Here is a 273959-nt window from a genome sequence, read left to right as displayed (position 1 = left end):
AAAAGCTTGGCTCCCAAAGCCTGCTACATGAGTTATGAGGTTCTATTTAAAACAAGAGGGGGTGACCCTTCAACTCCCTTTGTGACCTTTGGACTACCCTCATGACTCTTAAAATTATTCACAAAATGGCACATTACATTACATAGTGAATTTTCATATTCCAATATTGACACATGGAATTTCACTTACAAAATAATTAAAATAATATTAAATTTTCCACTCGTACCCATATAAGACAAAATAGGGTAGAAATAGCTTAACAAGACACAACACTATGATTTTGGAGTTTGGGGGAAGTCAAACTCAACAACCTCCACTTGATTTTTCTCAGTCACATGTTGGTACCAAGCTTGGTATTGTGTGATGGTGTCCCCAAATGTCTTAATGATATCTTTCTGAAAGTGAACTCTGACCTCCCTGACATCTGGTACACCATCTTGGAACATGTATCCAACTCATTCTAAAGCATGAGCATCATTGTCTTGACATTGGCAAGACCACCAATGAAATTTTGCATGTTGTGTGTGTTCAACTCCAAGTCTTCCCTGGGGGCTTCTTGTCTTAGCTGCTCCAATTACTCACCGATCTCCTACCAAACTTAGTTCTTTGGTTTAGCATTGGCGAGGGAACTGATTGATGGGATCTAGTGTGTTCTCTCCAAGACATCAGAACTACTGTTCAACCACACATATGAGGCCTTTGTGTTGTTGATGAATGAGGTGAGCTGCTCATTGTTTTGAATCAACATTTGGACCTTTGTGTTACAGGGAAAAGTGTCTATTTAGAACTGCTCTATCCCACTAAGATGTGACAGCTGCCTTAGAAACAAACAGAGAAAAGCTACTTTTGTTTTTCCTTTATGAATTATAGATAGAGAAGAACAGAAAGACCAACCTCTGTCTTGCGCCAATCTCCTGATTTGATCCCTCTCTTCTTTGATAGTCCTCAGCTACCTACTCCCTTGCACGCCCAGCTTCACAAGGTACCTGTAAGATCACAGAAGCATAGCACTATACAAAGACATGGATCTATAATCATAAACAATCTAGGGTCAGATGTAAATTGACCATACAAATGTAACAAGCATCAATGACACAAAAGCATGGAGGAAAACTCAAATAGCTTTTATTGGTAAACAAGAAAAGAGCCAAGAGGAGTTACAACCGGTTGTTCTGACCCAGCATCAACCTCCCAGCAAAGAAGCCCCTCTTCACCTCAAACAAAGCTTAGATCACCCAACAATCTGATGTTTGTCTCAGAAAACCAACAACAATTCCTTACAATATGCAAAATTCCAGCCTCTGGATCTCTGGGATGAGGGATCCATATATAGATATCTGTAAGGGGGATGAGTCAGCTTGTGATTTGATTAGTGTCTTCTCTTTGATAGTTCTTGCTTCCACTTGGATACTGAGGGCCTCTTACTCATCCTTGGTCGAATTCAGTGAGGCAAGTGTCACAGGAGAAGATTCTGGAAGCTTCCATTGCCTCTCCACCTCGCGGAATGACACTGCCATTTGTCATTTCTCACCCATCACACCCCACAGAAGGGACTTTTGAAATGCAACACACCCTCACAGTGTATTTGGGTGAGATGCAACACACTTAGCTAGTGGAGATCCTTTTTGACCAATTCTGAGTAGTTTCTCATGGAGAACTTCTGGGAGAAGCTGTAATTTGTTGACCTTGTCCCTTTAGGGGTTAGAACAACACTTTTAGGGACTTAGGAGCCCTTGGTTTATGGACATTTCATGCTTGGGGTTGTAGGGCCCAAAAATGTCTATAACAGTTGCCCCCTAAAGTATGAGGCCATTAATCTTTTAGTGTCGGGTGAAATGCTTTATTATGAGGATCCGAAGTTCTTTCAATGCTGGGAGGAGACCTGTAATAAGATACAATACAATACATTATCTTCATACTATTTTCATGATCTAGCTGAGGCGGGCATTCCCATGCTCAACTTTATAAATTCATTTTCATGTACATAGGATAGACAATCGTCTGAGTGTAGACTGATGATTCTGATAGAGCCATCATCCTTTTGAGTGGATGATTATCTATGCAACAATGATGTACATTTAGTATCTTTATTTCCCTGAATATATAGCGCAGCCCGGATGGATGAAACTAGATCCGGGGTCTTCAATCTCGTTCGATATTCACTCAAAGTACAAGTCAATCCATGCGAGAAATGTTCTGAAGTCGAACATGGAAAGACATCGCTTGATTACCAGTCAATGATGTAAACTGTTAACAAGCGCGAGAGGAATCATCGATAATGATAACGACCCTCAAGGTACTGCAGTACAATTCACATGGTGTGAATAAAGGACTTGGCGTCGAACACCACACAAAATCTTTCGGTCAAAGGCCATTGATGTAAACCTGTCGCCGGAAGTGAGAAACTTGCCATTGAGGCATGCAAGCTTCAAAGTACTGAATGGGGTGTCCCTAGATCAACTTCTCAGATAATGAGCTGATGTTGACAAGAAGTGATCTGTCACAGGAGGGCCTTAATGAATCCCACATCAATGACATGGAATGGAGCAAATGATTTTAATGGAGGTGAAAACGATCTGGTGATATAAGGTTCAGGGTGGCGGTCATGAAAGGATGGAGTATAATGTATGGTAGTGACTGAGACACAGGTGGACTCTCTGAATGACTTCTCTTGAACATATCAGCGACACTGATGTGATGGATTGGTAGCATTAACCCCAAATGTGGATGGTATGGCGTGACCATGGTGATGTGACCGGTGAATGAAACAACCCAACCCGACTCGGACATGGAGTGGAAGTGTCATGTTCAAGAGCAACTTGCTACCAACGAAGTTTCTTTGAGTTTTCTTCCCAATTTTCCCCAGTCATTGCTGACCAGTACCTCTTTATTTTTGTCAAGCTTGAGGAGGATAACATATGCTTGTTCTATAATTTTCCCTTCGGGCAAACCCATCGCTATGTTTTAACGAGCCTAGCGACAGTGAAACTTGTTCTCGTCTATAGACAAGTTTGTCGCTATTAATCTTTTTAACGAGTTTAACGACAAAGATAACTCGATCCTTTTCAATTTTAGAGAGTCTAAAAAGGGACGTAAAGGTAACTCCAAAATTCCTTTTTCGTCATCTAATCCCTTAAGTCCGAAAAAGTATAAAATAATACAGAAGGGATGAATTTTCGATACTTTTAACGAGCCGAACAAAACAAGCGCTCGATCTTTTTGTGTAATAATCCCTCAGGTCCAAAAAGATTAAAATCTAGAGGAGGAATAGCACTTCCTATCCCTTTAACGAGCTGGAGAGGCCAACGGCTCAGCAATCTTTTCATGTTTTACGAGTCAGTTGAAAAGAGCTTAAAGGAGACTCGTCTTTTGAGGAACGAGTGATAAAACGGGTAGCAGCTGATTCCAGGTAAGGTTTGGAATTTTCCAATCACGGCAGTGTCACAAGGATGGATAGTGAAATCACTCTTCGCAGCTGTTTCTCAAAATGGGTAAACAATCAAATGGAGGTGAATGATCGGCCAATGAAAAAGTGGAGGTGACGGTGCAAACACAACCAAGGCTTTAACGGCTGAAGTACTACATTCACGATGGTTATTTACCGGGGAATAGTTCATTTTTTAATGAGCTTAAACGTGGGGGGAAACATTTGCTCATGTCTTATGTTTATTTTTAACGAGCTTGAACTATGTGCTAAAACTGCTCGATTCAATGGTACCTTTTTTTATTTTACAATAAATAGCTTTGTTCTTTCAAAGATTGTACTGTATTTTCAACTGCTTCATCAAACTAGTCAGAAATGAACAATATATGCTTGAAAACGAGTTAGAACACTAATATTTTACTTTGAACTACGTAAAAAGTAATGAAAAAGTGTTTTTACCTCTCATTTTACCATTTCATTTGAACTTTGATTTGTTGGAGCTTTGGAGGTGCTTTCCCCCTTTGATTTTCACCAACTGATTTCAGGAGATTCTGTGGACGATTCTCGGCGCCGTCTGGACCAGGTAGGAGCTAAACCTGAGCTCTTTCATTTCATGGTTTCCATTTTACATTCTGAGCTTGATTCCTAGTTTTTCTGAGCCCCTGGGGTTTGAAAAACTCGTTCTGCTTTCAGCGCACCCTCTGTGTATCGAAAGGTGTGTTGAATGTTGGCCTGTCTAAAGGCTATCTGACATTCAACGCACCCAGAACACTGCTGTAGGTGTGTTGGGCGCAGAAAAGGAATTTAATGCACAAGTTTTGATGGAAATTTTGCCTGCTTCTTACCAAAATTAGGATCTAACTCTTCTCTTGTTTGTTTTTCATAGATCTTTGGAGTAAGATGACCATTACATGGCGAAAACATGAGCATGAAGAAGAGGACATGCTTGCCCTACATGATCCAGTTACAGTAAACGCACTGCGGAACTGTGGCTTGCTGAAGTTCTTCCGCATTTCTAGCATGAGACAGCAGATCAACTTACTGCAGTATTTGCTCGATGCCTGGGATCCTACCAACCAGGTTTTCCATATCAGGGGAAAATCTATCCCCTTGACTGTAGTGGACATCTATTTCTTGACTGGATTGTCAAGGCGGGGTGCCCCCATCTCTTTATCAGGTTCGGCCCGAGGAGGCGACTCTGTGAGAGATTATGTTCGCTGGTACTGCAAAGAAGGATCTCAACCAAGTAAAGACAGCAAGATCATCATCCGTGATGTCACTAACAGGTCCCTCATGACTATTCTGTTTGCTTTTGGTAGGATGGCTGGTGGTGCGGCTCTTCATGTAGCCAACCGATCTTATATGCAGTATGCCTTGGAATGCCTCCAACCGAAGGTGTTCAACTGGTGTGACGTGGTACTTCTTATGATAAAAGAACAGTTGACCAAGATAAAGAACAGGAGGTTGAAGAACTTTGGGTATGGTTCTATTTTGGCCGCCTTTGCCTTGTAGAAGATACCACTGATGCAACCGCAGTATATTGCACTCAATTTACCTTCACCTACTGAACCACGTATGCAGAGATGGGTTGACCATATGTCTAGGCATGCTGGTCAATCTCAGATTTCATTTTCTGATACCTTCTTCAGGTGGTTTGATCGTCAGGAGATGGTTTATTCCGAGTATCCATATGCGGGTATGGACTTCCGGGGTGATCCAGATTTAGTACTGCCGGATGGCGAACAGTGGGGCGCCATTGGTAAAATCTTTGACCATATTCCTGTTTATCATTTTTCATTTATAATGTCCTTGTGCTTTATTCTATCAAGACTTTAATCAAACTCATGTGTACATGTAGATGTTGGTCCCATTCGTCCAGTAGTTCGCCTGAGAGTACCAGCTGCTGCCCCAGCAGGAGAGGCCATCGGAAGGGCTATCCTTCGTGACCTCGATGTGGCCGAGACTCTCACAGCATTACAGGAGCAGGTTGAGGGCCTCACTCTTGGTATTCCAGATGTGAGGACTGACGAGCTACCTTTGAGGTTACAGCGGCATACTACTAGTGTGCCAAGACAGTGGACTCATCTCTTACGCATGATCGCACAGGCTGTGACTTGCTATCACGAGCATCATTAGACTAGGATGCCCCCTAGAATTTTGAGTTTTTTGGTCATTTGATCGATTTTGTCTTGGTTACAGAACATTATGTGTAAACCATAAACAGTTATATATATTTTTTATTTTCGGAGTTTTATTTTGGTTAAGTTACACGATCCACATGCAAACATTGATGGTATGTTTTCTTTTATAAATGTTGCAAATGTCTATCTAACACATAATTTGCTAATGAGTCAGTTAATGTGTTTAAGTTTCTGGAAATGTGTTGATATTGAATAAAATCAAATTGTCTTTCCAAAATCTTAACCCTTAGGAACATGCGATAAATAGCTGGGTTTCGGATGGAATATATACCCGTGAGTTGTAGTATTACGAGTTGTGAGTCTAGCCTGACAATTAGTCGGTGTATACCATGTGTGATGGCATCAGAGAGAAGTTCTATCAACGCACTATATTCAGCGATGTTATTTGTTGATCGACCAATACACACCCCTCTGAAACTTACTAAGTCACCGCTTGGATCAAAAATATCCCAGGCTGTGGAAGATAGGTTCCGCAAACTACGACTCGCTCCGTCGGCATATCCAACACATGACTCCAATAGGTTTGACATCTGCAACAAATGTAAAAAGTGGATTACTTGACCAAAATAAACACTTTAGCGAAAAAAAAAACATAACAAAAGCATACAGGTTACCATTACGCATAGTAACGCTTGAGGTACAACCCATTACGAGGTTGCGCCAGTGGAATTCCGTCATAATCCATTAACTCGTAGGCTCCTTTTGCTAACACTCGTTTAACAATATAGGGGCCCATCCATAAAGACTTAAATTTACCTGCTCCCAATTTATCGGATTCTTGGTCGTAAAGCAAGACCAAGTCACCTTCTGAGAAGACACCGGGTTTGACATTTTTGTCGAACTGTGCCTTGACTCATTTCTTATGGGCTTCGTTAGCTAAAGCAGCATCACAACGGGTTTCATCCAATTGGATTAATTCCAAGAAACGAGCTTCTTCTTCTGAAGTTCCGGGGAGGAGATCAATTGCGAGTTTGAGAGACGAGATTTCGCACTGGATTGGTAAGACTGCTTCCAGGCCATATACCAGTTGGAAAGGTGTAAACTCGGTTGCATTCCTTACCGATGTTCGGTAAGCCCACAAATCTGAGTACAGGATTAGGTGTCATCTTCTTTTGTGAACTCCAATCATCCTTTGCAGCATGCGCTTTAGGACCTTTTTGATTGCTTCAATTTGTCCGTTGGCTTGCGGATAATATGGAGTAGAGCTGTCGTGAGACAACCCTAGTTTGGCAGCTAATTCGACCATCATGTGATCGCGAAAATGCGATCCATGATCTGTGACTATAGCCTGTGGTACGCCGAATCTGGCAACTACATGATTGAAAAAGAAGAGGGCAGTTGTTTCACCAGTATTATCTAATGTAGGCATCGCCTCGGCCCATTTGGTAAAATAGTCAACTACGACTATGATATACCCATGCCCCCTGGTCAAGGTGGGGCTACATGTGATGAAATCGATGCCCCATTTGGCGAATGGCCCAACAGCCACTATTGGCTGCAGAGGTGCTGGTGGTCTTCTGGTTTTGCTATCGAAAACTTGACAAGCATGGCAACTTCTGACTACGGTTATGCAATCTTTGAACATTGTTGGCCAGAAGTATCCTGCTCGTAAGATTTTTTGCACTGTAGCATATCCAGATTGATGCCCCCCACATGCGCTTGAATGACAATCATTCAGGACTTTTTCAGCCTCCTCATGGGTGAGGCACCTTCTCAGAACTGTATCGATACCACGACGATCATCTAGTCTTTTGCTTGGTATCGAATACGTTTTTGTTCAGAGTGGGAGGTGTTTGACCTGTATTTTTGGGTTTGGAGATAAATTATTATATCTCCATACCACTCATTGCTTGAAGATATCAGAAACAAACTTTCGTCCACGATTGTTTCTTCGGATGTTTCATCATTGGACGACGATGGGAGATCGCACAATAATTCTGCGAAAAGTAGAGCTTTCTTTGACTTGGATTTTACAAATTCCAGATCAAACTCTTGTAGGATTTCTATCCATTTTGAGTATTTTCCCCCCAGCAACTGTCGCGACAATATATAAGTCATGGGGTTGCAATCTGACAAAATGGTAGTTTTCCGAAAGAGGACATAGTGTCGAAATCCCTGTATCGCTTGAACATCTGCAAGCGCTAGCTTTTCAACGTAAGAATATTTTCTTTCTGTATCATTTAAGTTTTTACTTAAATAATAAATAGGATGTTCAATTCCATTGACTTCTTGAACTAAAACCATTGCGATGGTCATATCCGCTGCAGCCAGATATAGATTAAAATCTTTTTGATAATCAGGAGCGTACATTAATGATGCTTTCATTAGTGATTCTTTTAAAGCATCAAAGGAAGCTTGCGCAACCTGATCCCAGACAAAGGGCACTTCCTTTTTCAAAAGACGTGTATAACCTTTAGCAAGTTCGGCATAATTTGGAATGAATCTCCTCCGAAAGTTCGCTTTCCCTTGGAGTTTCTGAATCTAAAGCAAATTTGAAGGTGGAGGCAAATTTATGATTGCCTGGACCTTACATGGGTCGAGACGAATCCCGTCTTTTGAGACTACAAAGCCAAGTAAACGACCAGAACTGACGCAAAATACACATTTGTTTGGATTGAGTCATATCTTGTAGTGTCGGCAACGTAGAAATATCGCTCTTAAATGTTGTGGGTGATCAGTCTGCCTTCGCGAATGAGCCGGTAGGTCATCGAGGTATGGTTGAACGATGTTTTTGATGTCATGGAAGGCATAATTCATTGCCCTCTGAAACGTCGCCCCTGCGTTCTTCAAACCAAAGGGTAATTTTTGATATGCAAACGTGCCCCACAGACAAATAAATGCAGTCTTTGACTGGTCCTGTGGGCGGATATTTATTTGATTATATCCGGAGAATCTATCCATGAATGAAAATATTTCGCATCCGGCGCATTCATCAATTATCTGGTCAATGAAGGGTGTAGGGTAGTTGTCTTTGGACAAGCTTGATTTACATCCCTATAATTGACGCACACTCTAATTGTTCCTTGTTTTTTCATAACCGGGACAATATTTGATACCCAATCGGTTAGAGGAACAGGGTAGATGAAACCAGCATGGAGAAGTTTTTCAACTTCCGCCTTAATGGCAGCGGATTTTGTAATAGACATTTTTGTGCCCTACAACCCCAAGCATGAAATGTCCATAAACCAAGGGCTCCTAAGTCCCTAAAAGTGTTGTTCTAACCCCTAAAGGAACAAGGTCAACAGATTACAGCTTCTCCCAGAAGTTCTCCATGAAAAACTACTCAAAATTGGTCAAAACAGGATCATTGCAGCTGCTCCACTGGCTAGGTGCGTTGCATCTCACCCAAATACACTGTGAGGGTGCGTTGCATTGAAAAAATCCCTTATGTGGGGTGCGATGGGCGAGAAATGACAAATGGCAGTGTCATTCCACGAGGTGGAGAGGCAATGGAAGCTTCCGGAATCTTCTCCTGTGACACTTGCCTCACTGAATTCGACCAAGGATGAGTAAGAAGCCCTCAGTCTCCAAGTGGAAGCAAGAACTGTCAGAGAGAAGACACTAATCAAATCACAAGCTGACTCATCCCCCTTACAGATATCTATATATGGATCCCTCATCACAGAGATCCAGAGGCTGGAATTTTGCATATTGTAAGGAATTGTTGTTGGTTTCTAGAGATAAAACATTAGATTGTTGGGTGATCTAAGCTTTGTTTGAGGTGAAAAGGGGCTTCTTTGCTGGGAGTTTGATGCTGGGTCGGAACAACTAGTTGTAACTCCTCCTGCATCTTTTCTTGTTTATCAATAAAAGCTATTTGAGTTTTCCTCCATGCTTTTGTATCATTGATGCTTGTTACATTTGTATGGTCAATTTACATCTGATCCTAGATTTTTTATGAATATAGATCCATGTCTTTGTATAGTGCTATGCTTCTGTGATCTTACAGGTACTTTGTGAAGTTGGGCGTGCAAGGGAGTAGGTAGCTGGGGACTATCAAAGAAGAGAGGGATCGAATCAAGGGATTAGCGCAAGACAGAGGTTGGTCTTTCTATTCCTCTCTATCTATAATTCATAAAGGAAAAACATAAGTAGCTTTTCTCTGTTTGTTTCTAAGGCAACTGTCACACCTTAGTGGGATAGAGCAGTTCTAAATAGACACTTTTCCCTGTAACAAAATGGCGACTCCGCTGGGGAGTGTCTAATTAGTTTGTTTGTGTATCATTCTTTGTTGTTTGTTTCATAAACTTACAAGTAGCATTCGAACTGCATTTGCCATAACAAATGCAAAGTAGATAATTGCTGCTTCAATCCACCCACTAGATCTGTTTATGATTTAAACAACTGATTCACAGACTAGCTGATTGCCCTTGTGATAGCTCTTAGATCCTCCTTAGATCTACCCCTGATTGTTGCATTACTGATTGCTTTTTACTCGACCAAAAACCAAGAACTGAACTGCAAACTGTAACCCGGAACCCGAGCAGAGTCTTGTTTTTGGCCCAGCGCAGGTACTGTTCAGAGATTCTAAATTTCAGCGCACTTCCCGAAGGGACAACCTGTGCTGCATTTCAGATTCTCTGTGTTACAGGTGCGCTGATCACACTAGCTCTGTGCAGTTGTGGCTTCTATGGATCATCCTTTCCAGTTCTATTCTTGAATTTTGCTGCCTGTGATCAGTATATGTCTATTTGAAACCCCTTTTCCTTGCTGTTATTCTTCCTCCTTTGTACAAAAGAACTGTAGATGTTTTTGTGTGTTTGTTGAGTCATTTACATTTTTCCTTTACAAAAGTAGCATAATCGTACTGTCGTCCTTTGATTTGAATCTGTTGCAAGTGTCGATTTCAGTCCTAGAAAAGAGTTTGATTACTGTTGATGGTCAATTATCCTGTTACTATTGCTTTTGGTCTGAATTTGTAATTTTCTAGTGTCAAAAACAAGTATTCATTTCAAAATCGTAAGGTGTCGTAATCATCTCCATTTTTTATTCCGAAAAGAAGCTTGTTTATATTTGTCACTTGAAAAGAAATTCATATTTGTGCATCAACTTTCTTTTTAGCATCCATGTACTAAGAAAGTCGAAAACAAATACATGCATGTGCATTTGCATATAGACAGTCTGTTTGGCTCGATTTAGGAAAGTGCATTTACAGTGTGCTCTTTGCTCTTTGTGAAAAGATTCTGTCTTTATTTTCCCTAGTAGCTAGGATTTTCATTGCATAAAAGAGATAAAAAGTTTGTTTATCATCTTTACATTGCATTTTAGGAATTACATCTACATCTCGTGGTGAACCCGAAAGGCAAACTTCATAAGCAAGATCAACTTAAAATAAATTCAATGGATCTAACAACGCTTTGGAATTTAACGCACAACATTTAGAGGTCTAGGCTAGAGACGTATTCCGCTGTCGTAAAGCCTGGCAACTATTGTCCTCACTGATGGTTGGGTGATTCCTCCACTTTGAGATGATAAGTACCAGTACGGACTTGTTCTCCCACGTACCATCGAGTATATTTTGGGAGACCCCTATAGGCTTAAATCCTTTATCCATAGGAAGCCGTGTATGCCACCCTATCGATCGCAATGCACTGAACATAGCATTCGAGAAGATTGACTGTCGTACCGTAAAAAGTATTCTACAGTTTTGCGATTGGTTTGGTACTCCCTCTACCTAGACTTCCAGAGTAGTCCCTTTCGTTCCTTTTCAGAGTCCTTAACAAAAAAGGTCCATCTGAGCACTTGTCACTTCAGGCTCATTAAAAATTGAAGGCGACTAGAGTCATCTTTTGTTTTTTCTCGACTCTTAAAAACTGAAAAAACAATTGTCAAAGCGTCTAAAAATTTATTTTAAACGAAATATTCATTACCCCTTTCCTACGTTGATCTTGGGTTGAGAAAATGGAATCCACCAACCAAGGAATTCCCCTTGGAGGAAATCCTAGTCCCTTCTCCTCTTGGGGAGATTTTGGTGCACCCAATATGGCCACATTGTCGCTTCTAGGACTGAAAATTGGTTTGCCTGTATGGCTCTTCTCAATATCTGTCGTTCAGAACACCACAATTCCTGAACAATCGAATCAACAATTAGACGAGTCCAGAGTTACCCACCAACCTCCTACTTCCTCTAATTCTTCCTCTCCTCCTTCCTCTTCACTTGATGGGGCTGGTAAAGCCAAAAGTCAAGTACCTAAGGAGAAAAAGGAAAGGAAGAAGAAAGAGAAGAAGAAGAAGGAGCCAAAAGCGAATGGGGGCAAACGAGTGTCACCTAACGAAAATCCACACATTGCACCGACCAGGCCTAAATCGCCATTTCTCATTTGCAAACGAGACCACTATCATAGAGATTGTCCTTCCATCCCTCGGATCTTAAGGGACTGGTCTCCTCGTTTGCACAACCCGATGTCATCAACCTCTGATGATCATGTTGAAAACACACCGTCAACTAGTGAAAGTGAAGCCCCAGGACAAAAAGGAAAATATAGATTTCCTTGTAAACTGTGCGAAGGCGATCATGTCGTCCACCGTTGTCCCTTCTTAGACGAAGCTAAAAGAGTTTTGGATGATCGTCCGGTTTCACCGTTGCGACTTCCTCCTGGATATAAAAAACTCTTGCCGAGTCCGTCACTAGTTGAAAATTCGGCTGACCCGTCCAGGTGGTCGGTCGAAGCACCTATCATTGAGGATAAACCATCTAAATCCATGCCAGACGAAAGTCAAAAGGTCGAGGCGGCAGTTGACCTGGTCTTGCCTTCAGAGGTTCCATATTCAGATGATACAGTCACTGAAGAGAACAAGGATGACACTATCCAAATTCTTTTCATAAGCACAAACTCCAACGAAAATGGGCACAATTTACCCGTTCCTTTACCGCAGGAAGGAATTTCGTCCAAGTCGTACCCGACGGTCTATTCGGTCCCACCTCCAAGCAACCTAGTTGTCTCCTTCGACTCGAATCAACTAGGCAGACCCCGTTTACCAGCCAGTATACCATTCCGGATTATTGTTCAAATATATAGAATGGTTATGGCTGGTACCATCATAGATGAGGGGGATTCTGTGAGTATCCTTTCCTCAACTGCTTGGAAAGCGCTTGGCTTGCCATCGCTTTTGCCTGAGATGAGAAATCTAACAGGCTTTGATAAAGGAACCAGTCGACCGTTAGGGATCCTTCTCGATGTGCCCATAACATTGAGAGGGAAAACCGTTCACATGAACGTAACAGTAGTTCAAGGACCCCTAGATTACAATCTACTCCTTGGACGAGACTATATTTATTGCATGAGAGCCATTGTCTCATCACTCTTTAGAGTGATGTGTTTTCCGCACGAAGGAAGAGTGGTCAAGCTTGTGGACCAGCTTTCATTTCCTGGATCACGCATAGCAAATAGTCATATACCATCCCTAAATGGTCTTTTCACGCAAGAAATGTCTCAACCTCCAGTCCGTCCACCCGATGAGCGCGAGTGATTCGAGAGGACATGACTGAAACCCAGGGGGCATGTGTCCTGGTCTACTTCGGCAAGAAAACTTCGGGTATAGGGTAGGTTTCTGCGGGTGAATATGACTAGTATGTACCCCCATCCGTGATTGGAAGAGGGGGTTATTCTAGAACAAGATTCTCTTGTCAAAGTTATGTGAGGTGGCGAGCACTGCCGCTCACCTTCGTTTATCTCAGTAGACATCGCCGAAGAAGTGTTTTGTTTACACCGTAAATAGAACAATCTTTGTAACCTGTAAGAGGTAGGCCTCTCTTGGTAAAACAAATGTTTTAACAAAATAAAGAAGGGGTAACCTTGAAACTCTATTTTATACCTGGGGGCATGCAAACCTTTTGGAGTGCAAGCAAAGAGCGATCATTTATCTGTTTTTTTGGATTGGTCGTTTCCTAACTTGCATAAAGAAAGGATGTGGGGCAAAAATCTAAAAATTGCCATTTTATATGAGACATTCTTATCACAAGACTGGATTGATCGAGCAGTTTTAGCACATAGTTCAAGCTCGTTAAAAAATAAACATAAGACATGAGCAAATGTTTCCACCCGCATTTAAGCTCATTAAAAAATGAACTATTCCCCGGTAAATAACCATCGTGAATGTAGTACTTCAGCCGTTAAAGCCTTGGTCGTGTTTGCATCATCACCTCCACTTTTTCATTGGCCGATCATTCACCTCCATTTGATTGTTTACCCATTTTGAGGAACAGCTGCGAAGAGTGATTTCACTAGCCATCCTTGTGACACTGCCATGATTGGAAAATTCCAAACCTTACCTGGAATCAGCTGCTACCGTTTTATCACTCATTCCTCAAAAGACGAGTCTCCTTTAAGCTCTTTTCAACTGACTCGTAAAATATGAAAAGATTGCCGAGCAATTGGCCTCTCCAGCTCGTTAAAGGGACAGGAAGTGCTATCCCTCCTCTAGATTTTAATCTTTTTGGACCTGAGGGGTTATTACACAAAACGATCGAGCGCTTGTTTTGTTCGGCTCGTTAAAAGTATCGAAAATCAATCCCTTCTGTATTGTTTTATACTTTTTCGGACTTAAGGGATTAGATGACGAAAAAGGAATTTTGGAGTTACCTTTACGTTCCTTTTCAGACTCTCTAAAATTGAAAAGGACCGAGTTATCTTTGTCGTTAAACTCGTTAAAAAGATTAATAGCGACAAACTTGTCTTTAGACGAGAACGAGTTTCACTATCGCTAGGCTCGTTAAAACATAGCGATGGGTTTGCCCGAAGGGAAAATTATAGAACAAGCATATATTATCCTCCTCAAGCTTGACAAAAATAAAGAGGTACTGGTCAGCAATGACTGGGGAAAAATTGGGAAGAAAACTCAAAGAAAATTTGTTGGTAGCAAGTCGCTCTTGAACATGACACTTCCGCTCTGTGTCCGAGTCGGGTTGGGTTGTTTCATTCACCGGTCACATCACCATGGTCACGCCATACCATCCACATTTGGGGTTAATGCTACCAATCCATCACATCAGTGTCGCCGATATGTTCAAGAGAAGTCATCCAGAGAATTCACCTGTGTCTCACCCACTACCATACATTATACTCCATTCTTTCATGACCGCCACCCTGAACCTTATTTCACCAGATCGTTTTCACCTCCATCAAAATCATTTGCTCCGTTCCGTGTCATTGATGTGGGATTCATTAAGGCCCTCCTGTGACGGATCACTTCTTGTCAACATCAGCTCATTATCCAAGAAGTTGATCTAGGAAAACCCCATTTAGTACTTTGAAGCTTGCATGCCTCAATGGCAAGTTTCTCACTTCCGGTGACAGGTTTACATCAATGGCCTTCGACCGAAAGATTTTGCGTGGTGTTCAATGCCAAGTCCTTTATTCACACCACGTGAATTGTACTGCAGTACCTTGAGGGTCATTATCATTATCGGTGATTCCTCTCGCGCTTGTTAACAGTTTACATCATTGACTGATAATCAAGTGATGTCTTTCCATGTTCGACTTCATAACATTTCTCACATGGATCGACTTGTTCTTCGAGTGAAGATCGGACGAGATTGAAGACCCCAGATCTAGTTTCATCCATCCAGGCTGCGATATATATTCAGGGAGATAAATACATTAAATGTACATCCTTACAACACAGATAATCATCCTATCAAGAGGATGATGGCTCTATCAGAATCATCAGTCTACACTCAGACGGTTGTCTGTCCTATGTACATGAAAATGAATTTATAAAGCTGAGCATGGGAATGCCTGCCTCAGCTAGATCATGAAAATATTATGAAGATAATGTATTGTATTGTATCTTATTACAGGTCTCCTCCCAGCATTGAAAGAACTTCGGATCCTCATAATAAATCATTTCACCCGACACCAAAAGGTTAACGGCCTCATACTTTAGGGGGCAACTGTTATAAACATTCTTGTGCCCTACAAACCCAAGCATGAAATGTCCATAAACCAAGGGCTCCTAAGTCCCTAAAAGTGTTGTTCTAACCCCTAAAGGAACAAGGTCAACAGATTACAGCTTCTCCCAGAAGTTCTCCATGAAAAACTACTCAAAATTGGTCAAAACAAGATCATTGCAGCTGCTCCAATGGCTAGGTGTGTTGCATCTCACCCAAATACACTGTGAGGGTGCGTTGCATTGAAAAAATCCCTTCTGTGGGGTGCGATGGGCGAGAAATGAAAATGGCAGTGTCATTCCGCGAGGTGGAGAGGCAATGGAAGCTTCCAGAATCTTCTCCTGTGACACTTGCCTCACTGAATTCGACCAAGGATGAGTAAGAGGCCCTCAGTCTCCAAGTGGAAGCAAGAACTGTCAGAGAGAAGACACTAATAAAATCACAAGCTGACTCATCCCCCTTACATATATCTATATATGGATCCCTCATCCCAGAGATCTAGAGGCTGGAATTTTGCATATTGTAAGGAATTGTTGTTGGTTTCTAGAGATAAAACATCAAATTGTTGGGTGATCTAAGCTTTGTTTGAGGTGAAGAGGGGCTTCTTTGCTGGGAGGTTGATGCTGGGTCGGAACAACTAGTTGTAACTCCTCCTGGATCTTTTCTTGTTTATCAATAAAAGTTATTTGAGTTTTCCTCCATGCTTTTGTATCATTGATGCTTGTTACATTTGTCTGGTCAATTTACATCTAATCCTAGATTGTTTATGAATATAGATCCATGTCTTTGTATAGTGCTATGCTTCTGTGATCTTACAGGTACTTTATGAAGCTGGGCATGCAAGGGAGCAGGTAGCTGGGGACTATCAAAGAAGAGAGGGATCGAATCAAGGGATTAGCGCAAGACAGAGGTTGGTCTTTCTATTCCTCTCTATCTATAATTCATAAAGGAAAAACATAAGTAGCTTTTCTCTGTTTGTTTCTAAGGCACCTGTCACACCTTAGTGGGATAGAGCAGTTCTAAATAGACACTTTTCCCTGTAACAGGCTTTCTTGGGGTGCACCTGCCTTAGCCGTTGTCGTATTGGTTTGACATCTGGATACATCTTAATTTCGTGTTCAACGATAGTCGAGTTAATGCATGGCATTTCACTGTATGACCAAGCAAAGACATCTCTGATTTCGCAAAAAAGAGCGTTATATATTTCCAGTTTTGAAGGAGAACAACATTTGCCAACATAAATATTTTCTACAACATTTGTTTTGGTCGATATATTTATGGCGATAGTCTCTTCAATGTTGGACATGTTTCGCTCGGAATCCACCGTGTTTACAGTATTTGATTGGAAATCAAAGACTGAAGGATGATAAAGGTCATCTTGAGCATCTTCTCCACAATCCAGAAGAAGGGAACGATGGTGGGAATCATTCCATGGTGCCTCTTCAATTACCATTGATTGGACAATCCCTTCGTCGGTGACATGCACTCGCGACCAAGGATCTGAAGGGGTACCATATTCTCTAGACCTATCTATCCAAATGCTTGATGAGCATTGATTTGGGTTTGCCTCCCATGCTAGGAACATTGATTGCTAAAATATTTCTGTTGGGCTTGGGGGAAAAACCATTGCATGATCCATGTCGATATCGTTTCTGAGATCTTTTTAGAAGATATCATATTGCAGGTTCCTGTCGACGATACTTCTGCCAGGTTGATTGGAGGTGGAAGGGCGAAAGTTCCCATTAGTATAGGATCTTTTAGTAGGCCTACTCTAATATTTTGAAGCGAATGGGGGCTTCCATGGATCATGGGAATGCTTCCTGTAACTTGAGAACCATTGGGGAGGAAGTTTTGTTGATTGACGATTGTAATCCCTCCTTGAAAGGGAAATGCAATCTTCCTAAAATAGGTCGACACAACAGCCGCCATAGCATATATCCATGGTCTTCCTAGTAGGATGTTGTAATCAAGATTCCCATCGATGACTTCAAAATCTATTTCTACTGTTTTCCCTCCTAGTTCAACTTTCAAGTTACTTAGGATACCATATGGGATATATGTCCTTCCGTCGAATGCTTTTAATGTCGTCGAAGATCGCGACAAGGTTGGAGATCCTAGAGTTTTCCAGCAGCTCATCGACATAATGCATGTAGATGCTCCCTCATCAATAATTGTTCGATGAACAGTTTTGTTGAGGGCTTTCACTTGAACAAGGAAAGCTAGTTGAGCTGGTAATTGAGGATCATATCCTTTATGGTCGAAGGATACAAGATTGGAATCCTTTGGGTCTATCCCACCAATGGTTGATAATAAAGCCTGCCTTTGGGATGGGAAATTCTGTAGTACTTCAAGAGTCGACAGAGCGGATGGTGATTGGGCCAAATCTTCCACTATATTATAATGTTGTGCCGCTCTAGCGCGGGGATTAAATGTCGACTTGTGTACTACTCCCTTTGGCGGTTTTATCATCAATTCAGGAATGGTGGGTGGTACAACTTTTGTCGAAGTTGTTGTCGAACTACTGGGTTGATCTTTATCCTTGTTGTTCGATAGCTGTGGATTCCCATAATCTTTGTTCCTTGTCGATATCAAAGCATCATTTTGTTGTTTTGAAACCGACAACATTAGCACTTGAGATGGGGAAGCATTTCCACTTTCAACCAGATTTGTTCCTGGATTTGGAAACGGATCAGTTAACACTGTGGAGGTTTTCGAATTCTTGAAGAATTTCTTAAGCTCAGCCCTGTGTGGACAATTTTCGATCCAATGATCCTCATCGCATATAAAGCATGGATTTTTTGGTTTCCTATCTCTAGGAGGGTTTGAAGAAGATTTCTCAGGTGATGATTCCTCTTGTTTCTTCTTCTTCCCTTTGCCTTTCTTCTTGCTCCCTGGTTGTTTGGCTTCTTTTCCTTTATCTGTTGATACGACATTTACTTCCGAAGCAAGAAGTTCATCTTTTGCATTTTGACTTGAAATCTTACGGGCCTTTTTGGATGTAGCCTTCGTCGAATTCGTGTCTGTTGTGCCAATCACGCCATCGCCGGCATGAGAGTCATTGTTCGATTTAGGAGGAGGAGGAATTGAGAATTCCGGTCTAGGGGCGTCAGGTATTTTATCGTAGAGCGTGCCGAACTGAGTGTAAATCAAGTCCAGATATTGCGCACGAGCAATAACTTGCTCTTCCGTTACGACTCCCCCCTTTGCCACATCTTCCGTGATGGAAGGTAGTAATGACTTGATAAACCATTCAACTAGGAGCTGATCGGGGACATATGTTTTTACCATTCTACGACGACGTCGCCACTCATGTATATGATCAGATATGTGAGTGGCCTTTGTCTATTTGAAATTGGTAAGAAGTTCTGTTCCCGTTTCGTACCTTATTGGTAACTGAAAATGGGTTAAAAAGGTTGTGGCTAAGGTACTGAAGTTGTCGAACGAAGCTCTAGGCAATTCGATGTACCATTTTGCCACCGGACCCGTTAACGTCCTCTGAAAGAGGCGAAGTCTTATCGAATCATCATTCAAGGTATTTGATGAACACCATAGATGAAAGGTCATCACGTGATTCGATGGATCTTCACCCGGATTTCCATTAAATTTAGGAATATCTGATGGAATTTTATGTGGAATCGCTGGCCACCAAGGGGCGTAAGCGATTGGATTGTTTCTTAATCTATTTAAATCAGGTAACTCTAAAGTTTCCACAAAGGGTAACTACTGATTCAGGTTAGGTGAAGCATACCCAGGATAAGATGGGATTGCCTGAGCAGTTGGTCTTTGCATACCGGCATAATGCATTTGATGCTTGTAACTTTGGTAAGGTTGGTGGGCATGACCATTGTAAAATGGTTGATTCTGACCGTTTTGAATGTACGGTTGTCCACTGTTAGCAAAGATTTGTTGCTCAGAACCTTGGTATACTTGTTGGAATTGCGGTTGTTGGTATTGCACCAGCCATGGTTGTGAAGCCGTGCTGTTGCCCGATACTAACAGTTTGACCAAGATGAGGGGTAATTGTACCCGTTTGTACCTGTGTCATTCCACCAGTCGGCGATTGTGGTTGAGTCGCAGGGTCAAGGGGTTGTTGCATTACAACCTGAGAAACCTGAGGTTGGCATACAACAGGCAGCGCTTGAACTTGCGACACCGTCACAATAGCTGCCATAGTTGGTATATTTGACATAGGTAAGCATTGTTGCATTGAATATACAACTCTTGGTTGTTGAGGTAGTATTGGTACCCAACCGCTTGAGGTAATTCCAGTATAACCTGAATGTTGTTGTGAACTCCCGTATGGATATCCTCCCGGAGGGGATAATGAAAGGATATACTGCCCCCCATACGGTGGTAATCCAGAACTCAAGGGAATTGTTTGCCCGTGGGGGCCAGACTGCCCAAATTGACCTCCAAATGGATCAATTTGTTGAGACTCAACATAAGAGTTTCTGTATATTATTCCGGATGAACAAACAGCAACAGACCATACTGTCAAAATAGCCCGAGTGGGCCCCTTCTAGCGGTTGAGAGCTAGTTGGGACAGATGGTATACCGGCAAACATTGTCGGAGTGATAGCAGGGAGTTTTGTCGTCGCTGTGTCAGATGACACAGTCCTAGATGTTGAAGGTTGTTCAGACATTTGTAGTCTATCCAAAAGATTACCTAGCGATTCTACAGGAGCTTCCGCTGGTAGTAGACTAACTTCTGATGAAGAAGGATATAGAGTGATCCCGACTCCAAATTGCGATGGAGTACTTGTTGGAGGATCTTCTACAATTTCTTCTATGGCAATCAGACCAGGTGGAAGGGGAAGACCGTCAGGTCCGTAGAATATTTCTGGTGCTGAAGAAGGTATGGAATCGGCAGTGACAGATGTTTGAAGAGCAAGACTCTCCGAACCGGTTGTAGATGGAACTGGTTCGGTAACACAAGTGTTTACTCGCAGACTAGGATCAGTATCACTGTCCTTCTGTAGCTGCTGAACTTCTTCTGTAGAGGCAGGGATTCCAGAAATGTTTGGAGTAACCGAAATCTCTGATGTCATTGGACCACTTGTTCTAACTTTAACAGGATATTTGGAACCAGTTAAACGAGTTCGCTTTGTCCGTACTGGCTTCGATTCCGGAGACAAAGACGGTTGACTCGTAAGCCTCCGCGAACGACGGGGTTTCAATTGACTTTCTTCCACAATTGCGGATTACTCGATCAACTAAAATAAAGGGGAAGTATGTTTCCAAATTAAATGAATTTTAGACGCTTTGACACAACTTGTTTTTTCAGTTTTTAAGAGTCGAGAAAAAACAAAAGATGACCCTCGTCTCCTTCAATTTTTAATGAGCCTGAAGTGACAAGTGCTCAGATGGACCTTTTCTGTTAAGGAGTCTGAAAAGGAACGAAAGGGACTGCTCTGGAAATCTAGGTAGAGGGATTACCAAACCAATCGCAAAACTGCAGAATACTTTTTACGGTACGGCAGTCAATCTTCTTGAATGTTGTGTTCAGTGCATTGCGATCGATAGGGCGGCAGACACGGCTTCCTATGGATAAAGGATTAAGCCTATTGGGGTATCCCAAAATATACTCGACGGTACGTGGGAGCACAAGTCCGTATTGGCACTTATTGTCTCAAAGTGGAGGAATCAACCAACCATCAGTGAGAACAATAGTTACCAGGCTTTACGACGCCAGAATACGTCTCTAGCCTAGACTTCTAAATGTTCTGCATTAAGTTCCAAAGCGTTGTTAGATTCATTGAATTTATTTTAAGTTGATCTTGTTTATGAAGATTGCCTTTTGGGTTCACCACGAGATGTAGATGTAATTCCTAAAATGCAATCTAAGATGATAAACAAACTTTTTATCTTCTTTATGCAATGAAAATCCTAGCTACTAGGGAAAAGAAAGACAAGATCTTTTCACAAAGAGCAAAGAGCACACTGTAAATGCACTTTCCTAAATCAAGCCAATCAGACTGTCTATATGCAAATGCACATGCATGTATTTGTTTTCAACTTTCTTAATATATGAATGCTAAAAAGAAAGTTGATGCACAAATCTGAATTTCTTTTCAAGCAACAAATATCAACAAGCTTCTTTCGAAATCAAAAAATGGAGACGATTACAACACCTTACGATTTTGAAACGAATACTTGTTCTCGACACTAGAAAATTACAAATTCAAACCAAAAGCAATAGTAACAAGATAATCGACCATCAACATCAATCAAACTCTTTCCTACGATCAAAATCGACACTTGCGACAGATTCAAATCAAAGGACAACAGTACAATTACGCTACTTTTGCAAAGGAGAACTGTAAACGACTCAACAAACACACAAAAACATCTACAGTTCTTTTGTACAAAGGAGGCGGAATAACAGTAAGGAAAAGGGGTTTCAAACAGACATATACTGATCATGGGCAGCAAAATTCAGGAATAGAACTAGAAAGAATGAATCACAGAAGCCAGAGCTGCACAGAGCTAGTCTGATCAGCGCACCTGTAACACAGAGAATCTGAAATGCAGCGCAAGTTGTCCACTCGGGAAGTGCGCTGAAATTCAGAATCTTTGAACAGTACCTGTGCTGGGCCAGAAACGAACAGAGAAAAGCTACTTTTGTTTTTCCTTTATGAATTATAGATAGAGAGGAACAGAAAGACCAACCTCTGTCTTGCGCCAATCTCCTGATTTGATCCATCTTTTCTTTGATAGTCCTCAGCTACCTGCTCCCTTGCACGCCCAGCTTCACAAGGTACCTATAAGATCACAGAAGCATAGCACTATACAAAGACATGGATCTATAATCATAAACAATCTAGGGTCAGATGTAAATTGACCATACAAATGTAACAAGCATCAATGACACAAAAGCATGGAGGAAAACTCAAATAACTTTTATTAATAAACAAGAAAAGAGCCAAGAGGAGTTACAACCAGTTGTTCTGACCCAGCATCAACCTCCCGGCAAAGAAGCCCCTCTTCACCTCAAACAAAGCTTAGATCACCCAACAATCTGATGTTTGTCTCAGAAAACCAACAGCAATTCCTTACAATATGCAGCCTCTGGATCTCTGGGATGAGGGATCCATATATAGATATCTGTAAGGGGGATGAGTCAGCTTGTGATTTGATTAGTGTCTTCTCTCTGATAGTTCTTGCTTCCACTTGGAGACTGAGGGCCTCTTACTCATCCTTGGTCGAATTCAGTGAGGCAAGTTTCACAGGAAAAGATTCTGGAAGCTTCCATTGCCTCTCCACCTCGCAGAATGACACTGCCATTTGTCATTTCTCGCCCATCACACCCCACAGAAGGGACTTTTGAAATGCAACGCACCCTCACAATGTATTTGGGTGAGATGCAACACACTTAGCTAGTGGAGCAGTTGCAATGATCCTGTTTTGACCAATTCTGAGCAGTTTCTCATGGAGAACTTCTGGGAGAAGCTGTAATTTGTTGACCTTGTTCCTTTAGGGGTTAGAACAACACTTTTAGGGACTTAGGAGCCCTTGGTTTATGGACATTTCATGCTTGAGTTTGTAGGGCCCAAAAATGTCTAACACTTTGTCTTCTCCAGCTCTGCCTGTTACTTCATCTTCTTGACTAAGTCAAGTGGAGTCCTTTGTACCATATTTCCCACTCTTGTACATAGGTGATGGAAACATGTATGTTTTGAGATTTTTAACAAACACTTGGCTCTATTGTTGTAGGTTGTGCAAACGGACAACTGCTTTATGCACAGTAACAAATCTATCATAAAGCTTTCGCATGGTTTCTTTGAGTGTTGATACTTCAGCCAATATCATTGTTCTTATCTCCTGCAATGTGGAAACTACATTCTGCGTTGTTGTTAGGAGTTGTTCTGCCTCTTGCCTAGCAACTTGAAAGTTCTTTTTTAGTTGCTCATTTTGGTCATCAGATACTGAACATTTGAGCTTGTTCCTCCTGCATAGGCCAAGCTAGCTTCGGAAATGGTAGTTGGATGCTTCCTAGTGTCTGACACTATCACCCTTTCCTTGATGAATGCAGGTGATGCATGATCATCCAGAAAGTGCTTCCTCCGTGCACGTACAATCATCTTCTGGAACTCATCGAATGATAGATTGTACACATCCATGACTGGATCATCATCAAGGAGAACAACATCTCCTTGCTTTCTTGGGGCTAACACTATTATAGGAGGTGGTGGAGACTAAGGGATGACTTGTGGTGCTCTCGGCATTAGGTCAACATCTTCATGTTGTCGATCTTGTTCCAACTCCATGTCTGTCACTTCAATCAATTGCTAAATCTGTTGAACAAGCTCCCGATCCTACAACTGTTCACCTTCCTCCTCAACTGTTGGTTGTTTTGATTCTTCAACCTGTATCATCATTATTTCCTCCATCATTACACCTTTCCTTTTTTCTTATTCCCGCTTCTGCTTCTCCTCTCTTTCTCTCCTCCTCAACTCATGTTCTTCCTTCATATTCTTCTTCGTCTCTTGTAGCTTAATTTTTTCTTCCTGCAACCTCTCCTTTTCTCTCTTCCTTCACTCTTCTCTTTTCATCTATTTCTCCCTCTTTGCTTCCCCTACCAAAGGTGCCTTCGCGATAATATGATCTGCCTTCATTTTGCATCTTTGCTCTCCCTCTTGACTGCCAACAATCTTCCTCTTTCCCTTGTCCTACACTAGATTTTTGCCTTCTGTTGTTGTTGTTGTTTTTTCTGGAGTTGTTGTTGTCTATGGAGCAGCATTCAAAGTCCTTGTTATACTGACTGGTTCATTTAGTCTGGAGGAATTCTGGCAATACCTCCAAGGATCCTCCTTTGACCAATGAAATGCCTCGTTGATCCATAGAAAGTAAACTCTCGTATAGTGGTCCTTGCAAATACCATGCGGATCATACAGATTAAATACCTTGGTGCCGAACTTGAATTTCATTATGTCCTTAGCCTCGACATCTACATATTTCAAGTTTCTAATCTCGTATAATATGATACAAAAAGGAAGAGTGGGCCATGGTGATTTCTTCTTCCTATGCAGTGTTGTTGACAACCCTATAGCGAGGTGGTATGATACTTCTTGCATGATCAGTTTGTCAGTGGCATACCTTGGTAAGACATGCAGAGGCTTCTCTCCGCCAAACACTTTGATGAAGGTGCCACCTAGTGAGGCATACCAATCTACAATGTCTACTATCGCCTCCATTGCTTCTCGGGACATGTAAGGTGGATCTTACTCAAATATAAGCTTGTATAACAGGATGATAAAGTGGTCAGTTAGACTTTCTAGCACTCCTCAATAATTGCAGTTGGGAAGAAACTTACAATAAATGTTCACAACAGTCTCTTGTGGTGTCCATGTCTAGTTCATGGCAGGGAACTATCGTTGTGCACATATTGCATCAAGTAAGTATGCGAACATATAAAATGTTGCTCGCTCATCCCTGGGCATATTTTGAGCCTATGCTACATGGGAATTAAATTGTTGAGGCAACAGATCTAACCAGTTGAATGGTCTCCCATCACTCACTAACTGGTCTAGTAAGACTACCCACCCTTCTGCAAGAGAAGATGATCAAGAACTAGTAAGCCTTCCTGAGGGACTTTGTCTTGTAAACACGGCTGCGTGTCTACCAAAAATCCGATGGCTCTTTCACCCACAACTTGATAATGTCTATCATGTTCACATAGTTGTGGGTAGCATAGAGGAGTGAGTCCATGCGCTTCACTAGCCCGGGCAAGTGATACATCTGCTAAAAATCTTATTCCCTGAAGATGGCAAGCTTTTGCTTACTGGCACTGCTCAATGTTATAGTATGTTCATCTATATGTGAGACAATCTAGTTGATGATGTTCGCACACGAGAAGATGAGATACTTATATGAAACCTTGTATAGCCCTGACTGTTGGATGCTAAGATAGACTTGTCGGTCCTCCAAATATGCCTCAAAGTCTTTCACAAAAGTGTCTTTGATATGTTTCCATGTCAGTGTTGTTCCCTTCTCAATAAATAACTAAGTATCTGCATATAGTGGTAAATCAACTAATGTATGCTCAGTTGATTCCCCAGTATTTATCTTGGTGGTTTCCCTTGATGAATCTCTCTTATATGTCATGTTAAATATGAATGTTGGAGAGATGGTTAGCAATTGTTGTACCTGTGGGACAGAAAGGCGCTCATGGCAAGAAAATGTGAGTTAAAAGCAAAACAACTTCAAGGAAAGTTCAAGAAGCAAGTCTAGCACTAGATGTGAAGGATTGTGTAGTTTTTCTTGATAGGGGTGACTAGATTACTGTGGGAACTACACATTGCGCATTCCCAACAGCCAAGGTGTAAGCTTGATGACTAGAACTGCGCAATACGCAGTTCAGCTTGGGAGAGACAGCGCCTTGCGTAGTCTCAGTGGCCAAGTTGGGAGGTTGGCTCCTAGAACTACAAAGTGCATAGTTGGAGCTAGCTTAGGTTATGCTCTATGCAATTCCATAGGACAAGAACATGGCTTGAGCCTCTAGATTGCATAGTGCGAGCTATGCAAAGGGAGATCCGGGCAAGGGAAACCCAGATCTACCCAAGGGAAGTGTGGAAAACAAGATGATCTGAGAGATAGTGTAAAGTTGAGTGTAGATCTGACTAAGTGTAGATGTATGCATGTGAATCAAGTGCATCAATTGATTAAATGGAAGTAGAATGAATAATGTGAGTGGAGTCTCCAAAACAACGACCATTGGTGCAAAAACAAGAAAACTAATGCAAAACTTGGGAAAGGCAATCCATAATTTGAAACAACACTTATAGAAGTTAACAAAAGTTAAAGCGCCAACAACCATGCAGAGAAATAAGTGAAACAACACTCACACAAGCCAAACAACAAAAAGTGATAGAAAAAACGACAAAAGATGGCAAAAGAAAAACTCACCCGAAAAAGCGACGATGATCACACTAAAGGTTCCTTGATCTCCTTGGGAATGATAGAACTCCAAGATTGAATGTGAAAATGAGCTCTAGCAGCATCAATTAAATATATTTGGACAAATTATGGTTTATGACGCGCATGCCTAAAATCAAGGAAAAAGAGACACTTGGCGGAAGTTTCTAAAAATAGTGCAAGTGCCTCCTTCGAGATACTAAAATATATCCCTAGTTTTTAGGTATTTTTTTTATTTTTTCTTTTTCCAGGGAAACTTTCCATACACACTACTAGGAAAGACAATGTAATTATGGGAATTGGGAAACTTTTTGGCTCAATACACTGTGTAGTTTCTAAATTCAGAGAGGATTACACAATTTCTGGGCTGAATGCTAGGCTTCCCCCTCATGGCTGCACATTTCTTCAGCTCAAAGCTCACTGGAATTCAAGACTGTGAAATTCCCAACATCAAGGCTAGTTTCCCTCAAGAATTGTGTAGTTTCTAGGGGTAAGCATGGAACTTCTATGGGACCAAGTCAGGAGATCATCTTGTGAGTTAGAAAATAAACTGAGTAAGAAAATACAAGCCAAACTGAAAGGGTAAGTCTGAGTTGAAGCATGAATACTTGGATTAGTTCAAAATGAGTTGTTGTGGTTAAGAAGGAAGGCTCCAAAATCAAAGCATAGGAAAAGTTTTGGAGGGTGCTTGTAACCGCTACAACATTGCTGACACACTGATAGAACTTTAGCTCTCTGTATGGACCTTTCCTCGTGCAAAGTGAGTCTAACTCTTCCGGAAGTATTGCTCAGTTCTTCGATTATCATAGCTTCTTCACTTAGCTTAATATGTTGTGCTTACCATTCTATTTATCAGTAACACACATACCAAACCAATTCAAACTAAGTTGTTTCTATTGGGGATGAAGGGTATATAGATGTACAAGTAAAATAGGCTATCAGATTTTAGTTTCAGCTTTGGTTTCGCTCTACTGCCAGTAAGCATAGACAATAACCCGATGGAGTCACTTCAGGAACACAAGAATTTCTCCGCTACTAGCGAGCCTAAACATTACCCCGATATAGTTATTTACTTCACCTCTCTACATAGGAAGCCTTTCTCTTCTTTCTCCCTTTATTTCATTTTTTTCATTTATTCATTTTTTCAAGAACTGTGCATAGGCACTTATTTATTTCATGGGGCAGAAGAGGGATGCCAACTTATTGAGAGTAGAAGAGGTTATTCCTTCAAAGAAGGATATTTATATATACCTCTGACATACTTATTTAGGTTTTCCCCATCTCCTTACTTTACTTTACTTGGTTTACAATGGTTAACCGAAAATAGAAAACTGATTAGAGTAGGTAGTACTAATTAAAAGTGCAAGCATCGTGATTCGACCATGACTCTCTCCGAAAGGGACATATTTTCCATCAGGGTATCATCGACTAGGAGGAATGAAATATTCACATAAAGAGATGGAATAAACAGATATCCAAGTGTTGATAGCAGTACAAGTTCCTCTTGAAATTCACCTTGCTTGTCTAAAAAGCCAAACATGGTTTCATGCGAAAACTAACCTACAGCTACAAAAGAAAACAAACCAAGGAAAGAAGCAGGCTAAAGCAAAACAAAGTAAGGAAAATCAAGAAACAAACAAGAAAATCAAAACTATTATTCCTACTGCTAACCTAAGCAGAACATAGGCCAACTCACATAAAATGATACTTCCAATGCAGCCATCGGTGCATTGGTTGGGCCACATAGGCGAGAGTTGTTGGAAATAATGCTGAGATGGGGGGTGAATCAGTATTATCAAACTAATAATTTTTCATTTCCATAATTAGATTCATATACGCTACTTCAATTAAGGGAACTCGCATGTGATTAAGTGTGAACAAGGACTTCTGCTCCGGCAACAATGGCGGAACCCTAACCCTAGTTTCATTTCAGACTCGATCCTCACCATGGCATCGATCGGCCTGAGCTTTGGGTTCATGGACCTTTGACTGGCAGCATCGCGACAACAGTTCACGGGTTTTTTTAGCACCTCGGGTTACTCTGCGGTCCCCCACCGGTCCCATTAGCGCACAGGCTCTCCTATCAATCCGTCAGGCGGTCCCCTGGTCGGTTCTCTCTGGAGCATCTCTGTATTGACAGGCAGCATGGGTGATGAAGACCTCGTAGACTACGAGGCGGACCCCACGCCTCACCAAGACATCTGGGCGCATACGAAGCGGCCTACTATGAAACCCCGGAGTGTTGAGCTTGCTTCTGAGACAGCTGCCTCATCCCTTCAACCGCATCTGCCGCTCTCAGGGAAGAAGAAATCCTCGGATTTTCACCTGGCCGACTCTCCGGCCCTTGAATGCCCGCCCCTTTCTCCTGCTACGCTCCATTTACTGGGTTCCTGCTTACAGACCTCGCCTTCATTTGATTCTCCGCTCCTGAACCCTACTCGCCCTGCACTACCAAAGCCCCCACCGCCTCCGCCTCCATCGACCTCACATTCACCCTCCGTCTCATTTATGCCGCAGAACCCACAGGATTCATTGCGCCCCCCCCATTCTCTCCTCCCGGGCACTAGCGGTATTGGACCTCGCTCCCCTATCCGCTCGGGCTGTTTTAATACTCCACTGCTTCCGGTTCGATCTGCGGGATCCGCACAACACAGTTCATCAGATCCGTGCCGTAAGCTCCTAAAGGACCTCCCCTTTGGTAAGCGCTCAGAGAAATTGAAAAAAGGCAGGTGCCTTCGAGCTATAGATTCTGATTTCAACATCACCTTTGGCGAAGAAGCTCAGTTGCCGGATGTTATGGAAACTGCCCGTAAAGTCCTGGTCGGCAGGGTAAGGGGTCGTACCTACTCAGTGGAAAGACTCAAGCTATGGGCGGAGGAGATATGGGGCACTCTTCTCAAAGAACTTCCTGAAATCAGAGTCCTCGCGAGGGGCTGGTTCGCATTGCACTTCCACAGGCCTGAATACACCCAATGGATTCTCTCCCAATACTGGCATATTGAGATGGCACCAGTCCTGCTTAAGCGCTGGGATCCCCTCTTCGACCCGGAACGTGAACAATTGGGGGCTGGACCCATCTGGGTTCGTCTTCCTGGTCTGCCCATGCAATTTTGGACCCCGTATGTCTTCAAGAGAATTGGCGACACTCTAGGCACTTACCTGGAGCATGACAAATCCTATGAGAAATCTGGAATCATGACAATGGCACGCATTCTTGTTCACCTTGACACCAGGCCGGGACTGGAGGAGAAAATCACCCTGCATCACAGACATTTCTCGCGCAAGCAACTGCTGGACTACGAAGGTGTTCCTTTTCGATGTCGAAGATGTCATAAAATTGGTCATCTCTATAAGGACTGCCCACTGAATTCGGGGGTGACTTCAGAGGATACCAAAGGACCTAGACAGCAGCCTACAGTGGATCAAAACATAGGAGTTAATATTCCTATGGAAGGGGAGCAGACTCAACATGAGACTCCATCAAAGCTGACTACCGAAGGCGCCAAGAAGAATACCAGAAGAAAGGCTTCATCTACACCTGGGCCGCCTCGTACCCGTTCCAAGACCGCGGCGTCTGCTCCAGCTCATCCGGGTAATGTTACTGTTCCCACCAGTTCTCATAATATTTCTGATGCATTGCATTCTGTTATGCACTCTTCTTTGCGGTCCCCTCAATTTGATCAAGTACACCTTCCCTCCATCCCCTGCACCATTGCTCCCCCTCCACCCACCTTCTCCACCACACCCTCCCCTCACATTTTGGAGCTGGGCCTTCCCGAACCCTCTTCCTCTCCGGTCGGCTCCGGATCACACCCCTACCACCTCAGACCCCGGGCTCGTTCCAGATTGCTTGGTCTGGGATCATCCCCTGGACGATACCGCAAGCCAAAGAGGGGTAGACCATCTAAAATCAACTCGGCCATACTAAATGCTGTTGCTGATGTCGCCCAGGGGCGACAGTATACCATTGAACGGGCACTTAGAGCTATTGAGCCCCTGACCTGTGGTTCCCCATGATCTGGCTCTCCTACAATTGCAGGGGACTAGTCAACCCCAAAAAACATTTGGCTCTGAAAAGGTTCATACATGAATCAACATGTGATATTATATTCCTTCAGGAAACCTTATGCACTTCTGAGGTGGCAGTGCGAAGCCTACAGGCTCTTCTCCCTGGCTGGATTCTCCATGGATTGGATGCTAGCGGCCGATCTGGTGGTCTTGTCATTGGCATTAATCCAAGAAAAAGCAGGCCTCTCTCCATATGGGGGGGCAGAGGCTTCCTCGGCATGGACATATTCATGGGCGATTTGGGTTTACCTATCAGGATTATTAACATTTATGGCCCCAACCAGAATAGGCTATCATTCTGGCAAAACTTTCTGAATGGCAATCACATTACACAGAATACAGTGCTAGGGGGTGACTTCAATTTCTCCCTGGGGGTTGGAGAATCCTGGGGGCATCATGCTCAGATTGATCCTATCGCGGATCAAATGAATATGTTAATTGATGCACATAGACTTGTGGATATACCTATGAATAAGAAGCTCCCAACTTGGCACAATCAGCGTACTGGTGAGGCAGCTCTGGGGCGGCGTTTAGACAGATTTATGATGCATGAGGATCTGATTCAATTGTTTCCCCTATACATCAATAGAGCCGGATTACATCAATATGGTCTCGGATTTCTGGGCATCACAACCCCCCCTGAGAGAGCAGAGGAAAGCGGTGGACTTCTGTGATAGACTAAAGAAGCTCAAAGAACTGACTGAGACCTGGGTGAGGAGAAAGCGTCTCAGTGATGAACAGATGCTTACTGATACTGAAGCACAGATAGCTCTACTGACAGACGATAAAGGGACTGGCTACCTCACTGAGGCTTCGAAATCATTACTGAACCAGTTGCTTGGGCAAAAAACAAAGATTTTACAAGAAAAGGAGGAGCTGTGGAGGCTTAAAAGCAGAGCCATTTGGCTCAAAGCTGGAGACAGTAATACTAAATACTTCCATAATCTCGCAAATGGAAGAAAGGCATCAAACACTATTTGGAAATTGCCAAGTGAACCAGATGGTTGGGCTTCCACGCATCAGCAACTTGCCAAATTGGGGGTCTTACACTTCAAGCACCAATTCACTGCTCCGAATGTCATCAATCTACCTGACATCATCAATCTTGCAGGTCATTTTCCTCGGTTTGTGGGACAGGAGGACATTGAAGATCTCATTCAACCGGTTACCAATCAGGAGCTGGAAAGCACACTCAAATGGTTCAAAAAAGATAAAAGTCCGGGGCCGGACGGTTGGCCAGTAGAGTTCTATCTTGCTTTCTATGATCTGCTGGGCGAGGACTTATTGGAAGTCATTGAGGAGAGCCGGATCAATGGGCACATCCATCCCCCTATGAACCAGACTTTCATTGCCCTGATACCCAAAACAGATGACCCCACATCCTTCAATGATTTCCGTCCTATTTCATTATGTAATTGCCTCTACAAAATTATTGCTAAAATCATTGCAAACCGCATAAAACCTATTCTGTCCTCACATATCTCTGCTGAACAGTTTGCCTTCCTCCAAAATCGCCACATCCAAGAGGCTATTGGCACTGCCCAGGAAGCCTTACATTCCATAAAGCTGAAGAACCTCAAAGGCATATCACTAAAGATCGACCTTGCAAAGGCTTTTGACAAGGTAAACTGGCTCTATTTGAAGATGATACTCACACATTTGGGCTTCCCCCTCATGCTCATAAACTGGATAATGGGTTGCATATCTACTGTCTCCTTTGCTATCCTCATCAATGGCTCGGCCTCTGCTCGCTTCAACATCAACAGAGGAATCAGGCAAGGCTGCCCTCTTTCCCCACTACTCTTCCTTATTGTTATGGAAGGGCTTAGTAGGCTCATAGCAACAGCAAAAAGGAATGGAGACTTCAGTGGACTCAAAATCACTGAACAGTACTATCTTACTCATCTACTGTTTGTTGACGACATCTTAATCTTCTTGAATGGAAGTGTCCGGGACTCCATTGCACTAAATGATATTCTTCAACTCTTCTGTAAAGCTACGGGCATGGTGATCAATAGGGAGAAATCTACCAGGTCCACGGCGGGGTGCACATATCAGGAATCTCAGCTGGCGACCCAGCATTTCCCCTTCTTGGAAAATAATTTGCTGGATGGAATCAAATATCTTGGCTTCAGACTAAGACCGGATGGGTACAAAATTGAGCACTGGTCTTGGCTTATCAACAAAATTGAAAAAAGAATAAATTGTTGGCATCATCGTTTTCTGTCTAAAGCAGGTAGACTTCTGCTGATCAAATCTGTTCTCGAGGCTACCCCAGTTTACTGGATGTCCCTCACATGGATCCCAAAGGGCATTCTTCAAAAAATACAACAAATTTGCAACAGATTCCTGTGGAATGGAAACAAAAAGGGGAAGATTTTTGCCTGGACGAGATGGTCATTGGTCACTACACCAAAGAGATGGGGAGGATGGGGACTAAAATCTCTCTCGGAATTTGCACAAGCGTTGACAGCCAAGCAGGGCTGGTCACTACTCAAACAGAACAGTCTTTGGGCGGAAGTTGTACACCAAAAGTATATTTGGCCATCAAACATCATTGACTGGATCCGCAGACCCCATTGGAACCGACAAGGCATATCTGCGATCTGGAAAGCCACTCTAAATGCTATGCCTCTCATTAGAGACAATCTTTTATGGCGAATTGGTAATGGTTCTCAAGTCCGCATTGGCTTAGATCCTTGGCCTGGCTCTGGGAATGCGCACATACTGCCGGAAGGTTTGGTTCGTTATCTCAACAACAGGGGCATAAAATACCTTGCACAGATTGGAGATCAGCAACGTTCTTCCATCTTCTCACAGGCATGGATAACAGACCGACAGTGGCAATTGACAGAGGAATGGAACTCTAATTGGAAAGGATACATACAGGCACTAACAGAATCGCACATCAGACTACATGAGGAAGGGGATGAGTTAATTTGGGCGCCTGCCAAATCCGGTAATTATGCACCGAAGATCGGCTACTACAAATTGATCGAGGCAAAGAATCCCGACCAGCATAAACACTGGTGGTCAGCTCTCTGGCACCTACAAGCTCAACCAAGAACTCGACTTCTTATGTGGAACATTCTTGCAGATAAATTACCTACCGGCTCCATCCTCAGGAAACGAGCATTTGCTGGACCAACATGGTGTGTCCTTTGCAGAAAAGAGGAAGAAACATCTCTACACCTTTTTCTTACCTGCGAGGTCACAAAGGATCTATGGAACCAGGTCACACAGGCCCTCAATATAAACACAGCTTGGCAGGGGGAAGATATACCGTCGGCCTGGGAACAGTGGTGGACCGCTGTGGCTGCAGAAAAGTCCAGGAACTTACCGCTTTTGGTGTCCTGGTACATCTGGAATAGGCGTAATGCAATTATTTTTTAGGACTGCAGGGTAAATTGGCACCTTCTCCCACCATCCATATGCGCGGCATATACGGAGATCCCATTTGAAAATAAACAGAACACCCCCAAGAACATTATGCCAGAAATCATTAACAAGGATATGCCGTGGGCATATTTTGATGGGGCTGCTCCGAGGCAAGGCTGTGGGGGGGGCATTCTATTTCATCTATCAGAATCACACTATTTTCACCTGAGAATGGGACTTGGTCCGGGCACAAACAACCATGCTGAACTAATTACACTGAGACATCTCCTTTATTTTGCTTTGTCCAAAAACTGTCGGCAACTACAAATTTTTGGGGACTCAAAGATTGTGATTGATTGGGCTAATAACAAATCTATCTGTCATGCATATTCATTGAAACATATCTTGGAAGAAATTGTTTTTCTCAAAACACATTTTGACCAGATCACTGTTTCTCACATCTACAGGGAAAGAAATTCAACTGCTGACCGGCTCTCGAAAGAAGCGGCGGATCGACCTCTAGGAGATTGGCTGATCGAGGAATACAAGCCAGATGGGATGCACAGATTTTTCCATCGACCATATATTGATGGCCTCCCACAGGGGGGCAATGCCCCCATCTAAATTTTTGCTGCTATGATATTTATTGTATATAACAGACACAGTACAGATAGTCCTTTTTTGCTCCTGTATAGCGGATATACTCTTACAGAACTGTTTTATTTTTGTTTTTTGAGACATTGCATTTTCTCTGAGGGATACAGAACCATCGTATCTCTGTGGGTACTTTGATGTAATTTCTGAACAGTGGTGAAAACCACACTACAGCATATGCCAATGGCATCAACAGCATGTAATTTCTTTTAATAGAAATTATGAATTCTCTTTCTTCGGAAAAAAAGGGAACTCGCATGTACATGCAACTATGTTTAGAGCAACTAGCGTATATCCAACAAACTTATGACTCAGTTAATTCATCATATATTGATCTTTAATTAGTGCATTAGAACCATATAAACAGTAACCAGGTGTAGTAAAAATAGAACAGATCATCACACATAAAAATAGACATGAACACCAAGATATAAGGTGGAAACCCAATGTGGGTGAGAACCATCTGCTGCAATCGTCTTTGTCTTCTTTTAATAATAAGAGAATTCTGTTTACAGTTTTTGTACTGGTGCAGTCTTATACCAGTATGCAGGCTTCTACTTGCAGAAGGCTACAACCTTCTCTTGTTCTCCATCTTCTACTGGAAGGGAGCTACAACCCCCCAGCTCTTGTATTAGCTAATATGTTTACTAGTACATAGGTGCCAACCTACAGAAGGCTACAACCTTCTCTTTTCTTCCAGGGACCACGTTTCATAAATTTTTAAACTGGATCCATAATCATAAAATATATCTGCATCAACCAATCTCCTTTTGAACCAACCACAACCGAATCAATCAATCACTCCATCACTCTGATCATTCAAAATGATGTCACCAGAATACAGTAACTAGAACCTAAGCAATAACCAGGAACACTACAATAGCAAACAAAAGCAACTAAAGCATATTTTATAAGGTATACACTACTTCCATGTGTTGAACCTACGTGTATATGCACTTTCCTCAATGCAAACCAGCATACAGATCTGCAAATCAAATTTATGATGTATACGATGTTTTGATATGCAGAACCAGTGTGTATACACTTATTTTCTGAAGTGAAGATGATCAAACCACATAAAGATAATTCACTTCAAGCCTTAAGATCCAGATACATCATTAGATCACATCCTTCATCAAGCACTAAGGTTCTTCCTTGGTTCAGATCTAGCACGACACAATAAGCCAATAACCTGCATATTAGATCTCACACTATATCAGATATTCGATACTTGCCCACTTGGCCTAATGATCTTCTCCTCATTTTATAGTTTTAGGCATTTCTCAGTACCATGGACCAAAACCACTTAGGACCAATACCTTGTGCCAAATACCTGGGGTCAATACTCAAACCCAATACCTTGGACCAATACCATGGACCAAATACTTCGGACCAAACATTTAATTTTCCAAGGTATACGCACTTTTCGTTTTGTAAAAGTGCGTGTGTACGTAACGCAACTTTTATACAGTGAACCCGCGTGTATACGCGGCTTGGTCAATGGTGAACTTGTGTATACCTCTCTTTCTTCATTTTGTGTAGTCTGATCTGTAATTTTGTGCTGTTAACCTGCAGTACTATGATCTATCATCTGAGTGAGTTGCTTTCTAAATTGATTCCTTGAAAATTCCCTACACATCTGATATCTCTTCTATAGATTCATCTAGTTACCATATACAAGAGAGTTGTTCTACTACAAGTGGGTTGCCATCAAGTACAATACATACATCATAATGCCAACAATCTCCCCCTTTGGACTTGATGGCAACAACCAGAACAAGTCACTCTCCCCCTTTGACATCAAGGGCAAAGGGTCATGCTCCCCCTAGTGCATGCTGAATTATCTGATATTCTGAAGTGTTGATTGAGCTCCCATGATCGAGTCCATGCTCCCCCTGAGCATAAGAAAAGTCTGCAAAAAGAATAACATGACTTTATACATACATCACAAATGACCTTCCTATCACCAATGCATCCATCTCCCAACCAAGTGGGGATATACCAAATTTGACTCATCCACCCAACCAAGTGGAGATATATCAATTGTTTATACAAATCAAAAAGCAAGAAACATTACATCATTCATCCCATGCATAGAGGGTTACAGATTAGGTCTTTTCATGACTGTTACATTAAAAGATATACATGACATATATAACAGAGACCAAATGTCTTAAACAAGATAGTGATAGTCATCAACAACTATCATCAGCAGCATTTTTCAATAGCATCCACGCCAGCAACCTATATATGTCCATCAATGGTTCCCAAAATATCATCAACCATGTTCTCCCCCTGAACCTGTGCTGCATGTTCACTATCAGATCTGATCATTGCATATTTCAGTAAGAGATATCAAAGCATAATCATTAATTAGATATACATCAAGTGATCAACAACACTATCAGGACCAATATATATCAGCAGATTGAAATCATCATCAAATAGAGTAGACAATTGATAGAACCATAACAAACTCCTTTTCTCCTGAGTTTGGCCTACTGTTTTTCTTCAAACAAACATATACACGATTATGTCCATAGAAACTCATGTATGTACGCGACTACACTTCATGAAACTTGCATAAAACCACCTTTCTCTGAAAAATAGGATTAACAACAGGATGATGCAGAAACTACTCCCAACTTTTGTCTGAGATATTCAAATGTCTCTTTGGGTAGTGGTTAGGTGAATATATCAGCAACCTGTTCTTTGGAGGGAACATACTCCAATTTGACTTTTTTTTCAAGCATTTGTTCACGTAGGAAATGATATTTTATTGGTATGTGCTTGGTCTTGGAATGCGTGACTAGATCCTTTTAAATACTAATGGCACTTGTAATATCACATAGAATGGAGATGGGTGGAGTACATGTGATCTGAATATCTTGTAAGGTTTGCATCATCCTGTTAGTGTCAGTCTTTCCATCCTTCCTCCAGTGATCAAACATGCTCTTACAAAGTGATTTTAAGGTGTCAAGGTCAAATTTTGTCATTTTAGTGAGTCTTCAAGTAAAATTTGATCACTAGGCATTAGGTCTATGGTTTGCTTTCACTCCTTCCAAAGTCACCCAAGTGTCGGCCTATGTCACTATTCAGCTGAGTGTACCATCATTCAGAAGTTTGTCATTATCATGTCAAGTTCCATTGGGTCATTTTACAACTTGTTCATGCTTCAGTTGCGCCTAGGTAAGGTCATTTCCCTCTCCTAGGGTTTTGAAGGAAATTTCTCTTGGACGGTCAAATCATTGGCAAAAATTGCATCCTGATGTTCATACACCTTCCCCTATCCTTAAAGTACCTTATCAAACACTTCCCATCACTGAGATCCCCCAAATTCATCATTTTCGCACAAACCCTAGTTTCGTGCTACAACCTGGCAATTTTCTAGGTTGGACCTGTGTTTTGCCTTTTTTGACCCCTTACCCTCACTCAATTTTTGAGATTCCATTTTCCCCTACTTCCTAACATCCCTCCCTACTTCCCACAAGTTCCTCAAGAATTTAGAAGCTCGCTATCCCCTTCATTTCGCTTCATTTCGACAAATCTCGTATTCCACACATCAGGGTAGGTTTCACTCAAATGATGTTTCTGAGCAAGGAAAGATGAATTTAGAGAAACTGAGAGAGGTTTTTGTCCCAAACAAGCCAAGGAAGAAAACTCTCCTTCACTTTTTACACAGGTGTCATGGTTTTAGAGAAATGTCAAAAATACAATTGCCTCGAGAGAATTGATGCACCTTTGAAGTGACCTTGGGAAAATCAAGTTTTATCCTAGCTTGGTTGGTCAAATGACTTTTTTGATGAGCCAAAAGATAACTAGACACATAGATTCTTCCAATTAGCTATCATGAGCTCAATTTGGAGCTGAGGAAGGCATTCAAAAGTTGACTGCAACAACACTTTGCCTTGAGGCAGCCTCATTTGGCACATTTTGACCAGTCTTGGGAGATTTGATTTTTGACAGAGCAAATGAACTCCAAATTGAAAAATTCAGGTTGAGTTGGAAAGTAGACTCAAAGAACTTTCCAAAGAGCTATTCTTCACCCACTTTGGACACCAGGAAGGCCTCCAAAAGTCGCATGGAAAAGGGCGTAGCGCACAGAGGGAGTGCGGCGCACTGGGAGAAAATTTCCAGTGTAAATTTACACTGGTGTGGCGCACATAGAGAGCGCTACGCATAGGTATAAAAGGCCTAAAATTGTGCCAAATTGCATCAAGTTGCCTGTGAAGCCCATCAAATTGCAAGGTAGGCTCTATAACATCACTTGTTCATCAAATTTTATGAGTGATATGGTGGTTATATGCCTATGATTGAATGCAACAAATTTCATAAAGTCAACCACAAGAAGACACCAAAAAAACCATTGTTGCTAGGGTTGTATAATCGTGATGTTGATGCCAAGGCTCTATTTTCCCTTCCTTACCATTTTTCCTTATCCCCCATGACATTTTTCCTATTATCACTACACTAAAACACTAGCAAAACCTATTCCCTTTCCCCTCCCCCTATTGGTCAATACAAACCCCAAAAACCTACCTTATTAAAACCCCAAACCCTACCTTGTCAAAACTCCAAAAACCCTACCCTATCAAATACCCAAAACCCCCTACATATCCCTAAACAAACTTCCCTACTCCCATCACATTACTCCCCTCCTAATACTCCATTTGTTCCATTGTTCCCCTTGGTGGCAGATATCACAAAAACAACACCCAACTTCACCATCATCAAAAGGCAGCCTAAGTACAGTTCATAAACAGCAGTCCTCTTGCCCTCAAGGTATTTTATACAGCAGTCATGGCATCTGAGCATTCATCGGACTATGAGGTTATGAGCGCCATGAGACTGCTAGTGTGCCAGAATTCATCACCTATCAGAGAGGCAGTAGGCATTTGTTTGCAGCAGCAAAGCGAGTGTTATCTCCACCCGGGGTGGAAGGGGCCTCGCTCCCTACATCGACAACACAGGTACAGGACAAGGAAAAGAAACCCATGCATGATGAAGGGCCATCAGGTGAACAGGAGGCTGATTTCATCCTCATTCAAGATGATAATGCAGATGTGGAGAGCGCCCGACTTAGGATGACTATTCAGGAGCAGAACACGGAGATCCAAGACTTGTCACTCAATGTGGAGAGGGCCAAATGGATCATCAAGTATTTGGAGCAGAGAAACAAGTAGCTTGAGGACTAGCATGAGATCATGGAGCTGCAAAACATCCGTGAAGACCAGCAGGCTGCCCAAAGAAGCCTAAATGAGAAGACACCTATTCAGCAGGAGATAGAGGCTGATTGAGAGATTTGGCTCGAGAGGATCCACATCCACTTAGAGAAGTTGTTGGTGAAAGAAAACAAGGACATGGACATGCTGAGGAACATGAAAAACCATTATTGGGCACGGAACAAGGTTTGAAAGGCACGAATAAGGAATTTGAAGGCAAAACTAAAGAAGGCATCAAAAAGGAAAAAGAGGAAAAAAGAGCATGATCGACTCCGGATATTGGCTGAGGCAATCCTTGGCCCACCATAACACTTAATGAAGAAGCTCCAAACCAAATTTCAAGAAATTTGGAGCACATTTTGAAATTTTGAAATTTTTTGTGCAAAAAACAGGGTTTTTCTCCCTGCTAAAAATCTAGAGCTCCAAATGAGGAATGGTTTGCATTTTTGGATTTAGCATGGAAAATCATGACTACTGGTGCTTGGACAAGAAATTTGGGCAAGATATGAGTCTCCAAATGGTCAAAAACACCCAAAAAATGGCTTCTCTACCCCTTTTTTTACACACAGGAAGTAATCTTGGGAGAATGGAGATTTGGAGGGGAAAATGAGCACCAAATTCAAAAATTCCAGTGGGGTTAGAAAGTAGACAGGACAGGCTTTCCAACAAGCCCACTTGGGTACATTTTGAACACCTTCAAGTGCCCCAAAACAGTCCCCAAAGTAGTGCAACGCACAGAGAAAATTACGCGACGCACAGAGGAAAAATTGCCCAATTTGCTTCCGTTTTGCGAAATTTTGGTTCGCGACTTCTATAAGTGGGCCCACTCATCTACACTTTGGTTTTTTGGCACCAAAGGCAGAATTTAAAGTGTTTTTTCTCCAGATTGGCTTCTATCCAAGTGGCGAAGGAAGGCAAACGGTCACCCAAGCCAAATGTCATGTTTGTAGCACTGCACCTATAGCTGATGGTTGGCTCTCCATCTCCATTTTGCAATGATTCGAGTAACTCCCCAACCCTTGGGCATTCTATCTCTTCCTTACACATTCTATATATTGTATGCAAGTTATTTTCAAATGGTTGGTTGGTTTGTAACTTCTGGGAGACTGTGGGAAAGAAACTCTGTTTCTTCACTGTGTATTTTTGACAGAGAATTAATGAAAGGCAGCAGCTCTGTTTCATGAGATTCTTGTGGTTGTGAGTGTAGAAAATGTGTCTCTTATGTTTTCATATGTATTTCGTTATGTTTCATAATTCAATTCATGTTCATTTCCAGTGAAATTTTCTGAGTGAGATTAGGTAGAATTCAATTTTATTGCTCTGCCTGTGGGAAAATTTCATGTTCAGTGTTCTTCTTCTGTTGAAAAGGATTCATGTTCCTATTCCCTTTTCACACTCCTCAGCAATCTCTCCGTTCCGCATTATTCCAAACTAAATTGCTACATTTTCCACCTGCCTTGCCTCACGAAGTAATCTGTGCCTTTGTATTAAATTCTCTATTCTTTGCTGACCGTTGGTCCCATACCATCCCAGAAGCTCGGTCATTCATGAAAATGGTTTCTTGTATCCCTATTCACTTACTAGCCTAAGATCAATATTCCACTGTAAGTCATCTCAGACCATTTTTTGCTTGTCTATTTACTGAGCGTGACTCGGAGAGAGCCCTCTCCTGTTCTGGTAGGGCTAGCTACCAGACTGAGCGTGGTTTGTGGTTACCCTAATTTTTGTCTTCCTTCAGCCTAGGGCAGATTTAGGTGCTAGCATAGTGGCGACTCCACTAGGGAACAAAATGGTTTGCTTGAAGATTGTTTTGCCCCAGTGCATCTATTAAGGTCAGATCTTATGGTTGATGGTGAACAATGATCAGACATAAGAAGACGGCTGAAATCATTCATCTGGCAACTCCATTCACTGGAGAATCCAACAATCAGTGCTTCATGGTGACTCCACTGCAGAGAGGTCAGTAGCTTTGAGATTTTCAAGATGGATCGGGTTGCAAGAAGATATGCTCCCATGCGCCGAGATCACATTCCAGGCTTTCCAAATAAGATTCCGAAAGTAGATTGGTCAAGGATTTTGCCTATGTTTAAAGATGATGTTAATAAGGACGCTGTTTTACATCTAGTTCGATTTCACATGCATATTCGCAAGTTGAAGGTTGATTTTCCTGAAGATTGCTTAATGAAGATATTGATGGCCACTCTAGAAGGTGAAGCCCAATCTTGGTATGAAAGTTTGCCGCCTTCTTGTATTTACTGTTTAAAGGATTTTCATGCCCTGTTCATTGAAAGATATCAAGAATCTTATCCATCATTAAATCTAGTTCATGATTGTTGCAAACATGCTTCTACTGTTATTGAAAGCCTTGAAAAATACTATGAGGATGATAATTTTATGGATGATGAGATCATGGAAGCCTTGTACAAGAATCCATTTCAGCAACATGAAGAGAAACTAGAGGAGTCCCATCAAGATACTCAGGAAACATTGCAGCAGAATCAAGATCTTTGTACGGTGGAAAATGAAGGAATTTTGCATCTTGACAGTCAACATGAATTACATGAAATATATCAGCAGGTTGAAGAGTTCCATATGGCTGAAAGTGATGAAAGAAAAAGTGTCGGTTCAGATCTGTCCATAGAAGAAGATAGCATGCAAGGAAGTCCAGTTCTAATTCCAGAATGTGATAATGTCAAGTCACCCATTTCAGATTCAGATTCAGATTGTGATGACCAAGAAAACCTTGTACTAAGTCCCATGAAAGAGAACTCTACTGTTAAAATCATCTGGGATGAAGAAGGTAGGGTTATGGATCCAAATGTTCTCATGTCATCAGAACACAGTCTTCATGAAGAAATAATCCAGTCAGCTCAAATCTTTGCTCAAGTAAGTGAAAACATTCCTCTAGATGAATTTGTGGTAGATGATATAAAGGATTGTGTTGGGTTTCAAGAATCATCTGAAGTTTCTTTTCTCTTGAGTGATGAATGTAATGAGGAACATGATAATTTGGCTGTCATATCATATGAAGATGACCTACAGTATATTCAGACCACAGAAAATCAGATCATTCAGGATTCCCTTTTAGATTCTTCTTCATATGTCTCATGTTTTGAAATGTTCTTTGAAACGGAGAGCTGCTCATCTACTTGTTCCGAATTTCTAAGGACCAGGAACATACTCTTATTTGTGAAAAGAGATCAGCATCACAAGAAATAGACACCTTGTTTCTTCAGCAGGAGGAGAATCTTCATGTTTTTCAGGATCCAATGGCAGATTTTTTGCAGTCAGCAGTGAAGGTGATTATTGCAGTATTCAATGATGAAGGAGATCATGGTAAACTGTGTTTTTGGAGGCCCAGTTACCAATATCTGTTGTTGACCAGAAGATCTGATCTGGAGAATCAATCAAGGAGGCATCTACTTGATTGGTTACATTGGAAGACACATTACACATGATTGTACATATTGCATTTGTATGCAGGTGGCTGTCATCATGATTTGAAACCCTCGAATCTTGATGGATTGCTGCCATTGAATAAGTTTTGTCAGTTCTTGTTTTAGTTAAGTCAGTCATGAGTCAATTCCTTTTACATTGAGTCGGTTTTTTTCAGTCATTGTAAGTACAAATTTGAGTCAATCCAAGTCAAGTTTCAGTCAATAAATGAGTCAAGAGTTGCGTGTCGTTTGTCAAAATGATGACTCCATAGCCCAATGGACGAAGGCACTGTCTAGCTCTTCCAGAGATCTGCTGTTCTTGGCACCTCCAAGGAGATACCATCCCCCATTGGAGCCAATGTTAGTGTCAATCTTTCCAGCCTTCCTCGAGTGATCAAACATGCTCTTACAAAGTGATTTTAAGGTGTCAAGGTCAAATTTTGTCATTTCAGTGAGTCTTCAAGTAAAATTTGATCACTAGGCATTAGGTCTAGGGTTTGCTTTCACTCCTTCCAAAGTCGCCCAAATCTCGGTCTATGTCACTATTCAGCTGAGTGTACCATCATTCAAAAGGTTTTCATTATCATGTCAAGTTCCACTGGGTCATTTTACACCTTGTTCATGCTTCAGTTGCACCTAGGTAAGGTCATTTCCCTCTCCTAGGGTTTTGAATGCAATTTCTCTTGCATGGTTGAATCGTTAGCAAAACTTGTATCCTGATGTTAATACACCTTCCCCTATACTTAAAGTACCTTATCAAACACTTCCCATCACTGAGATCCCCCAAATTCATCATTTTCGCACAAACCCTAGTTTCTTGCTACAACCTGGCAATTTTCTAGGTTGGACCTGTGTTTTTCCTTTTTGGACCCCTTCCCCTAATTCAATTTATGAGATTCCACTTTCCCCTACTTCCTAACACCCCTCCCTACTTCCCAAAATTTCCTCAAGAATTTAGAAGCTCCCTATCCCCTTCATTTCGCTTCATTTCGATAAATCTCTTGTTCCACACATCGGGGTAGGTTTCACTCAAATGATGTTTCTGAGCAAGGAAAGATGAATTTGGAGAAACTGAGAGATTTTTTTGTCCAAAACAAGCCAATGAAGAAAAACCTCCTTCACTTTTTACACAGTTGTCACGGTTTTAGAGAAATGTCGAAAATACAATTGCCTCGGGAGAATTGATGCACCTCTGAAGTGACCTTGGGAAAATCAAGTTTTATCCTATCTTGGTTGGCCAAATGACTTTCCTGATGAGTCAAATGCTAACTAGACACAAATATCTTTCCAATGAGCTATCATGAGGTCAATTTGGAGTTGAGTAAGGCATTCAAAAGTTGATTGCAACAGCACTCTGCCTTGAGGCAGCCTCATTTGGCACATTTTGACCAGTCTTGGGAGATTTGATTTTTGATAGGGAAAATTAAATCCAAATTGAAAAATTCAGGTGGGGATGGAAATTAGACTCAAATACCTTTCCAACGAGCTATCCTGCACCCAATTTGGACACAGGTAAGGCCTCCAAAAATCGCATGGAAAAGGGTGTGGTGCACAGAGGGAGCGCGGCGCACTGGGAGAAAATTTCCAGTGTAAATTTACACTGGCGCGGCGCACATAGAGAGCGCGGCGCACAGGGCTAAAAGGCCTGAAATTGTGCCAAATTGCCTCAAGTTGCCTGTGAAGCCCATCAAATTGCAAGGTAGGCTCTATAACATCACTTGTTCATCAAATTTTATGAGTGATATGGTGGTTATATGCCTATGATTGAATGCAACAAATTTCATAAAGTCAACCACAAGAAGACACCAAAAAACCATTGTTGGTAGGGTTGTATAATCGTGATGTTGATGCCAAGGCTCTATTTTCCCTTCCTTACCATTTTTCCTTATCCCCCATGACATTTTTCCTATTATCACTACACTAAAACACTAGCAAAACCTATTCCCTTTCCCCTCCCCCTATTGGTCAATACAAACCCCAAAAACCTACCTTATTAAAACCCCAAACCCTACCTTGTAAAAACTCCAAAAACCCTACCCTATCAAATACCCAAAACCCTCTACATATCCCTAAAAAAACTTCCCTATTCCCATCACATTACTCCCCTCCTAATACTCCATTTGTTCCATTGTTCCCTTTGGTGGCAGATATCACAAAAACAACACCCAGCTTCACCATCATCAAAAGGCAGCCTACGTACAATTCATAAACAGCAGTCCTCTTGCCCTCAAGGTATTTTATACAGCAGTCATGGCATCTAAGCATTCATCAGACTATGAGGTTATGAGCGCCATGAGACTGCTAGTGTGCTAGAATTCATCACCTATCAGAGAGGCAGTAGGCATTTGTTTGCAGCAGCAAAGCGAGTGTTATCTCCACCCGGGGTGGAAGGGGCCTCGCTCCCTACATCGAAAACATAGGTACAGGACAAGGACAAGAAACCCATGCATGATGAAGGGCCATTAGGTGAACAGGAGGCCGATTTCATCCTCATTCAAGATGATAATGCAGATGTGGAGAGCGCCCGACTTAGGATGACTATTCAGGAGCAGAACACGGAAATCCAAGACTTGTCACTCAATGTGGAGCGGGCCAAATGGATCATCAAGTATTTGGAGTAGAGAAACAAGCATCTTGAGGACCAGCATGAGATCATGGAGCTGCAAAACATTCGTGAAGACCAGCAGGCTGCCCAAAGAAGCCTAAATGAGAAGACACCTATTCAGCAGGAGATAGAGGCTGATTGAGAGATTTGGCTCGAGAGGATCCACATCCACTTAAAGAAGCTATTGGCAAAAGCAAACAAGGATAGGGACATGCTCAAGAACATGAAAAACCACTATTGGGCATGGAACAAGGTTTGCAAGGCACGAATAAGGAATTTGAAGGCAAACCTAAAGAAGGCATCAAAAAGGAAAAAGAGGCAAAAAGAGCATGATCGACTCCGGATATTGGCCGAGGAAATACTTAGCCCACCATAACACTTCATGAAGAATCTCCAGACCAAATTTCAAGAAATTTGGAGCACATTTTGAAATTTTGAAATTTTTTGTGCAAAAAATAGGGTTTTTCTCCCTGTGCGTCGCACACGTGGCGCGGCACTAAAAATATAGAGCTCTAAATGAGGAAGGGGTTGCATTTTTGGATTCAGCATGGAAAATCACGAGTACTAGTGCTCAGACAAGAAATTTGGGCAAGATATGAGTCTCCAAAAGGTCAAAAACACCCAAAAAATGGCCTCTCTCCCCCTTTTTTTACACACAGGAAGCAGTCTTGGGAGAATGGAGATTTGGAGGGGAAAATGAGCATCAAATTCAAAAATTCCAGTGGGGTTAGAAAATAGATAGGACAGGCTTTCCAACAAGCCCACTTGGCCACATTTTGGACACCTGAAAGTGCCCCAAAATAGGCTCCAAAGTAGCACGGTGCACAGAGAAAATGGCGCGGCGCACAGAGGAAAATTTGCCCAATTTGCTTCCGTTTCGCGAAATTTTGGTTCGCGACTTCTCCAAGTGGGCCCACTCATCTACACTTTGGTTTTTTGGCACCAAAGGCGGCATTTAAGTGTTTTCTCTCCATATTGGCTTCTATCCAAGTGGCGAAGGAAGGAAAACGGTCACCCAAGCCAAATGTCATGTTTGTAGTGTTGCACCTTTAGCTGATGGTTGGCTCTCCATCTCCATTTTGCAATGATTCGAGTAACTCCCCAACCCTTGGGCATTCTATCTCTTCCTTACACATTCTATATATTGTATGCAAGTTATTTTCAAATGGTTGGTTGGTTTGTAACTTCACTGTGTATTTTTGACAAAGAATTAATGAAAGCCAGCGGCTCTGTTTCATGAGATTCTTGTGGTTGTGAGTGTAGCAAATGTGTCTCTTATGTTTTCATATGTATTTCGTTATGTTTCATAATTCAATTCATGTTCATTTCCAGTGAAATTTTCTGAGTGAGATTAGGTAGAATTCAATTTTATTGCTCTACCTGTAGGAAAATTTCATGTTCAGTGTTCTTCTTCTATTGAAAAGGATTCATGTTCCTATGCCCTTTTCACACTCCTCAACAATCTCTCCATTCCGCGTTATTCCAAACTAAATTGCTACACTTTCCGCCTACCTTGCCTCACGAAGTAATCTGTGCCTTTGTATTAAATTCTTTGTTCTTTGCTGACCATTGGTCCCATACCATACCACAAGATCAGTCATTCATGAAAATGGTTTCTTGTATCCCTATTCACTTACTAGCCTAAGATCAATATTCCACTGTAAGTCATCTCAGACCGTTTTTTGCTTTTCTATTTACTGAGCGTGACTCGGAGAGAGCCCTCTCCTGTTCTGGTAGGGCTAGCTACCAGACTGAGCATGGTTTGTGGTTACCCTAATTTCTGCCTTCCTTCAGCCTAGGGCAGATTTAGGTGCTAACACATCCAAATTAATTGTGTGTAGCAAGATGTAGTAGCCACGTATTCTGTTTCAGCTGTAGATAATGAAATTGAGCTTTGTTTCTTGCTGAACCAAGACACTAACCTGGAACCCATATAGAATGCACCACCACTAGTGTTTTTTTCTATCATCAACACTTTCTGCCCAATCTGCATCTGTATATGCAAGAAGTGTAAGATCTGTATCTCTAGGATACCATAAGCCAAAGTTTTGTGTTCCTTGAAGATATTTGAAAATTCTTTTGACTGCCTGAAGATGTGATTCCTTTGGATTTGCTTGGAATCTTCCAACTATTCCCACTGCATGCACGATGTCCAGTCGGGTACCTGTTAGATAAAGCAGACTGCCAATCATGGATCTGTAAGTTGGTTGATGTACCGCTGTTGATTCATCATTTGAGTTGAGACTACATGTTGTTACCATTGGAGTACATACTGGTTTAGAATCATCCATGCCGTACTTTTTCAGGATCTGTTTGAGATGTTTGGTTTGTGAGAGAAAAATACCATCTTTATTTTTCTGCACTTGTAGACTAAGAAAGTAGGTAAGCTCACCAAGCAAGGACAATTCAAATTCTTGCTACATTACTGAAGCAAAATTCTAACTCATGGATTCTTCATTGCTACCAAAAATGATATCATCAACATACACAACAATTATTAGCAATTTATCAGTGTCCATCTTTATATATAGATTGCTATCTGCTGACCCCTTTGAAAAACCTTGTTGATGGAGATATTTTTCAAGATGGTAATACCATGCCCTTGGAGCTTGTTTTAAACCATAGAGAGATTTTCTGAGTTTTCATACAAGTTTTGCATCATTTCCAAGAATGAATCATTTTGGCTATTCAATATAGACTTCTTCTTCTAAGTCTCCATTAAGAAAGGTAGATTTTACATCCATTTGGTATACTTTGAATTTCTGAAAACTAGAAAGAGCAAGAAACATTCTGATGGCTTCAAGTCTAGCAATAGGTGCAAAATTTTCTTCAAAATCTATACCTTCTTGTTGAGCATATCCTTTACAAACAAGTCTGGCCTTGTTTCTAATAACTCTTCCATTTTCGTTCAGCTTGTTTTTGAATATCCATTTAGTTCCTATGATATTCTTATCATGAGGTCTAGGAACTCATTCCCAAGTATTATTCTTTTCAATTTGCTCAAGTTCTTCATTCATGGCCTTGACCCAACATTCACCTCTGCATGCTTCATTTACATTTTGAGGTTCAGTGGAAGATAGTGATGCTAGATAGCTTGAAGCTTCAGCAATGGTTCTTCTAGTTTGCACACCTGCTCCTTTTTCTCCTAAAATTTGAGCTTCTAGATGATTTTTCTGAACATAACTGGACGCAGTCTTTTCTTCTATCGTTATCTCTTCTTCGGGTGTTTCATTGGTTTCTTCTTCTGAATTAGTGTGATTTGATATGGGAAAATGATCCTGATCTTCTTCATAATATTCGGTTTTTATCTATTTTGGATTTTTGAATGCTTCATCAACCACAACATCAATACTTTCAATAATTTTCCCAATTCTTTTATTGTAACATTTATATCCTTTACTTCGGGAAGAGTAGCGAAGTAGAATACCTTCATCTGCTCTAGGTTCAAACTTACCAAGTTTTTCATCAGTCCTTTTGATGTAACATTTTCTTCCAAAAACTTTGAAGTATTTTACAGTAGGAGTCTTACCATACCAAAGTTCATGTGGAGTTTGAGTGTTGTTTACCCGAACATTTGCTTGGTTGAGAATAGTGGCAGTGGTGAATGCAACTTCACCCCAGAAGGTTACAGGAGTTCCAGATTCATCTAGCATAGCACGAGCCATTTTTTTGAATAGTTCTATGCATCCTTTCTACCAATCCATTTTGTTGAGGAGTCCTTGCAATGGAGAACTTCCTTTTTATTCCATGTTGTTCACAGAAGTCAAAGAATTCGTCTGAGGTAAATTCCCCTCCTTGATCAGATCTGAGGCATTTGATTTTGCGATATGATTCATTTTCAACCAAATCTTTGAAGTCTTTGAACTTTTCAAATGCTTCATCTTTATGCTTTAGAAGACCTATCCAACACATTCTGGAAAAATCATCAATGAACAATATAAAGTATTCCTCTCCACGAGGTGACCTTTTTCTTGATGGACCACATAAATTAGTATGAACAAGTTCAAGAGGCTTACTAGCTGACCCTTCCTTTTCGATGAATTGAGATCTAGTTTGCTTACCGAATTGACATGATTTGCATACAGTATTTTCAGGAATGTTGATATTTGGAAGATCACGAACAGCCTGGAATCTGCATGATTTTCTTATTTGAGAAAAGCTTAGATGTCCCAATCTTCTGTGCCATAGCCAGTTTTCATCATTTTTGCTTAGATAGCATTGTCGTTGTCCTCCCTTGAGTATGTATAGGTTGTTTGGAGTTCTTGTCCCTTTGATCACGGTTTCTCCTATATCAAGCTCACGAGCAACACATCCATTTGATCGAAACACTACTTCATTTCCTTGATCACACATTTGACTCACACTCAACAGATTATGCTTTAAGCCATCAGCATACATAACATTCATAGCTTTAACTTTTTCTTTCGATAAAACAAAGCCTTTACCTTTTATGGCAGCAGGAGTGTCATTTCCAAATGAGACACTCTTTTCCTTTTCTAAGGCATTATATGAGTAGTTTTTCTTTGTCACCTGTCATGTGTTTTGAGCATCCATTGTCGATGTACCACTGGTTTTCTTGTCTTTCTGCATACAAGGCTATACCACATCTTTCTGTTTGTAGTTCTTTCTTTCTCCATATTTTGGGATTTAATGGAGTTTTCTCCTTTTGAGCTATTTGTCGAAATTTACTCCTGCATTCAGATTCTTCATGGCCAAATTTGTTACAGATTGAGCATTCTATTTCATTTTCAAGAAGAGAAAAGTTATTATAGGAACTTTTCTTGATCCATGTCACATTACTTTGATTTCGTGCTTCTCTAGTCATGATAGTTTTGTAAGCAACACATTGAGCAGCTTTGTGTCCAAAATTATGACATGAAAAACATTTACCATTAAATAAGTTCCTGTGATTATCGAATCTACTGACCTGTTGATTGTAGTTGAAGTTCCTCTTACTAACCTGTTGATTGTAGTTTCTATTGATATTCTTTGAAGCAGATTGAGTAAGATTTACCTGAGGTTGATTGTGGCTTCTATTCATCCTTGAAGTAAATTGAGCCTGATTTACCTGGTGATCTCCTTTATGCCTTTATTGATGATTGTCGAACTGTTCATTGCTCTTTGCTGCATCAAGATAGCTTTTAGTGGAGGTTGACAGCTTATGTGATTGAGATGTTTCTTTAGTATATCCAAGACCTATCTTTATCAGAGGAGAGCGTTGCACTTTGATAATTTCATTTAAGGTTTCCGATCCTTTAGCTAATATAAGATTGAGAGATTTTGTTTTCTCAAGATCCTTTCTTAGACCCACAATTTCACATTCTAGCTTTTCATTGTGTTTTTCTCTTTCAGCAAGTTGGTATGTCAAGGTATCTATAATCATATTCTTTTCTTCTAAACAAATTTTGAGTTTATAGATTTATTCATAAAGGTCATCTTCATCTAAAGCATCCAAAAAATCATCATCTTCATAAGCCATCAGAAGTCTATAGTCAATATTATTTTCATATTCATCACTATTTGATAAACCATTGCTATCTTCATGAGTATAGTAGCTCTTTTTACTTACACTTTTTTTCTATTCCATTTTGTAGTTTCCTTCCCTTTTTCATATTTATCTTTATGAGAACATTTGGCAGCATAATGATCGACTCTACCAGAGGCAAAACATTTGAAAGGTAGTTTACCTCTGAATCTACCAGAAGCCCGTTAAAGATTCTTGACAAAGTTCGCTTCCTCTTATTCTTCTTAAAGATGTCCTGATCCATTGAGTTCTTCTTTTCTTTTTGCTGAAGATTTAAATTTGGCCTCTCTCATATCTAATGGACCTCATTTTCTCATCTCAAAGGCAGTTAAGATTTTGTGAAGCTGTGTCATAGTAATAGTCTATAGACACTACTTTTCTTCTATGGCAGATACTTTTGATTCAAATTTAGCAGATAAGGATCTTAAAACTTTTTCAACTAAGGTAACCTCCTTTATCTGTTCACCAAGATTCTTCATGCAATTAACAATCTCATCTATACCTAAGAAGTAACTAGATACACTTTCATCATTATGCATCTTGAGAGTTTCATATTGAATTCTGAGAGTTTGCAGTTTAGCATATTTCTTCCATGCCGTACTTTTTAGGATCTATTTGAGATATTTAGTTTGTGAGAGAAAAATACCATCTTTATTTTTTGCACTTGTTGACCAAGAAAGTAGGTAAGCTCACCAAGCAAGGACATTTCAAATTCTTGTTGCATTACTGAAGCAAAATTCTGACTCATGGATTCTTCATTACTACCAAAAATGATATCATCAACATACAAAACAATTATTAGCAATTTATCAGTGTCCATCTTTGTATATAGATTGCTATCTATTGACCCCTTTGAAAAACCTTATTGATGGAGATATTTTTCAAGACGGTAATACCATGCCCTTGGAGCTTGTTTTAGACCATAGAGAGCTTTTCTGAGTTTGCATACAAGTTTTGCATCATTTCCAAGAATGAATCCTTCTGGCTGTTCAATATAGACTTCTTCTTCTAAGTCTCCATTAAGAAAGACAGTTATTACATCCATTTGGTATACTTTGAATTTCTGAAAACTAGAAAGAGCAAGAAACATTCTGATGGCTTCAAGTCTAGCAATAGGTGCAAAATTTTCTTCAAAATTTATACCTTCCTGTTGAGCATATCCTTTACAAAGAAGTCTGGCCTTGTTTCTAATAACTTTTCCATTTTCGTTCAGCTTGTTTTTGAATATCCATTTAGTTCCTATGATATTCTTATCATGAGGTCTAGGAACTAATTCCCAAGTATTATTCTTTTCAATTTGCTCAAGTTATTCATTCATGGCCTTGACCCAACATTCATCTCTGCATGCTTCATTTACATTTTGAGGTTCAGTGGAAGATAGTAATGCTAGATATCTTGAAGCTTCAGCAATGGTTCTTCTAGTTTGCACACCTCCTCCTTTTTCTCTTAAAATTTGAGCTCCTAGATGATTTTTCTGAACATACCTAGATGGAGTCTGTTCTTTTATCGTTATCTCTTCTTCGGGTGTTTCATTGGTTTCTTCTTCAGAATCAGTGTGATTTGATGTGGGAAAATGATCTTGATCTTCTTCATAATCTTCGGTTTTTATCTGTTTTTTATTTTTGCATGCTTCATCAACCACAACATCAATACTTTCAATAATTTTCCCAAGTCTTTTATTGTAACATTTATATCCTTTACTTCGGGAAGAGTAGCCAAATAGAATACCTTCATCTGCTCTAGGTTCAAACTTACCAAGTTTTTCATCAGTCCTTTTGATGTAACATTTGCTTCCAAAAACTTTGAAGTATTGTACAGTAGGAGTCTTACCATACCAAAGTTCATGCGGAGTTTGAGTGTTGTTTACCCGAACATTTGCTTGGTTGAGAATAGTGATAGCGGTGAATGCAGCTTCACCCCAGAAGGTTGCAAGAGTTCCAGATTCATCTAGTATAACACAAGCCATTTGTTGAACAATTATTTTCATCCTTTCTACCACTCCATTTTGTTGAGGAGTCCTTGCGGTGGAGAACTGCCTTTTTATTCCATGTTGTTCACAGAATTCAAAGAATTCGTCTGAGGTAAATTCCCCTCCTCAATCAGATCTGAGGCATTTGATTTTATGATCTAATTCATTTTCAACAAAGCTTTGAAGGCTTTGAACTTTTAAAATGCTTCATCTTTATTCTTTAGAAGACCTATCCAACACATTCTGGAAAAATCATCAATGAACAATATAAAGTATTCCTTTCCATGAGGTGACTTTTTTCTTGATGGACCACATAAATCAATATGAACAAGTTCAAGAGGCTTACTAGTTGACCCTTCCTTTCGATGAATTGAGATCTGGTTTGCTTACCGAATTGACATGATTTGCATATAGTATTTTCAGGAATGTTGATATTTGGAAGATCACAAACAGCTTGGAATCTGTATGCTTTTCTTATTTGAGAAAAGCTTAGATGTCCCAATCTTCTGTGCCATAGCCAGTTTTCATCATTTTTGCTTAGATAGCATTGTTTTTGTCCTCCCTTGAGTATGTATAGGTTGTTTGGAGTTCTTGCCCCTTTGATCACGGTTTCTCCTATATCAAGCTCACGAGCAACACATCCATTTGATCGAAACACTACTTCATTTCCTTGATCACACATTTGACTCACACTCAACAGATTATGCTTTAAGCCATCAACATACATAAAATTCGTAGCTTTAACTTTTTCTTTCAATAAAACAAAGCATTTACCTTTTATGGCAGCAAGATTGTCATTTCCAAATGAGACACTCTTTTCCTTTTCTAAGGCATTATATGAGTAGTTTTTCTCTGTCACCTGTCATGTGGTTTGAGCATCCATTGTCGATGTACCACTAGTTTTCTTGTCCTTCTACATACAAGGCTATACCACATCTTTCTATTTGCAGTTCTTTCTTTCTCCATATTTTTGGATTTAATGGAGTTTTCTCCTTTTGAGCTATTTTCCAAAATTTACTCCTGCATTCAAATTCTTCATGGCCAAAGTTGTTACAGATTGAGCATTCTATTTCATTTTCAAGAAGAAAAAAGTTATTATAGGAATTTTTCTTGATCCCTGTCACATTCCTTTGATTTCGTGCTTCTCTAGTCATGATAGTTTTGTAAGAAACACATTGAGCAGCTTTGTGTCCAAAATTATGACATGAGAAACATTGACCATTAAAGAAGTTCCTGCAATTATCGATTCTACTGACCAGTTGATTGTAGTTGAAGTTCCTCCTACTGACTGGTTACTATTGATATTCTTTGAAGCAGATTGAGTATGATTTACTTGAGGTTGATTGTGGCTTATGTTCATCCTTGAAGTAAATTGAGCCTCATTTACCTGGTGATCTCCTTTATGCCTTTGCTGATGATTGTCGAACTGTTCACTACTCTTTGCTGCATCAGGATAGATTTTAGTGGAGGTTGATGGCTTCTGTGATTAAGATGTTTCTTCAGTATATCCAAGACTTATCTTTATCAGAGGAGAGCACTGCACTTTGATAAATTCATTTAAGGTTTCTGATCCTTTAGTAAATCTAAGATTGAGAGATTTTGTTTTCTCAAGATCCTTTCTTAGACCCACAATTTCACATTCTAGCTTTTCATTGTGTTTTTCTCTTTCAGCAACTTGGTATGTCAAGGTATCTATAATAATATTATTTTCTTCTAAACATATTTTGAGTTTAGAGATTTATCCATAAATGTGATCTTCATCTAAAGCATCCAAAAAATCATCATCTTCATAAGCCATCAGAAGTCTATAGTCAATACTATTTTCATCTTCATCACTATTTCATAAACCATCGCTATCTTCATGAGTATAGTAGCTCTTTTTACTTATACTTTGTTTTCTATTCCATTTTGCAGTTGCCTTCCCTTTATCATATTTATCTTTATGAGGAAATTTGGCCGCATAATGACCGACTCTACCATAGGCAAAACATTTGAAAGGTAGTTTTCCTTTGAATCTACTAGAACCCCGTTGAAGATTCTTAACAAAGTTCAGTTCCTCTTCTTCTTTTGAAATATGTCCTGATTCATTGAGTTCTTCTTTTCTTTTTGCTGAAGCTTTAAATGTGGCTTCTCTCATATATGATGGACCTTCTTTTCTCATCTCAAAGGAAATTAAGATTCGGTGAAGCTGTGTCACAGTAATAGTATCTAGATCCTACTTTTCTTCTATGGCAGATACTTTTGATTCAAATTTAGCAGATAAGGATCTTAAAACTTTTTCAATTAAGGTAACTTCCTTTATCTCTTCACCCATATTCTTCATGCAATTAACAATCTCATCTATACATAAGAAGTAACTAGCTACACTTTCATCATTGTGCATCTTGAGAGTTTCATATTGAATTCTGAGAGTTTGCCGTTTAGCACGTTTTACCTGAGAGTCTCTGTTGGGAGATTTAGTTGTCTGCTAAATCCCTGTCATTTAATTTATCAATCCGGGGTATCGTAAACTTAGAAGCAAACCAAAATATATGGAACCTCAGATGAAACAGGTGTAGGAAGTTTGTTTAGAATGGAAATGCATATTACAAATCTAAACTATCAGATCTATTTTATGAAAGCATAAAAAATGTTTGATCAATGGAATTATTTTACTTTAGAAGATAGAGAAGAGTCTCTTGTTCAAGAGTCCTGATTGTCCTTCTACAATCTTCCTATAATAACATTACCAAACACCTAAGAAAGCAAGAAAGAAAGCATATAAATGAAAGCAAGTAAATATTGTTTTCAATTCAATTCTTAGCTTATGGAGAAGAGTCTCCTAACTTAAGAGGACTTGATTTCCCTTCTCACATAAAAACTATATACTGAAAGGGAATCAATATTCACATAAATGTAATCTAGGAAAGCTTATGAGAAAGTAAATCTTATTTCAATTTAATCTAGCTCATGGAGAAGAGACTCCTAACTTAGGAGTTCCTGGTTGTCCTTCTCACACCAAAACTAATTACTGAAAGGGATCAACCTTCACACAATAAAACATGGCCACAACATGAATTCATACTGAAATTATCTACAAGTATTTACAAGAAAGAAATAAGATGAACATCATAATTAAAATTAGTATATTCACAACATTACTTTACAACAAAGTGCACTTATCTCAGTATGGGGATCCTTCCATTCCTCAATGAGCACACATGAACAACTATCACACCTTAAGAATCAAACAACACTCATAACTCATGATTTGGAGAAAGTGGTATTATTCATGTTGAATGAACAAAAATCTAATGCTAATGAATAACTGATAATTGTTTTCTCTCCCTCCTCTTTCCTTTGAAGGATGCTCTTCTTATTTATACATGAATTAAGGATATCTACTCAATAAATGTAGATCCCTTAAATATCTACTAGACCCATACTTGTCTCAACTTATCCCTAAATACTAGATACAAATCCCATGACACATCAAAATCTCCATGATTTTTCTCCTTGGAATATGGCCCACCTCTTGAGTTGAAATTCGAATTTGATCTTGGGAGGCCACATAAGGGTGCCTTGGAAACTTCCAAATGATCTACACATGTCATCAAACTCAAGCCACTTTTAGGTATAAGCAAATACATGTTATTTCTCTAACTTTTAATCATAAATTCACTCTAAATACATGAAATTAATAACTTTGGAAAATGAAAATATAAACTCATATGGTAATGGAAATATAGGGTTATGTAATAATAATATGATGAAATGAGGTGACAAAATGAGGATAAAGGTAAAAATGGAGTGAAAATTGATGTTAATTTGGCGGCCCAACATACTCCCCAACTTAAGTTATTGCATGTCCTCATGCAATCTATTACATTGATCATGATTTGATCTTTTGAATTGTCTTGCTTTTACATAAACTTTGGCTGATATCAATTTTTTAACTTCACATAATTTTCTTTTTGACAACGTTGTTCTTTTTTTGCAAAGTCTTCTCTCTTAAAAACATTTGATTGCAACATATTATTTTGGTTGGTTCTTGTGTGACAACCAAAATTTGTTTAGTATTGGTTCTTGTGTAACAATACTTTCATTGTTTTTGTGTTGCATCAAAAGACTTTGAAAACATTTAATCAACCATTCTTTCTTTTATCATTATTTGCAAAACATGTAACATTTGAATCATAATGCAATAGTAGTTGTTTGGAAAAAGTATGTTAGTTAGGATGATATGTGTAGAAAGGACATATATGACATATGGAAGGTGATAATGGAGTATGGATGTGAATATGAACATGGTGAAACATTTTCCAAAAATTATAATTTTAGTATTAGAGGAATTGTATGATAAAAAGCTAGAAAAGAACATACCTTTACTTACCTGAGTGGACAAACTGTGTATATGTAGAAAAGTGTAGCTTCTGCTGTTGAATCATGGAATGAAGAATACAAGAATGTGATCTGTGTCTTGGTTGCATATATGATGGATGAAGTCGTGAATGTGGATCCTTTATTACTGGTACTGAACCTATTCCAAAGTATAAAATAATCTGCTCTTGAATCGTATAGTCTTCATCTCGTCCCATATCGTGGCACAATTCTTTCCATGCGAATAAATGTGTCGATGTCGAACATGGAAAGAAGTCATTGGATTACCGACCATTGATGAATGTCGTTAACCAATGCAAGGCAAACTCACCATTAATGTCAATGAGTGCCAAGGTACCCAAGTACATCTTGCGAAGTGCAAATGAATGAGCTGATGTCGAGCCACTTGCAAGATCCAACAAACAAGAGACATTAATGTATTCCCATTGTTCATTGGCGAGAACACTTGCCATTAGGGCATCCAAGCCTCAAGGTACTAATAATGACTCTAGTCTTTATCGCAGATAAGGTGTTGAGGTCGATGGGTCAAGACTTGTTGAAAGGTTGGCCTTAAGGAATCCCACATCAGTCAACGTGAGTTCGTACAAATTATTGGTAGGACTATAAATACAAGATGTTATGGTCAAACAGTTTTTATGGCAAGGAAAACAAGGCAATGTAGAGAGATGGTTGGTTTATTCATGAGGCAAAAAGATGAATTGAAAGGTAGGCAAAAATGTATGCGACTCAGAAAAGTAGACATGTATGAAGTCATGATGGATAAGGCAATGAATCAATGGACTTTAACATGGATGACTGATGAGGCTTTGAAGGAGAAGTGTGGTTAACATATCATGATGTAAAAAATTTCTCTGTGGCGACAAATGTCACGACATATGTAACTAACTCCTTCAAGCTTTCAATAATGAATGTGATTTCGAGAGATCACATCTGCATGGACTTGGATCATCGCGCACCTGTAAACGCTTAGTACATATCCTGCATGAAAACTGTAAGAGATTTTTGAAAGATATAAAATGCAAGAATGAGTATGAATGCTTAGCAACCAAAATAAAATGAAATGAATTTTTTACCTGTTGCCTTTGCGCGCTAGTTCCTAACTCCAACAAGACAAGTTAGCATAAAATGTTTTCAGCTGTTATGAAATGTCCATTTGCAATCTTTTGAAAAAAAAATTATTTTTTATTTTTTATTTTTTATTTTTTTTATTTTTTTATTTGTTTTTTTTATTTTTTTATTTGTTTTTTTTATTTTTTTAATTGTTTTGATATTTTTTAATTGCTTTGATTTTTTATTTGTTTTTTTTTTTTAATTGTTTTAATTTTTTTTTTTAATTGTTTTGTTAAAATTAAAATTTATTTTGGATTGTTATTAAAATAAATATAATATATATATATATATATATATATATATATATATGTATGTTTTGCATTGTTTTGATTTTTTTATTTTTTAATGTTTAAATTTTTATTTTTATTTTGGGGCGGGGATAGGTTTTTATGGTAGCTATACTCCATGGCTCATCTTATCTCATCTCAGTGGTTGCTTTTCATAATGCATGAATAAGAATTGAATTTGGCAGCATTAGATGCAACACGGTTCTACAAATAAGAATTGAATTTGGCAGTATAAACTGCTTAACCGTAGCCTGTGCAAGTAAAGCAAAAGATTCTTACCTAACACGTGCGTGCCATCATAGACAATGAGAATTCTTTAAATCTGTCTTAAACACGCCGAATAGTAATTGACACCTTGTTCTTAGAATCCAGGCTGTAAGCGAGGCGAAGACAAGCCAAATGAAGGATTGTGCCCGATTGATGCTATGATTTAAATTATCGAGAGCCTTTCGGAGCAAATGCATATCACCGATCTGAGAGGCTTGAAGAATTGCACAAAGATCATACGTTACAGGAGCACGAGCTTGGTTGAGATTATGCCTTCCTACGAGATCATTGGTCAAGGTAAATATTTTCCGCTTCCTGCAGTATCACCTCTATCAGTAACTCATCATCGCCATTTGTCAACTGATCCTGGCTGAGGAGGACTTCGAGGTGCTGCACAAGGAGCACGCCTTCCTCCATCGCAGGGATATAGCACTTGAACATGGATGTGGAGGAGGAAAGAAATTTGGGCAACATTGCAGGATGAAACCGCGCCAAGCGCACTCAGAAAATTGATCGAAAGGATGGATTGCATAAGGGCCAGTCAACTTTTTAGATGCCACCTCAAATTTGGCCAATATAGCCTCTTGTTCATGCACACCAGCACTCCACAGTTCGTTTGCCAAATCATCAACATTATCAACTTTTCCAACAAGGGATGTCAGACGGCCCTGCCCATCACGGCTTGTGCCAATCTTTTCATTGATAAAAGAAACAAAGGCATCTAAATCATGGCCACCATCAGAATCTTCACCAACCGAATTCCATTTTTTTGTGCTAACTTTTGAATGAAGTTAGATCTAATAGAATCCGATGAATTGCTATGAATTCTTTATTTAAATCTACAAAAGACGGTTTTTGTTTTTGGTCCTTCCAGCTCACTTAATGGGTTGATTTCGTTAATTTCACTTGGACTGTTCTGCTCACACCTCCACAAAAGCGGTGAAATTTTGGACAATTACATCCTCCAGATACCTCTTAGCCTTACCTACATGCGCTTCTTAACTACATGTGCAGTGTATCTTGTATTTTTAAAATGAACACGTAAATCAGACCCTCTTGCCTTCGCAGATTTGGTGGGATTGCTGGGCTTGTCAGTATGTCATTCCAATAAATCATATTTTTGAATGATTCGTAGACTGGGAAATCGAGATCATGCAGAGAGAGATCACAGGAAATCAGATAAAGATAGGATAGCAATTAATTGAAACAGAGAGGCCGATTTTTGGAGGATTTTTCTCTGACCAAGCTTAATGGATGCGTAAAAACTGAGGGCAGTTGAAACCGCCATAAAATAATTTACATCGATGATTGTTCTGGAGCTGGAGATTGCTCAGACTATTAAGGAATATGGTTTTGGTTAAAAGGATCATGGCGCCAAAATGGATATGATTCACTCGATATGAAGATTCCTTAGATAATGGCGTGATTAACAACCTTCAATCCAAATATGAGACATCATGCGATTTCAGTTCTAGCTTCCCGGATCTATAGGTTGTCAGTAATGGGTGCTTGAGCCAACCAGAGTTATGAATGACTTACCTAACGATTCTCCCTATAAATGCCGGGATAAACTTTGATGGTGACGGGTTTCTGGTTATTCGCTGGAATTAAATTGATAGCGGCTTGGATCATAGTGAAATCACGTTGACCTGTCGTCCTACATACTACAATCTCATTTCCTTCGCTCGCTGAAAGCTCAGGGACCCTCTAACCTTCGCTAACCTTCGCTCGCTGAGAGCTCAGGGATCCCCTCCGGGTTTTGAGTTGAAGTCTCTTCGAATCTCGTGAAATCATCCCCCCAATCACAGTAGGCCGGTTCCACAATGAACAGTTGCAGTGCTGCAGGTAAAAAAAAGGATGACCAGCAATCCTCTAAAATTCACCATGGATGATATTTGAATTATCAGCACTTTCGAAACACAGAAAACCTGAGGGAGTCCCATACGGTCGCTCCACGGAATTGTATGTTAATCAAATTGGTGAGTTTTAGCGATTGTTTGTTTTATTTTATATTTTTTTATTTTTATTTTTAAATTAGGTTTTGTTTTTATGTGATTTTTATTGTTTTGTTATTTTATGTTTTTTTTGTTTTTAAATATATGTATATGTTTTTTTTTTGGTGTTTGTTTGGTTTACGTTTGTTTTTAAATTTTTTTTAATGAGTTTTGTTTTATTCATTGTTTTATTGTTTTGTTTTATTTATGTGTTTTTTTAACTAAAAATAAAAAATAAATTAAATTCTATTTTTAACTTTTTTTATGTTGTAACAAAATAAATTGAATTGAATTTCATTCCTTAAAAAAATTTATTTATTTTTTTAACTTGAATTTTATTCTAATTTTTTTATTAAAATCATAACTTTTTTCTTTAAGAAAAAGAATTTTATTCTAATTCTTTTTTAAATCAAAATATTTTTGAAAAAGAATTTAAATTTTATTCTAACCCTAAAAAGACCTAGATTTTTTTATTGATCTACGATGATTTTTTTAAGCAAATGGAAACAAATATATTGCTACCCTGAAAACATTTATAAACATTCTACTTTCTGATCCTCGAGATTGTGTGAAAACGCAGGAGGAGAGCATACTTATTCGAAACATAAAATATGATCCTACCTACTCTATGCTAATTGAAAATTACAAACTATTACGTGTAATTAAATTTCCAGTGTAACCATTCACGCAATAGTAGTAAAAATATATTCATTTTCAATTTCGCTAATTTAAAATGAAAATATACAAGGATGATCGAATCTAGTTTTTGTGAATGTGATTTAATGAAATAAAAACAAAATCGATCTAACCTCGTACTTGTTTGAAACCATCGAAACCACTTGTCGATAAGGCTTTCATAGGCGTGATTTCCACTCTGATTCAGATCATGCTGCAACTTCTCTTCGTCCTCCTCATTCTCCTATTCAAATAATTGTTCATCATTAGATATACAGGATGATTCTTCAAATGTTAATTCATTGTTTTCTTCTAGAGGAGTAGTTAAGATTTTGGCTGCTGTCAAGATCTCTTCTTCGCAAGAAGAGGAGATCCTAACACTTGCTAGGATCTGAGCGAGTTGTTCCAAAATTATACTCATTGTTTTTGTTGTGTTTTATTGTTTTTTTTAGTGAATGGGGGTTTTTTTATTTGTGTTCTATTTCTATGTTTTCTATATGAGAATAAACTTAAATGAAAATTCCTAAACGCAATTAACCCTAAATGATCCTAAATAAAAAATTCTTCCTAAACAATCTTCCTAACTAGCTTACATCTAAGTTTGCTTCCCCGGCAACGGCGCCAAAATTTTGGGCGATTTAGTTGTCTGTTAAATCCCTGTCATTTAATTTATCAATCCAGGGTATCGTAAGCTTAGAAGCAAACCAAAATATATGGAACCTCAGATGAAACAGGTGTAGGAAGTTTGTTTAGAATGGAAATGCATATTACAAATCTAAACTATCAGATCTATTTTATGAAAGCATAAAAAATGTTTGATCAATGGAATTATTTTACTTTAGAAGATAGAGAAGAGTCTCTTGTTCAAGAGTCCTAATTGTCCTTCTACAATCTTCCTATAATAACATTACCAAACACCTAAGAAAGCAAGAAAGAAAGCATATAAATGAAAGCAAGTAAATATTGTTTTCAATTCAATTCTTAGCTTATGGAGAAGAGTCTCCTAACTTAGGAGGACTTGATTTCCCTTCTCACATAAAAACTATATACTGAAAGGGAATCAATATTCACATAAATGTAATCTAGGAAAGCTTATGAGAAAGTAAATCTTATTTCAATTTAATCTAGCTCATGGAGAAGAGACTCCTAACTTAGGAGTTCCTGGTTGTCCTTCTCACACCAAAACTAGTTACTGAAAGGAGATCAACCTTCACACAACAAAACATGGCCACAACATGAATTCATACTGAAATTATCTACAAGTATTTACAAGAAAGAAATAAGATGAACATCATAATTAAAATTAGTATATTCACAACATTACTTTACAACAAAGTGCACTTATCTCAGTACGGGGATCCTTCCATTCCTTAATTAGCACACATGAACAACTATCACACCTTAAGAATCAAACAACACTCATAACTCATGATTTGGAGAAAGTGGTATTATTCATGTTGAATGAACAAAAATCTAATGCTAATGAATAACTGATAATTGTTTTCTCTCCCTCCTCTTTCCTTTGAAGGATGCTCTTCTTATTTATACATGAATTAGGGTATCTACTCAATAAATGTAGATCCCTTAAATATCTACTAGACCCATACTTGTCTCAACTTATCCCTAAATACTAGATACAAATCCCATGACACATCAAAATCTCCATGATCTTTCTCCTTGGAATATGGTCCACCTCTTGAGTTGAAATTCGAATTTGATCTTGGGAGGCCACATAATGGTGCCTTGGAAACTTCCAAATGATCTACACATGTCATCAAACTCAAGCCACTTTTAGGTATAAGCAAATACATGTTATTTCTCTAACTTTTAATCATAAATTCACTCTAAATACATGAAATTAATAACTTTGGAAAATGAAAATATAAACTCATATGGTAATGGAAATATAGGGTTATGTAATGATAATATGATGAAATGAGGTGACAAAATGAGGATAAAGGTAAAAATGGAGTGAAAATTGATGTTAATTTGGTGGCCCAACAGTCTCCTTTGTAGATTAGAATGATTTTGTCCCATATTTCTTTGGCTGATTTGTGCTGCATAACTTTGACAAACTCTGATTATGACAGACTTCCCAATAATGTATTGACAGCCTTGGCATTGGTTTCATATTGCTTTTTACCTGCTGCATCTGTAGGAATTGTTGATGGAAATGTATATCCTCATTCCACGATTTCCCATACATCTGTTCCAAGAAATTGAAGATAGGTTGTGGTTCTTACCTTCCAATAAACAAAGTTTCTCTCATCAAATATTGGTGGTCTAATGGATCCCTCGCTTTCTTGATTACTCATGATGATGGATCTTCCTTCAAGTGATCAAGCTTCTTTTGAAGGACCTACTCTGTCACCAATTGTTGGAAATAATACTGAGAGAGGGGGTGAATCAGTATTATCAAACTAATAATTTTTCATTTCCATAATCAGATTCATATACACTACTTCAGTTAAGGGAACTCGCGTGTACATGCAACTGTGTTTAGGGCAACTAGCGTATATCCAACAAACTTATGATTCAGTTAATTCATCATATATTGATCCTTAATCATTGCATTAGAACCATATAAATAGTAACCAAGTGCAGTAAAAACAGAATAGATCATCACAAATAAAAGCACACATGAACACCAAGATATAAGGTGGAAACCCAATGTGGGTGAAAACCACCTGCTACAATCGTCTCTGTCTTCTTTTAATAATAAGATAATTTTGTTTACAATGTTTGTACTAGTGCAGTCTTATACCAGGATGCAGGCTTCTACCTGCAGAAGGCTACAACCTTCTCTCGTTCTCTAGATTCTACTGGAAGGGAGCTCCAACCCCCCTAGCTCTTGTACTAGCTGATATGTTTACTAGTACGTAGGTGTCGGCCTACAGAAGGCTACAACCTTCTCTTTTCTTCCAGGGATCACGTTTCATAAATTTTCAGAATGGATCCATAATCATCAAATATATCTGCAACAACCAATCTCCTTTTGAACAAAACACAACCGAATCAATCAATCACTCCATCACTCTGATCATTCAGAATGTTGTCACCAGAATATAATAACCAGAACCCAAGCAATAACCCAGAACACTGCAACAGTAAACAGAAGCAACTAAAACATATTTTATAAGGTATACGCTACTTCCATGTGTCGAAACTGCGTGTATACGCATTTTTCTTAATACAAACCAACATACAGATCTACAAATCAAATTTATGATGTATACGTTGTTTTGATATGCAAAACCAGCATGTATCCACTTCTTTTCTGAAGTGAACATGATCAAACCACATAAATATAATTCACTTCAAGCCTTAAGATCCTGATACATCATTAGATTGTATCCTTCATCAAGTGCTAAGATTCTTCCTCAATTCAGATCTAGCACAACACCATAAGCCAATAACCTGCATATTAGATCTCACACTATATCAGATATTCGATACTTGCCCATTTGGCCTAATGATCTTCTCCTCCTTTTATAGTTTTAGGCCTTTCTCAATATCATGGACCAAAACCACTTAGGACCAATACCTTGGACCAAATACCTGGGGTCAATACCTCGGACCCGATACCTTGGACCAATACCATGGATCAAAATACCATGGACCAAATACTTCAGACCAAACATTTAGTTTTCCAAGGTATACGCGCTTTTCCTTTTGTGAAAGTGCGTGTGTACGTATACGCAACTTGTATACAGTGAACCTGCATGTATACATGGCTTGGTCAATGGTGAACCTGCGTATACCTCTCTTTCTTCATTTTGTGTAGTCTGATTTGTAACTCTGTGCTGTTAACCTGCAGTACTATGATCTGTCATCTAAGTGAGTTGCTTTCTGAACTGATTCCTTGAAGCTACCCTGCACATCTGATATCTCTTCTGTAGAGTCATCTAGTTACCATATACAAGAGAGTTGTTCTACTACAAGTGGGTTTCCATCAAGTACAATACATACATCATAATGCCAACAAGAGCATGTATGTCAAGAAGGATATACAAGAAAACCAACAAATAAGAAAAATAAAACAATGCAAACCAGAATGTTTGAAGCTTGAATGAACCTATGGAAAAGTAACAAAGGAAAGTGCATGAGAGGCACTTTACAGATGTACCATGGTGTCCTAACACATTTTGATTCGAATACAAGCATGTATACACATTCGAACTTGAAATAAGAGAAAACATGAAGAAATAAGAAATTTTTCGTTTTGCAACAGTCCTTACTATATATGACTCCTCCAATGATTGAGCGATAGGATCATGTGTTACAGATGGAGGATAAGAAAATGGTAATATAGATTGATTTTCAATGTGAACAACAGAGTGATGAGGAGCCTAGAGAGATTCAACACATTTCTAATCAGAAGTGGAACTGACCTCAAGGCTACGAGAACCTGACATAACCATCAAATCAGGTTGAAGTGCCTCGACAACATGGGGAGGTTCCAATTCATCAGAAGATGGATCATCAAAGACCGGTGGCTTAAAAAGATCAACGATGGAAAAATCAGAATCATGATCGAATGAATGAATGAAAAGATCATGACAACCATGATCAGAAAGTTCAAGATCACGAACATGGGCATCCTCATGATCTGACAAATCATACAGAGGGGATAATGGAAAATGAGAAATTTCACCCTCTATGTTTCCAGAAAGGCAAGATGAGATATTAGGAAGATCAGGATAGATAGATTTGTCCTCTCTACGTTCAAATGAAAAACTAGCATTCCACGTGTTTTGTGAATGATTAGAAGTAGAACATCTGAAAATGAATTTTCATAGGATTCAACAGGAATGACAAAACCGTGGAAGATTTCAAGACAAAGCGAATGAGGTGCATATAGAAGGAGGTCATCCTTCACTGCAGATTCTTGTTTAGATTGCCACACATACTCATCAAAAATGATATCACAGGTTGGTTGTTCAACACCAATTCAATCCAGAACTTGATCTGACCAAAGGATGAAGGATGAGGAGATAACACTTCATCACAACCATCAGAGTTACAAGTCAAAATCTGCACAAAATTTTTGAGTAAGTGGGGTAGGAGGAGATGGTGGTAGATCAACAAGTGGATTCCCAAATTCTCCCACCTCGACCTACGGAGCTAGAGTTTTTTTATGAGAAGGGGATGGAGGGTCACTTGGAACAACAACCTTGTCCCTCTCTGATTTAGAAGCTCTAACAATGAGGTATGTTGGGAAATTTTTTAAAGATTCTAACTCATGTAGATTTTCATAAATGTGAACAAGATAGTGAAATATTTCAGTCAAAAATTCCCAGTCAACTTCATATTAAGGAAATTCAAAACAATAATGAACAAAATGATCATGAAAATCAGGAAGAGATTCGTCAAGTGCTTTTTGCAATTTTAAAATTTTGCTATTAAGGGTTTTACGATCATAAAGAATGAAAGCACAACATGATTCACCAAAAAACGGTTTGAAAGAGTGTATGAAGGTTGCAGGAAATGTGTGACACCATGGATTTGCATGCCCTTTGAACATGAGAGAAAACAACCCATAAGAAACATCCTCAGACTGGATGTCATGCCTGTCATAGAAACCAAGAAAATCAACATTGTGTCTGAGCAAGGTTATTACACCCTTGCCATTGAACTTAAATTTAGACAAGTCATTTAAAATGCTCGCCGACAGTTTCAAATTTGCAGAGTTAGAAAAACAGGTCAGGGTTATGATTTGGGAAGAAGTCATAAAAGAGTGTAGAAACTCAAAATAAACTTCAAGGGCTCAACTTGTCATCTGGCCCTCCTAGCGCCAGAAATGTTGACAGTGTTGCCTGCCAATATTCAGGGGATCTCCTCGATATAAAGTCCCAACTAGACCTCTCACCATTTGGAGTAGGATTCTCAGCAGTGGGTGGTAATGTAATGCCTTGACCGTGGAAATGCGTAGAGGGAAGTATGATAAATTTGGGTGAGAGAAAGCGTGTGATCCTATGGAGAGCCAAGTGCGATGCATGAAGGTTCCAACATATGAAGCGAAAAAAAAGTGTGCCCCTTGGAATCCTGTAATATTACGCAGCTTGAAAGGAACACACGAGCGAAATGACATCACAAGCTGAGATGTAGAATAGTCCACAAGTTAAAGTGATGAGTTAATCCAAAAACACGCATTCAACAAGACTCATACAAATGAAAACAGAATAGTTCATAAGCATATGCATAAGTTAAATAACATACATTGCCAATACAACAAGAATGGTCCTACTATATTAACAACATATGCATGAAAGTGTGTTGGCTCTAATTTTATTATTATAAGTGAAGGTTCCATCCATACATACACCATTGATGACCACTAGCCCCAATAGTGGAACATTATAGTCGAGAACACTTTCTCCTCCAAAGAAGTATAATCTCTCTACGTTATGGAGAAGCCAAGGCTCTTCACAATACTCCCAAGCTCTTTTTAAGCCTAATCCTAAACAAAATCTTGGCTCCCAAAATCCCGTTACATGAGTATGAGGTTCTATTTATAACAAGAGAGGGTGACTCTTCAAATCCCCTTTGTGACCTTTGGGCTACCCTTGTGACTCTTCAACTTCTTCAAAAAACGACACATCACATTACATGGTGACTTTTCATATTATAATATTGACACTTGGAATTTCACTTACAACATAATTACAGATAATATTACATTTTCCACTCGTACCCATATAAAAAAACAATGTAGAGACGGCCTAACAATACACAACACTATGATTCCGTAGTTTGGGGGAAGTCCATCTCAGCAAACTCCACACGTTGTTTCTCAGTTACATAATTGTGCCAAGCTTGGTACTATGTTATGGTGTCCCCAAACTACTTAATGGTGTCTTTCTGGAAGTAGACTCCAGCCTCCATGGCATCTGGGTACACCATCTTGGAACTTGTATCTAACTCACTCTGAAGCATGAGTAGCATTGTCTTGACCTTGATAGTACCACCGATGAACTTATGCATGTTTTGTATGTTCAGCTCCAAGTCTTCCCTGGAGTCTTCTTGTCTTAGGTGCTCTAAGTACTCATCAATCTCTTGTGGGACTTGGATCTTGTGTTTAGCATTGGTGAGGGACCTGATTGATGGGATCTTGTATGTTCTCACCAAGACATCCAAACTAATTTTCAACTGCACATATGAGGCATGTGTGCTCCTGATGAATGAAGCGAGATACTCCTTGTTCTAAATCAACATTATGACCTTCGCTTTCTCCAGATCTTCCTGTGGCTTCATCTTCTTCACTAATTCAAGTGGGGCCCCTTTGTACCGTATTTTCCACTCTTGTACATAGGCCATGGAAACATGTATGTTTTGATATTTTTAACAAACTCTTTGCTCCGCTATTGTAGGTTGTGCAAACTAACAACTGCTTTATGCACAGTGACAAATCTGTTATAAAGCTTTCACATGGTTTCTCTGATCCTTGATACTTCAGTCAGTGTCATTGTTCTCATCTCCCCCAATGTGGAAACTGCATTCTTCAATGTTTCTCGAGGTTGTCCCGCCTCCTTCCTGGCAGCCTGCAAGTTCTTTACCAGTTCTTCATTCTCGATTGTCAGATACTAAACATTTGAGCTTTTTGCTCCTTCATATGCCAAGATGGCTTCGGAAATGGTATTTGGATGCTTCTTGGTGTCTGACACTATCACCCTTTCCTTGATGAATTCAAGTGATTCATGATCATCCAGAAAGCACTTCATCCATGCCTGTACAATCCTCCTCTGAAATTCATCGAATGATAGATTGTACACATCCATGACTGGGTCACCATCAAGGAGAACAACATCTGCTTGCTCGGGATTGGCTCTATTACTGGAGGTTGGCTCTTGGCATCAGGTCAACATATTCATGCAGTGGCTCATGTGGCATATCCATGTCTATCACTTCAATCAATTTCTCAATCTATTGAGAAAGCTCCCGATCCTGCATCTGTGCATCTTTCTCCTCAGCTATTGGTTATTCTAGTTCTTCAACCTGTATTAGCGTTGTTTCCTTCGTCATTGTACCTTGCCTTTGTTCCTCTTCTTGCTTATGCTCCTCCTCTCTTTCTCTCCTACTCAACTATTGTTCTTCTTTCAACTTCTTCTTCGTCTCCTATAGCTTCAGTTTTGCTTCCTGCAACCTCTCCTTTTCTCTCTTCCTCCACTCTGTTGTCTTCATCTGTTGCTCCCTCTTTTCTTCTACTGCCAAAGTTGCCTTCTCGATAATAGGATTTGCCTTCATTTCTCATCTTTTCTCTCCCTCTTGACTATCAACAATCTTCCTCTTTCCCTTGTCCTGCACTAGATTGTTGCTTTCTATTGATGTTACCTTCTATGTAGCAGCCTTCAAATTCCTTGTTATACTTACCAGCTCATTGAGTTTGGAGCCATTGTAGTAGTACCTCGAAGGATCCTCCTCTGGCCAATGAAATACCCTGCTGGCCAATGAAATACCCTGCTAAGCAAATTCCATGGGGATCATACAGATTAAATTCCTTAGTGCCAAACATGAATTTCATTATTTCCTTAGCCTCGACATCTACATCTTTGAAGTTCTTAATCTCATATAATTTGACCTACAAAGGAAGAGTGGTCCATGGTGCTTTCTTCTTCCTGTGAAGTGTTTTTGACAACTTTGTAGCGAGGGGGTATGATACTTCTTGCATGATCGGTTTGTCAGTGGCATACCTTGGTAAGACATGCAGATGCTTCTCTCTGCCAAATGCTCTGATGAAGGTTCCACCTGGTGAGGCATACCAATTTGCAATGTCTATTATCACCTCCATTGCTTCTCGGGACATGCAAGGTGGATCTTGCTAAAAAATAAGCCTATATAGCAGGATGATAAAGTGGTCAGTTATCCTTTTCATCACTCCTCGATAATTGTAGTCGAGAAGAAACTTGCAATATATGTTCATGGTAGTCTCTCATGGTTTCCATGTCCAATTCATGCCAAGGAACTGCTGCTGCGCATAAATTGCATCCAGTAAGTATGCAGACATATAGAATTTTGCTCGCTCATACTTTGGTGGATTGCAAGCCTGTGCCACATGAGACTTCTTTCTAAGTTTGTGCAGTATGTTTTTCTTACAGCAGCCTTGTTGGTTGTAGGTGTCACCGAATACCGAGGATGGTGTTCCCCCAAGGGGGAGGGTTCTGTAACGGCCCTGGTGAAAATTCCATGTAATAAAGTTAATAAAGGAAAAATAATAACCACGGTTATGGGACACTTATTCCAATTTGAATTTTGGGATAAACATCCTAGTGTGGGTGTTCATTTGGCTTATTATGGATAAGGAAATTAACAAATCAAATGGAAAAATATTTGGAAAGGAAAAATGGAATTTTTGGTAATTTATTTATGAAAATAATGGAAACTAGGAGAAAAGGAAGGTGAAAGGTCACAGGTTGCATGTGAGGAGGAAAATGAAGGAAAATAATGGAAATTTGAAGAAAATAGAGGCCTCATTAATAAAAATGCTTCTGAAGATCAGTCGGTACCTTTTGTCAGTTCAAGTTTGTAGCTCTCTCTCTCTCTCTCTCTCTCTCTCTCTCTCTCTCTCTGTGTCACTCTTGGACACTTATATTTTTTTGGAGCACTTCAACATTAGATCAAGAAGATAAAATAAGGCAAGAGGAACAAAATATCAAGCAAGAAAGAGTAGGTTCAAACAGCTATAGTGGAATTATTTGCTAGTATTGATTTGCATGTGTGATTTCCTTGCTAGATTTAGCATGCATGGTTATGCATGTGTGTTCTTGGTTCTCTTGTTGTCATGGCCATGGTTTTTTCTAGGTGTGAAAATGTTTTTTAGCCTAGCCTTGCCATTTCCTGATAGCCATTGTGTGATGGGGTTATCATGTTTTGGTTGAGATGTATTGACGGGTGGACTTAAAACTAAGTGAGATGGATCTGTGAAAGAAAGAAAACATAGCCTAGTGATCCTTGAACTAGACTATGGATTGTGATGAAGCCTTGGCCTAGTAACCTCTAAACCAAACTATGGGTTTTTGTAAATCTAAATTTTTTGTTGCATTGATGAGCCTAGGAATCCTCAACCGATGAATGGTGGGATGGTAAATCCTAGAGGTGGGTGCCCTTGATCAGGCCTATGAATCCTTGGTCATTGAATGGCGGGATGTACGATAAAGCCTTGAGGGTGGAGTCTTAATTATGGCCTAGTGATGCCTGAATCAGGTTGTGAATTGCAATACAACCTAGAGACTATGGGACAATAAAATTCCTCATGATGTAGGTGGATAAATCTGGTGGCATCCATGCTTGTTTAGGGCCTAGTGGTCCGGCGAGAATTACAGTAAATACTAGTTCTAATGATGAGGGTGAGGTGGTTTAGCCTCGGGAAGCGCTGGTTGATTTTTTGGTTATAAGTCCCATATTCATGCTTAGAATATGGCACGGGGGTGATTGGTTGAAAGAAATATTTGGTTCAATCAATCTATGGTCGGGTGGTTCGTGGAAGTCCCAAACCTGGTTGGCTTTTGCATTCATTAATAAGATTTCCTTCTCCTTGGTATCTCATGTGTAAATGTATTGGTTTATATGTGGATTCTATGGCTATTTTATCCTTATTATTTATGTTGTTTATATGCTGGTTATGAGTATGTTTTATGACAGTGGTAATGTATGGCTATCATCATGTTTAAATTTGTAAATGAATGAACAATGAATATATGACCTATTAGATGATAATGAAGCTAATGTGATAAGGCACCAATGCTTGATAGTGATTCTCAAGTAAGTATGAGACCCCTATGCTCAGATCTGTTGTTATGACATGTAGATTTCATATTTTTGACATGTTTGATGAAATGTATGTCATGGCTAGCAGTGGTCCAATCAAGTTTTTTTTCAACTATTTTCATTTGTATCATTTTTCAATGTTACTTTTCATTTTTGCAAGTTTCATGAAGTTTTAGGTAGTGGCCTAAGTCTTGGCTCTGAAAAAGTGGCACAAAATTTGGGATCACAAGCTCAGAATTAGCTGAAAAAGACGCCAATCACTTGCATGCCCTTGTTATGACAGTGACTGGAGGGTCCCAGTCACATGCATGACCATGTCATGGGAGAAACTGAAGCTCTAGGTCAATAAGATGTTAAGTTGCCTCAAGGGTTGGTTATTTGGAAAGGTTGGTTGTCTCCTAAAGGTTTCGGAGCATGTGTAGAAGGTTAGGTTGGTTGTGTTATGTCAGTTCCACTTCCTTAATTGTACATGGTGATTTGAATCAGATCATAGTAGCCTCTCATCACATGTTTACCCTAGTGGACCGGTTAACTTGGGTAAATGTAGGATGAGGGTGTTATGAGTGGGTTGCTAAAAAGGTTGTAATTTGATCCATCCAAAGAGTAATGAAACATGAATAAGACATCTTTGAAATAGGCCACAGACATTTGAAGCCTAACAAAGAAGACCTTGTTTTGGTGATTTTTTGTGATTGATTGGGTAGATTCAAATAGAGGAGTATGTCGAGTATTTAAAGGAAGTTCTAGGAGGATTTATGTGAGTTTTTGGGTGATATATTCCTTTGAAATGAGGCCACACTCTTTGTTATTTATGGAAGGAGGGCCAAGACTTGTAACTTCAGATTTGAAGGCATTACAATGGGCTGGAAATAGTCATAGAAGCCAATGCATGAAAGGAACTTGTAGGTAGAGGAGGACCATAACTTGAGGAGGGTTTTTGGGAGTAGGAATACATGATTGAAGTAGACTGATAGAAGTCGTAACTAGGCCAAGAACCTACAATAGATGCACAAACCTAGAAAAGTATTGAAAGGTATGTAGCATGGTGTTTTCAAGTTGATTTTGTTGCTAGTGGATGAGGTCCAAGTTAGGACAGTTTGTTTGGGCTTCTGAAGGATTTTTTGGAGGGAAACATAAGGTGTCCTTGGAGCCTTATATTAGTTATTAGAAAGACATTTGGCCAAATTATACAAGGCTATTTTTTATCAAAAGGAGGATTCTCGCAGGCAAGAATGAATGATACTTTTTTGTAATTGCAAATTGAAAGAAGGATCTGTTTTGGGGACCGAGTTGCCTATTAGGTGTTCCAAAGCAAGGCCACATCTCTCTATAGAAACTACATAATAAAATATTCCTTTGGTGAGGTTTTTTATGTTCTATTTTGCAGGTACAATGAAGCCCTAGACAGGGTTGAATGGTGCAGGCTTAGATCTAAAATTGTCCAGAGAGCAAACTTGAAGAAGCACTTTGTACAATGAGTGCAAGAGTTGGTTCACCATTATGTGGGAAGATTTCTGAAAACCCTAAGGATAGTGAAGCATTGGATATTCACGATCAATTATGTTATGCTTGGAAAACCTTATGATAGTAATTCAAATTAATTTTGATTGTTTCCTTAAGGATTGTCATTTGAAGCAACAATAGGACATTTTAAGGGCTAAGGGAAGTCATCTAAGTAGCTAGAGGACTGATAATAAGGTTTATTTGAAGACCCCGAGAGTTTGCTATTTGGAATGAGGTAATAACAGCTAGAGGGCATAATTATTTGAGTCTATGGAGTTTTGTTGAATAATAGAGATTGATTGGAAAGGTCAGCCAAGTTGTGTTCAAGGTTGATGGGACAATATGTTGGCTAACCTTGTATTATGAAAATTAGTCAGTTAAAGGAACTGTGTGATGGACTATCTTCAAGGTAGGAAGCAATGCAAGAAGTAGTTTTGTTTAGGAAGTAGTGTTGGACACATTTCAAGATGTAGTTGGTGAAGGCTGTTGAGTGATAAAAGGTGTCTTTTTAACTCCTAATTATCTTCACATTAATTGTCAACCTAGGAATGATTTTTTATTTCAAGAGTGTACTCAGTCTGAGGCGGTCCCTTGCTCAAGAGTAATGTTTTGTAGTATAGTGCTTAAAATGCAAAAGTAAATGAATGCTGGAAATAAAATATAATCGGAACAACAAAAAACTGAAATGTTATAAACTAAATCATTCGCTCAAACAACCATCAGTCGATGACTCAGTAATGATAACTCTTTCTCCTGTAAACTGATACAAATGAAAATCAATCATAGGCAAGATCTCCAATCTGAGAACTTAGACAGCTATAATCAATGTTCTTTACAGTTTTTGATCTTTCAATCCACACTAAAGCAATTAACTGGAAATGATAAATCAATAATGCTGCTAACATAAATGGAATAAACCCGCTCACTGCAATAATACTTAAAAGCAAAACCAAATACTTGCAGGAAAGAAATGAACAACAAAGCTTATTTAGTAGGAACGAACAACAAAGCTATTTCAATAGAAATGAACCACAATATGTAGTGAACATCAAAGTCTGAATATGAACAGCACAGCTTTATATTTGAAATGAACAACATAACAATATAATTTGAAAATGATAATAATCTATGTTATGATGGAAAGGAACGACCACGCAATTCAATCACAACTTATGCAATAAAATAATTTCATAAAATATTAGAACAACACGTTATAAAAACATGAAATTGTAAAGCAATACAATTCAAAGAAATAAGAATTAAATCAAACCATCACACAATTAGAAATGTAAAAATATAATACAGAGCAATAGCTTAATCCACCAGAGGCTAGGCCCTTAGCCACCAGTGGATGCTGTTGGGCTTCTTCAAATAAGGCGAATGAACAACAACCCTTTTATTTATTCATCATCAAACTGTGAAATCATTACAACAGCAAAAACCTTGAGAATTACAATTGTAATGCAACAATCCCCCTTTCCTCCTATCCCATCCCATCCAGTCTCTAATAATCCCTGACTTAATCTCTCATAATCTATTCCATCATGAATAATCAATCATTAATTATGAATCCCCTTCTTTGATCTCTGTACTCATTTAAATAGAAAGAGAGCAGAGAGTAGTTACAACAGAGATGATTACAATATGATTCTCATTACAAAATTGGATTTTTCTCAATAAATTGATAAGAAAGATCATATCTGAAATATCCTTCCATCAATCAACCAATAGGAACAGGTCGAATTTGCATCTGGGATAATTTGGAAAACGGCCACACAACGAATCTGAGAAAAACGTCTTCAGAGAACCTTCAGTTTCTCTTAATACGGGCCAAATTTTGGAAAACTGTTTATTACAAAACTAATTTGGTCTATTCTGAACAAAACCCATGTTTCGGATTTTCCAGATTCTTCTTCATTTGCTCAAAAAGTTCAATGCAAAATCATCACTTCTTATTCTAGTGAATTTCTAAGTTGACACATTTAATGATGAGCTGGAGATCAAATCTTCAATCTGGAAAATATCTTGGAGGTTAAAAATGGTGAATAATGTTACAACCAGTTTATTAATACCCCATCATTGGTAAAATCAGGCATAATCATCAATTTATTAAAAATAAAAGAGAATAAATAATATTTATCCATAAGAGCATAAATAATTATAAAATAAAATTATATGATAAATTATGACAAATGACATGATAAAGAAGAGTAGAAATGGGTGGAATAGGCGTTTAAACGTGATAATAATAATGACATATTAACGGCCCAACACACCCCCAAACTGAATATATTGCATGTCCTCATGCAATAAAAAATTAAATATATTGCATGTCCTCATGCGACCCAAAGACAAAACCCTTGTGTTAACCAAGCAATAAAAATTTTGTTCATCCCAACTCATGAAATGGATGGAACAAAAGAATTCTTTCTCAATTAATGAATATTCAATTTTAGCAATATTGATGAAGGCGTAACAATTTTTACATTGACATTCAACTTATGTGTATATGAAGTTGCAGCAAAATATGATATAAGTAACAACAAACTTCATTAACCACTTTTTCAAAAACCACAAACCAGATTTTGCTGAAATGTTACAAGTAGATTTATAATATATTAATGCTTCTATGATCCAAAAATCAGATCGTTTCGATGCACGGATCATGAGATATAAACAAAATGGTTGTAGGTGATAGTGCATGATTTCCGGAATTTTATGAACTAATTTAACTAGAAATTATCTGGGTTTGTGTATTTTAATGATATGTCTGTGTTTTCCAGAAATCACAAGAATTGAGTTAATAGTTTTAAAAATATATGGAAATCCATTTTCTGCACTGTGTAAAAATGAAATTATATGCCCTAAATGAGAAAGAAAGTATAAAGCATCTATCATGTGTAGCAATTCCTTCCCCAAACTGAAGAATTAGCATGCCCTCATGCAATGCTAGAAAACAAATAGAGACGGTCGCTACCATCTGTTGAATTCTATGCTTGGTGTAAAACAACATGGAATAAGGAAGTGTCGAGAATGAATAAGAAGATCAATGGGTGATAAATACATGGTCATAAGAAGGAAATGAATGAAAGCAACACTCCCCCAAATTGAAAGATGATATGTCTCTAAAAATGGGAAGTGGTAAAGATGAGGAATGAAGGATGATAAATAATACTCAAAATGGATTTTCATGAAATTCTCCTAAATTCTTAATAAATTAGAAAATTATGTTATTTGACCTCAAGTTTTACCTCCAAAAAGAAAAATGTGGAATGACATATATGGATGGGAATTTGTTGAAGCTAATGTAGGCTGAGTTGATGTTGAAAGTGATGCAAAAGATGGAATCCAGACAAGCACATCATGTCTGAACAATTGTTCACGTTCGCGAGTTGCTCGAGCATTTTCTGTTAGTTGCCATAGTGTGGCCATGCTGCGAATAGAGTTTCCCCCCCTACTTGTTGTTCTCCTGTAAAAAAATCACTATTTTGCATACAATGTTTTTGAATCCACAGTGTTAGTTTTGAATAGCAATAGATAAGATGCATGGAAAAATTTCAATCAAAATTTTTTTGTATATATGCAATACTAATATTTTGTCAAATCAACAAGTTATGGCAGAGTGCAGTAATCAGATCACAAGCTATCCCATAATGCATACATTCCCCCCTCCAATTGAAAAAGGGATTCCATGACCATAAAGCCTATGAAAGGTGTTATGCTAACGACAAGGCAAGGGAATGAACAATACAACAGTAAATGAAGCAGAGTACACATATCAATGATAAGAAGACGAGAGTTATAGTTATAATGAGAGCAGAGTGTGTAAAGATAGTTATGAATAAGAGATAGGACGTTTTGGATTGATGATAAGTTATACAAAAAAAATGATAGCAATATGCCAAAAAGATGCTTTGCTGACGGTATTCTAGCTAAAAATGATGCAATTAATCGAAAAACAATTTCTCATACATAAAGGTTCAAAACAGGGAAAATTTTAAGGAAATAACTTCTTTGATAAAAAGAAAGAATAGGAAAAGGATATTATAGTAATAATTGATGATAAGATATAACTTCAATACCATAAGCAGAGCCTCTGCTGCCAGCAGGCGTCCATAGCCTCGGCAGGGTTGTTTTTTAACCCGTATGAGCCAAGATCCTCAATTTAGAAATGGAGAGTTCCAGTGTTGTTCTACAGAAGAGATCAGTGTGCTGACGTGATAACCAGATAACAACACTGCCATTAACTGGGATGTACCAAAAGTAATCAGGCTGGCTCGTGATGAGACCTCCTGTTCCAAGGATAATTTGGCTATCCAATGGATCATAACCCTGGTGTGGTGGCCATAATGGGAATGTCACTTTGTTACAACCTTATAAACATGGTAGGCTAGTTCGTAATGAGACCCCCTATCCTCCATCTACGAACAAAGTTTTGCTGTTATTACATATTTTTATGATAAAAAGAGGGAGACTCAATACTCCTTAAGAGCAGGGATGGTGGAAGAAGTTGAACATATTAATAGAAAAAAAATATACCCATAATCTCATTTATTACAGATAGAGAAGATTATAAGAAGGAAAGGTGGAACCAGCATGGTATTAAGATGATCAATCAGTATCTTGTACAACAAAAAACAATGCAGTAAAGTAGTATATAAATAATTGTGTCCCTTTTGAAAATAATCTATCATTAAGGAGTTGTCTTATTAAAAATCATAACGTGAATGATATTAACTAGCTTCAAAAGAATCCATAATTCTTGTCCTCACAAAAGTAGTGTACTTCATGTCATGAAAGGGAATCAGTAAAATGTGGTTGAGATGAACTAGGAATAATCCCACAAAAGGAAGAAAGGGTTGTTCTCGAAAATACTCCCAAAGTGTTGTTCCTTTGGAGGAACAACAAAAACACTCGAAAAAGTGTTGTTCCGGGTAGGGAACAGCAAAGGAAATGCATGCCAACAACAAAAATACACACGAAAAAGTGTTGTTCCTTGTAGGGAGCAAAAAAAGTGTTGTTCCTTAAAAGGAACAACAACAATAACAAAATGCATGCGAAAAAGTGTTGCTCCTTAAGAGGAACAAAAAATGTGAAAATGTTGTTCCTTTGAAAGGAACAACAAAAATGTGAAAGTGTTGTTCTTTTGAAAGGGACAACAAAAATGTGAAAATGTTGTTCCTTGCAAAGGAACAGCAAAAATGTGAAAATTTTATTCCTTTGGCAAGGAACAACAAAAATGCAGAAGTGTTGATCCTTCGAAAAGGAACAGCAAAAATGTAGAAGTACCGAAGGAACAGCAAAAATGCGAAAGTGCAGAAGTGTTGTTCCTTCGGAAAAGAACAACAAAAATGTAAAAGTGCAAAAGTGTTGTTTCTTCATAAATGAACAACAAAAATGCAGAAGTGCAGAAGTTCTGTTCCTTCAGAAAGGAACAGCAAAAATGCGAAAGTGCAGAAGTGTTGTTCATTCGGAAAGGAATAGAAAAAATGCAGAAGTGTTGTTCTTTCGGAAAAGAACAGCAAAAATGTAGAAGTGCAGAAGTGTTGTTCCTTCGGAAAGGAACAGCAAAAATGAGAAAGTGCAGAAGTGTTGTTCCTTCAGAAAGGAACAACAAAAATGTGAAAGTGCAGAAGTGTTGTTCCTTCGTAAAGGAACAGCGAAAATGTAGAAGTGCAAAAGTATTGTTCTTTCGAAAAAGAACAGAAAAAATGTAGAAGTGTTGTTCCTTCGGAAAGGAATAGCAAAAATGCGAAAGTGTTGTTCCTTCGGAAAAGAACAGCAAAAATGCACAATTATAAAATTCAGTCATACAAAAAACGAATTAGTTGTTCATTACATTGATGCTGAGAATGGGCCACAATTTGAAGGAAGCAACACCTGAAACAAAAAATATATGAGAAATCAGAAAAGAAACAACATTTTATTTAAAAACAGTATGTAAATAAATAAATTAAATTACAACAGCTATGATGTTATTAAAAAAAAGATCTCTTTGAAAAATGTTTTGGCGGCAGAGACATGACATGAATATTCAAATGGAAATCAATTATTCATTTCTTCTGTTATGAGTCCATTGGATAATGAGTTGGAATAAATTCTCTTGTTTCATTAAAAAAAAATTTAAGAACCGCTCGTCCATAAATTGACCTTCTTTATTCTCCTAGGACCTGCAAAAAAACGAGTGTCTACCTGCAATAAAACATTAAATCATGGAGAAAGAGAGGTGATCAGGATCCCCTAATCCAATAATTATGGAAAAAAAACAAGCAGTGATTCTATATAACAAATCTACTAAGAAAATAACAAAGTAAAATTTATTTGTCACTTGCGGGAGAGTAATGGCCAATCATGCTAACCTGCAGTGTTTTAATCACAACTTCTTTGTTTTTCATCCAAATTGAGTGATTCCAAAGCCAGATGAGAGCTAATTCAAAGGTATATCTTTAATAGAAACAAGTTTTAAAAATTCAATGATATGATATGTTAATTTTGGTTAGAACTACCTGCATAACAGAGTCATTTTCGATTACCCCACTTAGAACAATAGTGGATATCTTAAACATAGATTTTTCGTTTGATGTCAGATTCGAATGATTCAAATTGGAAATGAAATTAGATTCATTTATTTATCTCCAATATAAACAAGTTTTGAAGAAAAAAATAATTGATAGGTCAAATACTCTAAGAAACAGTCGGAAAGACAGAGTTTTAAGAATGCTTATTTACAATAGACAGTCAGTATTTTGGTCATAACTTCCTCGTATGATATCAAAAATGAGTCATTCCAATTGCCTTGTAAAATAGATTCATAGGGGAATATACCATAGAAAAATGTTTTAAAAATTCAGCCATTTAGGCCTCCAAAAACCGACTGTCCCAACTCTGTTCCTAAGCTGCCCACTAGACACCCTGTCAATGTTTTGGTTCTAACTTTTTCGTTTCAAATCCAAATTGAGTAATTAAAATTGGATTAGAAAGTATAAATAAAAGGCTAATTATGATAGAAATAGGTTTTAAAAATATTCCATTTTGGTCCCTCAAAACATGATTGTCCCGACTATGTTTTCTGAAATTTCATCAAGCCCACAAGCCAAAAAATATGATATTCAAGCATTTTTTCCAAATTGCTGATAAAAATGAAAATGAGTGTTTGTGAAACTATTATTTCCATTATTATTTATCTTCATACACAAATTAATTAAAAAAATTATCACCGATGTTGATTTCCACCACGTGTTACGACAAAAAACAACTAGTTTTACATAGAAACAAAATGTATTTATTTATGTCCTTATTTATTTATTTATTTTATTTATTTATTTTTTATTTTTTTACACTAACCTACTTTGATTTAAAAATGAATATGACTATGTATATGAGTACTTCCAGTGGAACCATTTTCAAAATAAGACTTCAAGTATGCACATACCCAAATTTGTAAAATGAATGTTAATGAATATTAGGGTATGAGAAGCCAACTTCCCTTGAAAAGATGGTGTCAAAAATTATTGAAGTATGGAGTGATGCTGCAAAAAAATGATGGAGTGAAACCAATTTTCAATATATCCTTTACTTTTTTATTTTCCATGATGATCATATCATGAAGTTCTTGAGCTTTTAAAATAGTTTGTTAATGCAAACTAAAAGAACCCTCATTTTCTTCCATAGCTTTTACGATTTTTGAATTTGAAACATTCTGAATCTCAATATAAGTTTTATCTAATGGAGCATGTGAGATAGAATGGGTGAGAAGGGTGGGTAAATTTTGTAGTTCAACACTTTAAGCGTGTTGTACTGGTTTATTGTGGTGAGGGTGTGGAATGAGTTGAGCAGGAAATTGTGTACAGAATGGAGCATTTTTATGATGTAGATGATTGGGTTGAGTGAATTATTTTGATATGCAAGCAGGATGTTGTGGAAGAATTGGTGAAGAATATGGTGAATGTGTTTGTGCTACAAGATAAGTGAGAGCAGTCATGCAATCATAAGGTGAACCATGCCAAACTTGTAGACAAGATTGGTGGTGATTATATTGAGATTGACATGGTTGTCCTAACACATTAGTATTCCATAATGGATTATGCAAGTAAGAGAATGGAGAAGAAGTATTTTGAACCATACATGTAAGCCATGATTTCCATGGTTTTAACCTTGTTGCAGCTTCCTCATCTCTTTGAAATGATACTTCCATCCTAGAAAAGGAAGAACAACTATCTATGGGATGCTCCTTTTGGTAATGAGGGTAAAACACTTCATCAAATTATTGATTTTTCTGAACCTGCAAAGCATCCAATTTTGAACTTAGAGAGCTAATAAAATCAATTTTTAAATTTTTAAATAAATCAATGATTTCAACTCTTATGTCTCTTGTTCTTGTAGTAGATTTGGAAAGGAAAGAACAAACGTCTCTAGAATTCTTACCAGCCTTGGAGATTCCTCTTGAGTACCTTATGCACAAGTCACAAACATCATCATATGATAACTGAAAAAACATCAACTTTTCCTATCAGATTTAAGAGTTCTAAAAATTCATCTTTGATTCCTTTAAGAATGAGTGTTTTTAAGATCTCTTTTTCCAAATGCTTATGTTTTGATTTTTGAAGTTTGTATTGAAATCGATCTACATAGTCCTCCAAGCTTTCATCTTCCCCTTATATCATACAGAAAATATCTTCATTGGATTCGCAGTAGTCTTGGTACTTCTTCAAGAATATTTTCTTCATGTCCTCCCATGTTTGGATGCAATTCCCACCTAGGCTCATGAACCATCGGAGAGCTGCTCCTTTTAGAGTAAGAGGAAACACTTTCAACCTTTGATCATTAGTACAATAATCATATCCTCTAAAAAGTATTTCAAACTCAAATAAAAATGTATCTAGATCTTCATTTGTCAAACCATGAAAATTTGGTAGAGAAGATGGGGGAATTATGTGCATTTGTGTCACTCCTCCTAGATCTGTGATAGGAAATTAAAAAATAGAAATTTCAGCCATTTCTTACCATAATATAAGATGTTCTTCATGTGTTTATTTGAGGCTCCTTCTTCAAATGTTCTTGTCAATTGGTTAGTGAAATGGGTGGTGCTTACATCACCACTTGAGTGAAATCATGAGTTTTGTTTTTTCAAATTTTTTATTTTTTTCCTAGTCATTCACATAGAAATTCAAACAATTATTTTTACCCTAAGTTCTTTAACAATTCTGCTAGAAAGCGGGCATGGGAGCAGGGATTTTACATGCTCCATACGCAGGTTTTTACCTTCTGTTTTTAATACCCAATTCTTTCCTAACAGGCACCCATCAGATGCACACTAGTCTTTAGAAATGGCTACACTCTCCCCGGCAACAGCGCCAAAATGTTGAGTGATAAAAAGTGTCTTTTTAACTCCTAATTATCTTTACATTAATTTTCAACCCAGGGATGATTTTTTATTTCAAGAGTGTACTCAGTCTGAGGTGGTCACTTGCTCAAGAGTAATGTTTTGCAGTATAGTGTTTAAAATGCAAAAGTAAATGAACACTGGAAACAAAATATAATCAGAACAACAAGAAACTGAAATGTTCTGAACTAAATCATTCGCTCAAACAACCATCAGTTAAGGACTTAGTGATGATAACTATTTCCCCTGTAAACTGATGCAAATGAAAATCAATCATAGGAAAGATCTCCAATCTGAGAACTTAGACAACTATAGTCAATGTTCTTTACAGTTGTTGATATTTCAATCCACACTAAAGCAATTAACTGGAAATGATAAATCAATAATGCTACTAACAGAAATGGAATAAACATGCTCACTGCAATAATACTTAAAAGAAAAACCAAATACTTGCAGGAAAGAAATGAACAGCAAAGCTTATTTAGTAGGAATGAACAACAAAGCTATTTCAATAGAAATGAACCACAATATTTAGTGAACATCAAAGTCTGAATATGAATAGCGCAGCTTTATATTTGAAATGAACAGCATAACAATATAAGTTGAAAATGATAATAATCTCTGTTATGATGGAAAGGAACGACCACACGATTCAATCACAGCTTATGCAATAAAACAATTTCATAAAATATTAGAACAGCACACTGTAAAAACATGAAATTGTAAAGCAATATGATTCAAAGAAATAAGAATTAAATCAAACCATCACACGACTGGAACTGTAAAGATATAATACAAAGCAGCATCTTAATCCACCAGAGGCTGGACCCTTAGCCACCAGCGGATGCTACTGGGCTACTTCAAATAAGGCGAATGAACAACAACCCTTTTATTTATTCATCATCAAACTGTGAAATCATTACAACAGAAAAAACCTTGAGAATTACAATGGTAATGCAACAATCCACCTTTCCTCCTATCCCATCCCATTCAATCTCTAATAATCCCTGACTTAATCTCTCATAATCTATTCCATCATGAATAATCAATCATTAATTCTGAATCCCCTTCTCTGATCTCTGTTTTAATTTAGATAAAGAGAGAGCAGAGAGCAGTTACAACAAAGATGATTACAATATGATTCTTATTACAAAATTGGATTGTTCTCAATAAATTGATAAGCAAGATCATATCTGAGATATCCTTCCATCAATCATTCAACAAGAATAGGTCGAATTTGCATATGGGATAATTTGGAAAATGACCACACAACGAATCTTAGAAAAACGTCTTCAGAGAACCTTTCATTTCTCTTAGTACGAGCCAAATTTGGTAAATTTGTTTATTGCAAAACTAATTTGGTCCGTTCTGAACAAAACCCATGTTTCAAATTTTCCAGATTATTCTCCTTTTGCTCAAAACGTTCAATGCAAAATCGTCACTTCTTATTCCAGCGAATTTCTGAGTTGGCACATTTAATGATGAGCTGGAGATCAAATCTTCAATCTGGAAAATATCTTGGAGGATAAAAATGGTGAGTAATGTTAAAACCAATTTATTAATACCCCATCATTGGTAAAATCCTACATAATCATCAATTTATTAAAAATAAAGGAGAATAAATAATATTTATCCATAAGAGCATAAATAATTATAAAATAGAATTATATGATAAATTATGATAAATAACATGATAAATAATAGTAGAAAAGGGTGGAATAGGCGTTTAAAAGTGATAATAATAATGACATATTAACGACCCAACAAAGACCTCAAGTACAAGATCATGAATTGTTAGGACGCAGTTTGGAGCCCTAGTTCAAGAAGTTGCAAGATGAGAAAACTCAGTAATAAGAGGGTTGATAGATGATGTAATGGAAGTGTGATTACTTCTGACACAAGCTGAGGCTTGTTGATTAACTCTCCCTATTTTGAGAGGGAGTAAGCATGGATTTCTCCTCTTAGGTTGAGGCAGAGTAAGGTTGGACACTGGTTCTCCCTGTGTCATGTACTAGGCTAGGAATAACCAGCGAAAGTCTAGTGCATACATCATGGATAGGGAGAATGATGGATTGAATAAGCATAGTTCTCCTTATGTCAAGTACTGTGGCAAATTAGAATTGTTATCCTAAGTTAAGTACATGGACATGGATAAGGAGAATGGTGGATTGGATAAGAATATTGGAAAGACATTCTTGAGTCGTGTATTGTGATGGATGAGGATGGATATCCTAAGTTAAGTAAATGGACTTGGATAAATAATGGTCTTGTGGACAGACATTTCCTTGAGGGAAATGATCTAGTGGAGGACATACTCTGGGTATCCTAGGTGGAGTATGTACCTCGGTGAGGCAGTGTTGTGTCTCATGGAATTCCTCCCAACATTAGGCTCTAATATTGTGGAGAGATAGAGTGTACCTATCAAGGCCTCAGTACTGTGATAGACCTATTGAGTGAATATGAATACCTCCCTAGTTAAGAGAGAATGTTGGAGAATGTAACTAGATTCAGTCTTCATAATGATTTTGTAATCTTGATATTTTATATTTTATATAAAAGAGAAAAAGAATTTATATTTATTCAAGCGTGGGTTTCATGCTCAAAGTCTTGGTAAAAGCATGTTCTTGATGCTTCTAGGGCTTGTTTAGTCAAAGAACATTTTTTGTCATGTATTATAGTCCTATTTGGACTTGTTGCAAGAAAATAAGATCATTATTTTTTAGTCTAAAAGTTAATTTTATCCTCCAAGACCAAGTCTTCTATAATTTGGCCTAAGAGAGTCCTATTCAACCTCTTGTGAAGCATATATATAGGAAGGGACTTTGACTCATTTAAAAATATTTCAAGAGTTCGATCTGAAGCAAGAAGAGAAGGTAATCCAGAACAAAATTTCGAGGAGGAAAGGAGAATTCAAGCGAAGGAAGAAGACCTAACAAATCTAATCTTTTTTTCCACACATGTGATATTAGGAATTTCGAAAATTGTAGGAGATCGAGAATTGCAGGAATGAGTCACATGTCTCATTTCTATTTTGATTCTATAAGAAGAGGATTGTTCAGGTGTTCCCCATTTGTGGGGTTTTACCTTGGAATAGAGCCTATATATTGTTTTATTTGTCTTTTTGATCTTCATGTTTTGGTAATTTCTTGATGGAGAAGTAAAAACTAAATAATATAAAGCTAACAAATATCACAAGTAATTATCAAGTAAAGCGAACCAACATTAATCTACAAATACCATGATTTTCCAACATAAGGAATACTTTCTAGAAAGGGGTACCATCCATGACCATTAGAACATGATGTCAGGGAAAGAAACTAGTTGCATTAAAAAACCACCCATACAATGCTATGATATTTTATCAATTCAGTTATTATGCATCCAACCTTTGTAAGATAGATATGGCTCTAATAACTCTAATAAAATTTAGCACTATAAATACCTTCATCGAATATATATATATATATATATATATATATATATATATATATATTGTGTGTGTGTGTGTGTGTATAACACTAAAGGAATAAAAATTTGGACTAGGCTCATACTCATGTGACATGAGGATGAATATGACTGCTACCACTATAAAGCCTAGGTGGGTGAACCTCGCCCCCTACAGGTGGCCACAAGTTAGACAACTAAGGGATTAGAACATAGGATCTTATACTCTTATTTGCTTTACATTTTCGTGGGCTCGCCACGTGAGCTCCATTATGGGGGGTGTTAGAAAATCATAAAGGCGGAAATATTTTCTTATGTTGATAATTACTTGTGATATTCTTATGTTCTTATTATATTTTCTTGTGTTCTTCTTTTATCTTTATTTCATCAAGCAATTATCAAAATAAAATATGGAAATCAGGGACACTAGATGTAGGCTGACAGTTAGGGCTAAAACCCCTATATAGGGGAAAACCTAGTCAAGAACTTTTCCTTTTGTAATTCAAATTGAGATGGACAAAGACTTTAGACCAATAGACCTTCCTCCTCCAAAAAATCAGCCTTCCAAGGTAATGTAGTAGTCACTTATTACTTAATATATTCAGCCTAGAAATAATCCATCACTTTGACCTTCTAGATGCAAAATTTCAACCTCCAGCAACAAAATTTTGGCCTCCTACTAATTGTAGAAATTTCAGCCCCTTGCAACAACAACACAACTTCACACGTGTGGGAAAAAGAGAGAGAATATTTACTTTTGTGCTTGAGATGGTCCTCCTTTTCCTTATCCTTCTTCTCCTTATTCCTTGAAATTCACACTTTTTGTTACCGCACATAAATGTGAGTGACAAATGAGGTCGATTTGTTGCCTTTATATGGTGATTCTGCTGCCCATATTTAGGCTGGATTTTCTAGTTTGAGGAAGACTTGGTGGAGGAGGCCTAGAAGACTTATTTTAAGAGAAAATAAATTTGTTTCTTGACAAACAATTCCAAAGAAGGGTTCTTTACATTATGACATTGACAAGGCCACTTGACACAAACCCTAGAAGCCTACAATGGAGGCTTTGACCTAAAACCAATTGACCCAAGCATGAAACCAATGCTTTATTGAGTCAATTTTAATAAAATAAAATTTCATTTTCTTTCTTTTGACAAATATATTATATTGTGACTTAGGTACATTTATGAAGATCGAACCTGGTTACATTCTTCAACACTCCCTCTTAACTAGGGCGGTATTCATAATTAAAATGATACAAAAGTACAAGGAAGATATCCAAAATGAACTATGAAGATCTTTGGCACACTAAGTGCCTCGGACTAGATACCTGACCAGGGTTATCTATCTGGGTTGGACTAAGATGGACTAAATCTTTCAGCTAGTCTAGGTACCATCAGGATTAGTAACTAACCATCAACCCACGGATCTAGGTGTGTATCCAAGGTCAGAGCTACAAGATCAAAGCCACCATCCCTCTTCGGGATCTATAAATGAAACACACATAGGTCGGATAGATGTCTGCCCAAGCCTCTGCCATTAGATGCTTCAAAGCTCCCTATCAAACTAGATATATCCATTTGTCCAAGCATGCTTCCAAAGTGTTCAATATTCTTATGGAGAGAGTTTACCTGTACAAACACAAACCCCAATAAACTTTTAAATATACAAGTAAGAAAAAACCTTCTAGGTACTCAATTATTCGGATGTTGCTAATATCAGCATTTGTCGAAAGCTTTCTTCTTCTTTCATTTCTTTAGCAACACCAATTCATTCTCCATTATCTTCTTCAAGGTATCTATCATGACTAACATAATATGCCCTCCATCTCAACTGAGGAGATGTATTGTTTCTTCTACCCAGACTCCCTCTTAACTTAGGGAGATTAACAACTTCCTTCTCTTATAACTTCGAAGAACCTTTCATGGTTTCTTTCCTTGATCATCATCATTCATATGCTTCCTTCATCATGCTTATATGAATATCTTTATTATCTTTGAAGATTATGTACCTGCAAAACTTTAATAGCAGGTACAACCAAAAACAAATAGAAGCATGAAGTTAGCTATATCAAAATCATGTCAGCATTAGACTTTGGGCATTAAACAACTAAACCTAGTTAGGTTTAGGATATACATCTTTATATATGTTAGACATAAATTCTTGCTAGGGTTTTGTCATAAACCCTAGCAACTCAATCAAGATATCAATGTTATTATACTTGGGGCTTCAATATGCTTTTTAGATATATATGATAGGATCTGCTATGATTCATTGCAAACCCTCTATTCCTTTTTTGAGACACAAATACTTAGATATCAACAATTCAAATAATAATTCTACTATGCATATTTGGTTTCAACAATTTTCAGATACTGCAAGGGTTTGTTGCAACTACTAGATTTTATCAAAATTAAACCATATCAGAAAAAAAAATAAAAATAAATAAATAAATAAATAAATAAAAAAATAAAAAATAAAAAATAAAAAAAATAAATAAATAAATAATAAATAAAAATAAATAAAATAATAAAATAAATAAAAATAAAATAAATAAAAATAAAATAAATAAAAAATAAAATAATAAATAAAAATAATAAATAAATAAATAAATAATAAATAAATAAATAAAATAAAATAAAATAAAAAATAAAATAAAATAAAAAATAAAAATGAATAAATAAAAATAAAAATAAATAAATAAAATAAATAAATATATCATCATATCATACAATATCAAATTATACAAATTTAAAACATGAGTATCAATAATTAGGTTAGCATACTCACATATACATATTTAGGATTTCATGAAATAGCATCTCATATTAATGCAAACATAAATACATCAAGGTTAGATATATAGTAATTACATTCAAACTAGGGTTTCAATCATACGAACAAATATACACTTACAGTTTCGATCCTAGGAACTCATTTTAGCTAATACAAGGGTCTTTACTATAAACCCTAATTTACCAAACCCTAAAGATTTATGGAATCAATACATAACATTAATAGCAAACCCTAAAGGGTTAGGGTTTCTATCATAACAATATCAAAATCCTAAACATTAAATGAATAGGTTTTATGTATTTTATCAATAACCCTAGGTGGATTAAGGTTTCATAACTAATATTGATGCACACTTAGGTTAGGGTTTTATATAAAAACTTTTAGGGTTCCATAAGAATTATAATGTAATGAGGGTAGATTTAATCTAATGATTAATCACCCAAATAAGAATCTGTTATGATTCAAAACCCTAGACATAGGATGTTAGTAATGAAAAACAAATTTTAAAAGAGAAATAATGTCTTTTTCATGAATAGAACCTTACAATAATGATTTAAGACATACCTTGAGATGTTTTATAACTAACCTGGTAGGACTTCAATTCTTAAGGGGTAGAATTTCTTTCATGCTTCAAGCTTTATCCTTTGAGGTCTCCTCCATAGCTTTTGTGTATTCTGCAAACTTTTCCTACCAAGGAAAATCATGAAGAGTAGGTTACTAGTATACAATACAAACAAATTTAGATGCCAGAGAGAAACCAAATACAAAAGAGGAGACAAGGAATAAAATACTTATCTTTTGGTAAAATGGTGAAGGCTCCCTCTTAATCCATTCTTTGAGGGATACCTACAACTTATCAAGATTCAAAAGAAAAAAGTTCTAGCCAGGCATGCTAGATCTTAATTCTAGAAATCAAAACATGTAGGAAAAAAATTCAAGAAGTAAAAGTCTAAGAGATGTATGAGAGAGAGAGGAATCAGTAATACAATATTTGCATGTTACATTTTTCTCTTCTTATTTCTTGGATTTTCTGGACAATGGATTTTGTAATGCCCAATATTGTGGAAATTGTAACACTCGACTTTGGATAGGTCCATTCTCTTCTTTGTTCCTTTGAATTTCTTGAAAGATCTCTTCTTCTTGTGATGGGAAGAATAAGCATTCAAGATGTTTTCTTCTTCATCCTCCTCCTTTTTGTTTACTATTGATATTCCCTCTTCTTCTTGTCTATATGCATTCCACATTTGTTCAAATGTTGGCATATCCTTCCAACTATTGAGTCCTAATGCAAATGCATTCCAAGCTTTAGGTAGTCCTAGAAGAGTAGTAACTACGAGCTCCTTTTTAGAGACAATTTCATCTATTGCTTGGATTTCATCTCCGATTCTAGATATTCTTATAAAGTATGATGAAATGGTGTCATAATTTGTTATATTAATAGTTCTTAGCTCATTCTTGAGGCTTGTTATCTGACCAATGTTCTCAATTGTAAATAACTTGGAGAGAGCCTCATACATTTCTTGTGCAGAATTTATGTTGGAAATGTATGGAATTAAGTTATCCTTAACTCCATCCACTATTAGATTCATAGTCACAGTTCAATTTCTCTAAATTTTTCCCTTTCTGCATCACTTGATTCTTTAGTAGGCTTCTTAACTCTTCCTTGAACAAGATCTAAAACTTTTTTTTTCTCGAGAATGAGGTATACTCTCTTTTCAAGGCCCTATAGTTGGAGGCCCCTTCTAATTTGTTCTCCCCCTTCATTGAGTTTTCCATGGTTCCTGTAGATAGTATACTTGCCTCTTTATATGATCCTTTTACCTTGATGACCCTTATTCAACTTCTTAAAACTCCTTATTATTCTTATAGTAGATCTTCAAGCTGCCTTTTCCTTCCTTCTTCGCCTTAGCTCCAATACCATGTTAGAAAATCAGAAAGGTAGAAATATTTTCTTATGTTGATAATTACTTTTGATATTCTTATGTTCCTTTTTTATCTTTGTTTCATTAAGAAATTATCAAAATAGAATATGAAGATTAGGGACACTAGATGTAGGCAGACATACAGGGATAAAACCCCTATATAAGGGAAAAATCAGTCAAGAACTCTTCCTTCAGTAATTAAAATTGAGATGGACCAAGACTGTAGCAGTTATGAGCTCCTATGGGACAGCCATACATGATCAAATCTTATAGGCAGGACAACAAGATGGTAGGTACATGGACTTATGCACAGGTTACAATAGGGTATAGGTGAGCAGGATGTGGACTATCATCTTACAACAGATGGTTTGATCATATTTAGGGATAAGATATATGTTCCAGAAAACAATGATCTCAAGAAGACTAGCTTGTGAGATTTTCATGCAAACCCGTATTCAGGTCACCCGGGACATTAGAAGACATTGACAACAGTGAAGAAGTTTTATCATTGGTCAAATCTGAAGAAGGATGTGGCAGAGTTTATGGCTGGACGTTTGGACTATCAGCAGGTGAAAGCATAATGTAAGCATCCAGGTGGACTATTACAATTGATTCTGATTCTAGAGTGGAAGTGGGAGTTCATTTCCATGAATCTCATCACAGGTTTGTTGAGGACATCTAGAAAGCATGATTCAATTATGGTTGTGTTGGATAGGTTGATAAAGGTAGCACGCTTTATTCCAGTAAAATATGCGTATTCAACTAGTGATGTGGCACAAGTATTCATGAGAGATGTAGTGAGGCTACATGGTCTTCCAAAAAATATTGTGACAAACAGGGATACTAAGTTAACTTCCAAGTTTTGGAAGGATTTGTTTGTAGGTTTGGGGATAGAGTTGGCCTTCAACACATCTTATCATCCACATACAGATGGAGAGACAAAGAGGGTCAATAGGATATTGGAGGACATGTTAAGGATATATGTGATGCATCAATAGAGGAGATGGGAGGAGTACCTTCCATTAGTTGAGTTTGATTACAACAATGGGTATCAAGAGTCACCTAGGATGAGTCCATTTGAGGCACTCTATGGGCAGAGTTGGAATACTCCCATCAATTGGAGTGATCCAATGAACAGGGTGTTGATAGGTCCATACATGTTTAAAGAGATGGAATAGGAAATGCATGTTATCAAGAAGAATCAAAAGGCAACATAGGACGGGAAGAAAAGTAATGCAGATCATAACGGGTTTCTTAGGGAGTTTTAGGTTGGGGAACAAATGTATTGGCACATCAAGCCCAAGAATAGATCCTTAAGGATTAGATCATGTGCCAAGATGGCACCTCGGTTTTGTGGACCTTTCAATATTCTTGAAAGGATTGGACCAGTAGCCTATCGACTTGCACTACCTCCAACAGTGAAATTTCATGATGTTTTCCATGTATCATTACTTAAGAAGTATGTTAAAGATGTTGATCATGTGATTGATTGGTCTATATTGCATGTGGATCCAGATGAGAATTCTTGTTGAAACCTCAGTGTATATTGCATAGAAAGATGTTCATGCTCCAAAACCAAGCAATCAAGCAGGTTAAAGTGCAATGGAAGCACTTTGGGCCCAATGAAGCTACATGGGAGATGGTGGATCAGTGGGTTATGTATCCTTGTTTATTCATTGGGTGAGCGAATTTTTTTGGCATATGATTTGGTGTAATGTTTTGGTATATGTACATATGTATATGGATTTAAATATCGCCATGAGTTGTGTTATAAAGCTTCAATAAGCGTTATGGGTGTCATGTCATTATGGTTGTCATGTTCATTTGCTTCTCAACAGGTTGATCATTGTAAATATTTCATCGAGCTATGTTATAAAGCTCCATGGGAATTATGTTTTGCTTCTCATCAATATTGTTGGTTGTAGGTGTCATTGACCACCAAGGACGATGTTCCTCCAAGGGGGACGGTTCTATAACAACCCAAGTTAAAATTCCATGTAATAAAGTTAATAAAAGAAAAATAATAACAATGGTCATGGGACATGTATTCTAAGTTGAATGTTGGGCAAACCATCCTAGTTTGGGTGTACATTTGGTTTATTATGGCTAAGGCAATGGAAAAGATTTTGGAAAGGAAAGAGGCAGTAATTCACATTTTATTTATGAAAATAATGGAAATTATGAGAAAAAGAAGGTGAAAGGTCACAAGTTGCATGTGAGGAGGAAAATGAAGGAAATAATGGAAAATTGAAGAAAATAGGGGCCTCATTAATAAAAAGGCTTATGAGGATTAGTTGGTACCTTTTGTCAGTTCAGTTTTGGAGCTCTCTCTATTCTCTCTCTCTCACTCTTGGACACTTAGAGCACTCTTAGATCACTATAGCATTGGATCAAGGAAATCAAGAGGAAGCAAGGATCAAGCAAGGAAGAGATGGATCAAGCAGCTACAATAGGATTACTTGTAGGTATAAAATTGCATGTGTGATTTCCTTGCTATATGTGGCATGCATGCTACATGCATGTGTGTTCTTGGTTCTCTTGTTGTCATTAGAATGGGTTTTTCCAGGTGTGACAGTGTTCTTCAATCTTGCCTTTCCATTTCCAGATAGCCATGGTGTGGTGGGTTCTCTTGTATTTGATTGAGCTAGATTTTCAAACGAATTCGAATCTGAGTGGGGGGGTATCAAGATTATTCACAAGACCTAGGAATCTTAGGATGGGATACACGGTAAAGCTTGGATGTGAACACTTCAATTGAGCCTAGGAATTGTTAATTTTAGGTATGTTCTATGGTTAGAGAAATTTAATTCAATTTTTCATTTTAGCCCAATGACAATATTCAGATTAGCAATCACATCAGCGTGATAGTAAAGTGAAAATAAAACATAAACATAAACAACATGAGATAAGACAAGACAAGAGGACACAAGATGTGGCACTAGCTAGAGAAAAAACCCAATTTGGGGAAACCCTTGATCAATTCTTCTTATATTCCTCAATAATTTAGCACAGAGAGAGATAGTACAAATATACAAATCAGATACTATATGACAATAGCAGTAAGTCCATCATTCTGATAATGATGATTGTTCTAGGATGCAGCACTAAAAAACTTCAATCACTCATGAAGAGTATTGTAGCATATCCCTTTTGGTTGATCATCAATGTTGTTGCAATATACTTCTGATTGCCTGCTCCTGCAATTCTAGATAGGGCACAAAAATAAGACCTGTAATCTTTCAAGTTGTCAAACAACTCAGCCCTTCAAGGGTAGAAGTCCACCTAGGAGAGACTCTCCTAATCCATGCTGCCACCTGTACTCAATGTACACATAAGTGTTGCTTCATTGATCATGTCAAGGCTACCCATCTGGAATCTTATATATGATGAAAGCACTGAAACATATCTACAGGTTATTGAACAAGCTCCAACACCCTAAACATACTCCACAATCCACTTATTTACTACAGATAGCCTTCATGTAGTCCTCCAATGATACGTTGTCTTATAGGGTCTAAACACAGCACTTAAAGAGGCCTCCAACTGTTGGCTATGGCCTGCGGCCTAGCCCAACAGTTGAATGTAACTTTTTTCCCTTCACACAGTGACCCAATCAACCTGTAAATAGCAGTATCAAGCACCTCCTTATTTTAGATTCTCCTTCCCTTTAAAACGAGCTTAGGAACAATACTAACATGCCCAAACAACCTTGTTGTTACCTAAAACAATGTGACAATATCACAGATCCTCCACGTTGTAATATAATTAACCTTACTGCGGTTTAGATTCATTTTCCTTGCTTTGTCTACGGCTCCTTTCATACTGTGACAAGGGATCCTTTAAATATGGCTTTCCTCCCTCATTTGCTACTAATTAGGGCCTCTCCAACTATGGCTAAGATCACCTCCTTTAGGATTGTGACTAGGGTAGCATTAGCCCTACTTTGACAATGGATGTGTCTCCTCCTTTAGGACTGCATTTAAGTCATCATTAAAGCTTCTAGAAACAGTAGATTAAGGTCTCTTCTAGACGTGTAGTTAGGGCTCTATTAAATCCTCTCCTTGATGCATTATAGAAGCCTCTTTTAGGACAGCGAAGGAGCCTCTCTTCACTGTTATAAGACTCATCCATGACTGCGGCTAGGGCATGCTTCATTGACTTCATTTTAGACTTCTCTTTGACATTGTTGAAGTTCCCTTTATATAGTGTATAGAAACCCTCTCCTTGCTACTAGAAGAGCCTCCTCTTAACTACATATAAAACCATCCTTGACTGCGTAGAGGTGTCTCCTCCTAAGACTGCATTGAGCCTTCTTTGACTGCATCTAAGGCTAGGGCTAGATCTTCTCTAGGGCAGTGTATTCTCCTATAGATCTCTCCTACCACCAAAACCAAAACAAGTGGAGAGAGATCACAAGAGATGTGTCAAAATGACTTGAAGACCTCTTCTATTTATAATAAAACGTTGAGGACAAGTTGTTGTTGGGAAAAGTATCCAATACGGAATGACCCTATCCCACTCTAAGGGTGATAGTACCTCAGCAACAATCAAAGCAAAGCTATTCGAGATTACTTCTTTATGAGATGTAAGAGAGAGGAGGAAGAGATCCACTAATCGATGTCTTCCGCTAATGATTGATCCAATCTTCTCTCTTTGTTGCTTGCTCCCAGCGCCTTGCTCTTTCACTAGCCCAGCTACACCAAGATCCTGTAAAATAACAAGAGAGGGAAACTACAAGAAGCATACATTCATAATTGATTCAAGGATTAGAATAAATCAAATACACAAGTATAACAACACATCATTGAGACACATGCATATAGAAGAACCTCAAATGCTTTATTAATGGAAGAAGTAAAGTTCAGGAAGTAATACAACCATAAAAGGCCCAATCCAGCATCACCTCCCAGCAGAAAGAAATCTCCTCTTCACCTCCTTCAAGCAAATCACCCAATAGTTCTATACTCAAACCAACAGCACTTCCTTACATTCACAAGATTCCAGCCTCCCTAGACCTCATGAGAGAGCTCTATATATAGGAGTTTTGGAGAAAGGATGAGTCAGCTTGTAGCTGGCATGAAGCTGACTAGTGTCCTCTCCCACTTCAGTTATTCTTCAGTTCTTGAGTCCACTTGGAGGTTCTTGCTTCCACTTGGAGATCTAGACCCTCTTACTCATCACCAGTCGAATTCCTTGATCAAAGTGTCATTTTGGAAGCTTCCTGGGCATTGACACCTTGAGGAATGACTGTGCCACATGTCCCAACTCGCCCAGCGCAGGTAGCCTTCCTTGCAGTTGACATTCAGCGTAGGTAGACAGTGGAGCAGTTGACATTCAGCGCAGATGCTCAGTGGAGCAGTTGACATGATCCAGAATTAGCTTGTTTTTTAGTGTTTTCAGGTGGAGAACTGATATTCAGTGCTGTGGTTTGCTGACCTTGTTCCTCTAAGGGTAGGAACAACATGTTTAGGGACTTTGGATCCCTTAGATTATTGACATTTCATGCTTCATGTTGTAAGGCACAAAAATGTCTATAACAGTTGCCCCCTAAAGTATGAGGTCGTTTATCAGGTGAAATGCTTTATCAGGAGGATCCGAAGTTCATTCAATCGCTGAGAGGTGACCTGTAATAAAATACAATACAATACATTATTTTTCATTCTGCTTTCATGATCTAGCTGAGGCGGGCATTCCCATGCTCAGCTTTATAAATTCATTTTGGTACATAGAACAGACGATCGTCTGATGGTAGACTGATAATTCTCTGCTGAAATTATCATCCTTTGAGTAGGATGATCATCTGTTGCAATGATGTACATGTCAAATGTCTTTATATTTCCTAAATATATATCGCAGCCCGGATGGATGAAACTAGATCCGGGGTCTTCAAACTCGTTCGATCTTCACTCTAAGTACAAGTCGATCCATGTGAGAATTGCGCTGAAGTCGAACATGGAAAGACATCGCTTGATTACCGGTCAATAATGTAAACCGTTAACAAGCGCGAGAGGAATCACCGATAATGATAATGACCCTCAAGGTACTGCAGTACAATTCACGTGGTGTGAATAAAGGACTTGGCATCGAACACCACGCAAAATCTTTCGGTCGAAGGTCATTGATGTATACCTGTCACCGGAAGTGAGAAACTTGCCATTGAGGCATGCAAGCTTCAAAGTACTGAGGGGGGTGTTCCTAGATCAACTTCTTGGATAATGAGCTGAAGTCGACAAGAAGCGATCCGTCAAAGGAGGGCCTTAATGAATCCCACATCAGTGACACGGAACGGAGCTAATGATTTTAGTGGAGGTGAACACAATCTGTGAAATATGATTTAGGGTGGTGATCATGGGTGGATGAAGGATAATGTATGGCAGTGGATGGGACACGGTTGACTCTTTTTGAACAACATCTCTTGAAAATATAACGACACTGATGCGATGGATCGGTAGCATTACCCCAAATGTGGATGGTTTGGCGAGACCATGGTGATGAGACCGGCGAATGAAACAACCCAACCCGATGTGATACGGAGGAAAAGTGTCATGTTCAAGAGCAACTTGCTACCATTAAAGCTTTGAGGTTCTCCCAATTTTTCCCCAGTCATTTCTGACCAGTACCTCTTTATTTTTGTCAAGCTTGAGGAGGATAACATATGCTTGTTCTATAACCTGCCCTTCGGGCAAGCCCATCGCTATGTTTTAACGAGCCTAGTGATAGGGAAACTCGTTCTCGTCTAAAGACAAGTTTGTCGCTATTTAATCATTTTAACGAGTCTAACGACAAGGAAAACTCGGTCCTTTTCATTTTTAGAGAGTCTGAAAAGGTACGGAAAGTTAACTCCAAAATTCCTTTTTCGTCATATAATCCCTTAAGTCCGAAAAAGTATAAAACAATACAGAAGGGATGAGTTTTCGATAATTTTAACGAGCCGAATAAAACAAGCGCTCGACCTTTTTGTGTAATAATCCCTCAGGTCCAAAAAGATTAAAATCTAGAGGAGGGATAGCTCTTCGGGTCATTTTAACGAGCTGGAAGGCCAAAACTCGGCAAACTTTTCATATTTTACGAGTCAGATGAAAAGAGCTTAAAGAAGACTCGTCTTTTGAGGAACGAGTGATAAACAGGGATAGCAGCAGATTCCAGGTACAGGTTGGAATTTTCTAATCACGGCAGTGTCACAAGGATGGCTAGGTGAAATCACTCTTCGCAGCTGTTCCTCAAAATGGGTAAACAATCATATGGAGGTGAACGATCGGCCAAATGGAATGGAGGTGGCAGGTGCAAAACACGACCAAGGCTTTTTATGGCTAATAAATTTACGATCACAATGGTTATTTACCGGGATAGGTTCATTTTTTATTTAACGAGCTTGAATGCGCCAAAACACTGCTCAATCTTATGTTTATTTTTTAACGAGCATGAACTATGTACTAAAATTGCTCGGATCTCGCTTTTCTATTTTTTAACGAGCATAAATTCCGCGGTAAAACTACTCGATTATACCAGTCATAAGATAAGAAATGTCCCCTGTAAGATCCCATTTTTTATAGAGCTCGCGCCTTACCAAAGCTATGCTCCCTCTCATCCTTTCTTTATGCAAGTTCGGAAACGGCTAATCCCAAAAACAGATAAATAACCGCTCTTAGCTTGCACTCCAAAAGGTTTGCATGCCCCCAGGTATAAAATACAATTTCAAGGCTGCCCCTCCTCTCCCCACCTCTACTTTTCTTTGGGTGTTCACAGCTACTTGTCGTCTTGCCAGTCTAATGTTAACGATACCTGTCTTCTCGTTATTTTTAACGGGTCTTACGCGATACTTGTCTTCTCGTCAGCCCAACTTTTGACAGATCTTTCGCAAGATCGCAAGAGAACAGCTACTTGCGACAAGAGAGCAGCTACTTGCGACAAGAGAAGAACACTACTCAAAGACAAAACATTGGTGATATTGAGGGAGGCTTGCCTCTTTCTGGTTACCCAAAGATTGTTTCGTTAATCTTTCAAACAAAACATTTCCTCGGCACTATCTACCGAAGTAGACAATGGTGAATGACCTTTGTCAAACAAGTAACCTTGACAAAAGAATCCTATTCTAGAACAACCCCTCTTCCATCCACGGACGGGGTATGGACTAGTCATATTCTCTCGCGGAAATTCTACCTTATACCCAGGGTTTCCTCTACCCGAAGCAGACCAGGATGCATGCCCCCTGGGTTCCAGTCCTATCTTTCCGAATCACTCGCACTCATCGGGAAGGAGGACTGGGGGTGGCGACATTTCTTGATTGAATAGACCATTGAGGGTTGGTATGTGACTATTTGCGATGCGTGATCCCGGAAATGAAAGTTGGTCTACGAGCTTGACCATTCTTCCTTCGTGTGGAAAACACATTACTCTAAAGAGTGAGGAGACTATAGCTCCCATGCAATATATATAGTCTCGTCCAAGGAGTAGGTTATAATCCAAGGGTCCTTGAACGACCATCACGTTCATTTGAACGGTCTTCCCTTTCAATGTAACAGGTACATTGGGGAGGATCCCTAATGGTCGACTGGTTCCTTTATCAAAACCCGAGAGATTTCTTATCTCAGGCAAAAGCGTCGGGGAACCCAGTGCTTTCAAAGCAATAGAGGAAAGGATACTCACATATGCCCCCTCATCAATGATAGTTCCAGCCATTACCATTCTGTAGATTTGGACTATGATTTTGAATGGTATACTGGCTGGCAACCGGGGTCTGCCTAGTTGGTTCCAATCAAAGGATACAACCAGGTTGCTTGGTGGTGGGACCGAATACACGGCCGGATATGACCCTGACGATGTTCCTTCCTGCGATAAAGGAATGGGTGCATTGCCCTGACGCTCATCAGAGTCTGTGTTGATGAAAAGAATCTGGATGGTGTCATCCTTATTCTCTTCAGTGAGGGTGTCATTTGAAGATGAATCTTCAGTGACGGTGTCATTTGAGGATGAAACCTCTGAAGGAAGAACCGGGTCAACTGCCGTTTCGACCTTTGGACTTTCGTCCGGTCTGGATTCAGTAGGTTCATTTTCAATGACTGACGCTTCAGCTGACCACTTGAGTGGGCCAGCTGTATTCTCAACCAACGAAGGACTTGGCACGAGTTTTTTGTATCCAGGAGGAAGTCTCAACGGTGAAACCGGACGATCTTCCAAAACTCTCTTCGCTTTGTCTAAGAAGGGACAACGGTGGATGGCGTGATCGCCTTCACACAGTCTGCAGGGGGATCTTGCTCCCCCTCTTTGTCTTGAACCTTCACTTTCGCTGGTTGACGGTAAGCATTCAACATGACTATCAGAGGTTGATGCTCCCGAATTGTGCAACCGAGGGGACCAGTCCCTTAGTATCCGGGGAATACAGGGACAATCTCTATGGAAGTGGTCTCCTCTACATATGACACATGGTGATTTAGGCCCAGTCTGTGCTGTGTGTGGATTTTTGTCAGATGTCTTTTGCTTGCTCCCAGTCGCCTTAGGCTCCTTCTTCTTCTTCTCTTTCTTCTTCTTCTCCTTCTTCTCCATGGGAGCTTGGCTTTTGCCGGCTCTACCTTGCGAAGATGAAGGATTGGAGGAAGAGTTATAGGAAGTAGAAGGCTGGTGGGCAGCTCTAGACTGATCTAACTGTTGACTCGACTGTTCAGGACCATGGTGTTCTGAACTACATTGGTTGAGAATAGCCAAATAGGCGAGCCAATTGTCAGTCCTGGAAGCGACAATGTGGCCATGTGGGGCGCACCAACTTCTCCCCAAGAGGAGAAAGGACTAGGATTTCCATCATGTGGAATTCCTTGGTTGGGGCGTTCCATGTTCTCAACCTACAGATCAACGCAGGAATAGGAGGTGATTATGTTCCGTTTAAAATAAATTTTATAACGACGCTTTAGACACAACTTGCTTTTTCACTTTTTAAGAGTCGAGAAAAAGCTAAAGATGACTCTAGTCTCCTTCGATGTTTTAACGAGCCCGAAGTGACAAATGCTCGGATGGACTTTTTCAGTTATAGAGTTTGAAAAAGGCCAAAAGAAACTACTCTGGAGTTCTAGGCAGAGGGTGTGCCAAACTTTTCGCAAAACCACAGAATACGTTTTACGGTACGAGTGGTCGATCTTCGTGAATGCTGTGTTCACTGCATTGCGATCAGTAGGGCGGCCGACACGGTTTCCTATGGATAAAGGCTTTGTTCCTATAGGGGTCTCCCAATATATACGCGACGGTACGTGGGAGCACAAGTCTGTATTGATACTTATCGCTTCACCGTGGAGGAATCACCCAACCACTCAACGCTAAGATATCACGTTTAACGACGCCGGAACACATCTCTAGCTTAGACCTCTATGTGTTTGCGTTATGTTTCAATGCGTTGTTATGTAAATTCAATTTATTTTAAGGTTGATCTTGTTTAGCAGTTTGTCTTTATGGATCACCACGAGATGTATAGTAACACTCCTAAATGCAGTCTAAGATGATAAGCAAGCTTTTCAATCTTTCAACTTTGAAAATCTTAACTACTGAGGGAAAAGAAAGACATCATCTTTTCACACAGATCATAGAGCACACACTAATGCACTTTTTCCTAAATCAACATGCAAGCTGTCAAAATGCTCATGCACAATGCAGGTATTTCTTTTCTCTTTCTTAATGTTGATGTATTACAAAAAAGAAAGCTGTTGTATAATTTCGAATTCAATTTCAAGTGAAAGCAAACAAGCTTGTCCAAAATCAAAAGACACCTTAAGATTTACTTGTTTCGACACTAGAAATATATAAATTCGAACCATATGACGAAAGCAAAAGCTCAATCAGCTATGAACAGCAAACAAACTAACTCTTAAGATCAAAACGACACTTATCACAGGTCTAGATCTAAGAGGCCACAGCCAGACTAGTTCACTTTTCGTTATGGGAAACTGCAAATGATATAAGAAATACACAAAGAACAAATATAGTTTCTTTATACAGCCGAGGCGGAATAGTGGCAAGGAAAGTTGGTTTCAGATAGGTACATTGACTGATAACAGGCTACAAAAACAAGGGTGAAAACAGGGCAATAAACAGCAGGTAACCCCAGTAGCACTAGGCAAAACTGGTTCAGCGCAGGTAGTACACTGGCAGTTTGACCTTCCGCGCAGGTAGCCCCTTCGGGAACTGCGCTGAAATGCAGACTACCTTCACAGTGCCTACACTTAAGAGATAAACTTTCGTTTTTCTCAGTTTCCGGGTCACAGATTGCTCAAAACTTCACAGTTTTTGGCCAAATCAGAAGCTATCAATCAAGTACACACTAAGGGATGAAAAGGAGGATGAAAAGCTATCACTAAGAGCTATTTAGAGTCCTTGTGGATCAGCTCTTCAAATCATAAACTTGCCCAGAAACTGAGCTAGAGTAGCTGCACTCTACTTTGCATTTGAAAGATTCAAATGCAGTTCGATTCGGTACTCCCTGTGTTTATGAAATGAATAGCAAAAAACACAAACAACCAACAAGATACGGTCCCCAGCGGAGTCGCCAATTTGTTGTTGGGAAAAGTATCCAATACGGAATGACCCTATCCCACTCTAAGGGTGATAGTACCTCAGCAACAATCAAAGCAAAGCTATTCGAGATTACTTCTTTATGAGATGTAAGAGAGAGGAGGAAGAGATCCACTAACCGATGTCTTCCGCTAATGATTGATCCAATCTTCTCTCTTTGCTGCTTGCTCCCAGCTCCTTGCTCTTTCACTGGCCCAGCTACACCAAGATCCTGCAAAATAACAAGAGAGGGAAACTACAAGAAGCATACATTCATAATTGATTCAAGGATTAGAATAAATCAAATACACAAGTATAACAACACATCATTGAGACACATGCATATAGAAGAACCTCAAATGCTTTATTAATGGAAGAAGTAAAGTTCAGGAAGTAATACAACCATAAAAAGCCCAATCCAGCATCACCTCCCAGCAGAAAGAAATCTCTTCTTCACCTCCTTCAAGCAAATCACCCAATAGTTCTATACTCAAACCAACAGTACTTCCTTACATTCACAAGATTCCAGCCTCCCTAGACCTCATGAGAGAGCTCTATATATAGGAGTTTTGGAGAAAGGATGAGTCAGCTTGTAGCTGGCATGAAGCTGACTAGTGTCCTCTCCCACTTCAGTTATTCTTCAGTTCTTGAGTCCACTTGGAGGTTCTTGCTTCCACTTGGAGATCTAGACCCTCTTACTCATCACCAGTCGAATTCCTTGATCCAAGTGTCATTTTGGAAGCTTCCTGGGTATTGACACCTTGAGGAATCACTGTGCCACATGTCCCAACTCGCCCAGCACAGGTAGTCTTCCTTGCAGTTGACATTCAGCGCAGGTAGACAGTGGAGCAGTTGACATTCAGCGCAGATGCTCAGTGGAGCAGTTGACATGATCCAGAATTAGCTTGTTTTTGAGTGTTTTCAGGTGGAGAACTGATATTCAGTGCTGTGGTTTGCTGACCTTGTTCCTCTAGGGGTAGGAACAACATGTTTAGGGACTTTGGATCCCTTAGATTATTGACATTTCATGCTTCATGCTGTAAGGCACAAAAATGTCTATAACACAAGTGAGGCTAATTTGGTTGCTGGCCAACCTTGACGAATTGTCACATGACATAAATAAATTCATATCTCCATGAATACATGTCAGAATCGAATGATATTTAGATCAATCCTAGACCTCTCGATGAGAGGAATCCAAATAAAATATCAAATTCCATAAATAAGTAGACCCACATGGAGTTTGCCCTAGTTGTCAATTTTAACACTCCCTCTCAACTAGGGAGAAATTCATTTGCTAATCCATCTGCCAGATTGTACTATCTTTGCCATAAACACAATGCCCTGCACTACTCTACTCTACTCTGCTGAACTATGAAGAAGAAGAAGTGGTCGAGAATGTATCATACCATTCTCTACTGACCCAAAGTTATCCCCATATAAAGAGAGTACATCATACCACTCTTACTGATCCGAAATCAATTCCAAATAAAGAGAATGTCTCATACCACTCTTAATGATCTGAAATCAGTTCCAAATAAAGAGAGTGTCTCATACCACTCTTACTGATATGAAATCAGTTCCAAATAAAGAGAGTTTCTCATACCACTCTTACTGATCCAAAATCAATTCCAAATAAAGAGAGTGTCTCATACCACTCTTATTGACCCAAAGTTAGTTACAATCGATCCCATATCAATATCATCCTATCATAGGGAGTACAATAGTACACGAGGCATCCATCGGTAGTATTGTGGTCCCTATCCTCATTTCCGTGCTCATTGGCTAGATGAGAGGTACTTCCCATGAGTCCCAGATTGCATGGGTAGGATGTCTTTGTAGGAAAAGGATGAACCACTCATCCTACCTACATGTCTGTTGTGGGGGAAAGTATCCAACTCGGAATGACCCTAACCCACTCTAAGGGTGACAGTTCCTTAGCAACAGCTGAAAGCAAAGCTATCTAAAGTTTCTTCTTTATGACATGCAAGAGATAGAAGGAAGAGATCCACTTACCGATGTCTTGCGCAAATGGTCGATCCAATCTCCTTCGTTTGCCGCTTGCTCCCAGATCCAAGTCTTTTCACGGGCCCAGCTACACGAGATCCTGCAAATAAGACAAGAGAAGGAAACTACAAGAGGCATGCATTCATAATCGATTCAAGGATTAGCATAAATCAAAGACGCAAGTAAGACAATACACCATTGAAACACATGCGAATAGAAGAACCTCAAATGCTTTATTAATATATGGAAGTAAGGTTCAGGCGGTGATACAACCATGAGAGGTCCAATCCAGCATCACCTTCCCGACAGAGAGAAATCTCTTCTTCACCTCCCTCAAGCAATCACCCAATACTCACAACTGTAAACCAACAGCAATTCTTTGCACCAAATTCCGGCCTCCAGATCCCATGGAATGAGATCCTTATATAGAGTTTTGGAGTGAAGATAAGTCAGCTTGATGTGTGACTTATTGTCCTCTTCAACTCCAGTTGTTCTTCAGTTCTTCACTTGGAGTTCCTGCCTTCCAATCGGAGTTTTAGAAGCTCTTAACTCATCATCAGGCGAATCTTATGATCAAGTGTCTTTCTGGAAGCTTCCTGGGAACTGGCACACTGAGAAAAAGATTCCTCCACATGTCAAAGTACGCCCAGCGCAAGTAGCCTTTGTTGCACTTGCAATGCAGCGCAGGTAGCCTTTGTTGCACTTGCTATGCAACGCAGGTAGCCTTTGGAGCAGCTGCTTTGATCCAAAATTGACCTGTTTTTGAGTGTTTTTCAGTGGAGAACTGATTTGCAGAGCTGTGGTTTGCTGACCTTGTTCCTCTAAGGGTAAGAACAACATGTTTAGGGACTTTGGATCCCTTAGATTATTGACATTTCATGCTCCATGTTGTAAGGCACAAAAATGTCTATAACAGTTGCCCCCTAAAGTATGAGGTCGTTTATCGGGTGAAATGCTTTATTAGGAGGATCCGAAGTTCATTCAATCGTCGGGAGGTGACCTGTAACAAAATACAATACAATACATTATCTTTTCATACTTTCTTTTCATGATCTAGCTGAGGCGGGCATTTCCCATGCTCAGCTTTATAAATACACTTGCTGTACATAAGCAGACGATCGTCTGATAATAGACTGATAATTCTCTGCTTTCAATTATCATCCTTTCAGTAGGATGATCATCTGCTGCACATGTCTATGTTTTTATCTCCTGAATATATATCGCAGCCCGGATGGATGAAACTAGATCCGGGGTCTTCAAACTTGTCCGATCTTCACTCTAGTACAAGTCGATCCATGTGAGAATTTCTTGAAGTCGAACATGGAAAGACATCGCTTGATTACCAGTCAATAATGTAAACTGTTAACAAGCGCGAGAGGAATCACCGATAATGATGATGACCCTCAAGGTACTGCAACACAATTCACGTGGTGTGAATATAGGATCTGACGTCGAACACCACGCAAAGTCTCCTGGTCGAAGGTCATTAATGTATACCTATCGCCGGGAGTGAGAAACTTGCCATTGAGGCATGCAAGCTTCAAAGTACTGAGGGGGTGTTCCTAGATCAATTTCTTGGATAATGAGCTGATGTCGACAAGAAGTGATCCGTCAAAGGAGGGCCTTAATGAATCCCACATCAGTGACACGGAACGGAGCTAGTGATGATGGTGAAAACGATCTGTGAAATATGATTCAGGGTGGCGGTCATGGAAGGATGAAAGATGATGTACGGTAGTGGATGGGACCCGGTTGACACTTTCTGAATGACATCTCTTGAACATATAACGACACTGATGTGATGGATCGGTAGCATTACCCCATGTATGGATGGTATGGCGAGACCATGGTGAAGGGACCGGTGAATGATAATAACCCAACCCGATATTTACGGAGGCAAAAGTGTCATGTTCAAGAGCGACTTGCTACCATTAAGCTTTGAGGTTCTTCCCAATTTTTCCCCAGTCATTTCTGACCAGTACCTCTTTATTTTTGTCAAGCTTGAGGAGGATAACATATGCTTGTTCTATAACCTGCCCTTCGGGCAAGCCCATCGCTATGTTTTAACGAGCCTAACGATAGGGAAACTCGTTCTCGTCTAAAGACAAGTTTGTCGCTATCTAATATTTTTAACGAGCCCAGCGACAAAGACAACTCGGTCCTTTTCATTTTTAGAGAGTCTGAAAAGGGTACATAAAGTGGACTCCAGGGGTCCTTTTTCGTCATTTAATCCCTTAAGTCCGAAAAAGTATAAAACAATACAAAAGGGATGAACGTTCGATATCTTTATCGAGCCGAACTAGACAAGCGCTCGATCTTTTTGTGCAATAATCCCTCAGGTCCAAAAAGATTAAAATCTAGAGGAGGGATAGCTCTTCCAGTCCTTTTAACGAGTTGGAAGGCCAAAACTCGGCAAACTTTTCATTTTTTACGAGTCAGTGAAAAGAGCTCAAAGAAGACTCGTCTTTTGAGGAACGAGTGATAAACAGGGATAGCAGCAGATTCCAGGTACAGGTTGGAATTTTCCAATCACGGCAGTATTACAAGGATGGCTAGGTGGGATCACTCTTCGCAGCTGTTCCTCAAAATGGGTAAACAATCAAGTGGGTGTGAATGATCGGCCAAATGACAAGTGGAGGTGACGGTACACAAACACGACCAAGGCTTTTATGGCTGATGAATTTACGGTCTCAAATGGTTATTTACCGGTTCATTTTTTCTGAATGAGCTTGAACTCTGGGGAAAGCCTGCTCACAAGCTTATGTTTATTTTTTAACGAGCATGAATTTCCGCATTAAAACTGCTCGGATCTTGCGTTTATTTTTTAACGAGCATGAACTTTGCCAAAACTGCTCGTTTTTACCAGTCATAAAGCAGGAAGGTCTCATGGGAGATCGCTATTTTTTAAAGAGCTTCATCTCCCTACGTATTGCTCCATATCCTCTCTTTGTGCAAGCCGGGTATCGACTTATCTACGGGTTAGCGGGGTTAGTCCTACCTAAAATTAAAAAGCCGCCCGCGCTTGCATTCCAAGAGGTTTGCATGCCCCCAGGTGTAAGTCTAATTTCAAGGCTGCCCCTACTTTTCCGTTAAAACCTTTGTTTTAAACAGGTGAGGCTTACCTCTTTCTGGTTACCCAAAGATCGTTCTGCTAATCCTTTCAAACAGAACTTTCTTCGGCGACGCCGACTAGGCGACGGTGAATGACGTTTCTCCGCCACACACTTAACTTTGACAAAAGAATCTTTTTCCAGAACAACCCCACTCCCAATTACCCCTTCTGAGATTCCAACTCTCTCTTTGTCTTCTTGTCCTTCTTCTCTATTGAAGATGGCTCAGAGGAAGATTCACAAAGATGAAGGAGGGGACGGGGTACGGACTAGTCATATTCTCCCGCGGAAATTCTACTTTACACCCAAGGTTTCTTCTGCCTCCAGAGCAGACTAGGATGCATGCCCCCTGGGTTCCGGCCTTACTTTCCCGAATCACTCGCACTCATCAGGAAGAAGAACCGGAGGTAGAGACCTTTCTTGATCAAATAGACCATTCAGGATAGGTATGTGACTACTTGCGATGCGTGATCCCGGAAGTGAAAGTTGGTCTACGAGCTTGACCATTCTTCCTTCGTATGGAAAACACATTATTCGAAAGAGTGAGGAGACTATTGCTTCCATGCAATATATGTAGTCTCGTCCAAGGAGTAGGTTATAATCCAAGGGTCCTTGGACGACCATCAAGTTCATCTTGACGGCCTTCTCTTTCAAGGTAATAGGCACATTAGGTAGAATCCCTAATGGTCGACTGGTTCCTTTGTCAAAACCCGAGAGATTTCTTGTCTCAGGCAAAAGCGTCGGGCAACCCAGTGCTTTCCAAGCAATAGAGGACAGGATACTCACAGATGCCCCTTCATCAATGATAGTTCCAGCCATCACCATTTTGTATATTTGGACTATAATTCTAAATGGTATACTGGCTGGTAACCGGGGTCTGCCTAGTTGGTTCCAATCAAAGGACACAACTAGGTTGCTTGGTGGTGGGACCGAATATACGACCGGATATGACCCTGACGATGCTCCTTCCTGCGATAAAGGAGTGGGCACATTGCCCTGATGTTCATCAGAATCGGTGTTGATGAAGAGAATCTGGACGGTGTCATCCTTACTCTCTTCGGTGAGGGTGTCAACTGAAGATGAATCCAAGGTGACTATGGTATTTGAAGATGAAACTTCTGAAGGGAGAACCAGGTCAACTGCCGTTTCGACCTTTGGACTTTCGTCCGGTCCGGATTCAGTAGGTTCACTTTCAGCGACTGACACTTCAGCTGGCCCTGTGAGCGGGGCAACTGTATTTTCGACCAACGAAGGACTTGGCGCGAGTTTTTGGTATCCAGGAGGAAGTAGCAACGGTGCAATCGGTTGATCTTCCAAAACTCTCTTTGCTTCGTCTAAAAAGGGACAACGGCGAAGAGTGTGATTGCCTTCACACAGTTCGCAGGGGAATCTCTTTCCCCTTCGTCGTCTAGAACCTTCACTTTCGCTGGTCGACGGTAAGCATTCAACCTGGTTGTCAGAGGTTGACGCTTCCGAACTGTGCAAACGAGGGGACCAGTCCCTTAGTATCCGGGGAATACTGGGACAATCATGGTGAAGGTGGTCTCCTCTACATATGACACATGGCGATTTGGGCCCGGTCCGTGCTGTGTGTGGGTTTTCGTTAGATACCTTTTGCTTGCCCCCAGGCGCCTTTGGCTCCTTCTGCTTCTTTTCTTTCTTCTTCTTCTCCTTCTTCTTTTCCATGGGAGCTCCGCTTTTGGCGGCTTGACCTTTCGAAGAAGAAGGATCGGAGGAAGGTTTATAAGAAGTGGAAGGCTGGAGGGTAGCTCTTGACTGGTCTAACTGCTGACTCGACTGTTCAGGAACCGTGGTGGTCTGAACTACAGCGGTTGAGAATAGCCAAACTGGCAGGCCAATTGTCAGTCCTGGAAGCGACAATGTGGCCATGTGGGGCGCACCAACTTCTCCCCAAGAGGAGAAAGGGCTAGGGGTCCCATCATGTGGAATCCCTTGGTTGGTGCGTTCCATGTTCTCAACCTAAAGATCAACGTAGGAATAAGGGGTGATTATGTTCCGCTTAGAATGAATTTTATATGACGACGCTTTTAGACACAACTTGCTTTTTCACTTTTTAAGAGTCGAGAAAAAGCTAAAGATGACTCTAGTCTCCTTCGATGTATTAACGAGCCCGAAGTGACAAATGCTCGGATGGACTTTTTCAGTTATAGAGTTTGAAAAAGGCCAAAAGAAACTACTCTGGAGTTCTAGGCAAGGGTGTGCCAAACTTTTCGCGAAACCACAGAATACGTTTTACGGTACGAGTGGTCGATTTTCGTGAATGCTGTGTTCACTGCATCGCGATCAGTAGGGCGGCCGACACGGCTTCCTATGGATAAAGGCTTTGTTCCTATAGGGGTCCCCCAATATACGTGACGGTACGCGGGGGCACAAATCCGTATTAGTGCTATCGTCCCTCAGGAGGAATCACCCACCTTCGTAGAGATCGACAGTCACTATGTTTAACGACGCCGGTTCACGTCTCTACCTAGACCTCTACTGTGTTTCGTTATGTTTCAAAGCGTTGTTAGATAAATTCAGTTCTTTTTAGGTTGATCTTGCTTAGCAGTTTGCCTTTATGGATCACCACGTGATGTATGATACAACTCCTAAATGCAATGTAAGAATGATAAGCAAGCTTTTTCAATTCTTTCAACTTATGAAAACCTTAACTACTGAAGGAAAAGAAAGACATCATCTTTTCAAACAGATCATAGAGCACACACTGATGCACTTTTCCTAAATCGACATGCAAACTGTCAAAATGCACATGCACAATGCAAGTATTTCTTTTCTTCTTCCTTAATGTTGATGTATTACAAAAAGAAAGCTGTTGTATAATTTCGAATTCAATTTCAAGCGAAAGCAACAAGTGTTTGTCCAATAATCAAAAGAACACATTAAGATTCACTCGTTTCAACACAAGAAATACTGAAATTCGAACCATATAACGAAAGCAAATGCTCAAGCAGCTATGAACAGCAATAAACTAGCTCTTAGAATCACAACGACACTTTCTCATAGGTCTAGATCCAAGAGGTCATAGAAAGACTAGTTCACTTTCGCTATGGGAAACTGTGAATGACAGCAAGAAATACAATAAGAACAATCACGGTTTCTTCATACAACTGAGGCGGAATGAAGGCAAAGAGAAGTGGTTTCAGCTGGGTATACAGGTTGACAACAGGCTGCAAAACAATACTGAAAACTGGGCAACAGACAGTGGGGAACCCCAGTTGCACAAGGCAAAACTGGATCAGCGCAGGTGCTGCACTGTCAATCTGAGATGCAGCGCAGGTAGCCCCTTCGGGACCTGCGTTGCAGTGCAGGTAGCCTTTGTTGCAGCTGCACTGATGAGACAACTCTCGTCTCTCTCAGATTCCGGGTCACAGTTTGCTCAAAAATCAATGGTTTTTGGCCAAATCAGAGGCTATCAGTCAAGTATACACTAGAGGGTGATTAAAGGAAGATGAACACTATCACAAAGAGCTACAAAGAGTCCTTGTGGATCAGCTCTTCAGATCATAAACATGCCCAGCACTGGGCTAGAGTAGCTGCCCTCTACTTTGCATTCGAAGGACTCGAATGCAGTTCGATTCGGTACTCCCTTTGTTTAAGAAATGAATAGCAAGAAACACAAGCTACCAACAAGACACGATCCCCAGCGGAGTCACCAGTCTGTTGTGGGGGAAAGTATCCAACTCGGAATGACCCTAACCCACTCTAAGGGTGACAGTTCCTTAGCAACAGCTGAAAGCAAAGCTATCTAAAGTTTCTTCTTTATGACATGCAAGAGATAGAAGGAAGAGATCCACTTACCGATGTCTTGCGCAAATGGTCGATCCAATCTCCTTCGTTTGCCGCTTGCTCCCAGATCCAAGTCTTTTCACGGGCCCAGCTACACGAGATCCTGCAAATAAGACAAGAGAAGGAAACTACAAGAGGCATGCATTCATAATCGATTCAAGGATTAGCATAAATCAAAGACGCAAGTAAGACAATACACCATTGAAACACATGCGAATAGAAGAACCTCAAATGCTTTATTAATATATGGAAGTAAGGTTCAGGCGGTGATACAACCATGAGAGGTCCAATCCAGCATCACCTTCCCGACGGAGAGAAATCTCTTCTTCACCTCCCTCAAGCAATCACCCAATACTCACAACTGTAAACCAACAACAATTCTTTGCACCAAATTCCGGCCTCCAGATCCCATGGAATGAGATCCTTATATAGAGTTTTGGAGTGAAGATAAGTCAGCTTGATGTGTGACTTGTTGTCCTCTTCAACTCCAGTTGTTCTTCAGTTCTTCACTTGGAGTTCCTGCCTTCCACTCGGAGTTTTAGAAGCTCTTAACTCATCATCAGGCGAATCTTATGATCAAGTGTCTTTCTGGAAGCTTCCTGGGAACTGGCACATTGAGAAAAAGATTCCTCCACATGTCAAAGTACGCCCAGCGCAAGTAGCCTTTGTTGCACTTGCAATGCAGCACAGGTAGCCTTTGTTGCACTTGCTATGCAACGCAGGTAGCCTTTGGAGCAGCTGCTTTGATCCAAAATTGACCTGTTTTTTAGTGTTTTTCAGTGGAGAACTGATTTGCAGAGCTGTGGTTTGCTGACCTTCTTCCTCTAAGGGTAATAACAACATGTTTAGGGACTTTGGATCCCTTAGATTATTGACATTTCATGCTCCATGTTGTAAGGCACAAAAATGTCTATAACAATGTCGCCATGGGGTATCCCAAGGGAAAGCTAAACCACTCACCCTATACACAAAAAAATCATTAGGGGAAGCTTGAACCACTCACCTTATGACTGTGCCTCAGTAGGAGAAAGATGAATTACTCATCATGCCTACATAGCAAACCACTAGGGGAAGGTTGAACCACTCACCCTATGGTTGCTCATTGCTCCAAGAAGTACCCCAAGCCCCTTGGAGCTCCTAGAGCTCAATATCCATATCATACAGGACCCTTAGGAGAGGGTCTCTCCACGACTCCTAGTCATTCTCGAAAAGTCAAGAATTTGACCTTTCCCATGGGCTTCATCTGAATATCAACGACCTGCACATCAGTCCGAGAGTGATGGAGCCTTCTTTCTCCACGTTGTACCATATCCCAAATAAAGTGGTACTTGATGTCTATATGTTTGGAGTGATCATACAACACACGGTTCCTCAACAACTGAATCCCACTCTGGTTGTCACAAAAGATCACGGTGGTATCCAGAACATGTCCAAACAACTCACTGAGGACCTTCCACAACTAGACAACGTCATAGGAGGCCATATTATCAGCTATGTATTCGGCCTTAGCGGTGCTCAAATCAACCAAAATCTACTTCCTACTTATCCAAGATATCAAATCAGAACCCAAAGCGAACCAACACCCATAAGTGTTCTTATGATCCTCCATATGGCTTGCCCAATCAACATCAGAATAATAATGTAGCCTCACAACTCTGAAAGTGTATCTCAATCCATGAGAGATTGTGCCCCGAAGGTACCTCAAAAGATTCTTGGCACCAATCTAATGAGGCTCAACTATATATGGGATCAACACACTAATTGAAAAACATGTATCCGAATGGGAGTTTTCCAAGAAATTCAATGCTATAATGAGTTGACAAAACTCATAAGCATTTCCAGGTCTAGCAACACTACCGCATAACTTCTTAAAGTTAAGATCCATTGGGGTAGTCAACGGCTTGCAGTCCACCATTCCAAATTTGGAATCCAACTCCCTCTTACGATTGTAAATGAGAGGGTATGTACCTGTTACAAAGAGATCTTCCTCATAAGGTGCCACAGTGAGAGGTCTATCATCCACAACCTTAAAGAAAAGGTTTGCATCAGATTCACTCCTAGTGAATCTCAGCTTCATCAGATAGTTGTCAATCCTCTCAAACCAAGCATGGGATGCTTGCTTCAAATCATAGAGAGATTTCTTCAACCTACATACATGAGATTCCTGATCATGAATCTCAAACCCCTCGACTTGTTCCACATTTGAGGTCTTGCTATTACATGGGGGGAATGGTCCCCTTGTAAGTTTTCCTTCGGTACATCTTGGAAATGTACCATGCTCTTCTTTGAATTCAGGCATCCCTGAGACCATCTGCCTCACATCAGATAGGACCTTACAATGAATATGGGTATACCTCCAGTGCCATTGAAGAGATGTGTCACACAACATGGTCCCCACTAGACTTCCTGCAATTTGATACAAAGTGCTAACTCTAAAACCAAGAGTAAAAGCATCTTTAAAATTCCTTTTCCAAACACGTACCTTTCAATTGATGAATGCCACCTTGTAACTTTTTGCTTCCATTGCCGAAATGGATACTAAGTTCTTCTTGAGATCAGGTACATAAATAACTTCTTGTAAATGAATCGTGTTACCCTCATTCAATTGAAGAGTAACATTCCCTACACCCTTTATGAGATAGGTGGCATTGTCTCCAAGAATAATCTCCAAGTTTGTTCCAAAGAAGTGCCTTGAGGCACCAATATCAATAAGCCAATTTCCCAAAGAGTTCGGAGGAGAGGTAGTGAAAAGGGTTGATATAAGATAATATTCCTCTTTATTATTAGAAACAACATTTGATTCTTCATACTTGGAATTCCTTGCTTTCTTGGAGGGTCGACAATTTCCTTGATGTCCTGCATTCCTTTTTCCTTTGCCATTGTAATTGTCATTCCTTAGATCATTCAAGTTGCCCCTATAATGACTGTGATCATAATCATGTAATGTGTCCCTTCTATTTGGAAATTCCCTCGCATAGTGGCAAAACTTATTGCAAGCAAGGTATCTTCCATACCCTTAGATCTAGAATTTCCATTGAAGCAACCTTTAGGTAGGCCAACAAATGCTTGTCAATGGAATCTCTGATAATATTCTTCACTTCGACTTCACCCTTGGTGTACTTGTTTTTTATAGCAACTAGTGCATTTGATGGAGGCTCAGGGGTTTTACCCTTCACATAATTCAACACTTCTTTCTCTCGGGAAGTGGGATGAGGAACCCATTGAGCGTCTTGTCCTTTCCAACTATCTTTGGTGATTTCTCTTTTACTCTTGCTTGGGCTTTGTCATCACCTCAACTCTGAAACCATGTTAATTTTAGGTATGTTCTATGCTTGGAGCCATTTACTTCAATTTTTCATTTTAGCCCAATGACAATATTCAGATTAGCAATCACATCATCATGATAGTAAAGTGTAGATAGAACATAAACATAAACAATAGAAGACAAGCTAATACAAGAGGACACAAGATGTGGCACCCGCCAGGAAAAACCCCAATGTGGGGAACCCTTGATCAATTCTTCTTATATTCTTCAATAGTTCAGTAGAGAGAGAGATAGTACAAATATACAAATCAAATATTGTATGACAATAGAAGTAAGTCCATCATTTTGATAATGATGATTGTTCTAGGATGAAACACTGATAGGCTTCAATCACTCATGAAGAGTACTATAGCATATCCCTTTTGGTTGATCATTAATGTTGCTACAATATACTTCTGATTGCTTGCTCTTGCAATTCTAGATAGGGCACAAAAATAAGACCTGTAATATTTCAAGCTGTCAGACAACTCAGCGCTTCAAGGGTAGCAGTCCACCTAGGAGAGACTCTCCTAATCTGTGCTACCACCTGTACTTAATGTACACTGTAGTGCTGCTTCACTAATCATGTCAAGGCTGCCCATGTGGCATCTTATATATTCTGAAAGTACTTAAACATATCTACAGGTTATGGCACAAGCTCCAGCACCCTAAACATACTTCACAATCCACTTATTTACTGCGGATAGCCTTCATTTATTCCTCCAATGATACGCTGCCTTATAGGGCCTGAACTCAACACTTAAAGAGGCCTCCAACTAATGGCTATGGCCTGCAGCCTAGTCCAGTAGTTGACTGTAACTTTTGTCCCTTCACACAGTGACCCTATCAGCCTGGAAACAGCAGTATCAAGCACCTCCTTGTTATGGATTCTCCTTCCCTTTAAATCAAGCTTAGGAACAATACTAACATGCCCAAATAGCCTTGTTGTCACCTACAACAATGTGACAATATCACAAATCCTCCACGTTGTAATATAATTACCCTTGTTGAGGTTTAGATTCACTTTCCTTATTTTGTCTAAGGGTCCTTTCATACTGTGATAAGGGTTCCTTTAACTACATATTTCCTCCTTCATTTGCTGCTAATTAGGGCCTCTCCAACTGCGGCCAAGATGACCTCCTTTAGGATTGTGACTAGGGAAGAATTAGCCCTACTTTGACAGTGGTTGTGTCTCCTCTTTTAGGTCATCATTAGGGCTTCCTAAAACAGTGGATTAAGGTCTCTTCTATACCCGTCGTTAGGGCTCTGTTAAAGCCTCTCCTTGTTGTGTTATATAAGCCTCTTTTAGGACAACAGAGGAACCCCTCTTCATTGTCATAAAACTCCTCCATGACTGCGGCTAGGGCATGCTTTATTGACTATGTTTTAGGCTTCTCTCTGAAAACATCTAGGGCTTCCTTTGACAGTGTTGAAGTTCCCTTTAGATAACGTATAGAAACCCTCTCCTTCCTGTTAGAAGATCCTCCTCTTGACTGCATATAAACCCCTCCTTGATAGCGTAGAGGTGTCTCCTCCTAGGACTGTGTAGAGACTTCTTTCACTATGTCTAAGGCTAGGGCTAGATCTTCTCTAGGGCAGCGTATTCTCCTATAGACCTCTCCTACCACCAAAACCCAAGCAAGTGGAGAGATATCACAAGAGAAGTGTGTCCAAAATTACTTGCAGACCTCTTCTATTTATAATAAAATGTTGAGGAAAAGTGGGGGTAATTTGGTTGTTGGCCGACCTTAATGAATTGTCACATAACACAAATAAATCCATATCTCCATGAATACAAGTCAGAATCGGATGATCTTTAGATAAATCCTACACCTCTCGATGAGAGGAATCCAAGAAAAATATCAGCTGCCATAAATGAGTAAACCCACATGGAGTTTTTCCCTGGTTTCCAATTTTAATAGGAATCCCTTGACCAGTGAATGGAGGGATACACAGTGTTAGAATCGATCTTGTCAGCCCTCATCAGAGATCAAAACTCTTTTTGCATTTCATTTTTAGGTGTCTCACTCCATTCACTCAGCTGCATTCCGCTAGGGGCATGCCATAATCTAACGGAAGGGCCTTGTCAGTCATTACCCTCATGCTTTGTACCTTCTGGCTCAGGTCTATTCATCAAAGTTCATTAAATGACAGTCAATATTTGGTATTTTTATGGGCAAAAAATCATGTCAGTCATAGGTTTAGGGTTTCATAAGTCGTGTTTTCAGAGTACCCAAACATGCCAGCAGGCCAAAGGGAGGTTCAACAAGTTTCATCTCCAGATTTTCATCATCCATAATGCTCAAGGGTGATTCCTCTTCAAAACTCTGTTTTGAAAAGGAAATCGTCAAATTAATGTTTATGATAAATATGTAAAGTTCTCCAACATGAAGTACTTCAAAAGCTGGTTCTGATTTTCCTTTACCAAATTCCATGTCAACTACCCCTGCAAAAAATTGCCAAAAATTTCATCATTTTAGTCAAAAATCCAAAAAGGAAATGTGAAATACAGAGTTGCATTAAATTGTGGAAAAAGTGCCAAAACAAAACATTGCAAAAGTGGGTTTTGAAGAAACAAAAATCAAAACCATGACTCCATGTCTTTATATAGATTTTCTCATAAGGATCAAGGTCATTTTAAAAGCCAAGGTCGGAGAGACGCATTTCAAAGGAATTGGTTGAGCCAACACACATTTTGGGTGAGGTTGGAGGTGATTTGACAGGCGCGGCGCATACAGTAGGTGGCAGGGCGCAACGGGCCAGCGCGGCGCATTGGGCACGATCCTCCAGTGCAATTTGGAACGGGCGCGGCACACCTGTAGCGTGCGGCGAATACAGTCTAACACCCCAAAAATGCCCAAAAATCCTCCAAATCGCCATTGAATTGCTTGGACGTGCCAGGTAGGGTCGACATCTCATGATTCATCCATTTTTGTGTGTCATATGATGGTGGTTTATGGTTCCAAATGCTTGAAGCAAAATTCCCAAACCCTACCTCTAAAAATCCTTATGACGATCGTTGTTAAGGGTTGCAAATTCATCATTTTGTTACCAAGGTTCCCCTTCCATCCCATCTGTCCCTTGGCCCTTCATTCCTTTTTTTCCTTATACCATATCCCTTTAAACGTCATGGCCCCCTATTTCCTAAATTTACTAAACCCTTATCCCCAATTCCATTTCACCCATTGCCCAATGTAAAACCCCAAACCCTACCCTATGCAAAGTTCCAAAACCCTCCTACATTGCCCTAAATAAAATCTATCCTAAGACTCCTAATCCCTTCATATTTCCCCCCCCTAACAGTCCCTTGTTACATTGCTCCCTTGGTGACAGATTTCAAACATATCACAACAGCAGTCCAACACAGTCTTGCGACCAACATTCATTTCTCCAAGCAGTTTTCATAACATCAATTATGTCATCTGATCATTCATCCGACTATGAGGAGGAAACTCACAGTGACTCACCCACAGAAGAACGTGCACCCCGGAGGCCTCACAAAAGTGGCAGACATGTTAGAGAAGAACCGACTACCCTCACAGAATTGCAGGCCTGCCCTTTTGCTGTCTCTTGTTTTCGGTTTCAGTCATGCTATGAGTTTTGTGAAAAGGTTGCAAATCTTCAATTTCACCATGAGTTGGCTCGCCTATTTGTTCTACATTTGCATGGTGCTCGAGTTACTTTGGCCGGTGTTACTTTCACACTTACACTGGACTCCATCTCATTAGCTACCGGCATGCCTAATATTGGAGAGTCGTGGAACAAGAGACAAAAAGTTGACCAATGAGCCATATGTTAAACCGGCTTTCTTGAGGTAGCTTAAGAGGGTGTTTCCTTTCCGATATCTTAAAGATGAATATGCCCCTCTAATGAAGTTAATTATGAAATATTTCAGTTGTGAATGCCGTTTCTCCCGGTTATATACTTATCACATCAGGTTGCTCATGCATTTCACCCGGGTACGCATGATGAACATCCCATATTTCATATGCCGAAACATAGAGAGGATGACCGCCCTTGTGCAACACAAGACCCCTGAGCAGCAGTTCAACAGCATTTGTCATTTTTCTCTCATCAAGATTTTGGTGGTGCATCAGCTTGATTTACAGGGTATCACTTGGGATGATTTCATCTCTTGTGACTTCTTCCAAGCTTCACAGGGACCTTCAGAGACTAGATTTGAGACAGGGGAACCTTCTCATCAGTATGAGCACCATGAGACCGCCAGTGTGCTGGTATTCGTCACATATCAGAGGGGCGCTAGACATTTGTTTGCAGCAGCAAAGCGAGTGTTATCTCCACCCGGGGTGGAAGGGGCCTTGCTTCCGACATCAGCACTACAGGTACAGGACAGGGGTAAGGATCCAATGCATGATGAGGGGCCATCAGGTGAACGAGAGACCGACTTCGTTCTCCTTCATGATGACGATACAGATACAGATTTGCAAAGTGCACAGCTTAAAGAGATCATCCAGGAGTAGCAAACAGAGATCCAAGCCTTATCCCTTGACTTGGAGAGAGCCAAATGGAATATGAAATATCTGGAGCAGAGGAACAAACAACTTAAGGATCGGCAAGCTGAGATAAAGTTGCAATTGATCAAGGAAAACCGGCAACACATCATGGCAGCACAAGGTAGACCTATGGAGCAAAGAGATGAGGACCGGGAGTATGTTTTAGAGAAAGTGAATGTTCACTTGGAGCAACTGTTGGAGAAGGCTAATAGGGAAAAAGAAATTTTGAGGCACATGACTCACCATTACATGGCCCGAAACATGAGCTCCAAAGCGAGAATCAGGAGCCTAAAGGCGAAATTGAGGAAGGTGACAAAAAGACAAAAGAGGCAAAAAGAGCAAGATTGGCTTCGAATCTTGGTCGAGGCTTCTTTGGTCCAGCATGAAATGTGATAGAGAAGGTACAGCCAAAATTTCAAGAAATTTGGAGCACATTTTGAAATTTTGAAATTTTTTGCACAAAAAATAGGTTTTTTCTGCCTGTGCGCCGTGCCACCTGGCGCGCGCTTTCGCTAGGGAGCTCAAAATGACAAAAAGTTTATATTTTTGGATTTTCCATGGAAAATTACAACTGCTGGTGCATGGCCAAGAAGTTTGGGCAAGTTTTGAGTCCTCAGGAGGTCAAAAAACCCAAAAAAATGACCTCTCTACCCTTATTTTGACACACAGGAAGCAGTCTTGGGAGATTGCAGTTTTGGAGGGGAAAATGGCATCCAAATTCAGAAATTCCACTTGGGTTGGAAATTAGACAGGTAGGGATTTCCAACAAGCACACTTGGGCTCAATTTGGACTTCAGGAAGTGCCTCAAAACCCGCTCCAAAGTGGCGCGATGCATACATCTTTCGGCGCGGCGCACAGAGACCCAAAGGCCAAAATCACTTCCGCTCCGCGAGAATTCGATTTGCAATTTTCTCCAAGTGAGCCCGTTCATTAAAAATAAATTTTTCCCAGCATCAAAGGAAAAGTTTAAAAAATATTTTCATTAAAGGTTGGCTTCTATCCAAGTGGCAAAAGGAAGGCGAGCAGTCACCCAAAAAATCTACGCTACATTTTTGTTTTTTTTGTAACGCTGCACCTATCACTAATGGTTGGATTTTCATTTCTAGTTTGTAATGATTTAAAAAAACTCCCCAACTTTGGGTCAATACAATTTCTGATAGTGAAGCTTATTTATTGTATGAAAAACCATTTGTAAAGGGTTGGTTGGAATTTCTGGGAAACGGTGGGAGAGAAACTTAGTTACTCACTGTACATTTTGACATAGAATTAATGAAAGGTTGCAGCTCTGGTTCATGAGATTCCTGTGGCGTGAGTTTAGAAAATGTATTTTCTTTCTGTTTCATATGTATTTCGTTATGTTTCACAGTTCATTCATATTCATTTCCAGTGAAAGCTTCTAAGTAAGAAAAGGTAGAATTCAGTTTACTACTCTGCCTTGGGAAAGTTTTCACGTTCTATGTTTTCTTCTGTTGAAAAGGATTCATGTATTTATGCCCTTTTCACCCTCTTAAACAATCTCTCCACTTCATATTATTTCAAATCTAATTGCTAGACTTTCTGCCTGTCTTGCCTCACGAAATAATCTGCGTCTTTGAGTTAAATTCTCTGCTCATGTTGTTCCTTGGTCCCATACATCCCAGAAAACTCAGTCATTCATCAAAATACCTCTTTCATATTTATTTACCTAGCCTAAAATCAGTATCCATTTTAAGTCATTCTCAGACCCTATTCGTTTATTTTTCACTGAGCGTGACCCGGAGAGAGCCCTCTCCTGTCCTCGTAGGGCTAGCTACGAGGCTGAGCGTGGTTTGTGGTTACCCTGAATTTTGCCTTCCTTCAGCCTAAGGCAGATTTAGGCTCTAACACACAGTAAAGCTTAGTAGTGAATACCCTTGATTGGGCCTTGGAATCCCTTGACCGGTAATGGTGGGATACACGTTAAAGCCTAGAGGGTGGAGATCGTGTAGGCCTAAGAATCACTTGACTGGTAATGGTGGGATACACAGTAAATCCAAGAGGTTGAGACAAACAAATTCCTCATGGTTTATATGGAGAGATCTGGAGGCATCCACAATTGTTTAGGGCTTAGTGATATGGTGGGGATTATGGTAAAGCCTGGTTCTATTAGTGTGGTTTGAGGTGTTTTGGCCTCAAGAAGCCCTAGTTGGTTTTGTTGTAAGTCCCACATTCCTGCTTGAAATATGGCACAAGGTGATTAGCTGAAAGAAAGATTTGGCTCAGCCCAATCTATGGTCAGGTGGTTCAAGGAAGTCCAGACCTGGTTGGCTTATGCATTCACTAGTGAGAGCTCCATCTCCTTAGTATTTCATGTGTAAATGTATTAGTTCATATGTGATTCTTATGTTTGTTATATCCTTGTTATTTCTTTAGGTTATATGCTGGTTATGAGTATGCTTTATGACAGACTTGATGTATTGATCTCATCATGTTTTGATTAGTATTTGAAAGTACAATGAATACATGACCTAATAGATGATAATGAAGCTATTGTGGTATGGAAACAATGTTTATTTACGAATCTCAGATAAGTATGAGACCCTTATGCTCAGATATGTTGTTACGACCTGTAGACTGCATATTTGTGACATATTTGATGAAATGTCTGTCATGGATAGTAGGGTTTTTTTCAAGTCCTTACTCAAGTGTTTGCATCAATAACTTTGTTTCAATGTCATTATCATTCCTAAAAGTTTCATGAAGTTCTGGGCAACGGCCCGAGTCCTGGCCCTGAAAAAGTGGCACAAAATTGGGGTCGTTGGCTTAAAATTCTCTAGAAAAGTCCACATTCGCTAGCATGCATTGATGTGGGAGTGACTGGAAGGCTTTGGCTGCATGCATGCCTTGTCATGGGAGCGACTGAGGCTCTAGGATAGTAAAAAGATAAGTTGTCTCATGGGTTAAGCACCTGGAAGGGTTGGTTATCTCCTGAAGCACCTATAGCTGCTGGGGAAGGTCAGTTTGGTTTTGTTTTGTTAGTTCCACGTCCTTAATTGTACTTGGGGAATTGAATCACATCATAGTAGCCTCTCGTCAGATGTTTACCCCAGTGGACTATTAGCTTGGGTAAATGTGGGAGGAGGGTGTTACAATTTGACTCCCTCAACTCTTAACCAGGGTTATAATATGGACTCTTTTAGAGTATTCTTCATCATGGTCATGTGGATATCCCCTTTTCCATAAATAATTGAGATCGATGGGGCATCCTCTCAAATTATGGTGTCCAAGATAGGAAGTTCAACTTCTGAGTGGCAGAACTTTTGCATATAAACTGTGATTCTGGTGATTTTTGTTTGGTAGCTCAGGGAGAAATTCCCTCCTTAGGGAACCCTTCTCACCCTAAACAGGCCCCTCTAGCCCTTGGAAAAAGTAAATTTTCTTGTGGGAAAATTATTATTTTAATGTTGGGTCATGTCACATCAAAAGGTACAAGTCGGCCTAGAAGAGGAAATTCGTTCTCCACAACCTTGTATGGATACACCTAAGGTCACATCACTTGGAGGCATCACATCACATCACATCTTCTCTTGATTGGTCGTACAAGTCTGAAATTGTAGGTTTTGAGCTCACACATGTGAAGAGAGACACAAATTTGTTGACTGAGCTTGAATTCTGATTTGGGATTGGTTTGACCTACTTCGAACTTGGTTGACTTAGGTTACTTTGACCATTTTTTATCTATTCTTGGGAAGCCAAATTAAGGAGGCTATTGACCAAAATTGTAGGCATGCATTGACCACCTTTGACTATTGTTCTGAAGTTAGGGTTTCTACAGGTCAACTCTTTGACTTTGACCAAATTTGAAGGCTACTTTGAGGAATATTTTGACTGATGTTGACTGAGCAAAAGAGGTTGAATTATTTTCTGCCTTTACCAAATGTTTATGGGCACTTTGACCATTGATTTTTGACTGGTTATGGTAGTGTTGAAAGCAATTAACTTTAACTAAAAACTACAAAATTGAAGTTTGAACAAATTTGACTTGGTTGGTTAGGTTTTGACCCTTGAAAAATTGTTGATGTACTTGAACTATGTATCTCTATGTCGAACATTTCATGACAATCTAATAAAAGAAGAATTTGGAAATGGTTTTCCCTTGTGGAGTTTTTCCCTGGTCTTTGACCAAATCTCAATGTCTCTATTGTTCTTGGATATCTTTTATTATGCATATGGTTTTATGTTGTTAAGTTTCAATATTTTCTATGCTTAGAGCAATTTATTTCAATTTTCATGGTTAGCTCAATATCTTTTCCACATTAGCAATCACATCAGCATTAAAGTAAACTACAAATAGAACACAAGCATAAATCATAGAAGGCAAGCCAAGACAAGAGGACACAAGATGTGGCGCTAGCCAAGGACAAACCCCAATGCAAGGAAACCATTGATCAATTCTTCTTATATGTTCTTCAATAGTTTAATAGAGAGAGAGATAGTGCATTTACAACAAAATTCAACACTTTGATTTTCTAGATTCATCTCTACATGAGATCAGTTGAAGACATGTTGCTTCAACTGATTCTCCAAGGTGACTCCTTCACCTATCATTGTGTTGCATCTCGTCCACATGCAGCACCTCTCCATGCTGCACCATGCGGAACTCATCATCACAGTGCTAGACCTAATGACCATGTTATGCACTTCATACTGCTGCTCCTATCACTGTGCTGCTCCAATCACTGAGCTGCACCCAATTCTGCACTCATCACTGATCTACACTCAATGTTGCACTCATCACTGATCTGCTCTCCTCATGCTACACCATGTTGAGATTCCACTACGCATGCATGTTGCACACATCATGTTGCTGCACCATGTTGGGCCTTGAAATTGTCATTCACTTCCATTACATTTTCACTTATATTTCCATATTGCCACCTTCACTCCACCTCTATTTCATTACAATTACCTCCATTTCATTACATTTACCTAACCATTATCATTATTGGGTCACATTTATGTTTTTCCAAACTTTATTAATTATTAACATTTTTAAATGAATTTATGGTTAAAAATTAGAAAATAATGTATATATGTTTATACATAACAAGTTGGATGAGATTGTTGACATGTGTAGGTCAAAAGGAAGCTTCTAAAATACCTTTATGTGGCCTCCCAAAACCAAATTCGAATTTGAGTGGAGAAGATCATGGGATCATAAGGATATGTGTCTCATTTTCTATTTGTATTGAAATCCAAAGAAAACATGTGTCTTATCATTTTCTATCTTGATTGTAACTCTAGAGATATAGGGAGAGATTCATGGACTCTCATTAATGAGATAGCTTCTCATATTTTTGTATAAATAGGGGAAGTTTCTCCCATCAAGGGAGTTAAAAAAATAGGAAAAGAAGAGAAAGAATTATAGAATGTTTCGTAACAAGGTTTGAGATGGAATAGGATGTAAAGTAAAGATCTATTGATGTGATGAGATTAGGAGTGTAGATTTCCATCATGTAAAGTTGTGAGTTTATTAATAAAGAAGGTTCTTTTCTATTATTGAATTTTAGAATGTGAGTTTTGCGAGTTTGGATGCTATTGGACAATGGAAAGGCCCCCATCAACCATGTGCATCCCTTTGTAAATTTGTAAGATTAATTAGTTTGATTTACTTTGATTCATGCAAATAGTTTAGCTTTCCATTTCAAATGTTATTTTATTTTTCAAACGTAGATTTACCTCACTGTGTAATTTTATGTTTCCTAAGAGCATCTCAAGAAAGTAGTGTTTTATCTATTTTCTAAAATTTGATTGCTTTAAGCATTAGAACATATAGTGACTTAGTTTTGTTTCACATGTATTTACAATGCTTTCTTAGATTCAACTTTACATTCACTGTTTAACCCTATGTTTTCCAAAGAGCTTCTCAAGAAGGTAGCATTCAACTATTTTCCAATATTGGTTGCTTGAGGCATTAAGAATAAATAGTGATTTAGTTTCTTTCCTTATGCTTTTTTCATGCTTTTTAGATTAAGCTTTCATCTATTTTGTAATCTCATGATCAACAAGTCCAAAAAGGTAGTTCTTCCAATTTGGGTTGCCTAAGAGGCATTAGATCATATAGTAGCTACAAGTTTTCATTTTCATGCTTTTATTATGCTTTCTTATATCACATATAATGTATACTCAATTGCTTAAGTCATTTCAATAAGATGATTTCAACATCTTCCTATATTGAATGTTCACAATAGTATTTGAGCATGCAGTAGATAATAGTTGTTTTTATATTGCTTGCTTTCATTTCATAGAATAGGATTAGTTTTATTTTTTATCAAGAGTTTTCAAGGACATGATAGGAAGTGATTTCATTTTCATCTTATCAATGAATACAATTGTATCTAGAATAATTCTCTACTTTTCATAGACACAGGGCCAACCTAGATTAGACTAACCATTCAAATTTTTTATTTGATTTTATGCAAATTAAGTTAGTTGAAGTATATTTCCTTTTCTTCCTTCTTAGAAATTAGTTTTTATATTAAAAATCCATTAGATTTAGTTGATCGTTGACCTTTAACATCCATTAAAATCATTAGGCATAACAGACAAAACCCTAAAAACAATACAAAAACATACTCAACAATGTAAAAAACAAGGTTAACTAAGCACATATTGTGCACCACACTTCATGAATTTACTAACCCTGGTCGATAATTTATGTTAACAATTTAATACATTAAATTAACTGAACATTTTAAAGATAAAAAATGAATGCAACAACAAAATATGGTTGTAACACAAGAACCAACCATGTTGCAATTCAACTAAAAGACTTTGCAGAAGTATGAAGTTATCAAATGATATCATGCAAAGTTAAGCCAAAGCTCAAGGCTCAAAAAGAATTAGTGTAATATATTTCATGAGAACATGTTATAGCTTCAGTTGGGGGGTATGTTGGGCCTTGAAATTGTCATTCACTTCCATTACATTTTCACTTATATTTCCATATTGTCACCTTCACTCCACCTCTATTTCATTAGACTTACCTCCATTTCATTACATTTATATTTCCATATTGTCACCTTCACTCCACCTCTATTTCATTACACTTACCTCCATTTCATTACATTTACCTTATCATTATCATTATTAGGTCACATTTATGTTTTTCCAAATTTTATTAATTCTTAGCATTTTTAAATGAATTTATGGTTAAAAATTAGAAAATAATGTGCATATACGTATACCTAACAAGTGAGATGAGATTGTTGACATGCGTAGGTCAAAAGGAAGCTTCTAAAAGACCTTTATGTGGCCTCCCAAAACCAAATTCGAATTTGAGTGGAGAAGATCACGGGATCATAAGAATATGTGTCTCATTTCCTATTTGTATTGAAACTCTATAAAGAAATGTATCTTATCATTTCCTATTTTGATTGTAACTCTAGAGATATAGGGAGAGATTCATGGACTCTCATTAATGAGATAGCTTCTCATCTTTTTGTATAAATAGGGGAAGTTTTCTCCTATAAGGAGGGTAAAAAAAGAAGAAAAGAAAAGAAAGAATTATAGATTTTTTTGTAACAAGGCTTAAGATGGAATGGGATGTAAAGTGAAGAGCTATTGATGTAATGAGATTAGGAGTGTAGATTTCCATTGTGTAAAGTTGTGAGTTTATCAATAAAGAAGGTTCTTTTCTATTATTGAATTTTAGAATGTGAGTTTTGCGAGTTGGAATGCTATTGGACAATGGAAGGGCCCCCATCAACCATGTGCATCCCTTTGTAAATTTGTAAGATTAATTAGTTTGTTTTACTTTGATTCATACAATTAGTTTAGCTTTCCATTTCAAATGTTATTTTATTTTTCAAACGTAGATTTACCTCACTGTGTAATTTCTTGTTTCCTAAGAGCGTCTCAAGAAAGTAGTGTTTTATCTATTTTCTAAAATTGGATTGCTTGAAGCATTAGAGCATACAGTGACTTAGTTTTCTTTCACATGTCTTTACAATGTTTTCTTAGATTCAGCTTTACATTCACTGTTTAACCCTATGTTTTTCAAAGAGCTTCTCAAGAAGGTAGAATTCGGCTATTTTCCAATATTGGATGCTTGAGGCATTAATAATAAACAAATATTTAGTTCCTTTCCTTATGTTTTTGTCATGCTTTTTAGATTAAGCTTTCATCTATTGTGTAATCTCATGATCAGCAAATCCAAAAAGGTAGTTCTTCCAATTTGGGTTGCCTAAGAGGCATTAGATCACATAGTAGCTACATGTTTTCCTTTCCATGCTTTTATTATTCTTTATTATATCACATATAATGTATATTCGATTACGTAAGTCATTTCAAGAAGATGATTTCAACATATTCCTATATTAAATGTTCATAATAGTATTTGAGCATGCAGTAGATCATAGTTGTTTTTATATTGCTTGCTTTCATTTCATAGAATAGGATTAATTTTATTTTTGATCAAGAGTTTTCAAGGATAGGATAGGAAGTGATTTCATTTTCATCTTATCAATGAATACAATTGTATCTAGAATAATGCTCTGTTTTTCATAGACACAGTGCTGGCCTAGATTAAACTAACCATTCAAGTTTTTGATTTGATTTTATGCAAATTAAGTTAGTTGAAGTACATTTCGTTATATTCCTTCTTAGAAATTAGTTTTTATATTAAACATCCATTAGACTTATTTGATCCTTGAGAAAATATTTGAACAACAAATTATTGAAGTCAAAGAGCTTGAGGAGGAACGAAGTGATGAATATATATTTCTCAAAAGTCTTGTAGAACACTTTAAAAATACTTTTGATTCAAAAACAATAGAAAAAGTAGAGCCTTGTAAAGTTCTTACAGACTAATCCAGGAATTTTTTCTTATAGATGCATCAGACTTACATGTAACAGAGCACTTGTTATCACTTAGAACTAAAATTGATATATGAACTTTTCATCCTAGCCCGATGACAAAGGTCAGTGCTAGTTTAGTTTCGTTTTAATTTTTTTTTTCCCTTAGAATCTGAAGTTTTGAAGAGTTTTTGAGTCAAGTTGTTCTCAGCTCCCATTGGTCCCCCTCCATCTACCATTGTTTTATAGCCACCTGTTATCTTATGTCAGCCACCCTGTCTTTTTGTAATTTCGCAGCGAAATCATGATTAGGCAATTTCGCAGCGCATCATTCAAATTTAAAACTGACCGCGCTGCGAAATCATGGATTCGTACCTTTCGCAGCGAATCTTTCCCAAAATGTCAAGTCCGTTAGGTGAGTCATAGGCCGTGTCTTCTCATGTCAACTCATGTACCTCTCTTACCACATTTTACCACTCATTGCCACTATCACCACCACTAGATCTGTTGATACGCACGAATTATCATTCCCAAGAAAGACAACCGTGCATAAATCTTGATGATGGCCGTAAGTCTTGCATGAATGACAAATCTGCAAGGTTACATCTTGAAAGATCTTAAACGGAAAATTTTAAAATTCAAGCGAGGCTGATAATCAAGCGAGGCTGAATTCAAATAGAAGCTGAAACACAATTCCAACCGGAGCTGGTAGTTATTGCTTGCGAGGATTTGGAAGAATCAATGGAGAAAAAGGAGCACAGATCCGGCAAACCTCTAAGGACTGAGCCTGAAGGCCTGGATATAACGCTGAGAAATGAAGAGGTGAAGAAAGCATTTAAAAAGGCCGGGTGTTGGAAGTTTTGCAAAAAGTTACAAGGAGGACACGCACAGGTAACTAAGGAATTTTCACTTAACTTCACAGGATTGAATTCAAAGGTAGCCATGTTAAAATTGCAGGTTTCACCAGAAGTGATATCTACTGTAACAGAGATCCCACGAGGAAAAGAGGAATGGTTTAAAAATTTCAAATTTGACATGAATCCTTGCAAGGAGTTTTTGAAGGATGATTATGTAAATGAAGATTTAAGTAAGGCAGTGCCCAGGAATTATGTCAAAGAATATTATGCTCACTTACTCACCTGCATACAGAAATATCTGACTTGTGAAGGAAGGTATAACAGAGTTTATTCTTACCATTTTAAACTCCTTTTGCATTTCACCGGTAAGGTCTCCATAGACTTACCTTTTTATCTGTTCTGTAGTTTGAGTAAGATGTGTGATAAGGTACAGCTGAGGAAAGAGGATTGTGAAACCTCTTTGTTTCATCATGGTTTGATTAAGCTACTGGTTTTAGATGGGCTCCAAAAGATAAACAGAGATTGGAATTCATTCATTTTTATGGCTGGATTCAAAAGCCAGACTGGCCTCACTCCATCACCTGCTAGAGATTTTACAATAGCTGAGCTCCAAACAGAAGCAAGAGTTAAAAGAGTTCCAAAGTCACAAGTAAGAAAACAAGTGAAGCCACTTATCATCCAAGATCAACCTCAGCAATCAACTAAGGAAAAAGCTCATGGTAAAAAGATTGTACCTGAAACAAGCACATCTGAAGTAGTCTCAAGGGTAAGAACAAGAAGTCAGATAAATAAGGAAAAAGGTAAAGCTATAGCAGTTGAAGAAAGTCCAGTGTCCAAGGCAAGTTTAAATGATTTATTACAGGCTATTGAATTCGAGCAGTCTCTACCAGTTCAAATCGAATTGATGCAGTGAGAACAAGAAAGCACCAAGAAATCCAAGGCCTCAAAAAGGCTTAGATTTGATGTGCCAGCTGAAGAGTTCGTTTTTAAACCTAGAAGACCTATGACAAGGAGATTCCATCAAGTACATGAAGCATTGCCAAGAACAAAGGAAACAGGGGAAGAGACACAAAAAGACACAGGAAAAACAGTCATTGCAGCTAAAGAAAATAATATAGCAGCCCTGAAGAGCCAGTTGGAATCAGCTAAATATGAGATTGCCAAATTGAAGAAAGCCGCTAGAAAACATGCAGCCATACATGCAAAGTATTATAAAACTATATGGGAAGGGAATGCTGCTGTAGAAGCTCAGCTGAATTCAGTGGTTGATGGCCATTCACAATTTCACACATGGACAGTACCAGCAATCAAAGAAGCCAAGTACATCAGAAGGATCAATATGCAACTGAGAGCTGGGAATAAGGCTATGAAGAAACAAATTGAAGATCTGAAGGCACAGCTACCTGCTAAATGAGTTTTCATTTCAAGTAAGATTTTGTTTTAAAGTTTTGACAAATTTGTTTGATTTTATCTTTCTGAGGAAATATAAATCCCTATTCGACATGTGGAAAGTCTAAAGGAGTTTTTGGCAATCAAGTACTCCGCTAATAAAGGTCTCGGGTTAAAAGCAAGCTGTTTTAAATAACTCAGCAGTTTCGTAGCGCACTACGAAACTGCTGAAGGTGATGATTTTAACGCAAATCAAGCAGTTTTGAATTATAAGCGGGAATTTTGAAAGGGAAACGTCTAAAAGGCATACAAAGCATCATCTGAAGCTATCAACAGTCAACCAGGTCAAGACAGGTGGACAAAAGATATATTCAAAATCCAACTTTAAATTTTTGTCGTAAAGTGAGCAATTTACCACAGTTCAGGATATGTTAAACAGTTTACAAGAAACCTTTGCCTGCACACATGTACATGGGAAAAAGCTTACAACGCATCAAGGACGTGGCAGACTTCTACATTTTGGGTGATTAAAAGATAAAGGACATGCTTCTTTGCATTCGAATATTTTGGGGAAAACTGAAGCCGAGAAGCAAGGATAGTCTCCTAATATTTCTGGGCAGTTAAGAAGATTCAGCATCCAAGGTCAACATGGAGCATTAAACACCCATCTCAGCCAAACTGAAAGAAAACCAGATGTCAAAGAACGAGGAGAAGCCATCATGCATGTAATATGGAGTTAGAGTCATAGTTGATTTAGATCTCTAAAAAACTCCAGTCAACACCCTGTTGTATTTATTAGTTAGTTAAAGGGTTAATAGGTGTCATTAGAAGTAGTTTTCGAATTCCCCTCATGCTGGAGGAGGAATCTCGATCAGTTAGAATAAGAACTCTATATATAGCTGAAACAGCAATGTAATCAGGGTTGGAAAATTTTATGATACAGCTTGTATTTGGCTTATGTAAAGACTCATTTTCAGTAATATAATTTTGACTTTACTTCTCAGGATTCATGAAGGATTTCTTATGTTCAGAATATGTGATCTTGTCCTTTCCATAATTTTTACAGTGGTATAGATGTATAATCACTCAGAATTCACTAAATGTGCTCTGATTTCCTGTATGCATTTATAAACTGTGGTCCCATATGAGTTATGTTCTGAATGTCTAAATGTTGAGTGCCCTGACTTCTATGTAAGGTTGAGTTCACTGTTATATTGAGGTGTGGTTGACTCCATAAGCCCAATGGATAGTTGTTTAATGTATTTCCAGCATTCATATTTTTCACAGTTGTTCTATAAGAGTTAGCCATCTTATCTTTAATCAAAATCATTAATCCTTTAAGAGAGAGCCCTCTCAGGTTGAGGAGGCTAAGCCTCAGCCTAAAGTAGGTCTGAAATAGTTACTTAGAGTCAACCTGACCAGCAGCCTATCAGGATCTGATTTTGAGATAACAACACTTAAAAACCATAGAAACATATGCATATAAAACGAAGATAAATAAAAATAAAAAATAAAAAAAACACGCATAAGATCAAGACACAGAGATTTGATTACGGAGCTCATCCAATTTGGACTACATCTTCAGGCCCTACTCAATAGTGGGGATGCCTTCATTCATTAAATGGCATGAAAAGAGAAGAAGTACAAGCAGATTTTACATAAAAACCCTTATACCTCCAATCTAGAATATAGATGGCAAATGGAGAGCCCAGTTCTAGAAACAGACAACACCACTGACTTTTTGGTGAAAAATCGTGCAGAATCGCCTATCCGAACACCCAATTTGGAGAAATGAAGCTTTTGCATCCTCTCGGAACCTTCTGATCTCTGAGGTAAGGTTCCAGCCACCTGCCAGGAGCAGGCATCGATGCTCTGCAATGGTATTTTGAGAAATCCCACAGTTGCTCTCTGCTGCTCTCTCATGTTCCGATGCAGACAGACCATTATATATTTTGGTGGCTACTTCTCAATCCTGGGTGATTCTCAACAAATGACAAGTATAACAGGCGGGATTGTTTCAGGCAGATATTCTCGGGCCGCAGGTAACAAACCTGTCAAACATAGAAAAACCGCCATCAAATAGTTCACGGACTGTTTTCGCATTAAACCTCAAATAGAATAATACTTGGTGTATTCACTCCTGAACCCGACGGACAAACCCGTGCCTTTACATTAGTGATGAGCGAAAGGTGATAAAGGCAAACCCAACCGCATTTATCAACTACAATATAATATATATATCGGATTTGATAGAACTTCACAAATCGCAAATCGGCAGAACCTGCACATCTTACGGTCTATGAACACGACATGTGTGATATGCGACTGCAATATCGCAATCACAATCTTGACTGTCGGGGGTCAATTCTGTACTACCTCCCCTTTGCGATGTGCGATTACAATCATCGCATTGCAACCCTAACTGTCGGGGGCCAATTCGTAAACACTTGATCCACCTTCGATCTGTGATATGCGATATCGCAATTTTAACTTGGATCCTACCGGGGGCCGATTCGTAAACACTTGCCTTTTCCGATTTCGATATGCAATTATCACATCGTAACTTTTCTTGCCTAGGGCTGATTTGAAACCACTGACCTTTTCCTTCTACGATAAGCAAAATGCAGGACAATGGTGGCCTACTATTTGGCGCCTCCCCATTCGCTTGTAGTTTTTCCACGTCATTTTCTCCTGCCACTTGTCCAAGTCAAACTTGAACTTTGACTTGCTATAACTTCTTCATATGAGCTCGGATTCGGGTGTTGTTTGCACCATTGGAATCAGGATGACGAGCACTTCAATCTGAAGCTAAGTTTATCAAGATTCGACCAATTTGAGTTTTGAGCATGTTTACCATGCCACTGGTACTTTTTAGAGATCCACCTGGATCAATCCTCTTGGATCCTCATGTATCCTCCTGGATTAATCCTGCCCACTAAGAGAAGCTTTTGGTCCTCCAAAAGCATTAAATAAACTGCAACTGCTTTGTACTTTGTCTGCACCACAAATGTCCTAACAAGTCATCCTTACTTCTCCTTCACCTTTGTCCTTCGGAGCCACAAGCTATGAGCCGATGCTTGCATCCCCTGCAAACTTGTAGTATAATATCTTGCAAAGTACATGTTTCGCTATATAACCAAAAATGAGTCAAGCATCCCGTACTTGCCATGAGTTTATAACACATACTCTGTGGTCAAGTTTACATAAAAATGGAAACAATATCCCAGCTATCAATACAAGGCCAAACATCATTGTTGCTTCAACAAGTGATGGAAAACACATCATCACTGCAACACATGATTTACAAAAATAAGGCCATGACATTATTGTTGCTTCAACAAGTGATGGAAACACATCATCACTTTCACAGTTTAAAATGCAACACAAAATAAGGCCAAACATCATTGTTGCTACAACAAGTGATGGAAAACACATCATCACTTTTACAGTTTAAAATGCAACACATGATTTGCAAAAATAAGGCCATGACATTCTACCACACCTAGAAGAACCATCTCTCACTTATCAAAGTGACTGGGTCGTCTCCTTGTGGCGCATTCATTGGTCGAACAACTGTTTCACCTGGTTCATGCATGGATGCTTTGTCCTTGCGACGTTGCTCTAGATGGAGCCTCCAACACGTGGCTCTTTGATGACCACCTCTATCGCAATGACTACAATAATTCTTCTTCCTCTAGATCTTCTTTACCTTCTTCTTTGCCTGTTGTTGAGAGGGTCTTTCACGCCTCACCCTTTTTCATGCTACTATTCTCCTCCAACACTCAGGAAATACATGGTTATGCAATCCGCAAAAACTGCAAGTTTTCCTTTCCTGTTAGTCTCTGGTATGATCATGGAAACGAGAGCTTGCCTCAGCTTTTTTTCTACAATGCATACTGCCATAGGTTGATGGTGATGTATTCCCATCATCCTCTTTCCTCGACGAGTTCAACAATGTCATGGAAGCTTCTGACACCTTTGAGCATTGTCCTTCAGTGTACCCCAAACTTGCAAATCGAGGTTTTTGCTCAACCTCCAATGGTTGAGTTATGCCTTGGCCATTAACACCAAGTCCTTCTCCTTTGTACCTCATCTTGGTAAGGAGTCTCATGCTTGTCCCTGTAATGGGTATCTCCACATTTCCAACAAAAATTATATTATGTGAAGATGAAACTGAAGATAAATCAACATATTTTACCTCCATGATCAATTTGGAAAGAATTGGTGAGGGCTTCTCATCATCTGTCGTTGATGGTTCACTGGTTGTTTTGGCACATTCCCCAACCTCCTTCCTAACATACCCAAGTCCTACCTGATGGGGTAATTCTTCTACTTTGATGGGGTTTATGATGCCCTGGCCATTAATGCTGAGGCCCTTCCCCTCATACCCCATTCTCCTTAACAATTTGGAGCCGATACCTATGGTATGTTATTCAAAAGCGATGAAATCATTATCAGGAAAAATACACAGAGTCGAATAATTTCTCTCTTTTGGAGATATTACTACATGGTAGTAATCCATTTGTATCTATTTTGCATTTCTCTTTACCTCATAGGAGTTACGCCGCAACTTTTCCAAAGCCTCGTCCTTAGCTTGCAGCTGGCATAGCAACCTTTGTTTCTCCTCTTTCTCTTCCCATAGTAGCCTCTTTAATTCGGCAATATCTTCTTGAAGCCTCTAGTTAATCTCCTCATTCGAGGGATGAGAAGACAAGGAATGAAGTGAATAAGATGCATAAGCTTCGGAAGATGTGGATGAAGCATCGCTTTCAGATCTTCCTTTCTCCTCCTCTCTTCTTTTCTCATATGTGCCATACATGATGTCCAACATTCAGGACATCCTCTGGAAGGCTTCGTGCATTTATTTATCATCCTTCATGGTTGCACATTCGGTTATTCATGCATGCAATTTCCTATCAGCGAAAGACGCTTCTCTTTTCAACGCACTTGAAAATCGGACATGTCTCCTCTTTGTAGCGCACATCCTTTGAAGCTTGTTTTTGGTTAACGTACTCATGCAACTCACATCAACTAAGACATGCATTGATACCACTTGATCCAGGATTGATCCAAGAGGATCGATCCAGGTGGATCTCTAAAAAGTACTAGTGGCATGGTAAAAAGGCTCAAAACTCAAAGTGGCAGAATATTGATAAACTTAGCTTCATATTGATGTGTTCATCATCATGATTCCAACAGTGTGAATGGCACTCAAATTCGAGCTCATATGAAGAAGTTAGAGCAAGTCAAAGTTTAATTTTGACTTGGACAGGGGGCAGAGAAAAATGACGTGGCAAAACTCCCAGCGAATGGGGAAGCACCAAATGGCAAGCCTCCATTGGTCCCGCGTTTCTCTTATCGCAAAAGGCATAAGTCAGCGGTTTCAAATCAGCCCAGGTAGGAAAAGTTGTGATGCGATAATTGTGCATCGCAAAGGGGAGGCAATACAGAATCAGCCCCCGACAGTGAGGGTTGCGATGCGATGATCGCAATAGCACATCGCAAAGGGGAGGGGGTATAGAATCGGCCCCCGTCAATCAGGATTGCAATTGCGATATAGCACACGCCACGCTCATAGACCTTAAGACTTGCAGGTTCCACTGATTTGTGATTTGCGAAGTTCTATCGGATCTGATATATCGTCGGGTCCGCCTTTATCGCCTTTCACTCATCGCTAATGTAAAGGCAAGAGCCTTTTCGTCGGGTTCAGGAGTGAATACACCAAGTATTCCACTGTTTTAGGTTTAATGCAAAAACACTCTGTGAACTATTCGATGGTGGTTTTTCTATGTTTCACAGGTTTGCTACATGTGACCCGAGAATCTCGACCTAAAACAAACCCGCCTGCTATACTTGTCATTTGTTGAGAATTGTCCGAGATTGAGGAGTAGCCACCAGTGTATATAATGGATTGTCTGCATTGGAATAGAAGAGAGCAGTTGTGAGATTTCTCAGAATACCATTGCACCACAGCGGCACTTGCTCCTGGCAGGTGGTTGGAACCTTACCTCAAAGATCAGAAAGGTTCCAAGAGGATGCAGAAGCTTCATGTCTTCGAATTGGGTGTTCAGATAGACGATTCTGCACGATTGGAGGTATAAGGGTGTTTATGTAAAATTTGCTTGTACTTCTTCTCTTTTCATGCCATTTAATGAATAAAGGCCTCCTCATTATTAAGCAAGGCCCGAAGATGTAGTCCACATTGGATGAACTCCGTAATCAAATATATGTGTCTTGATCTCATGTGTGATTATGTATTTTTATCTTCGTTTTATATGCGTATGTTTCTATGGTTTTTAAGTGCTATGTTACATGTAATTATGATGCATCTATAAGAAAAAAAAAACTCGGATCCTCCTGAATCAATCCTCATAGATCACAGACAAAGACAAGAAAGCTATTGAACTAGTGAATTCTACAGTTTTAGAATTTGAGGATGTTTTTGTACTTGAGCTTGTTGGAGAATTGCCCTGATGATCCTACTAAAGATTTTCCTGATGTGCTTGTTGAAGATTTTCCAGTTGAAAATCCACCAAAAGAAGAATTGTCAAATGAAGAGGAATTCACATCTTCAACCAATCCAAAACAAAGGAAAGCAAAGTAAAAATATTGAATAAAGAAATTTAAGAATTGGAAATTATAGACAACTATATTAAGAATGAAAATGAAAATTTGAAAGCCATTATAAAGAAGTTACAAGAAGAAACAGAACAACTCGGGAAGGAAAGAAGAATATTGGTAAGGAAAGCAAAGAAACACTATCAAAAATCGAAGATGCTAATATGAGAAACAGGTGGCTTAAGATTAAACTCATCCAAACAAAATAGAAGCAAGTTAATACCTCAAGATTAAGCGTTACACTTGATTCCACAAATAGAATTAAAAGGGATGAATAACAAAATGATAAAACCACAATTTTTACAAGGATGGGAGATTTTCAAGAAGAATTTGTTGCATAAGGGACGTGCAACACCTTCAAAGGGGGGAATGTTGAGATACAAAATTCATTACTTATGTTACCTATATTTCCCAAATTTTGTCTAGGTATCTCATATTTTTTCCATAATTTTTCCATCCAATCATCCCTTACTTGTATAATAAGGAAATAACATAGGATCATATGTTAGAGAGAATTCTAAGGTAAAATGCTAATTTTTATGCATATTTCATCTTTGAAAAATAATGATTTATGTTAAAAATTGTCTCTAATAGGTCACTACAAAAAACTTTTTTGACCATGATTATGTAGCACAACAGAGGTCAAGGTCGATGGTTTGAATAGTTGCGATCAGCCAATGAACAAAGCGCCACTCGGGAAAGGGATCTAGAACGATGGAGAAGCTCATATGCCTGTGAGATAAAGGAAATAAGCTAGTATCACACATGTCATACTTAGTCAAAGCAATGGACAACACTCTAATTTTATGTGCACAGTTGTGAATAAACTAAATCAACGCATGTGTTAAAAGGAAGATCACCTTTGGATTCCAATTCAAAATATTTTGGCTACATTAAACATATGAGATCTATATTAGTGATCTAAGATACTTTGTCCAAGAGTCTTGAATCCTTTGTTTTAATCAAAAAATTCTCTTTACACATGACCACATAAAATCTTGATTCGTATGAAGATAGTTAAGAACTATTTTATTTTAAATTAGTTGCATAAGCTCGATGAAAGACAATAGGTAGTATTAGATAGAACTCAAAGAATTCTAGAGATTTTGTAACATTTTCCTTTGAGATTAAGCAGCTACATTTTTATGCTATTACTCCATGTCTAGTGTGTTTGATCCACGCATTATTTTGGAGAATTTCTAGGCAATAAATACCTAGTAGCAAGGGCCCACTATTTAGGCATATTCGTTACCATTTCACTTTTAGAATCAATCTTTATTTCTATTTCATTTATGCAGATACAATTGTAGCTTGATCCATTTATTTACAATTATGTTCATTTATAAATTGTGTTTTGATTTCAAGGTCGGCGGAGGTAGCTGGTTGGTAAAGTCAGACTCGTAAAGACGGTCAAGTCTTGTGCTCAAACCTGAGCGAGGGCGTTGACTAGTCGCCGGTGTTACTCATTTCCTGAGCCAAGCCCGCTCACCTTTTGGGACTCGTAAAGACGGTCAGGCCTTGTGCTCAAACCTTAGCGAGGGCGTTGACTAATCGCGAGTGTTACTCGTTTCCTGGGCCAAGCCCACTCACCTTTTTCCCTGAGCGGGAGCAGCCTTCACGAGAGGAACCAGCTAGTGGGAGCCTGGAGCAGCCTCCTACTGGCAAGAGGAAGCCCAGAGGCAAAGAAACACAGCCATCCTCGAGATTGAGCAAAGCTCCAAAGCCATGGCCCTAGGAGGGGGTCACGAAAAGGAAACTACCTTGCCATCGAAGCTAGTCACATTCCAGGATCTAGTTGCAGTTTCCAATAAAAGACCAGCATCCGAAAATCAATAGAAGTTCGTGAAGAAAATGGCACCTATCCCTACAGTTGCTCTGCCTACTGAACAGCCTTGCAAAGCGGCACTAAACCTAGCAGAAAGAGGACTTATCGGCCATTTCACAAGCTTATGCCCCTCGCCAAAAGCAATTGAAGCCTGGGTTCAACGAAACTAACGTCCATTGGTCAAAGAAGGAATAAAAAGCCATTTCATCAGCAAAGGCTTCTTTGTATTTGTATTCGAAGCAGCAGAAGATAGAAACCTAATATTCAGAAATGGCCCGTACTTCATGGGGCCTCAAGGACTATATCTGAACTAATGGACTCCAAACTTTGACCCGACCCAGGATGTGCCCTCGACCGTTTCGGTTTGGGTGAGATTGCCCCACCTTCCTCTCCACTTTTGGAACCCTAAATCCTTAGAAACCATAGGCAACAAGCTAGGTAAATACATTGACCGAGCAGAAAGAAGAGACCAGTATTCCTATGCTCAAATTTGTGTAGAAGTAGACCTGGAGGAAGGTCTCCCTAAAGCCATTAAATTCACAGTGGCTGATTGGTCACACATACAAGTGCTAGATTACGAGCAACTACCATTTAAATGCAGACATTGCCATGGCTACGGGCACTTTGCCAAGTATTGTAAAAAGAAATCAAAGGAGGTAGTTGAGAAAGAGAAGGGAGATCAATGGACTCAGGTCCAAAAACCAAGACCATCTAAGCAGAGCAACAGGAACAAAGGGAAAGTTGCCTCCACTAGGAGGGTTGCTCCTCCAGAACCCCAAGCAGAAGGAAGTTCAGTCCCTCCAATAGCAGACATATCAACCAATCCCTTTGATATTCTCAGCACACCAGAAGAACCCCAAGATCCAACAGATAAAGAGAATGAACAGCAGGCAAACAACATGGAAGAAAACAAAAGGCAAGAGGAACCAGTCCAAACCCCAAAAGGTGTCTCTAGTTCCCCAACCTATGCAGATATGAAAAGAAAGAAGACCCCTAACACATCGGGATCCTCGGAAGATGAAACAACTGAGAGGCCCTTGAAAGGAATGGGAGGAAATCTCACAGAGAGGCCAGAGAAGAAGAAGCAGAGAGACAAAAAATGCAAGGCAGTCAGGCCACTATAGAGATGACAATCGACAGAAATACTAGAGCCACGCCTCCCAAGGGAGGAGCTGCCCCAACCCCTCCCAGTAAATAATGTGATTAGTCTCTTGGAATTGCGGAGGACTAGGGAACCCATCAAAAGCTGAAGCAGTCAAGAGCCTACTAAAGTCAAAATTTCCCGAGATCCTCATGCTCCAAGAGACCAAAATAGAAGGAGAAGCCCTTCTGGAGCTCAGCATAGCAAAATGGAAAACAAAAGCGGGAAAAATGATAAGTGCTAGAGGTACATGCGGCGAGTTAGCCACTCTCTGGGAGGCTGACAAATTCCAGCTTGAGAGCTCCTTTTAGACGCAGCACTGGATTTACACCGAACTCCGACACCTTCCAAGTAAGATAAACATTTCTCTCTTTAATCTCTATGTTCTAGTACTCTATGTAGAAAAGGAACAATGTTGGAAAACCCTGACTGATTTTTTGGAAGCTTACTCCCTCAATAATATAATTATTGCCAGAGACTACAATCTAATCCTAGACCCAAAGGAAAAAAGAGGAGGAACCAGCAGCAGGGACCGCTTCCTCCCCTTAGTGGACAACCTGATTCAACAATGGGACTTAATGGACTTCAAGCCAAAAAAAGGGCTATACACCTGGACAAACAACAGAATAGGGGAGGAGCATATCTCAGCCAGGCTAGACAGATTCCTTATTCAGAGTTCCTTCCTCTCCGAGAAGATGATCATTTCCACAAAAATTCTGCCAAAGTGGAACTCAGACCATAAGCCCATCCTCCTTTTGATGGAAGAAGAAGAAAACCTGGGACCAATCCCCTTCTGGTTCAGCCCACTATGGGCAAACAGGGAAGGGTTTTTGGACACAGTGAACAAGGCCTGGTCCACTCCTGTTCAAGGATCACCCAGCTATGTTTGGGAGCAAAAGATAAAAGCCACCAAAACAACCCTGAAGCAATGGATAAAAAATCCCACAATCTCCCCCACTACCCAAAGAAAATAGAGCACCAAGCAGCTGTTGGATCTTCAAATGGGCCTGGAGACACAAGACATAACTAGCGCAGATATTCATAGGGAGCAGGAACAGCAAATCAGCACCCTCCAGACATTTAGAGAAGAGGAAGAATACTTGAGGTTGAAGTCACGCAATCTCTGGCTTGAGTTTGGAGACAAGAATACAGCCTTCTTCCATAAGCAAATTCGTACCCGCCTCTCTAGAAACCACATTGTTGAAATCACCTCGCTAGATGGGACTATTCTTAAAGGCACATCTCTGATAAAAGAGGCGGCAACCTCTCATTTTCAGTTGTTGTTCAAAGAAGAAGGTGTGGAGGATAATGAGGAAGAGCATGACTTCCTCAAGCATGTTCCAAGGATGGTTAATGAGGAGGACAATGCAACTCTCCTGAATCCATTCACTGAAGAAGAAATCAGCAATGTCATATGGAAGATGGAACCAGACAAAGCCCCAGGACCAGATGGATTCTCAATACACTTTTATAGACTCTGTTGGGATATCATCAAGGCTGATTTGCACCGAATGATCAAAGGATTCCTTCGGAAAGCCAAAGTGGGAGGAAGCACAAATTTTACCTTCATAATCCTAACTCCCAAAGAAGCCAACCCAGAGACTTTCGACAGATTCAGACCAATCTCGCTTTGCAACGCATCATATAAAATTATCACCAAGTTGTTGGCCAATAGAATAAAACCTCTACTGGATAAACTCATATCTCCCAATCAAGGAGGGTTTTTCAAAGGAAGGCATATCTTGGACAATGTGATCCTAGTGCAGGAAATCATCCATTCCAGCCACCAGCGCAAAGAGCAAGGTATGCTCATCAAACTGGATATGGCGAATGCCTTCGATAGAGTAAGACATTCCTTCCTTCTCCATGTTCTTTCTGCTTTTGGTTTCAGTTTTGAATTTGTTAAATTGATTAAATCATGCATTGGAGAACCTTGGATAGCCCCTCTAGTAAACGGTAGACCTGCAAACTACTTCAAAGCTACAAGGGGAATCAGGCAAGGCTGCCCTCTGTCCCCCTTCCTGTATATTCTAATGGCAGACTCCCTAAGCCAAAAGCTCTTTGATGAGAAACTCAACAGGACTCTTCCTGGCATCGTGGTGATACCAGGAACAACCCCAATCAATCATGCCTTGTTCGTAAATGACTCTATCCTTTTAGGAGGAGACTCTATTAAAATAGCAAGAGCATTCAGCGGAGTAATCTAAAGCTTCTGCAGAGTCTCCGGAGCTATGGTCAATAATAGAAAAAGTGCATTGTACGGCTGGGTTGTAGACCAACGATCTATTCTCAGGATTTCCCAAGCCCTAGGCTTCATCAGATATGTATCTTGGGATAAATTCAAGTATCTTGGCCTACCTATAACCTTGGGCAATACTAAGGCCCCTCACTAGATGGAAATTATCAACGAAATCAAGGTAAAAATGATTGCTTGGGGAGGACAGTGACTTACCACAGCCAGGAAGCTTACTCTGGCCAAGTCAGTTCTCTTATCCCTTCCTATCTATTAGGCCTCCTTCCTCTTAGCTCCAAAAATGATCACCGATCAGTTAGCAAAGCTGACCCGAAATTTTCTATGGCAAGGAGGAAAGGGGAACCAAAAAAAATCCATATAGTAAGCTGGGACATAGTGAAAAGGTCAATACTTGAAGGTGGTCTTCAAGTTAGAGATCTTGTGTGGGCCAATCTGGCAATGAGAGGAAAGATCCTTTGGAAAATCTTCTCAAACCAAAGACACCCTGTAAGTCAAGTTCTAATTAAAAAATATATGCACAGACTCTCGATAAAGAATATGGATGAAGGAGCTTCTCACAAAGGAACCACGTTGTGGAAGTTGTGTAGCCAAGGCTGGAATTTCTTCAAAGAACAGCTTTACAGAATACCAGGAAATGGGAAAAGAATTAGACTGTGGGAGGACAAGATCATGGGTCTCCAACCCCTAAGCCTGGCACCAGATATAGCTGACTTGCATAACTGGCTCTCCCAAAAAGGTATTCACAAACTTGCTGACATTTGTACATGGGACTCAGAAGGGAACTGGAGTAACTGGGACCTTCATCGCCCTCCTGAATGGATGCTCCCCCAACTTCACCAATTATTAGATAAACTCACGGGACTAGCTCCTATGCACCTGCATTCGAGGGACAAGTGGGGCTGGGGGGAGATCGGAACTTACTTAGCACGGTTGGGTTTGCAACTCTCCAAGAACAACAACATCATATCCATACTACAAAGCTCTGGAACCATATATGGAACCCATTTGGACTCCCAAAAATCAACTTCTTCAGTTGGACTCTCATGCATAGAAGGACCCTCACAGGGGAAAACTTAGAGAAAAGAGGAATTGTAGGTCCTCACAGATGTCCTCTCTGTTGTAAGGACCAGGAAACGATCATCATTTGTTCATTGACTACCCCTTTTCTCAAGAGGTCTGGTTGCAAGCAATCATGGGGCTCAATGCCCAAATCCCTTAGTAGTCTTCAGTGGTTAGTCTTTTTGCAACTTGGAAAGATCAATATCCACACCCTTTGAACAACAACTCAACTTGGATTAAAATCTAGAATGAAATCCCAAAATATATCTGTTGGGGAATCTGGTTGGCTAGGAATGAAGCCATCTTCAACAATAGACTCCAATCCACCATCACAGTAACTGCCAAGGCCAAAGCCTTACTGCTGGAAACTATTGAAAATAGACCTCATAAGCCAGACAACTCCCTACTCCCTAAAGAGCTCAGCTGGCTAGGTGAGTCCTTGAGATGGGCAAGCATCAAGAAAAATATCCACTTTCCTAACCATAATCTAGAGTGGCATCTCTGGATCTTTGAGGAGGATTTTAAAAAATGGTGGAAAAAATAGAGAAAAGTCACGATTTTCTTCGATGGAGCCTCAAAAGGAAACCCTAGGATATCAGGGGCAGGAGGAATAATTTATTCAGCAGATGGACAGAAACAGGACAGCTTTTGTTGGGGTCTAGGACAAAGCACCAACAACCAGGCTGAGATCCTAAGTCTGCTCAAAGCATGTCAGCTGGCTCAAAGGAATATAGGGGAAAACCTTCAAATATTTGGGGACTCTGAAATCCTGATTAAAACCCTTAATAAGGGTGACCAACTCAATAGCTTTGCTCTAAACAAGACCCTAGAAAGAATAAGAAAGCTGACCCAAAACTTCACTTCATGCTCTTTCTATCATGTCCTGTGAGCCCAGAACAAGGAAGCTAATATAATGGCTAAGAAAGGATGTCTGCTAGCCCAAGGTATACTAGTGAACAATGAAGAAGAAGCTGAAAGGCACCCAATTCCTTAACAGGATAGGAGAGTCGTTCAAGGACAGATTCTCGCAGATTAAACGCTGGCATAGACAGACTTCCACTGACAAGGAAGAGTGGCTCACTTCCCGACACGTCTTCAGCTTTCGACATGGGCCAGCAGGGATGGGAATAATAACATGGCGCAGATGGATTCCACTCAAAAGAAGGTTTCGATGGTCGAGATGCGTAGGCTCAGGGTGGGGGATGATGCAACGACCATCACACGCTAGAATAGGCGAGGGGCTAAAGATGTGGGGAGTGGTAAGCAGTATTCTTCACACCACTTTCAGTTGATTAGCAGTATTTCATGAATCGGACGCGATGTTCCTTTCAGCATGACGCGTGGCAGGACAAAACAGCCCTCATCGCGTGCTCCAGCGGAGTTAATGGCCAGACAGCAATTGGATGCGATTTTCGTCGGATCCAGGTGGGGGAAGATCTGACGGACATCGCTCGCTTTCCTTGGCGGGGTCTTATCCATGTCGAGGGGCCAGGTATGGAGACGGCTCTGGTTAAAGCTAGGTCAGCAAGGGGTGCGATAACCGTCAGATCTGGGAGGGTTCGATTTGATGGTCATCGCGCTACGCATTTGGAGGGGAATTATTTAGCCAGGAGTGATAAGTGGGTTTCATCGCACCACTCTTGGCTGCTTGGCAGTTTTGTATGAATTGGACGTGATGCCACTTAAGGGCTGACATGTGGCATTACAAAACCACTCATATCGCATGCTCCTAAGGAGATAAAGGTCGGAAAGCGATGGACAAGATATGTGTCAGATCTGGGTATGGGTAGATCCGACGACCACAGTGTTGATCACGGCGGGGGCTACGATGTAGTGGGGTTGAGTACGGTGGAGACGACAGGCTTTAATTAAACTCATTAAATATATGTGGGCTTGTAATTTGACTGTGGAACATAGTTTAAGTGGGTTTTATATCAATCCAAGAAGCACCATAGTTTCAAAGGAAAGAGGATTAAGAAAGACAGAACTCTAAGCCAACTTCAACAAAGCAAGGATCTCTCAGCCAACCAACTGCCTTAAAATCAGCAGCTAACCTCAGATGCAAAATCCAATTTAGGAGGTCTCAAATGAGTCAGATTTCTCACATCTTTCTTTATTCGAGGTCGTTTGGCATGCCCAACCTCTTTTGATAAATAAAACTTAACCGTTTATGTTAAAAAAAAGTGTTTTGATTTCCATTACAATTTAATTGTTTTCTATGACATCCTAAGGAGAAAGCTAGTGTGGCTTAAATTGTTGAGCCTACCCTTAGAATTGTGGACGAGGAAGGCTCTGGAGAAGATTTTCCTAGAAAATAAGAGCTAGTTTGCAATGGACAAGCGTGTGGTGTGGCTTCTGGTTAAGATGGGATTTCTACAGAGGATTAACAATGGAACTAGACTTGACATGGAATGAGAATAGCCTCAAACAATGGTTGGACTATTGGAAGATTCCCTTCCGTTGCCTAGGTTGTCATAGCACAAGACATGTTATTAGATAGTGCCCTCAAATATTTGAGCATGCATCAAAGGATAAGTTATCGTTGGGAGACTCAGTGTAAGCGGATAGGAGACACCTCAGGAGGGGGGTGGTTTTCCCTTTTCCTCCCTTGTTTCTAATAATTTTCATGAAGTTTCTAGCTTGCCCTCCACTACACCACCATTTTCTACTGCACCCTCAGATTTGTCAGATACTCCACAATCTCTTTTCCCTTCCCTGCAAATGGAGCCTTTACCTATTTTTTTGACTACCTTTCCCCCTACCTCTACCATTTCCTCCCCTTGAACTACTGCAAATGTAACTATTAGGTGTAAAGACATGAAGGCTCGCATTGGGGTGACTCTGAAGCTTGGAATCGCTTATTTGGATCCACGTAAGAGTTCTTGTTCTGATAGTTTGCCTTTGGACATGACTTTTCCATCAGAGTTTGGGGCCCGTAAAGCAACGCCCTATCCTGAAAAGCCCCCATGATTCTCATGACACTAAATTTGAGAGGCCTATGGGGAGCCTCGAAAAAATCCTCTCTAACACCTCGTTCAAACATCACACTTATTTTTTCTTATTCTAAGAAACCATGATCACTACAATGAAGGATAGGCCCTTTTTTTTAGCATTTGTCTGAGTTGGCACCTCTGTGTCGTTGATTCGGATGGCCTTTGTGGAGGTTTGGTTGTCTTGTGGAATCCTTTGGAAGCAAATGTCCTTACATTTTCTTCAGTTGTTGACATTTTCCTGTCAGGATATTTTTAGGGACACAAGGAAAAGGTGCAAATTACAAATTGTTATGGTTCTTACAGAGATAGATTGATTTTTTGGCAAAGTCTGGAACGACTTGGCTACTTATAGGTGGATTCTTTAATTTTGGTGGGGGACTGAATTTTGCTCCTCAAGACATTTGAGGATGTCATAGTAGAGTGGATCCATTGACATACTTTTTTAAGAACTTTTTTTATCATCATCATCTAGTGGACATAGTCTCTTACACTTTTATGTTGACGTCGAGGAAAGGCCATAGTGGGGAGGATGGTATTGCGAAGTGATTGCAAAGCTTCCTACTAAAGGAGTATTTGTTGGACGTTTCGGGTTCTTGTTATTCCTGGGTTCATCAGTCAGGGATTTCATATCATCACCCAATATTTTTACAATTGCAAGAAAAATCAGTGTTGTACAGGTATCCATTTAAATTCAACCAATTTGGTTAGGTGATCTTGAGTTTCAGCATATTGTTCATGAGGTTTGGAGTGGAGACGATGGTTCACATTTAGAGTCTCACATGGATTGGGTCATTAATAAACACAAGATTTTGAAGACTGAAGTAAAACATTGGGAGACACTCAAGAAGAATAAACATTCGATACAATTACAAGTTATTGATAAGAAATCGAAATGTTAGGTCTCTATACTACTAGTGTAACCCCTTATTTTTATTAGTGCAACCCCCTTATTGTATTATTGTGCCCATATAGTCCCCATGTTGTTATTATTGTGCCCCATAGAAGCCCATTATTGTTATTGTTGTGCCCTTATATTATTATTGTTATGTTGGCTCTGAATATATTGACCCCTTAGACTCCTATATATAGAAATGAGGTCTTGTCATTTGTATCAACCAAGAATTGTTCATTTGTGTAATGTAAAGGAGGTTTTCCCTTCGAAGAGGTTGATTTTGAAGTCGTTGATCTATCTTTTCTTCTATTTTGTGAGTTAGTTGCATAACATTTGGTATCAGAGTTGTGGATTATAGGGTTTCGCTACTTCCAACAAGTTATCGTGGCATTTTCGCTATAACTTGTTTTCTACGAAGTTTCAAAAGCTGAAATTAAAACCCATTTGGGCCAAAATCTTGATGAACCTCGAGTCTAAATTTCATATCTTTTCTCGTTATATTTTCGGAGATATGATCCAAACAAGTTAGGTTTTTTGCAAGCTCCTGAATTATATCTCAAACAGGTGACATGGGGAAATCATCGTAACTCTCTCTAAGCATTAGATTGAAATTTTGTAAAAATTTACAAAAAGATGATGAACTGTAGTTTGATGTATATCGTTTCCAGGTCCAAAGGTCAAAACAGTGACACGTGGCACTTCGTACAAGTTCACTCTATTGAACTAGTCTATAATCTGGCCTTCGTAGGATATTTGGAATAACGCTTTCTTGGAGAATCGAATATTGATCAGACTTGCTAGGTTGTAAAGAGGACTTAGAGGGCTACCACAGGACCAAATTTCAGACCTTGGAGATTTGAAATTACAAAGATACAACAAATTCAATATCAAGCTCCTACAAAGCGAAAAAAGGTGTGTAGTCTTTTTAAATTTTTGTGTAAGTTTGGTTTGAAAAATTAGTTTTAAGTAATTCAAAGGTCATAGTGAAGCATAATTATCATTAATTGATGCTTCGAAAAAAGAAAATGGAAACATCTAGTAAGCAACCTAAAAGGTCTACCATAACTCATGAAGAAGAGGAAGATTTGAAGAAAGACATGGAATGTTTGAAAGGAGGTTTGGCAAAGTTGCTTCAAGAAATGCTTCCTAATGGCGAAAAGTTAGTAGAGGAAACTCATGATGAGAACAAAAGAAATGTTAATCATGATTCCATAGAATCTAATGTTGAATTGAAGACCCACCATGTTCCAAAGATCGATATGTGGAAGTTTGATGGCAAGGATCCTGTAACATGGATACTACAAATGGAGCAATATTTCAATCCCCATAATGTGCAAAACACACAAAAGGTACGCATTGCAACTTTATATTTAGAACTTAATCAGTTTGTATGGTATCGATGACTTTTCTCTCGTAAACAAATTGTCACTTGGTCAATTTTTATGGAGGAAATGATAACACATTATGAGGATACAAAAAGCAACACCTTCCTTTAGCCAATTGATTAATCTCAAACAAAAAGATTCAATGGTGGAGCACACTGAAAAATTCCAAAAATTGAATATAAGGGTAAAAGATATTCTAGAGGAACATAGAATTGATGTGTTCATAGGGACTTTACAGGATAACATCCAACATGAGATTCGCATTTGAGAACTTGATTCATTGGAGAAGGCATTCAGGTTGACAAGCCAAATTATGGCAACAAGGAAGCCTACCACTCACAACTATAAAGATGGAAGTGTTGCTTCCCCTAGCCTTCCACAACCTACAAAATTGACACCGCAACAATTGGAAGAAAAAATAGCAAAAGAGCTATGTTATAGTTGTGATAGCAAATACACTAAAAGTCATAAGTGTGCTGAGAAGAAATTATTTTACATAGATTGTGAAGAGGAGGAAGAAAATGAACAAGAAATGTCAAAAGAAGATTATATACACCAGGAACCAACCCTAAAGAAATAAGCAATGAGTCTGACCATATCTTGTAATGCATTGGTAGGAATTACCACTCCTCAAACTCTCAAGATAGAAGGACATATCAAGAAGAAAAAGGTAATAATGTTGATTGATTCGGGTAGTACCCATAATTTTATTCATTGTAAGATAGCCAAGGAATTGAATTGCTTCCTATATCCAGCACTAGAGTGTCAAGTGATGGTTGCAAATGGAGAAACCATAAATTGCTCTTGAAAGTGCCATAATATCAAGCTATGCATGGGAGAATATGTAATGAATAGTTCAATATTTTCCATTCCAATGGGTGGAATTGATGTTGTACTAGGAGTCCAATGGCTACAATCTTTGGGTACGATAGCTTTTAATTTTCAAGAACTTTCCTTAAAGTTTGTTTGGGAAGGAAAGCAAGTTGAATTAAGCGGTATCGTAGGGAAACCGAGAAAAATAATCAGTTCTAACAACATGACAAGGCTTTTAAAGAAAGAACAACAAGGCGTAATTGCACAATTATGTTCCCTAGAGGTTCCCACGTCAAAATCATCTATTTCTCCAGATCTCCAAAAACTTTTGGACAATCATTCCAAGGAATTTGAGACTCCCAAAGGCCTCCAACCTATTCGTGATCATGATCATGCGATTCATTTGATTCCAGGAAGTGTTCCCCCAAACATCAAGCCTTATAGATATCCATATGCCCAAAAGAGTGAAATTGAACGTATGGTTGCAGAAATTCTAGAGGCTAGTATAATTCAACCTAGTCAAAGTTCTCTCTACTCCAGTGGTATTGGTACACAAGAAGAATGGATCATGGCGCATGTGTTTGGATTATAGGGAGCTCAAGAAGCTTACTATTAAAGATAAATTTCTCATTCCTTTCATTGATGAATTATTGGATGAATTACATGGAGAAATTTACTTCACCAAGTTGAATCTTCGTTCAGGATATCATCAAATTAAAATGAAGACTGAAGACATTCCAAAAACAACATTTAGAACTCATGAAGGTCATTATGAATTTTTGTTCATTCCTTTTGGCCTTACCAATGCACCTTCTACATTTCAAGGTTTGATGAATTCCATTTTCAAAACCTTCCTTAGAAAATTTGTGTTAGTATTTTTTGATGATATATTGATCCACAACAAGTCTTGGAAGAGTCACGTTCAACACGTTGACAGGGTGCTCAAACTATTGGAGGAGAAAAAATTATATGCAAAAAGCTGCAAATGTTTCTTTGGAGTAAAAGAGGTGGAATATTTGGGTCATATTCTATCTCATGAAGGTGTTAAGGTAGACCCTAGCAAAATTAAAGCCATTAAGGAATGGAAATTCCCACATCCATAAAGCACATGTGAGGATTTCTCGAGTTGACAGGGTATTATCGCAAGTTTGTTAAGAATTATGGGAGAATAATAGCACCTCTAACAACATTACTAAAGAAAGATGCATTTTCTTGGACTCCATAAGCAACGAAGGCCTTTGAACATCTTAAAGAGGCAATGTGCCAAGCACCAGGCTTAGCTACGCCAGACTTCACAAAAACCTTTATTGTGGAATGTGATGCCTTAGGAAATGGAATTGAAGAAAAACCCATTGCTTTAAAAAGTCTTCCAATCACTAAAAAATTTCCAAGGAAAAATTTTTTGGAGCGCTGCGCTGAACCCTAGCCGCGCCATCTGAAGTGACTCCCCCTCATGCGATCTCCCCCATGGAGCCTGGAGGTGGCCCTGCGGCCCCTCCTCCCTTACCTCCGGAGCTCGAAGCTTTCAAAGCTCTAGTAGTTGCTGCAGGGAAACGCCATCCCTCAGGCCCGCAGCAAAAGTTTGTAAAAAAACTGGACAGTATCCCCACGGTGACCTTGCCAGTGGAGGAAACCTGTAGATCAGCGCTGAATCTCGCAGAAAGAGGCCTCATTGGCCAGTTTACCGGATTGTGGCCATCCCCGAGAGCAGTCGAAGAATGGGTCAAAAGAAATTGGCTACCACTGGTTAACGAAGGAATAAAGAGTCACTTCGTAGGCAAAGGGTTCTTCGTCTTCTTGTTTGAAAATACAGAGGACAGAAGCCTGATCTTCAGAAACGGGCCATACTTCATGGGCCCTCAAGGCCTCTACCTGAACAAATGGTCTCCAGATTTCGACCCAGCACAAGATGTGCCCAAGGCTGTTCCTGTCTGGGTGCGCCTCCCGCATCTTCCCCTTCATTGCTGGAGCCAAAACTCACTTCAATCCATCGGCAATGCACTAGGGAGATACATAGATCAGGCCCCAAGGAAGGATCAATTCTCCTGCGCTCGGATCTGCGTGGAGGTTGACCTGGAAATAGGATTACCGGAAGCAATACAGCTATCGGTGGCAGACTGGACACATATCCAAGAGCTCGACTATGAACAGCTGCCTTTCAAGTGCCGACACTGTCATGAGTACGGGCACTTCGCAAGATACTGCAAAAAGAGAAACGAGGAGACAACAGAGAAGGAAAAGGGAGAGCAATGGAAACAGGCAAAGAAACCTACAAACAGCAGACAGAGCAACAAAAATAAGGCCAAAGAGACAGAGAATAAAGCAGGTAATGGAAGTACAAGCAATCAAAACACCGGAAGCAGAGACACAAACAGCAATGAGGGGGACAAAAACCCCTTTGAAATTCTCACGCCGCCTTCAGATCCTCCAGAGGCAGAAAAAGAAGATCCACCTCAGCTGGAGAATAACGACACCATAGATCCAGGTAATAACTCAATCCCTACCCCAAGCAATATTTCCTCCCCTTCCTACGCAGATATTATCAAACAAAAGAAGAAAACCCCAGAGAACATGGGCTCATCAGATGATGAAACATTTGAAAGGCCAGCAAAAAAGGTTGGACGAAGAACAAACAGGGAAACTAGAGAAGAGGAGTCAGAAAGACAAAAAACCCTCGGCAGTCAAGCCACCATAGAAATGACATTTGGGAGAAATACCAGGCCTAGGGCCTCCAAAGGAGGAGGGCCTACCCCTATAAGTGGTAAATGATGCAGCTGATCTCTTGGAACTGCAGGGGTTTGGGGAATCCCACAAAAGCAGAAGCCATAAAAGATCTTTTGAAAATGGAACCCACAGACATCCTCATGCTCCAAGAAACAAAAGTAGAAGGGGAGATCCTTCTAAGCACCTATAATACCAAATGGAAATTTGACTCTGGAAAGGTTGTGAGTGCAAGAGGCACGGCAGGAGGAATAGGAACATTCTGGTCAAAAATCGCCTTCTCTCTAGAAAGATCATTCGAGACCCAGCATTGGATATTTACAGAACTACGACACATAGCAAGCAATCTTAGCATAGCCTTGTTTAATATGTATGTTCCTGTGCATTACGAAGAAAAGAGAGAGTGTTGGAAGACACTATCAGAGTTTCTAGACCACAACAATCCCAGGAACATAATAATAGGAGGTGACCTGAATATAATTCTTGACCCCAAAGAGAAGAGAGGAGGGACTTACTCAAAAGACCCTTTTCTTACCACAGTAGAGAACATAATATTACAGAGGGATTTAGTAGATTTCAAGCCGGTTAAAGGAAAATACACATGGACCAATAATAAAACAGGAGAAAATCATATTGCAGCAAGGTTGGATAGATTCCTTGTCAGCAGCTCTATAATGATGGGAAAAAGAATAGTCATTAATAAGATCCTTCCAAAGCTCAGCTCGGATCACAAACCTGTCCTCCTCTGCCTGAAAGATGAAGAGGATTTAGGACCCCTCCCCTTTCGCTTCAGTCCTCTCTGGGCGGAAAGAGAAGGATTCATGGAAACAGTCCAAGCAGCATGGAGTACAGAAGTCTCAGGCTCCCCAAGCTATGTCTGGGAGCAAAAAACAAAAAATACAAAAAAGGCTCTTAAAGAGTGGATAAAGAAACCTTTGAAAACTCCCATCAGTCAGAGGAAAGAGGTTGTCACACAGCTGGAAGAAATTCAATTTGATATGGAAGAGAAAGACATCCATTCCACGGACTTAGATCAAGAAAAAATTGCACAAAGGAAAACATATTGTTCTTTTAGAAATGAGGAAGAGTACTGGCGCCTAAAGTCTCGTAGTCTGTGGCTTAAAGCTGGGGACAGAAATACCACATATTTCCATAAACAGTTCAGGGCTCGACTCAGCCGAAACCACATAGCAGAAATCACCTTATCTAACGGACAGGTTTGCAAAGGATTCGCCCAAATTAAGGAAGCTGTTGTAAACCATTTCCAAACTCTACTTACAGCAGAAAAAGAGGGGAGTGAGGAAGATACACAAGAGTTCCTTGCTAACATTCCAAAGCTAATTAGTACGGAGGATAATGAAAACCTCATGAGCTCGGTAACGGAAGAAGAAGTATCCAACATTGTGTGGTCTATGGAGCCTGACAAAGCGCCAGGACCCGATGGTTTTACAATTCATTTCTATAGAATCTGTTGGGCATTAATCAAACCAGACCTCCTCAGAATGATACGTGGATTCATGAGAAAGGCAAGGATCGGGGGCGGAATTAACTCAACCTTTCTTGCCTTAATTCCTAAGGAGACAAATCCAAGATCTTTTGACAGGTACAGGCCGATATCTCTATGCAATGCGTCCTACAAGATAGTGTCCAAACTTCTGGCGAACAAAATCAAGCCTCTCTTGCAAAAGCTCATTTCTCCAGCTCAGGGGGGATTTGTGAAAGGAAGACACATTCTGGATAATGTTATTCAAGTCCAAGAAGCTTTGCACTCGAGCCACTCACGCAAAGAACAAGGTATGCTTATAAAATTGGACATGTGTAATGCTTTTGATAGAGTTAATCGCTCTTTTTTGTACAGGGTCCTTACAGCCTTTGGTTTCAATCAAGAGTTTATAAATCTAATCAAAGCATGTCTAGAAAAGATCTAGATAGCCCCAATGATAAACGGTAGACCAGCAGATTTCTTCTTAGCCACCAGGGGACTGAGGCAGGGCTTCCCTTTGTCACCATTTCTTTACATACTGATGGCAGACTCTCTGAGCAGAAAATTAACTTTGGAAAAACAAAATGGTAACCTCCCTGGAATCAGGATTGTGAAGGAAATCGATCCAATGAACCATGCGCTGTTTGCTGATGACTCACTGTTGCTGGGGGCGCATCACCACGAATTGCGAACTCCTTCAAAAACATTCTCAAAAAGTTTTGCAGCATCTCTGGAGCATTAATCAGCGAAAGGAAAAGTGTTGTCTATGGGTGGAACACAGATCAGCAGACTATCAACAGAATTGCCAGCGACCTGGGCTTCAATGGATACGCAGATTGGGACAAATTTAAATATCTGGGTCTCCCAATAACAATGGGATCCAACAGGAATCAACTGTGGGAGGAGGTGATTTCCAAATTTAAGAAAAAGATTGCAAGTTGGGGGGGTTATTGGCTCACCACAGGAGGCAAACTCACGCTCATTAGAGCTGTACTCTCGGCACTACCAACGTTCCAGGCCTCCTTAATGTTAGCTCCAAAGCAAATCTCAGACCAGATCTCCAGTCTTATGCGAAATTTCCTGTGGAATGGAGGGCGAGGAAATGACAATAGATTTCATTTAATAAATTGGGAAACAGTGAAAAGACCTATGGAGGAAGGAGGCCTCCAAATACGAGACACTCTCCTTGCAAACATAGTACTGGGATGCAAATTACTGTGGCAAATGCTTGAAGAGCCTAGTCACCCTGTCAGTTTGATATTAAAACGCAAATATTTCAAACAACAGCCAATCATAACCTTCATTCCGGAGAAAGCCCCTAAAGGAACGCAAGCCTGGAAGTTATGCAGCAAAGGTATCGAATTCTTCAAAGCTCACCTGTACAAAATTCCTGGGAACGGCAAAAACACTATGTTATGGAAAGACAGAGTCATGGGACACCCCCCCCCTCAAAGAAAACAGTGAAATCACAGTGTTAAGATTATGGCTACAGTCAAAAGGAATCTGTAAGATCGAAGACATAGCTGGCTGGGATAACAGAGGAGAGTGGCAACGCTGGAATTTCCCCAAGGCTCCAGCGCAACTCACCACTCAGCTTCACGTTCTTAAAAAGGCGATTACAGACTTCGCTCCAGTCCATAGAGACGAAGAAGACACCTGGGGATGGGGGAAGACGGGTGTGTACACAGCAAGGCAAGGATATCTACAAATGCAAAGCAAAAAGAACTTGCCTCATCCAAAAGAAATATGGAAGCAGGTATGGGACAGTTTTAGCATTCCTAAGATCAATTTTTTCTTTTGGACTCTGTTCCATAACAAAATCTTGACTAGAGAAAACCTGAGCAAGAGAAACATAGCAGGCCCCCATCGATGTGTTCTATGCAAAAATGCTCTGGAAACCATGGATCATTTGTTTATAAATTGTGAGTATGCCAAGAAGGTCTGGATTAATTTTCTGACTGGACTAAATGTGAGACCCCCAGCTCACTGTACGATTACAGAAATGTTCACCACTTGGAAAGCCAGTTACCCACACAGCATTGCTGGCAAAACTCTATGGTACAAGATATGGATTGCTGCTCCAAAATATGTATGCTGGAAGCTCTGGCTTGCCCGGAACGAAACTATCTTCAACCAAAATGAAATATCAGCAGAAAAAGTGGCAGAACAGGCAAAGAAACTCCTTCTTGAAACCCTGAATTATGCTTCAGTCAAAGAAGACAATTCCCTTCGAACAGAGGAAAAGGCCTGGTTGGACGGTTTCTCATTCATCATCAGACCTTCAGCAAGCACTCGGCCAACCCGCAAGGAAAGATGGCAGATCCGAGAACCCGAGGATAAATTTCAGCAGTGGTGGAAATCCCAGGGTGAGTGCACTATCTTCTTTGACGGCACTTCAAAAGGCAATCCAGGCAAATCAGGAGCAGGAGGGGTAATTTACTATCCGAATGGAGAAAAAGAAGATTTCAGTTGGGGCCTAGGAACGAAAACCAATAACCAGGCAGAAGCTCTTGGTCTCTTAAAAGCTTGTCAATTAGCCAGAAAAGAAAGCCAAAGAGAAATCATCATTTTTGGGGACTCAGAATTGCTGATAAAGGCATTAATAAGTAAGGAATGGTTGAAGGATCCCCTATTAAATAAACAGCTCTCAAGAGTGAACAGAATTTTGAAGGACTTCTCCTCGGTGCAAACATTTCATATCCTCAGAGATTTAAACAAGGAGGCGGACAGATTGGCAAATACAGGCTGCACTCAGCAAAGTGGAATGATCAGCATAAACGCAGGCGCTTTGAAAATGGCAATCATCCCTTAACTGGGAAAGGTGCCCATGTAAACCCATGAATTGTAATTTGGTTGATTAGGCTCTGCCCAACCTGGAATTATCAATAAAGCACAACCGTTTCAGTTAAAAAAAAAAAAAAGTCTTCCAATCAAAGGAAAAATATTTACACAAAGCTATTTATGAGAAGGAAATGTTGGCAATACTACATGCACTTAAGAAATGGTGACTTTACATAATGGGAAGACACTTCAAAGTAAAAACGGATCATTATAATCTTAAATACTTTTTAGAATAAAGATTATCTTCAGAAGAAGAGCAAAAATGGGTCACAAAGATGTTAGTTTATGACTTTGAAATCATCGACAAAAAAGGGAAGCAAAATGTTGTTGCATATTCACTCTCAAAAAAGGATGAGGATGTGGAAGCATTATTTTGTGCCATTTCTATTCTCCAACCAGATTGGATAAACAAAGTAATAGATGACTGAAAGAATGACGAAGAAGTGTGGACACTCATTTAAAAGTTGCAAAAGATCTCAGTTCAAACAATATTGCCAGAACTTGATAAGGAAGGAAAAATCATATTGGAACCTGAAGCAGTCACAAAAATAAGAAATTAATAGCTATGAAATCAATCAATTTCAGAGTATCTCATCAAGTGGAAGAACTTACCCACTGAAGATTCCACATGGGAGGATGAGAATTTTATACAGAAGCGTCCAAAACTACTCAAGCGTTGAGAACAATACTTTTTGAAGGAGGGGCATGTTAGGTCCCTATACTACTAGTGTAACCCCTTATTGTTATTAGTGCAACCCCCTTATTGTATTATTATGTCCATATAGTCCCCATGTTGTTATTATTGTTCCCCATAGAAATCCACTATTGTTATTGTTGTGCCCTTACATTATTATTGTTATGTCGGCTCTGATTATATTGTGACCCCTTAGACTCATATATATAGAAAGAAGGTCTTGTCTTTTGTATCATCTAAGAATTGTTCATTTGTGTAATGTAAAGGAGGTTGCCCCCTTGAAGAGGCTCATTTTGAAGTCGTTGATCTATCTTTTCTTATATTTTGTGAGCTGATTACATAACACGAAACTCTTGGAATACCCAAGTTCTCTAGATTTCTTCTCTATAGAACAAAAATGGTTGTTTACAGGACTAGTCAGGAGACAAAAGTATATTCTCAAACTACAAGAGGAAGAGTGGAGGTTGAAGGGTCATGCCATTTGGATTCAGGAGGAGATAGAAATACAAAAACAATTCATATATTTGTTTCCCATAAATGGAATACAATTACTCTCTAGATGTTAAATGATTAGGAGGGATGTTCAATATGGATGACTCCTCTCATAAGAAAACCTATTGTGCTTTCTGAGATTGAATGTGCTAAAGACTTTCACAAAAGAAAAGAGTTATTGTCCTGACGATTGGACGATGGAGCTTTTTTCAATTTTCATGAGATGAAGGATCTACTTCTTATTGTGGAGGAATCACGTATGCACAAGTGAATTTCGAGGGCTCTAAATTTAACCTTTACTGCTCTCATACTGAAATCCTTCAATCCACAAACCTATAAGGACTTTAAGCCTATTTCCTTATGCAACTTATTGTACAAGTTGATCTCTAAGTTCATTGCACTAAGACTTCAAGACAAATTATCAAATTCCATCTCATCGAAGCAATTTGGGTTTTTAAATAGGAGGAAAATCCATGATGTTGTTGTGGTTGCCCAAGAGAGCATCCACTCTATAAAAACAAAACACATTGATGTTGTAGTCTTTAAACTTGACATGTTGAAAGCCTACGATAGTGGGGACTGGGGTTTTTTGAGAATGTGTGCCTCACTTTAGACGTAGTGGATTGGATTATGGCATGTGTCATCTATTTGATTTGCAGTGCTTATCAATGGTATTCCATCCAAATTATTTAAAGCTTTCAGAGGTCTTTAGCAAAGTTTCTCTCTCTCTCACCCTTGCTTTTTCTTTTAGCCATTGAAAGCTTTAGTAGATACATTCACTCCGAAAAAGGAGCAATACTATCTCGAGTATCAGAATGGCACGAAACATTATGAATACACACTTACTTTTTGTTAATGATGTGCTCCTTTTTGGTAAAGGAAATTTGGTAGAATGGAAAAATATCCATCAGATGATCAAGAAGTTTGAGAAAGTTATAGGTCTATCAATGAGTAATAACAAGTCATTTTTATTTGATTTAGATGTCGACCCTGAAGTGGTGCAGCAAATCAAGGACATATTCTCAATGGATTCTTTCAATTACCCCTCTTCATTTTCTAGGGTATATGGCAATGCAAAAATAAGCTCACTTTTGAAGATAGAATTTTGAATATTGGAAAAACTTGCTTGAAGATAGTCAGAGACTTTTCGGAACACAATTTTCTCCCAACCCCTTGCAAAGATAGGAACATACAAGTATCGTTCCATGCCCTAAAGTTTCCTAAGGCATATTTTGATGGAGCTAGCAAAGATGGCATTAGTTGATGTGGTGAGGTGTTAATCAAAATGGGGCACTTCTACAAGCTTTAATGGAATGGAGGTAATGGCACAAATATGAAGGCTGAATTGGTGGTATTATGGGGTTACTTTTATTTGCAAAACATATGAAATTACCCTCCTTGTCCATATTTGGTGGACCATTAATTTTGTTTTGATATAAATTTCAAAGACTTTGGAAATGAAGAGGTGGACTGGAAAGAGAAAACTTGGAATATAAAGACACAACCTTTCATTTTAAATTCACTCGTGGAACACTAACAATCAACAAGTTATATGTATTTTAAAAATGTGCTTTTGGATGGAAAAATGGTTAGCTAAGGAGTTGTTGTGAGACTTTGTTTGTGCATTACCTGATCTTTAATTATGAATACCCCCATCTCTTTATCTTTGTTATGTACTTTGTCTCTATCTCCTCTTCTTCAATTATGCTTCCTCAATTGTGATATAAATTTCTCATGATTATACCTCAAAAGACTTGAGTGATCATTGCATACTTTTATGAGATTTTATTAGCATGTGCAATTTTTCATAAAATATCTTGTCATTTTTGGTTAACTACTTGGTGATGGTAATGGCATTCTTTAAATGATGTATCTCCTTTGTCTCTGTCTATCAAAGCACTGGTCAAAGGATTGGACATGTGTATTGAAAAAATTATACAATTGAATAAAATTGTGATAAGGAGAAATGATGCTCATGACAAAGGGGGGAAGGCCAAATCAATGTTGCCATAAATGCCAAAGGGAGAGGATGTTGGCAAAGTTGTTATTGATGGCAAAGGATGTTGAAGGTTCCTTGTGTTAGTATGAGTATGTTGATGTAATGTACTGTTGCTAGAGTGTTATGCCGGAGTTTGTATTATTGTCAATGCTCCTATGCATGTATTGTTGATCATTTAAAGCTATGAATGAGTTTCATCTTTGTCAGATGTATGGCCTTGCCACAAGTGTGAATGTTGTGATGTAAATACCTTGCAAATATTATAACATAAATGCTTGCAGATGTTGTAACATAAATGCTTGCAAATGTTTGATAAGCCAAAAGAGTGGATAATGTGTTTGAGTGGAATAACAATCAAAAATCAAAATGAAACATAATATACTCATCTTGTTATATTACCTTTAAGAAAAAGGTGTATGCATCATGTAATGTGCAAAAAGAAATCTACATTGAAGTTGATTTATGCAAATCATTAGCTAATGTTACTCTTATGTAATATTTGGAGGAAACCTTTAATTTTGTTTTGATATTCAAAATTTGATAAACTTTGAAAAAAAAGAGGTGGACCACAAAGAGACAACCTTTCATTTCAAATTCCTGCATGGAACATTAACAATCAAGAAGTTATGTATATTAAAAAGATGTGTGTTTGGATAGCATAATGGTTAGCTAGAGAGTTGTGAGACTTTGTTCGTGCATTGTCTAGCAAAGAGAAAATGAGGAAGAACATTGATGTGAAGTAGCATTGGGAAAGAAGAGGCAGAGACAAAGTACAAAATAGAAATAAAAAGATCAAGTTATTCAAAATTAAAGACCGTGTAAGCTTGCATATTAAAACTTTCATGTATCAAGGAATTGGTGTCTCCTTTCAAGTAGTAACCCATTTAAAAAAAACAAGTTGGAGGCTATAAGTGGAAGTGGGTGCTTCCAGCAAGTTGTAGCTTGCAGAAGACAAGTGAGGTTGAATCCTCTTGTAGGTAGGAGACTACAAAAATTGTTGTAAGTGGGAGTGGTTGCTTCCAGCAAGTTGTAGCTTGCAAAATAGAAAAGAGGTTGAAGCCTCCTATAAATTGGTGCCTACAAAAGCTTATGTAAAGAAGAAGTGGTCGCTTGCATTGATATCACAATAATAAAATCTGTGGTTTTCCCTTTATGGGTTTCCATATGTTATGGTTCATATGTTAAATGTGTTGTCCATATGATGTATCATTTCTCATTAAATAATCCAAAAAACTATTGAAAAAAGAAATGAAAATTGTAAATGGATGATCATTCCTATTGAAAAAAACAATTAAAATTGTATAATATATTTTTTAACATAAAGTAAATTAAAGAAAAAATACAATCATTAATCAAATATAAAAAATAATTTTAATTAGTTGACAATGAACAATAAAAATAAAAAATAGTATACATGACAATATTTTAAAAATAATAAAATAGATTAGATTTATCTTAAACCCAAATCTATCAAGTATTAAGAGAAACCAAACATTAATCCAGTCTTATTTAAAATAAATCTAAACTAATAACTTTTGACTATCAATAATCTTATATTTAAAAAAAAACTATAATAATAATAATAATAATTTCACAAATATTTTTATAATATAAAAAAGTAACATAACGTAAAGAATAGTTATAATAGTTATAAACCAATGAAATGGTTAAATCAAACAATGGCTTTAAGCATATTATAATATAACAAGCCTTTCTATTTTAAATGCCATACTGTCAATGCGTTAGATTGTGAAAAAGTTTAAAAAAATCGATAATATCCCAAAGTACTTTTGTTTTTGTAATGTGCCAGATATCATAATATAGCAGATATTTTACTGTCTATGCCAATTTAGATAGCTAAATGATACAATTAATTTAATTTAAGAACATTTTAATGTAAGGAAATAAAGATTAATTATGAACCATTCTTTATTATAAATTATATCTGTGCAATATGTTTATCTTACAAATTTAAAGTTTGCTATTTTAAGGAAAAGAAATATTCGGTAACATCAAGGAATGATAAATAAAGACATTAAAGACGGGCAAGGTTTGTATAGATCTTACTGTCCTATGTCTAAAAATAGTTAATAATAAAAACTTGTGCCCCAGATAACTGTGCTCAAGGATTGCTTCGTCAAGGCTAAATCTTCTATTTCATATTATAATGAACATTATAACTAAAACTGCATATCTTATAATGAGATCATCAACTATTTTTTCAAGTTTGGAAATTATGCAAGGCAATAGTCAATGGTTATTATTTCTCTAGCCTGGTAGATGTTAATGGATGAGATGACATAATACTGCTTTTACCTTTTAATCTTTATAAAAGAACACAGAACTAAGTTTCTGCTATATAGTTATATTAAATGACGTGATAAGAATCAAAGAAGCCATAACTAATAACTAATGATTATTTGGTTTCAAAGACTCGTCATCAGGAAAAACAGAATGAAACGTTAGGATTGTTTAAAATTTCAACTATGGAAATGTCCATTGCCCCTTGATTGATTGAGTGGTAAGTTGGGAGTAGTTTCACCAACCTGGAATCCTATGTTACTGTATTGTCAGCACACAATGGTAGCCAAAAGCTGTTATTATTCATATAAATCCGAAAGGAGTCACCCATGGAACTATATAAACTCGTATGTTCGATAATTAGTTCACAATTGTATATATATTTTTCTTACCTCTCAGGAAAATGTAACTTTTTCATCAACTAAATGAATCTATCGTCTTTCAACAATACAAATTCTCATGAGGCTCTCTCAAATTCTCAAATACAAATTAGCACTGATTTTCTGAAAGCTAATGCTGGCATCTTGGTCAACTTAGCTATGCTAGGTCTTAGATTAAGATGCCAGCATTTAACTTTTGGATAACTAAGTGGAGGGACCAAACAAAACCATTGGATAGTTCAGACAGAATTCAAAACTTAGAGATACTAAGGATCATAATTTGGTAGAAATAAACCATAATCATACACTAATGAATTGTGACAATTATTCCCATTACGTGTTCACATTTTATGGTGTTTAAATTGAACATTTAGTGCAATAAGAAAAAAGAAATAACTAGTGGTGTATAATTAATTGTTGGGTATTACCTCCTGATGAAGACCAAGTCCTGATCTTAGATTCTTACCTGCATCAGCTAGCTGTGTGTGGACTTATCCCAACCTAGTACACAAAAGACAAGTTCCACAATATCTCTTTCAAATGTCTGCCCTTTGTCAAACCCACATAGCACGAATATCCAAGGTATGTTGAGGAAAATTTCCCTTAAGCAAATATATGGGATAATTCCAATGTCGTTTTAAAAATTGTACAAGACCTGTAAGCAATTTATCGACGTCGTTGAATGCCTTTCAGTGGAAACTTCCATAAAACCTCGCCAAGCATTGCCTTCATTCATCAAAGGCAAGAAGCGTTCCTATTTTTGGTACTATCTGAAACATACATTTCTGCAATGATCAGGACACAATCCCACCTTCATCAGAAGTTTCATTTATACCCTCTTAAGATTGTAATTCTGTCAATGAAAATGCAATTTGACTGAGAAAGACTATCAGATAGACACTCAAATACACAAAACCAACCGTAAACTAAATATGCTCTTTTCTTAACATCAAATCAAATACATGGAAAGCAGAAGCATGGAAAAGGAGGTTTCCAAATACCATTTCTGTGTGTATTACTTCCTTCCTGATGCCAGCCATCGCCTCTTGACATAATTCATTTCCTTAGATTGAGACCGTTGATTGCTTTGACGTGTTAAATTTGTTTCTTTCTCCCATTCATACTTCTCCCAGCTTTGATCTCTTCCCCTTTGATATTTAGATGTATCTCTGCCATCCCTGTAGTGATCCCTATTCCAGTCTACTTCCCTATCATCAAGGCATATCCTCTCGGGAGCTCCAACCCACTGACTATTTAATCCTCTCCCTTGATTCTTTGTGGCACCTGACCTACCTCTTTCATGTTTCACCTCACCATATCCATGGTCCGATCTTGCATCTTCTTCATAGGTACTTTCTTTATCCCTTCTGCCAGTTGACCTGCCCCTTTCATAATTCACAACACCATATCCATGGTCCAATCTCACATCTTCTTCATAGATACTTTCTCTACCCCTTTTGTTGGCGGACCTGTCCCTTTCATGTTTCACGTCACCATATCCATGGTCTAATCTTGCATCTTCTCCATAGACACTTTCTCTAACCCTTTTGCTAGTTGACCTGCCCCTTTCATGTTTCACATCACCATATCCATGGTCTAATCTTGCATCTTCTTCGTAGACACTTTCTCTGTCTCTTTTGCCAGTTGACCTGCCCCTTTCATGTTTCACATCACCATATCCATGGTCCAATCTTGCATCTTCTTCGTAGATACCTTCTCTATGCCTTTTGTCAGTTGACCTGCCCCTTTCATGTTTCACATCAACATATCCATTGTCCAATTCTGCATCTTCTTCATAGTCAGTCATTTGCCTATTTTGATCTTCCCTGACCCATCTACCAATGCTTCCATCTATCCGCACTGTAGAGTGATTCCCTTCCATAACACCAGTGGGAAGCATTCCTATTCCGTTAGTTGCTAGCCCTTGGCTCAAAAAAGAAGGATTGACATGAGGAGTAACCCCATGAAGACCTGCTCCAACAGCAGGAAACGCTGCAATCATTCCAGGATATGGATTTCCATGACTGTATCCTCCATAGATACCAACCCCACTTGCAATATGGGATCCAAATAGTGGATTAAATCCTTGAGCCATCATTCCATGAGGAGCCATTGACCCTATAGGTGTACCTCCCATCAAACCTTGTAGGCCCTGTCCACATCGACCTCCAACACTAGCCATACCAACTCCTTTCCCCATATTTTTCCAGCCCATCTTTCTTCCTCTTCCTTGACAACCCCATCCCCTACCAACCATGTCTTGTGTATATCCACTCCTACCTGATTCCATATTGCCATAGTTCCCTCTACCTTCTCCACTTTGATAAAAGCCACCACCTCCATCATTCAACCTTCTCCTTGGCTGTTGTTGTGTTCGAGTTTCTGATGGTTTCTGATCCTGTGTCTGAGTTTTGTTTACCTGTGGTGAGCTGGATTGCCACAAATTTGCAGGAGGAGAAAAATTTATTACGCAGGGTCGCTCATTGAAGAGTCGGCCATGCATTCCTGCTTTACACTTATAAACAGCAGTGTGATCATAGAACTCAACCTGGCAAAATCCTTTCGATTTACCACTTGCCTTTTCCTCGAAGAATTTCATATCTTTCACTTTCCCATACTTTGACAATGCAGTTTCAAGCTCTGCATTTGTTGTCCACCGGTGCATATTTGCCACAAACAATGTTGTTCCTCCTACACCTGGATGCAAAAAAGAATTATCTTGCTGGCCTGTGCATTCAGTTGAAGCTTGGACCTATTCTGTTGGAAGTGGAGGCAGCAGGAGATATAGCTCGACCTACTCTGTTGGAAGTGGAGGTCGCAGGAGATATAGCTTGACCTACTCTGTTGGAAGTGGAAGTGGTAAGAGATGATGTACTGCCCTTTCCGGAAGAAGCACAAAATTGTTTCCTCCTGATTCTATTGATCCACCACCAACATTCAATCCACCTGATTTGCCTGAGGCCGCAGACTCTCTAAGGCTTGCAGTTAAATTTCTAGCATCACCTCGGAATACTTCAGGTACTTCCATATTTGATCCTACTGCTTCTGCACCTCGGGCAGCTGGTTGCATATATGATTCATCATTCTCATACAATGAACAATTTTTTGGAGCCTTATTAACATTAGATGTAAATGAAGTTGTTGACGAAGAAGGCCCAGGATGCCCAAATCTGAGTTCCTTTTTCATCCCTCCCATCTGTTGTTTTACCTCATCATCCTCCATCCGGTCCCTTTTAGGACGAGACCCCATAGAAAATTCAGTAATATTCCCACTGATCGCTCCTTGCTCAACTTTATTAATTTCATCATGTTTGATGTACCCCACACTACCAGCAAAAGCCTCACCAATTGTACCTTCCCCTGAGATTATTCCAGTAGCCTGCTCGACTCCATATTGAAACTTTTTCTGGGCCCTTCCATTCCCAACATTTTCTTGCTTGGTGCTTTGGTAGGCAGTCACAGGTGCCTGGATAAAACTCACATTTAAATCGTTGTAAAGATCATCACATTCATCATCATCACCCCAAGCTGCACCAACTGTCTGATCTGTCTGAAAAATGTTGTTCTGCTCAACTACTCCAAAATCTTCATCCCCAAAATCGAACTGCTCCTCCCCAGGTTCCATCATTCTCCAATATTGTAGCAAATAAACCTATAATTGCACAAGAAGAGATGTAACAATAAGTATATGCCCTAATGGCCTAACCCTGTACAAGCATACACACATAATGAATCCAATAATTCTTTGCAATTGTAGACAAAAACAGTGACTTCATATCTGCAGTCCTGCAAGAAATCAAAGACTACCGCTGTAAAATTGCGCACACATAGGCCCCGCTCCTCTGCAATAATTCACAAAACCTAATTCTCTGCCAACGGACATTTTCTTAACAAAAGCAGACTCTCGAACACACAATATTTGTAGAAAATGCATACAAAGAGCACTCCATAATTCTTCAATTTTTTTAACATTATGATTATTTTACAAAATTAAAAAGTATATTTTTTTGCACACAGTGACAGACAAGCAAACACATGGGCATCTCACCACCAGGACTTTAGAGTACATAGCATCTATTGGTTCAAAAACCCAAACATGTAAAACTGTTACTACTGTTTTTCCATATGACTGTATAGCAAAGAGGACTCTGGATCAAAGACGGAACTCTGGATTATATACTGGGTGACTATTTCACCAAAATCTCTGGGAACTTGCTCTCACAATCATCCCTTTCAAATTCGTGCCATATGGGAGAGACAAACCACAGGAACAATAAAACTCATGAACCTCGCCAGAGATCCCATGCCCTAATTGCAAATTTAAGCATTCTTAAGATAACCCTATTTTGCACAAAACGCTTTTAACCTCAATCACACAAAATTATGTATATGAAGCCCTAAACCTAGAGTCCAAGGGAATGAAATTATCATTTCGACAGTGATTTAACAACGGCGTGTGTGTGCCCTGATTATCAGGTTTCAGTAATGCTAACCTAATGGCTGTAAAATTGCACAGAATATATCCAATCAGAAATATTTGTTACGCAGAAAAATAAAAAGAGAGACAGAGATTGCTGGTTGAATACCTGGATGGAAACCAAGAAGAAACGTGTTCAGAAAAATGGAAAACTTTGTGCCCGCGTAGTCGACAATGGCAATTTGTGCACAACGGCTATAATAATAAGACCTTCGAATGTACGTTCTTGTTTTCGTGTCAATTCAACGCAAGAAGATTCAGATTCTTTACAGTTATGGAATTCAATTCCAAATCTTGGCCAGTTATGTAACTAATGATAATTAAAACTGGTTCGGTTGTATTGCGGCACAATTCCTCCCGTTTTATATGGGTTTTATCTTGGGTTTTATCTAAGCAAAGCGTGCCAACGGTTGAACCCGCTTTTATATATATATATATATATATTTCTTTTAAGTATTCTATATATTCTTTAAAATAAAGTTGATGTGTTTTATATTCTTTAAAAGTTGGACCCGCTAATAGTATATATGTATATATTCTATCATTTTTAAGTATATTATATATTCTTTAAAATATATACTTTAAAATAAAGGGGATAAGAGGTAAGATTGGAATTAGTTTTAAAATAAAGGGGATAAGAGGTCAGATTGCTTCCTTTCCGGTAATAAATTATTATAATAATTAATAATAATAAAATAAATCCCCACACTTACATATTTATTTATTTAATACGTGGTCATATTTGCATTCAATGCCTATTTTTATAGACCTGTTTATTGACTAGTGTTTTTTTGAGAATTTTTTTTTTTAATTCTAGACTATTACGATTGAACATAGCTTTGAAAGGTGTACTGAAACCATATTACATGAATGAATTATTTTCTTTTTATATTTAAATAGGTAGGGTTTACTATGACTTGTGGAGTTATATTTTAGCTCCAAACAATATATCATTATTGACATTGTTTGAATTTATGATTGCGCTAGGCTTTGTGGCTTTGGACATCAATGGGACACATACTTAGCACACATTAATATGGTGTTTCCTTTAGGTTTGAGCCTTCTCAACTTAGGTTTTTGCAATGTATTTTTCACATACAATGTGCATGTTATATTCAGATTATATGGCTTGGTTATGTTTGTATTGCGACATTTGGACTTTACTTCTTCCTCGCAGATTCTGTTATGTCAATTTAATTACATGCACCATGCTACATGGCGCCCTGTTGTTACTACATGGCATTTTGAGTGAGTTGTCATGTTTAACGTTTGGAATTCAATCATACATGTGGACGGTGGGGATCGAGTGGGTAGTAGTTAGGGTAACCCCCTCACCCATGTCCCATCATTGGCACTCATTCTCACTGAAGCTTCTCAATGAACCTTGCTCTGTGAGGGTTTGGTTTTGGTGCAACATTGTAGGGATTTTTCTTCTAAGAAAGGGATGGCCACTACTTTCTTGCCCCCTTCATGGCAGGATTCAAGCACTTGGCTAAAATTCCCTAGTTTACCTAGGTTGCTCGGTGTTTATTCCTCTAGTAAATTTCAGCGTAAATCTCGTTTAATTCTTTCAATGCTTTTATGGTTATGACAAGGGGTTTTACCCTCAAATCCTTTGTCTGTAGTCTAACTATTTCAGTGCTTCTTATTGCATCAGATAATCTAGTGGCTCTGCTCACCTCTAGGGTTATCAAGTTTGAGTATGAAACAGGGTCAAGTCCTCATAAATTTTCCTCAATACTTGCAAGCTTCATTAGCCTGTCGGCAAGGTAATTTCAATTCCCTATTTCTAGTTCTTTTTGAAAGAGAAATATGATTTGTGAATCAGTTAATACTTAGTGTTCTAGTTGCACAATTTGTTCATTTGTATTGGTATGTTCGTAACTGCAGATAAGTAGACAGTCACACCTAGCCCCTCCTACATAGGTATTAATATAATCCCATTTGATACAATCATTGTAATTACGTCGATATGTGTTATATTGTGGGGTTTTTGGTGGCAACACTATTCAGATTCATTGTCCTTAACATAATCTTGAACACATGTGCCACCTAATTTTCAGTATGCAATGTTCTTGGCAGCTCATTGCAGTTTATATTTTCCCTCCTTGTGGGGTTCATTTGCGTTCAATGGCTTTGTCAACATCGATCATCTTTCCCTCCTCGTGGTGTTCATCTGCGCTCAATGGCTTTGTCAACATTGATGTCATCGAGAAACATAGCTTCGAGCTCGGAGAATGTATTGACGAGAATACGCGAAGCCATTAGAAATGAAGACTCTATAGAAGCCATGGTTTATTCTCTTGAGAGCTTATGCAATGTGTGCCATAAACAATTTTAGAGCCTCCTCCACCATGTGACTAAGGGGAAGATGTAAAACCTCAAAGAATGGTACTCTTCATTTGAAAGAAGCAACCTTGTTCTTGTACTGTTTGATGGATCTATCAATATCTCTAATTACCATAGTGGTGGCTTAAACAGATTCTAGCATGGAAGCGGGAGAAGCAGAAGCAGAAAGATAATTTACAATGGAGTGAACTAGGGCTTTCAGTGAATATAAGGCTCAAGGTTTCTAAACAAACCCTGAGGGTCTATGGAAGCAAATTCAATGGCAATGGGGAGGTTTCTAGTGTTGGTGTTGGCATTAGCGCTTTTCTTTGGATATGGAATGGAAGGAAGTGTCTTTGATCATGGATACAAAAAATGAGATCATGTTCCACTTTATGCCAACAAAGTTGGACCCTTTCACAACCCCAAGTATAGTTTTGCTATATTTAGCGTTTTGTTGTATTGGAGGCTAATTTACATTCTGAAATCCAATTGCAAAATAAAGGGATCTGGTTGAGTATTGATGGAATATTTGGTCTTGTGTAGATCTTGGCTTCATGGTCATGCAGATCTTCCTGAATTTCTTGATAGCAATTTCGAGTTAGTGGGTTCAATGTCAGATTGAAGCATTTTTTTAATCTAATATCATACCTTGGTTTACGAGATAGTCTGGTTTAACTGGATAGGTGTTATTTGATGTGCAAACATCCATGATTTCAATTCCCACAAGTGATATAGCTTTCAACTACAACGACACAATATGAATGTATTTGGCTAGATAATGTAGGTGCAGGGGAGCACGAGTGTTAACCACCGTGAGAATATGGTTTGTATGGTTCCTTTTATCTGCATTTTATTAATTTTGTATTTTCTAAAGTCTGGTCTCCGTGGGCAAGATTTACATTGTCAACATGGCATATATGTACATATCCTTTTCTTTTTAATTCATTGAAGGTTACCAAATTGGTGTAAGCCTTACATTCCTAAATTCGAAGTTATATAGGATACCTTGTCGTCCCAACTACTGTCAAGCTACAATTTTTCTCTATATATTCAAAATATTTTAATGCAATGGACCTTACATTTGTAAATTCAAAGTTATAAGGGAATGCCCTATCATCCCAACCACTGACAAGCTACAGGTTGACTCTATATATTCAAGATATTTTAAATTTTAATACCATGAATAGAAAAATTGATTCTTAAATCTTTCCCTTTTCTTGGGTGAAAGTTCATATCAGCTTTCTATATGGCTTTACTTTATTTTCTTCTTTTTTCTTTAGTCCATTATGATTCATGGGATTCGTATTGTTCATCCATTAAATCTGATTAATTGTTAATGTGCATCTCCGCAGTGATGTCTTCCCAATGCCCATGTGTTTCTGGCTTGACCCGGTTGATTCCCTAGAAAATCAACCTTGGAATCAATGGAAGCACTTCTTCCTGGGCAGAGGTAAATGAGCCACTACACATCGACATTTTTTTACTTCTTCCAAGATCTACTCCATGGAAGGTTTTGCATAGAAGTTACCACTTATTAGAGTATCTTTTTCATTTTATTCAATTGGATCCTGAGATGGTTCTATTAGTTGAATCAAGTGGTGGCATTCCTTAGCATTGTGCCAGCAAGTGGGATTCAAAGGAACCTTCTTTCTTCTTTTATGAGATTCCATAGATGTGAAATTGTTGCAATACATGCAAGATGTGTCCATATGAAATACATGACCTACATCTAAAATCCACTTGTTCAAGTCTGATATTCCACAAACCACAAGTACACTGGTCAATGCAATCTTCTTCTTTTAAGAGGGTTTTCCATGCCTAAGACATCCACTGGTGAAGATTAGAGAGCCATAGTATATTTCAAAGAACATGCAAATCAAATCATTATCCTAGTAAATTCAACTTGATCATCAGCTTCTTGATTGAGTGAAATTTCAAGGATGGATGGTGTCTTCTACATGATAAAATTTCCCTTGGAGAAGGGGTGAGAAGCTTCATCAGCAAAAATCCATGGAACCACAATTTCCTTAAAGGATATCTAAGGAGGAAAAGACATGTCTATTGGTTGTGAGGAGGGTTGAGGAATCAATAATACACTATCAAAGGACCTACATCACAAAAGCAAAGCTTGGCTTTATGTATCAAACTTGCCCATAGACTAAACATCATGTTCCAAACAGTTGTGGATCAAATACAATAATGATATGATAGCTATGTGTGCTACCAGAATCAACGAGGGTCACTACAATTCAGTTTTATCTATTTAAATTTAAAGTATCTTTAGTTTTAGGCATTTCTCTATCAATTATAAAATGTTCATTTCTTCTATATCTATTTTGCAGTGAAACATATCAGTATTTGATTTGCCATTCTGTCCTCCAAGTTTGTACAAATTTTGCATATTTGAATTTCTTGAGTATGTATTTTGAAGAAGAAACGAGTATGTTTGTTGTGGCATATTATTAATAAGCAATGTTCTGTAAATATTGCAAATAAGGTGACTGAGAAGAGGGAAGATCTTTGAGAAGTGTTAAATGGTGACTGAATGTTTGGTGCTCGATATAAGCTTGATTTCTAGGAAGACAAAAATTTTGAACTTCTTTGCAGGAAAAAATTAACTAAGGAGGATTTGGCGAAGTTTAGAGAAGCAATGAAGAAGGATTATTATTTTCAAATGTATTATGATGACTTGCCTATCTAGGGTTTTATAGGAAAAACATATAAAGAAAATAATGCAGATCCAATTTTACTGTACAAATACCTCCACTTTGAAATCTTGTACAATAATGGTTGTGTCATAGAAACTATTGTTGATACAGATCCAAATTTAATTGTTGACAATATTGAGGACAAGGAGATTGAAGTTGATTTAACATACTCAGTTAAGTGGGTGGAGACTCAGAATCCAGGTATGAACACCACCAAGACTATTAATGATATTCATGTGCACAGTGGTAGTTGTTTGGTTGGAGATGATTTGAACTACAAATTAGCGAAGGCGAACAAGAGATTGAAAGTTCTTCACTAGTATTCATCAATGTAGAATATGTTATGTGAAAAACCCTCCTCCCACACTTACCCAAGCTTACTTGTCCACTGGGGTATATATGTGATGAAGAGTTACTATGATATGACTCAACCTCCTAGATCACCTTAAGGAAGTGGAATCGACAAAACCAAAACCTTACTGACTTCCCTTGGGTGCTACAGGATCCCCAAGGGCTAAAACACTCTTCTAGATTCCCAAACCCTAAGTTAAGCCTCTTTTTCTCTGATCTGGACTCCCATACATTAGCATACACTGCCTAAATTTGACTGCAACTCCATAGTCGCATGCATAAACCTGCAAGGGAGTGACTACAATCTTTTTCACCCAGCTCTATGCCTACGACCACAAGATCCAAGGCACCTTTTTAGGGCTAGTCTCCAGACCACTGCCTAGAACTTAATGAAGCTTTCTATAATAATGAATGACACAAGGCCACATCCTTCCATACAAAACTTAAATAAGAACTTGGCCTAGCTAGGCCTAACCATGATATAAATTATGTCAAACACATCATGAACATGCAATCTACAAGTCATAATTACATATTTGAACATAGGGATCTCATCCTTATTTGAGAATTGTCAAGAAGGTCTGATTCCCTCTCATAATAGCTACAATATCATCTATTTGGTCCTACATTCATTAAGAAATCATTTACTAATCAAAACATGATGAGATCCATAACTAAAGTTTGTCATAAAACCATACTTATAACTAGCATATCACCAAAATAATAAAAATGATAGAACAACTATCAAAGCCACATAATAGCAAGTACTTTTACTCATGAAATACAAGGGAAAATAACTCTTATTAACGTATGCAAAAGCTGACCAAGTCACGGACTTCCACGTACCACCCGACCATAGATTGGGCTGGACCAAATATTTCTCACCCAATCATTCCCATGCCATATTCTAAGCATGAATGTGGGATTCACAACAAAACCAACCAGGGCTTCTCAGACTTTACCGTGTATCCCGCCATTACCGGTTAAGGGATTCCTAGGCCCGAAACCCTCATCTGTACAACTAGGATTTACCGTGTATCCTTCCATTACTGGTCAAGGGATTCCTAGGCCCAAACAAAGAAACCTACATTACCAGGCTTTACCACAATCCTGCAAAAACCGGTCAAGCGATTACTATGCCTAAACAAGCATGCATGCCTATGGATTTCTTCACCAATACCTCAAGTAATTTTCTCGTCTCCACCCTCAGGATTTACCGTGTATCCCGCCATTATCGGTTAAGGGATTCCTAGGGCTTTTGGGATTTTCTGAGATCACCTCACCCAGTTCCAAAACCATCTAACAATCCAGCTCAACCAAATAAAATAACCCCATCACACCATGGCTATCTAGAAATGGAAAGGCAAGGCTAAAACCATTGTCACACCTAGAAAAACCCATGCCAATGACAATAAGAGAACCAAATACACATGCATATACCATGCATGCCAAAACTAGTAAGGAAATCATACATGCAACTCGATACCTACAAGTGATCCCACTGTAGTTACTTGATCCAACTCTTCCTTTCTTGATCTTTGCTTTGCTTTACTTCTTTGTCCTTCCTTTCTCCAATGCTAGAGTGCTCCAAGAATGCTCTAAGTGTGCAAGAGTATGAGAGGGAGAGAATAGAGAGAGCTCTAAAACTAAACTGAAAAAAGGTTGTGAATTGATCCTCAAAATCCTTTTTATTAATGAGGCCTCCATTTTCTTCAATTTCCTCCTCACATGTAACCTCTAACTGTTCATCTTCCTTTTCTTCTAATTTATTTTATATTCATAAATAAAATGCCATTTAATGCCTCATTCCTTTTCAAATCCTTTGCCAATTTCCCCCTAGCCATAATAAACCAAATGAACACCCACTAGGATGCTTTTCCCAACATTTAGCTTGGAGTAAGTGTCCCATGACCTTGGTCTTATTTTTCCTTTATTACATTAACTTTTACCTCAAGGTTTTTAGAGACCCCTCCCTTTTAGGGGAACACCATCCTCAATGTTCTATGACACCTACAACCAGCAAGGCTGCTGAAAAGAAAAACATACTGCCCATGGATCTTTATAACTTAGCTCGATTCAGTATTTACAATTATCATACCGCTAAAAAGAAAACCAACATGAAAAACATAAAACCATGACACCCATACCACTTATTGGAGCTTTATAACACAACTCTTTGTTGTATTTACAATGACGACCATACCTAAATATTTACATATATTAAAACTCATTTTCCTTCACCGACAAATAATGAAAGATACATAGCCCGCATCTAATTAGTCATCTCCCATGTAGCTTCATCGGGCCCAAAGTGATTCCATTGCACTTTAACTTTCTTGATTGCTTGATTCCTTAGCATGAGCATCTTTTGATGCAATATGCACTAAGTTTTTCGCTAGAATTCTCCTTCTAGATCCACCTTAGTACAAACCAATCAATAACATGGTCAACATAATTTACATATTTTTTAAGCAATGAAACATGGAAAACATCATGGGCTTTCACTGTCAAAGGTAGTGCAAGTCTGTAGGCCATTGGTCCAACCCTCTCAAGGATCTCGAAAGGCCCATAATACCGAGGTGCCAACTTCACACATGACCCAATCCTGAAGGAGCTCTTCTTGGGCTTGATGCGGAAGTACACATGTTCCCCAACCTGAAACTCAAATTCCTTTAGCTTGTTTGCATAACTTTTATGTCTATCATGTGTTGAATATAGATTCTACTTGATAACCTGCATTTCCTATTCCATCTCTGCCAACATGTCTAGTCCTATCAACTCCCTATTCACTAGATCACTCCAACTTATGGGAGTATAACAACTCCTCCCATAAAGTGCCTCAAACAGACTAATCCTCGATGATTCCTTATACCTATTGTTGTAAGAAAACTCTACCAGTGGAAGGTACTCTTCCCACTTTCGTTATTGATACATAACATACATTCTCAACATGTCATGGAAAATCCTATTAAGCCTCTATGTCTGTCCATCTGTCTATGGATGATAAGTTGTACTGAAGGCCAACTTTGTACCCAAACCTGCAAATAATTCCTTCCAAAACCTGGAAGTGAACTTAGCATCTCTGTTTGACACAATCTTCTTCAGAACACCATGCAACCTCATTATCTCCCTGATGAAGACCTATGCCACATCACTAAATGAACAAGTAGACTTCACAGGAATGAAGTGTGCTACCTTTGTCAACCTATCAACCACAACCATAATAGAATCATGTTGTCTAGATTTACTCAAAAAAATTGTAATGAAAGCCATGGAAATGACCTCCCATTTCCACACTGGGATCGGAATCAGTTGTAGTAGACCACCTGGATGCTTGCACTCTACTTTTACCTGTTGATAATCCAAACATCTAGTCATAAACTATGCCACTTCCTTCTTTAGATTCGACCAATATTATAACTTCTTCACTGTTGTCAATGTCTTTTGATATCCTAGATGACATGAATATCATGGCTTAACATGAAATTCCCCCAATATAAGCTTATTAAGTTCATCATTATTTGACACATAGATCATGTCCCTAAATCTGACTAAACCATCTGATGTGAGGCAATAGTCCACATCCTGATCACCTGTACCCTGCTGCCAAAACCTATGCCTAAGCTCCCTATACATGTCATCCTGTTGTCCTGCTTATATTGATGATCTTGTAAATCCGTCCCATATGAACTCATAGTTGCTATGTGATTTACCTGTACTCTTCTACTAATATCATCTTCAATCATGTTCTCTTTACCCTTGATGTACCTAATCCTGAAGTCAAACTCACTGATCATGGCCAACCATCTAGCTTACCTCATTCAAATTGAGTTGGTCAAATAAATATCTCAACCCACTATGATTGCTCATCAATACAAACCTCCTGCCAAGAGTAACAACCTTGGTAAAAAAATCCATGTAATAAAGTTAGTAAAGGAAAAATAATAACCAAGGTCATCAGACACCTATTCCAAGTTGAATGTTGGGAAAAAGCATAGTGGCGGGGATCACTTGTGATTAATTTATGGCTATGGAAATTGGCAAAGGATTTGGAAAGGCAAAGTGGCATTAATTGACATTTAATCTATGAAAAGAATGGAAAATAGGAGAAAATGAAGGTGAAAGGTCACAGGTTGCATGTGAGGAGGAAAATGAAGGAAAATAATGGAAAAATGAAGAAAATAGAGGCCTCATTGATAAAAAGGCTTATGAGGATTAGTTCATGGATTTTTGTCAATTTAAGCTTGGAGCTCTCTCTTCTATACTCTCTCATACTCTTGGACACTTAGAGTTTTCTTGGAGCACTCTTGGAAGAGTGTGGCATACTTGGGATTTGGAGCAAGGAGGCAAAGGAAAAGTAAGAAAGCACAAGAGGACATCAGGATCATTATTGACATTGACTTTTACTTGTAGGTACCGAGTTGCTTGTATGATTTCCTTGTTAGTTTTTGCATGCATATCACATGCATGTGGTTTCTTATTCATGATCTGCCATTGGCATGGAGGATTGCCTAGATTGACAATGGTTTTGCCTAGCCTTTCCATTTCCTGGATATCCATGGTGTTGTGGGTTTCTTTCCTTTTGTTTTCTAGTTGGTTCTCATGTTCCTTATGGTTGTGGGTTGAGTTACTATTTCTTGGAGCCTTGGCTGGACAAATGCTCTGGAATCCTTGTAACAACTTGGGTTGAGTTACTAGTCCTGAAACCTTTGGTTGGACAAATGCTCTGAAGCCCTTGGTGGGTTGAGTTACTAGTCTTAGAATCCCTGGTTCGACAAATGTTATGGATCCTTGAATAACTAGGGTGGAGACCGATCAGGTGATGGTTGGTGATGTCCGATCGTGAGGTGGAATTACTGGTTGAGGGTTGAGGTGGTTTGGCCTCTGGAACCCTTGGTTTAGTTTTCTTGGTTTATTCCATGAGATCCCACATTCATGCTTGGAATATGGCGTGGGGGTGATTGGCTGAAAGAGATATTTGGTTCATCCCAATCTATGGTCGAATGGTACGTGGAAGTCCCTGACTTGGTTAGATTTGCATATGTTAATAAGAGATCCTTTTCCTTTGGTATTTTCATGAGTAAATGTGTTTTTCATTATGTGGCTTTAAAAGTTGTTTCATCATTGAAGTATCTCTGGTTATTTGCTAGTTGTGTGCATGTTTTATGATAATCTTGATGTATGTATCTCATCATGTTTTGGTTAGTATATGAAATAATAATGAATGAATGACCTAATAGATGACAATGCAGCTATTGGGAGGAGATATCAATCCTCCTTGATGATTCTTAGATAAGTATGAGATCCCTATGTTCAGATCTGTTGTTATGACTTGTAGATTTCATGTTTATGATATGTTTGACGAAATTCCTGTCATGGCTAGTAGGGGTCAAATCAAGTCATTGTTAAAGTTTTTGCATTAGTAGCCTTATTTCTTTGTTATTTATCAATTCTGGAAGTTTCATGAAGTTATGGGTAGTGGCCTGAGTCCTGGCCCTGAAAAAGTGGCACAAAATTTGGGTTTGTTGGCACGAAACTTCTTGAAAAAGGCCACAGTCACATGCATTCCTTGTTGTGGGAGCGACTGGAGGGTCTCATTAGCATGCATGGCTTGTCATAGGAGCAACTAGGGGTCTAGATCAGAAAAAACATCAATTTGTCTCAAGGGTTGGGCACCTGGAAGTGTTGGTTGTCTCCTAGAGGTTTTGTAACTCCTGAGGAAGGTTAGATTGGTCTTGTCTTGTCTGTTCCACTTCCATAACTATACTTGGGGAGTTAAATCATATCAAAGTAACTCTTCATCACACGTTTACCCTGGTGGACCTGTTAGCTTGGGTAAATGTGGAAGGAGGGTGTTACAGGGTGGTATCAGAGCATGGCTCCATTTTCCTTAGGTGATGTTTGTTTTTCGTTCTCCTTGGATTAATGTGTTGTCATGCATACATGTCAGTTGCATATGTGTCCATTATGCTTGTGGTTTATGTGTTTGTTATGTATTTATTGTATTGGTCATTGTTTTTGTTGTGATGCCATGCAAAAGACGATGATGTTGTTGAATGTGTTGTCATGAATGTATGTCAATTGTGTATTGATTATTATGCAGGGGTGTCGTCCATATGTTTGTTATGCATAGTATCTAGTCGATGTTATAATTGTGGAATTATGAATGGTAACTGGATAACGATTAAGATGATGTCTATATATTGTGATGATTATGATTATACATGTATTTTGTTAATCTGGTTGATCTTGTAGATGATCCTCCTAAACTAAGGTATGTTGGTTTGTTTATAATTTGGTTTAGCTTACATGATATACCTTACAGGAAGAGAATATCAAAGATGACTATCAAGATGGTAGACTACAACTCACAAGATTATCCCTATAGATCATATGAGCAACATGGTGAGGGATATTCTCCTGACATAAAAGACACTTTGAGAATTTTGAAGGCAAAAATAAGGAGTTGCAAGGAAGATAATGACCGAATCATTCAATCACAAGAGAGACTTGCTATGGCACATGAGAAACAAGCAAAAGTCAATGCATCTATTCTTCAGAGCTTGTTATACTTGTAGAGATAAGGACCGCTTAGAATCAGACATGGGCAGGAGGATAGGACTAATGGAGCATATGGTAGCAATTTACATGGTGGGAAAATATTGGATAAAGATGAAACGGTTAGAGATGGTAGATTCTTGGATACACATGATAGACAAGGCAGTGGACATGGGATTTACTCTAGTTCTAGTTCAAACATGTATCATGGTCATCATCGTTATCATCCTTATAGGAGGAGTGATAGGGGATATTTTTCGGATGAGTTCAAGAAAGAAAATCCACCTACATTTGATGGGGAAATGAAGAAGTCACAAGATGAAGAAGTGTGGTTGCTTGGGATAAATAAGTTCTTAGATTACATGATTACTCAGAGAACATGAAGGTCAGAATAACTACATTCAGTCTTAAAGGTAAAGCAAACATCTAGTGGGAAGATGTAAAGAATGTCATAGGTATTCATGAAGAGGAGTTGACTTGGAGTGAGTTCGAGAGACTTTTCTGGAAGAATTATCTATGTGAGAGATACTATGATGATAGGGGAAAATAATTCTATGAGTTTAAGATGGGATCCATGACTAATGAGGAGTACACTAGTAGATTATTGGAGTTATTGAGGCATGTACCTTATATTAAGGAGGAGAAATTGGAAATTCAGAGATTCATCAGTGGTTTGTCGAAAGCATTCAAGGACATGATTGAGTTTGATGAGCCTAGATCATTGGAGGAAGCCATCAGGAAGCTAAAGCATTGTTATGAGAAATCAAAGCACATATTTGATACTAACCAGGTTTGGAAAGGTAATGAGAAGAATAAATGAAAATGGGATAATAAGCGAACACAACCTCAGGACATAGGTAACAAAGAGAATACAACAACGCCTAAGAAGTTCAATGCATTTGACAGAGGACTGGGATTTTGGTCTAACGAGTAGAAAAAGGGTGATGGTAGGAAGCCCTTCAAGTGTTAGACTTGTGGAGGAGAGCATCACATGAGAGATTGTCCACAAAATTAGGGTGGTAGACTGTAGATCTACAATGCGCAGGAGGCACAGATAATGGGGGATGTTGGACAAAGTGTTCCTCAGATTTATGCAGCGTTGGATAACAGACATACATATCACCAGTTATCTATTATCGAGATGGATGGTAAGCTTTGTGATCAAGTTGTTTCTATTTTGATTGACCCTGGATCTAATTATAGTTATGTTAATCCTGACCTGGTGGATAAATGTTGTTTGAATAAAGAAGTGCGTGCAGAGTATTGTTTAGTGCAATTGGCTATAGGTACTAAGAAGAGAGTTCATCACTCGGTAAGAGCTTGTGCATTTGAATTGAATGGTATGTCTACATCAGCACATTTGAATGTGCTTTTGTTGGGATCATACAATATGTTGTTGGGTATGGATTGGTTGTATATTCATAGGAAAAAGGTGGATTGTTATGAAAAATCAATTTAGTGCTTGGATGACAATGGAGAACATAGAATTTTGCAAGGTAAGAAAAATGAAACATCAATTAGAATGGTTACAACTATACAGGCGAAGCGTAGTCACAAGAAAGGATGTGTATTGTTTGCAGTGCTTGTTTCTAGTGATAAAGGTAAGGATGTTGAGGATGCAAAGGTATTGAGTAGGTACTTGGTTTTATAGAAGTTTTAGGATGTATTTCCCGCATAGATTTCAGAGTTACCACCTCACAAGGAATTAGAATTTTCTATTGAGTTGGTACTAGGGGCAACACCAACATCAAAGGCACCATACAGGATGAGCACACTAGAGTTAGTGGAGTTGAAGGGAATGCTTGACAAATGATACATCAGGTCAAGTCTACCACCTTGGGGTGCACTAGTGTTGTTTGTGAAGAAGAAGTATGGTACTCTTAGGTTATGCATTGACTACAAGAAATTGAACAAAGTGACCATTAAGAACATGTATCCATTGCCGAGGATTGATGATTTGTTTAACAAGTTGAAGGGAGTAGAAGTGTTCTCGAAGATTGATGTGAGATCATGATACAATCAGGTATGCATTAAGGAAGAAGACATCTACAAGATTGCTTTTGAGACTAGGTATGGGCATTATGAGTTTGTTGTAGTTCCATTTGGTTTGACTAAAGCTCCGACTACTTTTAAGTGCTTAATGAATAATGTGTTGCGTCCTTATCTGGAGAAGTTTGTTATTGTATTAATTGATGATATAATGGTATATTCTAAGAATGAGGAAGAGCATGCCGAACACTTAGCAACAGTGTTGAGACTGCTAAGAGAGAATCAATTGTATGCTAATCTCAGTAAATGTAGTTTCTTTCATTCAAAGGTACATTACTTGGGACATGTTTCCAAGGAAGGCATAACAGTGGATCCAGAAAATATAAAAGCAATTATGGAATGGGAAGCTCCTAGGAATGTGGATGAGGTAAGATCATTCATGGGGTTAACAGGTTATTATATGAGGTTAATCAGGAACTTCTCTTAGATTGCCTATCCCATTACATCATTGCAAAGGAAAGGTAAGAAATTTGAATGATAGAGGAATGTGCAACCAATTTTGAGCAGTTGAAGCAGTTGTTGACAAATGCTCCATTATTAAATATTGTAGATCCAGACAAAGAGTTTGTGGTATGTACAAATGCTTGCAAGAGAGGACTTGGTGGAGTCTTGATGCAAGAAGGACAGGTAGTGTGCTATGAATCAAGGGAATTGAATGAACACAAGTAGAATTATTTGACACATGACCTTGATTTGGCAGCGATCATCCATGCATTGAAGATGTGGAGACACTATCTTCTTGGCAGGAGGTTTGTATTGATGAGCAATCACAATGGATTGGGGTATCTATTTGACCAACCAAACCTGAATGCCAGAGAAGCTAGATGGTTGGCCATGATCAGTTAGTTCGATTTTGAGATCAGGTACATTAAAGGTAAAGAGAATAGGGTTACAGATACTCTTAGCGGGAGAGTATAGATAAATCACATAGAAGTTATGAGTTCATATGGGACAGATCTACAGGATCAAATCTTGCAGGCAAAACAACAGGATGACAAGTATATGGAGCTTATGCATAGGTTACAATAGAGTATAGGTGATCAAGTTGTGGACTATAGTCTCACAACAATTGGTTTGGTTAGATTTAGGGACAAGATATATGTGTCAGATAATAATGAGCTCAGGAAGCTTATCTTGAGGGAATTTCATGCTAAGCCATATTCAAGTCACCCAAGATATAATAAGACATTGAAAATGGTGAAGAAGTCTGATTATTGGCTAAAATTAAAGAAGGAAGTGGCAGAGTTTATGGCTAGATGCTTGGATTGTCAATAGATAAAGGAAAAATGTAAGCATCCAGGTGGCTTACTACATCTGATTCTGATTCCAGAGTGGAAATGGGAGGTCATTTCCATGGATCTCATTACAGGTTTTCTAAGGACATATAGACAACATGATTCCATCATGGTTATGTTTGACTGATCCAGGTCCAGGTGTGACGAAGGATCCTTCCAAGACCTTTTACTTTCGTTATGTGTTAAATTGAATTTTTAAAAGAACATAAATGAATACATCTTCATGTTGTAAAGAATAGGAACATGTTAATCACCAACACATAAAAACAATAGACGTTGATAACGAAGTTCGTCCAGGAGGGACTACATCTCCGGGCCCCGGTGTCAAGATGGTGTAGGCCACTGCATTAAGTGTTGTCAATAGTGGTGATGTACATAGAGGTGACGTCGATATCATACAAGGAAAAATGCCCTCACGCAGGAGTGGCTCTAAGAGATGTTCTACTATAGGAACTCTCAATCAAAAGACTCCTATCAGTATGACATAAAACTCATGCATGATGAGCATCCCGCCAACATGGCATAAAAGGGATCTCAATGCAAAAACATGCATGACGACAACAAGAGTATCCCAACAACATACAACAAAGGGATCTCAAAACATAACATGACAAATCATGACAACAAGTACATCACAGATGATTCTGCATCACATCAAGCAAGGAATCATGAAAACATGTAAGAAACAAGATCCTGCATCAACATCAATCAAGGATCTGTGCAGCATAATGCATAAACAAGAAGTACATGAACACATCATATACCTCACAACTAGGGGCCATTTGAAGAAGCAAATGTCAAACTGCTGAAGCTGCTCGGACCATCAATCTTATGGCATCAATCGCATGAAAATGACTACTCGCACATGAGTGTGGACATCTGCACTAGCACTTAGAAAAGTGGCTGGAAAATTGAAATGAGAGAATGACAAATCTGAATGCACCATCAGATTTGTGGTGTCGAGTAGTGCAAAATTGACTGTCCAAAATTTGAATTCTGAGAAATTGAGAATCTAGGGCTCAAGGAATCTTTTAGATTCCCCCTAGATTCCTCAAAGATTCTGCTCCATGGGTGGATTGGAAATCTGCAACTCAAATGGCGAATTTGACCTCGCCATTGTGATCCCTACAGAAAACCGTGAAAAACAAGTATAAACTTGACTATATTTTGACATGGAGAAAAATTACCTCCTCGGGAAAATTTCAAGGCTCATGGTTCCGCTACCTATTTTTTTACAGTGATCATGGTTCCACCTGCATATTGAAAAATGGCCAGAAAATGCAGAACTCTGATGGAGAAACAAACACCGCCATTACGCTCGTGGCGTCGAGAGGTGCTAAATCCATATAAAATTTGTCAAATTCTGACAAAATGAAATTTCAGCCCTCCTGCAAAATGCTGCATTGAACTACGTGTCAATACTCTGCCTACTTTGTCTCGAAATTCGTGCCCGCTCCTGGTTCCTCCATCTGTCTCGAAATCCATGCAAATGAGGGTTAAATATTTTTCCAAGGCGGATTAACCAAGGAGTTTGGTTATGACATAATGGTAAATTTAGAAATTGGTTGAGGAGGGGTCATGTGGTCAAAACCTGCCCCTCCATTTTTTTTCATGTTACTGTTTTTTTTAAACAAAACAAATTAAAAAAAGGGGATCGGGTCCAGATTGTGTGGCTTGCCCCTTGCCTCCGTATCCATTGGCACATTAATGTGTTGTAGCCGTTGCAATATAGTTATGGGTTGGCGTTACATTGTGTTAATGGTTGGTTATGGGGCCACCCGGTGGGTCGGCCCACATGGCCGGGCGGGTTCAACTCCTTTCAGCCTCTCTTTTAATAGAGCGATGGTTACATGGGGGTGGTGGGGTTGGTGGCCCCCACCCCCTTTTATTATATATATTTTTTGTTTTTTAACAACAAAATGCACATTTTTTTGAAATTCGAATTTTAGCCATAGGAGTGCATTTAATGACCCCACAATTTCGCTCGGAATCTAGCCCAGGTTGGCTGGAATCTGGTGGCTGGAAAAGTCCAAATTGTGGCCTCCTTAAGCTTGCCCAGTCATAAAAAAGTCAACCCAATTTTGACTGCTTCTAACTTTCGCATACAGACTCGGATTGATGAACCATTCGCACCACCGCAATCAGGACGACGAGATCTAGGTCTGGTCCTGGTTCGAGCATAATACAAACACTTTGATTTTTAAGCTTTCCCAAGTCCTCTTTGTCCTGTGTGCGTCTCTGGAGCCACCTGGATCAATCCTCCCTACTGAGGAGCTTTTGGTCCTCCAAAAGCATGAAAAATAATCTGCAACTTCTCTGTACCTTGTCTGCATCGCAAGCATCCTGAAAGGCCTTGTTTCCATCTCCTTCACCTTTGTTCTTCGGAGCCTTAAGCAATGAGCCGACACCTACAACCTCTACAACCTGTAGTACATTGTTTTGCAAATTACATGCTTGATTGACATGACCAACTAATTACCCAAGCGTCCCACACTTGCCACCAGTTTATAACACATACTCGGTGGTCAAGTTTACGACAAGATGGGCACAATACTCCCGCTATGAAAACAAGGCCAACATATCATTGTTGCTTCAACAAGTGATGGAAAACTCATCACCAATGCAACACATGACTTACAAAGATAAGGCCAAACACTATTTGTTGGACAAGTGATGGAAACACGACATCACTTTCACAGATTATCATGCAACTCAAAATAATACCAGACATCATTGTTGCTGAATAAGTGATGGAAAACACATCATCACTTTTACATTTTAAAATGCAACAAATTATTTACAAAAGAACGACCATGAAAAGACAACATGTCTAGAAACCATTTTTCACTTATTAATGTGAATGGGTCGCCTCCGTGTGGTGGTCTTGCTTGTCGAACAATTGCTTCACTTGGTTCACGCATCGACGCTTTGTCTTTAAGGTGCTGCTATGGATGGAGCCTCCAACAAGTGGCTCTTTGATGGCCACTTTTATCACAATGACTGCAGTAGGTTTTCTTCCTCCATATCTACTTAACCTGTTTCTTTTCATGTTGTTGAGAGGGTCTTTCACGGCTCATCCTTTTGTGTGCTGCCATTCTTTTCCAACACTTAGGAAACATATGGTTATGTAATCCAAAAAAGGTGCATGTTTTTCAATGCCATGTTTTAAGTTCATTATTACCAACATGATCATAATCGAAATGAACATTCGAAGATCAAAAGTGGTTATATCTTCCCTTGCTGTCTCTGATGTCAGTATGGCGATGAGAGCTTGCGTCAGCTCTCTCCCTGCAATGGGCACTGTCGTGGGATGATGGGGATGTGTTCCCATCATTCTCTTTCCTCGACGATTTCAACGATGTTTGAGACGACTCTAACACCTTTGAGCATTCTCCTTTAGTATATCTCGAGCCTACAAATCGATGTTCGTGCACAACCTCCAAAGGTTGAGTTATGCCTTGTTTATTAACGCCAAGTTCTTCTTTCTCCTCGTGCCTCATCCTTGTAAGGAGCATCATGTTTGTCACTGTAATTGGGATCTCCAAATCTCCAACAGAACTCATACTATGTGAAGATGAAACCAAAAGGAAATACCTCCTCTTTCGATTTGGAAAGAACTGATGAGGGTTTCTCATCATTTGTTGTTGGTGGTTTGCTAGCTGTCTCAGAGCATTCCACAACTTCATTTCTGACATACCCAAGTCCTGTTCGACATGGTAATTCCTCTACTTTGATGGGATTGACAATGCCTTGGCCATTAACGCCCAAGCCTTTTCCTTCATACCCCATTTTCTTCAACAGTTTGGAGCCAATTCCCGTGGTATGATTTTCAAAAACTGCGAAATGATCATCAAGAAACATACATGAAGATGGAGAACTACTTTTTACCTTGCATGGGTCATGCTGTCGCTTTTCCAAGGCCTCGTCCTTTGCTTGCAGTTGTTGTAGCAAACTATGTTTTTCCTATTTCTCTTCATGTAGACGCTTCTTCAATTCAATGTTCTATGTTTGAAGATTATGTTTGTTTTGCTTCAGTTCTTCTAGGGCCTCTTCCATGGCTCGCAACTGAAGCTGCAATCGCTCTTTTTCCTCTGTCTCTTTCTGTAGAGTTTCATACATTATTTCCACTCTTTTCAAAATGTTGAGCATGGTCTGGTACATTGCTTTTTCATCCTCTGTCGCTACACGTTCCGTTGTTCACACTACAATTCACATCAACACAAAGACTACTCTAATACCACTTGATCCAGGTCTGGGTGTGACGAAGGACCCTTCCAAGACCTTTTACTTTCGTGATGTGTTAAATTGCATTTTTAAAAGAACATAAATGAATACATCTGCATGATGTAAAGAATAGGAACATGTCAATCATCAACACATAAAAACAACAGATGTTGATAACGGAGTTCGTCTAGGAGGGACTACGTCTTCGGGCCCCAATGTCAAGATGGTGTAGGCCGCTGCATTAAGTGTTGTTAATATTGATGATGTACATAGAGGTGACATCGATATCATACAAGGAAAAATGCCCTCATGCAGGAGTGGCTCTAAGAGATGTTCCGCTACAGAAACTCTCAATCAAAAGACTCCTATCAGTATGACATAAAATTCATGCATGATGAGCCGCCAACATGGCATAAAAGGGATCTCAATGCAAAAACATGCATGACGACAACAAGAGTATCCCAGCAACATACAACAAAGGGATCTCAAAACATAACATGACGAATCATGACAGCAAGTACATCACATAGATGATTCCGCATCACATCAAGCAAGGAATCATGAAAACATGTAAGAAACAATATCCTGCATCAACATCAATCAAGGATCTATACAGCATAATGCATAAAGAAGAAGTACATGAACACATCATATACCTCACAACCACGGGCCATCTGAAGAAGCAGATGTCAAATTGTTGAAGCTTCTCGGACCATCGATCTCACAACATCAATCGCATGAAAATGACTGCTCGCACATGAGTGTGGACATCTACACTGGCACTTAGAAAAGTGGCTAGAAAATGAAATGAGAGAATGACAAATCTGAATGCATCATCAGATTTGTGGTGTCGAGTAGTGCAAAATCGACTATCCAAAATCTGAATTCTGAGAAATTGAGAATCTTGGGCTCAAGGAATCTTTTAGATTCCCCCTAGATTCCTCAAAGATTCTTCTCCATGGGTGGACTGAAAATCTGCAACTCAAATGGTGAATCTGACCTTGCCATTGCGATCCCTGCGGAAAAACCATGAAAAACTAGTATAAACTTGATTCTGACATGGAGAAAAATTACCTCCTCGGAAAAATTTCAAGGCTCATGGTTCCGCTCCCTGTTTTTTACAGCGATCATGGTTCCACTTGCACACTGAAAAATGGCCGAAAAATGCAGAACTTTGATGGAGAAATGGATGACACCATTGCATTCGTGGTGTCGAGAGGTGCTGAATCCATATAAAATTTGTCAAATTCTGACAAAATGAAATTTCACCCCTCCTGCAAAATGCTGCCTCGAACTGCGTGCCAAGACTCTGCATCCTCTGTCTTGAAATTCATCGCTCTTGGTTCCTCCATCTATCTCGAAATCCATGCAAATGAGGGTTAAATATTTTTCCAAGTAAAGTTAACCAAGGAGTTCGGTTATGGCATAACGGTAAATTTAGACATTGGTTGAGGAGGGGTTGGGTGGTCAAACCCCACCCCTCCATTTTTTTTCATGTTATTGTTTTTTTTAAACAAAATGAATTAAGAAAAGGGGGTCGGGTCTGCATTGGGTGGCCTGCCCCTTACCTCCATATCCATTGGCGCATTAATGTGCTATAGTCGTTGCAATATAGTTATGGGTTGGCGTTACATTGTGTTAATGGTTGGTTATGGGGTCGCCTGGTGGGCCAGCCCACGTGGCCAGGCAGGTTCAACTCCCATAGGCCTCTCTTTTAATAGAGCGATGGTTACATGGGGATGGTGGGGTTGGTGGCTCCCACCCCCTTTTATTATATATATTTTTTGTTTTTTAATAACATAATGTACATTTTTTTGAAATTCGAATTTTAGTTGTAGGAGTGCATTTAACGACCCCACAATTTCACTCAGAATCCAGTGGCTGGAAAAGTCCAAATTGTGGCCTCCTTAAGCCTGCCTAGTCATCAAAAAGTCAACCCAACTTTGACTGCTTCTAACTTTTGCATACGGACTCGGATTGACGAACCGTTCACACCACCGCGATTAGGACGATGAGATCTACGCTCTAGTCCTAGTTCAAGCATAATCCAAACACTTTGATTTTTGAGATTTCCTGAGTCCTCTTTGCCCTGTGTGCATATCTGGAGCCACCTGGATCATTGACATGTTGACAAAGGTAACTCACTTCATTCCAGTGAAGTCTACTTATTTAGCTAATGATGTAGCACGGGTCTTCATCAGAGAGATAGTGAGGTTATATGGTGTTCCAAAGAATATTGTGTCAGACAGGGATGCTGAGTTCACTTCCAAGATTTAGAAAGAGTTATTTACTGGTTTAGGTACAAAATTGGCCTTCAGTACAACTTATCATCCATTGTCAGATGGATAGACAGAGAGGGTCAACAAGATTTTGGAGGACATGTTAAGGATGTATGTTATGCATCAACAATGAAAGTGGGAAGAGTATCTTCCACTAGTAGAGTTTGCTTACAACAATGGGTATCAAGAGTCACTGAGGATGAGTCTATTTGAGGCACTCTATGGGCAGAGTTGTAACACTCCCATCAGTTGGATTGATCTAGTGAATAAGGTGTTGATAGGACTAGACATGTTCGCAGAGATGGAACAGGAAATGCAGGTAATCAGGGAGAATCTAAAGGTATGACATGATAGACAAAAGAGTTATGCAGATCAAAAAATGATGTTTAAGGAGTTTCAGGTTGGGGAATAGGTGTATTTTCACATCAAGCACAAGAAGAGATGCTTGAGGATTAGATCATGTGCCAAGTTGGCACCTCAGTTTTGTGGGCCTTTCAAGATTCTTGAGAGGATTGGACCAGTATCATATCGACTTGCACTGCCTCCGACAATGAAAGTCCATGATGTTTTCCACGTGTCATTGCTTAAGAAGTATGTTAGATATGTTTATCATGTGATTGACTAGTCTATATTGCAGGTGGAGCCATAAGGAGAATTCCATCTAGAACCTCAGTGCATATCGCAGAGAAATATGGTCGTGCTTTGGAACCGAGCAATTGAGCAAGTTAAAGTGCAATGGAAGCACTTTGGGCTCGATGAAACTACTTGGGAGATGGCTTATCAGATGTAGGCTATGTATCCTTCTCTGTTCACTAGTTGAGAGGATGTCTTTTGGTATATGTTTTGGTGTTGTGCTTTGGTATATGTATATATGTATATGGATGTAAATACCACCACCAGTTGTGTTATAAAGCTCCAATAAGCAGTATGGTTGTCATGTCGTTATGATTGTCATGTTGGTTATGTTGGTTTGCTTCCCAGCAGGTTGATCATTCTAAATACTACAATGAGCTAAGTTATAAAGCTCCATGGGAAGCATGTTTTGCTTTTTAGCAGTCTTGCTAGTTGTAGGTGTTAATGAACACTGAGGATGGTGTTCCCCCAAGGGTGAGCGTTTTGTAACAAGCTTGGTAAAAAATACATGTAATAAAGTTAGTAAAGGAAAAATAATAACCAAGGTCAAGGAACACGTATTCCAAGCTGAATGTTGGGCAACAACATAGTGATAGAGATCACTTGTGATTAATTTATGGCTATTGAAAATGGCAAAGGCTTTGGAAAGGTGATGTGGCATTAATTGACATTTTGTTTATGAAAATAATGGAAAATAGGAGAAAATGAAGGTGAAAGGTCATAGATTGCACCTGAAGAGGAAAATGAAGGAAAATAATGGGAAAATGAAGAAAATAGAGCCTCATTAGTAAAAAGGCTTTTGAAGATCAGTTCATGCATTTTTGTTAGTTTTAGCATGGAGCTCTCTCTTCTATACTCTCTCATACTCGTGGACACTTAGAGTTTTCTTGGAGCACTCTTAAAGGAGGGTGGCATACTTGGGATTTGGATCAATGAGGCAAAGGAAAAGTAGGAAAACACAAGAGGACAATAGGATCAACAACGAAAATAGTTTTTTCTTGCAGGCACCAAGATGCGTGTATGATTTCCTTGCTAGTTTTGGCATGCATGGCACATGCATGTGGTTTCTTGGTCATGATCTGTCATTGGCATGGAGGATTTCCTCGATTGATAATGGTTTTTTCTATCCTTTCCATTTCTTGGATGGCCATGGCATTGTGGGTTTCTTTCCTTTTTTTTTTCGCTGGTTCTCATGTTCCTTATGGTTGTGGGTTGAGTTACAAGTTCTTGGAGCCTTGGTTGGACAAACACTCTGGAATTCTTGGATGGCCATGGCGTTGTGGGTTTCTTTCCTTTTGTTTTTTGGCTGGTTCTCATGTTCCTTATGGTTGTGGGTTGAGTTACAAGTTCTTGGAGCCTTGGTTGGACAAACACTCTGGAATCCCTGTAACAACTTGGGTTGAGTTACTAGTCCTGTAAGCCTTGGTTGGGAAAAGGCTCTAGAGCCCTTGGTGGGTTGATTTACTAGTCTTGGAAGCCCTCGTTGAACAAACGCTTTGGAGCCCGGTAGCAGTTGTGGGTTGAGTTACTAGTCCTGGAAGCCTTAGTTGGAACAAACACTCTAGATCCCTGTACATCTTGGGTAGAGACTAATTTAGTGATGGTTAGTGATGTCCGATTTTGACGTGGAATAATTGGTTCAGGGTTGAGATGGTTTGGCCTCTGGAAGCCCTAGTTTGGTTTTCTTGGTTTATTCCATGAGATCGCACATTCATTCTTGGAATATGGCATGGGGGTGATTAGGTGAAAGAGAGATTTGGTTCAACCCAATCTATGGTCGGGTGGCATGTGGACGTCCTTGACTTGGTTGGATTTTCATATGTTAATAAGAGCTCCTTTTCCTTTGGTATTTTTATGCGTAAATGTGCTTGTCATTATGTTGCTTTAGTAGTTGTTTCATCATTGATGTATCTCTGGTTATTTCCTAGTTATGAGCATGCTTTATGATAATTTGATGTATGGATCACATCATGTTTTGGTTACTAGATGAAATAATAATGAATGAATGACCCAATATATGACAATGCAACTATTTGGAGGAGATATCAATCCTCCTTGATGATTCTCAGATAAGTATGAGATCCTTATGTTAAAATATGTTGTTATGACCTATAGATTTCATGTTTACAATATGTTTGACAAAATGCCTATCATAGCTAGTAGGCTTTAGATTAATTTCGCGTTTAAGTGTTTGCATTAGTAGCCTTATTTCATTGTTATTTATCAATTCTAGAAGTTTCATGAAGTTCTGGGCGGTGGATTCAGTCATGGCCCTGAAAATGTGGCACAAAATTCGAGGTCATTGGAATAGAACTACCTGAAAAAGGCCACAGTCACATGCATTCTTTGTTGTGGGAGTGACTGAAGGGTTTCAGTCACATGCATGGCTTTTCACGGGAGCAACTGGAGGTCTAGATCAACAAAACATCAAGTTGTCTCAGGGGTTAGGCACCTGGAAGGGTTGGTTGTCTCCTGAAGGTTTTGTAACTCCTAAGGAAGGTTAGATTGGTCTTGCCTTGTCGGTTCCACTCCCTTAACTGTGCTTGGGGAGTTGAATCATATCATAGTAACTCTTCATCACATGTTTACCTCGGTGGACTGGTTAGCTTGGGTAAATGTGGGAGGAGGGTGTTACACCAAGAAGATAGTGTCTCCACATCTTTAATTCATGGACGATCACTGCCAACTCAAGATCATGTGTCACATAATTCTTCTCATGCTCATTCAATTTCCTTGATTCATAAGATACCACCTATCCCTCCTATATCAATACTCCACCAAGTCCTCTCTTATGGGATTCTATACACACCACAAACTCTTTATCGGGGTCTGCAATCTTGAGAACTAGCGCATTTGTGGACAACTGCTTCAATCGCTCAAAATTTGTTGCACATTCTTCTGTCCATTCAAATTTATTTCCTTTCCTTTGTAATGATGCAATAGGATAGGAAATCCATGAGAAGTTCCTAATGAAACTCCTATAATAACTTGCTAGTGCCATTAATGATTTGACCTCATCCACATTTCTAGGAGCTGCTCATTCCATGATAACTCTTATCTTTTTCCAGATCCATTGCTATGCCTTCCTTGGAAACCACATGCCCCAAGTAATGTACCTATGTCGAAAGAAACTGCATTTACTAAGCTTGGCATACAACATTATGCTCTCTTAGAAATCTCAATACTGCTGCTAAGTGTTCAACATGATCTTCCTCATTCTTATAATATATCAATATATCATCAATTAATACAATAATAAACTTGTCCAATGAATGGTGTAATACACTATTCGTCAAGCACATAAAAGCACCTGGAGCATTAGTCAAACCAAAAGGAACTACAACAAACTCATAATGCACATACCTGGTCCAGAAAGCAGTCTTGTAAATATCCTCTTCTTTGATGCGTACCTGATGATATTCGAATCTCAAGTCAATCTTCGAGAAAACTGCTGCTCCCTTCAACTGGTCAAACAAATCATCAATCCTCGACAACAAATACCTGTTCTTGATGGTTACCTTGTTCAATTGCCTGTAATCAATGCATAGTCTAAGAGTACCATCCTTCTTCTTCACAAACAATATTGGTGCACCCCACAACGAAACACTTGGCCTAATGTATCCTTTGTCAAGCATTTCCTTTAATTGAAACTTCAATTTCACTAACTATGGAGTGCTCATCCTGTATGGTGCCTTTGATGTTGATGCTGCTCTTGGTACCAACTCAATAGAAAAGTCCACTTCCCTGTGAGGCGGCAACTCTGAAATCTCTGTTGGGAACACATCCTGAAACTGTTGCAAGATCAGGTACCTCTTCAAAACTTCCGCATCCTCAACATCCTTACCTTTATCACTAGAAATATGCACTGAAAATAATACACATTGTTTCCTGCGACTACACTTCACTTGCATAGTTGTAACCATCCTAACTGATGTAGCCTTCTTCTTACCCTGCAATATTATTTGTTCTCCATTGTCATCCAAGCACTCAATAGCCTTGTCATAACAATATACTTTGGTCATGTGAAGGTACAACCAATCCATACCCAAAAACATACTATATGATCCCAATGGAAGTACATTCAGATGCGTTGATGTAGGCATACCATTCAACTCAAATGCACAAGCTCTTACCCAATGATGAACTCTCTTCTTAGTACCTGTAGCCAACTGCACTAACCAAGACTCTACATGCACTTCTTTATTCAAACCAAACTTATCCATCAGGTTAGGATTAACATAACTATAATTAGATCCAGGTTCAATCAAAATAGAAACAACTTTATCACAAAGCTTACTATCCATCTCGATAATATATGCCTAGTGATCCGCCTACCTATTATCCAATGCTGCATAGATATGAGGAATGATCTTTCCAACATCCCCAACTATTTGTGCTTCCTATGCACTATAGATATGAGGCCTACCACCCTGATACGATGGGAAATCCCTCTTGAGATGCTCCTTGCCACATATCCAACATTGCAACTGTCCCTTACCCTCACCTTTATTCTACTACCCTCCAGGTTGTGACCCATGTCCCTGTCCAACTACATTGAAATTCTTGTAAGGAACACCATTCGTGCATCCTGAGGTTTTGTTTGCTTTGGTGGCCACTTTCCCTTAGATTTTTCTTTCTCTTTCCAACCTTGTTGAGACTCTGTCTTACACTTCGATTTCTCATAACAATGTTTCAACTTTATTATGGCTTCCTTCAATGATCTAGGCTCATCAAACTCAATCCTATCTTTGAATGCTACTTGCAACCCAATGATGAATCTATGAATCTTTGCTTTCTCCTCCTTAATATAAGGCACATACCTCAACAACTCCAAGAACTTACTAGTATACTCCTCACCAATCATAGATCCCATCTTCAACTCATAGAACTCCTTTGCCCTGTCATCATAGTATCTCTCAAACTCACTCCAAGTCAACTCCTCTTCATGAATACCTCTAAAATTCTTTACATCTTCCCACCAAATGTCTACTTTGCCTTAAAAACTGAACGTAGTTATTTTGGCCTTCATGTTCTATGAGTAGTCATGAAACCGGAAGAACTTATTCATTCCAAGAAACCATGCTTCTGCATCTTGTGACTTCTTCATTTCTCCATCAAATGTAGGTGGCTTTGCTTTCTTGAACTCATCCGGAAAATATCCCCTGTCACTCCTCCTGTAAGGATGATAGCGATGATGACCATGGTACATGTCTGAACCAAAACTAGAGTAAATCCCATGTCCATTGCCTCGTCTATCAGGTGTATCCAAGAACCTGCCATCTCTAATGGTATCATCTCTATCTAACCTGTGCCCACCATGAGTCCTTTTGCCATATGATCCATTAGTCTTGCCCTCATGTCCATGACTATCCTAAGCGGTCTATGTCTATGTAAATCTAACAAAATTTGAAGGATAATTGCATTGACCTCTCTTTGTTTCTCCCATGGCCTGACAAGTCTCTCTTCGTTATCTGCTTTACAACTTTTTATTCTTCTTTAAAACTTCTCAAAGTGTCTGTTATGTGAGGAGAGTACTCAACACCATGATGCTCATCTGATCTACAGGGAGAGTCACGTGAATGTTAACCCACCATTTTGTTATTCATCTTTGAGCCTCTTCTTCCTACAAGTATATCATGTCATCTAAACCCAAATATAAACACAACCAACATGCCTCAGTATAGTTCAGGGGCAGATATCTTGTCTACAAGATCAACTAGATTAGCACAATACATGTATAATCATAATCATAACAATATTTAGACATCATGCATTACAATACTAACTACATACCATGACCTCATGCATGACAACCATGCCCATAAAAATGCATAACAACATATATACACTAACATGCATAACAAATACATATACAACCAACATGCATTAATGAAAAAACATCCCAAAAACAACGTTATCAACTTCGACATGGTGCAACACAACTGCAACGATGACCACCACCATGCATACATAACAAGCACATATACAACCTTCATGAATTCATGACAAACACATTCTGCCCATCCAGTCCAAGTTTTTAACCATGCTCTAATACCAATCTGTAACACCCTCCTCCCACACTTACCCAAGATTACCAGTCCACCAGGTTATATATGTGATGAAGAGTTACTATGATACGACTCAACCTCCTAGATCACCTTAAGGAAGTGGAATCGACAAAACAAAAACCTTACTAACTTCCCTTGGGTGTTATAGGACCCCCAAGGTCTAAACCACCCTTCCAAGTGCCTAAAACCTGAGTTAAGCCTCTTTTTCAATGATATGGACACCCAAACATTGGCAAAACACTACCTAAATTCGACTGCAACTCTCCAGTTGCATGCATAAGCCTGCAAGGGAGTGACTGTAGTCTTTTTCACCTAGTTCTATGCCCTCGACTGCGAGATCTCAAGCACTTTTTTAGGGCTAGTCTCCATACCACTGCCCATAACTTAATGAAAATTTCCAAAACAGTGAATTACATAAGGACAAAGCCTTCCATATAAAACTTAAACAAGAACCTAACCTATCTAGGCCTAACCATGACAAACATTCTATCAAACACATCATGAACATGTAATCTACATGTCATAATTACATATTTGAACATAGGGATCTCATACTTATTTGAGAATCATCAAGAAGGTTTGATACCCTCTCACAATAGTTGCATTATCATTTATTAGGCCATACATTCATTAAGCATTCATTTACTAATCAAAACATAATGAGACCATAAATAAAGTCTATCATAAAACCATGCTTATAACCAACATAACACCATAATAATAACAATGATATAACAACCATCAAAGCCACATAATAGGAAGTAAATTTACTCTTGAAATACAAGGGTAAATAACTCTTATTAACATATGCAAAAGTCGACCAAGTCAAGGACTTCCATCTACCACCCAACCATAGATTAGGCTAAACCAAATCTTTCTTTCAGCCAATCACCGTCGTGCCATATTCTAAGCATGAATGCGGGACTCACAACAAAACCAACTAGGGCTTCTCAGGTTTTATCGTGTATCCCTCTATTACTGGTCAAGAGATTCTTAGCCCTGAAACCCTCATCTATACAACTAGGTTTTACCGTGTATCTCACCATTATAGGTCAAGGGATTCCTAGGCCCAAACAAGGAAACATACTCTACTAGGATTTACTGATATCCTACCAAAATCGGTCAAGGGATTACTAGGCCTAAACAAGCATGGATGCCTCCAGATTTATTCACCAATACCTTGGGGAATTTTGTCGTCTCCACCCTTGGGCTTTACCATGTATCCCACCATTATCGGTCAAGGGATTCCTAGGCCTTTGGGAATTTTCCTGAGATGACCTCACATGGCTCCAAAACCATCTGGCAATCCAGATCAAACAAATAAAGAGCCCCATCGCACCATAGCTATCCTAAAATGGCAAGGCAAGGTTGAAACCACTATCACGCTGGAAAAACCCATGAAAATGACAGCAAGGGAACCAAATACACACATGAATATACCATGCATGCCAAAATTAGCATGGAAATAATACATGCAACTCGATACTTGCAAGTAAGCCCATTGTAGTTGGTTAATCCAACTCTTCCTTGATTGATATTTGCTTCCATTTGCTTCCTTGTCCTTCCTTTCTCCAATGCTAGAGTGCTCCAAGAATGCTCTAAGTGTGCAAGAGTATGAGAGAGAGAGAGAATAGATAGAGAGCTCCAAAACTGAACTAACAAAAGGTTGTGAAATGATCCTCAAAAGCCTTTTGATTAATGAGGCCTCCATTTTCTCCAATTTCCAATATTTCCTTCAATTTACTCCTCACATGCAACCTGTGACCTTTCACTTTCCTTTTCTCTTAATTTCCTTTATTTTCATAAATAAGATGTCAATTAATGCCTCTTGCCTTTTCAAATCCTTTGTCATTGCCTTTGCCAATTTCCCCTTAGCCATAATAAACTAAATGAACACCCATTAGGATGTTTTTCCCAACATTTAGCTTGGAATAAGTATCCCACGACCTTGGCTTTATTTTTCCTTTATTAACTTTATTGCATGAACTTTTAACCTGGGGCTATAACACTATGTTTGGCATCTCTTACATGGCACCTTTCCTATCTCTCGTCATACCTCAAGATATGATCTTAACTCGACTTTTGCTAGTGATATTTCTAAACAGTTTTAGTAAGAAAATATGTCATTGTGTGTTGAGAAACAATCTAGAGATTGTGTATGTGTATATAGTAGTTTTAATGCTTTCATAACATATTTATTATATGTAGAAGGTTGTAAATAGTGATTCGATGTTTTGTAATTATAAGCCTCCTTCTGTAAAGAAATTATTTGTATTTAAAAGGTCCAAAGGTTCTTGGATGGTTTCCCAATAATTTTCAGAAGTTTGCTCCAATTCCTGCATAGTGCATGAAATTCCTAAGACAACCTTATGAGAAGGTGGTTAAAAACAATTTATAATTTACACTGATTAACACAAATAATTTGGGGAGATAATCCATTATAAGAAGGCGATTAAAAACAATTTATAATCTGTATTGATTAGCACAAAGGAATTGTGGAGATAGTCCATTCTAGTAAAGGAGTAATTTGATCTGATGGTTAAATTGGTCAACAACTCAGTTTAGTTTTTTTTTTAAGCTAAAAGTACGTTTTAATGAAGATTTATGACGACCTAATTTCCAATATAATAAATTGGGCAAAATCTAAGCAATTGTTTATCTTGTGATGATATAGTGTATTTTTTCCATTTGATAACTACGTTTCTAAAGTCGCTAAAGCCTTATTATTCACTCTTTCGATTGCAATGTTTATAAGAATTTTCAGTACCTGAGATTCAACATAGTTATTTATACCATACTCCAAGCCAAATTTAAATATAAAAAATTATGAAAAACAATATGCAAACTACACCCACAACATTTTCTATCCATCCTCAAGGCTTTTTAATTGGAGTATGAACTAGAATCTTGTCATCAACATGGTTATGTAGCACAGGAGAATCTTTTACATATTAGTTTAGCTTGTGAGTTGTGTTGACTTGGGCTTCTAAAAAAGCTCAGAATTCTTTGCAAGCCGTATTCTCCAAGAGGTCACTATGAGCATAGCGTTGATAACTTTTAAGTCCTCGAGAGTCCAATTTTTAAGACAACTCTCCAAAGTATGATCCAAAGTCTTCCCTTACCAAATAGCTTTCACCCTTGACATTATTTTCAATTTTAACCAAAGCTCCCTTGTAAATGAGTTGTTGACTAGGATATGATCTATACTTGTTAAAATTTCTTACCTAAAATGCAATGATTGGGACTGTGTTAGTTTCTTGTTTTTAAAATCAACCTTATAATTTTTTTGGTTTTGAGTGGTTTACAAGAACTTTGGTTGAAATGATAGGGACTATGTTAGTTTCTTGTTTTTTAAAATCAACCTTATAATTTTTTTGGTTTTGAGTGGTTTATAAGAACTTTGGTTGGATTGAAATAGTGACTTAACATCTAAGAGTGCCTTAACAATGCACTTGATCATCATCGATCCAAGACCCCATGGACACAAAGTGAATGCTTGTTGAATTTGTATTAATTACTACTTTTTTGAAACATATTTTTAAAGTTTTGTAAAATTATATATTAATCTCATTTTTATGTAAAAAAGAAAACATTTATTGAAGATTTTAAATTTATATATTAAATTTTTGATTGGTTCAATTATTATGATGGAATTTAATGTTCACATTAACACAACTCTTTCATTGCAACATTTTGAATACTCTATGCAACTTTAAATGATTTGTTTCCTACGTGGGTCATTTGTATTTATTATTGAAATTGATCACTCTAAACAATGGTGTAATCCAAACTCTAACCATACTACTACCTCACCACTTGTTCTTATACTAGATTGAATATCTTCCATATATGATGACCACCATTTTTGTTCACCTTTTACTATCCATCTTTATTTTATTTCTTGGCATTGGAACAAAGGACATGACACAATGACATCCCACATAGTCGGGCCCCTTGGCACACTGGACCTTTGAAGAGATGCACGACCTTCGAGCACATTCAACCAACCAATCTCTAAGACCATTCGACCAATCGATGCTTATCCTCCATTGGTCATTAGAAACCCTTCCATTTAAAATGTTGTTATATATATCTTTGAAGGGTGAAAAAAACCCAAAAACAATATCGGTGTGCCTTTGCACCACTTGCTGTAATTGCTAGTTTATATAGACATTTATAAAGTAGTAACCTCCATTCTAATTTTTTGCTAATACTATATTTTCAGTGGTGCTACAGAAATAAATAAAAAATAAAAAAAATGCAATTGATATTCAAAGATAATGGTTTTCGACCCAATAATGGTGTTCTTGCTGCAAAAAGAGTTTCAACCTATACATCTCGTTCTTTTTATTGTTAATAGGATTATGGTTCCTACAATCGGTAAGGTTTGTGCCATTGACCCAGAAAAAGAATCGGGAAACCCTAAACCTAGTAGAGTTGGGTCCTTTCTTGACAACTTCCATATTTTTGTCTGGCATGTCTTTAAATGTCAACGTATAGCTCTAACTAAACTAGATGGTCAGAAGCCTTTGCTGCTCTTTTTGTTGTAATCTAAGACCCATTATCAAGACCCAGTTCGGCTTTGTATATATATATATTAAATTGCACTCTTCTTCTTTTGACTAAAAAATTAAAGGTTTATGCAAGATTTATTCTATCCCTTTCTTTTTGAAGAAGACATGTATGGAACATGCATTGTAATGTATTATTTTCTCATGTATTCCTACGGATGTTTACTTCTAGTTCAGTTTACTTCTATGACAATTTTTTCTTTATATAGGGTTTATCACTTACCGGTGATCCATGTGTAATGTTTTCATATTCGCTTTCCTTCTATTTCTTTTCATTACATTCAACGTACATATAGTGTATAATTTATTACCACTATTTTCCTTACAAGGCACTCTTTATATGTATGTACATTTAATTCAATGAGACGATGGCTCTTTCCTCTTTCTTTATAAAAGATGCCTGCTTTCGATTTTTCAGCTACTTAGTGCTAACAATTATATATATATATAACTTTAATAATATCCGTATTGTAAGTTATTTCTGTTTATTTTTTATAGGTATTAATGCATAATTATAATTTTATTTTGTATAAGGTTCTTGTTCTTTATAAATAAATTATGGTATACCTGAGAAGCTCAGGGTATCTTTGTAATGGGGAACCCCTTTCTTTCTCTTAGGTCCTAATACTTGCATAGAGGACTAAAATTTTTCATGGGAATTCTTTTCTACAGTTTTTTTGTAACTTGTACTACCAATCCCTTCTTTTGTATAGTATATTACTACTGTATATGCTTTATATTGATGTATACATCCTATGTAGAAACAATTACAACAAAATATTCATTGCAACTCAAATACTATCTAGTACCTGGAATTGTACAAATTAGTAATATGACATTTCACTGTCAAAATGGTGTTTATTTTTCTTTCCTTGCTTAGCCCACATTCGCCTTGTACAATTTCACAATTATTCCAACACAAACTTCCCTTTCTAGTTTTCTTTCACATTGAACTTTATCCCTATACCAACATAAATTTCTGTATAATTTCTCCTGTAAAACACACAATTAATTGACATAAAATATTCCATTATACATGATTGATTCTATTTAAAAACACATTTACACACAGAGAATTCATACCCTACATTTATATGAGTCTTTCCTGGAAAAATTAAAGGTTTCCACTTTCCACTTGACCATGAACCATTTAACCACTAGTGCCCATGGAGCTATCCCCAGACTATCAAGAAAAATAATATCATAGCAGGAGTTTTATTTTGTAACTTTATACCTCTTGAACCCTTAGCAACATCTTGCTAATTTCAAAGAGCTCTATGCGTGGCGGTAGTGACCTAGTTATGGAATGACGAGTTGAGTTGCAGTCATCTGCTTGGGCCGCCTTTGTGGGTCCTCGACCCCCTTGGTCGAACTTCAGCCTCTCTAGCCTATTTATTCGTTTGACGCATTAGGTCGGGGGCTATTTTCATTTGAAGGTGTGTTGGATATTTGTTGGCACCCTTTTGGAGCTCAACTTTATTCCTCCTGGGTAGTGTTGGCTTCTTCAATGTCAGAGCCTTCCCAAGCAACGCCGTTGTTAGCGAAGATTGTGGCATTTAATGTTCTAGTTGCTTCAACTCCAAAATTCTGTTAGTAGGGTGGGTCAAATTTTGTGAAGAAGGTGGAGAAGATCCTTAAGATAGAGATCTGTGCCCCTCAAGCCTGCTCCTGCGCCATGTAGCTGGCTAATCGGGGTCTCATTGGCCAGTTTATGGGCCTTTGGTCGTCCCCTAGGATGGTAAAATCCTAGATCGAGAAGAACTGGAAACCTCTTATTAAAGGAGAGGTTATCTCCTCCTTCTGTGGCAAAGGATTCTATAATTGGATGGATCGAGATTTAGTGTTTAGGAGTGGTCCATATTTTATGGGGGCTCATGGGTTGTATCTGGATCGTTGGAGCCCTAACTTGAACCCGAAATGTGATGTTCCATCCTCTGTTTCGATATGGGTGAAGTTTCCTTACCTCCCCCTTCACTACTGGAATGATGCGACTTTCAGGCTCACAGGGAACTCTCTGGGGAAGTACATTGAATGTTTAGAGCCAAAATATGGTCTCTTCTCTTGCGCCAAGATATGTGTGGAGGTGGACTTAGAGAAAGGTCTCTGAGCAGCTGTTAATTTATGCATGGATAATTGGACGCATGTGCAAGATGTCAACTATGACCAACTTCCCTTTAAATGCAAACTTTGTCATGAGTATGGTCACTTTGCTAAGGGCTTCTAAAAATGTTTGGAATCTTTGGAAAAAAAGCTTGGGGATCCTACATAAAATTGGAAGCAGGTTAAGCAGAGGAAGCCCTCGTAGCATTCATCCCTTGCAGGCTCTATCCCGATCTCTAAGGTTGATGTCCTGCCCACCTACCTCCCTTCAGGGGAGGAGGGGTTCTGGTCTAGCATCGAAGAATCATTTTATGATCTTGTAGTCTGCTTCCACTATTAAATAATCTAATCTGACACCCACCCCCCCTCCCACCCTTCCTCCTCTTAGGAGGCCCCTGCCTCTCGGTCTGCACCCCTAGTCCAAACCCCAAAAAGTCAAAAAGTGGCAAGCTCTAGCCCAAACACTGATAGCAGTTCCGGAGAATCATCAGATGAAGAGGAGGAGCTGGAGAGATTCCATTCATCATCAAAAGGTCTAGGGCTATCTATGCAACCGAGTTCAACAAATGAAAGACCAGGTAATGCAAGGATGAAGAAACCAGAAAGAAAAGGGAAAAAAGGAGGAAGAAAAACAAATAAGGAAGTCAGGAGGTAAAAAACAGAAAAAAAAAAAAAAGAGTTGGGAGTACAACACACTATCCCTCGTTAGCTAGCAGGAGCAAGGAACAAAGGAGAGGGGAAAAAGGAAATAATACGGGCCCTGGTAAGGGGGAAAGATCATAAAAAAGTGATTAATGAATATAATCTCCTAGAACTGTAGGGGTCTAGGTACAATAAAAAGAATAATGGAAGTGAAATCCCTAATCTGAAAGGAAAGATCGGATGTCACCTCCCTTTAGGAGACCAAACTGTATGAGAAGACTCTCAACTCAATCCAAAATAAGATATGGAGTAGCATCAATCTTGAAACAATTAGTTCTAGAGGAGCATCGGGAGACCTTTGCACGATGTGGAACCCAACGAAATTTGATTTGGTAGGTTCTCTAAAAACTACACATTGGATAGCAATTACTTTTAATTCATTAGAAAAACAACAACTCTTCACAGTGATCAATGTTTATATGCCCACTCACTTCTGGGAAAAACAAGTTTGCTGGAAATCCTTGATGGAGTTAAAAGGCACAAATGATGGACATAACTATATACTCGGAGGAGATTTCAATACAACAATGGGCAATCATGAAAAAAGAGGGGGCTCCATTGTTCGTGACACCCTATAGGAGCATATGGAAGATCTAATCTTATCTCTGAACCTCTTTGATGTTAAGCCTACTTTTTTTTGTATACATGGACCAATAAAAGAGTAGGAGTGAGCCATATTGCAGCCCGATTGGACAGTGTCCTAGCCGCTGACAATCTCCTAATCCTAAATTTCAGCCTCAAATCCTCTATTGTTCTGTGGTCTGGATTTGATCATCGACCGACCAATCTGATAATTTCCAAGCCCTTGGATCTAGGCCTTATCCCCTTTCGCTACTCTCCCATATGGTTGGAAGTCCCCAAATTCTTGGAGGTGGTTTCCCTCTCCTTGTCGGGATGGATTGAGGGAAGCCCAATAAATATCTAGGAGTCAAAGATTCGTAGACTAAAAGATGAAATTAAAAATTGGATAAAGGAAAACAAATTAGGCAGACAAAAAATATTAAAGATATGGAGGAAAAACTAGCATCAATCCATGGACAAATGGAATCTACTCTGGTAAAAGAAGCAGATTTCCAAAAAGAAGCAGAGATATTCAAGACCCTCCACACAAACCTTAGGAGGGAAGAGGAGTATTGGAGATTAAAATCTAGAAATAATTGGTTGAAGGTTGGGGATAGGAACACAAAATTCTTCCATAAACAAGCCAAGTTCAAAGAATCGAAAAATAATATAACTCAGATCAATCATGGGGGGAAACTATCAAAACTTTTGAAGAAATTAAGAGAGCAGTGGTAGAGCATTATGAAAAGTTATATACAAGAGATCATTCAAGTGATCTTGACAGCGAAGATTTCTTCCTAGAAGGTATCTCGATGATGATGACGGAAGAAACGAATAGATCTCCTATATCCCCCCCTGCGGCAGAAGAAATCAGGAGGGTTATTTTCTCCTTCCCCCCTGATAAGGCTCCTGGTTCGGATGGATTCTCAACCAACTTCTATCAATCCTTCTAGGAAGTCATAAAAAAGGACCTATGCAGATTGGTGGGATATTCTTTAAAATGCTTCGCCATGGGGGGTGGCATAAACTCTTCCTTCCTGGCTCTCATCCCCAAAGAATCGAATCCCTCCTCCTCTAGATTCCATCCAATTTCCCTCTGTAATGTCTCATATGAAATATTCTCAAAGATGATGGCCTCCTGAATTAAGTCTCTCTTGCCCTCTTTGATCTCTGGCAACCAGGGGAGATTTGTCCTAGGTAGGCAAATATTTGACAATATTATCCTCATCCAAGAAGCACTTGATTCTAGCTAGTGCAGGGCTAATCATAAAATTAGACATGGAAAACACTATTGATGGTGTTAAGCATAGGTTCCTGATAAAATTTCTCAAGAAAATGGGGCTGGATGAAACATTCATTAGATGGATCAACCTTTGTATTGCTTCCCCTTGGATTGCTCCTCTAGTTAATGGCTAGGTGGTGGGCTTCTTCAAAGCTTCAAGGGGCCTTCGTCAAGGATGTCCCCTCTCCCCTTTCTTATACATCATCATGGTGGATGCCCTGAGTAGGAAATTGGAACATGAAAGAGAAACTCTCAACCTTTCGGGCATAAGGTATAAAGAAGGTATCAGAAGTATAAATCATGGGCAGTTCATGGATGATACAATTTTGATGGGTGGAGCCTCGGTAACAATTGCTTGATGCTTTAAAAGAAATTTAGACAGATTCCTTAGTGCATTGGGGGGAGCCACTAATGACAATAATAGCCACATCTGGAATATCTCCAAACAAAAAGAGAAGAAAATCGAAAATTTTTGAGGTTAAAGTAGTAAGAGATTGGAAAGGTTTTAATTATTTAGGGGTCCATATATTCCTAATAAGAGCTACACCTAATGCTTAGAAAAAAGTGCAGGGTAAAATGAAAAACAAAATTGTAAATTGGGGAGGGATATGGCTCAACTACGCGGGAAGGGAAATTCTAGTGAAGTCAGTCCTGTTAATGATCCCTTTGTATCAGTTTACTGCCCTGCAGGTCCCCAAGAGCGTTTTACATCAAATGACGATGTATATAAGGAAATTTATGTGGGAAGGAGGAAGAACAAAAAACATGAAGTATCAATTGGTAAATTGGAAAATCGTCAGATCCCTGAAACAACATGGTTGCTTGGGAATAAGAGACCTGGGGTTAGCAAACCTGGAAACGGGAGAAAAAATGTATTGGAATATGATTACGAATCTGAATCAATGGTGGAATCAAGTGATCAGGGCCAAGTATTTAATTCAGCAAAATGATTGAGCGGGAAGAGTGGACCCAGGCTTGGGCTCCCCCATATGGAAGTTGATCAATTCCTCCATGGACACCATTAAAATAATTTAAGAAAAGTCTCGGGGAATGGAGCCTCCATCAATGTTTTCACAGATTCGATTATGGACTTCGAGCCCCTGTGTTTGGATCCTTCCTTGGTGGAACTAATATCTTTCATGAGATAAGGAGGGGTGGAAAATTTGGACCAGATATTAGACTAGAATCAATAAGGAGGGTGGAAGGGATTTAAGATAGATAACATTCCCAAGGCTCTTCTCTACCAAAGAGATAAGATAATTAAGAAACTAAGAGGATGTGCCCCCATTACTCTCACAATTGAAGATAAGTGGGGATGGAAAAATGTCAGCTACACTATCAAGGAAGGGTATTCACACTTGCTCTTTAATTCCTAGGTCCCTCCTAAACCCACCATTTGGAATAAAATATGGAAAACTAATGCTATTCCAAAGGTCAATTTGGGGCTGATTTCGCATAAGAAAATCCTCTTAGCAGAGAACCTCTAGAAGCAGGGTCAGATTGGCCCCTCAAGATGCCCGCTATGTGAATCTTCGAAGGATTCTATTCCCCATCTCTTTCTCCACTATCAGGTGGAAAAGGCAGTTTGTTCAGTGGTACTCGACCCTCTATACAACAGAGTTTCATGGCCATTTGACCTCCTGATGTTATTCAACTCTTGGCCTTAATTCTATTTGGGCTCCCTTCAAGAAAAAGGAAAGTTCAAGGATATATAGTCTGCTCTTCCTAAGTATGTCTGTTGGAAAATATAGCTATCAAGGGAAAAATCTATATTCAAAACCACTCGTCCTTCTACCGGAATAACAACCATGTTAGCCCTTTCATTGTTTATGGAATTGCATAGACCAGAATCAAACCCTTCTCTAGATGAGTGCAAATCTGCTTGGATGGTTTCATGGGTTGGCACCCCTGCTTCTCAGCATTCAGCCAAAGGTAACCCCTCTAGTGCCAGTGGATTTTACGGCTATGTTCTGAGGGCTTGGTGGAATGAATAATATCTTCGAATCAATGGACCCTTCAATTTGATGGAGCATCAAAAGGTAATCCTAAGGTGGTCGGAGGGGGAGGGATTCTCATCATTCCCGAAGGAATCATTGAAGACAAATATGCTTGGGGCCTCGGTAAGAAGAAAAATAATCAAGCTGAAGCTTATGGTTTGTTTTTCAGCCTAACATTGGCTCAGAAAAAGGCACTAAAAAGATCTAGGTCCCGACAGACTCAATGCTGATCATAAATCATATGAACCATAGATCAACAACAAAAAATATGAACCTTAATCAAATCATTAAGAGATCCCAAGGGATGATCCCCTTATTTGAGTTTGTGTCATTTTTTCATTTCCTAAAGGGAATAACAAGGAAGTAGATAAGCAAGCAAATTTGGCTTGCCAGTTGAAGGCAAAAAAAAGTATAGTGAACGAGGTTGAGGAAATGATATGCATTCCCTAATATTATTCATGGGTTTATACTATTGGTCTGAGGATGGAATTCTTGGCTCATCCAAGAGGTCAAAAAGTATCAACAAGTTGGATTTTGCAAGATTAGTTGGTCTTAAGTTTTCATTACCCCCACCTCACTCACTCTCTTCCCCACCCCTTCCTCCCCCTCCCCTCTTCTCCTTTTTTCCCTCTCCTCCCTATCCTCCATCACCTTTCTTCCTCTCATCTCGCTAATCCTCTCATTCTTATCTCTCCTCCTCTTCCCTATTTTGTTAGGGCCCCCTCCCCACTCCTTGGTACCTGCCGCATCGAACAATGCTTGGTCGATCCTTTCCTTGTGCCTTGTGGCATGGGTTACCTCATTTTGCCACAACAATGTGTCTGCATCCGTCATGGAGGTATTACAATTGGGCTCAGGAGATCATATTTCATGAGAATACAACCCTCTCGGCATAAATTATGTTGCAAAGGTCGGCATTCTAGTACAACGGAAGGCATGTTAATTGAATATTGGGAGAAAAATTTATATCCTCAGCTCAAATTTTCTCTGTTCGCTCATGGGAAGAAATTATGGGCGAGGATGAAGGAACAAAATAAGACCTATGAATTTATGGTTGTTAGTTGGGAAATTAAGGGCGAGCATGGGGATTCCAGCTCCATTAGCACTAATCTCCAGTACAACATCCATATTCAGATCCACTCCTTCTATTTAAAGAGTAATAGTTTGATATGCTATTATGGGTTAAGGATTATTTTTTCTCAGGTGACCTCTATGAAGGCCTAACAGCTGAAGCTTGGGACTCTAAGCATATGTTGCGGGTTCTAGGTCAAATTGATGGCATTTAGGGGGTTCTCTAGAGGAATTTGCAGCCACAAAGGGAATCTAAGTGTCAACTTACTTCTATGTGTCAATTATAGAGAGATCGTTCCCTGAGAGAGGCAACGAATTGTGGGGATAATAAAAGTCAGCTGGGGGTTCTAGAGTAGAACTACGTGGGCATTACGAAGTTGGAGGTCTTTGGTAATTTGGAGTTGGGGGTTTGTGGAATTCTAGTAAATGCCATGAGGGTGCACACTGTAGAGAATAATTATTTGTTCGTCTCCTGGGGGTGTCGTCAACCTAGGACTAGGGGGTCGATGGATGGAAAATCTAGGGAAGGTGAAAATAGTAGGCAGGCCTGTAACGACTGTGGGAAGGAACATTTGATGATTCAGGAAGGTTTGGCAATTCTGCAACATTGTATCCAACAACAAAAATTTGACACTCTACCCATGCAAGAGAAACAATTGGAAAAGAAGGAGCACATTCGACATTTGGAAGATGAGGTGGATGCGTTGCATCAACAAATTGAGCTATTGAAGCTCAATATGGAGGAGAGCAGCAAGAGCAAGGAAGAAGAATTCACTGGCCTGGATCTGAATAATCCAGCGCCAATGGAAGAATAATTTGTTCACTCACTTGTTTTTGTAAAATGTTTTTGAATGACACACTATAAATGTATATACTTACTATGTCATTTATGTCAATTGTATAGCCATAGGATACCAGAAATGAGAATTTTTGTAAGAAGCATGGGAAAAACTCTCTGGGAAGGGATGGGGAACAATGGATGTATCAGAAGCCCTTAATAGGCTTGAAAATATGATGTAAAATCCTGATTTTGCATGCGAACGGGTGCAATTTATAAATATATATATATATATATATATATATATATATATATATATATGTATATATATGTATATATATATATATATCTATATATATATATCTATATATATATATATATATATATATATAAACACTACTCATTTTGGTTAAAAAAAGTCATGCTAATTTCTTTGTGTTCTACCAGTATTTCTTTCCCACTAGTATTTATTTTTCAAGAATTGACTTTATCTCCCACAGATCTTAATTTTTACAGGTTTCACACCATGGAATTTATCTTCATCCATTATTTTTTGTGGTTTGTTAATCTGTCTTTCTTCTCTTTCTCTCCTAGAAGAACTGACAAAAGGAGGATTTCTTTGTTTTATTTCTATTGCGCTAGGCACAATGAACTCCAACTATTTTTCCTGACAACTAGGGGTTAATCTCTTGTGTTAACCTTTAACTTTTCCTTGAGAGGATTATAAGATTAATATAATTTCCTAATTTCTTCTCTTGCCAAATAATATTTATTCCATAATATTCATCACATGTCAGTTAATTTCTTCAATCAAAATTAAATAGACTAAGTCATGTAGTAATTTCCCCCAAGGTATTACAATTTGGTAAATAAAATAAAGTTTTTCATTTTTTCTCAAGTGAGATTTTACATAATGTGTTTATGAATGGTTCACTCAATGATAACATGATTTTTTTTAATGTTATTTGGTGGACTATTTATTTTAAGTAGGATATTTTTATTAGTTATATCATCTCTTAGTGATGTTTAGAGTTTTGGTAGGAATTTATTGCCTTTTCTTTAATTTTTAATTATTAGTTTGGTTTACATCAACTTTCTTTTACTAGATAGTGTGTTGAAAACTATTTTATTAATAAATAATGTGTTGAAAATTACTTTATTAATAAAGAAATTTATATTTTAATAAAAAAAAATCATAATTATTACATCAAGAAAAAGTTTATATCATGATGATGAACCATAGTAAGTGATTCAAAATGTGTTGACTTGAAAATTTGTATGTGATTTCGTCTGGAAAATATTTGTATAAATCATGAATCACAAAAGCCTACATTATGAAATTTTAGTAGATGAAAAATGTTTACATAGACATAAAGAAAAGGGTACAGAGAAACATAGGAACATTACCTATGAACATAGTGGCCTTAAAATCATCTAAATTCATTGAAGAATCTTATTTATCCACCTTAGAAGCCCAATTAAAGCAAAAAAAAAGACCTTAAAGAAACATAGGACCATCACCTATGAATGTAGTGGCCTTAAAGTCATTGTAGAATCGTATTTAGCCACCTTTGGGTCCCTTTAGAAGCCCAATTAAAGAAAAAAAAACAAAACCTTAATTTTTTTTGGGGGGGGTGGGGGGCATGGGGTGGATAGATTAATAGAAGGGACATTATCCTCTCTCTTTAGTTTCACCATGATGCCCAAAACCTAGATTGTGTCATTTTCAACTTCAAAAATACCTATTAAGGAGAGATATTCATGTTACTGTTAATGTTGTATGAGGGCCTCTTTCATTATGATCAAGTCACACTTAGCAATTAGTTTTTGATGACAATTGATTAAGTATGTAATTGTCTAGGTGTTTCTTTTATTTAACCTTATATCCAAATATGCATATATTTCTTTTCCCAAGAAAGAACCTTGTAATTTTTATTAATAAAAATAAAAATTACATTTTGTAGACACACATAATGTGTATGTATCTGAGGTCCAATAAAGGATTAAAAAAAGTAACAAAAAGGGTTATCAGGGGCAACATGCGAGGTCATCATATGAGACACCTCAGAAAATAAAGCGAAAAAATAACAAAATGTGTACATAAATTATGGCTAACTTGTGGCAAGTTTCTCTATTTTTTCCTTTCCGTTTATGCACCTTTTTCCAACCATCAGGATTTGGTTCAATAAGCACCGAAACCAATTCTTGACTCACGTGTGGAGCCTCTTTATCAAAATTTGAACTTTATGATACATGTGTTCTTTTGGAGCCATCAGATCCATCTGTTGTCATAGAGTCTCCAGGTTCCTTTTCTACATGTTTCATAGTGCCAATGGACTATTGTAGCGGAGCGCCCCCATCTTGGATAATATCCAGCAGGTTTGTTTCACTGGTTCCTTCTTGGCCTAGGTGGAATTATTTTTGTCATCTTCTTTATCCTCAGAGGGCCATTATTAGGTGAACTACCATCCTTTTAATCTATTTGATGGTTTTTTCTTCTTCTTGGGATTCTTCCTTTCTCAGGGGCATATATTGTTTGATCAAAAGGGAAAATTTAGGGACTAAATTTCGCCCATGGGCTAATTTTCCATGTTTGCTCCCCAAAAAATATTTGCCAATTTCCATTTTTAAATGATTTTTGAAATTCTATAGAATAAAATTGTTTTACCTTAAAAATTACCAAAATTTTAAAGAAAATACTTAAAACTCTTATAAATTTTAATATTTTTAAAAAATATTGCCAAATATTTTAGAATTTGCATATTAAGCATTATTAATATTAGTTAAGGTTTCTACCTTAAGATAATTTTTTATCTTTAAATTTTTCCCCAATGATAAACACAAAGCACCAAAGTTGATCTATAAATTGTCATGGATATTCTATTGGATAGTTTGTCATTGCAGATCTATTAAAATGTATTTCACAATCCGAAATCTACACTAGAAGAGTTATTTTTTCTTTAGATTTTTTGATTCGTTATTTAGTGAGTGATGTTATGCAATCAATAGATAAAATATGGAAAATAGAGAACAATGATATAAAATAAACAAGCCATAATGAACACAAGATATGATCAACGAAACCCTTTTGAGAGAAAACCTAGCTGGAAGATGAGGTTGTTATAATCTCTCTTTTTTGAATGGAAATGGATGTAAGTATAAACGAGTGAGAACTATGGCCCATGGCATGCTCTATACACTAACACTCTTGGTTTTATCTCAGTTTATCCACTCTTAACTACTCTATTCATCTATGGAACAAAATGCAATCAAACATAATAGAACCCCTTTTTCCTCCTAGTGGCTCAGTTATAACACATCTTGACTGCTTACTAGTGGTTAAGTTTGACTCCTTGAATTCTTAAAGAGAGTTACAACATTGACTCTTTTAGAGTCCTTTTCATCATGATCACATGGCTATCCCCTTTTCCATGAATAATGGGGTTTGATGTGGCATGCTCTCAAATCATGGTGGTCAAAACAGGAAGGTCAACTTTCAGGTAGCATAACTTTACATGCAAACTTTATTTGAGGTATTTCTTGTGTCAATGAAAAGGTATATCAATTTTGAATAACACAAGTTGGTGTTACACTTAAGAAACAAAATTTTGTCTCCAAAAAATGTCGTTTAATTCCTCAAACTACCAGAAGGTTTTAGACACCAATTCGTCAAACTAGGACCTTTTTTTATAAAAATGATCCTATGAGTTGATTCCTCCAATTATTCCATTCTAAAAGTATCAAGATGGATGAAAAATAATGTAATGATCCAATCCAAATCATACCTCTCCATTTTGGGAGGATTTTGGTTCCCAAAATATTTTACTAAATGAGGTAAGGAAATTGTTCCTCTAGCTTCTCCCTAAAGTATTATTTAGCCTTGCTTGGAAGTCATCCTTTCAATCCAATCTGCGAAAGCTCATGTTTCCCCTATCTTTTAGTTTTGGACCTTCTCTACATAATTGTATCCTTTGTCAACTTTACCTGAACATATGGTGCTAAATCCTGTACAAAAGGTATGACATGTTCTTCTTCTTGATCTAGCATGGAAATTTTATAGCCTTTTACATTTTCTACATTCACCACTGAGTAAATGTGTGCGTATGGGGCTAGGCTATTTCTATAAGCATTCCCACCATTTCTATATCTCAAAGGGACCATATCACAAATCCTTGATTTCTTACCAAGACATTGTGGTCTTTTATTATTCAACTGTAACCATGCTTTGTCTCCCACTCTGAATAACTTCTCTATTATTTATTGATCATACCTAGAATTGTATTTTTCTTATGACTTTTCTAGCATCTCATGTACCTATAAATGGATTTACCTAATCTTCTGAACAAATTTTTCTTCCCTAAAGGAATCCCCTGTAAAATCTTCCCTCATTCTTCCTTCTTGTCCATATGCAATATCCAAAGGTGAAGTTGGAAAGTATCTAAAATAGGTTTCGAATGGGGACTTACCATTAGAAGCATGGATTTCTCTATTATAGAACTGTTGTATGTATACCAGATTTCCATCCCAAGCATTCAGATGCTTTTGATTGTAACCCTCTAAAGGTGCACCAAATTCCTATTGACTAATTATGTTTTCCCATTTGCCTATGGATCAAATGTTGTATACCTCTTCAAATTTGTGTCCATATTCTCCCATAATGCAATCCAAAATGAATTGAGAAATATTTTGTTCCTATCTAAAACAATTCTCCTTGGCAGCCCAAGGTGCACCCAAACTTGTCCAAAGAAAAATTTTGATACTACTCACCCATTAATGGTCCTTTTACATGGCATTAGAACACACATCTTTATGAGCCTGCCAACTATCATGAATAAGTAAGCATCTCTCTTCCTAGTTATTGATAAACCTCCCACGAATTCCATGGAAATGTTTTCCAAATGATGAATGGGTATAGGCAAGGGATGGTATAAACCTTGTTTCCTATTACTAAGCATGTTGGTACAACAAATCTTGCAGTCCCTTATCAACCTATCTACCTATTTTTACATCTTGGGCCAATACACATACCTCTACAATTTTGTTGTTGTTTTTCATATACCAAAGTTCCATGAAACCTTGGAGGTGTGAGCCTCTCAAATCAACCATATTCACTCACCTTTAGGAACACATAACTTATTTAGCCTATAGAGTAACCCATTCTTGAGATAGTAGTCAACTATATTATCACCATTATGCACATAATTCTAACTTTTCTACTGTTGAAACACCTCCTTGAAGTCCTCATCCTATGTATATCCCTTTCTATGTACATCATTGGTGAAAAGTTTCACGTGCATTAGAGTTCCCAAAGTTGGGATATTTGATGTGGGTGGCCTTGACAACATGTTGGTGGACTTGTTTATGCTACCCTTCTTGTACTTGATCATTAAATGAAACTGTTGTAGAAAACTCATCCACTTGTAATTCCTATTCTATTGTAGCTTACTGTTGGCCTACAAATATTGCAGTGGTTGGTGATCTATGTCGATTACTATCTCCTCTCCCATCAGGTAGTGCTTATACTTCTTCACAACTTGCAACAGGGCATAAAAATCCTTGTTGTAGATACAATAGTTGAGACTGATCCATGAAATACTTCAAAATGGTAGCACACAAGCCTTTCTCCCTACATCAAGATCACTCTTGTAGCATACCTACTCACACATGTCTCCACTTTGAAGGGTTATTGTAAGTTTCGTAATTCTGCATTGGTGCTTAAATAATTTTATTCTTTAACTCCTATAAGGCCTTTTGTTGACCCTATCCCACTGGAAACTCTTGCCACTAGCTATTGTGGCATGAAGCAATACTATTACTTATGAAAATGAGGCTATGAATTTCCTCAAGTAGTAGTCTACCCCAAAAAAACTCCTAAACTCATAAACATTAGTAAGAATTGAGAACTTCATAACAACTTCCATATTGGAAAGATCTATCTTTATCTCTCCTCCACCAATCACATATCCTAAATACACCAAATACTTTTGTGCAACCTCACACTTATTGATATTTGCCAACAATTGGTGCTTCTTCAATGTCTCTAGCACTTGCATCAAATGTGAAATTTTATTCTCCCAGGTAACACCATACACCAGTATATCATCTAAATATTTGTAACAAATGAATCTAAAAAAAGGCACAATATACCATTCATTAACCTCATAAACCTAGTTGGCACATTACATCGGCTAAACGACATAACTAACCACTCATAAAAACATTGTATACTTTTGTAGCTGATATTCTAGGTATATTCTTCTCTAACCAAACTTAGTGATACTTTGACTTTAGTTCAAATTTGGTGAAGTATTTTGCTTGTTATAATTGGTGCAATAGATCATAAATCCTAGTTTGGGGTTACCTGTTCTTGAGCTTAATTTTGTTTGATGCCTTGTAATGAATACACATCCACCAAGTCCCATGATTTTGGTACAATGATGATGGTTGACCCAAATGGTGAGGTACTTCATAAAATGACACCCTGTTCTCATAACTACAGCAATTTCTTCTTCACCTCTTTTGCCTCTATAATAAACTGTCTATACAACCCAATATTTGACAATGGAAAGTACATAAACAACTAGATCTTATACTCTACTTCCCTCTCGGGTGGTATCCCTTTAGGATCCTAGAACACACCCCTATATTCTTATAGAAACTCTTCTAGTTTCTATTTATGTTCCTTAGTTCATTCGTCAATGGATGACTTAGCTCTCATGGAATCTTCTACACATTGATTTTCTCTTAAAAACAACCAAAGATGCTTCTTGCTATAACTGATCAAATTTTTGGCCTAGTTGGAACTTACCAACAAGATCTTCAACTTTCCCTTGTGTTCATTGATGATGAATTATTTTATATTCTAAATGAGGCGATAGTGTTTGACTCTTTGCATGAAGATCACATGCCACATGTACATGTAGGGACTCCCAAACACAAATCCACACACATCAATTGGAACTACATCAAACTCTAATTCATCAATAAAATCAACAATAATAGAACATTTGATATTGCACCATTTTTTTACCTTTATCTTTTCCTCCTTGCTGACCCAAACCAACAGATATATGCTAGGTGGTCAATGAGTCTTTACTCCTATTTTGTTCACCAAATCTGCAGCTATGAGATTCGCCCGTGATGTTGAGTCAAATAGAACATCAATTTTCATCTTCTTGACATGCACATTTTTATGAAAGAGTTGTTAATTTGGCAGCCCATTGACAAATTCCAACCTTTAGACTAAATTCCTCTTTTCGAGGGGACCAAAATTGAATTTTGAAGCACTCAATTTGGATAAGGAAAAATGTATTTTTAATGATGAAACCCACATTGGCACATTTGTTTAGGTCGACCTAGAAGCAAAATGAGCAGCCCTCTAACGCATATAAATAAAATTCAAGTCCTCCTCATTTGGAATCACAATCACACAAAAAATTCTCTCTCTCCTTCATGGTTCATACAACTCAAGAATTGCAAGGATCTCTCGCACATGCGAAGGGACAAGTGTTTTTTTCTGATTGGTCAAAATTTTGATCTGCTATAGGGCATTGACCAAGGGTATTTTGACTGAGTTTGACTGGATTTTTTCTTGGATTCTCTTTGTTCTGCCAAGCCACATTTGTGGGCATAAAAACCAAGGAATTCTGGGGACTTTGACAACAAAATTATTACATACTTTGACTGCAGGCTTCATCATTGCTTTGACCAAGTTTGACTGCTCGATTTGGACTATTTTGACTGCTAGTTAACCAATAAAGAAGGCTAAATTCATTAACTATTAACCAAGCTCTTGGAGGATATTTTTGATTGTTGACTGGCTAGGGCACACATTGATGTTGTTGACTTGGACAGATTTGCAAACTTGACTTTTGTTGATTCTCTTGCTCTCTTGTCTCTGGTTTGGGAAATTGCTTGGCATATTCATTTGATTGGATATTGGATATTGGCTAGTCAAAGATTGACTTTGACTCTTGGATGATGTACTCTATATTTTGAATGCTTGAAGACAATATAATAGAAGAAGAATTGCAAAAGGTTTTCCCCCTTGTGGGGTTTTTTCCTTGGTCATTGAACAAACATTGTGTCTCTTGACTCTTGGTTGTCTTTCATTGTGCATATTGTATAATTTTCTATCTATTATTACTCTAATGTTATTGGTTAATTGAAGATGTGGAAATTGTAAATTGGATGCTATTGAATATTGTTTGAAGTAATAGTTGCAACATAGAACAATAATTGAAGAAAAATTAACATGGTATTAGAGATGAGGTGAAGACAATCCCAAGAGACATAGAGCAAGAGCATCCATCCTCTAGCAACTAATTGAAAATTCATTTTGATTTGGTAAAAATTTCTACCTCATACTTCAAGTATAATGAAAATCTAGATGGTTCATATAAATTTGCAGCTTTTAAGACTAGGATTAATGTCACTTTAGACGAGTATGATGTCTTGCTGTACATGGAAGGAAATATTTCAGCACCACCAGAAAATGCACCCAAAGTTGTCAAGTTCAAGTACAAGAAAGGTGAGATTAAAGCTAAAAAGATAATTATTGATTCTTTAAGAGATAATACTTGTTTATATTTATTGTTTGAAGACATCTAACAAAATGTACAATAATATTATTGGTATGTATGAAGTGAACAATTTGAGCCACAATATGGATTTGAAAAACCAACTCAAGGAATTTAAGATGCATAAGTGAAAGACTATGCAGTCATTCTTCATGAGAATCACTCAAATCAAGGATCAAATCCATATTGCTCAAGAAATTGTACCTAGTAGGGAATTGGTGATGACTACCCTTAGTGGCCTTCCTTCATCATGGCACATCTTCATTACTTCTATCAACAATAGTGAAATGATACCTTCTTTTGATGCACTACTTTCTCTATGCAATCAAGAGGAAAGAATGATGATATCTAGGGGAAGAATTTCAAGGCCAAATGAAGGAGAGCTCATTTCCTTCATTTCTCAAGGGAAGAAGAAGAATAAGAAGAAAGAAAAGGGGAAACCATATATTGTAAGAAGACCTCCTCAAGCCAACCGAGACTCCAAGGACTAAAGAAGACAAGATAGAGATGTTTCCTGCTACAATTATCATCAAAAGGGTCACTATGCTCGAGATTTCCCTAAGAAAACAAGATGCTCCAAGGAGAAATACTTCAAGATCCTACAACAATAATGGCGGATACAACAACAACAGGTCACATGATAGAAGATATTATAGAAGAGATGGTAGAAGGAATTATAGAAGAAGAAGAGACTCTCCTGATGAAGAAGGAAATCGTCCACAAAAGAGGTCAAGAAATTCCAGGTATGAAAGTAATGCTACTAATCAATCTGAATATATCCTTATTTTTGCACTTTCTAGTTCCTCTCCTCCAGATACTTGGGATAGTTGGTTGGTTGATAGTGGGGCCTCTCATCATTTCTCTGGGTATAAGGAAGTTCTCTCTAATTTGTTAGAGAGGGAGTCAAGTTTGAATATTATTCTTTAAGATAGCTCCACTCATCCCGTTAAAGGTGTTGGGTCTGTCAAATTTCACTTGGACTTTGGGGAATCCATTTTACTTCATGATGTGATTATGTGCCCGAATTGAAGAAGAATTTGGTATCTATATCTGCTTTGGAATACAAAGGAATGAGGGTTGCTTTCATCAAAGTAAAAGTACTTACTTGGCCTATTGGATACTCTATGATAGATGCTTTCACGTTAGGATCTAGAGTTGAAGGACTCTATAAAGTCACTGGAAGACCTCTTCTATCAATGGTACATGACATGAATATTCAAAGCGAGTTGTGGCACCATAGATTGGCCCATCTACATTATGAAGCTCTTTCAAAATTGAAGAAGTTGGTTTTTGGGATTCCTAATGTTCAAGCCCATCATGATGGAGTGTGTACATGATGTGCCAGTGGAAAGAAGACAAGGGGATTGTTCCCTTATAGTAAGAATAAGTCTAATGACATCTCCCATCTCATTCATTTTGACATGTGTGGTATGATGCCCATACATTCACTTGGTGACCATCTCTACTACATTAACTTCATTGAAGATTTATCAAGGAATACATGGATATATTACTTGAAGCATAAGGATGAGGCCTTCGATATGTTCAAGGACTTCAAGGCCTTGGTTGAAAATGAAACAACGAAGAAAATTAAGATATTCAGGTCCAACAATGGTGGAGAGTACATTTTAAATGAATTCATAGACTTTTGCAAGAAAGAAGGCATCAAGAAGGAGACGATTGTGCACTGTAATCCTGAACAAAATGGAGTGATGAGATAAAAAACAAGTGTACTGTAGAAGCTGCCTGAGCCATGCTCCATGATTAAAAGTTGTCGAAGTTTCTTGGGGTGAAGCAAAAAATACAATGGTATATGTTCAAAACAGGGTGCCTCATCAAGCATTGGATAAAAAGACTCTGGAAGAAGTATTCATAGGTGTTAAGCCCGACATTGGTCACCTCCTTGTATTTGATTACCTCATATGTTTTCATGTGTTGAAAGACAAAAGAAACAAGATAGAAGCCAGTGGAAGAAAATGTACGTTTCTTGGGTATTTCAAGATTCTAAAGCATTTAGAATATATATTCCTAGTGAAAGGAAGGTTGAAATTAACAGGGATGTAACATTCGAGGAAGATTCTACCCTTGGGAAAGTAAGGGACCTTCCTCTGCCTCCTCCTCTTGAGAAGGAAAATGATGCTATAAATATTTTAGAACGTCCTTTAGTGCCTGAATCTAACAAATATATTTTTGATGATCCCATGGAACCTATGGATTCCTTGGATCCTCCTCCATGCGATCCTTCTGCCAAGAAGAGGCCAATTTTCCTTCGAGACACATTACAGGATGTTGAGAGACATAATCCTGCCAAAGGGACCTTTAGAGAAATTAAGAAGTCATGCAAGTACTAGGGATATGTTGTACCTATGAGTAATATGATTCAAGTTGATCCTCCCACCTTTGAAGAAGTCATTAAAGAACAAGTCTGGAAGGATGCTATGACCAAAGAATACAAATCAATTATGAATAATGACATATGGGATGTTGTGCCAAGACCGAAGGGGAAATCTGTGGTGACTTAAAAATGGCTATTCAAGATCAAGCATGGAGTTGATGGAAGTATTGAGAAATATAAGGCAAGGTTCGTGGCAAGAGGATTCTATTAAAAAGAGGGAGAATATTATGATTTTATATTTTATCTTGTGGCCTGATACACCACCATTCATTTGATAGTTTCCCTTTCCTCAAGTCAAGGATGGAGCCTTTAGAAGATGGACATGAAGACATTATTTCTCCATGGAAAGTTATAGGAAGAAGTTATCATTGAGTAGCCATAGGGATTTGAATTAAAGGACCAAAAGACACATGTTTGTAGGTTGCAGAAGGAATTGTATGGCTTGAAGAAAACCCATAGAGCATGGTACATCCACATAGATAGTTACTTGCTGAAGCTTGGATTCACAACAAGCAGCGTCGATCCCAACCTCTACTTCAAGGTAGTCCGAGGTATGCCTCTCATTTTGGTATTATATGTTAATGACTTATTCTTGATAGGTGCAAACCATCTCATTCTTGAATTTAAGAGGGAGTTGGATTCTAAATTCAAGATGAAAGATCTTGGTTTGATGCACTATTTCTTGGGGCTAGAGGTGTGGCAAGGACCCATTGAGATTTTCCTTTCACAAGGAAAATATGTTGTGAAACTGCTAGAGATATTTGACATGGTTGAACGTAAGTTCTTACTTACACCTATGGAGATGAATTTCAAGAAGCTATGTGGAGAGGTTGTCAGACTAGATCTAGCAAACCCTTTTGAGTATAGACAACTGGTTGGTGCTTTAATGTTCCTTATAAACACTCGTCCTGACATATAATTCATAGTTAACACTTTGAGTCAGTTTATGACCAAGCCTCACCATGTACATTGGGTTGTTACTAGGCATGTATTGAGATATCTACATGGGACTATCAACCTTGGACTGAGATATGAGACTGGAGATGTTAGACTAGATGGATATATGGATGCAGATTGGGTTGATTGTGTTGTTGATTTTTAGATGATATTTTATTCTAGGATCTGCCATGATATCGTGGATGAGCAGGAAGCAGAAGTCTGTAGCCCTTAGCACAGATGAGGCTGAGTATATTGCAACTAGCCTGGAAAGTTGTGAAGCAATTTGGTTGAGGAAGCTCTTTTGAGAGCTATTTGAGCAGGTCCTCGACACAACAATTATCTATTACGATAACAAGAGTAGGATTCATATGTCAGACAATCTTGTGTTCCCTGAAAAGTCTAAGCATATTGAGATCAAATATCATTACATTTGAGACATGGTGTAGAGAGGAGCCATGAGACTCCTTCACATTTCGACAGATGAGAAAATAATTGATATCCTCACCAAGGCTTTTCTGAAAGGGAATTTCTTGTTCTTTAGAGAGAAACATGGACTAGTTGATATGACCCTTTCAGATAAGGGTCCTGGATGATCAAGAACACTGAGCAATGCTCTTCCCCCCTAGTTGAGCTCTTAGGGTGAGGAATGGAGCTGATGGACTCTTGGGGATGAGAGGCCTCTAATTGATAGGGTGTAGATACCTTGGATCTTCCCTAGTCATAGTATGCCCCAGTTAGCATCATGTCCACTCTGTGGGATAACCTCCCCATCTAGCCAATGGGATGAGGGACTTGGGATAGAGTATGATCCTTACCCCTTGCAGTAGTTGGATCTTGCCCAAGTTGGTGGATGCAAGTGTTCTACCATCTGACTATTTAAGGTTAATATGGATGACCATGGACAATAGGGTGGAGTGTGATCCTTACCTTTTGTAAGTTGATCTCACCTATTGTTAGGGACTTTGGGATAGAGTGTGATCCCTATGCATTGCGGATGGTATGATCTCACCCATTGTCTTTAGTTCCGGGTGGTAGTTATGGCTCCTCGATGGTGATGATTTCAGGTGGTAGATGAGTATCCCTAATGGTGATGGAGTCAATGTGGTAGCTAGAGTTACCTTGCAACAATTCTTCTTCTTTAGATTTAAGAGTGTTCAACATGAGATGAGCATAAACAAGTAGAGATGAGAAGGGATACACATGACATGGTGCCAAGATACATATGCTGATCACTTGGTATAGTTAGAATTTATCCCTAGCTGAGAGGAAGTGTTAATTTGGCAGATTAGTGACAAATTCCAACCTTTGAACTAAATTCCTCTTTTTGAGAGGACCAAAATTGACTTTTGAAGCACTCAATTTGGACAAGGAAAAATACATTTTTTGATGATGAAACCCACATTGGTACATTTGTTCAGGTTGACCTAGAAGCAAAATGAGCAACCCTCCAACGCATATTAATACAAGTCAAGTCCTTCTCATTTGGAATCACAATCACACAACACATTCTCTCTCTCCTTCATTGATTGGTTCATACAACTTAATAATTACAGGGATCTCTCACACATGTGAAGGGACAAGTGTCTTTTTTTGATTGGACAAAATTTTGATTTGCTACAGGGCGTTGACCAACATTGACCAAGGGTATTTTGACTGAGTTTGAATATGTTTTTTCTTGGATTCTCTCTTTTCTACCAGGCTACATTTGTGGGAACAAAAACTGAGGAAGTTTGGGCACTTTGACTGTAGACCTATTGCAGACTTTGACTGCATGCTTCATCATTGCTTCGACCGCTAAGATTTGAACTGTTTTGAATTTTGATTGAACAACAAAGAAGGTTGAATTCATTGATTGTTAAGCGAGCCCTTGGAGGATGTTTTTAACTGTTGAATGATTAGGGTACACATCACTGTTGTTACCTACTGATGACTTGGACATATTTGTAGAGTTGAATTTTGTTCACTCCCTTCCTCTCTTGTCTCTGGTTTGGGAAATTGCTACGCATATTGATTTGATTGGATATTGGTTTTGGATATTGGATAGTCAAATCTTGAATTTGACTCCAAGATGATGTACTCTCTCTGCTAAACATTTGATGGAAATCTAATAGGAGAAGAATTGCAAAAGGTTTTCTCCCTTGTGGGGTTTTTTCCTTGGTCATTGAGCAAACACTGTATCTCTTGTCTCTTGGTTGTATTTCATTGTGCACATTGTATAATTGTTCTACATACAATTTCTCTACTATTATTGGTTAATTGAAGAAGTGGAAATTGTAAATTGGATGCTACTGAATATTGCTTGAAGTAATAGTTGCATCAAATAATAATAATTGAAGAAAAAATAACAAGAGTATGGCCACTTCCTTCTCTTCCTATTGTTGAAGGCTACTTAAGTTCATCCCCTTCTGCATTGGTGTACATACAATCTTCTCATCCACATCCAAGGTAATTTCCACCTGATTACTCGAATCCATGACCATGATATTATTATTCTTAGTATATTTATTTCAATTCTTTTAGTTGAGATTTATATGTAACATATAGTACTTCTCCTTTGTATGATAATTGATGTTATAGCAGTTGTAGCGGTTGTTGGGATCTTTTCACTAGTGTGATGTGGTTGTTGTCTTTTTCTCTTTTCAACATTTCCCCTTCTTCTTCCCCTACTTGGAAATTTCTTGGTTCTCCTTCTACTTTGACCAGCTTGATTTCCCTTTCCTTTAGCCTTTATTATCCATGTATTTTTCCTATACACAAACCTTATCCATCATTCCAGGTTTGAACAACATCACTTGATTTGACCGATGGTTGTGTAGAGTCCCCTAGATACTTGAGGATTATTTCAATCTTCCTAAATTCTATGGTGTACTCTTGTACAATCTTCCCCTCTCTACCTAAAGTAATGCCATTGGATCCACTAGTCCTCCACATACCTGATAAGGTAGAGTTGTGACTTCATTAGAGTTTTTAAATCCTCCCACTTAGTTACTAAAGGATATCTCTCGAGTCTTAGGGATTCCATATGGCTATCCCACTAGGTCAAGACATGACTTTCTAATTTTAGATGTGAAAATGAAATTTTATGTTTTTCCTCTATGTGGTTAACACTAAAATAAACCTTTAACTGCTACAACCAATGATTTAATTTTAAATCATCAATATCACCTTGATATGTCTTGAAGTCAAACTCTACTTCCGTATTGAGCAGGGACTATGGATGGTTCATGACATTGAATTGGGTTTTTCATTTTTGAGTTTTTTCTTAAGCCCTCTCTTTTATTCTTCCCAATCCCTCAGTTTCCCATGTGATTTAACCTCTAAGTTGGAACCTTTGTATTCCCTTATGCCCAACTTGTTTGCCAGAGCCATAATAAAAGGACTTGCGTTAAGTACAACTCCCATGAATAGCTAAATATTCCTTCCATGATACCAATATGATACATAAATTGTAATGAGTATTCCACTGGATAGTTCGTCACAATAAAACTACTAAGATATATTTTAAAATTCAAAATTCACATTATGAGGGTTAATTTTTCCTTACATTTATGGATTTGTGGTTAACTATTGTGTAATGCTTATAAATGTAATAGATAAAATAATACAAAATAATGAAATAAAACTAGAAAACCACAAAGAACACAAGATATGATCTTGGAAACCATTATGAGAGAAAAAACATCTAGAAGGTGAAGTTGCTCTGCTCTCTCTTTATTGGAATGGAAATGGATGCAAGTTCAAAGGAGTGAGACTTGTGGCCCATGGGATGCTACAATACACTAATTGTTGGTTCAATTTACTGGGTAAATTAAAACATGTATTTTCTTATTAATCCAGGTTGGTAGACTTAGAAGCAAACTAGTGTAGGAAGCAGTTGTTCAAATAAAAATAATGGAAATTCATATTACAAATATAAATTTCTTGGAAAAGAAACTATGAAAATTTAATCTAGAAGCAAGAATGAAATGAGTCTTTGTGGAGCATAGAAAATTAGGGAGAGGCTCTAACTTAGAGGTCATGTTTGTCCTCCCTCATCATTCTTATCTCAACAAGATCAGTTCACCATAAAACATATAAAAACCAAAGCAATAAGAGATCAAATGCATAAACACAATTTACAATTCAGTTCTTAATCTAGAAGGAAGATGATCTAACTTAGATGCCTTGGTTTTCCTTCATTTCTTAAACTAATTACTGAAATTAAATCATTCAAAAACATAAATGAACATGGCATGTAATGAATCTATTCAGAAAATATTCACAAGAACTGCAAAGAAAACAACTATCTAAAATATTCACAATTATGCATAAAATTACAATGCAGTGTACTTAGCTCAGAATGGGGGAACTCCACCCTTGCTTGGTACACTTGAAAATTTCAGCTATTGTAGATCAACAATCATATTCCATAGCAAGAACATCAAGAATATGGAAAAAAAATATCTTCAAATTATATTCAGAAGTAAAGTAGTATCAATAATCATAATACAAGCTCATAAGTGTTGAATGTTGTGCTTAAATAAGCCAAAAATATAAAAAACTTAGATAAAATAGATATAACAGCCTATAAGAGTCCTAATCCATCTACTCAGGTCGAACTCATCCTTTTGGTTGCACAAAATATGGTAAAATCCCACTAAATCACAAAATTTCCCATTTAGTTAGGGATTTCTTGGTGACTGGTCAAGTTTGAACAGCATTGACCAAGCCTGTTCTAACTCAGTTGGACTATCAATCCTTGGTTCCCAAAATTATCGAATATATCTTCAGTTTCCACCTGTTAGCGCTTGAAATTTCACCTCAGGCTGAGAAAGGTAAACCTCAAGGCAACATCAAACCATTTAGCCTCGTAGCTAGCCCTACGGGGCAGGATAAGGCTCTCTCCGGTCTATCTCGTAAAAATCTTCAATAGATGAGATGACCAATAAGGTAACATTGATATTAGGCTAGTAAAATGATCAAAAAGGGGGTTTTAATTAAATGACGGGGTTTTACTGGGCGCATGGGCAAAATCACAGCTTGAACAGAGAAATATAATGAACAACAAGATTATCGACTGAGGCAAGGTAGGCAAGAAATTTAACACCAAATATAGATTTAAATGGGATGGCAAGACTGGTGAGGAGCTGACAAGGGCATAAGAGTTGAATCCTTGTCAAACAGAGGAAAACATTGAATATGAACAAACTTATAGGCAGAGCATATAATACTATGAATTCTTACCTAAACACTTCATTTGTTCAATTAGAAATGATCATGAAGTGAAATGAAACATAACAGGTTGCATATGAAACAAAGGGAAAACTTATGCTAAATTATCATACCACAGGAATCTCAGAAGTCAGAGCTGTATTTTCATTAAAAAACTCTGTCAAAGACTGTACAATGGAGCTCAGTTCTCCTCCAGCACTCAGAACTCTTCCCCCTCACTCTCCCCTTACAAATGATTATTTTTATACATTAAATAAACTATTCTAAAAAACAAAAACAACAGATCGACCCAACAATAAGGGCGCTGTTTGAACTGACATTACAAAAATTAGAAAAGAGAACAACCTTCTCCTTGAAATTCTCTAATGACTAACCCAGAACTGAAGCGCAGATCTCCACAGGATCAGGATTGAAGTCTTAATTCAAATCTCATTCTTTGGCTGTGATAGATAGTCTTGACTTATTTTTAGTTTGCCACGTTACATTTGTCATTTTAATAAAACAACTTTAAACTAAAATCCTGTCCTTTCAGCTCATGGTGACAACTGTACTGAGCACGGTTGCATTCAACGTTTAATTTAAATTTATTTACAGGAACGAACCAATAGGCAGAGCCACTCATCGAACTCCAACACGTCCAACGCATCAACAATAGCTCACAATCCGCCTTCTAAGAGCCACGTCGCCTGTAATCCCACAAAATCTCCAAAGGATCCCAACAATCGCTGGCAGAAATCAAAGAACAAAGTCCTGTACAGAGTATCGGAGCCTTTCAACGGACTGCACAGTAATTTTCTTTCCAGAATACATGACCATTACGCTTTTGGTAGAGTAATACCAGTTGTCTGCAACACAATTGGTCGTGATCCATCCCCATAAAGAACTGGAAAGCCAAGATTTCGAGCAATCTTTCTAACGATCCGAGTCAAATGCTACATAAGGCATGCCAGACAGATCTCCATCTAAAGCAGCAACTAAAGGAGTAGACGAAAAGTTGGCAAGAACCTGACCCATTTGGCCAAATCCAAGAATGACAACTGGTTCACTGACATTGGAATTTCTTTCTTCTGTGCTTTTTCATTTGTCTCAAACGTTGAATCAATTGCCTCAGTAGCTTTGCGCCTAACGTCATTGAGAAAGGGGGTTAAGGCTATAGACAAAATAACAACTGTAATGAGTAGCCTGTTCAACTCAAGTGGCAGGACTCCAAGCATATTTGAAAACCCCTCAGAAATTCCTTCCGGGATGAAGATCTGGAAAATAGATAGGCCGAAGTTGGTCTTCATTAGACAGAAAGTTACAATTGATATGTATCCAAGGATAAATTACCCACTGCATTGGTTCAACGTGAAATCTCCAAAGCCAACCGTCCAAGTCCAGCCCCAGGAACCAAGCAATTAGGTGATCTTTCCCTCGAATGATTACTAAATTTCCGTTGAAGTTCTTCAAGAATTGGTTTGCAACACTGATTTCGTTCTGCCTCTCCCTCCGGAGCCCAATCTCGAACTATATTTCTTATAATGCATCGGACCTTATCAACATCAGCAGGAGAGACATGAAGTCGAAATGCCGGATCCTTTCAATCAAATCCCATACAATTTATCTCTCCATTTGATGTCGGGTCTGAAGGATATGTTGAGTGATCATTAAAAATTTCTTTTATTGTCTGTCTCTGAAATGAAAAGGTATTTAAACAACGTTGCTCCTGTAGCACAACTTCTAATGCAATGCCAGTCAACATTTGCCTCTCTTTGACTCACTCCAAATTCGTCAAATTCAATGGGCAAAAGAAAATACATATTAGAGCTAACCCATAGGTTTTTCATTTCCATAAATTTTAAAACATTTTTACCTATAATCCTCGATCCTTCTGATTGTCTATCTCGACATAAGAGCTTAGCAAACACTCCATTGAAGAGTGTTGCCTGAAAAACTTTGCATTCTTCAGTTGAAGTGCTTTTGCACGTGGAGAATGTCAGATCAGTGCATCCACCAAACAATAAGCTTGTGGAGGCATTTTCAAGAATCTCTAAAGTCACCTATTACAGCAAGATCTCACTTGTGTATCCCCCGGGCCATATTAGAACATAGGCACAAACTAGAAAGTGGATGACCCTAGCAGCATATCTTCTAGCTCTTTGAAGTCACGATATACAGGTTCAGTATGCCCCTGTGACAGTGCCAATCTACGAACCTCTGTCATATACCTGGTTGCTGCACTTATGATTTTGTCTTTTATTCCTTGATTAATAGAAGCAGTTTGCTCAAACGTTAACACCCCTCCGAGAATAAGAGAAGCACCAGTGGCACTTGTGCCCATTCTCTGTGCAAGGGCTGAAAGTGTCCACTCACGAAGAACTGTTAATACTGATCGAAGAAGTCGCAGCCGAAGTGCTGGTGATGGCAAGATCGCTCCACTAAATAATAAGCGTTCATATGCACGATGTACTAGAGTAGGGAGGCGGAAATAATTAGGCATAGGCACATCCTCCGTTCAATTATCCTTCAACCGGTCCCAACACCACCAAAAGTTTGCCAGAAACTTTTCCTGAGATATTTCGAATCTTTCCTTTAGTTCCAGCAACATGGATAACCTTGAGCTGTGATAAAGAATCCTCTAACTCTAGCATCTTCAAATATTCAAACATGATAAGAAATTCATTGGCTATATTGGTGCTGTTAGATGAAATTACATCTATGGCTGCCTCATACGATAAAGACAGAGAACTCTGATTTTGTCCAGCTGCTGAACCTGCACCAGCATGTTTGTTTTCTTCAAACTGTTATATTATCAAAACATAAATGAATTTGAAGCAGATTGTTGAGTGGAGCTAGAAATGCGGGCTTGTTGGGCTCTTGCTAGCCACCAATTTGGCTTCTTTCTATAGTAATGCATGGTCTAGTCCTTGTTCATCAGCTGCGGAGAATGTAAATCCATTTCTAACTTTTGCAGGGATTGTCTCATCATCCACATCAAAAACACTGTCATTTGAAGAACTGTAGAGCTTTGGAACATCATGACAAATTACATATTAATGATTTCTTCTTCAAAACAGGGTTTTGAAGAAGAATCAATCTCACATTTGACTTGACAAGACGGAGTCTAACATCGGCTCCAATTGGGATGGCAGCTGCCGCTTCGTGGAGGTGCCAAGAACCGCAGAACTTTTGGAGAGCAGACAGTGCCTCCACCCCTTGGGAAATGGAGTCCATTATTTCAACTCTTGACTTAATTTTCAAACTGAAACTGAACTCAAACAATCTTCAAGCAAACTAAAACAAGATGCTGCCCTTATGGCTGCTTATTTATTTACAAAATCTACCCTACTTTGCTGTACAAACAATAGATCAGGTAATACTAAAGTGCCAAATTAACCATTCAAGTAAACCTGAGAATGATGCCGCCTCTTGAGAATGCTTCCACCAGGCCACAGATGTAATTGCTGGCAGCCCTTCATGCACGTACTGAGTCTGATCACGTATAAGACAGTCTGACCTATCAATCAAAGTGAAAAACATGTCCATATATGCCGCAATATGATCACGGAAGCCAGACTCTGTTGGCTGCCCCAACTCTGCAACACATACTTCCAGCTGCACATTGTCAATGTAAACATCTATAGGCGATTCTATGATTTCTTGTTGCGAAGGAGGAAGGATTTCCAAGAACTTTTTAGGGTCTTGGAAATCATATGACTGAATCTGCTCATCTAAATATTGAATCTCCTTTTCAAGTTTTTCAACAATTAACTCACAGGCACTAATTTTAGCTTCAGGAGAGAACTCTGGAGATTTCAAACTTTGAAAGAAGTCACTGAAAAATTATTCATTAGTTTCAATATCTACTAACCACTCTCTAACTCCGTTTAGAGCTTCACAAAGTGCAGGGTTTGCCACATACCATACCATTGCATGAACAAATCAGCATGCGTTGGAATGTCTGGATCGAATTGGAGTCACCAGGTGAATGGTTCAGCCTGCATAAGTGTCTGACTGCTGTCCACCATCAGCATCAGATCTGCACCTTAATTACATGTACTGGGACAAGACAATCAACAAATTGAATGTTCTCCCCAGTATGGTCGCCAGTATGTTAGCGCTTGAAATTTCACCTCAGGCTGAGAAAGGTAAACCTCAAGGCAACATCAAACCATTTAGCCTCGTAGCTAGCCCTACGGGGCAGGAGAAGGCTCTCTCCGGTCTATCTCATAAAAATCTTCAATAGATGAGATGACCAATAAGGTAACACTGATATTAGGCTAGTAAACTGATCAAAAAGGGGTTTTTAATTAAATGACGGGGTTTTTCTGGGCGCATGGGCAAAATCACAGCTTGAACAGAGAAATATAATGAACAACACAGATTATCGACTGAGGCAAGGTAGGCAAGAAATTTAACACCAAATCTAGATTTAAATGGGATGGCAAGACTGGTGAGGAGCTGACAAGGGCATAAGAGTTGAATCCTTGTCAAACAGAGGAAAACATTGAATATGAACAAACTTATAGGCAGAGCATATAATACTATGAATTCTTACCTAAACACTTCATTTGTTCAATTAGAAATGATCATGAAGTGAAATGAAACATAACAGGTTGCATATGAAACAAAGGGAAAACTTATGCTAAATTATCATACCACAGGAATCTCAGAAGTCAGAGCTGTATTTTCATTAAAAAACTCTGTCAAAGATTGTACAATGGAGCTCAGTTCTCCTCCAGCACACAGAACTCTTCCCCCTCACTCTCCCATTACAAATGATTATTTTTATACATTAAATAAACTATTCTAAAAAACAAAAACAACAGATCGATCCAACAATAAGGGCGCTGTTTGAACTGACATTACAAAAATTAGAAAAGAGAACAACCTTCTCCTTGAAATTCTCTAATGACTAACCCAGAACTGAAGCGCAGATCTCCAAAGGATCAGGACTGAAGTCTTAATTCGAATCTCATTCTTTGGCTGTGATAGATAGTGTTGACTTATTTTTAGTTTGCCACGATACATTTGTTATTTTAATAAAACAACTTTAAACTAAAATCCTGTCCTTTCAGCTCATGGTGACAACTGTACTGAGCATGGTTGCATTCAACGTTTAATTTAAATTTATTTACAGGAACGAACCAATAGGCAGAGCCACTCATCGAACTCCAACACGTCCAACGCATCAACAATAGCTCACAATCCGCCTTCTAAGAGCCACGTCGCCTGTAATCCCACAAAATCTCCAAAGGATCCCAACAATCGCTGGCAGAAATCAAAGAACAAAGTCCTGTACAGAGTATCGGAGCCTTTCAACGGACTGCACAATAATTTTCTTTCCAGAATACATGACCATTACGCTTTTGGTAGAGTAATACCAGCTGTCTGCAACACAATTGGTCGTGATCCATCCCCATAAAGAACTGGAAAGCCAAGATTTCGAGCAATCTTTCTAACGATCCGAGTCAAATGCTACATAAGGCATGCCAGACAGATCTCCATCTAAAGCAGCAACTAAAGGAGTAGACGAAAAGTTGGCAAGAACCTGACCCATTTGGCCAAATCCAAGAATGACAACTGGTTCACTGACATTGGAATTTCTTTCTTCTGTGCTTTTTCATTTGTCTCAAACGTTGAATCAATTGCCTCAGCAGCTTTGCGCCTAACGTCATTGAGAAAGGGGATTAAGGCTATAGACAAAATAACAACTGTAATGAGTAGCCTGTTCAACTCAAGTGGCAGGACTCCAAGCCTATTTGAAAACCCCTCAGAAATTCCTTCCGGGATGAAGATCTGGAAAATAGATAGGCCGAAGTTGGTCTTCATTAGACAGAAAGTTACAATTGATATGTATCCAAGGATAAATTACCCACTGCATTGGTTCAACGTGAAATCTCCAAAGCCAACCGTCCAAGTCCAGCCCCAGGAACCAAGCAATTAGGTGATCTTTCCCTCGAATGATTACTAAATTGCCGTTGAAGTTCTTCAAGAATTGGTTTGCAACACTGATTTCGTTCTGCCTCTCCCTCCGGAGCCCAATCTCGAACTATATTTCTTATAATGCACCGGACCTTATCAACATCAGCAAGAGAGACATGAAGTCGAAATGCCGGATCCTTTCAATCAAATCCCATACAATTTATCTCTCCATTTGATGTCGGGTCTGAAGGATATGTTGAGTGATCATTAAAAATTTCTTTTATTGTCTGTCTCTGAAATGAAAAGGTATTTAAACAACGTTGCTCCTGTAGCACAACTTCTAATGCAATGCCAGTCAACATTTGCCTCTCTTTGACTCACTCCAAATTCGTCAAATTCAATGGGCAAAAGAAAATACATATTAGTGCTAACCCATAGGTTTTTCATTTCCATAAATTTTAAAACATTTTTACCCATAATCCTCGATCCTTCTGATTGTCTATCTCGACATAAGAGCTTAGCAAACACTCCATTGAAGAGTGTTGCCTGAAAAACTTTGCATTCTTCAGTTGAAGTGCTTTTGCGTGTGGAGAATGTCAGATCAGTGCATCCACCAAACAATAAGCTTGTGGAGGCATTTTCAAGAATCTCTAAAGTCACCTATTACAGCAAGATCTCACTTGTGTATCCCCCGGGCCATATTAGAACATAGGCACAAACTAGAAAGTGGATGACCCTAGCAGCATATCTTCTAGCTCTTTGAAGTCACGATATACAGGTTCAGTATGCCCCTGTGACAGTGCCAATCTACGAACCTCTGTCATATACCTGGTTGCTGCACTTATGATCTTGTCTTTTATTCCTTGATTAATAGAAGCAGTTTGCTCAGACGTTAACACCCCTCCGAGAATAAGAGAAGCACCAGTGGCACTTGTGCCCATTCTCTGTGCAAGGGCTGAAAGTGTCCACTCACGAAGAACTGTTAATACTGATCGAAGAAGTCGCAGCCGAAGTGCTGGTGATGGCAAGATCGCTCCACTAGATAATAAGCGTTCATATGCACGATGTACTAGAGTAGGGAGGCGGAAATAATTAGGCATAGGCACATCCTCCGTTCAATTATCCTTCAACCGGTCCCAACACCACCAAAAGTTTGCCAGAAACTTTTCCTGAGATATTTCGAATCTTTCCTTTAGTTCCAGCAACATGGATAACCTTGAGCTGTGATAAAGAATCCTCTAACTCTAGCATCTTCAAATATTCAAACATGATAAGAAATTCATTGGCTATATTGGTGCTGTTAGATGAAATTACATCTATGGCTGCCTCATACGATAAAGACAGAGAACTCTGATTTTGTCCAGCCGCTGAACCTGCACCAGCATGTTTGTTTTCTTCAAACTGTTATATTATCAAAACATAAATGAATTTGAAGCAGATTGTTGAGTGGAGCTAGAAATGCGGGCTTGCTGGGCTCTTGCTAGCCACCAATTTGGCTTCTTTCTATAGTAATGCATGGTCTAGTCCTTGTTCATCAGCTGCGGAGAATGTAAATCCATTTCTAACTTTTGCAGGGATTGTCTCATCATCCACATCAAAAACACTGTCATTTGAAGAACTGTAGAGCTTTGGATCATCATGACAAATTACATATTAATGATTTCTTCTTCAAAACAGGGTTTTGAAGAAGAATCAATCTCACATTTGACTTGACAAGATGGAGTCTAACACCACCCAGATGTCCTGTACATATGACTTCAAAGGAGCCATTATGAGAAATCCTATTCTAATCAAAATAATTTTTACTACCAAATTTATACTAAAATTTCTAAAATTTAAAAGACATAACTATTTTTACCTGAAATTGCAATAGGAGGAAAAAATGTGGGAAAATGACCATGATATGATAGAAAATTATGATGGATAGATGGAAAATGTTTGTGGAAATAGACCAAAAATGGAGAGCCAATATCTCCCCCTTGCTAAGTCTCAAGTATGTGCTCATGGTTGCCTTTATCTCTTTGACCTTCTGCCTTTGTATGATGATTGTCCTGCTGATGTACCTATGGCTCTGCCCCTTGATGTTGAATCTTCTTGTTGAGCTACCTGCAAAAGGACATCAATGCCCTCATGTCCTTTTTCCTCTTCCTTGTAGATGACATTCTTCACTTTTTGTTTCTCATATTTATATTGCCAAAGTTTCTTTTATCTCTACCGCATGTATGCCTGTTTTGAAATAAACATATTTTGTGTCTCTAACTTCTTTCACTACCTTATTGTTTTGTTCTTTATACATCTCGTTTTCCTTCTTAAGGCATCTTTCCATTATTTCACTGATTTTAAGCTGAGTGGTTAAGTCTTTTAATTTCATGGAATATTCTTCATTGTGACCTTCCTTGGAAGCTTCTTCAATATCTTTGACATATGATGATGACCCTCCTTCAATGTCTTCATAGCATGAATCTTTCTCTAACTATCGAAGTTTTTCTTGTGCCTCCTTTTCATGTTTTTCAGTGATTTCCTAAGGTGATTGTTCATGTGTACTAGGAGGCACTTCTTCTAGGATCTCTACTTCAACATTCTCATATGATTTTTTCATTGTTTTCCTTCTTGGCTTCCTTGGAATGGATATGAGAGATATTTCCTTCTCAGTGGCTATTTCTTCTTGTTTCTTCTTAGACCTTGTTCTTGGATACAAGGGTGATTGCATAAGGTTTCTTGAAATATGCAATCTCTCAAGTGTTTCCTCATTTTTGGTTGATTGTTCTTCCTTATAGATTTCTACAAAGTGGTGTTTGTCCAAGAAACTATCCCATGTTTCTCCCCTATTCTTCAACTGATACTCAATCAACATCTTAATTAACCCTTGATGGTAGTAACTAACTTCTCTATTCTTTGTTTTTCCTTTCAACCCTTCAACCATTTTTATCAAACTTTTTGCAAGGAAATAGGGAAGATTTATTGTGAAATCTCCTTTGATGTGTTGAAGCAATTTAATGTGATATAAGTGTACAACACTATATCTCCCATCACATGTAAGGTATTTTTGAGCAACAAGGGCCAATTCTGCCCAAGGTTCTCTGATCCAATCCCTAGGAATTCCCTTAGACTTATCAAATGTTCCTTTTCTCTATTTTTCTAAAAAGAAATTCCACCCTTTCTCTCTAAAATGTTACCCCTTGTGGTATTCTTCTCCTATGAGTGGCAAATTTGTGGCTTGGGCAATGTATTATGGAGTAATAGGAACAAAAATATCTCCTACTCTGGTTTTCTCATTGTCAAAGTTAGCTATAAATTCCTCTGTTACTTTTCCACTGTGCCCATTAAATTTTCTTAGGAATTCTAATAGCCCTGCTTGGTAGAGTCTTTCTATTGTTTCTCTACTCCAGTTTTCCAATTGAAACCCATTTGGTTCAATCCTACTTCCCATACCGAAATCTGGGTGCCTTTGTTCCTTTTGGTTTCTATACCAATGTAAATAACCCTCTACTGTAAATAATCTCATGACATAACAATAACTTTGTGTGTGTGTGTGTTTGTGTTTTTTTTTAATTTTGTTTGCAAGTTTAATACAACAGAGAAATCATATTTATAGCCAGATGATAAAGATTTTTCTTGGTATATGTATTGAAAAACAAGATTTGCTTTCAAAAATCATAAGAGTGTGACTTACCAAGACTTGATTTGGACTTTTGAACACTTTTTGTGATGAGAGAAAAGAAAAATATTCTAAGTTTGTCTTTGAAAACACCCTTTCTGGAAGATACTCTGTCAAAATTCTTTTGAGAACACTCTTCTTATCCCTACTCTTCTTTATGACCGAGTTCTGGACACCTTTAGGTTTGATTTTAACCTTCTTTTCCTTTAATCAACACCATACTTGTTTGAGAAATCCAATCTTACTCTACTTTTAGAAATCATCACTTTCTAGAACTGAACAATCCTCTTTGTCTCCTTAAAAATTGAATTTGATTTTGAATGAAACACTCCTTTCTGTCCTTCAAAAATTGAATTTGGCTTTTGGAAATAAACCCTGTTCTTTGTCTTCTTCAAAAATCGAAATCGATTTTTGGAATAAAACACTCTTCTTTGTCCCTCAAAATCGATTTTGGAAATGAATACTACTCTCTGTCTCTCAAAAATTGATTTTGGAAATGAATACTACTCTCTATCTCTCAAAAATCGATTTTGTAAATACACTCTTCTTTGTCCCTCAAAAGTCGATTTTGGATAAGATTTTCTCACCTGGAGAAATTGAAATTGGAGATGTACCAATTATCCACTATATGCAACAAAATCATTCATTCATTTACTACCTTTGAGAAATTAATTTTTGGAGATATGAGTGAAAATAACCCACAGGGAAATCACAATTTTTCTCAGCTGCATAATCTTCCTCAAAATCGAAAGTGGAAAAATAAAAATCAATCTATAGGTCAATTCATCTCTGTTCTTAGCATTTGTGTTCACTACTTCTTGAGAAATCAAATCTTGGAGGAAATCAATTTCTGCGTGTTTATACAACAGTTAACATTCATTTTTGGATTTGTTGTTGAGTCTAATTAATACTACGAAAGTTTCATGTGTAAAAACCTCACACCTAGAGTTTAAATGCATAATTTTGATGCCACTATGTAGTTAGGAACTCATATTTTCCACCAACCTTTTCCTTGCTTGGAGTTTGTAGCGTTGTTTAACTAGAGTTTATGTGCAGTAATCTCACACCTGGAGCCTGAATAATGCCACCATACATTCATAACTTGGATTGACTCCAACGTTTGCTACTTAGAGTTTAATTCAACTGCCACACCGCTTGGTTTCCTTTGACTACCATCATTTAACTCAATCTTAGACTTAAGATCTGAACTACCTGTAATGAAATCCTACTCACACTTGACTGCGGAATTCTTGGGATATGCTTGGAGATCTCAACGTTTATTTAGTATGATTCTAATCACTCGAAGTTCTCCTTAGCTTTCTATTATTAAAAATTACACATATCCTATTCTTCTGTTTCTATCTCAAATATTTGTGTTCCTACCTGAGCTGAGGTGTCACAATCTCATTGAGTTCCTTGTTTTTTTCTCATGAAGGTGCCCTCCGTATCTGCTACTCCCTTCTGCGCAGATGATGAATTCCTTTCTCCCCTCTGCATGAAGGTGCTGGCTCTGTATCTATGTATCTTTGCTTTTGCGTAGATGATGACCGTTGCTTATGCTATTTCGTGCATGTTTGACTGGGCTTTGAATCCTGTCCGTGGCAGCCTGTCACCTCTTTTGTTGTTTTATATTACCATTCCCTTGCATCATTTGTATGCCTCAAATAGATGTTTGTAATAAAAATCGATTTGTTATTTCCATTCCTTTGTATTATTGTTTGTGCCATATACTTTGTCAAAATATCTTTAAATTTATGCACCCACCATGGTTTTGAATTATATGCACCCTCTTTGGTATATTGAATTATATGCATACTTTGTATTTTTCATCATTGAAACCATTGTGCACCTTCATTACATACTCATTGATTAAAATCATATTCATGCACATTTCATTTAATGATTTTTGCAAAGTCTTCTTGGTCATAATTTATTCTTCCTCCTTGTACTTTAGGGTTGATGCATGTTTTTCCTTTCATGATGCTCATATTTTCTCATTCTGCATTTATTACTCTTTTGAAATGATTTTGAGGTAGCTCTTTTGAAATGACCATTTTCAAGATCATTTCAATTCTTAGAGTAAAAATACATCATTGAACCATACATCATTCTCTTTTGTTTTTCCTTTATGATACTAACCCATGCTTGTTTGTTTTGCAGAGAATGGTTTGTAGTAAAGAGACATGTCTTGAATAGGTAGTAGGGTGTAAGATGGTGTAATTTTTTTTATGAAAGAGGGATATAGGATTTTATAAAAAATGTGCATGGAATGAAGGGTTTGCTCTCTTATACATTTAAGGTTTAATTAGTCTTATAAATTAAGAATTTTTTTCAAAATCAAATGGTATTAAAAATAATTTGTAACTTATAGTACTTTCCTTGATTGAGTAGCTCTTTTCAGTTGATGATGATCTTGAATATTCTTGAATAGTGAGTGTTGATTAGTACTGATCCCTTTTTGAATAATGAACTTTGAATGAATACAGGTCCCTTCTGATGCTGATCTTTGTATATAAGTCCATTATGACAAAAAAATCTATGTTGATCCTCAGGTCCCTTTGTATGTTGTTCATGTGATGCTACTCCTATTCAGGTCTGTTCTGACATGATGTTTGAACTTTTAGGTCCCTTTGAAGTAAAATTTGCAATTTCCACAAGTCCTTCATATTTTGAGTTGCTTCCATATCAAGTTGAGCAGTCCATTGTTTTGCTCAACTTTTTAAAACAAATGCACCTGTTTTATTCAAGTCTGGAAATTGGAGGATAGCATGTCAAACTGAAACATAAACTGCATTAATAAGAAAAGAATTCATATTAGCCAAGTGATTGGTTTTCCAATATGAATGCAGATTTGTATTGTGCCAAAAGTCTGGATTTCCACAACCAATTTTTATTTTTTATCACTTTTTATTCTACAAGTAAGGAAGGCATATGACTATGCTTTTCCAAAACGTGCATGTTCTCTTCTATTGAAAGTTTCTTCAGAAAATATTCCTTATTCACTGACTTTTTATACACTTTTAGTCTATGCCCATTGACTAAGAATGATGTTGCAACTTCATCTATTGTTTTAATTCTCATTGATACATTGTCAAAGATTTCTTCTATTTCATATGGGCCTAGCCAATGAGTGGTAGATTTTGCTTTGAAATCTTTGTATTTTAAATCAAATAGAAGCACCCAGTCCCCTATATGAAAAATCTTATTCTTTATAATTTTGTCATGCCATTTCATTATTTGTTGTTGCACTACTAATGTATGTTCTACAACTTCCTTTATGATCTCATCTAGTTCATTTCGCTGCAGAATTATTTGCTGATGCGCTTTTGACAAGTCTAGTCCTAGTTTGGCTACAAGTCTATATGTATGGATCTCGAACTCTATTGGTAGCATAAATTGTTTACCATAGATAAGCTGATAGGGGCTAAATCCAATGGTATTCTTCCATGTTATTCTATAAGCCCATAATGCTTCATTCAGTTTCTTTGACCAATCCTTCCTGTGCATCTTCACTGTCTTTGTCATGATGTTCTCAAGGACTTTGTTTGTTGATTCCACTTGTCCATTCGCCTGAGGGTGATATGGAGTTGATTTCCTATGCTTGATTTTATATTTCTCTGTAAGGTCTCGAACAAGCTTGGAAGTGAATTGTGCTCCTTGGTCTGTGACAATCTTCCTTGGAACCCCAAATCTTACAAATATCTCTTCAAAAAGAAAAGATACCACTGCATCTTCTGTTGCTTTTGACATTGATTTTGCTTCCACCCATTTTGTTACATAATCAATACATATTAGGATGTACTTCTTGCCATTATAGGGTGGATTGATAGGACCCACAAAGTCAAGAGTCCATTTCTCAAATGGTTCTATAAGTACTTGTGGTTTCAATGGAATTTCATCAGATACTATAGGCATGCCTATCCTTTGGTAGCTGTCACACTTTTTAACATAAGTCTTTGAGTCTTTGAATATTGATGGCCAAAAATAACCTAGATTCAACACCTTGTATGTTGTTCTTTTGTCTGCAAAATGACCACCACAAGCTTCATCATGTCATGCTTTTAAAATATCTAGAATTTCATCTTCTCTTGTGCATTTTCAAATTAAGAGATCAACTCTAGTATAGAAAAGGTCACCATTAAATCAACTATATCTAGAACTAACTCTAATTATTTTCTTTTTCTATTTGATTGTAAAATGAGAAGGTAATTTTCCAGATGATAAATAATTGGCTATATTAGCAAACCATGGAGTTTTGACTGCTATAACAAATAAGTGTTCGTCTAGAAAATTATCAGAAACTAGAACAATGTCACCAGAAATATGAAGTCTTGAAAGGAAGTCTGCCACTTGATTATCTTTTCCTGGTCGATCTAAAACAGTAATGTCAAACTCTTGCATTAATAACAACCATCTAGTGATTTTTCCATTAGCAATTGGTTTATTCATTATATATTTTATGGTTGAATGATCAATATGAATAAACACTTGATATCCTGTTATGTAATGTTTGAATTTATTTACTGCATGCACAACAACTAGCATTTCTTTTTCAGTTACTGTATAATTTAACTCAGCTGGAGTTATATTTTTGCTGATGAAATAGATAGCATAGTTAAATTGATTTTCTTTCTATCCTAGAGATGCTCATATTGTTGTACCTAATGCATCAATAGATATATGAAATGGTAATGACCAATTTGGTGCTCTAGGAATTGGTGCTATGAAAAATTTGTGTTTGAGTTTATCGAATGCATGTTGACAATCAATATTCCATTGAAACTCTATATCTTTTGTAAGCAATTTAAATAATGGCAAAGCTATTTTACTGAAATTTTCAATGAATCTCTGATAATAGCATAACCTAGAAAACTTCTTACTTCTTTTTGAGTTGTTGGTGGTAATAGGTTTACAATGATTTGTATCTTTGTTGGATCCACTTTTATTCTAGATGATGAAATATGGTGTCCCAACACTATCCCTTCAGTTAACATCATAAAACATTTGTCATTGTTGAGAGATAGATTTGTCTCAATGCATCTTTGTAAAACTCTTTCCAAGTTGTTTAAACAATCATCAAATGTATTTCCATAAACAGTAAAATCATCCATGTAAACCTCTACACATTCATGTATAAGATCAACAAAGATAGCCAAGACTTCTCTTTGGAAAGTAGCAGGTGCATTACATAATCCAAAAGGTAACACATTGTAAGCATATGTACCCCATGGACAAGTAAATGTAGTTTTGTCCTGATCCTCTAATGCTATCTTGATTTGATTATAACTGCTAAATCCATCAAGAAAAGAAAAGAACTTTTTCCCTGCTAATGAATCTAGGACTTGATCGATGAATGGTAGTGGAAAATGATCCTTAAGTGTTTCTTTATTTAATTCCCTATAGTCTACATAGATTCTCCATTTTCCATTTTTCTTAGGAACCACAACTAAGGGAGAAACCCATTGACTATTAGAGATGGGGTAGATAAATCCTACCTATAATAGTTTCTGCAATTCTTCTTTTACTATCTCCTTCATCATTGGATTCATTCTTCTTTGTGGTTGTCTTACAAGTTTTGATAGTTTCATCTGTGTAAATATGGTGGATACATGTTTTTGGATGAATTCCCTACATATCTGTATAATCCCAAGCAAAATATTTTGAGTATTTCTTTAATAGTGCAATTACTTGTTCTTCTTGTGATGATTGTAAATTGTTACCAATGTTAAGATTCTTTCTGAGGCTGATTTGAATCACTTTACTTTGAGAATTTGTAATTGAGTTAACAGGAAAGATTGCTTCAAATGATGTTTGTAATGAATTAATAGTGCAAGTTTCCTGAAAACATTGATCTAAAAGTTGATTTGTAGCTTCATATTGGATGGTTCTTAGCTTCTCTGAAATATCAGGTTCTGAAATGAAGAGATCTATTAAGTCCTGATTATCTTCTTCTCTAAAATCAAAAGCTTGATTAATGCTTAGAATAGGCTGAATTTCTTCCTTTTGTTCATCAAGACAAGATAATAAAGAAGGAGATTGAGCAGGAGGATAGAGTGTTATGTGCTTTCTTTCATTTCCATGTGATATGATCATACTTCCTGATCTACATCCAATAAAGGCATCAACTGTGGCTAACCATGGTCTGCCAAGAATTAAGGGATGGTCTCCTAAGTTTGACTTTGGTTGTAGGACTAGGAAATCTACATGATATTCCAAAGAATCCAAAGAAGCAATGATGTCTTCAAGTACTCTTCCAAGAACTACCTTGGATCTATCAGCTAGTTCCAGAATTGTAGTGATCAGTCGAATATTTGGCAAGTTCAAACATTTCATGGTTTCTGTTGTCATGACATTGATAGAAACTCCTAAGTCAATTAGAGTTTTAGAAACAGAAAAATTTTTGATTGAAATTGTTACCATAGGTATTCTGGGATCAACATATTTTTCAATTGTGTTATTTGTTGACATAAGACTAGCTAATTTCTCAATGACATGAACCGTAGGTGGATCTTGCTTTCTTTTTCCAATTTTCTTTGTCTAGAATTCCTTAATTGCCTTTGTATAAAGAGGAATATTTTTAATAGCGCATAATAAAGGAATTTTAACATAAGAATTTTTTAATTCATCTAAAATATCAAATTCAGGAAGAGAGACTAAAGATTTTTTCTCTACTAACCTTTATGGAAAATGAGGTGTTTGAGTTGTTATTATTCTATTCTTCTGAAATTGATGTTCTACATTAAGTTTTTTAGGATTTATCTCCTCCCCAACTTGTTCTTATATAATCACAAGAGAGTATTTTTGTAAGATTTTTCATACCTTAAGTGGATGTTTTGAATAGGAAGAATTGAATATGAAGTTCCTTCTTCAGTATTGTAAATTGGTCTTTCCACCTTGTTACTTGGATTTTCTATTGGTTGGGATGGTAATTGAGTTGGTCTGAGTGGTGTTTGATTATATGGAAACTGAAGTTGCTGAGGTTGAGTTAGTGAAAGTGATGACTGTTGTGGAAATGGATTTGATTGAGGGTGTTGCTGGAATTGTTGATATGGGAGTCGTTGTTGAGGATATGACTGTTGGGGATAAGATTGATATTGTTCTTGATATGGTTGTTGAGGGTAAAATTTTTGGGGAGGTTGGGATCCATAAGCATATCCTTGCCAACTTTGTGAAGGTTGGTTTTGGTTTTGTTGAGGAGGCCAAGCCTGCCATGGAATAGGAGCATTCCATGAATTTTGAGCAAGATATTGATAATTTTGAGGAATTTGTTGACTAAATTGCTGAGGTAAATTGAGGCATACCGATAAATCGTGGTTGCAAAGGTATTCTTGGTGCTAATTGGTAGGGAGAGTCAATCCCTTGACCTTTTTCTATTGAATTTGCCTGTAATTCCCTTAGTTTTGGACAATTATTAGTTGAATGATTTTCAGTACAAAGTCCACAAATCTGAATACCATCTAAAGGACATTCCCTTAGTGGATGCTTCTTCCTACATTTAGGACAAAAAATTGATAGTACTTGATCTTGTTCATATTATTTTTTCTTAGCCTTAAGCACATCAGCTTGTGTTCCTAATGTGCTCAAGATATCAGTTTTAAAATTCTCAAACAAATTCCCTAATTTAACTCTTGTTATGCTTCATGTTGCTGATTTAGTAACTTTTGAATTTGCATCTCTTTTTCCACTTTTAGCTCTCCCTCTGGAATACTTTTGACATAATTCTACAATTTCATCAAATGGAAAATATGAAATGTCTCCTTTTCCCATCACATTAAGAATATCAAGATACTCATCTCGTATACCTTTGAGAAAAATTGTTCGAATGGTATCAGGATTTAAAGAATGTTGTTTAGATTTTTGTAAGTTATAGAGAAATCATTCTAAGTATTCCTCCAAACTCTCATCTTCTTGTTGAGACATCCTAAAAACATCCTCCTTCGAATCTCTAGGCCTACAATATGCTTGATACTTCTTAAGAAAAATCTTCCTCATGTCTTCCCAACTGCTAATAGTATGTTCACCTAATCCCATGAACCACTTTAATGCTGATGCTTTCAGAGTGGCAGGAAAAAGACGAAGCTTATGTGTATCATCAGTATAACCATAAGTACGACATAGAATATCAAATTCAAACAAAAATGAGTCAAGATCTTCAGAAGACATACCATAGAAATTTGGTAAAACAGAAGGTGGAATATTTTTCATTTTTACTTCTTCTCCCAAGATTTCTCTAGTGTCTAAGATTGGAAATCCAAAAGTAGCTTCTTGGTCATTGTCTACTCCTCCATCCTCTCTTCTTTTATTTTCATTTTCTCTTTTAGCATCTTCTTCTCTTTTCCTATCTTCTTCTCTTTTCCTTTCCCATTCTCTTCGTTGTCTTTCATATTCTTGTCGTTGTTCTGGAGTTAGTCCAGGAATATTGGATCCTTGTCCTTCTTCTGCCATTTCTTTCTTAACTATTTCAAATGTTTCAGTAACAATTTGAGATTGTGTGTCTTCAATTTGTTTTATTTGTTCAAGGATAGGTTGATCAATTGGTTTTTCTAGTTGCTCAAGAATAGGTTGAACAATTGGTTTTCTTGTTTCTCTTTGTTTTCCTATAGAAGATGTTTCTGCTTGTGTTTGTTTTCTCTTCACTTCATAAGCCAACAAAGTTTGTCTTTCAACAAGAATTAACCTTTGTCCTGAACATTGTTTTTCCTCTAACTCTTCCAAAGTTGGTTTTCTAACAATTGGTGTAGTTAATTCGAATGTAGGTGGTCCTGCTCCCACCAATGGTTTAGTAGTTGGGGGGTCTTGTTTTGTATATCTACAATTTTTGTCTCTTTGTCTAGGCATAAATAACTATAATGAAAAAATCTTTTTTTATTTTTTATTATTATTTTTTTTTATTTATGTTTTTATGTGTTTTTTTTAAACAATCTTCCTAATTAGTTATATCTAAGTATGCTTCCCCAACAACGACGCCAAAATGTTGGTTCAATTTACTGGGTAAATTAAAACATGTATTTTCTTATCAATCTGGGTTGGTAGACTTAGAAGAAAACCAAAGTTTATGGAAGCTTAGATTAACTAGTGTAGGAAGTAGTTGTTCAAATAAAAATAATGGAAATGCATATTACAAATGTAATTTACTTGAAAAGAAAATTTGAAAATTTAATCTAAAAGCAAGAGTGCAATGAGTCTTTGTGGAGCATAGGAAATGAGGGAGAGGCTCTAACTTAGAGGTCCTGTTTGTCCTCCCCCATCATGCTTATCCCAACAAGATTAGTTCACCATAAAACATATAAAAAAACCAAAGCAATAAGAGATAAAATGCATAAACACAATTTACAATTCAATTTTTAATCTAGAAGGAAGAGGATCTAATCTAGATACCTTGGTTGTCATTCATTTCTTAAACTAATTACTGAAATGAAATCATTAAAAAACATAAATGAACATGACATGTAATGAATCTATTAAAAAAATATTCACAAGAACTGCAAAGCAAACAACATTCTAAAATATTCACAATTATGCATAAAATTACACTGCAGTGTACTTCGCTCAGAATGGGGGTCCTCCACCCTTTCTTGATACACCTGAAACTTTCAGCTACTGTAGATAAGAAATCACATTCCATAGTAAGAACAACAAGAAAATGGAAAACAAGCTTTTCAAATTATATTCAGAAGTAAAGTAGTCTCAATAGTCATAATACATGTTCATAAGTGTTGAATGTTGTGCTTAAATAAGCCAAAAATATAACAAACTTAGCTAAAATAGCTATAACAGCCTATAAGAGTCATAATCCATCTACTTAGGTTGAACTCATCCTTTTGGTTGCACAAAATATGGCAAAATCCCACTAAATCACAAAACTGCCCCTTTTAGTTAGGGATTTATGGGTGACTAGTCAAGTTTGACCAGCATTGACCAAGCCTGTTCTGACTCATTTGGACTATGCCAATAGGAGTATGCCAATCCTTGGTTCCCAAGCTTCTCGAATATAGCCTCCATTTCCACCCAGGTGGCCTGCACATATGACTTCAAAGGAGCCATTACGAGAAATTCTGTTCTAGTCAAAATAATTTTTAATACCCAAATTTTTATAAAATTTCTAAAATTTAAAAGACAATTATTTTTACCTTAAAGTGAAATTAGAGGAAAAAATGTGGGAAAATGACCATGATATGATAGAAAAGGATGATGGATAGATGTAAAATGTGTGGAAAAAGACAAAAAATGGAGAGCCAACACTAATCCTCTTTGTGTAGATCATCTTCCGGATTCATCGCATTTGGTTATTGTTGATCGACGTTTCGAACCATCAATGGTGGTTCATCTTCAGGATGTGAAAGATTAGTAGAAAACTAGTCTTATTCTTTAGTTTGATAAATAGATGTAAGAGATACATTGCCGACAGATATTAGGGGTTGTTAATTTATTAATTTATTATTGAATTTATTTTCTATAATTAATATTAAATTATTGCTAATCCTCTTTGTTTTCTCTCTCTTTATCCACACTCAACTACTCTTATCATCCATGGAACCAAATGCACTCGAATATAATGGAACCCCTTTTCCTTATAGTGGCTCAGTTATGACACAACTCAATAGCCTACTAGTGGTTAAGTTTGACTCCTTCAACTCTTAATTAGAGTTACATTATTGACTCTTCTAGCATCTTCTTCATCATGCTCACATGGATATCCCCTTTCCCATGAATAATGGGGGCTGGCATGGCATCCTCTCAAATCATGGTGATAAAAACATGAAGGTTAACTTATGGGAGGCGTAACTTTTGCATACAATTTTTTTTAGGTATATCTTGCATTGTTCGAAAGGTTTTCTGAATGTAGAATAACATTATGGAGTGCCACACTTTAGTGGAAAAATAATTCCCCAAAAAAACTTCATTTAATGCCTCTGATTGCTTCCAATTTTCCAAACTAGGAAACATCAGTGAAAATGGTCCTATGAGTTGAGTCCAATTTTTCCACTTGAAATCATCATGAAAAAGGATGTAATGATCCAATCCAGATCAAAAGTTGCTAATATATTACTCACCATTGTGCTGGCATGTTGATGATTAAACATGGTTTATAGGTCAAGGATGCATAGATTACACATCAATTAACCCTTCAACATATTTCTATTAATTAGCACGGGGACAATGCATTTTTGTATTTTTTGCACATATGGATGGAGTGCCTAGTACCACTGATCATTTTTGCATGATTGCAACATGAATTAGAGTTTTTAAATGACCATCTTATTGGATTCCTTTGTCCTTATTAATCCTTATTGAGGAGACCATCTTATTATTCTCCTTACTCATGATGTTATTGTCACCACTTTCCTTTGGTTTTTTCATAGTATGTTCATGTCCTCATCTTAGTTGTTTGTGTCTTCATAGTGGGGAGTTTTCATTGACTATCTCTTTCCATGCTCACATTTCACCACTTTCCATCATGTTTCCTAAGTATCATTCATCATTACATCACATTTCACTGTGTCCCTTGAGTCAACAAGAATTATGCTTGTATTTCACTATATCCCAATCCTTAGAGGGCACATGATCTATTTAAACCTAATTCATGTAACTTTCCCTTCATAACTATTCATTCACTAGATAGCTTTTGATATTTTATCTTCTCCATGAGTGAACATGCTTAAGTAGTTTGGGATATTATATTACTAATTAATTAATATCAAACCCTAGGACGAACACTATATTATTGTCCCATTATAGTCATGGTTATAAAAATTAATCAAGGTCTCATTCCTCAAGTCAAGAAAAAGAAAAGGAAAGGAAAAACACTAAGGAATGCATCGCGTTGCAACACTTGAAGGTAGTGCTCCCTTTCAATTCACAAGTTAAGGAAACTCAAAATATAAAAGTGGTAATTTTTAAAATAGTTTCCCATCTTATCGATTCATTGAGATATTTCAGCCTCTTTCTTGTTCACATGTGCCATTTAACTTAACTAGACTTTGGGCTATCTTCTAGCACATGTTTCTATGGAGTTGGTTGAGCTTGCACATGATTTCAAGGTTAGTCATGCATATGCCCTTGTTATCACTGTTTCATGCCCCTTCATCTTACCTTATCCATTAATGTATTCTTCCCAGTGGTGTGATCCTCTAAGGGGTTTGCTTGCATCTTTCATTTCTCTTGTGCACACTTGATTTCCACCACGTTGAAGGTTAAGTGGCTAAGAACTATTTTTTCCTCCTTTTGAAAATTATTGCACATTTTCCTAGGGCACAATATTCATTGTGATGAATACTTTATAGTTAAATCATTTGGTAAATGTGGACATAATGCACATTTTCCTACATATTTATATTTTGAGATTATGTTTTAGCCTACAATACCATTGCGTCCATTATTTTATGGTTGATGAGATGAAATTTCCTTCTTGGAGAGCTCAAATTCTATGTTTAAGAGGTTTATCAACACAAATTTCAATGAATTAGTTGATGGGGTAATTGTATTGAGACTAGGAGGTCATTGCACTTGATCACATGGTCTTTCATTTATTTTAGGCATCTATCCCACCTTGTTGAGGTTTCTTACTTAAATATTTGTACATGTGGAATAGATCCACTTATTTAATTAGTTGTTTGACTTGTCTTATCAAGGTAATTGGAGAATAAAGTTAGTTTATGCTTTCCTAGAATATATATAGGGTTTTAACACAAATATTATCATTTTATTGAAGAGATAGTTTAGCTAAAGCTCTATAGAATGGAGTCTCCTCTCATTGAAATTGTTGCTGAAGTATTAAGAATCAACGCTTGGTGCTTGTATTGTGTATTATTTTTGAGTTATTGAATGTTTTGGTTATTCACCCCAATGGATGAGGAAGTATTCCACATGAATAATGTTGTCTTCTATTGCTAATATCTTCGTTTGAAAACGGTTATGAGGTATTAAAATTGGTAATATCCTTCCATTTCACTTATGTTTGTCATTTTCAATGAATTGCATTAATATATGTCTCTCTAGGTATGATTATATGCACTTGTAGCTCATATTCGATAAGTACAAAAACCCATATTAAACATTGGATTTATATACACCAGTAAATCCATATTCACATATTTATGTAGGATAACAAGGAGAAAATAAATAGTGCTTGTACTTTGCAATCTTATTTTTGTCGATCCCCTCATTAGTATAACCTCCCCCAAAATCTCATTTATACTCCACAAACCCAATATAAATGTAGGCATTGGTACAATAGAAATATGGTGATAGAATTGCAACTACTCAAGAAATTTAATCTAAATCAAGAGACACAATTCTACTTCACTACTCTGCGGAAATTAATTCATAATTTAGAACAACATTCACTAACATGCATCCATCACATAGAAAAGTACATAGATGTATCTAGGGGAAACCAATTGGTAAAAACCCCTTAAGCCTACTTGAATTATTTAGATGAATAGAGAATCTATTACAATTGCTAGCTCCAGATCTGAGCTCAACCTGCAAAAGAATAATTGTTCTCTCTATTGATTGAGGACCTCTGGAAAACACTTAGCCACTTTATGCCTCCATCAATATCCTATTTCCTTGTGCAATTATTGAGGAAATTAGCCCCTAAACTTTAGGATTTTCCTCCAAACTGATTGCACAATTCCCAATGATTGACCATTTACTGCATGCAACACCTGTACACTCAAAACTAGTATACAACTCTTATTACACTACCTTGTCATCTCCACTTCAACCGTAGAACTCGAATTATCTACATGCACTAGTTATTTTGGGATGATTGATTAGTTAACTAAAAAATCTTTGAGTTAGGTGCTATCCCACTTCACAACTGACCTTCAATTGACTCTGTTACACAGTAATTTGTCACCGTCCCTGTTACCCCTCTCCCGCACGCTGGAGGAATCGTTCCGGGACCTGTGAGAAGTGGCATGACCTGAAACCACTTGCATTATATTCCTCTAAGTGTGAGCTTCATATGCCCTGAAGACATCTCCTGCAGTATACCCATAAAAACATCCCTTTTTGCATTAGCGCGGGTCCGCAGTGTACTTCTCGCGCCAATGGGAGAAATCCTCTAAAGAGGGTGCGCCAGTTGGCGCTCTGTCTCAGAGTCGCACTCCCGCCAACCCAGTTGGGTAAAGTTTTTAACGAACAAACTTTCGAAGTTTCTCCCTAACCCATTCATCAACTGAATCTATGTTGAGCTAGGATGGTTTTGCTTCGAATCTCCATAGAAGGGAAGTAGTTTGCCACCTTTCATGGAAGCTTATTAGTAATAAAACCAATCCCATGAATATTGTGGTTGATCCTATCTCCTTCCCCTCTATCTATAAAAGCTTGTTCTTTTGCCTTGAGCAAGCTAGTTCCAGCATAGTGCTAGTGATAGTAAAAGTTCCAGGAGTTCAAGAGATTGAAGTTGCAAGAGCCTTCTTTGCATCCATAAGGCCAAATCTAAGTGAGGAGATTCTTGTCACCAAGGAGAGAGAGGCTTGTTTCCCATCCCAACAAGCTTTGCAAGACTTGTGTAGCTGATCACCCAGCCAAAGGAGGATTTGACGTCAGAACTATGGTTGTATCCTTCTTTGTTGTTTATCAATAATAGATGACTATCATTATGGTTCCACTCTCATTGTCCTTTGTAATGATTGATGTTGAGTTATATCTTTTCTGACTGATATGTAATTGCATCTATTGGATTTTATGCTTGTATTTGTGTTTTTCTTTGCATGTGCAGGTGTCCAATCACGGAGATTGTGGGGATCGTGACCGACCGAGGCAAAGGAACGAGAGCGACGTCTCTTCTACGAATATTAGCATTGGAATCCAAGTAGGTTCTCATCATACACCTTTAATTTGCAATTAGGAACTTGCGTGATTACATTGTTTGATTGTTGCTAGACCCGGTCTGGGCTAGTAGGGATCGCCTCTGTCCGCAGAGGGGATTTACCTCCACAACAATTTGGTGACTCCACTGGGGAGTTAGCTTGTTGTTTGATTTGTAAACTTTAGACGGAGCCTGAAGTATGGCCAGATAGCCTTCGAAACGCTATTGCTTTGCATTAGCAAAGTAGATCAAAGCCACTTCAGTCAATCTCCGGTTTGGTTTGCAGACTAAACAACTTGGAGTTTGTCTTGTCTCTTTGGTTTTCTCTTGTTTGGATTGCTTAGATAGCTTTCTGGGTTGGATTTCTTGCTGTCTCTTACTTCCTAGTCTGCCTGGATACTGTTAACCAAGCCTTGGACTGCTTGTTTTTATTTTTGACCTAGCAAGCTTGATTAGCGCGCCTTTTTGCCTGACAGTCGCACCAGTTGGCGCATGTTGCTCAAAGAAAAACCACGCCAATCCCTTAAAAGCGCGAGTTACAGCCTAACAGTCGCGCCAGGCTTGTCAACTTTTCCAGTTTGCTTGTTTGCAAGCCTTCTGAGCTTGGATTTGTATCTTGTCACATCTTTTTCAATTACTGGAGTGTGTCAGAGTCTTGTTTGACTGGTTTTGAGTCTCTTTTTTGAGAAATTCTTAATTTGATTTCCTTTGATCATTACTTGGAGGTTTGTCTCAGTCTTTTCACAATTTTGCATCTTTTTGCTTTTGTTTTTGTGTATGAGTGTTAATCGCCTTTGAGTGTTTTTATTTTATGATCTTTGGAACTCTCACCCATTTTTCTTGATTTGCACTTGATTGATTCTTAGATTACAATCATCTTGTGTTTGAGAATTCTCTTGCATAGATCACACTTGCACAATTAGAATTCTCATTTTCAGGATATGAATGAAAAGTGTGCATAGATTACATTTGCATACTTTGGATGTTTGCCATTTTCTATCGATTTCACGTTTTAGCCCTAGGACATCTAGTGGCTTTGCGTGTCAAATTTTTGGTCTTCTATCATTCCAGTCGACTTTTTGGTTACTCTCTTGCACTTGTTCAGTGGTTGTTAAGTATTTTATTGCGTTATTCGAGTGATTTACTTCTTTTTCACTTGGATTCCGCTCGGCTTCGTTTTGGGCCTAGATCACATGGCTCATTGAAGTCTTTGGTGTTTTTCTTTGTTTTGAAGGACTGCCTTGGTATTTCGGGGACTTGATTGTGTTCTCATTGAGTGAAGTTTGTCTCTTTTACTCGTCGTTATTATCTCTCAAAATTTGTTTAGTGCACTTTGCCATTGAAAAGAAAACAAACAATCTCTTTTGCTTTGAATTAGTTAATGGAAATTAGAGCTTTTCGTTGTTGTTAGCGATTAGTGACTTTAAAGAAAAGTTTCGTTAATTGCCATTAGCTGCATTAGGGTTGTTGTTGATTGTTTTATGGTCATTTTGTTTGATTGAAAGTTCTCAACTCTCTCGTAGTTAGTGTTCATCGAACGAAATGATACTTTTTGGCATATAGCTTGCATTTAGGGAATTGTGAGAGATTACATATGGTAGGACCTGGAAATCGAAACCTAATCAAAGATCAACCGTAAAATGAACTGAATAAACTTAATAACGCATTGGAACTTAACGCAAACATCTAGAGGTCTAGGCTAGAGACGTGTTCCGACGTCGTTAAACCTAGTCACTGTTGTTTCACATTATGGTTGGGTGATTCCTCCTTTTGTGACTCGATAGTGGTCTAACACGGATTTGTGCTCCCACGTACCATCGAGTATATGGGGAGACCCCACTAGGTTATCATCCTTGATCCACAGGAAGCCGTGTCTACCACCTTACAAGCCGTAACGCACCGAACACAACATTCGGGAAGATTGACTGTCGTACGGAAAGTCCTTGGTTTTCATATGATTGCCAAGGTGTATATGCAGTTTTACGGGTTGTCTAGTAAACCCTTTGCCTAGTTTCTCCAGAGTAGTCACTTTTGATCCTTTTCGGACTCCTTAAAAGAAAAGGCTCACCTGAGCACTTGTCACTACGGGCTCACAAAACACTCGAAGGCGACTAGAGTCACCTTTTTGTCCTTTTCTCGACTCTTAAAACATGAAAAGGTCAAGTTCAGTTCCTTTGTCTTAAAATTTATTCGGCCGCGTTCACATTTACCCGGTTAGATCTTGTTTGCATTAGCTTGAGTAGGCTTCTTTTCATTCTCGATGGCAACTTTTCCGGGGTTCACCAACCCAGGGACCCCCTCTGATGAGAACCCTGGTCATTTCGCTCCTTTTGGAAATGTTGGTGCTCCTTATATGGCAACGTTGTCCCTCCCAGGGTTAACTGTTGGGTTGCCGGTTTGGTTGTTCTCAACCTCTTTGGTCCCTACCGTCTCACCGTCTAGTCAATCCGTCCCTCCACCTGAACAACATCATGTTGATTCTAAGGTGGATCTCTCCCCTTCTACGCCCACTTCTACATCCTCATCTTCTACTTCACCTGGTGAAAGTCTAGATTCGAGTAACCAGGTGGCTAAGAAGAAGAAGAAGAAGACGAAGAAGAAGAAGGCTCCTAAGGGAGAGGTTACAAGCACAGCTACCCCCTCGAGTACACCTGAAGTCGGGCCCCCTTCTGCTCCTCCGCGGAAGGTCAAGTTTCCTTGTCGATTATGCAAGGAGGACCATCTTCTTCGCGATTGTCCTGGCATTCCCAGGGTACTAGAAGTATGGTCTCGCGATCCGGCCCACCCCTCATCGTCCTCTGAAGCTCACGGCGATGCTACCTTATCAGTCGGGAATGGTAAGGGAAAATGGAATATTCGAATCCCTTGTAGACTTTGTGAAGGCAACCATCCCCTTCACCTTTGTCCACTCATGGATAAAGCCTCAGTTGTCTTGGAAAGTCTTACAGCTCCTTCACCCCAACTTCCCGTTGGTTATCAACGTCTCTCTGCAGCTGCAGATCGTTCCCCTACTGAAAAAGAGATTGATTCATATTCTTCTCTTGTCCAGCCTCCTCTTCCCGAACCTGGCGGTGCCCCGCCTGTTCCAGACCAACCATTGGTCGGAAAGAGTGTCGACTTGAGTTCACCACCCGTCGATCACTCTGTTTCGGAAGAGCATCACTCCCATGTTCTTCTCGTTTCCTTAGATTCTCCTGAGTCCAGAAATGACTCTCCTATCCCAGCTGCTCTCGAGAGTCCTGCTTCAGTTCCTTTAGAGCAGGGGGTCAATCATATGGTTCCCCCACCAAGTAGTTCAGTTGTTTCCTTCGACTGGAGTCGTTTAACTACTTCCCTCCTTCCATCCCATGTGCCTTTCTGGGTCACGGTACATGCCTATAATAAGGCCCTACCTGGCACTGTGTTGGATGAACGAGCATCGGTTAGTCTTATGCCTGCCACTACTTGGCAAGCCTTGGGTTCCCCACAGCTTGTGTCAGTCACACCGAATCTGACGGCTTTTGAAGGAGGAACTAGTCAACCATTGGGGATCCTTCCACAGTTCCCTGTTACTTTGGGAGGCAAGACCGTCTATATAGACATATCGGTTACCCAAGGTGCTTTAGACTTCAGTCTTCTCCTTGGCCATGACTATGTTTATGCCATGGGGGCTCTGGTCTCTTCACTTTTCCAGGTGGTTTGCTTTCCACACGATGGAAGAATAGTGACGAGAGATCAATTATCGTTCGTCCGTCCCCGGGTGCCTCCTGCGCAGTTGTCATCCCCTCCTGGTTTTCATCCACCAGTTGCATCTGCCCCATCACAGATCAACTACGTGGCCACCTATCCTGTGCCTGGATCCAGTGATGCCGCCGTCATGCATAGTGTCCTGGAGGCATTGGGCCTTGACTTCCAAGATGTTGGCCTTCCATCAGGAGTGGCACTCTTGGGAGCCTCAACTTCCTATTCATTATGGTGAAGTTCCAATGGAGCATAGTTCGTTTCCCTATGTCAAGCTCCTTAAACAATGAAACTAGGTGTCGGAGCACAGTTCCTTGTCTTGTGTCAAGCTCGTTAAAAAATGAAACAAAGTGTCCCGAGCATAGTTCTTGATCTTGTGTCAAGCTCGTTAAAAAATGAAACAATTCCCCCTTTCCAATCGCATCTTTCAATTAAGATCTCATAAAGCTTCATTCCATCCACTTTGTTGAATGCAATGAAGCTTGGGGGGCATGTACCTCATCCTGCGCCATTGCACTGGGGGCATGCGCATTTCCAACAAGCAGAGTCCTTCCTGGTTCAAGCTTGTGTCTCGAGGATAGTTTTGATCTTGTGGTGACCTCGTTAAAAAACAAAACAATGTGTCCCGAGGATAGTTCTGATCTTGTGTCGACCTCGTTAAAAAATGAAACAAGGAGTCGAGCATAGTTCCTGATCTTGTGTCAAGCTCATTAAAAAATGAAACAAGGGTTATGAGGATAGTTCTTTTACTGTGTCAACCTCATTAAAAAATGAAACAACCCCTTTTCCCAATCGAGTCTTTGATTAAGATCTCGTAAAATCCAAGTCGAGTCTTTCCAAGATCTCGAAAGTGAACCTTCATTCCATCCACTATGTTGAATGCAATGAAGCTTGGGGGGCATGTACCTCATTTTGCGTCATTATGCTGGGGGCATGCGAACTTATAACAAGCATAGTTTTTCGTTTCAAGCTTGTGTAAACATGAAACAGAATCCAAGCAAAGTTCTCCATGGTTCAAGCTTGTGTAAAAATGAACCCATACCCGATTTACATCTCGTGATTGCCATTTTTATCTGCTGAATTCTACTAGATGAGCCTTGGTTGTTTCATTCCATTGCCACCATCTCTTTGGCCGATCATATGCTTTCACTTGGTTGTTTTTCCTTTCCTGAGGAACCGCAGTGATGAGTGGTTTTCTTAGCCAGCCTCTTTGTTGGAAATAATACTAAGAGGGGGGGTGAATCAGTATTATCAAGTTCTTTTAACAAATCTTCCTTATTTATACTTTGAATTATTTTTGCATATCAGTACCATAAAATAATGAGCATGAACAAGAAAAACAGATAGTCACACCAAAGAACACCAGATATAAGGTGGAAACCCAATGTGGGTGAAAACCACCTGCTGCAATATGTCTCTATCTTCTTTCAAATTAGAAATTCCTTTTACAATGATTTTGTACTGGTGCAGTCCTTTACCAATACACAGGCTGCAACCTGCAGAGAGCTACAACTCTCTCTCATTTTCCAGTCTCTCCTGAAAGGGAGCTACAACCCCCTACTTCTTTTCTTACAAGGACCACTTTTCATAAATTTTCAAACTGGATCCATAAACATCAAATGATCATCAAGTACATGAAAATTACACAGTCAATTGCAGTAACCAGATCAACAATAACAGAACTAAACCCAGAACACCTTATCAACAGAAAAATTTAGTCAACAGAAGATCTTAAGACAGATACGCAGTTTTCCTTCCTCTGGCCTGCGTCGCTACGCACTTCACCTTCTGCTTCCCTGCGTATACCCGTAGAGAGCCTTCTGCTGCACCGCGTACCCACGCACTACTTCTTCAATCGCGCTGCATACTGTTACTCTAGGTACGCACCTAGAGACACTATCGCGCCGCGTACTGCTACTGAAACCACACACTCATAGATACTATCGCGCCGCATACTTTTACTGTGCGTACGCACCTGAACCTCTGTCGCGCTGCGTACCCACGCAGTTCTCCTTCTTCTGATCTGCGTACCCACGCAGTGCCCCTTCTTCTGCTCTGCGTACCCACGCAGCTCTCTTGTTTCTTCTCTGCGTACCCACGCACTTGCACCGTTAATCACCTGCGTACTTCTGATTAGGGCAGAATTGGTAGTTCACCAGTGTGCTACAGTTAGTCGGATGCCCAGATCTGATCATGCGCTCGAGAGATCACCCTTCACAGATTCGCTTTCAACTTCACTTTCATATAGATCAAGCTTTTAAAACAATAACCCAATATTTCAGATCTTAAGATATTCAATTTTCAAAAGATACTTAGCCAAGTGATCTCCTTTGCTTTATATAGGCAAGCTCCTCCTAAAATCATGGATCAATACCATAGATAACCAATACCAGGGGCCCAAAAATATGGGGCTCAATAATAATTATAATATAAAACAATACCACGGGCCAAAACCATAGAATCAAGAGTGGCGGGCTAAATACCACGGGCCAAACATAGGAAACCCCACGTGAACGCGCTTCTCTGCCTTGAAGTAAGTGAAACTAGGGGTACGCACCTTCTGAACGGGTGTCCAGCGTGTCTGGCCACGGTCCCTTCATGGTGTACCTGCGTGTACGCATCTTCTGAACTGTTCTCCTGCGTACTTCTTAATTTTCAACATTTTGAGAGCCTGATCAGAGCATTGCCACGGGTGTTGCCATCAAGTACAGCATCTGTAACATAGAGCCATACCAGAATCATAATGCCAACAATCTCCCCCTTTGGACTTGATGGCAACCTCAAAATCTTCAGCTTCATTCTCCCCCTTTGACATCAAGGGCAAAGGGTTATGCTCCCCCTAAGAACATGCTCCCCCTGAATATGAACCAGATCTGCAAAGAAGAACCATAATCCACCAAACATCATAAATGACCATGAAAGAGATAGAGACATATTGCAGCTATATTTAGACCAGCATCCATGATCTCCTCCTGTACATCCTCCATAATGCCAACAATGCATTATATGCTCCCCCTGAACCTGTGCCATTCTATCTTCAATCAAACCGCAACCCAGCACATGTACGCATATACCCCAGATGAACCTTGCGTACAACCATCAATCAGAAGAGTTTCAACAATAAGATGATGCATCAACAACCCCCAGCTTTTGCCTGAGGTATTCAAAAGTCTCCCTGGGCAATGGTTTGGTGAGTATATCAGCAACTTGTTCCTTAGAAGGAACATACTCCAACTTGACCTTCTGTTCAGGCACTTGTTCTCGGAGAAAATGATACTTGATTGGTATGTGCTTGGTTTTTGAATGCATGATTGGGTTCTTTGAGATGCTGATTGCACTTGTGTTATCACATAAGATGGAGATAGGTGGTGTACAAGTGATTTGAAAATCCTGCAAGGTCTGCATCATCCAAAGGAGTTGAGTGCAGCAAGATGCAGCAACAACATATTCTGCTTCAGCTGTAGACAAGGCAATCGAACTCTGTTTCTTGCTAAACCAAGATACTAATCTGGAACCCATAAAGAACGCACCACCACTTGTGCTCTTCCTGTCATCCACGCTTCCGGCCCAATCTGCATCTGTATAAGCATGAAGTGTGAGATCTGTATCTTTAGGATACCATAAGCCATAATTTTGAGTCCCTTGAAGATATTTGAAAATTCTCTTCACTGCCTGAAGATGAGTCTCCTTTGGATTTGCCTGAAATCTTCCAACTATTCCCACTGCATGCATGATGTCTAGTCGGGTACCTGTCAAATAAAGTAGACTTCCAATCATAGATCTGTAGGTTGGTTGATGTACTGCTGCAGATTCATCATTTGCACTGAGGCTACATCCTGTGACCATGGGTGTACATACTGGTTTTGCATCTTCCATGCCATATTTCTTCAAAATCTATTTGAGATACTTGGTTTGAGACAAAAAGATTCCTCCTTATTTTTGTTGGATTTGCAAACCAAGGAAATATGTTAGTTCTCCCAGCAAGGACATTTCAAATTCTTTCTGCATGACCAAGGCAAAGCTTTGACTCATAGCTTCTTCATTGCTGCCAAAGATAATGCCATCTACATACACAACAAGTATTAGCAATTTGTCATTTTCAACTTTTATATAAAGATTACTATCTGCTGATCCTTTTGAAAAGCCTTGTTGATGAAGATATTTGTCCAAGCGATAGTACCAAGCCCTTGGAGCTTGTTTGAGACCATAGAGAGACTTTTTCAATCTGCATACAAGATTTGGATCATTTCCAAGAATGAAACCATCTGGCTACTCAATGTATACTTCTTCTTCTAAGTCTCCATTCAGAAAGGCTGATTTCACATCCATTTGAAATACTTTGAAGTTTTGAAAGCTTGAGAGAGAAAGGAACATTCGGATGGCCTCAAGTCTTGCAATAGGAGAAAAGGTTTCTTTAAAATCTATTCCTTCTTGCTGCATATACCCTTTACAAACAAGTCTGGCCTTGTTTCTAATTACTTCTCCATTTTCATTCAATTTATTTTTGAAGACCCATTTTGTCCCTATAACATTCTTATCTTTTGGTCTAGGGACCAACTCCCAAGTGTTGTTCTTTTCGATCTGCTCAAGTTCTTCATCCATTGCTTTGACCCAACATTCATCTTTGCATGCCTCTTTCACATTTTGTGGTTCAGTGGAAGAGAGTAATGCCAAATAGCTTGAAGCTTCTGCAATTGTTCTTCTTGTTTGTACACCTGCTTCTTTCTACCCCACAATCTAAGATTCTGGATGATTCTTCTGAACATATCTGGATGGAGTCTTCTCTTCTATTCTTGTCTGCTCCTCTGGTTCTTCTTGAGGTTCTTCTTCTTCATCATTCTGTCTTTGAGGGTAGCCTTCATCTTCTTCAATGTCTTCATGATGTACTTGCCTAGGAATGTATCCCTTCTCATCAACCACTACATCAATGCTGTCAAAAATTCTGCCAAGTCTTTTATTGTAGCACTTGTATGCTTTTCTATGTGGAGAATAACCAAGAAGAATGCCTTCATCTGCTCTAGGTTCAAGTTTGCCAAGTTTCTCATCAGTATTCTTAATATAACATTTGATCCCAAAGATTTTGAAGTGCTTTACCGAAGGAGTCTCACCACACCAGAGCTCATGAGGGGTTTGAGTGCTGTTCACCCGGACATTTGTTTTGTTGAGAATAACAACCGCAACATGTGCAGCTTCACCCCAGAAAGTTGCGGGAGTTCCCGACTCATCAAGCATAGCACGAGCCATTTGTTGGACTGTTCTGTTCATTCTTTCCACAACTCCATTTTGCTGAGGAGTTCTAGTTGTACAGAATTCTCTTCTTATCCCATGTTCTTCACAGAAATCGAAAAATTCATTTGAGGTAAAATCCCCACCTCTGTCGGATCTGAGGCACTTAATTTTGTATCCTGATTCATTTTCAACCAAGGCTTTGAAGGATTTGAATTTTTCGAATGCTTCATCTTTGTGCTTCATAAGTCCTAACCAGACAAACTTGGAGAAATTGTCAATGAATAATATCAAGTATTCTTCTCCTCGAGGTGTCCTTTTCCTGAATGGACCACATGTATCTGTATGTACTAGCTCAAGAGGCATGCTAGGTGATCCTTCCTTCTCTGAAAAGTTAGTTCTGGTTTGCTTTCCAAACTGACATGATTTGCATATGGTGTTGTCTGGAATTTTGATATCTGGAAGATCGCGAACTGCCTGATATTTGCATGCTTTCCTTATTTGTGAAAAGCTTAGATGCCCCAACCTCCGATGCCATAACCAATGTTCATCATCCTTGCTTAGATAGCATTGTTGTTGTCCTTCTTCAAATATGTATAGATTATTTGGAGTTCTTTTACCTTTGATCACCGTTTTACCTGTATCAAGATCACGAACAAGACATCCATTTGTTCTAAATATCACCTCGGTTCCTTGATCACACATCTGGCTGAAACTTAGAAGATTATGTTTCAATCCATTAACATACAAAACATTTCCAGCCTTGACCTTTTCTTTTAACTGAGCAATGCCTTTTCCTTTTATAGTTGCAGGAGTATCATTTCCAAAAGAAACTTTCTTTCCTTTTTCTAGAGCAGAATATGACTCAAGTTTTTCTTTATCACCTGTCATATGCTTCGAACATCCACTGTCAATGTACCATAGATTTTCCTGTCCCTCTGCATAAAATGCTATCCCACATCTTTCTGTTTGTGGTTCCTTTATTCTCCATGTTTTGGTGCTTGAGGCTTGTTCCTTTGTCTGCTGAAACCTGCTCCTGCATTCAGAATCTTCATGACCAAAGTTATTGCAAATAGAACATTCAACTTCATTTTCAAGAGCCGAAAAGTTGTTATAGGTCCTTTTGTAATCCCGGTCATACTTCTTTGTTTTTGAGCTTCTATAGTCATGATTGTTTTATATGCAACACATTGAGCTGCTTTGTGACCAAAGTTATGACAAGAGAAACATTGTCCATTGAAGAAACTTCTGCGGTTATCAAATCTACCGGCCAAATGATTGTAATTTCTATTGTCATCCATTCTTGAACCAAATTGAGAAGATTTTACCTGTGGCTGGTTGTAGCTTTTGTTCACCCTTAAGACGGATTGCCCCTGATAGTCTCTGTTTGCAATTCGTCCCTGCTTTACCTGATGGTCTCCATTGTGCTTTTGCTCATTCCTTCTTGCTGCATCAAGATAACTTTTTGAGGTGGATGCTTGAGAAGTTTCTCCATTATAGCCCATATCTGTCTTGTTTAGAGGAGAACGCTGTACATTGATAATCTCATCCAAAGTTTCAGATCCTTTGACAAACTTAAGATTAATAGCTTTTGTTTTCTCAATCTCTTTTCTAAGACCAACAATTTCACCTTCTAATTTTTCAAGATGTTTTTCCTTTTCATCAATTTGAAATTGTAGAGTATCAATGATCATATTCTTTTCTTCTATACATCTCTTGAGTCTAGTAGTTTCTTCATAAAGGCTATCCACATCTATAGCATCCATATAATCATTATCTTCAAATGCCATTAACAGTTTATAGTCATTACCTCGTTCATCTTCATCACTATTTGATAAACCATCACTATCTTCATGAGTGTAGTAGCTTTTCTTATTTGCAATTTGTTTCTTGTTCCATCTGGCAGGTTCCTTTCCTTTATCCTTATAAGGACATTTTTCAGCATAATGACCTACTCTTCCACAAGCAAAGCATTTAAAAGGTAACTTACCTCTGAACCTTCCAAAACCCCTTTGAAGATTTCTGACAAAAATTGATTCTTCTTCTTCTTCTTCTGGCACGTGACTTGCTTCATAATAATCTCCTTTGCCTGAAGCCTTGAAAGCAGCTTCTCTTCTGTCTGATGGACCTCCCTTTCTCATTTCATAAGCAGTTAGAATTCCATGTATCTGAGACATAGTAAGAATTCGTAGATTTTCCTTTTCTTCTATTGCAGACACTTTAGATAAACTTGGGGGACAATGATCTTAGAACTTTTTCAACCACAATAGCCTCTTTTATTTCTTCACCCAAGTTTTTCATGCAATTAACAATCTCATCTACCTGAAGAAAATAGTTAGCCACACTTTCATCATATACATCCTGAGATTCTCATACTGAATCCTGAGAGTTTGAAGTTTAGCACGCTTTACCTGTTCATCTCCTTCGTAGCTCAAGACAATCTTGTCCCATATTTCTTTTGTGGATTTATATTACATAACCTTTATGAATTCTGTTTGAGATAAGCATCCCAACAAAGTATTTACTGCTTTAGCATTTGTTTCATATTTCATCTTTTCGGCCGTATCTGTAGGAGTAGCTGAAGGAAAAGTGTAGCCTGTATCTATGATATCCCAAACTTCTGTACCAAGAGATTGAAGATAGGCAGTAACTCTTACCTTCCAATAATTGAAGTTTGTCCCATCAAAAATTGGTGGCCTGATTGATGCTTCTCTCTCATAGTTGCTCATGATGAATGATCTTCCTTCAAGCGATCAAGCTTCTCTGAAGGACCTGCTCCGATACCAATTGTTGGAAATAATACTGAGAGGGGGGGTGAATCAGTATTATCAAGTTCTTTTAACAAATCTTCCTTATTTATACTTTGAATTATTTCTGCATATCAGTACCATAAAATAATGAGCATGAACAAGAAAAACAGATAGTCACACCAAAGAACACCAGATATAAGGTGGAAACCCAATGTGGGTGAAAACCACCCACTGCAATATGTCTCTATCTTCTTTCAAATTAGAAACTCCTTTTACAATGATTTTGTACTGGTGCAGTCCTTTACCAGTACACATGCTGCAACCTGCAGAGAGCTACAACTCTCTCTCGTTTTCCAGACTCTCCTGAAAGGGAGCTACAACCCCCTACTTCTCTCCTTACAAGGACCACTTTTCATAAATTTTCAAACTGGATCCATAAACATCAAATGATCATCAAGTACATGTAAATTACACACTCAACTGCAGTAACCAGATCAACAATAACAGAACTAAACCCATAACACCTTATCAACAGAAAAATTTAGTCAACAGAAGATCTTAAGACAGATAAGCAGTTTTCCTTCCTCTGGCCTGCGTCGCTACGCACTTCACCTTCTGCTTCCCTGCGTATACCCGCAGAGAGCCTTCTGCTGCACCGCGTACCCACGCACTGCTTCTTCAATCGCACTGCGTACTGTTACTGTAGGTACGCACCCAGAGACATTATCGCGCCGCGTACTGCTACTGAAACCACTCACTCATAGATACTATCGTGTCGCGTACTTTTACTGTGTGTACGCACCTGAACCTCTGTCGCGCTGCGTACCCACGTCGTTCTCCTTCTTCTAATCTGCGTACCCACGTAGTGCCCCTTCTTCTGCTCTGCGTACCCACGTAGCTCTCCTGTTTCTTCTCTGCGTACCCACGCACTTGCACCGTTAATCACCTGCGTACTTCTGATTAGGGCCGAATTGGCAGTTCACCAGTGTGCTACAGTTAGTCGGATGCCCAGATCTGATCATGCGCTCGAGAGATCACCCTTCACAGATTCGCTTTCAACTTCACTTTCATATAGATCAAGCTTTTAAAACAATAACCCAATATTTCAGATCTTAAGATATTCAATTTTCAAAAGATACTTAGCCAAGTGATCTCCTTTGCTTTATATAAGCAAGCTCCTCCTAAAATCATGGATCAATACCATAGATAACCAATACCAGGGGCCCAAAAACATGGGGCTCAATAATAATAATAATATAAAACAATACCACGGGCCAAAACCATAGAATCAAGTGCGGCGGGCTAAATACCATGGGTCAAACATAGGAAACCCCACGTGAACGCACTTCTCTGCCTTGAAGTAAGTGAAACTGGGGGTACGCACCTTCTGAACAGGTGTCCAGCGTGTCTGGCCGCGGTCCCTTCATGGTGTACCTGCGTGTACGCATCTTCTGAACTGTTCTCCTGTGTACTTCTTAATTTTCAACATTTTGAGAGCCTGATCAGAGCATTGCCACAAGTGTTGCCATCAAGTACAACATCTGTAACATAGAGCCATACCAGAATCATAATGCCAACACTCTTGACCATTACATGTTTTGAGTAGTTCCACCATTGCCGGAACTAGTTGCTACCCTTTATACCACTCGTTCCTCTAGGATGAGTCACCTTTAAGCTCTTTTCTGACTCGTAAAATATGAAAAGATTGCCGAGTATTTTCCCTTTTTGACTCGTTAAATAGAATAAAAATGGAGGTCTGCTTTCAGCTCTTTTCTGACCATTTAAAGATGAAAAGATTGCCGAGTTTTTCCTCTTGACTCGTTAAACGTAAATAAGAGGCGGTCGTCTTTAAACTCTTTTCCGACCGTGTAAAAAACAAAATATTGTCGGGTCTTTGTCGTTTCAGGCTCGTTAATGGTTACGAAATGACGTGATATCAATCGCTTTTTTACTTTTTCATGTCGATGTCACTACATATGAAAAGTACTCCTCGATCGTAATGATCGGGCGGTTCTTTCGAGCATTGCTTTATACTTTTTCGGGCTCGCGAGACACAACTTTACGAAAAAGGACACCCCTGGAGTTTTCTTTTCTGCTGTCTTTTCAAACTCTCTAAACATGAAAAGATGCCGAGTTCTTCCTTTGTTAGGCTCGTTAAAACCTGATGACATCGGATTCTGTCGTAATGACGCCTCACAAGCATATGCTATCCCCGTCAAGGTTGTTAAAAATAACTGGGGTACTCACCAGCAATGGTGGGGAAAATGGGACCACAATTATTGTCGTGTCGGCAGTATGTCACTCTTGAACATGGCACTTGTCTGCATTCGTGTCTGGGTGGGGACATCTCATCTTGTTTTTACACTTGCCTCCGTGGGTTTTAGTTGTCCTGTTTGACCTCTTATCTGCTCATTGCCTTGTCACCATGACCCTTGATCATTTGATGTCAAATACTGCCAAGTCCACTGTCGTGCCGCCAATATGTTCAAGAGAAGTTGACCTCTGCAGAATTACAACCTCCCTCTGATACCTCACATAATTCTGATTCACCACAACATTCTTCCTCTGTCTCGTGTCAATGATGTGGGAAACATTATGGCCCACCTTTGATCAAGGTCACTTCCTGTCGACTTCAGCTCATTATCCAGGAAGCTGATCTAGAGACTCCCTTCCGGTGCCTTGGAGCCTTCATGCCTCTATGGCAGGTTCTTCGTGTTTGACGAGAGGTTTTCATTATTGGCCTCTGATCGAATGATTCTATGGGTGTTCGACACCAACTCACTCATTCGCACGCCGTAGATTGTACTTATAGTACCTTGAGGACCATTGTCATTATTGGTGGTACCTCTTGCGTCTGTTAACAGTTTTCACTATTGGCTGGTAATCAGACGATGTTCATGCATGTTTGACTCCAACTCATGTATTCGCATGCCTGAACTTGTACTCTGTTCGGGTCGAGATGGAGCGCAAGACCCTGGATTTTGTTTGTTGGAATCCAGGCTGCGATTTGTGGCTTATTATGATCATTACATGACTCATTCACTGGATGGCTGCGACCATGCCTGAGTCTATTTATCGATCCTCACTGGATGGCTGTGCCCATACCTTGGATCTAGATTCTTGTGTGCTCTGTTATGGATGGTTGTGCCCATACCGCATATATCATGTACTTGAGATATCAGTTGTACTTCTTTACGTAGGTTCTCCGGCGGCAGTGTTTTCAGTTACGCATGTTCTTGTAAAAGCATTTCACCCCTCTCTCTCCCTCGGGCCTCATGCTTTAGGGGGCATCTGTTACACAGTAACTTGTCACCGTTTATCACCATCCTTGTTACCCCTCTCCCGCACGCTGGAGGACTCGTTCCGGGACCTGTGAGAAGTTGCATGACCTGAAACCACTTGCATTATATTCCTCTAAGTGTGAGCTTCATATGCCCTGAAGACATCTCCTGCAGTATACCCATAAAAACATCCCTTTTTGCATTAGCGCGGGTCCGCAATGTACTTCCCGCACCAATGGGGGAAATCCTCTAAAGAGGGCGTGCCAGTTGGCGCTCTATCTCAGAGTCGCACTCGTGCCAACCCAGTTGGGTAAAGTTTTTAACGCACAAACTTCCGAAGGTTCTCCCTAACCCATTCATCAACTGAATCTATGTTGAGCTAGGATGGTTTTTCTTCGAATCTCCATAGAAGGGAAGTAGTTTGTCACCTTTCATGGAAGCTTCTTAGTGATAAAGCCAATCCCATGAATATTGTGGTTGATCCTATCTCCTTCCCCTCTATCTATAAAAGCTTGTTCTTTTTCCTTGAGCAAGCTAGTTCCAGCATAGTGCTAGTGATAGTAAAAGTTCCAGGAGTTCAAGAGATTGAAGTTGCAAGAGCCTTCTTTGCATCCATAAGGCCAAATCTAAGTGAGGAGATTCTTGTCACCAAGGAGAGAGAGGCTTGTTTCCCATCCCAACAAGCTTTGCAAGACTTGTGTAGCTGATCACCCAGCCAAAGGAGGATTTGACGTCAGAACTATGGTTGTATCCTTCTTTGTTGTTTATCAATAATAGATGACTATCATTATGGTTCCACTCTCATTGTCCTTTGTAATGATTGATGTTGAGTTATATCTTTTCTGACTAATATATAATTGCATCTATTGGATTTTATGCTTGTATTTGTGTTGTTCTTTGCATGTGCAGGTGTCCAATCACGGAGATCGTGGGGATCGTGACCGGCCGAGGCAAAGGAACGAGAGTGACGTCTCTTCTACGAATATTAGCATTGGAATCCCAGTAGGTTCTCATCATCCACCTTTAATTTGCAATTAGGAACTTGCGTGATAGCATTGTTTGATTGTTGCTAGACTCGGTCTGGGCTAGTAGGGATCGCCTCTGTCCGCAGAGGGGATTTACCTCCACAACAGACTCTAACAATAGTTATAGGTCAATTAACTTAATACAACTGAAAACAACTGAACTGGATTACTAAAATTTAGCAATCACACATGCATAACTCAACTCCAAGCCCTCTAACTCAAATTTATTGAGTTAATTAAGTGACAAGAGCCATGTCACCTCACTTAACTTCCTCCAAGTTGTCTATTGATGTGGAAATTTTGAATTTTTTCAATTTGACCAAGGCTAAGTCAAATTGAGCCTTTCTTGCTACACTTCTTAACACTCCCTCTTAGCAAGAAAGGGATTATCCACCACCCCTATCCAACACCTATGGAATGTACTGTATCACTAGCTCTCACTATTGTTGCTTCTACTAGAAGAGTTGCAACTGAGAAGCATTAAAGAAACACTGAATCAACTGTGTCTATAAATGTCTACTGGGAAAACTGTGTTGTTGCTGACCTTGCTACTAAGCCTCCTTCTCTGCTATTAATAATGATCTACACTCCTCAATATCTGACTGAAAATGATCATCCTAATACTGAATATTGTGGGCTCCTATAGAAATGTAATGATCCATGAGGAGAACACCTCAATGGACCCTGCCCAAATTTCTGCAACTCTAGGACTAAGGATCTGCATTGGCCCACTTCACTCCTGGAGGTATAGTTGCATGAATGGAAAAATATACCTCCAGCTTGTGGAGGTTTCTCACTTTGACTCCAATCTGCTTCACTTTCTCGGTAGCTACATGTTTCAAGAAGGCTTTCCCCTTACTGAAAATAACATCATAGCCTCTATCCTCCAATACTGCTACAGAGATCAAGTTCTTCTTCAACCCAAGTACAAACATAACATCTTTGAGGTGAAGAAGAGAGTCAAACCCCCTCTTAAAGGCTATAGTATCAATTCTTGTAGCATTGTACCTATTTTCATCCCCCAATTCGATATGCATATAGAGATCCTTCTCCTCTAGGGTACTAAAAAATTCCTTGTTTCTGGTTATATGGTAAGAGGCACCAAAATATAGGTACCAATCAATCCCTATAATTATGCTAGCCAAGCAAGAAAGAAGGGTGCAATCTAGCTCAAATTGAGAGCCAAGGCATCTCCTCCTACTCCCGCTACAGGCACCTTGCTAGATTTCCTTTGCATACACTTTGTTGCATAGTGTCTGAATTCATGGCAGTGGAAGCATTTTATCTTACTCATGTCTTTCTTCTTACCATTATTTTGGTTGGAGTCAGCATCACCTTGGGAATTATTTCCCTTGGCCTTTATTCCTTTTTCAACTAGAGCAAAGTTCTCTTCCTCTTCTTTGGATGTTACTCCATCTCTGTTATTTCTCCTAAATTCTTCTTGAACCAAATCATACCACAACCTTTCCCAATTCGGTAATTTTTCCCTTCCATTCACATAGTCTTGGTAACTCTTTAGGATTTTGGAAGGCCTAAAAGAGATAGGCTCACTAGGATATCTTATGAAACATTCAGCCAACCCCTCCAAGCTCATCCTAAACTTGTGTAAATTTGGTGAGATACTACAGAATAATATCATTTTTCTGCATCTTAATGTTTCAAAGTTTTTCTTTTAGGGCCAATTTTCTATGGTCACTAGTATTTTTGAATAACTCAGTCAACACCTTCCACATTGTGAAATGAGTTTCTTTCCCATGGATATTTGAGACAATGTGGTCTTTCACTCCCTGCAGGATTATTCTCCTCGCCTTGGCTACATATTTCTTCCATTAGGCTAGGTTTTAGGCATCATCTGATCCTGGTTTTGGAATGTCTATATTGACATATTCCAACAATCCATTGTCATCAAGCACTGCCTCCATGCAATCCTTCCAGGCAATGAAATTCAATCTACCTTCCAAGGCATACTCTAATCTCATTCCAATGAAGGTCGTTCTCCCAACTTTGAGGAAATACTGCTACACTGAAGCTACAAATTCAAACCTCCTAAGGAACAACTTCAAAATTCTTGTTCTAATGTGAATCTTGCTCTAATGCCATATAGGAATATGGTGATAGAATTGCAACTTCTCAATAAATTTAATCTAAATCAAGAGACACAATTCTTGCTACACTTCTCAACAAGTACCAACTTTTAACCACCATAAATTTTTGCAATAAACTCTTTTATTTTTGTTAAAATAAATCTAAAAAATATTATTATTGATAGTACTCTAGATATATCCAAAATAGTCTAGAAAAGCGACATTTTTGTTACATCTTAATCTAGAATGAAACTTTTGATAAATAAATCTGCATTTTTGTTTTAACAAACTTTTAGAATATATTTGTATAAGCTCGTAAATCGTGTTTTATTTCAGCGACGCAAATTTGGAAATTACAACTTATACTTTATACTTAAATCTTATCCTAAGTTTGTAAAATTCACGAATTAATACATGTAGCATCTAACTTGTGATTCTATCTCACAAAATTTAACATTTTAATAACCAATGGATGCAGTTTATAACATGTCATTAAACTTTTAATTATTCATTATATGCTTCAGGACTTAGTGAAATTAGGGGAGTTTCTCTTGTCATGGTACTATACCATCCTAAATTGAGGGAAGAGGTTACTCATGTGACAATGGTGACTCTTTTGAATTAAACCTAGGGTGATTGTTTGAGTGGTAACATTTTGGCACCAATATCAAGGATAATGTCCATTCCCCCAAATCACAAAGTTAATAATTTTAGTTTGTATTTTATGAGTGTAAACTTAAATTGTCATTTAAAACATGCATATACCAACTCCACGAGAAGGACGCTCAAATCATAAATATTCCATAGGGAAATATTCTTATATACTTTGTCCAAGATTCGCTTACTTGGAAAAAGTTGCAAAAGGAGAATCAATAAGGATTGTCAAGCTTAATTGAATAAAAAAACCTTGATTGAAATCCTTGAATATATCAATGGATTAATTTTTTCAAGTTTAGGGCATCTAACAAATCCAAAAAAAATGGTTAATCCTCCTCCTCCTTGGGTAAATAATGTTTATAAGGCTCTTTATATGTCAAGAATCCAAGGATCCCCACATGATATGTGAAAGAATTATATTAAATGGATTCAAAAGTTTGTTGGAAATAATATATTCATTTTTTTGTGGAAAATTACGGAAGATCCACCCAAAGATACCATGCCCCTTATCCAAAATAACCTAAGTCTGACCCCGAGGGCATTGAGGAGAATTGAACCCATGACCTCCCAATCACAAGGTGCTTTAGCAACGAGACCTCAACCAATTGATCTAGCCCTTGGGGCTAGGAAATAATATATTTAGGACTACGGATTATCTAGAAAAAAATTAGGATGCAACCAGTGAGGCTAATGTTCCCCAAGACAATGAGGATGTGTTCATTAAATTATTATATTTATCTTTGGAATAATATGCTAAATCGTGGTTTAGAATTATAAAAAATAAAAACATGAGTTGGCAAGATTCCCATGATCTCTTCATGAAATGGTAGGTTGTTAGAAAAGATGGTAGGATGTTATAAACTCAACTAAATGAAATAAAGGGAATGAAATTGTAAAGGAATTTGATGAAAAGTTCAAGAAGGTTTCTAATGTTCTTGAAAAGATCAGGCTTATAGAGGATGCAATCCTCTTACATTATATCAATGCTTATGAAGGGAATTTCAATTAAAGGTTGAGAGATAAGCTTCCAATAAGTTTGGAATTGGCACAAGATTGAGGAATTTATGTTCTTTTCCAAAGTAGATCCATTGTTTCATTTATGGCATCCAACTCAAATGCAAAAACCAAGCTAGGATCTATGCACACTGTTAAGCCATCTAAAGATCCTAGGACTATAACAACCTCGTGTTAGAAATCTATGTAATAAAGTTAATAAATACAAAACAATAACCAAGGTCATGGGACACATATTTGAAGATGAATGTTAGGAAAAAACGTAGTGATGCGGATCACTTGTGATTGAATAATGGCTATGGAAATTAGCAAAGGCAATGGCAAAGGTTTTGGAAAAGCATGAGACATTAATTGGCATTTTATTTATGAAAATAATGGAAAATAGGAGAAAATGAAGGTGAAGGGTCACAGGTTGCACCTGAGGAGGAAATTGAAGGAAAATAATGGAAGTTGAAGAAAACAGAGGCCTCATTGATAAAAAAGGCTTTTGAGGATCAATTCATAACTTTTGTTAGTACAACCTTTTGTCATTTTTAGCTTGGTGCTCTCTATTATATTCACTCTCTCATACTCTTGGACACTTAGAGTGTTCTTGGAGCACTCTTGTAGGAGTATGGCATACTTGGGATTTGGAGCAAGGAGGCAAAGAAAAATTAGGAAAGTGCAAGGGGACCGAGAGATCAACAACTACAACAAGTTTTTCTTGCAGGTACCAAATTGCATGTATGATTTTCTTGCTAGTTTTGGCATGCATATCACATGCATGTGGTTTCTTGATACAATGATTTTGACTAGCCTAGCCATTTCCTAGATAACCATGATGTTGTGGGTTGTTGAGAAATGGCAACAAGAAATTCCAGTTTAATTTTTCCTTGAATTAAACTTTGGCCTCTCAATTCCTTAGGAGGAGTGGCGGGTGAGGCTTTGGCCTCTTAGTTCCAATTGGAATTTACTCTCATTACATGCATAGGTGTCATTAATGATGGGAAGTGTATGGTACCTTGATAGTGGAGCTTCATTCCACATGACTGGTGACAAGGATTTGTTCAATGGTCTGGAGGAGAAAGATCTCCAGATGCATATCAAGATGGGTGGGGACGAGAGGTATAATGCTACTGGATTGGGAACAATTACTTTTCAGAGGGAACATGGTGCTCCTCTCACCTTGAGGGATGTTATGTATGTGCCTGGGTTGAAGAAGAACTTAGTATCAGTCTCCAGGCTTGAGGATAGAGGCTACGATGTGATATTATAGAAAGAAAAGGTGTTCCTTTGACACATAACCACGAGTCAAGTAAAGAAGATAGGGATTCAAGTTAAGAATCTCTATAAGCTAGAGGTAGAGGATTGTGCTGGTTTGAGAATGAAAGATGAGAAGGTGTAGAGCCGAGACATTGGCGAGTTGTGGCACAGGTGATTGGGCCACTTGCATCATGGGGCTTTGAAAACCATGCATTAGATCTCTACTGGTCTTCCCAAAGGTACAATAGAGCAAGTTGATTCATGCAAGGGGTGCACTTTGGGAAAATACACCAAGGCTTCCTTTCACGATAAAGACAATTGATCATAGGTGATTCTAGATTGAGTCCACTCAAATGTGTGTGGACCATTCTCGATAACATCCATGGACAAACACAGGTATTATGTTATATTTGTTAACGACTTTTCTCGTAAATGTTGGATATTTTTCATGTAGAATAAGGATCAAATTTTCACAAAGTTTTGTGAATTTAAAGCATTATTTGAGAAAGAGTATAGCAAGAAGGTTAAAGCTCTAAGGAGTGATAACAATAATGAGTATGTCTCAAATGAGTTGAAGAACTTTTGTGCAGTAGAAGGGATTAAATGGGAGTTGACGACACCCAATAACCCACAAGAGAATGGGGTGGTCAAGAGGAAGAAAAGAAGCATTGTAGGGGTAGAACAAACAATGTTGTATGATCAAGGCCTACCACTACACTTGTGGGTTGAGGCATGCAGCATAATTGTTTATTTTCATAATTGTAGCGCACAATTGATACTCGGGATGAAGATACCAGAGGAGGCTTATTCCGATAATAGACTAAATGTTGGTCACTTTAGAAGTTTTGGGTCATCGGTATATTTCCATGTGACCAAAGATGAATAGAAGAAGATTGAGCCGACAACAGAGTTAGGGATATTTGTGGGGTACACTGATACACCTCACAACTATCGGGTGTACTTGATGACTAGCAGGGTGACAGTGGTTAGCAGGAATCAGGTTCAATGAGGAGAAGGCCATGCAAGTTTTCCTTGAGAGGGAGCTTGATCTACATATAACTGAGGAGATTTTAGCTCCTAAGGTTGAGGAGCCTCAGATTGACATGGAGTAGCCACATGTAGAGGATCCGGGACTGGATACATCCACTAAGGCAGAGTTTTCTAGAGATGGGAGAAAGCACACTAGAGAGGCTGAGAAGCTATTGCATGGTGCATGGGAGAATGTGGGAGCACCCACATCTCAGCGCAAATAGAGGATGTCACCTAATACGTACACTAGATACATGGATCTTATGAGTGGATGTGTTGAGATAGAGCCATCTTCCTTCGAGGAAGTAGTGCAGCAACCAGTTTGGATTGATGCCATGGTGGAGGAGTATGACTCCATAGTTTGTAACAATGTTTGAGATGTGGTCTCGAGACCATAGGACAAGTCAGTAGTGAGCTCCTGATAACTTTACAAGGTAAAGCAAGCTGTAGATGGTAGTGTGGAGAAGCATAAGGCCAGGTTTGCGGTGCGTGGCTTTTCATAGGTAGAGGGGATTGACTGTGATGATAACTTTGCTCATGTTGCAAGGTACTCATCAATCAAATCTATATTGGCACTATCAATGCAGTTGGGTTGGAAGATACATCAGATGGATGTAAAGAGAAGCTTCCTTAATGTCACAATTGAGGAAGAAGTGTACATAAAGCAACCTGAAGGTTTTGAGATATTTGACCATGAGTCGCATGTGTGCCAGCTCAAGAGGATGTTGTATGGGCTGAAGCAATCACATCATGCTTGGTACACTAGAATCAATAACTACTTCACTGGGTTGGGCTTCACCAAGAGTGAAACGGATGCGAACTTGTACCACATAGTGGTGGAAGGTAATTTTTTTATCATTGTGTTATATGTCGACGATTTGATTTTGACAGCTGATGATCAACTAATCAAGTCTTGCAAGGAGGACCTTGCAAGAGAGTTTGAGATGAAGGACATAGGGCTCATACATTACTTTCTAGGCATGGAAGTATGGTAGGGTGATGGGGAACTGTTTGTGTCTCAAGGAAAGTATGCCAACAAGATACTCAGGAGGTTCCACATGGAGGGAAGTAAACCCATGGATACTCCTCTAGTAAGTAACTCGAGGAAGGAGGATGCTACTTCAAGGGAAGTAGTGTAAGCTACTATTTACAGGCAGCTTGTGGGTTCACTCATGTATTTGGTGAACACATGATAGGATATGTGCTATGCATTTAACCAGCTTAGTCAAGCGATGGTTAGGCCTACCAAGCTATATTGGAAGGTGGCAAAGCATCTGTTGAGATACCTCAAGGGCACTACTCAGTATGGATTATGGTACAAATGGATAGAGGGAGTGAAGCTTCAAGGCTTCAC

General features: G+C 38.6%; 2 protein-coding genes, 1 long non-coding RNA gene and 1 pseudogene across 3 annotated transcripts; 2 read left to right on the top strand and 2 right to left on the bottom strand.

The window, feature by feature from the left end:
* The first annotated feature begins 30714 nt into the window (after nt 1-30714).
* Nucleotides 30715-140711, top strand: LOC149202513 (uncharacterized). Its single transcript, XM_089401613.1, has 5 exons — nt 30715-31003; nt 31086-31374; nt 31456-33852; nt 33898-34044; nt 140189-140711. The coding sequence occupies exons 1-5, from the start codon at nt 30715-30717 to the stop codon at nt 140709-140711; spliced, it is 3645 nt and encodes a 1214-aa protein (XP_089257739.1).
* A 23029-nt stretch (nt 140712-163740) lies between these two features.
* LOC149202512 (uncharacterized) lies at nt 163741-165700 on the bottom strand. Its single transcript, XM_089401612.1, has 2 exons — nt 164037-165700; nt 163741-163805 (listed from the first exon to the last, which is right to left on the bottom strand). The coding sequence occupies exon 1, from the start codon at nt 165698-165700 to the stop codon at nt 164051-164053; it is 1650 nt and encodes a 549-aa protein (XP_089257738.1). The 3' UTR covers nt 163741-163805; nt 164037-164050.
* Nucleotides 165701-166526: 826 nt separating this feature from the next.
* Nucleotides 166527-167914, bottom strand: LOC149202511 (uncharacterized). Its single transcript, XR_016253533.1, has 2 exons — nt 167622-167914; nt 166527-166687 (listed from the first exon to the last, which is right to left on the bottom strand). It is a non-coding gene; the product is annotated as an uncharacterized LOC149202511 (long non-coding RNA).
* A 2212-nt stretch (nt 167915-170126) lies between these two features.
* On the top strand, nt 170127-172871 carry LOC149202510 (transmembrane 9 superfamily member 4 pseudogene; annotated as a pseudogene).
* Nucleotides 172872-273959: the final 101088 nt, after the last annotated feature.

Source organism: Pinus tabuliformis, chromosome 2_1 (assembly GCF_031772625.1).
Source record: "Pinus tabuliformis cultivar Carrire ecotype Pingquan chromosome 2_1, CPIR1, whole genome shotgun sequence".
NCBI classification, from domain to species: Eukaryota; Viridiplantae; Streptophyta; class Pinopsida; order Pinales; family Pinaceae; genus Pinus; species Pinus tabuliformis.
The sequence above is the reverse complement of the archived record's forward strand: the minus strand, read 5'-3'. Positions and strand labels throughout refer to the sequence as shown.

What these genes read in the sequence shown, in the direction of transcription:
- LOC149202513 (XM_089401613.1), top strand. Translation starts at nt 30,715, where the DNA reads ATGGACATATTCATGGGCGATTTGGGTTTACCTATCAGGATTATTAAC. An exon ending in TTGGCACAATCAGCGTACTG is followed by an intron (nt 31,004 to 31,085) that starts GTGAGGCAGCTC and finishes ATACATCAATAG; the next exon opens with AGCCGGATTACATCAATATG. An exon ending in TTACCGCTTTTGGTGTCCTG is followed by an intron (nt 33,853 to 33,897) that starts GTACATCTGGAA and finishes TTAGGACTGCAG; the next exon opens with GGTAAATTGGCACCTTCTCC.
- LOC149202512 (XM_089401612.1), bottom strand. Translation starts at nt 165,700, where the DNA reads ATGCACCGGTGGACAACAAATGCAGAGCTTGAAACTGCATTGTCAAAG.